We start from the raw sequence: 288,358 nt of genomic DNA, 5'->3' as shown, positions 1-288,358 counted from the left end.
TAGTTTGGTAGTAGTGAGGTAGATGAGACTTCCTACAAGCTGTCTATACCTTGTTGCATCCTCAAATTCCTTTCCTTCAATAGATGTGAGCTTTAAGTTTTGTTCCATTGGAGCAGAAAGAGGATTGCACTCTGTCATGCCAAATCTGTTTAACAAATCTCCAATGCATTTCTTTTGAGAAAGAAATATGGATTTTGGATGTTGGGTTACTTCAATGCCAAGATAGTAATGAACATAGCCCAAATCGGTCATTTCAAAACTTTTCCCTAATTCCTTCTTTATGGATGCAATGTAGCTTTCATTGTTCCCTGTCATTAAAAGATCACCTACATATACCACAAGATACACAACTGTTTTGCCAACTTTCTTGACAAATAAAGCTGCATCATCAAGATCAAAATGATTGAAGTTGAGTTTCAGAAGATGCTCAGTTAGTTTTTCATACCAGGCTCGCGGTGCTTGTTTGAGGCCATACAAGGACTTCACAAGTTTGCATACTTTATGTTCATGTCCTTTCACAGCAAATCATTCAGGCTGGGACATAAAAACATTCTCTTTCAGTTCTCCATTCAAGAATGCAGTTTTTACATCCATTTGATGGACTTTCCAACCGTTCTGAGCAGCTAGTGCAAAGAGTGTCCGGATGGTGGCCCATTTTGCTGTGGGGGCAAAAGTTTCCTCATAATCGACCCCTTCCTTCTGTGCAAAGCCTTTTACCACAAGCCTAGCTTTGTGCTTGTCAAGTGAGCCATCAACTTTGTACTTGTTCTTGTAGACCCACTTGTAGCCAATTGCTTTGGTTCCAAATGGAGGATCAACTAGCTTCCAAGTGCCATTCTTTATGAGAGCATCATACTCCTTTTGCATTGCTTCTTTCCATTCATCATGAGAAGCAGCTTCTTTGAAGGAATTTGGTTCAAAATCTTTAGAAAAGTTCAATTCACAATCATAAGTAACATCCATATCAATAAGTGAATTAGAGTCATCTACATCACCTCCATTTTGTCGGTTTGAATTTCTGGTTCCTGTTTTTCCAATTTCATCAGGATGAACAATTTCAAGTGTCTTTGTTAGCCACTTTGGAGGACCTTTCTGAGATGGTCCAGGCTACTCTGTTGATTGAGTTGGGACTGAATCAAGATTGAGTCTCCCAATTCTATCAATTACATCACTTAAAGCATCATCCATTGTTGGAGTTTCATGCATGGGAGATTATTCTTTAGAAGAAGATTCCACATGTTGATCTAGTATAGGAATCCCCCCTTCAAGATGTGGAATCTGATTATCAAATTCTTGAAATGATTTCATTTTTGCAAATCTATCCAAGCGATCAAGTTGTCGCTCAACAACATTTTCAGATTTGGATGATTCAAGAAAAATGACATCTCTAGATACAACAAACTTTTTATTTACTTCATCATAGAGGTGGTATGCTTTAGAGGTGTTTGAATACCCTAGGAAGATACACTTACGACTTCTAGCACCAAGTTTGTTTCTATGTACCTTTGGTATCAAATCATAACAGGTGGAACCAAAGATCCTGAGATGTTTTACCGAAGGAACATGTCCATACCACAATTCATAAGGAGTCTTGTTTCTTATAGCATTAGATGGACATCTATTCTTTATATATGCATCACATAGAACAACATCAGCCCAAAACATTATCTTTACATTTTTGAAGAAAAGCATGGATCGTACCATATTCAAAATTGTTCTATTCATTTTTTCTGCTACACCATTCTGTTGGGGATTATAAGGTACAGTTGTTTGATGTTTGATCCCATGTTGGTGAAGATAGTTTTCAAATTCATTTGATGTATATTCTTTTCCATTATCAGTGCGAATAGACCCAATATGAGATTGTGCATCATTTTCAATCCATTTATGAAAATTCTTGAATGTTTGAAAAGCATCAGATTTGTTCTTCAATAAATAAACCCAACACATTCTGGTGTAATCATCAATAAATGTCATGATATATTTATTTCCATTTGCAGAAGGAACAGGCATTGGACCACATAAATCTGAATGAATGAGTTCAAGCTTCCTATGTGCTCTTGAATGTGAATCATGAAAAGACTGTTTGCTATGCTTTCCTAGAATGCAAGCATCACATTGCTTATGTTTCCTAGGAATTGTAGGCAAACCAGCAACACCATTTTTCTTCAATAAGCGGAGACTGTCATAGTTTAAATGTCCAAATCTAGCATGCCATAATAAACTTGATGGAAGTGTACCTTCTTCATGATGAGAAATATATGAGAAATGTTGTGCATGAGCAGAGGTTCCTTGCAGTTTGAGAAGTCTTTCTTCTTCTATTCCCCTCATGACAAGTGAGTGGTCAGATGCTTTTCTTACCTCAATCTTTCCATCAAACATATGAATGGAGTGACCTTGTTGGCGGATGTGGACCAAGGACAACAAGTTTCTCTTGAGCTATGGGAGATATAGAACATGATCCAGAAGAAAGTCTGGAAGACCAGGCAGTTTAAGCCTGATTGTGCCAAGCCCTGATGGCTTGATTTTTGACTGATCTGCAAAGTATACTGCTCCATCAGCATTGTCAGTGAAATCTTCAAAAAAAAATTTCCTATAAGTCATATGACAGGTTGCTCCTGAATCAAGCAACCAATCATTTTTCGAAGAAGCAAGTGAAGCATTAAACAAATCTTCATTTACTCCAATGTTACATTGTGCCTCAATATAGTGAGCGGATTCAGGTGCTTTACCTTTGTCTGTATCATCAGTTTTACCTTTCTGCTAGTTTCTTTTCTGCTCAATTTTGTCCCATGGTAGCTTGCATGTAGAAGCATCATGTGATCCATTTCGTTTGCAGCGAATGCAATGCAGATCTGCTTTTTCTCCTTGATAATGTCTGCCCCCCTACCTCTGAAGTATCTTCCTCTTCCTCTTCGTCCACCTCTTCCTCTTGTAGAATCTTGAGCATGATGCTTTTCTTTATGAGCAAGGAAAACAGTCTCTTCAGAAGATTCAGGGACTGTCTTCTTTCCAAAGGCTTTCTCTCTTTCAGCAAACTTTTTCACAAGAGAGTCAAAGGTTATATCTTTAGGATTTCCATTTGCTTGTAAAGACTCAAGATAATTGGAGTAAGTAGGATAGAGTGCCTTGAGAAAAGAAATAAGAGGGATATCCAGCTCAACCTTAGTGGATTTGATATCATGCATTATGGATTTTACTTCAGATGCAAGAGCAAGAGGATCATTATTTTTCAGTTAAAGAGTGAAGAGTTTAATCATGAGCTGAACAACTTCAAGTGCAGAATGTGATTCATAGAGTTCTTTGAGCTTTTGTAGAGCTTCAAAGGCAGTTGAATATGATGAAATATGGCGACTTACTTCTTCATTTACAGATGTTGCGATTAATGCATATGCTTTGTTGTTCTTGTTATCCCAAATGCCGAGCTCTTTGTCTGATGTGGGCTATATTGGGTCATTGTCTCCTTCTTCGACACACACTCCCTTCCACAACTCATTGAAGATGAGGGTGTGTTTTATCATCCAGGACCATTCAGGATAGTTCGCCTTGCCAGTGAGAACTATTCATACCATAGAGATGATTGAATGCATTCTGTAAAAAAATACTTGTGCTGAAAAGAAAACTTCCTTATGTTACAGCCTCATGCACTATATTTTCTTCATGGTAAAAAAATTGTGCAATACTACTATGTTTTGAATGATATATAAAACCTTTGAATGATATAAACTGCGCAATACTTTGAATTCAACAAACACTTTGAATGATATATAAACTTCTTATATAAATTGCTTATATAAACTGCGCAACACTATGAACTCAACCGCGCAACACTATGAACTCAACTGCGCAACACTATACCACAAATGCTTTGATATATAAAACGTTTTGAAAACTGCGCAATACTTTGAATGCTATATAAACGCTTTGAATGATATATATAAACTGCGCAATACTATTTGAACTTAACACGTATCCACGGACATTGTGGACTACCAAACGCAGTTTTGTTACCATACGCAGTTTTGTTATCTGTCCTCAGCAATGTTCACTCTCAAGGGCTTCCCACAGACGGCGCCAGATGTTATTTGCAAACAAAAACATGATACATGGCGTTCCCTACTTCACAACAACATTACTAATATGGAACTTGTCTTTGAAAAATTACTAATAAGGATCTTATCATCAACAACTTGTCATGAAAGGCTCCAAATTTCAGGAATTTGGACTAGATAGTTGAAGATACAGTGAGACCATGCGTTATCACGAGGTGGTCGTGGGTTTGTGCTCCACGGTGGGCAAGTTCGGACCCTTTATTTTACAAAGCGAAGATCTGGGTAGGTTCGGATCTTGCTTTCGACGTCGATGGTCTACAAAGCGAAGATCTGCTCTTTGCAATTTCTACGAAGTTTGGCACGGAGACTTTCCTCGGTCTATATCACAATGAACGACCGAAGCACCTTGCACCAGATGGTCTACAAAGCGAAACAAGTGCAAGAGCTTACACACAAGGAATTGAGCCTGGCCAGTTGTGGTAAACTCTAACTGGTCTATTGGACCATAGCCAACGGACTGGTAAACATACTTGGCAGATGTACCTTGTACATAACTATTGCATTTGCAAATAACAGCAACATGCCAGAGGACATAATAGGGAAAATTCTATGCGTTTTCATACCAACTGCGGTCAATCTCCTGGAACATAAGGTTTTGGTATACCCACGTGGCCGACATAGGTGAAAGCATCTAAACAGCGGTCTATTCGGATGAGAAAACTACAGATGCATTAATACATATGCGTTAATGGACAGAGCCCAGTGGCGCAGGGATACATAACGATTTAGGATTCTGAGTGTCAGGAACAGCGCAGAGACAGAACGACAGAGGCAGAGCAGAACAGTGGACAGAACGACAGAGGCGTTTGAGGAGTTACAACTATTTTTAGGACTGGCTCTGATACCATGTCAGGCCAGGCAGTAACTCTCCAAGGGCAGAAAAACTGATTGGTGTGTTTATTCCATAGGTATGTTATTGTTTTATACATTAGGAGTGATTGTTCAGTTCATCTTCCGATGACTGTTCACATTCCTGATTTATTTATTGTACAAATTCCCCAATCATGAAGATTAGGTGTCAACAACTAGTCCCTTGGGTTTAATATTACTCCCTTGGGCTTATAATACCTTGGGATTTTAGAATTATTCCCTTAGGTACATAATATAAATCCATTGGATTTATTATTCTAAGGGCTCATATTCCTTGGCTATAATATTATTCATAGGGTTTGTAACATTAATTAGAGGCTTTAATATAAATCCCTTTGGTCTATATTCATGGTGAGGAATGGACAATCATGGTGCAATGTCACATTGTGACAAATATTGTCTCAACAATGGTCAACAACCATCGTAAATGATAGTTCAATGTGGCAGTGTGATGAAGATTGTCTCAATATGAAAATAAACCATGGTGAGACATGGTCAATCATGGTCAACCATGGTTAACCATATTCTAACCCTTGGATTTGTTAATCTAAGGGTTCATATTTCTATTGTATAATATTATTCATAGGGTTATAATATTAATCTTTGGGTTTAATATAAATACACTAGGTTTATATTCATGGTCAACCATGGTCCAATATCACATTGTGAAAAATATTTTCTCAATATGAAAAATCAACCAATGCTACATTATGAGAATGATTGTCTCAATATGAAAATAAACCATGGTCAGCGATGCGTTAATGTTACATTAGGACAAGGGTTATCTCAACCATGGTAAATCATGGTCAACCATGGTCAATAATGATTGTCGTATTGTGACAAAGATTGTCATTTGGTCCCACATCACATTGCTATAACCATGGTCAACCATTGTCCAATGTCTCATTGTGACAAATATTGTCTCAACCATTGTCAACCATGTTCCAAAGTCTAATTGTGACAAAGATTGTATCAATATGAAAATCAACCATGGTTAACCATGGTCAATCATGGTCAACCATGTTCAATAATCATGGTGACATTGTCACAACTATTATCTCTTTCTCCAATGTGACAATGTGACAACCATGGTCATAAATGGTGAAACATGGTCTAATGTTGCATTGTGACAAAGACTGTCTTAAAATGAAAATATATCATGGTCAAAAATTATGCAATGCCACATTATGATAAAGGTTGTCTCAATATGAAAATCAACTGTGATAAACCATGGTCAAGAATGTTTATTTTAGGTTTTATAATATTTATTCCTTGTGTTTAATACTATTTCCTTGTGTCAATATGAAAATAAATTGTGATCAACCATGGTTAAGCATGTTTATTTTAGGTTATATAATATTTATTCCATGGGTTTATAATCCCTTGAGTTTTTAGTATTAATCCCTTGGGTTTATAATATTTATCTTAGGGTTTATATAGCATGGGTTTATAATAACTTAGGGTTTTAGAATTAATTCCGTGACTTTATAATATCAATCCCTTGGTTTTATCAATCTAAGAGATCATGTTCCAAGGTTATAATATTATTCATCAGGTTTATAATAATAATCCTAAGGTTTAATATTAATCCCTTGGGTTTATAATCATGGTCAACGATGCTAATCAAGGTCCAATGTCACATTATGACAAAGATTGTCTCAATATGAAAATCAACCATGGTCAAGCATGGTCAAATGTCATATTATGACAAAGACTATCTCAATATGAAAATCAATCATTGTAAAACATGGTTAACCATGTTTACTTTAGGGTTCATAGTGTTTATCTTAGGGTTTATATATCTAGGATTTATAATATTAATCCCTTGTGTTTATCCCTTGTGTTTAATATTGCTCCATTGAGTTTATATTCCCTTGGATTTTTAATATTAACTATTCAATTTATTATTTCCTTCGGTTTATAATATTAATCCATTGGGTTTATTTATCTAAGGGTTCATTTTCCTAGGTCGTAACATTATTCACAGGGTATATAATATAAATCCTTGGGTACAATATTAATCCATTCGGTTTATAATCATGGTCTATCGTGGTCCAACATCACATTGTGACAAATATTTTCACAAAATGAAAATCAACCATGGTCCAACATTGTGAGGTGACAAGGACTGTCTCAATATGAAAATCAATCATGCTCAACCATGATCAATCGTGGTCCAACGTCACTTTCAAAAAAATATTTCCTCCATATGAAAATGAACCATGGTCAAACACGATCAACCATGTTTATTTTAGGGTTTATATTCTGACCTTAAATGTGTTTAATTATAACATATACATTTAATATATTATGGTTTATATATTAATATATTGACTATGTATAATATTTATATATTAATACATGTTAATTATGGTTGACTATTGTTGAGCTGGTCAACTATAGTCTACGTGTCCATCATAGCCAATATTGATATATTGACTTTTTATAGTATTTATATATTAACACATGTTAACTACGTTCGACTATTGTTGAGATAGTCAATTATAATCAACATGAGCATCATGGTGAATCATTTTCAACCATTTTTCCATGTCAGATTTACACAGAAACTATCTCCATATGAAAATCAAGCATGGTCAACCATGGCCCAACATCACATTGTGACAAAAAATGTCTCAATACGAAAATCAACAATAGTTAACCATGTTTTCTGTATGGTTTAGAGCATTTATCTTAAGTTTTTTTTACCTTGGGTTTATAATATCAATGCCTTGGGTTTAATATTATTCCCTTGGGTTTTTGGTATTAATACCTTGGGTTTATAATATCAATTCCTTGAGTTTATTAATCTAAGGGTTCATATTCCTATGGTATCATATTGTTCACGGGGTTTATAATCTTAATCCTTGGGTTTAATATAAATCCCTTGGGTTTATATTCATGGTCAACCATGGTCGAACATCACATTATGAGAAATACTTTTTCAATATGAAAATCAACCATGGTCAACCATGGTCCATTGTCCCATTGTCACGAAGATTATCTCAATATGAAAATTAACCAATGTCAACCATCGTCCAAGGTTACATCATAATAAATATTGTCTAGATATGAAAAGAAGTCGTGCTAAACCATAGTCCAATGTTCCATTGTTACAAATATTATCTCAATATAAAAATCAACCATGTCAACAACATTTATTTTAGGGTTTATAATATTTATCTTGGGGTTAGTACCTTTGGTTTATAATACCAATCCATTGGGTTTAATAGTATTTCATTCGGTTTATAGTACCTTGGGTTTTAGAATTAATCAACTGGGATTGCAATATGAATCACTTGGGTTTATTAATCTAAGGGTTCATATTCCTTAGGTGTAATATTATTAATAGGAATTATAATATTAATTCTAGGGTTTAATATAAATCACTCAGATTTAAAATCATGGTCACTTATGGTCTAATGACACACTGTGACAAAGATTGTCTCAATATGAAAATCAATCATGGCCAACCATGGTCAGTCATGGTCCAATTTTAGATTGTGACAAATATTATCTCAATATGAAAATAAACCATGGTTATATCTTGGGTTTATAATATTGATCCCTTAGATTTAATATTATTCACTTGGGTTTATAATCGCTTGGGTTTTTACTATAATCCCTTAGGTTTATAATATCAATCACTTGGGTTTATAATCATGCTCAACCATGGTCAAACATGTTCTAACATCACATTATGACAGATATTTTCTCAGTATGAAAACGAACAATGGTACAGTGCCGCATAGTGACAAATTATTTCCATATGAAAAATCAATCGTTCTCAACCATGGTTCAATGTCACATTGTGACAAAGATTGTCTCAGTAGGAAAATCAATCATGGTCAACCATGGTCCAATCTCACATTGAGATAAATATTGTGTCAAAATGAAAATCAACCATGGTTAACCATGCTCCAATGTCACATTGTGACAAACATTCTCTCAATATAAAAATCAACAATGGTCAACAATGTTTATTTTAGGGTTTATAAAATTTATCTTAGGATTTATATATCTTGGAAATTTAATATTAATCCCTTGGGTTTAATTTTATTCCCTTGGGTTTATAATCCTCTAGGTTTTTAGTGTTAATCTATTAGGTTTATTATTCTCTTGGGTTTATTAATATAAGGTTTCATATTCATAAGGTGTAATAGTATTCATATGGTTTATAATATTAATACTTGGGTTTAATACAAATCCTTTGGTTTTATAATCATAGTCAACCATGGTCGAACATCACATTGTGACAAATATTGTCTCGATATGAAAACAAATCATGGTCAACCATGGTCCAATGTCACATTGTGACAAAGATTGTCTCAATATGAAAATCAACCATGGTCAACCATGGTCCAACATCACATTGTGACAAATATTATCTCGATATAAAAATCAATTATGGTCATTCATGGTCCAAAGTTGCGGTGTGACAAAGATTGTTTCAATATGAAAATCAACCATGGTCAACCATTTTTATTTTAGGGTTTATGATATTTATCTTAGTGTTTATATACCTTGGGTTTATAATATTATTCCATTCGGTTTATAATACCTTTAGTTTTTAGAATTAATCTCTTGGTTCCTAAGGTATAACATTATTCATAGGGTTTTTAATATTAATTATAAGGTTTAATATAAATCCCTTTGGTTTATAATCATGGTCAACCATGGCCAATAATGGTACAATGTCACATTTTAACAAATATTGTCTCAACCATCGTCAACAACCATGGCCAACCATAGTCCAATGTCGCATTATGAAGAAGAATCTCTCACTATGAAAATAAACCATGGCGCAACATGGTGAATCATGGTCTCACTATGGTAAAACATGGTCTCACTATGGAAATGAATCCAACCCTTCGATTTATTAATCTAAGGGTTCATATTCCTATGGTATAATATTATTCATAGGATTTATAATATTGATATCTGGGTTTAATATAAATCCACTTGGTTGATAATCATGGTCAAGCATGGTCCAACATCACGTTGTGACAAATATTTTCTCAATATGAAAAATCGTCGCATTATGACAATGATTGCCTCAATATGAAAATCAACCATGGTCAACCATGGTATTTCATGTTCAACCATGGTCAATATCGATGGCCACATTGTGACAAAAATTTTCTCTTCGTCCAATGTCACATTTTTATAACCATGGTCATCCATGGTCAATAATGGTCAAATGTCTTATTGTGAAAAATATTGTCTCAACCATAGTCAACCATGTTCCAACGTCGCATTGTGATAATGAGTGTCTCAATATGTAGATAAAAAATGGTTAACCATGGTCAATGATGGTCAACCATGGTCAATAACCATGGTCACATTGTGACAACTATGGTCTCTTGCTCCAATGTCACATTGTAATAACCATGGTCTAATGTTGCATTGTGACACATATTGTCTCAATATCAAAATCTACTGTGGTTAGAAATTGTCCAATGTCACTTTATGACAAAGGTTGTCTCAATATGAAAATCAATCATAGTCAAGCATAGTCTAACATCACATTGTAACAAAGATTGTGTCAATATCTAAATAAACTGTGATCAACCATGGCCAATCATGTTTATTTTACTTTTTATAATATTTCCTCCTTTGGTTTAATATTATTCCCTTGGGTTTATAAACCCTTGAGTTTTTAGTATTAAGCACTTAGGTTTATAATATTTATCTTAGCATTTATATACATTGAGTTTATAATATTAATTCATTGGTTTTAATATTATTTCCTTGTGTTTATACTACCTTAGGCTTTAAAAATTAATCCACTCAATTTATAATATCAATCCCTTGGGTTTACCAATCTAAGGGTTCATATTCAAAGGGTATAGTATTATTCATCATATTTATAATATTAATCTTAGGGTTTATAATCATGGTCAACTGATGAGCCTCATAAATGGGTAATTATATGGGCTCATTTTACCTCCTGACCTAGTCAAGTAAACCATTCTCTTAGCTTATTATATGATTTTTTTTATTATATTTATGCTTATAGAGTGAGGTCAGTTAGTTATTGTGCCATGTGGTCTAACATGTATTTAATGAAGATTATTGATGGATTACGATGTCAAAGTCAAGGATCCAATAGAAAAATGGTAGCAATAACTCAAAGTGGAGAGAGGAGAGAACTTATAGGATGGAGTCCCCCTCATTTATTACTCCACAATTTGAATCCCCCTTCATTCGGCTTGGAGTACAAGTAGCAGAATCACGTACTAGAAGGCATCCAAGCAACTGGAGGATGACTAATGATTATCTCGAGTTTTGGGAGCCAAGCCTCCCTGATTTTAAGGAAGCTGTTGGTAGCTTCATTTTCATAAGTAGAGAGGCCTAGGGCCTCACTAGGGTCAGATTTTTTCTTATGTAAACTCTGCTCAAATTTCGAGCTTATTATTTTGTGACAATTTCATCTAATCTTGCTATTGTTTCGAAAATAAAGATGGAGTTCTTTTTGAGCTAGCACTGAGTTACCTCAGAGGGAGAAAGATCTAAGGTTAGGGCCCAATCCAAGCAACCAAGCTTCTCTTTACTTGTATTTCTATGCTTTGTTTCAGTTTGTTGATTAATTTGTTGTTAGATGTATTTCTTTTATGGTTAAGAATAGCTTGCTTTTGATGATTTAGTAGTTTGCTTCCATTTGTGCTTTCTGTAGCAGGTTAAGTAGCGATTAGAAAAGATTCAAAAGGCTAGCAATAGTGCCTTGGCCTCTGTTCCTCCTTTTGGGACCATGATTTGAGGCAAAGACTCTCTTGCTGCCCCAGAAACACAGATTTTCCTCCTACATAGGACTTCTAGTGTTTGCAACATTTTAGTAGGTTAATATTCTAGCTTTTCTTTGCTTTAGATCTTCTTCCTCATGCTCACTTCATGATTTGCAATAGTCTTATTTCATGCTTTTCTTTCCTACAACATTTCTCAGCATTTCCTTTCATAGATCATAGTTTAGACCATTTTTATGCAAAACTATGTTTTTCCTAAATGCATTCATTTCACTTGTTGCTTGACTTCCTTGGTTGAATGTCAGTTTCTATGCAGCATACCTCTTCCATAAGTAGGCTAGATTATTAGAAATCACACCCTCCATCTGACCCATGACCTATAGGTCTCCCAAATCTCACATCAATTCTACCCTAGTTTCCTGCATTTTTCCATAGAACTTCTTCCTCTCTCCTTGAACAGACCCAATCATCTTTCTCTCTCCTGGTGATTCATGGTAGATCTTAGGTGCCCCAACACATCACTCCAACCTTCATCCACCTCTTTCACCCACTCAAACACCCTCAAAATAGTGAAAACTTCTCTCGGCCTCCTCCTGTAGGCCTCCTATAGTTTCCCTATTTTCCTCCTCTAGATTTCTTGTGTTCTCCTGTAGATTTTCCTGTAGGCTTTCTTTTGAAGGCCGAGTGTGGGGAAAGCCTCCACGATGCCACCTAAGACCTCGCAGGACCCATCCACACCATCTTGCATCCTCTCAAGCCCCAAAATCGCCCTTCAACGACACCTATTCGCTGCCACACTCACACACAATAAATTACATGCATGTCAAATTCACATAAAAATACATAAAAATCCAATAATATGTTTTTTTCTTATTTACTTCCCGAAATAGCATATTTAGATGTTGTTTACTTCCTTGAGTAGGTAATGGAATTCCTTTCATGATTCTCATAATGCTTTCTGCAAAAGTAGAATTAGTTGGTTAATTAGGGTTTACTAGATTTGTTTTACATTTCAGTATTTCTCCTTTCTGCAGTTAGCATAGCATCTGTAGAGTAATATTTCTCTCCTTTCATCACATATAGAGCTTCTTCTAGAATCCATAGAAGTTCGCTTGAGCTCCTAGTGATTTTGTGCCGGCTGACAAAGTGACAACCTGGAGTGAGAACGAGTACTTGTGCATACAACACAGACGCTTCCAAGTTTGTTACGAACTACCGGGTTGATAAGAGTAAAGTAGGTAGCCCAGGAATTGTAGCATTATTGCTGAAATACTGGTGCTCACCATCAACCATTCCTAACCATGGTCCAATGTCACATTATGACAAATATTGTCTCAATATGAAAATCAACCGTGGTCAAATGTCATGTTGTGACAAAGATTTTCTGAATATAAAAATCTATCATGGTAAAACATGGTTAACCATGTTTATTTTAGGGTTTATAGTATTTATCTTAGGGTTTATATACCTAGGGTTAATAATATTAATCCATTGGTTTTATCCCTTGAGCTTAATATTACTCCATTGACTTTACTTTCCCTTGGGTTTTTAATATTAATATGTTCAATTTATTATTTCCTTGGGTTTATAATACTAATCTCTTGGGTTTATTAATTTAAGGGTTCATTTTCCTAAGGCGTAATATTATTCATGCGGTATATAGTATAAATCATTGGGTACAATGTAAATTTTTGGTGTTTATAATCATGGTCTATTCTGGTCCAACATAACATTTTGACAAATATTTTCACAATATGAAAATAAACCATGGTCCAATGTCGTAATGTGACAAGGATTGTCTCAATCTAAAAACCAATCATGCTCAACCAAGCTCAAACATGATCAAATGTTGCTTTCTTACAAAGATTGTCTCAATATGAAAATGAACCATGGTCAATCACAATCAAACATGTTTATTTTAGGGTTTATAATATTTATCTTAGGGTTTTTATACCTTGCATTTATAATATTAATCCCTTAGGTTTAATATTATTCCCTTGGTTTTATAATACCTTTTTGTCAACCATGATCCAACATCGCATTGTGACAAAGATAGTTTCAATGTAAAAATTGACTATGGTGACTCATGGTCATCCATTGTCCATCGTTGCATTATGAGAGAGGTTGTCTCAATATGAAAGTCAATCATGGCTAACCATAGTCCAATGTTGCATTCTCACAAAGATTTTATCAATATGAAAATCAACTATGGTCAACCATGGTTAAGCATGTTTCTCTTACAGTCAAGTAAGGTCTCAGATCGAACCCAATTCAAAAATGAAGAGCTCGAAGAGGGTTTCTCCCATTGCAATAGTGAGAGGGTTTCTCCTACTTTTATCTTTATTTCCTTTTCCTGAGTGTAAAGAGTGTGGAATTTTACCCTTTTCTGCAAGATCTGTTTAAGATCGAACTTGGAGCCCTCACGTCTTCTGGATTGGGTGCCTGCTAGTGTTTTGAATACATGTTTTATCTAAATATCGATGTGAGAGTAGGGCGTGCAACTCGAATACTCATGCTTTGGGTTGACCGTGTATGACTTTTCAGATCTATGGGGTTTCTATTTTATTTTCTAAATCTGCCATCGGAGTGACCCTTTGTTTGCAGGAGGTAGATCCTACTCTTTCGTTTGTTTTGCATGAAAGAAATCGAAGTTTTGGCGCTTAGGTGTGAGAAATTTTTGCAAATCAAATCTCTTTTTCTTTAAAATGCATTCTTCCGTAGGGGCATACATAAGCTTGGGAATCATCGATCTGCCTTGATCTAGATGGCTCCCACCTTCGTGAAGATAGTTGTTGGCTCAGTTTCGTCTGCCAGTAGGGGGCAAGATCCTACCCATATCTTCATTGAAGCCCTAGCTCCCACTGTCCAGGTGGTCCAGGCCTCACTCGATGAGGCTTTGAAGTTTTCTAAAAGTGCCCTAATCTGTCGACTCAATGGTTTTTGGCCGCGACTGACAGCTCTCCACTGTTGGATCTTAGACGTATGGAAGCCTATCATTTCTGATGAAATTAATATCTACCCCTATGCTAAGGGTTTATTTATAGTATATTTTGAAAACCCTAAAAGAAGACAATGCTTTCTAGATTCTAGCCCTTGGTTTTGGGAAAACTCAGGCCTATTCATGAAGCCATGAAACCCATCATTTGATCCCTCAACATCAGTCATAACCTCAACACCAGTTTGGGTGACATTGCCAAACCTACCCTATCATCCCTGAAATTTATCCTCGCTAAAAGCCATTGGAAATGAAATTGGGAAATTTTACTACAAATCCCCAAAAAGAGAGGAATATGCCAAAACCACCTATGCACGCATCTATGTGGAAATGGACTTCAACATCGGATTTCCAGCTGAAATAAACCTAACAAGTAAAGAGTATGTGTGGAACCAGAAACTCGATTATGAAAGTGTCCTCTTCAGATGTTGATCCTGCTTTGAGACAGACCATCTAGCCAAAAATTGCCCAAAGGCCTCCCAGAAAGATTCTGTTAGAAGGAATCACCATAGATCTACATGGTGGTAAGGAGCACAAAAATAACATTACACTGTCATGAAGGAAGAATACTCTCCTGAAAAATTTGAATCGCAAGAAATCGGGCAAGAAAGAAACAACTCTCAAGACAAGTAGGGGGCAAGCCCAGCCTAATAGCAAAAGAGTGAACTCTACAACCCCTCAAGCATCAATAGTTATGAAGATTCATATACCGCACAAAATAAATCTTCATTTAATATCAAATCGGATCTCCCAAACCAAACTTCTTCTTCAACTATCTTCAAAAGGATGAACACAACAGATCGTGAAGCTAAGACACCAATGTCCCAAGAACTAGAAGAGATGAAGGAGATGCAAGGTAAAGGAAGTTGGAAGACCATAGAGAAAAAAAATAAACCTACAGCACCAAACTCCCCAAGAAAGACGAGAAGCCAAACAATTAAGAACTAAGAAAATTATAGGTCCGATAGACGAATTGGTCTCAGTAAACGTTAACCACCACCACCATCATCATCAATATTTATGTTCGGGTTTATAATATTACTCCCTTGGGTTTATAATACCTTGGGGTTTGAGTATTAATCCCCTGGGTTTAATATTATTTCGTTGGGCTTATATTATCAATATCTTGGGTTTATTAATGTAAGGGTTCATACTCCTAGGATTTATAATATAAATTTTTTGAGTTTATTGATTCCTTGGAGTTATGATATTAATAATTGCTTACATTATAATACTAATGCCAAGTGTTTTTAAATTTATTAATTAAATATTTATTATAAAAAAATGTTATTATTTACTATTTATTAATAATATTAAATTAATTATTTAATATTCATTATTTATTATAAATATATAACTAAATTATTAATTACTAATATTTTCTTTAATAATATTATTGCGAATATTATTATTTAATATTATATAATTATTCAATACTCCCCGCTCAAGCGCGGGCTTATTAGCCAACAAATGCACTGCTAAGGCATTTGTTCCATTGTGCAAGTCACATGTTCAAATCTAGACTTACCCGTGCATTGTGCTTGGGGGCGGCATAGTTGCACCTAGAGGTTATAATGTCAGTCGAATCGACTCCATGTCACATGAGTACAAGAGATGGTCCATTACCAATTTCACTAGTTAAAAAAAAATAAGCAATATTATTTAATTATTTAAAAATTTTAATATTATTTAATGTAAAATTATTTATTGTTATTTAATTATTTACTTAAAATATTTATTAATAAGAATATATTAATATTAATAATTATTTAGTAATAACAATAATTAATTTAAAATTATTATAACAATATTTTACAAAAATTAATTGTTTTTATTAATTATAATAATAATAAATAATAGTTTTGTTGTGTCTTGAGGGGTAGCTCAATTGGTGATTGAAATAATTTGAAATTTGTGTAAGCTAAGAGATCCAAGGTTAAAATCCCCTTGTTTATGACACATTTTACAGAGATAAGGATAGGTCGTAGATGCCTAGAGGTTTACTAGTATTTATGTGTTAGGTGGGCTACTCGATTCCTCTAGGTCCAGAAAAAAATTAATAATATTTTGATTGAAATATTTTTTTTGGTAATAATTTTTTCATTATCATATATTTATCAATGGCTTATGAGGTTGTCTTAGTTTAAAAATGAAGAATTTTCTCAAATAATTGTTACCCAATTGTTGTTAATTAAGAATATATTATATTTTAATAATGTATAATATATCAAGTAATTAATAAAAACCTTATATCATAAACATGAGACAGAAAATTGGGAGGAAAAACTTTGTTGCCTTAATTCATTAATTTACAAATAATGATACATTATTCACATGCATGACACTTCCTATTATAGGATTGAAGCTCTAATAACAAATTACAAATTTGGTTAATTGGTTGAACCTTCTCCATAGCTTCCTTCACAATATCTCCACAAATATTTTAGTTGATTTTGTGTGATCTCTGTCCCTAACTTTTCCAGTATTCTCATCTTTAATCATACTTAGACTTGCACAACAAATCTACTTTCATTATAAATAATTTCATATTTTTCGATAGATTATTTTTTAACACTCTCTTTAAAAAATACTTAATCAGCATTTACTTTAAACTTAATAATTATTAATACATATGTATGAGGCTAACCATATAAAATTTCAAAACGTGTAAAAATTGGTTTGACATCTCTGCAAGACAATAGAATTAAGACGACAAATTTAACTTAAGTTCAAATAACTTGGACTTCACATTCGGAAGGTGACTTATCCAAAGTAATCTAGAGTTTCCCTATGAAGATATGAAGTTACTGTTAACGTTATTTAACATATTTTTTATTATGATAATATAAAAAATTTCAATGATTTAAATAACCAAATATGTAACATTTCAAGTGAGTTATATTTGATAATTTGTTAAATTTGTTAAATATATATATTATTATAATTATTAATTATACAATAATAGATCCATCTTAAATATATTAGTTTATTCTATTTATCATCAAATTATTTATTAATTAAAACATAATATAAAATATAAATATAATTTAATTATTAATATTTTTTTTAATTTATGTGATCTCTATTATTTTTAAAATTAAACACATCAGATTAATATATTTTTCTATTTTATTTAAAATTTAGTAAATAATTAAAATTAAATGAAACACATCAGATTAATATATTTTTCTATTTTATTTAAAATTTAGTAAATAATTAAAATTAAATGTTATAACGCTAAATTATATAATATATATTTTCAAATAATTGTATTTATTTATATTTTAGATAAAGGCTCACAATTTTATTAAAATAAAATTTAAAAAAATAAATAAAAACAGAAAAGACAGAAAAAAATAGAAAAAGAAAAGAGAAAAAGTGACGACAAGACAGAAAAATGATACACGGTACGCAACCCAGATGACCAACACTACCTCTCGATCATTTCGAGGTGATTTGAAGACTTAATTTTATCTGTTACAAATAACAAATTTTTCTTATAATCGCGGAATAAAATGGAAATCTTGAGCACGGTCCTTCGTGGCGATGTTGAGGCTTAATTTTAAACCATACGATTACGAAAACTTTCTTATGAATTCGGAAGAGAAACCAATCATTGAACCTGGTCAGTAGGTTGTCTACATCTAATTAGACTTTCCACGTTATTCATGAGGTACATTTTCAGATAATTTAAAATATTAAATGGTAAGTTGATGATGGATATGATGTTTTATTTGTTTAATTGGATTAGAATAATATAATATGTAAAACAATAAATTAATAATTGATTTAGAAATTTCCTATATGGTTCATTGAATGAGAATAATTACCTTCATAGTTGTGTATTTTTTTTTATATAATTTTTAGAATTTAAATTTAATTATTAATAATTATTAAATAGATTACTGACATTTAATTTTAACAAAATATTTTAGAATAGTTTTAATGATGATGATGATTAAAGTCTACTAAGATTAATATGGTGTTGTTGAATTGAGGCTTTTGTGATCCATAATATTTATAAGTAGAACTTCAGCGTAAATCACATAAAGAGAGACATTTGTCAACGCGTTTCGAACCAACCAGTGTGGCTCATCGTCAGGACAAGTCGAAGAAACAGATCTAGCCTATGCATGTTAAATAGTCTGAGCAGAGCCTCCAACGGCTATCTTGATCAACGGCTAACTTTGACATAGGGATAGTAGTTAAAAAGTGAAAATGATAATTTAAATGGAGTTAGTTAGATTATAGATGTTGATTACATTAATTAATAAAATCATGACTTGTATGGGAAATAGTTAGATTAAAGACCTGACTTATATATATATATATATATATATATATATATATATATATATATATGTATTAAATATACAAATATAAAAGTTAGTTAGATTAGCGACCTGACTTATATATATAAAAAAATTAGTTGATGGTTTGATTTAAAAATAAAGCAAGGGGAATTAGTTATGATAAAGACCAATATAACTCCTTTGGCTTTGTTTTTAAATCAAACCATTAACTAATTTTTTTATATATTTAATATATATATAAATAAAAGTCAGGTCCTTAATCTAACTAACTTTTATATTTATATATTTAATACCCATACAAGTCACAATTTTATTAATTAACGTAATCAACATCTATAATCTAACTAACTCCATTTAAATTATCATTTTGACTTTTTAACTACTATCCCTAAGTCAAAGTTAGCCGTTGATCAAGATAGCCGTTGGAGGCTCTGCTTAGACTATTTAACATGCATAGGCTAGATCTATTTCTTCAACTTGTCCTGATGATGGGCCACACTGGTTAGTTCGAAACGCATCGACAAATGTCTCTCTTTATGTGATTTACGCCGAAGTTCTACTTATAAAAAATTAATATGGTGTATTAGATCTTAGGAAATAAGTGGTTAATTGAGATTATTTAAGATTTTTACTTTCTGATAAAAAAGGAAGGAGAGGAGCATTGTTGTGAGGTCACTATAGTGTTCATGACTATAGTGTTCATGACTAATTCCCATACAAGTCACAATTTTATTAATTAACGTAATCAACATCTATAATCTAACTAACTCCATTTAAATTATCATTTTGACTTTTTAACTACTATCCCTAAGTCAAAGTTAGCCGTTGATCAAGATAGCCGTTGGAGGCTCTGCTCAAACTATTTAACATGCATAGGCTAGATCTATTTCTTCAACTTGTCCTGATGATGAGCCACACTGGTTAGTTCGAAACCCGTCGACAAATGTCTCTCTTTATGTGATTTACGCCGAAGTTCTACTTATAAAAAATTAATATGGTGTATTAGATCTTAGGAAATAAGTGGTTAATTGAGATTATTTAAGATTTTTACTTTCTGATAAAGAAGGAAGGAAAGGAGCATTGTTGTGAGGTCACTATAGTGTTCATGACTAAACAAGTTGAGGATGTTGGTAGTGGGGAAAATGTTATGGAAAAGAGAGAAAATGTGAGTAAGGTTCGAACAATCCAAGAGAAAGTGTTTTTCATCTTCAACTCTCTTAGTATCGCAAATGGGGCATATTCTTTCGTCCCAAGGAATCTTGGGAATAGATGAAGGTTGTTAGGGTCCCACCCTAACCCCCTTATTTATGTAATGGGATCGAGTCATAGTCAAGTGTCAATAAAGCCCATATTAATAATTGTAAGTGGTTAACCCGCAATTAATGACGGGACCACAGTTAGTTGCAAATGGGCCATAGTATTAGATAGATGGTATTAATAAAACCCATGGTATTGATCCTTGGTAGTGCATGTATGAATCATATATAAAGGATAGAGACTCCCTACGAGGAGCATCGTGTCTTATTTTTGTATCGAGCTCTGCTCTATTGGAGGTTGCCCCCTCGAAGAGACCAGTGAACATTGCTTTCTGAATAATAAAATATTTGTTGTTGTCTCTCACTATTCTATGTTCTGGGTATCTTTCTTTGCATATTCTCTATTTGGGTATCTTTTTGCAGGTTAAGAGCATAACAAGTGGTATCAGAGCACTTTCCAGGGCCAGTGGGATCTCCATTTCCTAGCAAAAAATTTTTGGCTAGAGATGTGTTCCGGCGTCTTTAAACCACAGGATCTATCATTGAACGCATAAACCTGCGGATTTGGGGAGGCATGCACGCAGGAAATACAAGAGGTGGTCACGCTTGTTAGACTCCCTTGTAACCCCTGTGGGTACCCCTTCGAGTAGTAGCGCATTAGACAGAACTGCGTACGGACTGTCTTCCAAGTACCTTCGGGGTATATCGAAAGACCCTTAGCTCCTCTGCAACCTCGCCATAGATAAACCGTCGGTTGTCTTGCTGCTACAGTACACCGAGAACAGCACTCGGAGAGATTACTCGCCCGTACGATAGGGTGGTTGGGTTCTACGGCTAAGGGTACGGTTGATCCTCCTTAGTTAGAGCCCTGAAACATTGGGCCGAGTACTACTGTCAGACCCTTATGTATATTGCGATCTATAGCACCTGACACTCCTTGAGACCATAATTCCCTTTTCTATCTGGGGATCACGCATCATCTCTGCCAGATCAGTGCGCAAAGAGGTGCGACAGCAGCAGTCATCAGTCCCATAGTTCCGAGTTAGCAAACCAGCCATTCCGATCTATTAGATCCATCAGATCCAGAGCAGCAGTCTGTTCCGCTGCCCAGAGCTATCCGATCCACCATTCAAATCTCTCAGATCCACCAGATCTGAGTAGTTGTGTGGGGTTCCTGTACCGGGGTATAATTTTCGCAGGACTTTTGGCAGCATTGACATTTTGAGGATTTGGCAACTGTAGTATTCATAAGGAAGGAGTAAAACTCCGTTAGGAGTAAAACTCCGTTAGGAGTAAAACTCCGTTAGGAGTTTTCAGAATCAGGACGACGAGCTCAGCACTGTGGTACCATTCAATTCTTAGTGGAAAAAAATTTTTAGGCGGTCCCAATTTTCAAGAACATCAGGTCAGTGCATGGTAGAAACTAGAGCTCAAGCTATGGCCAATGAAAGGATGGACAAACTTGAAGAATCCTTGCAATCCCTCCACATTCAGCTTGACCGACTAAATAGCATGATCCTGAGCATAATCCCGATGGGCAAGGAGGAAGCCCATGAGGAGGTGTATATTGGCAATGGACACACTGAGGGTGAGTCTAGCCACTCTCTTCACCTAGGGGGGCCCCACCAACAATCCCGTCCTCTACCTCCCAAGTTGGATATGCATAAATTTGATGGTTCTCACTCGGCAACATGGATAGCACAAATGGAGCAGTATTTCAATCTGAGTAACACCTTAGATAATGATATTGAGCTTATGGTGGGGAGCATGTACTTGGACAATGAAAGGTGGCAATGGTGGGAATGGCCTCAACGTTGCAATGGACCTTTCAGGACTTGGAACTCCTTCAAAAAAGCTCTTACATAACACTTTGACCAGGAATATTCTTTTTTGGGTCATCTTACTAAGCTCCGACAGACTGGCACAGTGGATGAATATATTACAGCCATTGAAGCCTTAGCCTTCTGCACTAGGGGTCTCTTAGATGTGCTCTACACGGAATGTTTTATCAGTGGTCTTAAAGAATCCTTAAAAGCCCACGTCTTACTGCACCACCCTCCCACATGGACGGAGGCTTGTAAGGTAGCTCGTAACGTGGAACGTACGTTAGCAGCCTAGTACAGTCGCCCAAATTTCACCGCTAAGGGTCGCCCCCCACAGGCTCACAACACGACTCAAACACTTAAGGTTCAAAAGGTGTCACCTGCAGAAATGGCCAAAAGAAGAAAGCAAGGATTATGTTACTACTGTGATGAAAAATACTCCTCACGTCATAAATGCAAGGAGCCCAAATTTTTTCAAATTGATGCCACTGATTACAGCTCATCGGAGGAAGATCCACCACTGGAGGAACATGAGGCGGTAGAAGAGGATAACCAAAAGGACAATGTCCCTGACAGACCAGTTATTTTGTTGCATACTTTGGCAGGGATTTGTTCACCTCAAACTCTCAAAATCAGAGGTTTTATTAAACATCGCCCAGTAGTAGTCTTGATTGATAGTGGAAGTACACATAATTTCATCCATCAAAAAGTCACGGAAGCAGTGCATTGTTTTGTACGAGCAGTTTCTAACTTCCAAGTCCAAATTACGGATGGGGACACAATGAAATGTGAAGGCCGCTGTGAAAATGTCAAACTTCAAATGGGGGATTATCAGTTGAAGACCCACATGTTTGCCATACACATGGGAGGGTACGACATTGTCCTCGGTGCTGAATGGCTTCGCAGTCTTGCGCCAATCACAATGGATTTCCAGGAGTTATATATGAGTTTTAAGCAAAACAACTCCACACATACCCTTCATGGACTCCAGGCAGGAGCTCCCTCTATCATCAGCTTGCATAGGATGGAAAAATTGATAAAAAAGGGCCATCATGGAGTTATATCTCAATTTAATGCCATCCAGGTAGTCGAAACCAAGTCTCCGCCGATTCATCCTGAGATGAAACAGATTTTAAATAACCATTTGCCGGTCTTTGACAAGCCTCATGAGCTTCGACCCTCTAGAGGGGAACATGATCATAGCATCACCTTGGTTCCAGGGCCCAACCCCCAAACATGTGCCCATACAGATATCTGTTCACACAAAAGAATGAAATAGAAAAAATAATCAAGGAACTTTTGCAAGCAGGTGTCATTGGTCCCAGCATTAGTCCTTATTCATCACCGGTGGTCATGGTGCTCAAGAAACATGGGGAGTGGTGGATGTGTCTAGACTTCAGGGCCCTCAATAAGTTGACAGTCAAAGATAAATTTCCCATCCCAGTGGTTGATGATTTGCTGGATGAACTCAATGGGGCTCAATTCTTCACTAAGCTGGATCTTCGCTCGGGCTACCACCAAATTCGCATGAAGGAAGTGGACATTCCAAAGACTGCTTTCAGAACTCATGAAGGCCATTATGAGTTCCTGGTCATGCCATTCGGTCTTTGTAATGCCCCCTCTACTTTTCAGAGCCTTACGAACCACCTTCTCAAACCATATCTCAGGAAATTTGTCCTTGTCTTCTTCGATGACATCCTCATCTATAGTTGCACTTGGGTTGCACATCTTCAACATTTATATCTACTCTTGCAACTGCTCCGCAGGCATAAATTATTTTTGAAGATGTCCAAGTGTTCGTTTGGCATGGAAGAAGTTGAGTATTTGGGCCACATTGTGGGGCATGAAGGTGTCAAGGTGGACCCCAAAAAGGTCTAGGCAATGCAGGATTAGCCTCAACCTAAGACCTTGAAGAGCTTGAGAGGATTTTTGGATCTCACAAGCTATTATCGTAAATTTTTCCGTAACTATGGTCGCATAGCGAAGCCCCTCACTCAACTCCTGAAGAAAAATTCATTCTTCTGGAATGAGGACGCACAACATGCATTTACATCTCTCAAAAATGTCATGTGTTCCACTCCAGTCTTAGCACTACCTGACTTCACCAAATCTTTTGTCATTGAATGTGATGCTTCGGGTATGGGTATTGGGGCGGTCTTAATGCAGGAAGGGCGACCTTTGGCCTTCACAAGCCAACAACTAAGTGGGAAGAATCTGGGCCAATCTACCTACGAGAAGTAAATGATGGCCATCTTACATGCAGTAGAGACCTAGCAACCTTACTTATTGGGGCGACGTTTCCAAATCCGCACAGACCATCACAGTCTTAAATATTTTTTGGAGCAATGCCTATCCTCCCCACAACAAAATAAATGGCTCGCCAAAATGCTGGGATATGATTATGAGATCATTTACAAGAAAGGGAAAGACAATAGTGTCGCAGATGCATTATCTTTCCAATTTGATGAGGAAAGTACTCTCCTAGCAATTTCCCTCCCCATTCCTGAATGGATTGAAGAGGCTCGTGGGGAATGGCTTTCACATCCCAGGCTCTCCCAACTCATTTCTCAATTGCAGGTGGATCCAAATTCCACTAAGGGCTACTCGTGGTAGGATGAGATTCTTTTCTATAGGGACAGAGTCATAATATCACCAACATCCACCCTCAAAAGTCGTATTTTGGCAGAATTTCACTCATCCCCCATTGCAGGACATTCAGGCTTTCAAAAGACGTATGCTCGCACCAGAAGATCATTTTTTGGACAGGAATGAAAAAAGACATCCTTACTTTCGTAGCAGAATGAGATGTTTGTCAACACCACAAAGGGGAGACCGTCAACACACCAGGCACATTACAACCATTTCCCATCGTGGCATCAATATGGACGGAAGTTTCTATGGATTTCATTACAGGTCTTCCAAAGTCAGGAAACAAGTCAGTCATCATGGTGGTTGTGGACATAATTTCGAAGTATGCTCATTTCTGCGCCCTACCCCACCCGTTTACACCGAATTTGGTCACTTAATATTTCATGGATCAGATCTTCAAATTTCATGGCATGCCCACTTCTATTGTGTCCGACCGCGACTCGATCTTCACCAGTAATTTTTGGCAGGAACTCTTCAGCTACAAGGCACTCAACTAAAAATCAGTACTTCCTATCACCCGCAAATGGACGGTCAAACTTAAGCCGTCAACAAATGTGGGGAAACCTACCTTAGGTGTTTCACTTCAGAAAAGCAACATCTTTGGGTACAGTGGTTACCTCTGGCTGAATGGTGGTATAACACCAACTATCATGCAACCAGCAAAATGACTCCATATGAAGCAGTATATGGTCAACTCCCTCCTTCCCCTACTTCTTATATCAAGGGGTGCTCAAAGGTACAAGCAATGGATCAACTCCTACAACACCGCGTAACCATGCTCACCCATGTTAGAGAAAATCTTCATCAAGCTCAAAACCCCATGAAGCAACAGGTAGACCAGCATCGCTCAGAGCGCCAATTTCAAGAAGGGGATCAGGTCTTTTTGAGGCTGCAACCATATAAGAAAACATCACTCAAAGACAAGGGTTGTCAGAAACTATCTCCAAAATTCTACGAAACATATCAAGTACTTCAGCGCATTGGAGAAGTGGCTTACAAGTTGGCTTTGCCACCTACTGCAAAAATCCATCCAGTTTTCCATGTCTCATGCCTCAAGAAAGTGATTGGGAACAATTACAGAATTCAAACCAGTCTACCTGAATTGGACAAATAAGGGTCAATCTGGCTCCAACCTGAACAGGTCCTAGACACACAAGACAGGCACCTACAGGGCCGCATGATCAGGGAAGTCCCCGTCAAGTGGAAAGACACCTCTCCGAAAGATGCAACTTGGGAACCAGCCACTATTCTTTAGCAATTTCCGCAGCTTCAGCCTTGAGGACAAGGCTAGTCTTAAGGGGGAGGGCATGTTAGGGTCCCACCCTAACCCCCTTATTTATGTAATTGGATCGAGTCATAGTCAAGAGTCAATAAAGCCCATATTAATAATTGTAAGTGGTTAACCCACAATTAATGATGGGACCACAGTTAGTTGCAAATGGGCCGCAGTATTAGATAGATGGTATTAATAAAACCCATGGTATTGATCCTTGTTATTTCATGTATGAGTCATATATAAAGGATAGAGACTCCCTGCGAGGAGCATCGTGTCTTATTTTTGTACCAAGCTCTGGTCTATTGGAGGTTGCCCCCTCGAAGAGGCCAATGAACATTGCTTTCTAAATAATAAAATATTTGTTGTTGTCACTCACTATTCTATGTTTTGGGTATCTTTCTTCGCATATTCTGTATTTGGGTATCTTTCTGGAGGTTAAGATAATAACAAAGGCCCAACTTCACTCTGAAGCTCATGAGAATTAGTTCTAAGCCATGCAATATTTATTCACTTATTAGCACTAGTTAATACAAAAAGTAATTTTGGTTAGCAAGTGTGTGTTGATTACCTCCTTATACTATCTTAATTTTCTTTTCCCCTATAACTCATTATAACTCAACAATTTATCCTTAAATTTGGAAGTAAACATGTTTTTAATATTATCCTTATTCCATAAGAGGATCTCATCCCATGTCTCCAAATGGTCGAGTGGGTTTGGCATCCTTATGCCACCCTGGCTTGAGCCAAAGTTTGTTTTGACTAGAGTTAGAAGCAATTTTTGGGAGCCTGTTGGCTTCCATGTTGTACAATTGCTTCTTATACATCAGATACCTAAACATAGCCATGCATTCAATGGGTGAAAGACTAGCTTCAATCAAGAGAATAGGGTAAGGAGTATTACCTTTAATCTTGAGGTTGTAGGTTATGAATTGCTTTTGGATCATTTCAATCTTTCTCCAAGAATATCTAGATAGACTACAACCCCACACCTCACATCCATATAAAATAACAGAGGTGACGAGAGTCTCAAAGAGGAACCTTTTTTTACTCCAAACCCAAAGATAAATTGTCTTACAATTGTTTTCAAGCTTGTAGTAAGCTTTCCAACCTCCTAAAATCGTTTTCTCAATGTTATAGTTCCAGTGGAGCTGATGGTGAATGTCAATACCTAAATATTTGTAATAAGAAACATTCTCTAATTAATTTTATCATAAATGAACATGTCATAAGTGATACTTTTGGATTTAATAATCATAACCTTACTCTTGTCACCATTAGTAGTCATACCCATCATGATACAATAATGATGGGTGGTTTTAATCTCCTTGTCAAGATCGTTGGACTCCACGCAAGAATAACAATATAATCAGCATAAAGGAGAAGAGTAATGACTATACCGACAAGCTTGGGTCCTTCACAACAAACAACTTCTAAGCATTCCTCAAGCCTATGAATGTAAATGCCAAAAATTGTAGTCGTTAGGGGACACCCTTGCTTAACACCGATGTTGCATTTAATTTCAGTAGATGAGCCCTCGATGGTCTTAAGCTTTGCAATAACATTCTTGTATAATCTAATAAAAATGACACTTAACTCAGGAGGAACCATTATTTTATCAATCCTTTGCCATAACTTCGCTCAAGGAACCGTGTGGAAATATCTTCTAAAGTCAACAAAATAACAAAAGAGATCAGTCTTACTATTATGAAAATCCTCGACAATGGTCCTAATAGTGACAAGGTGGTCAATCGTGGAGTGTTGCCTTCTAAAACGAGCTTGCCCAATAGCTCTTTTACCATGGGTTTCAAGTCGAGCACTAATAATGTTTTTCAAAACGAACCCATACAACTTGGCTAAGATGTGGTTAATCATGATAGCCTTATAGTTAGAGGGAATGTTTTTATCCCCACTTTCAAAGATGAACACTATAAATCTTGTATCCACAACTTAGAGAAGTTGTATTTAACCACAAATTAAGGAAATTATGTAAGTGTGGTGTGAAAATAAACCTTACAGTTAAATTATATCTCTTTTTCCTTTTTAATTAAATTAATTTATTAGTTGTGAAGGGAAGAAGCTGAGGGAAAATGGCACACTAGGGCTTCTGACAAACCCTTACATGGCACAGAGATAGAGTAAGAAGCCTCTCAGGCCCAACCGGAACTCCTGCCAGTTCAGGCTCTACGCTTCTGGATGCTAAGAATAATGAATATTTCGATGGGGGAGGCATCAGGGCCTCCCCCTAAAGACTACAACAATGAAGACTGACTTGAAGGCGGGAGTGAGAATGCAGATATGCGAAAGGCACGACCTGCATAGCAGTAGGAGAAGAAAGCACACGAGAATCTGGAAAATGAGAAAGGAGATAAACCGGAAGCATCTGAGAAACCAAAGAAAGTATCATCATCCACTTGCAAGCCCATTGCTACAGAACATCCCAAGATTGAGCTACCCAGTCATAGGATCAATGCGCATGTACAATACATGAGATACCATGCCCTGATCAGTAAATTTATAGGCTTTTGGCCAACAAAAAAAGCTCTGCAAGGCTGGATAACCTCGATGTGGAAGCCCAAAGGACATGTTACCCTATAGCTAGGCCCTAAAGGCTTCTTCATAGCTATCTTTAACTACCTTGAAGATAGAAACCGTGTCCTGGATGGAGGACCCTATTTCTTCAGTGCAATAGATCTTTATCTACGCGACTGGGTCGAAAGATTTAACCCAGATAAGGAAGACATCAGTTGGGCACCAGTCTGGATCCGCATGTACTTTCTTCCACTGGAATATTGGGATGAAGAATCACTTAAAGCCATTGGTAATGGATTAGGCGAGTTCATAAAGGCAGCAGAGGAAACAAGGCTTCGCAGATACACATCCTACGCTCATATTTATGTATACATGAAGCCGGGCCAGTTGCTCACGGACTCGGTAAGTCTCCTTCATCACGAATTTGAGTGGATACAACATATAGATTATGAACATGTACCCTTCAGATGTAGGAGGTGTCATGCCCATGGACACCTATTTCATGATTGTCCCTTAAAAGTGCCTCCTAAACCCATAGAAAATGGAGGTAAGTCTGATCCAGAAGGGTTCACCAAAGTGGCTAGCAGAAAAAGGCATACCAAAAACCCACCCACAACACCAAAAAATGTTACTCCATCATCAAATGTGCCATCCTCAAGCAACAGCTTTGACATTCTGGAAAACCTATATATGCCTGAATCAGATCCCCTTGTCATAGCAAAGCCAACCTCTATTCTATCCACCAATCTGTCCTCCATACCTATTCATAATAAAACCAGTCAACCATCGAAATTTAATACCTCTGATATGCATGCATCAGACATGCAACCCATCCCCAACCATGTTAATAAAAAAGCCCTCTAGTTCGACAAAGTAATGGACATTGATGATATACTAACAGAACCTCTTCAGCCATTAACCCATATGGATGGTAGCAGTCAACAAAATTTAATGGAAGAAGAACTTGAAATCTTTGATCTTGGAGATATAGGCATTTTCAGTCTAGAACAAGCTTGCAAAAGGAAAGAGTTCGACACAATACCAGATAAGCAACTTGAAAATTTGGAAGTAGTGCTATCAGGAGTGCATCAGCATAATAATTTGGGCATACAACAAGGAGGTAAATGGGATGGGAAACATATCATCAAAGATGGGAAGAAAAGAGGGAGAAAGACAGATCTACAGTGCACCATTTTAATTGCGGAAATGCTAGTGGAGTCCGGAAGGTGCTCCAAGTTGACTACATACTATCGATCCCTACCTATAGGTCAACCATGTTGCTCATCTCATGAAATGTAAGAGGACTTAATGGTCTTGGGAAGTACAAAATTTTAAAGAACATGATTCAGTAAGAACAACCACACATTGTATTCATGACGGAAACAAAATGTAGCACTAGTACCTTAGCTTCCATATTATCCAAGGCTTGGGCAGGATGTCAAACTATGATAATAGACGCAACAGGAACCTTGGGAGGGCTCGCCATAGCATGGAACACTCAGCATATATTCCTAACAAATTTCCATGCTTCACATCATTTCATTCAAGAAAATTTCCACCTAATCGGAACCAACATACACGGCCATTTGACCAATGTATACTTCCCTCAGGATGGCACGCAAAAAACCACATTTCTAGAAACATTGGAGACTCTTAATGCTACAAGAACTTATCCACTCTGGATCACAGGAGGTGACTTCAATATGATCACACGGCTAGAGGAAAAAATTGGAGGCAAAGAAAGTTTGACAATGAAAGCAATAGCTTCAAAGAATACATTCAACACAATGGTCTAATAGACTTACCATTTGATAACGACACTTACACATGGAACAACAAAAGGGTAGGCTCACAACAAATATCATCTTGGTTGGATAGATATCTAATCTTAGACAACTTTGTCCATCTAGGTGGTGATATATGTGCCTCCATTCTCCCCATGGCTAGCTCGGACCATTGGCCCATTTCCTTGCAATGGAAAAATTCAGGAAACTCAAATAGAAAACCATTTAAATTTGAAGCTTTCTGGCTCACCCACCCTGAGTTCAAAATAGTGGTCAAATCAGCGTGGGAAAGCTTCCTTCCCAATGGTGTCTTAATCATGTATCAATTCCAACAGAGAATGAAGCACATCAAAAGGCATATTAAAACCTGGAATTAAACCACATTTGGCAACCTATTTCAAGAGAAAAAGGTTATCGAGCAAAGTATGAAAGAGCTACAGCAGAAGATCATCATAGGAGGCAGAATAGAGGGACTAGCCAGACATGAACAAGTTCTACTAACCCAATTAGATGAAAGAAGGAGACAAGAGGAACTGATCTGGAAACAAAAGTCAAGAATTAGATGGCTAAAAGAAGGGGAAATAAATACCAAATTTTTTCATCACACAACTATACAAAGAAGAATGAATAATACCATCTCACATATTCAAAACTCATAATGAGACAAAATGGAGAAACAAGAAGATATAGAGAAGGAGCTCACCAATCACTTCAAAATAGTACATTAAGAGCCGCCCATAGAGAGACAGCTTGAAATCAACGAGATACTTCAACATATTCCTAGGCTCATAACAAAGTAGCATAATCATCTATTGCTAAGACTGGTCGCCCTTACGGAGGTCGAAGAGGCAGCAAATCAATTGAAAGCTAGGAAAGCGCTAGGACCTAATGGTTTTACTTCTAACTTTTACCATCATTTCTTGAATGTGGTCAATGAATCATAATTCATGCATTGGCTACTTCCCTTGCTCAATGCGACCTTCATCACACTTATTCCCAAAGAAGTGCAACCAAGCACTTTAGAGAAGTTCAGCCCCAATTCACTTTGCAATGTCATATACAAAATTATCTCGAAAGTAATTTCCAACTGCCTCAAACCGCTCCTCCCTCTTCTCATTTCACTAGAGAAATTTGGATATGTAGAAGGATGTCAAATCTTGGATGGCATTATTTTGACTCATGAAACCATCCACTCCTTAAAGAGAAACAAATAGGCAGGTACGCTTTTGAAAATCGACCTATCTAAAGCCTTTGACAAGTTCAGCTGGACCTATATAAAACAGATGTTGATTTCCTTTGGATTTAGCCTAACCTAGGTTAGATAGCTTATGACCCTAATTTCCTCTCCACTCTGCTCTATCCTAGTTAATGTGATCCCCTCCAAACCCTAATCCCCTTCCATAGCAATCCATCAAGGTGACCCTCTATCCCCATTTCTGTTTATTATTATGGTTGAAGGTCTGGGTCATCTTATAAATCAGGTTGTTCAATCTCATGACCTTAGAGAAATCTCAGTACATGGAAACCCCATGATCACTCATTAACAATTTGTTTATTACAATATGCTCTTTGGTAATCCCTCTGTTAGTGAAGCCCGAACTTATAAAGCTCTTCTATATAAATTCTCAAAAGCCTCTGGAACCACTATAAATACTGCCAAATCCCAAATATTCTTCTTCCATGCTCTTGTAGTCACTCAAAGAATCATTTCTCGAATCATTGGATTCTCTCAGGCCAAACTTACTTCTCATTACTTAGGTGACCCTCTGATAGGTTCAACCTTAAATCATGCTTCCTAGCAACAGCTCATTGAGAAAATGGAAAGTAGGTTATTGTCTTGGACATACATAACTTTCAACATGGCAAGCAGGCTAGTCCTAATAAAGGCAGTCCTACAATCTATGCCCCTCTATCTTTTCTTAGTTCTTGTTGTGCCGAAATGGGTGCTGAAGAGAATCAAAAATCTGCAACGCAATTTCTCATCGGGTTCCACGGGACAAAAGAGAAAATGGGCATTAGTAAAATGGGACAAGGTTTGCACGCCTAAAAAGCAGGGAGGTATAGGCTTATGTGACCCACAACATAGCAATATTTTAATGGGACCACGAATTTGGTGGAAATCAATCTCTTGCCCCCAGAATCCATGGGCACAACTCTAGACTACTAAATATGAAAACAATCAACCGCAGCAAGAGCTAATAAGAATAACTACCACGATCACAGGATCCCTAATCTGGAATGTGGTAAAACAACACAGAGAGATCATCCAACATCATAGCTTTTGGGAGATATGGGACAGGAGAACAACACGCTTTTGGAGGGATTCATGGCAATAGAGACCAAAAATTGTAGAACTCTTACCTTGCGCAAATCACAATGGAAACAATATTAACCAAGAGGACAATGTAGCACAATTCTGGACTCTCAGTACCACTCAAGGCTTTAGGCAATGGAAACCTTCTATTCAAATAACACAACAGAAACAAAAACTTATAATTTAGAGCTACACAAAGAGCTCACCAATAGAAGAATCAGATTCAACACTAGAAAAGATGTTCTTAGATGGGAATATACACCGAAAGGGGTATACACCACCAAAGAAGCATACCAGCTGATGCTCCAAACACAGGAACCAGTTGATCCTACTTGGAATCGAATTTGGATTGCAGGGATTTGGCCAAAAATTTCCACTTTCACCTGGCTGCTGTATCACCAAATAATTCTCACTTGGGACAACTTAATCAAAAGAGGGTTTCAGGGACCATCCTACTGTCCTAACTATCAAAACCATGAAGAAACTATTCAACACCTCATGGACTCCTGCCACATGGCTAACCAACTCTGGGAAAAGCTCACTTTCATATGTCAATGACCACGCAGACTTCTACAGGATATAAAGGGTACCATTGGCAACTGGACTCCAAAGGCCTGTAATAGCAAAATTCTCAATAAGCTATGGACAATTCTATCGGGCTTCCTTTTCTGGACAATTTGGAAGGAAAGAAACAAGAGAATTTTCAAAAATCAAAGAACTTCTTTAGAAATCATATGGACTAACTTATGTCAGAATATCAAGGAAACTCTAGCTCTACACCAATGGAGTGCTGAGGACTTTCCCACCCAGCCTCAGGAACTAAGCATATGGGAAAATTGGAACCTCCAGCTCCAGCAGGCACAATTGAATCCCAACAAATCAAGCACTATTACCAAGCAACTATCAGATTGGATTCCCCCCCCACAGAAGGTGATTTAGTTAAATTTCGATGGTGCCTCCAAGTTTCACCCAGGCAAAGCAGGACATGGTGGCATATTCAGAAACAATGAAGGGCAACCCCTGCTATTTCACTTTGCCTCCATTGGATGGGACATGAATAACTCTATAGGACTGGAAGGCTTATGCCAAGGTATGAACTTAGCTCACCAACATAATTTTCATCCCATCATAATAGAGGGGGACTCCCAAATTCTAATCAATATGGTTACTCAAATACAACTAGGAAGCACTACTTCGAGAGTTGCCAAAGTTGGAGATTAGTGGCCAGGATTGAACTAATAGAGAAATGGATGAAAAATCAGAGAGCAACCAATTTTATTCATGTCAAAAGGGATAGCAATAAAGTAGGAGATATCCTGGAAAACATTGGGGTCGAACAGGATCAGGTCCTACATTTCAGAACAATCCACATTCTAAATAACCATACTCAATTGCAAGCTTTCACTGACCTGGTGCACAAGGACGCCCATCTCCCAGATGCGGGTGACAACAGAGGACAATGAGGTGGCTGCCAACTAGGTTGGCGTGTGGTGAGAGCACATGGCCTCCCGTAGGGCAGCACAGAGGTCCAAAAATGGCATTAACCATCACCATAAATACACCTCTAATTAACACTGCCACCACTCTATTAACCACCATCAACCTCGGCTCAAAGTAATGATGGGATCTTGGGAAAATACCACTCCTTCTCTTGTCATTCCTCCCTTGCAACCTCGGCCCCTGCAATGCCTCTTCCCTCATGCAGTGGCGACACCGAACTCTCGCACAACCACTAGGAGACATTGTAATATTTATTGTTGCATTGATTTTGGGTCGGGAATCCATTTCACCCATAGCTTGAATTTTCAAATTCTCATCCCCTCGGCCCTGGTCGCTCATCCATCTTCTAAATTTCCTATTAGCTCCACTGCAATGCTGCAACCCATTGTGCACAATTTGGACCAAAACTCGCCTCCAATTGCAGAAATCGTGGTGCGCCATAGGATGCACAGCTGCAGAGGTGGGAACCGAGGGAGCTTGAGTCGTTCCAGGCACTCTTTTGCTTCAGAGACCACCTTCTCTGTTGGGTTTATTATTCCCTTGGGTTGATTAATCTAAGGGTTCATATTCCTAGTGTGTAATATTATTCGTATGGTTTATAATACTAATACTTGGGTTTATAATCATAGTCAACCATGCTCGAATGTCACAATCTGACAAATATTTTCTCAATATAAAAATGAATCATGGTCGAATGTCACATTGCCACAAATATTTTCTCAGTATGAAATCCAACAATAGTCCAATGTTGCATTATGACAAAAATTGTCTTTGTATGAAAATGAAACATGGTCTACCATGGCCAACCATGGTTAATTGCCACATTTTGACAAATATGAAAAAAAATCATGGTCAAAAATAGTCTAATGTCACATTGTGATAAGGATTGCCTCAATATGAAAATCAACCATGGTTAACAATTGTCCAATGTCCCATTGTGACAAATATTGTCATGATATGAAAATCAGTTATGGTCAAACATGGTCCAAAGTCAGATTGTGACCAATATTGTCTCAATATCGAAATCAACCATGGTCATCCATATTTATTTTAGGGTTTATCATATTTATCTTAGCATTTATACACCTTTGTTTTATAATATTAGTCCCTTTGGTTTAATATTACTCTCTTGGGTTTATAATGCATTGGGATTTTAGAATTAATCCCTTAGGTATATAATATCAGTCCATTTGGATTTATTATTCTAAGGGCTCATATTCCTAGGCTATAATATTATTCATAGGGTTTGTAACATTAATTAACGGTTTTAATATAAATCCCTTTGGTATATATTCATGGTGAACAATGGACAATCATGGTGCAATGTCAGATTGTGACAAATATTGTCTCAACCATGGTCAACAACCTTGGTAAACCGTAGTTCAATGTGACAGTGTGATGAAGATTGTCTCAATATGAAAATAAACAATGGTGAAACATGGTCAATCATGGTCAACCATGGTTAACCATATTCTAACCCTTGGATTTTTTGACCTAAGGGTTCGTATTCCTATGGTATAATATTATTCATAGGGTTTATATTATTAATCTTTGGGTTTAATATAAATCGACTCGGTTTATATCCATGGTCAACCATGGTCCAATATCACATTGTGAAAAAAAAATTCTCAATATGAAAAATCAACCAATGCTGCATTATGAGAATGATTCTCTCAATATGAAAATAAACCATGGTCAATGATGTGTTAATGTTGCATTGGGACAAGGGTTGTCTCAACCATGGTAAATCATGGTCAACCATGGTCAATAACGATGGTCACATTGTGACAAAAGATTTTCATTTGGTCCAACGTCACATTGCTATAGCCATGGTCATCCATGATCAACCATGGTCCATGTCTCATTGTGACAAATAATGTCTCAACCATTGTCAACCATGTTCCAAAGTTGAATTGTGACAAAGATTGTCTCAATAGGAAAATCAACCATGGTTAACCATGGTCAATCAAGGAAAACCATGGTCAATAATCATGGTCACATTATCACAGCTATTATCTCTTTCTCCAATGTGACAATGTGATAACCATGGTCATAAATGGTCAACCATGGTCTAATGTTGCATTCTGACAAAAACTGTCTTAATATGAAAATATGTCATGGTCAGAAATTGTCCAACGCCACATTATGATAAAGGTTGTCTCAATGTGAAAATCAACTTTGATAAACCATTGTCAAGAATGTTTATTTTAGGTTTTATAATATTTATTCCTTGCGTTTAATACTATTTCCTTGTGTCAATATGAAAATGAATTGTGATCAAACATGGTTAAGTGTGTTTATTTTAGGTTATATAATATTTATTCCATGGGTTTATAATCCCTTGAGTTTTTAGCATAAATCACTTGGGTTTATAATATTTATCATAGGGATTATGTACCATGGGTTTATAATATTAATCCCTTGGGTTTAATATTATTTCCTTGGGTTTATAATAGCTTAGGGTTTTAGAATTAATTCTGTGACTTTATAATATCAATACCTTTGTTTTATCAATCTAAGAGTTCATGTTCCAAGGTTATAATATTATTCATCAGGTTTATAATAATAATCCTAAGGTTTAATATAAATCCCTTGGGTTTATAATCATGGTCAACCATGGCTAATCATGGTCCAATGTCACATTATGACAAAGATTGTCTCAATATGAAAATCAACCATGGTCAAGCATGGTCAAATGTCATATTATGAGAAAGACTATCTCAATATGAAAAGCAATCATTGCAAAACATGGTTAACCATGTTTATTTTAGGGTTCATAGTATTTATCTTAGGGTTTATATACCTAGGGTTTATAATATTAATCCCTTGTGTTTATCCCTTGAGTTTAATATTTCTCCGTTGAGTTTATATTCCCTTGGGTTTTTATTATTAACTATTCAATTTATCATTTCCTTGGGTTTATAATATTAATCCGTTGGGTTTATAATCATGGTCTATAATGGTCCAACATCACATTGTGACAAATATTTCCACAATATGAAAATCAACCAAGGTCCAACATTGTGAGGTGACAAGGATTGTCTCAATATGAAAATCAATCATGCTCAACCATGATCAACCATGGTCCAACATCACTTTCAAAAAAATCTTTCCTCCATATGAAAATGAACCATGGTCAACCACGATCAACCATGTCTATTTTAGGGTTTATATTCTGACCTTAAATGTGTTTAATTATAACATATAACATTTAATATATTATGGTTTTATATATTAATATATTGACTATGTACAATATTTATATATTAATACATGTTAATTATGGTTGACTATTGTTGAGATGGTCAACTATAGTTTACATGGTCATTATAGCCAATATTGATATATTGACTTTTTATAGTATTTATATATTAACACTTGTTAACTACGTTTGACTATTGTTGAGATAGTCAATTATAATCAACATGAGCATCATGGTGAATCATTTTCAACCATTGTTCAATGTCACATTTCGACAAAAATTGTCTCCATATGAAAATAAAGCATGGTCAACCGTGACCCAACATCACATTGTGACAAAAAATGTCTCAATACGAAAATCAACAATGGTTAACTGTGTTTTCTATACAGTTTATAGCATTTATCTTAACTTTTTTATACCTTGGGTTTATAATATTAATCCCTTGGGCTTAATATTATTCCCTTGGGATTTTGGTATTAATACTGTGGGTTTATAATATCATATCCTTGAGTTTATTAATCTAAGGGTTCATAATCCTATGATATCATATTATTCACAGGGTTTATAATATTAATCCTTGGGTTCAATATAGATCCCTTGGGTTTATATTCATGGTCAACCATGGTCCAACATCACATTATGAGAAAGATTTTTTCAATATGAAAATCAACCATGGTCAAGCATGGTCCATTGTCCCATTGTCATGAAGATTGTCTCAATATGAAAATTAACCAATGTCGACCATCGTCCAAGGTTACATCATAATAACTATTGTCTATATATGAAAAGAAGTCATGCTAAACCATAGTCCAATGTTGCATTGTTACAAATATTATCTCAATATAAAAGTCAACCATGGTGAACAACATTTATTTTAGGGTTTATAATATTTATCTTGGGGTTAGTACCTTTGGTTTATAATACCAATCCATCGAGTTTTATAGTATTTCCTTCGGTTTATAATACCTTGGGTTTTAGAATTAATCAACTAGGATTGAAATATGAATACCTTGGGTTTATTAATCTAAGGGTTCATATTCCTTAGGTGTAATATTATTAACAAGATTTATAGTATTAATGCTAGGGTTTAATATAAATCACTTGGATTTAAAACCATGCTCACTTATGGTCTAATGACACACTGTGACAAAGATTATCTCAATATGAAAATCGATGATGGCCAACCATGGTCAGTCATGGTCTAACATTATATTTTGACAAATATTATCTCAATATGAAAATAAACCATGGTTATATCTTGGGTTTATAATATTGATCCCTTAGATTTAATATTATTCCCTTCGGTTTATAATCGGTTTGGTTTTTACTATAATCCCTTGGGTTTATAATATCAATCACCTGGGTTTATAATCATGCTCAACCATGGTCAACCATGTTCTAACATCACATTATGACAAATATTTTCTCAGTATGAAAATGAACAATGGTACAATGCCGCATTGTCACAAAGATTATCTCCATATGAAAATCAATTGTTGTCAACCATGGTTCAATGTTACATTGTGGCAAAGATTGTCTCGATAGGAAAATCAATCATGGTCAACCATGGCCCAATGTCACATTGAGATAAATATTGTGTCAAAATGAAAATCAACCATGGTTAACCATGCTCCAATGTCACATTGTGACAAATATTGCCTCAATATAAAAATCAACAATGATCAACAATGTTTATTTTAGGGTTTATAAAATTTATCTTAGGATTTATATATCTTGGAAACATAATATTAATCCCTTGGGTTTAATATTATTCCCTTGGGTTTATAATCCTCTAGGTTTTTAGTGTTAATCTGTTGGGTTTATTATTCTCTTGGGTTTATTAATCAAGGGTTCATATTCCTACGGTGTAATATTATTCATATGGTTTATAATATTAAGACTTGGGTTTAACATAAATCCTTGGTTTTATAATCATAGTCAACCATGGTTGAATGTTACATTGTGACAAATATTATCTCGATATGAAAATCAATTATGGTCATTCATGGTCCAGAGTTGCAGTGTGTCAAAGATTGTTTCAACATGAAAATCAACCATGGTCAACCATGTTTATTTTAGGGTTTATCATATTTATCTTAGTGTTTATATACCTTGGGTTTATAATATTATTCCATTCGGTTTATAATACCTTCCATTTTTAGGATTAATCCCTTGGTTCCTAAGCTATAATATTATTTGTAGGGTTTTTAATCATTAATTATAGGGTTTAATATAAATCCCTTTGGACTATAATCATGGTCAACCATGGCCAATCATGGTACAATGTCACATTTTGACAAATATTGTCTCAACCATCGTCAACCATAGTCCAATGTCACATTATGAAAAAGAATCTCTCACTATGAAAAGAAACCATGGTGAATCATGGTCTCACTATGGTCAAACATGGTCTCACTATGAAAATAAATCCAACCCTTCGATTTATTAATCTAAGGGTTCATATTCCTATGGTATAATATTATTCATAGGGTTTATAATATTGATATTTGGATTTAATATAAATCCATTGGGTTGACAGTCATGGTCAACCATGGTCCAACATCACATTGTGACAAATATTTTCTCAATATGAAAAATCATCGCATTATGACAATGATTGTCTCAATATGAAAATCAACCATGGTCAACCATGGTCAATAACGATGGTCACATTGTGACAAATATTTTCTCTTTGTCCAACGTCGCATTTTTATAACCATGGTCATCCATGGTCAACAATGGTCCAATGTCTCATTGTGACAAATATTGTCTCAACCATAGTCAACCATGTTCCAACATCACATAGTGATAATGAGTGTCTCAATATGTTAATATACAATGGTTAACCATGGTCAATCATGGTCAACCATGTTCAATAACCATGGTCACATTATGACAACTATTGTCTCTTGATTCAATGTCACATTGTAACAACCATGGTCTAATGTTGCATTGTGAAAAATATTGTCTCAATATGAAAATCAATCATTGTCAAGCATAGTCTAACATCACATTGTAACAAAGATTGTGTCAATATGAAAATCAACTGTGATCAACCATGGCCAATCATGTTTATTTTACTTTTCATAATATTTATTCCTTTGGTTTAATATTATTCCCTTGGGTTTATAATCCCTTGAGTTTTTAGTATTAAGCCCTTGGGTTTATAATATTTATCTTAGGGGTTATATACCTTGAGTTTATAATATTCATTCATTGGGTTTAATAATATTTCCTTGGGTTTATAGCCCCTTAGGCTTTTAGAATTAATCCACTCAATTTATAATACCAATCGCTTGGGTTTATCAATATAAGGGTCCATATTCAAAGGGTATAGTATTATTCATCATATTTATAATATTAATCTTAGGGTTTATAATCATGGTCAAATGATGAGGCACATAAATGGGTAGTTATATGGGCTCACTTTACCTCCTAACCTAGTTAAATCAACCATTCTCTTAGCTTATTATATGATTTTCTGATTATATTTATGCTTATAGAGTGAGTTGAGTTAGTTATTGTGCCATGTGGTCTAACATGTATTTAATGCAGATTATTGATGGATTTCGAGGTCAAAGTCAAGGATCCAATAGAAAAATGGCAGCAATAACTCAAAGTGGATAGAGGAGAGGATTTACAGGAGGGAATCCCCCTCATTTATTACTCCACACTTCAAATTCCCCTTCATTCAGCTCGGAGTACAAGCAGTGGAATCATGCACTATAAGGCAATTGAGCAAGTGGAGGATGATTGATGATTATCTTGAGTTTTGGGAGCCAAGCCTCCCTGATTTTAAGGAAGCTATTGGTAGCTTCATTTTTATAAGTAGAGAGGCCTAGGGCCTCACTAGGGTTGGATTTTTGTTTATGTAAACTCTGCTCAAATTTTGAGCTTATTATTTTGTGACAGTTTCATGTAATCTTGATATTGTTTTGAAAATAAAGATGGAATTCTTTTTGAGCTAGCACTGAGTTACCTCAGAGGGCTAAAGCTCTTGGGCTAGGGCCCAATCCAAGCAGCCAAGCTCCTTGTTACTTGTATTTGTATGCTTTGTTTCAGTTTGTAGATTAGTTTGCTGCTAGATGTATTTCTTTTATGGTTAAGAATAGGTTTCTTTTGATGATTTAGTAGCTAGCTTCCATTTGTGCTTTCTGTAGCAGGTTAAGCAACGATTAGAAAAGATTCAAAAGGCTAGAAATAGAGCCTTGGCATCTCTTCCTCCGTCTGGGACCATGATTTGAGGCAAAGACTCTCTTTCTGCCCCAAAAACAGAGATTTTCCTCCTTCATAGGAATTCTAGTGTTTACAGCTTTTTAGTAGGTTAATATTCGAGCTTTGCTTTGCTTTAGATCTTCTTCATCATGCTCACTTCCTAATTTTCAATATTCTTCTTTCATGCTTTCCTTTCCTACGACATTTCTCAGCATTTCCTTTCATAGATCATAGTTTAGACCATTTTTATGCAAAACTATGTTTCTCCTAATGCATCCATTTCACTTGTTTCTTGACTTCCTTGGTTGATTGTTACTTTCTATGTAGTAGATATCTTCTAGCAGTAGGCTAGCTTCTCAGAAATCACACCCTCCATCTGATCCATGCCCTATAGGTCTCCCAAATAACACCTCAATTTTACCCTAGTTTCCTACATTTTTCCATAGAACTTCTTCATCTCTCCTTGAATAGACCCAATCATCTTTCTCTCTCTTGGTGATTCATGGTAGACCTTAGGAACCCTAACACCTCATTCCAGCCTTCATCCACCTTTTTCAGCCACTCTTACACCCTCAAAATAGTAAAAACTTCTCTCAGCATCCTCCTTCAGGCCTCCTGTAGTTTCCCTATTTTCCTCCTGTAGATTTCCTGTGTCCTCCTGTAGGTTTTCCTGTAGGCTTTCTTTTGAAGGCCGAGTGTGAGAAATTCCTCTAGAAGGCCACCTCAGACCTCCTAGGACCCATCCACACCATCCTACATCCTCTCAAGTCCCAAAACCACCCTTCAATGCCACCTATTCGCTACCACACTCACACACAATAAATTACATGCATGTCAAATTCACATAAAAATACATAAAAATCCAATAATATGTTTCTTGCTTATTTACTTCCAGAAATAGCATAGTTAGATGTTGTTTACTTCCTTGAGTAGGTAATGGAATTCCTTTCATGATTCTTATAGTGCTTTCTGCAAAAGTAGAATTAGTTGGTTAATTAGGGTTTACTAGGATTGCTTTACATTTCAGTCTTTCTCCTTTTTGCAGTTAGAATAGCATCTGTAGAGAAATATTTCTTTCCTTTCATCACATATAGAGCTTCTTCTAGAATTCATAGGAGTTGGCTTGAGCTCCTAGTGACCTTGTGCTGACTAACCAAGTGACAACCTGGAGTGAGAACTAGTACTTGTGCATACAACACCGACACTTCTGAGTTTGTTACGAACTACCAGGTTGATAAGAGTAAAGTAGGCAGCCCAGGAGTTGCAGCATTATTGCTGCAATACTGGTGCTCACCATCAACCATGCCTAATCATGGTCCGATGTCACATTATGACAAATATTGTCTCAATATGAAAATCACCATTGTCAAATGTCATGTTGTGACAAAGATTTTCTAAATATTAAAATCAATCATGGTAAAACATGGTTAACCATGTTTATCTTAGGGTTTATAGTATTTATCTTAGGGTTTTGTATACCTAGGGTTAATAATATTAATCCATTGGATTTATCCCTTGAGCTTAATATTACTCCATTGAGCTTATATTCCCTTGGGTTTATAATATTAATTTGTTGTGTTTATTAATATAAGGGTTCATTTTCTTAGGGTGTAATATTGTTCATGGGGTATATAATATAAATCATTGGGTATAATGTAAATTTGCTGGGTTTATAATCATGGTCTGTTGTTGTCCAACATAACATTTTGACAAATATTTTCACAATACGAAAATAAACCATGGTCCAATGTTGTAATGTGACAAGGATTGTCTCCATCTAAAAACCAATCATGCTCAACCATGCTTAAACATAGTCAAATGTTGCTTTCTGAAAAAGATTGTCTCAATATGAAAATGAACCATGTTCAACCACGATCAAACATGTTTATTTTAGGGTTTATAATATTTATCTTAGGGTTTTATACCTTGCGTTTATAATATTAATCCATTGGGTTTAATATTATTCCCTTGGTTTTATAATACCTTTCCATCAACCATGATCCAACATGGCATTGTGACAAAGATAATCTCAATATAAAAATCAACAATGGTGACTCATGGTCATCCATTGTCCAACATCGCATTGTGAGAAAGGTTGTCTCAATATGAAAATCAATCACGGTTAACCATAGTCCAATGTTGCATTCTCACAAAAATTTTATCAATATGAAAATCAACTATGGTCAACAATGGTCAAGCATGTTTCTTTTACGGTCAAGCGAGGTCTCAGATTGAACCTAAATCAGAAAGGAAGAGCCCGAAGAGGGTTTCTCCTGTTGCCACAGTGAGAGGGTTTCTCCTTCTTTTATATTTATTTCCTTTTCATGAGTGCAAAGAGTGTGGAATGTTAACCTTTTTTGTAGGATTTGTTTAAGATCGAACCTGGAGCCCTCACATCTTCTAGATTGGGTTCCTGCTAGAGTTCTAAATATATGTTTTATTTAAATATTGATTCGAGAATAGGGCATGCAACTCGAACCCTCGTGCTTTGGGTTGACGGTGGACGAGTTTTCAGATCTGTAGGGTTTCTATTTTAATTTCTAAAACTACCATTGCAGTGACCCTTTCTTTGCAAGAGGTGGATCCTGCTCTGTTGTTTGCTTTTCGTGAAAGAAATCGAACTTTCAGCGCTTGGGTGCAAGAAATTTTTTCAAATCAAAACTCTTTTTCTTTAAAAGACATTCTTCCATAGGGTTTTTTCATTCTTTCGCAGGGGAATGCATAAGCTTTGGATTCATCGATCGGCCTTGATCTGGATGGCTCCCAACTTCGTGAAGATAGCTAATGGCTCAGTTTCATCCACCTATGGGGGGCAAGATCCTGCCCATATCATCATTGAGGCCCCAGCTCCTACTGTCTAGGTGGTCTAGGCCTCACTCGATGAGGCTTTGAAGTTTTCTGAAAGTGCCCTAATCTGTTGATTCAATGGTTTTTGGTTGTGGCTGACAGCTCTCCATAGTTGGATCTTAGAGGTATGGAAGCCTGTCATTTCTGATGAAATTAATATCTGCCCCTATGCTAATGGTTTCATTATAGTATATTTTGAAAACCATGAAAGAAGACAATGCATTCTAGATTCCAGCCCTTGGTTTTGGGAAAACTCAGGCCTATTCATGAAGCCATGGAAGCTATCATTCGATCCCTCAACATCAGTCATAACCTCAGCACCAGTTTGGGTGACATTGCCAAACATACCATATCATCTCTAGAATTTCTCCTCGTTAAAAGCCATTGGAAATGAAATTGGGAAATTTTACTTCAGGTCCCAAAAAATAGAGGAATATGCCAGAACTACCTATGCACGCATCTGTGTGGAAATGAACTCGAGCACCAGATTCCCAACTGAAATAAACCTAACAAGTAAAGACTATATGTGGAACCAGAAACTTGACTATGAAAGTGTCCGCTTGAGATGTCAATCTTGCTTTGAGAGAGGCTATCTAGCCAAAAATTACCCAAAAGTCTCCCAGGAATATTCTGTTAGAAAGGATCACCACAGATCTACATGGTGGGAAGGAGCACAAAAAGAACATTACACTGTAATGAAGGAATAATACTCTCAAGAAAACTCTTAATCGCAATAAATCGGGCAAGAAAGAAAGAACTCTCAAGACAAGAAGGGGGAAAGCCCAGCCTAACAACAAAAAAGTGAGCTATACAATTCCTCAAGCATCAACAGTGATTAGGATTTTAATACCACACAAAATAAATCTTCATTTAATAGCAAATAAGATCTCCCAGACCAAACTTCTTCTCCAACTATCTTCAAAAGGACGAACACAACATTTCCTGATGATAAGACACCAATGTCCCAAGGACTAGAAGAGATGAAGGAGATGCAAGGTAAAGGAAGTTGGAAGACCGTAGAGAAAAAAAAGAAAGGTACAGACCAATCTCCCCAAGAAAGACGAGAAGCCAGACAATTAAGAACTAAGAAAATTATAGGTCCGATAGACCAATTTGGTCTCAGTGGACGTTAACCACCACAACCATCATCATCAATATTTATGTTAGGGTTTATAATATTATTCCCTTAGGTTTATAATACCTTGGGGTTTGAGTATTAGTCCCTTGGGTTTAATATTATTTCCTCAGGCTTATATTATCAATCTCTTGGGTTTATTAATGTAAGGGTTCATACTCCTAGGATTTACAATATAAATTCCTTGAGTTTATTGATGCCTTGGATTTATGACATTACTAATTGCTTACATTATAATATTAATGTCAAGTGTTTTTAAATTTATTAATTAAATATTTATTATAAAAAATTGTTATTATTTACTATTTATTATTAATATTAAATTAATTATTTAATATTCATTATTTATTATAAATATATAATTAAATTATTAATTATTAATATTTGTTTTAATAATATTATTGTGAATATTATTATTTAATATTATATAATTATTCAATACTCCCCCGTCAGGGGTGGGCTTATTGGCCAACAAACGCACTGCTAAGGCATTTATGCCATTGTGCAAGTCACATGTTCAAATCTAGACTTACCTGTGCATTATGCTTGGAGGCGTTGTAGTTACACCTAGAGGTTATAATGGCGCCTGAATCGACTCCGTGTCACGCGAGTACAAAAGATGGTCCATTACCAATTTCGCTAGTTAAAAAGAAAAAACCAATATTATTTAATTATTTAAAATTTTTAAATGATTTAAGTTAAAATTATTTATTATTATTTAATTATTTACTTCAAATATTTATTAATAAGAATAATATTAATATTAATAATTATTACGAATATTATTATTTAGTATTATATAATTATTCAATACTCCCCCCTCAAGCGCGAGCTTATTAGCCAACAAATGCACTGTTAAGGCATTTGTGCCATTGTGCAAGTCACATGTTCAAATCTAGACTTACCCGCGCATTGTGCTTGGGGGCGGTGTAGTTGCACCTAGAGGTTATAATGTCAGCCGAATCGACTCCATGTCACGTGAGTACAAGAGATGGTTCATTATCAATTTCGCTAGTTAAAATATATATATATATATATATATATATATATATATTTAATTTAAAATTATTTATTATTATTTAATTATTTACTTAAAATATTTATTAATAAGAATATATTAATATTAATAACTATTTAGTAATAACAATAATTAATTTAAAATTATTATAACAATATTTTACAAAAATTATTTATTTTTATTAATTATAATAATAATAAATAATAGTTTTGTTGTGTCTCAAGGGGTAGCTTAATTGGTGATTGAAGTAATGTGAAATTTGTGTAAGCTAAGATATCCAAGGTTCAAATCCCCTTGTTTATGGCCCATTTTATAGAGACGAGGACAGATTGTAGATGCCTAGAGGTTTACTAATATTTATGTGTTAGGCAGGCTACTCAGTTCCTGTAGGTCCAAAAAAAAATTAATAATATTTTGATTGTAATATTTTTTTTGGTGATAATTTTTTCATTATCATGTATTTATCAATGGCTTATGAGGTTGTCTTAGTTTAAAGATGAAGCATTTTCCCAAATAATTGTTACCCAATTGTTGTTAATTAAGAATATATTATATTTTAATAATGTATAATAGATCAAGTAATTAATAAAAACTATATATCATAAACATGAGACAGAAAGTTGAGAGAAAAAACTTTGTTGACCTAATTCATTAATTTAGAAATAATGATACATTATTCACATGCATAACACCTCCTATTATAGAATTGAAGCTCTAATAACAAATTACCAATATGGTTAATTGGTTGATCCTTCTCCATAACTTCCTTCACAATATCTCTAAAAATATTTTAGTTGATTTTGTGTGATCTCTGTTCCTAACTTTTCCCATTATTCTCATCTTTAGTCATACTTAGACTTCCACAACAAATCTACTTTCATTATAAATAATTTCATATTTTTTGATAGATTATGTTTTAATGATTATTAATATTAATGTATATGTATGAGGCTAACCATATAAAATTTCAAAACGTGTAAAAATTGGTTTTACATCTCCGCAAGACAATAGAATTAAGACGACAAATTTAACATAAGTTCAAATAACTTGGACTTCACATTTGGAAGGTGACTTACCAAAAGGAATCTAGAGTTTCGCTATGAAGTTATGAAGTTACTGCTCACGTTATTTAACACATTTTTTATTATAGTGATATAAAAAATTTCAATGATTCAAATTATTCAATATTTAACTTTTCAATTGAGTTATATTTGATAATTTGTTAAATTTGTTAAATATATATTATTATTATTATTATTATTATTAATTATATAATAATAGATCTATCTATTATTAGTTTATTTTATTTATCATCAAATTATTTATTAATTAAAATTTAATTTAAAATATATATATAATTTAATTATTAATAATTTTAATATTTTTTAATTTATGTGATCTCTAGTATTTTTAAAATTAAACCCATCAGATTAATATATTTTTCTATTTTATTTAAAATTTAGTAAATAATTAAAATTAAATGTTATAATGCTAAATTATATAATATATATTTTCAAATAATTGTATTTATTTATATTTTAGATAAAGGCTCACAATTTTATTAAAATAAAATTTAGAAAAATAAATAAAAACAGAAAAGACAGAAAAAATTAGAAAAAGAAAAAAGAAAAAGTAAAGACAAGACAGAAAAATGATACACGGTACGCAACCCAGATGACCAACACTACCTCTCGATCATTTCGAGGTGATTTCAAGACTTAATTTTATAGGTTACAAATAACAAATTTTTCTTATTATCGCGGAATAAAATGGAAATCTTGAGCACGGTCCTTCGTGGCGACGTTGAGGCTTAATTTTAAACCATACAATTACAAAAACTTTCTTATGAATTCGGAAGAGAAACCAATCATTGAACATGGTCACTAGGTTGTCTACATCTAATTAGACTTTCCACGTTATTCATGAGGTACATTTTCAGATAATTAAAATATTAAATGGTAAGTTGATGATTGATATGATGTTTTATTTGTTTAATTGGATTAGAATAATATAATATGTAAAACAATAAATTAATAATTGATGTAGAAATTTTCTATATGGTTCATTGAATGAGAATAATTACCTTCATAGTTGTGTATTTTTTAATATAATTTTTAGAATTTAAATTTAATTATTAGTAATTATTAAATAGATTATTGATGTTTAATTTCACAAAATATTTTAGAATAGTTTTAATGATGATGATGATTAACGTCTACTAAGATTAATATGGTGTATTAGATCTTAGGAAATAAATGGTTAATTGAGATTATTTAAGATTTTTATTCTGTCATAAAAAGGAAGGAAAGGAGCATTGTTGTGAGGCCACTGTAGTGTTCATCATTGAACAAGTCAAGGAGGTTGGTAGTGGGGAAAATGTTATGGAAAAGAGAGCAAATGTGAGTAAGGGTTGGGCAATCCAAGAGAAAATGTTTTTCATCTTCGACTCTCTTAGTATCGCAAATGGGGCATATTCTTTCGTCCCAAGGAATCTTGGGAATAGATGAAGGCCCAACTTCACTCTGAAGCTCATGAGAATTAGTTCTAAGCCATACAATATTTATTCACTTATTAGCACTAGTTAATATAGAAAGGTAATTTTGGTTAGCAAGCGTGTGTTGACTACCTCCTTATACTATCTTAATTTTCTTTTCCCCTCTAACTCGTTATCACTCAACAATTTATCCTTAAATTTGGAAGTAAACATGTTTTTAATATTATCCTTATTCCATAAGAGGATCTCATCCCTTGTCTCCAAATGGTCGAGTGAGGGCTTGGCATCCTTATGCCACCTTGGCTCGAGCCGAAGTTTGTTTTGACTAGAGTTAGAAGCAATTTTTGGGAGCCTCTTGCCTTCCATGTTGTACAACTTCTACTTATACGTCAGATACCTAAATATAGCCATGCATTCAATGGGGGAAAGACTAGCTTCAATCAAGATAATAGATTAAGGAGTATTACCTTTAATCTTGAGGTTGTAGGTTATGAATTGCTTTTGGATCATTTCAATATTTCTCCAAAAATATCTAGATAGGCTACAACCCTACACTTCACATCCATATAAAATAACAGAGGTGACGAGAGTGTCAAAGAGGAACACTTTTTTACTGCAAACCCAAAGATCAATTTTCTTACAATTGTTTTCAAGCTCGTAGGAAGCTTTCCAACCTCCTAAAGTAGTTTTCTCAATGCTATAGTTCGAGTGGAGCTGATGGTGAATGTCAATACCTAAATATTTGTAATAAAAAACATTCTCTAAGTAATTGTTATCATAAATGAACATGTCATAAGTGATCTTTTTGGATTTATTAATCATAACTTTACTCTTGTCACCATTAACAGTCATACCCATCATGATACAATAATGATGGGGGGTTTTAATCTCCTTGTCAAGATTGTTGGACTCCTCGCAAGAACAACAATATAATCAGCATAAAGGAGAAGAGTAATGACTATACCAACAAGCTTCAGTCCTTCACAACAAACAAGTTCTAAGCATTCCTCAAGCCTATGAATGTAAATGCCGAAAACGGTAGTGGTTAGGGGACAACCTTGCTTAACACCGATGTTGCATTTAATTGGAGTAGATGACCCCTCGATGGTCTTAAGCATTGCAATAACATTCTTGTATAATCTAATAACAACGACACTTAACTTAGGAGGAACTATTATTTTATCAATCCTTTGCCATAACTTCTCTCGAGGAACTGTGTGGAAATATCTTCTAAAGTCAACAAAATAACAAAAGAGATCAATCTTACTATTATGACAATCCTCGAAAATGATCCTAATAGTGACAAGGTGGTCAATCGTAGAGTGGTGCCTTCTAAAACGAGCTTGCCCAATAGCTCTTTTACCATGGGTTTCATGTCAAGCGCTAATAATCTTTTTCAAAATGAACCCATACAACTTGGCTAAGATGTGGCTAATCATGATAGTCCTATAGTTAGAGGGAATGTTTTTATCCCCACTTTTAAAGATGAACATTATAAAACTTGCCTCCACAACTTAGAGAAATTGTATTTAACCACCCAATTAAAGAGATTATGTAAGTGTAGTGTGAAAATAAACATTACCATTAAATTATATCTCTTTTCCCTTTTTAATTAAATTAATCTATTAAATAACAAATTTAAAAAAACCTTACAAACTAAAACCTATTATAGCTTTGGGGCTTGATATCGATAGAACATAGTGTAACAAAACCTATTTAACCTATTTAACAATAACGCTATAGCTTTGGGGCTTGATATCGATAGAACATAGTGTAACAAAACCTATTTAGCCTATTTAACAATAACGCTCTATGATAATATAAAAGTAGATCTCCGTAATTAAATTATAACGCTCTATATCATAAAAGTAGATCTCCATAATTAAATTAATAACTAACACTTTATCATAAAATAAATAAAAATGTCCAGAATTAAATTAATATTTGCCAACATGGGATGCAAGTTGGTTTCCTCCCCTTTCCATTCGAAAGCAGACTTGTCCACAAATGCGTTCCTTCTTCAAATTTTCTCATCCATTTCCCTAATCTTCATAATTCCACACGTTATCTACGCGTTTCTTTCTCCAACCGTATAATGTCAGAGACCCCAGCTCGACCAAATTGCTATTCTGAGAGTTCGCGTATGCAGAGGGATGCAGAGTTCTTTATATGGTGTGCACTTGTTCTCATGTTTTGTATATGGTCCGTGTTGTTAGATTCCGTCATTTAGCTCGCATGTTAACAGTTATTTTCGAAAATTAGACGCACCAGAAAATTATGACGCAGAAGGTCACTGAAGGGATAAGCTCACCAGAGAGATCCAGCAGTTCTAAAAGATCCACAGCTAAAGCCGTGAGGGTAGTCCATATCTCAGACCCTACCATGGTCAAAACAAGCGCTTCGGATTTTCTTTCTGTTGTCCAATCCCTCACTGGACGAAAGAGATCCTCCCGTTCTCCAAATAAAGATGAGGAAATGAGTTTCGATCGTGATGATCAGTACAGCCTCGGAATCAAGATACCAAAGCTTCATGAAGATGGATTGCAGTGTTTTAATAACGTGAAGTGCTTGGGGTTAGCGCCTATTGTTGATAACCCGAGCGTGAGCCACCGCTACATCGAGAGAGGTCATGGCGATATAACAATATTCGAGGAATTGGAGCTTCAGCCCATCGGAAACCCTTATTATGTATTTTCGCATCGCGGGTCTGAGACAGTGGAAAGCATGCAAGACGCGAGGAACTCGGTAGTTGACTTATCCTCTCCCGCGATTCTTTTCTCTGAGTTTGAGTACAGGGATGAAATCTGGGGGAAGGGTTTGACAGTCCCTTTGGAAAATTGGTAGTCGGTACCATTTTCCGCATAGTAGCTTTCTATGACTTGTGAAACCGTTGCTTCTGCATACAAATAAAATCTACAGATATTCTGATCAAAGACGTGGAAGGTTTGCTGTCTGGAAATTAGTTCTTGACATTCCGGATGTAGAGCTGAGTGTAGGTCCTGTGGTGGGTAGGGTCTGTTGTTTTCTATAATATAGGTTGAGCTGACGCTAGGTCTTGTGGTGGAGATGGTTTGTTTTTGGAGACTGTTTGTTGGTTTCCATAGTGTGGGCTGTGTAATGTTTGTTATTTTGCATAGTATAGATTGTTTGATGGGATGGTCTGTTGTCTTCTTTTCATTAGAATTTTGTGGTTATTACAATATGTTTGGCTTCCTCTTTCCCACCATCCCAACAGAATTTTGTTGTTATTACAATATGTTTGTCTTCCTCTCACCAGTATTCTTGGGCAATTACAAAATGTTGTCTGTAATACAATTATTTACCTTGTTTAGTATTCTTGTCTTCTTCTCGCCAGTTATCTTTGGCTATTACATAATGTTGTCTGTAATACAATTATCCAATTATCTACCTTGTCTAGTATTCGTGGGCTATTACCTAATGTTTCCTGTAATACAATTATGTACCTTGAAAAACAGAAATTGCCATTTGGGAACTTCTGTGATGTCTACCTTCCCTTCACCTACCTTTTTATGCCGCTAAGAGACAGACTGTAGTGCTATTGTTATTTGAGTTCAGAAATGCTGAGAAAAAGCCCGAGGCCAGTAGGTGCTCTAAGAATTGCTGTTTGTCCCATTTGATGATGAGCGACGACGACGGCCCAGGGTCAAGTGTGAGATTCTGGTCTGCTCTAATTGCTCATGTGCATGAAAAACTCGGTTCTTATGATACCATGTTAAAACAGGTTGAGACTGGTCCTCTTATTAAATTTAATGTCTCCTCCACTCTCTAATTAAATTTATGTTCATTATTTTCAATGTATGCCTTTACAACATGTACAAAAATGTATGAAGGCCCATAGGTGGTAGAGATAATTATTTATGTTCATTATTTTCAATATATGGCTTTACAACATGTACAAAAATGTGTGAAGGCCCATGGGTGGTAGAGATAATTATCGAATGGTAAAAGGACAACAAACATGTTACTTATGATGAGAGCACAGAGCAGTGAGGAATTTGAGGAATTCGTTGTCGGTAGTGTTATTTATTGAATGGTATAAGAACCACCAACATTTTATTTATGATTATGATCAGAGCGGTTAGAGGAGAATAGTTTGCTATTCTATTTTTCATTAATCCCATATGATATAGTAAATTTACATCCAAATTGATTTACATGTACAAAAATGTGTGAAGGCCCATGGGTGGTAGAGATAATTATTGAATGGTAAAAGGACAACAAACATGTTACTTATGATGAGAGCAGTGAGGAATTTGAGGAATTCGTTGTCGGTAGTGTTATTTATTGAATTGTATAAGAACCACCAACATTTTATTTATGATTATGATCAGAGCGGTTAGAGGAGAATAGTTTGCTATTCTATTTTTCATTAATCTCATATGATATAGTAAATTTACATCCAAATTGATTAAATGTTAAATCATGTTGATGGATTTAGAGATATAATTAATTTATAATTAAGAAGTAAATTTATTGACGAGATTAAGAGTATATTAAGATACTTAAAAAAATAATTAAAATAATTATTTTATTTAAAAATAATAATAATTAAAATTTTATATTAAATAAAAATAAAAAATATCAATAATCGTAATAAAATAAATTAATATAGAATAAATTTAGTGTGAGATTATGTACTGCTTAAAAGTAGAAGACAACCCTATGCTAACTTTAAAGATGATATTATTAGATAATTCTAAATATATTATTGAAATTACAACCAATTTTTTTGGTAAGTGTCATTTTAAATTGCAAGTTTTCAAGTTAAATTGTTAGTAAGGTTTTGATATGTTAAAGTATTGGAATTATTTAAATAGAGATTAGGAAAATACCGTTTTAATATTGTAATATTTTCTCTTGGGAATTTAAAACTTTAAAATAAATTTATTTTGGATTATATTTTGGAAATATATTTAAATAAAAATAAACATTTTTTAAATATTTAAATAATGAAATTTATATTATTATTGATGATGATGGTGGTGGTTAACGTCCACTGAGACCAAATTGGTCTATCGGACCTATAATTTAATTTTTAATTGTCTGGCTCCTCATCTTTCTTGGCGCGATTGATGTTGTAGCTTTCTTTTTTTTCTCTACAATCTTCCAACCTCCTTTATCTTGCATCTCCTTCATCCCTTCTGGTTCTTGGGACGTTGGTGTCTTAGCTTCGTGATCTATTGTGTTCGTCCTTTTGAAGATAGTCAGAGAAGAAGTTTGGTCTAGGAGATCTACTTTGTTGTTAAATGAAGATTTATTTTGTGCGGTAATCGAATCCCATAACTGTTGATGCTTGAGGGGTTGTTGAGTTCACTTTTTTGTTGTTGGGCAGGGCTTTCTCCCTGCTTGTCTTGAGAGTTGTTTCTTTCTTGCCCGATTTCTTCTGATTCGGAGCTTTCTCTAGAGTATTCTTCTTTGATGACAATGTAGTGTTATTTTTGTGCTCCTTCCCACCATATAGATCTGTGGTGGTTTTTTCTAGCAAAATTTTTCTCGGAGGCTTTTGAGCAATTTTTGGCTAGATGGCATGTCTCAAAGCAGGATCGACATCTGAAGAGGACATTTTCATAATCGAGTTTCTGGTTCCACACATAGTCTTTACTTGTTAAGTTTATTTCAACTGGGAATCTGGCGGTGAAGTACATTTCCACACAAATGCATGCATAGGTGGTTCTAGCATATTCCTCTGTTTCTGGACACCTGCGGTAAAATTTCCCAATTGCATTTCCAATGGCTTTTAGTGAGGAAAGATTCCAGAGATGCAACGGTACGCTTGGAAATCTCACTCAAACTGGTGCTAAGGTTATGACTGTTGTTGAGGGATCGAATGATGGGTTCCATGGCTTCATGAATAGGCCTGAGTTTTCACAAAACCAAGGGCCGGAATCTAGAATACATTGTCTGCTTTTAGGATTTTCAAAATCTACTATAAAGAAACCCCTAGCACAGGGGTAGATATTAATCTCATCAGAAATGATAGGATTCCATACCTCCAAGATCCAATTGTGGAGACTTGTCAGTCAGCGCCAAAACCCATTGAACCAGCAGATTAGGGAACTTTTGAAAAACTTCAAAGCCTCATCGAGTGAGGCCTGGACCACCTGGACAGTGGGAGCTAGGGCTTCATTGAAGATATGGGTAGGATCTTGCCCTCCAGAAGTGGATGGAATTTAGCCAACAACTATTTTCGTGAAGCTAGGAACCATATTTGCCCGTAGAACCTAGCCGTAGTGAAATAAGGCACAAGATTAGATCTAGATCTAGCCGCAGAAGATTGAACAAGTGGTTCATCTATGAAATTGGTTGTTGCCTTTGATAACCCCACAGCGTGAGACAACGGAGAGTGTCGAAAGATAGGTTGGAGCTGAGACCCAGCCACAGAGAAATAAGGCAGAAGATTAGATCTAGATCTAGCCATAGAAGATTAGATCTAAAACCAAGCCACAGAGAAATAAGGCAGAAGATTAGATCTAGCTACAAAATATTAGATGTAGAACCCAACCGTAGAGTCTTAGTAAGCCTTTTAATCTACAAGAAACCATAGTAGGAAAAATCCTGCTCCAGATAAAAATAAATCACCGATTTTTGCTTCAAACAAAAAGAAAATATCACTCAATCCCAGTTGCTTGAGCAAGATCTCTGCATTCAAAGACCTCTGAAGATTTTCCCATCCGTCCTGCATAAACCACGTCACCTCTTGCCCTAGCTCATTGACCCTCTTAGAACCACCACTCTCCTACCTCTTATCGCTGACTGAACTATTAATTTTCATGCCTCCCATAGCATTCCCATTTGTAATCATCTTCTTGACTAATGCTCTACTTCTGGCGCTGCCATTACCAGAAACCCTAGCCGTTCCATTTGTAGACAAAAGAACAGATAAAATTCAACACTTCTGACCATAAATATCTCTCTTTCATTATTGTTACCACTTAAACTAATGGAAAGTAATTCATGTAATAATTAAAAAATATAATTATTATTAATGAAAAAACACAACACAACAAACTTACCTCATTGCTTCTTTATAATGAACCAAAAGTGTTGGGAAAAACTTTAAAGAAATGGGTTTTATATGTTTGTGTTGCTTCACTTAACTAATACTCACCCAACGTGGGAAACATTTCCTCCTATATCCATGTAGGTCTACTCAAGTGAGTGAAGCCAACTTGTTTGAAATAGTTAGGAAGCCAAGCCTAGCACATGTACATCATGGTTAACATATATATCAAATTTGAGATTTAGGAGGAGTACCATGTCATCCCAATAATGTCTCTATCAAACATTGGGATTTCCATTTCAAGTAAGATGCTTTCATACTTAAGCTGGTTCTTCACAGAGCTTAAAACATGTCATAGAATTTCAAGAAAAATAAATTTAGATCTAATGTTGTGAAAGTGATATTGATGATAAATTGCTTTTTATTTATACAACCCATAGCCCCCATGCTTGTGTAATCTCTTCCATCAGAGAGAAAAGACATATTCTCATTTGCACCATTTTGAGAGAGGGGTATACCAAAAGAAAAGGCACCCATCGGAAAACACATAATTGGACCTTGTTTGTATCTAATAATTAGAGTGTTCATATTCATATTTAGACGCATTCATTGGTAAACATATGAGTATTGCTGATTTTTCCAATTTGTTTTTTAAATTTCCTCTTTGTAACTCAATTCTTTCCTTTATTATATGCATTTGTACTTCATATTTATTGTAATTGTACTTTATTGATTAAGCTTCACACTAAATATCACTAATTATATAACTTAATGTTCTAGCCATATTAAGCATATTTTGTTTGTACTTTACTGATTAAGCTTCACATTAAATATCATTAATTATATAACTTAATGTTCTAGCCATATTAAGCATATTTTTTTCATTCTTCTAAGAAAAGTAAACAAATAAATAGGTAACACTGCTTCAGTTTACATCCTTGGTTCTCTGTTTTTAGATTGTTTTTAGTCATTCCCTAGTTTCCAATGTGTTGTAATATCATGATTGACTTTTTAGAGCACTTGATTATCACCGTCTATGATATTTCTTCTTGAATTTCTTTTTCTTCCATGAGATTGAAAACTTGCAAGCCTATCTTAGTAAATTTCAAGCAAGTGTTGTGTCATTTGGTCATTTTTGTAGAAAAAAAACATGTCCTATCACAGTCCATTTTTATGTAATCTATGTAAATATCACTAAACAAACTCACATAGATTTACTAAAATTACCATTTTTAGCATTAAATATGCTCAGAATTAGAGTTAAGAAAAAGTATTTAATTCATCATAAAGTTGTAGCATTATATCGTTATTGTTTTCTACACTTACATTAATAGTTAGCTAACCTAATTAGTAAGAGTAGAAACCAAGTTGTATTTCACTTTGCAACATTAAAGGCGAGTAAAAACAAAATTTTGTTTCTCTTTGCAACATGAATGGCTTATTAATAGTTGCACCACACACAAAGTGACAGAAAAGTCTCTTATCTCAAGTATGCTCTTTGCCCTATCACGTTCCTAACGAGTGACATAATTATTGAAACATTAGCCTACAAAAGTTGTTGTTGCCAGGCCTTATTCCTTTGAATCTGAGTTGATTCAAGTTGGTTATATTGATAGTGTTGCTCTTAAGACACATTGAACATACACACAGAAAAAATATATGGAGAAAAAGTGGATGGTAAACTAAATCAACCACATAGCAAGAACTCATAAAAGTTACGTGGTAAAACCTTAATAGTGTGTCAAGGAAACCTCCATGGCGCAATGGATTGGAAATTTTATTAATCAAAGATGTTTCTCCATTGTTACGAGCCTCTCAAGAAAACCTAATTACTATGGGATACTTCGTTACATAACTGCTTCTCGTTATACAACTAACTGGCCGGTAAAAAAATAAATTTACCCATAATAACACTATTTACCTAAATTGTTGTCATTCTTTCAACAATTTGCACCTTGAAAAAAAATTTCGTAACCCCTTGCCCATGCCCATTCATCATCTCTTCTGCAAACCAAGAGAATCCAAACACCATCACAACTTCTCTACTATAACTAGATTCATGAATATCTTTGCATGATTCTCCTATGTATGGACCTTCTTGAGAGCTACTTTACCGCCAACGATCATATTTCTCACAAAATGATACTACATCAATGTGCTTGGTCTTGTTGTGATAAGTTTGATTTGTAGCCAAATGAATAGCACTCTAGCTATCAACGAACACATTCACTTTCTCCTATGTCCTTCCAATCTCATCAAGTAGACCTTTCAACTAGATTGCCTCTTTACTGGCATCTGAAGCAACTATATACTCTGCTTTGGTAGTGGACAAAGCAGTTGTTTCTTGAAGCACTGACATCTAGCTAATTTCTCCACCTGCAAGAGTAAAGACATGACATGTAGTAGATCTCGTTTTTTCTCGATCACCTGCATAATCAACATCCACATATCCGCAAAATGACCAATCACTACCAATAAAGATGATGCAATGGTCACTTGTGCCTCCCAAATACTTAACCACCCATTTCACTACTCGCTAATGTTCTTCTCCTAGATTTGCCATGAACTTGATGACAACTCCATGTTCATGTGAAATGTCATGCCTTGTAGATACCATCACATACATTAGGTTCCCTACTGTATTTGCATATGGTACACAAGATCTATGCTTCTTTTCTTCATCAGCTCTTGGACTCAAAACTGAAGAAAGTTTAAAATTGGAAGTTAATGGAACATTAACATGTTTGACATTTTTCGTACCGAATTTTTCATGTACTCTTTCCACATACTTCTGTTGCGATAACCAAATCTTTCCATTTTTCCTGTCTATGTATCTCTATGTCCAATATATGTTTTGTCGCTCCAATATTCTTCATATCAAACGTCCTAGAGAGCTAAGCCTTTAATGTGCTAATCTCTTCCATATTTTTTCTCGCAATAAGCATATAATCAACATACAAAACCAAGATAATGGACATGCCACTAAAACTCTTGAAGTATAGACAATGATCATACTCCTAATAAAGTTCTAGCTCACCATGAAGGAGTGAAACTTATTGCACCATTGTTTGTGAGGCTGCCTCAAGACATACAATGATTTCCTAAGATTGCAAATTAATCTTCTGTTGTAACCTTGTACAAAACATTTCCGGGTTTCCATATAAATTTCTTCATTCAAATCTCGATGAAGAAAGGTTTTTTTAACATCTAAATGTTCTAACTCAAGATCAAGTAATGATGTTAGTGCCAACACAATACAAATAGAAACAAGTGTTATGATTCATGAAAAATTCCCATGAAAGTGAATACCTTCAATGTGAGAATACCCTTTTTTTACTCACCTCGCCTTATACCTCTTGATACTGCCATCAAAATTTTTCTTCAATTTGAAGATCCATTTGCATCCACCAATGATTCTCCATTTAGGAAGTTCTACAAGATCCCATGTTTTGTTCTTAGCTAAGGAATACATTTCTTTGTCCATAACCCTTTTCCACTTTTCACTATCTGTGTCATCCTCTAGTTTTTGATAACAAGAAGGTTCCCCATCTTCAATAATCAACGCAATAGATGAAGCAAAATCTCCATACCTTTTGGGTTTTTTTCTTTCCCTTGTAAACCTTCTTAGAGTGACTAGTTGTTGAATTGGTTCTGGAACTTCAACACTTTCATTCGCATATTCTTCACATTTTTCTTCAGAAGTTTATCCTCCCTTTCAACTTTCTGAAAACGGTTTAGCCTCCAACTGATTTTGTTGATTCGGAGATACTTGTTCATTTTCAAAATTTTCAACATCTAAGTTTAGAAGAGAAGATTCATCAAATGTTACATCTCCACTAATGACTATGTTCCGTAAAGAAGGATCTCACAACCTATATCCTTTCACTGCATAGTCATACCCAACAAAGACATGAAATTTTTCTTTTGAGTCTAACGTTGAATTTTGATTCTTTGAAATAAGAGAATTAGCATCACAACAAAAAATCCTTAAATGTGAATAATCACAAGACTGGCTCAACCAAACTTCTTCAGGAATTTTACAATTAATGGAAACTAAAGGTGATTTGTTAACAAAACAATGAGTACTACATATTGCTTCTGCCCACAACTCCTTTTGCAAGTTAGCATTGTTGATCATGCTTCTGGCTCTCCATAAGTGTCTAATTCATATGTTCAACAATGCCATTTTTTTATGGAGTATAAAAAACAGTTTTATGTCTAACAATCCCTTCATTCTTACAGTATTGTTAAAATTCTAGGGAAGTAAATTCACCACCATTGTCAGTTTTTAAACATTTAATTAGTTTGCATGTTTTTTTCCACCATAGCTTTAAATTGTTTAAAAACGTTAAATACATCATTTTTCTTTTTCAACCTATAGACCCAGACTTTCCTAGTGAAATCATCAATAAATGCTAGTAAGTATAATGCACCTCCATAAGATATATTAGGAGATGGTCCCAAAATATTGTAATGGATATAGTCCAAAATTTCTCTACTATTATGACTTCTAGTTTTAAATTTATGTTTACATTGTTTACCATATACACAACATTTACAAAAATATAACTTCAAGGATTTCAAATCAAGAAGCAACTTGTGATTCATCGGTACCTAAAGACCCTTCTCACTCATGTGACCCAGTCGTTGATGCCATAGGTGATTACCTTATTCTTCCTTCTCTAATACATTTGTTGCCTCACTGGCCCGAATACTTCCTTGGAGTCTGTAAATATTTCTAATCTTGTATTCCTTCATAACAACTAGAGCACCTTTTGAAACTTTTAGGATTCCACTATGACCTTAAACTTGTAACCTTCAAGTCCAACGCTCCCAGAGAAATCATTTTTTCCTTAATTTAGGTAAATGTCTAACATTAGTTAATGTGTTAACTGTATCATCATACATTTTAATTATGATATTTCCCATCCCAAAAATCTAACAAGATAGATTATTTCCCATAAACACAGAAATACCATTCACAGCTTCATATGAGGTAAACCAATTTTTGTGTAGACTGATGTGATGAGAAGCACAAGAATCTAACAACCAATTTTCATAATTCTCAGAGACATTAGAGGCAGGTAAAACTTCATATACCATACCCAATTAAGCAGATAAAACCTCATTAATTATACTTGAATCGACTTGATTTTCTTCCTTCTTTGTGTTTTCAAAATGCTTTCATTTCCAATATGTTGGGAAAAATACTAAGAGGGGGGTGAATCAGTATTTTAAAGATTCACAATAATAATTTTCTTTTTCAAACTTTATATGTGATTTTATAGAAACCAAACAGCATATGTTTGTGACTATAATGAATGAAACCAACGTATAGATAATAAAATTGTAAAACAACTAATTCATTGTCTGTTGAAATTAAATCAAAGTGTGTTCTATTTACTAAGCAGTAAATAGATGCATTAAGAACATAATAAATGAATACACATAAGCAACACACATGAACACGAGGCGTTTTCAGGTGGAAACCCAATGTGGGAAAAAATCCACTGCTGTTGCCATCTTAGTCGTCAATCTTCTTATTATTAAAAGTGTTTACAAGTTTTGTACTGGTGCAGACTCTTTCCAGTATGTGAGCATATACCTGCTAAAGGGTAGAACCTTCACTCATTTTCCAGCTTCTGTTGGAAGGGATCAACCCACTAGCTCTTGTACTTGTTGATATGATTACTAGTATGTAGGCCCCAACCTATAGAAGGCTACCACCTTCACTCATTCTCCATGGACCGCTTTTTAGAAATTTTCAGACTCGATACTCTTGGTACACATCAACACAATATGTATGCCACGTTTCATCAAATTTTCATACTATTCCCATCAATCACCACTGCAATACAACCATTAAATACAACTGCATGTACAATTCACTGAAACCATCAACTCTGAAGAAAAACACAATCAATCAATCTGAATAGTAAGACCACTATCAACAGAACATAGAGCTAAACATAGAACACTGCATCAACAACCAGAACCAACTGCAACCTCAAAAATCATATGTCAGAATGTATATGCTACTTCAATGAGGACAACCTACGTGTATATGCTACTTGATGTAACCCAACCTGTGTATACGTCTAAATATACTAAATCACAAAACTTCTAAACCAAAAAATGTACTAACCAAAAAAATTCTAAATATCTACTATGATATTATAGAGTTTTAAATAGATAGCAGCAAATAGCACCCTTCTTACTCAATGAATCACTCAGTCAGACTCAATCTCCTCATATAATTAGTTTAATTTCAGATCTAATGAAGACATCATTGACAAACGACAGTAACACAGAAGCATTGATTGGATAGTAATTTCTGAACAACAAGCTCTTCCTCTTCATATGCTACTTGGAAGTGTTGAATACATGTGTATACGCTCCTCCACTGAGGCGAGAATGCATATAGATCAGCAAATAATGAATTATAACTTTGCAGCTTTTCAAGACTTCAACTATACCCAAATCGTAGAATTTAAAGTATAAAAGATGTGTTAGCACTTAGATCTAGCCTATCCATTATTAGATCATACAATGACAAGTCATTTTAGGTCTCGTGATCCTGATCCAACAATGTATCCAATGGTGCACAAGATGTTTCAGATCTATATCATACCCATAGCCCTTGCAACACAAAATATACTTCAAATAGAAGTATTCATGAAAAACCCTTTCACTTGCACACCTAGCCTTTTCATTTTCTCCTCCTTGTATACTTAGAGCCTTGGACAATACCATGGACCAAAACAACACTTATAACCTATGGTATTCTTAGACAAGATCAAGTAATCGCTATTTTGCTCAATATTGTGGGCTAATACCATGGTATGGACCTGTTGTGGTCACCAACAACCCCCCTCTTTGTTTGATATTAGCAATACCATCAAGCAAAGGGGGACCCTTAACAAAAAATCCCAAAAATATTTTTATCAAAATTTTTGTATTTAACTCCCTAAAAGCTATATCGCATCGCAAAGAGAGAGTGAAGCGTTTTCCTATGCGCGTAAATAAGCTGCAAAGAAGCGATGTGAAATTCATCGCATCGCATATTTTGAAAGCGCCCTTAAAAGAAAACAAAAAGGAATCGCCGACGACCGATATGCGACGTCACATATCGCAACGTCGCAAAAGAAACACACAATGAGCAAATGAAAATTGCGATATTGCGATTTGCGATCTGTGATCCTACAAACTACGATTTTGCGATTTACGATCTGTGACGAATGAGACTATTAATTGCTGCGATGCGAATCGCAAAAACCACTCATCGCAAAGTTTCTTCGGCATGATCTGTAAACCCAAAATTAAGCGCGCGCCTTAAGGAAAATTAATGATTGGACGCCTGAGTATCCAAAGATGATCGTGTTGCGTTTTTCGAAGAGTCAATTCATTATGAGTGTCATGATTATGCATTCATTAGAACTTAAAGCTCTCATGTCAATATTTTCGTCAATTCTCTTTTCCTTTACGTGAACTGCAAGGCAGCAACTAATATAAATCTATATGCAAGAAACATCCAAGGAAAAGGGGAAAGCGCCAATACTAGAAGAACAGAGAGGAGATGCCTTCGCAAATGAATGCCGCATGCAGCAGGGACGCGGATTCCAGAGTATCACTCAACAGGCACTGATGAAAATAGACTATCCAAGACTCAGAGTCAAAGGCGCACAAAAACAGCATGTTTGCAAAAGATCCTGAAGCTCAGATTGGATAAAGCAAAAAGAAAAACGCTAAAAAGGGATGATGCTTCAGAAAAGCCTGGAACAAAGAACGGAAGCAATTTTCAATACGTAAGATTGTTCAGGCAACGAAATCCCTAACTCATTGACTCATTCGCATGGCCGGAAACCGAAATAGCAATAGCGAAATCAGTTTGAAAGAAATCTGGGTTATACTAAGTATACACACAGCAAAAACATCCAGCCAGAGGAAGATTTTCAAAAATATCTTCTAGTTTGTCAGAAAGAGGTGCCAACTTTTGTTATTTCTACTTTTACCACTCGAGCAAAAGGAAAAGACAACCAGCCGACTCTTTCCAGGCGAACCTTGCATTGCTTACATCACTAAGGAGCAGATACAAAAACGGTTAGAAATTAGATTCAATTTTTAGAAATAAATTTGTTTTAGTAAAAGGGCGGTCATTTGAAGCTGTTTCCTAAATTTGTGTAATTAAGATTAGTTAGTTAGTAGTATTTAACCCTTCTCATGGCATTTGGAGAAGGGTCCGGAAATTTGTCAAAAAATTTGTCCTCAGAACATGCACTTTTGCACCCTCAGAGGGGTTTTTTGATGAATGGATGGATGGAGATTTATTTATGTTTACATTTTAATGTCTGCTACTGATGTTGCACTTCTGTACTCTTAGTAGATGTTAGAAGTAAGTAGAGATAAATCATTATTGCTTGAAGTTTGTGAGTGAAATCAGTCATAAATGATACTTTTATCTCTTTATTAATTTCTACTCATATTCTTAGAGTGATATACAGCTGAGTTGTTTATATGTTAATGTATGAATGTGTGGGTTACCATTTGGCACTTTTGTACGATGGAGTCATTTGTTTGTGCTTGACATATGAATAACTGATTATGCGATATGATGTTCACAACTGTTCTACCTAACTTCTTATGCAGAATGGTTTATCTTAATTGATTTATATTCTTATGATAGCTGAATGATCTTTATTACCAGTTGTTGTATGAAATATTTTTAGATCGCATAATGAAAGAATTTTACCCGGGGTTAGTATAGATTAGATGTGTTGTTTTTGTTAGATTACAGTAGCATAGAGTCAGTTTAGAGTCTAGAATTAAATTAGCTTAAAATTACCTTTAGATTAGCATCGTCAAAATCTACACACACACACACACATGTTTCAGATTGGGAAGCTGGTCCCATTATCCCCAGTCGGACCTGCTACACCAAACGGGCAAGGAGCCAACAACCAAGTTCCCGACCGGTTGGGTATCCCCCTTGTTGTTGACCCGATTTCGAGGCCCTCAACATATTTGGCGCTAGAAGGAGTGCCCGAACTATGAATGGCAACTAAGTCAAAATCTAAATGCCATTCTGAGAGTAAATCACCCTCATCAACTCCTCTGACTTCTCCAGTACGGTTAAACCCGGATTTAGAAGTCGCTCGAGTATCCACCGCTGCTACCTACTCTAATATATCAGACCAACTCATTATTGAACCCCCTGAGATTCAAACTTTGATTCGTAAACTCCAGGGATTCTCTTTTTTTTTCTCATAGGTCTGATAAATCTAACAGCAGCGTGACTTCGCAGTACAATCCTGCTCATCCTCTGACCAGATTGAAGAGTGAAAAATTTGGTACTCAACCAAGTGAACTCCCTCTCCCTACTAGGAAAAGAGTAAGGAAAGCACCACCAGAGTCTGACTGAGAGACTCTTTCATCTACTTCGTCCATTTCAACACCCTCACTGCGAAGTCAACCACCCACATCCTCATCCCAAATCACTCATCCATCTTCCATAACACTTCCTCTTCAATCATCAAAGATCATAATACCTTCATCTTCTCAGCATCAGGGACCGTCTTCTGCACTCTCATTAACTAGCGGCTCAACGATGGCCCAGTCTCCATGGAACAATCCTGGGGCAGTTTTAATGCCTCCACCCCTGAGGCCAATATCGGCCCATCCTGAGAAGTGGCTACCTAAATTCAATCCAGAAACAGGCATGCTAGCTGAGGAGCATATCAATAATTTCATGCTTTTTGTTAATCTCAACGGAGTTACTAACGAAGATGCTGTCGTCCGACCTTTTCCTTACACAATGCAAGGAACATCCGGGTCATGGTACTTTTCGTTACCTTCCGGGTCCATCACAAGTTGGGACATTTTTCAAAATCAATTCCTCACCAAGTTTTTCGATGACAGATCAACAACGACATTGATCAATGACCTATCTAATCTTAAAGCTGAGGCTAGAGAACCCATTAAAGATTTCAATTTACGGTTCAATAAGATCCTCAACAAAATTCTCGCTGCTTCTCAACTCAGTGAGGAAGTAAGATGTGAATGGTACATCACGGCCTTACCATCAAACTTGGCTATCTTTGTAGATAGGGCAAACCAGACGACCTTAGTTGAAAACTTAACTGAGGCGTTAGCAGTAGAAAAACGCGTAGTTGCCCTAGAAAAGAGATCTGCAATAGAAGAACACAAATCTAAGAAGATCTCTTTCAAAGAAGACACCAAGAAGAAGCAAACGAAGGATCCTTTCGATATGGAAGGATTACAAAAGGTGTTAAAGGCCATGTCCAACGGGATGATTGATATAAGAAAACAAGTAGCAGAAACTTCTTCAAAAAAGCCCTACAGATCTTTTAAAAGAAACCTTCCCATGGAGGTGAAACCACCCAATGTTGTCTCAAACGTCGAATCTGAAGAAGAAGAAGAAGAAGAGAATACCATTGAAGGGCAGACCGATGATGAAGAAGTTGTGGAACTACAAGGAATGTCGGATTTCATCCTCCCACAAGAAGAGGATCAAGAAGCATTTCCGGTTAGCACACGAAGCAAAAATTAACTTGATCCTCCCCAAACTACCCCTAAACAGAAGCGCGCAGGCCCTGTAACAAAAGATAAGGTCGCAACAAAGAAAACAACTGCTAGAGCGACCCAATTTAGCCTAGTCCAATCAGATCAAGCACCTCCATCAAGAACACTGATAGTGTCGGATGAAATGGAGTATAATATTATCGATGACATGAAAAAGACTAGGGCTAATATCACTCTTTACGAATTGAGCAAATTGAAACATCAACAAAAAATAATGATGAAAGAATTACATGCCGTGCCTACTACATCTTTACCTACAGTTGTAGCTTCCCACAACATGGGAAGACCTCCAACCAACATGATCAATAAGATTGATCCGAATGACATTGCTTTGATTGGAGGAAGGTCAAGATCCCATACTCCTCCTTTTCTTCTCACTTATGAAATTTTCAATAAAAACGTGCACAATTGCTTGATTGATTCTGGTGCTTCAACGAATATTCTACCCAGATCAATATGTGCCGAATTGAATGTTCAGCCTTAGAAATCTGCAGTGCGCATAGTTCAACTTGATCGATCTCAAGTCGAAGTGATTGGTGAACTTAACCAGGTGACCATAAGATTGTCGTCTAACCCGAAAGTATGTCAGGTTATCGACATTCTAGTAGCTGATATCCCTGAATTCTATGGTTTAATTCTTAGCAGGGATTGGTCCGAGAAACTCCACGGATATTTCTCAACCGACTGGTCGCACATGTGGTTAGCCTACAACAGTAAACGCAATCAAATAAAGGTTGAACGAGAATTGCACCAAAAGTACATAGTGACAGAATTGGAAGGAGAGAATGAAGCAATAGCATACAACAACAGTATCATAGGCAATTACTCGGTAGATTCTTTCCTCGGCAATTTCAATGCTCACACTTCACCTTACTTAGAAAATTCAGTTGTGTCCCAAGTTGAAAACTTTTCCCAAACTGGTGATTCAAAGTGTTTTATTTTTTTAGATAACTCTGTAAATACATCTTTATTTTGGAAATTATATTTTGATGGCTCTAAATCTAACGAGGGAGCAGGAGCAGGATGCATTCTGATTAACCCAGATGGGAACAAGATCATGCTTACATGCAGACTTGAGTTCGATTGCACAAACAATACAGCGGAGTACGAAGCCTTGGTGGAAGGCCTATACAAAGCAATCAGGTTGAATGTTAAGTATCTTCAAGTCTTTGGAGATTCCGAAATTGTTGTCAAATAGTTACATAACACCATACATTGCCTGTCAAGTCATTTAAAGCACTATCAATCTTTAGTACAAGATCTGACTTCACATTTCATAGCATTCAATATTTCGTCAATCCCAAGACTCCAAAATGCGAGCGCAGACCTGTTAGCTAACGTAGCCTCTAGACTGATTCCCTCCGAAGATTTTAGTCCCGATAGGTTTTCAATAGAATTAATCTTTAGACCATCCATCCCTGACAACATCACCAACTGGAGAGTATTCAACGACGATCCAGACATTGTAAATTTCCTCACTTCTGAAGGATCCTACTCAAATCAAATAATTGACGAAGACCATCATGATCACCAAATTCAACAAAATAGCACTGATAATGCTATACCTAAATCGGTGGCTAAGTTAGAAGATTTATATGATTTGAAAAGTCGGTTTAAAAGGTCTGCCAATTCTAAACTCTATAGTTCAACTCTGAATTATGAATTAGTGAACCTAGGAACCGATCAGAAGCCGCAAAACATTAATCTAGGCCACGGCCTAGCCCCTGAAGAAAAATCAGCATATATCCGTCTTCTGAGACAATACAAAAACGTTTTTGCGTGGAATTACGATGAGCTGAAAACATACAACACTTCTATCATTCAACACACTATCCCTATGATTGACAATGAAAAACCTGTCCAGCAGAAGCTCAGAAAAATCCACCCCAACTTAGAAAATCAAATAAAGACTGAGCTAAATAAATTGTTGAGAGCCAGAATAATTTTCCCTGTCAGACACTCCAAATGGGTATCCAATATGGTGCCTGTTAGGAAGAAAAACGGAGATATTAAAATCTGTATTGATTTCCGGAATCTCAACAAAGCCTGTCAGAAAGATAATTTTCCCCTCCCACCTATGGAGCAAATACTACAGGCAGTAGCGGGCTCAGAATTAATGTCTTTCCTGGATGGATTTTCAGGATACAATCAAGTGCTGGTACATCCCGATGATCAGTTGAAAAACACATTTCGAACCAAATGGGGCACATATGCATATCGGAAGATGCCATTTGGTCTGATCAATGCCGGTGCTACCTTTCAGAGAGCCTTGGACATCGCGTTTAAAGGTTTAGTCAATAAATCGGTAGTGATTTACCTGGATGATATAACATCGTACTCCAAGAAGCGAAGCGACCATCTCAAAGATTTGAAACAAATCTTTCAATGATGCTTAAGGTATGGGATTTCACTTAACCCAAAGAAATCTTTTTTCGCATTAAGTGAAGGGAAATTGCTTGGATTCATAGTGTCGAAATCTAGTATTCACATTGAACCTGACAGAATCAAAGAAATTTCTGAAATATCCATACCCCATAACAAAAAGGCCATGCAATCTTTCCTTGGACAGATCAATTTTGTAAAAAGGTTTGTCCCGGATTTTTCACGTATTATTTCTCCCCTTACAAAATATGATAAAAAAGAATTCAAATTTTAAATGGGGTCAAGATGAGCACGAAGCATTGAACTTGTTCAAACAAGCTATCATCAATGCTCCATCTTTAGCTACCCCAAATTTTTGAGAATCTTTCATCTTATACACTTTTGCCTCAGAGAAATCTTATGCCGCGATTTTGACTCAAGTAAATCAAGAGAAGGCGGAAGCTCCAATCACATTCTTTAGCTCGAACTTACAAGGTGCTGAACTCAATTATTCAGATGTGGAGAAATAGGCATATGCCGTTTTCAAAGCGATCAAATATTTCAGACCTTTCTTACTTAAAGCCCATACCAAAGTCGTAGTATCGTTTCCAGCGGTAAGAAACCTTTTGGTACAGAAGGATGTGGGCGAAAAGAGAGCAAATTGGATTACCGCTCTACAAGAATACGATCTTAAGATCAAACCAGCAAACATCGTAAGGGGTCAAGGCTTCTGCAAGATGTTAGCTGGAGCGTCGCAAATTCCTGAGAACTCATCTGAAGAGGTACACACGTATGAGGTAAGCCTAAACGACTCAGAATCATTATATGCGGACACCATTTATTATCTTAAGAACGGGTATGCTCCATCACACCTGGATCACACCAAGAAAAGAGCTCTGAGGTTGAAAGCTAAACAATACCAGCTCATAAATGATGTTCTGTTTAAAAGGAATTATGATTCTGTACTTCTTAGGTGTCTTGAGAAAACTGAAGCCGAAAAGGTTTTGTAGGAACTCCACGATGGACCAGCATGTGGACACTATGCTGGAGAAGCTACTGCGCATAAGATCTTACGTGCAGGATATTATTGGCCCACGTTGTTCAAAGACTCATACAATTACGTAAGGAAATGCCAAATCTGCCAGACTGCTACAGGGAAACAAAGGAAATCGTCCATGCCACTACAGCTGGTTAACATCGAGCAACCATTCAACCAATGGGGCTTGGACATAATAGGTGAGATCTGTTGGAGAGGTAAATCCCCTCTACGGATAGAGGCGATCCCTACTAGCCCAATAGGGGTCTAGCAACAATCACACAATACTGCCACGCATGTTCCTAGTTACAATTAAACAAGAAGTAAGAGCACCTACTTGGATTCCTGCGCTGTCGTTGGACGAAGAGATGTCTCCTTCGCTCCTTCGCTTCGGCTGGTCACAGTCCTCCGCGATCCCCGCGAACGGACACCTGCACACACGAAGAGAAGGCAAACGCAAGCGTGAAATCTAGTAAAAGTAACTATATGCCAGTCAGAAAAGACATAATTCACATTTATCCATTGCATAAACAAACGAGAATGGAACAATAATAGCAGTCATCTATTATTAATCAGAATAGAGAAGAGTACAACCAAATGTTCTGACGTCGATAAACTTCTCAGGAGGGATCAGTCAGCATGTATCTCAAGCATTCACCTTTGAGGATGGTTCTCCCAAGACAAACAACTCTCTCTCTCTCACACAAATGTCACAAACAAACTTCCCAAAGCAATCAATCACTTCCACTCCTAACACACCAAACCTATAGCAGCAATCTGAGCACTACAAGCTCTGTACAATCCAAGCTAAGTCTAGCTAGTTCCCACTAGTTTCTAACTAGCTGCTCATGGTAATGGTGGAAGTTTATATAGGAGAAGGAGTCTCCTAAAAAGGTGGAAGGATGAGCTTATCTTCAAGGGGAGTAGTTGCAAAGGGTCGAACAGACATGCCATAGAAGGGAGTCGATATTCACAAAGCTAACAACCAAGCCTGGAGAGATCTGGAAGGCTGGTTGTTTGAACAAATTCGCCCAAACTGGATCAGCGCGGATTATATGGAGACTGCCGCGCTGTCAGCACATAACAATAACTGAACAAGTCATGTCAGCGCGGAAGAACACGGGAAAGCCGCGCTGTGCGTCATCGCGGAAAAGTGATGTTCTTCCGCGATGGCAGCGCACGAAATACACTGCGAGGCGCTGGTCATCGCGGTTATTTTAGGAACAGACGCGCTGATGCACAAAACTTTGGAAAGATGGGTTTTAAGCTAGTTCAGGGATCAAACACTTAGTGATTGTGACTTCTGGACACAGCAGGGTGACTGACAGGAAGGCAGTGATAAATTACTGTGTAACAGATGCCCCCTAAAGCATGAAGACCGAGAGAGTGGGACGGGTGAAATGCTTTACAACACACGCCGAACTGGAACACCACCAGGAAGTACCGAAAAATCTCTGACAATCATATACATGCAGTCTAGGCATGGGCGCAGCCATCCAAAAGACATGCGAGACTGGTCTATGGTATGGACGCAGCCACCCAGCTAAAGAGACCATAATAATGACAAGGTATGGTCGCAGCCATCCATGAAGACGCAGGTATGGGCGCAGCCATCCATCAATGAGTCATGTAATGATTATCCACAAAATCGCAACCTGGACCACAGTGAGCAAGGATCCAGGGTCTTGCGCTCCATCTCGACCCGAACAGAGTACAAGTCCACACATGTGAATACAGGGGTTGGAGTCGAACATGCATGAACATCGTCTGATTACCGGCCAATGATGAGAACCGTTAACAGACGCGAGAGGTACCACCAATAATGACAATGGCCCTCAAGGTACTATAGGTACAATCCGTGGCGTGTGAATCAATGAGCTGGTGTCGAACACCCACGGAATCATTCGATCGTAGGTCAATGATGTAAACCTTGCGTCGAACACGAGGAACCTGCCATTGAGGCATGCAGGCTCCAAGGCACCTGGAAAGAGTCTCTAAGTCACTTTCTCGGATAATGAGTTGAAGTCGACGAGAAGTGGCCTTGATCGAAGGTGGGCCATGATGATTCCCACATCATCGACATGAGACAGAGGTATAATAATTTGTGATGAGATAGCGAACTAGGTTGCATTGTGGCAGAGGACAACTTCTCTTGAACATATAACGGCACTGTAACGGATTTGGCAGTACTTGACATCAAATGAGCAGCGGATAGGATGATGATGGAAATGAACAGATGAGAGGTCAAATAGGATATCCCAGACCCATGGAGGCTAGTGAAAACGAGATGAGATGACCCCACCCAGACACGAAACAGCGGAGTTCCATGTTCAAGAGTGACGTACTGCCGAGACGACTGTAATCAAAGTTCCATTTTCCCCACCTTTGCAGGCAGGTACCCCGATTATTTTTGGATGACAAGCTTGACGGGGATAACATATGCTTGGCGTGTGTCATGTTGACAATATCCGATGTCATTGAGTGTTTAACGAGCCTGACAAAGGAAAAACTCGGCTTCTTTTCTTGTTTCGAGAGTCTGAAAAGAATGCGGAAAAGGAGACTCCAGGGGGGTCCTTTTTTGTACAGTTGTGTCTCTCGAGCCCGAAAAAGTATAAAACTGTGCTCGAAAGAACCGCCCGGTCATTACAACCGAGGAGTACTTTTCATGAATAGTGTCTCCGACCGGAAAAAGTAAAAAAGTGGTCGAAGACACGTCGTTTTAGAGCCAATATCGAGTGCGAAACACCCGGCGATCTTTTTGGTTTAACGGTCGGAAAAAGAGCTTAAAAGGCGACTGCCTCTCATTTCTTTAACAAGTCGAGAGGGGGACTCGGCAATCTTTTCATCTTTAAACGGTCAGAAAAGAGCTTAAAGCAGACCTCCATTTTTATTCTCTTTAACGAGTCAAAAAGGGAAAAATACTCGGCAATCTTTTCACATTTTACGAGTCAGAAAAGAGCTTAAAGGTGACTCGTCCTAGAGGAACGAGTGGGATAAAGGGTAGCAACTGGTTCCGGTAATGGTGGAACTGCTCAAAACATGTAATGGTCAAGAGGCTGGCTAATAAAACCACTCATCGCTGCGGTTCCTCAGGAAAGGATAAACAACCAAGTGAAAGCATATGATCGGCCAAAGAGATGGTGGCGATGGAATGAAAACAACCAAGGCTCATCTAGCAAAATCCAATGGATAAAAATGGCAATCACGAGATGTAAATCGGGTATGGGTTCATTTTTACACAAGCTTGAACCATGGAGAACTCTGCTTGGATTATGTTTCATGTTTACACAAGCTTGAAACGAAAAACTATGCTTGTTATAAGTTTGCATGCCCCCCAGCATAATAATTAAAATCGAGGTACATGACCCCCAAGCTTCATTGCATTCAACAAAGTGGATGGAATGAAGGTTCACTCTCGAGATCTATGAAAGACTCGACTTGTATTTTACGAGATCTTAATCAAAAGACTCGATCTGGAAAGGGAGGTGTTTCATTTTTTAATGAGGTTGACACAGTAAAAGAACTATCCTCATAACCCGTGTTTCATTTTTTAACGAGCTTGACACAAGATCAGGAACTATGCTCCGACACCTAGTTTCATTTTTTTAAGGAGCTTGACACAGGAAAGCGAACTATGCTCCGACCAGACCCAGTTTCATTTTTTAAGGAGCTTGACACCGGAAAGGAACTATGCTCCGACCAGACCTGGTTTCATTTTTTAAGGAGCTTGACACCGGAAAAGAACTATGCTCCAACCAGACCTAATTTCATTTTTTAGGGAGCTTGACATAGGAAAGTGAACTATGCTCCGCCCGAACTTCATCATAATGAACAGGAAGTTGGGGCTTCCAAGAGTGGCGCTCCCAGTGGGAGGTCAATATCTCGGAAGTCATAACCCAATGCCCCCAAGACACTATGCACGATGGTGTCATCACTGGGTACGGGCACGGGGTAGGTGGCCACGTAGTTGATTTGCGGCGAGGCAGATGCAACTTGTGGATGAAAACCGGGAGGGAAGGACGAGTGCGCCGGAGGGGCTTGTGGACGAACGAACGATAATTGATCGAACGTCACGATTCTTCCATCGTGTGGAAAACAAACCACACGGAAAAGTGAAGAAACAAGGGCTCCCATGGCATACACATAATCATGACCAAGGAGAAGATTGAAGTCTAAAGAACCTTGGGTAACTGAGATGTCTATATAGACAGTCTTGCCCCCCAAAGTAATAGGAAACTTTGGAAGGATCCCTAATGGCTGACTCGTTCCTCCGTCAAACGCAGTGAGATGCGGTGCGACAGGTACAAGCGATGGGGAACCCAAAGCTCGCCAAGTAGTAACGGGCATAAGACTAACCGATGCTCCTTCGTCTAACACAGTGCCAGGCAGCGCCTTATTGCAAGCATAGGCGGTGACCCAGAAAGGCACGTGGGATGGAAGGGGAGGGGTAGTCAAACGACTCCAATCAAAAGAAATGACTGAACTACTTGGCGGGGGAACCATATGGTTGCCCCCCTGCTCGGAAAGAACCGAATCTAAATTCTCCGGAGAGGTTTCGATAGGAGAACCTTTATCAAGCTCAGGAGAATCTGAGGAGACGAGAAGAACATGAGAATTTTGCTCTTCCGAAACAGAGTGCTTGAGAGGAGGTGAACTCGAATCAACACTCTTTCCGACCAACGGCGGGTCTGGAACAGACTGGGAACAGCCAGGTTCAGGAAGAGGGGCTTGGACAAAAGAGGAATCTGAAACAATCTCTTTGTCAACAAGGGCGCGATCTACAGTTGTAGAAAGACGTTGATAACCGGCGGGAAATGGATTCGGAGGAGCAGCAAGACTTTCCAACACAGCAGAGGCTTTATCCATGAGGGGACAAAGGTGAAGGGGATGTTTGCCTTCACAAAGTTGACAGGGGATTCGAAACTTCCTTTTCTCCTTACCATTCCCAACTGATGAGGTAGCATCGCCATGATCATCAGTGGACGATGAAGGGTGGGCCGGATCGCGAGACCATACTTCTAGTACCCTGGGAATGCCAGGACAATCACGAAGCAGATGGCCCTCCTTGCATAATCGACAAGGAAACTTAACCTTCCACGGAGGAGCAGAAGGTGACCCGACTTCAGGTGCACTGGAGTGGATAGCTGGACTTGAGAGGGGGACTGTGTGTGTAGGCTCTCCCTTAGGGGACTTCTTCTTCTTGGTCTTCCTCTTCTTCTTCTTAGCCACCTGGTTACTCCCATCGAGAATTTCACCAGGCGAAGTACAAGAGGATGACGTAGAAGTAGGCGTCGAAGGGGGGAGATCCACCTTAGGATCAACATGATGTTGTTCAGGTGGAGGGACTGATGGACTAACAGCCGATACGGTAGGGACCAAAGATGTTGAAAACAACCACACAGGCAACCCGACAGTTAACCCTGGTAGGGACAACGTCGCCATATACGGAGCACCAACATTCCCAAGAGGAGGGAATTGTCCTGGGTTCCCATCAGAGGGGGAACCTGGGTTAGTGAATCCCGGAAAAGTTGCCATAGCAGACGAACACGAAACCTACTCAGGCTAGCGCACATAAGATCTAACCAGGAAATGTTATCGAGGCCGAATAAATTGTTAAGACACTGGAATTAAACTTGACCTTTTCATGTTTCAGGAGTCGAGAAAAGGACGAAAAGATGACTCCAGTCTCCTTTGAATGTTTAATGAGCACGAAGTGACAAGACGCTCACAGACACCTTTTCGTTTAGGGAGTCCGAAAAGGATCAAAAGTGACTGCTCTGGAGACTCTAGGTAAAAGGTGTGCCAGACTTTTCGCAAAAACACAGAATACTTTTTAGGGTACGGGTGGTCAATCTTCGTGAATGCTGTGTTCACTGCATTGCGAATCATAAGGCGGCAGACTCGGCTTCCTATGGATCAAGGATAAAAGCCTAGTGGGGTCTCCCTATATACGTGACGGTACGTGGGAGCGCAGTCTGTGTTAGACCACTATCGAGTCACAGAAGGAGGAATCACCCAACCTAATGTGAAACAACAGTGACTATGTTTAAAGACGCCGGAACACGTCTCTAACCTAGACCTCTAGATATTTGTGTTTAGTTCCAATGCGTTTTTAGATTCATTCGGTTCATTTTATAGTTGATCTTGAGATTAAGTTTCGATTTCAAATTGATCCAGCGGAGTCGCCAAATTGTTGGAGAGGTAAATCCCCTCTACGGATAGAGGCGATCCCTACTAGCCCAATAGGGGTCTAGCAACAATCACACAATGCTGCCACGCATGTTCCTAGTTACAATTAAACAAGAAGTAAGAGCACCTACTTGGATTCCTGCGCTGTCGTTGGACGAAGAGATGTCTCCTTCGCTCCTTCGCTTCGGCTGGTCACAGTCCTCCGCGATCCCCGCGAACGGACACCTGCACACACGAAGAGAAGGCAAACGCAAGCGTGAAATCTAGTAAAAGTAACTATATGCCAGTCAGAAAAGACATAATTCACATTTATCCATTGCATAAACAAACGAGAATGGAACAATAATAGCAGTCATCTATTATTAATCAGAATAGAGAAGAGTACAACCAAATGTTCTGACGTCGATAAACTTCTCAGGAGGGATCAGTCAGCATGTATCTCAAGCATTCACCTTTGAGGATGGTTCTCCCAAGACAAACAACTCTCTCTCTCTCACACAAATGTCACAAACAAACTTCCCAAAGCAATCAATCACTTCCACTCCTAACACACCAAACCTATAGCAGCAATCTGAGCACTACAAGCTCTGTACAATCCAAGCTAAGTCTAGCTAGTTCCCACTAGTTTCTAACTAGCTGCTCATGGTAATGGTGGAAGTTTATATAGGAGAAGGAGTCTCCTAAAAAGGTGGAAGGATGAGCTTATCTTCAAGGGGAGTAGTTGCAAAGGGTCGAACAGACATGCCATAGAAGGGAGTCGATATTCACAAAGCTAACAACCAAGCCTGGAGAGATCTGGAAGGCTGGTTGTTTGAACAAATTCGCCCAAACTGGATCAGCGCGGATTATATGGAGACTGCCGCGCTGTCAGCACATAACAATAACTGAACAAGTCATGTCAGCGCGGAAGAACACGGGAAAGCCGCGCTGTGCGTCATCGCGGAAAAGTGATGTTCTTCCGCGATGGCAGCGCACGAAATACACTGCGAGGCGCTGGTCATCGCGGTTATTTTAGGAACAGACGCGCTGATGCACAAAACTTTGGAAAGATGGGTTTTAAGCTAGTTCAGGGATCAAACACTTAGTGATTGTGACTTCTGGACACAACAGGGTGACTGACAGGAAGGCAGTGATAAATTACTGTGTAACAAGATCGTTCCTCACTCTTCTAAGCAGCATAGGTATATCCTCACGGCAACAGATTATTTTACTAAATGGGTAGAAGCAGTTCCTCTCAAGACAGTTAATTCTGAAAACGTTATTGAATTCATAGATCAATTTATCATCACTAGGTTTGGATTGCCAATGGCCTTAATCTTTGATAATGCATCATACTTTTCTGGAAATGCAATGACTGAGTTTGCACTAAAAAGAGGGTTCAAACTGAATCAACAAACAAAAACCTAATCAGGATTATCAAAAGAACAGTCAACCAAAACCAAAAGAATTGGCACAAAGCGCTGGTAAATGCTTTATGGGCAGATAGAATCATGAAGAAAGCTTCAATCGGCACTTCTCCCTTTAGTTTGGTTTATGGGAAAGAAGTGGTTCTTCCAACTCACTTAGTCATTCCCTCTTTGTCTTTAGTACAACACATCGATGAAGTATCTACTTCCTCTTTGCAATTGAGACAAATGGAGATAATCAAACTAGAAGAATGCCGAGAACAAGCTAAGAAAACCCATGCTCACCACCAAGCGCTAATAAAATCCTCTTTTGACTCAGCCATCATAACCAGAAAGAACTTTGAGATGGGAGATTTAGTTTTGAAATGGGATAAGGCTCATGAAGAAAAGGGCAAACATACGAAATTTCAGAAGCTGTGGCTTGGTCCTTTTCAGATTGTAGAATTCATAGGCCCATCGACATTTGTGTTGCAGGATTTGGCAGGTAGAAGAGATTCTTTGCCTGTGAATGGACAAATTGTTAAAATATATTTTCCATAGAAGATCACTCTTCTATTTTTGTAGGATAGTTTTAGTTTCTTTTATTTTGTTTTTCTCTTTCTTATAAATAAAACCGGTTGTAAATGATCATTGAAAAAGATTCATGAAAGAGCACACTAACTCTCTATCAGATTTTGATTTCACTTGTACAAATAGCAAAACTTTTCAAAAAATTTTGATTTTTATTATTGACAAATAGAGTTAACTTTAACCTGAATATGACATTAGTTTCAACCTCTCAAAAAAAAAAAAAAAACTTTGATGAAAGCAACCTTTGGTAAAATATTGTTTTATGCCAGCACAATGAAAGGTAGCATCAATAATAAAATAAATATTCTTTGTAAAGCTGTTGTTTTCAAACGCTATTATTGTCGTCCAGAGCTTTCTTAAGGAAAAACAATGACTTCCTCCCTGCTAAAGGAAATCGCAGCATTCAGAGAAACAATCCGAGAAAACACTATATCTCAAAGAATAAGAGGTCTCATCACGAGCCGGCTTATCATGATCTCAGATATTATAACTTGCTGACTTTGCCAAAACTGTCTATCAAAATAGGGCAACGACTCAATATTGTTGCAATCAAAAGACAAGGGGTCTCATCACGAGCCAGCTTGTTCAGCAAAAGTGTAAATCAAGTGAATGACTGTGTCATAATTTGGCCACCAAACTAAGACATTGTTCTTTAGAGAGTAAAAAAGGAAAAAGTGTCAAAAAGGATTTTTCTTTGAAATGTTGTAAATAACTTCAAGCAGGAAAAAGGATCATTGTTGGATGACATGATAACCCTGTCGAGGCTATGGACACTTGCAGGCAGCAGAGGCTCTACCTACGACAAATGAGCATATTTTAAAGCCAGTACGCAGAGAAGACCTTATTTTATCTTTAAAAAAAAAAAGGACCAAGTAATGTCTGGTATGAATGCAAGAACTAAGCCTAAGGAAGCAGACAATTGGAATAAAAGAAGGGTTGAGACAAAGTATCATTGACAGGATAAGGGGTAATCTACTCTATCTGTCCATAACAAAATTTAGACATATGAAAATCTTTTTGTTTCGGAAGTGGAAATGTCAATAGAAAAGCAGAGATAACTGGTTCTTCACAGTGAATCACCATTGTTGTGGTCACCAACAACCCCCCTCTTTGTTTGATATTAGCAATAACATCAAGCAAAGGGGGACCCTTAACAAAAAATCCAAAAAATATTTTTATCAAAATTTTTGTGTTTAACTCCCTAAAAGCTATATCGCATCGCAAAGAGAGAGTGAAGCGTTTTCCTATGCGCGTAAATAAGCTGCAAAGAAGCGATGTGAAATTCATCGCATCGCATATTTTGAAAGTGCCCTTAAAAGAAAACAAAAAGGAATCGCCGACGGCCGATATGCGACGTCGCATATCGCAACGTCGCAAAAGCAACACACAATGAGCAAATGAAAATTGCGATATTGCGATTTGCGATCTGCGATCCTACAAACTATGATTTTGCGATTTGCGATCTGCGACGAATGAGACTATTAATTGCTGTGATGCAAATCGCAGAAACCACTCATCACAAAGTTTCTTCGGCATGATCTGTAAACCCAAAATTAAGCGCGCACCTTAAGGAAAATTAATGATTGCACGCCTGAGTATCCAAAGATAATCGTGTTGCGTTTTTCGAAGAGTCAAGTCATTATGAGTGTCATGATTATGCATTCATTAGAACTTAAAGATTTCATGTCAATCTTTTCATCAATTCTCTTTTCCTTCGCGTGAACTGCAAGGTAGCAACTAATATAAATCTATATGCAGGAAACATCCAAGGAAAAGGGGAAAGCGCCAATACTAGAAGAACAGAGAGGAGATGCCTTCGCAGATGAATGCCGCATGCAACAGGGCCGCGGATTCCAGAGTATCACTCAACAAGCACTGATGAAAATAGACTATCCAAGACTCAGAGTCAAAGGCGCACAAAAGCAGCATGTTTGCAAAAGATCCTGAAGCTCAGATTGGATAAAGCAAAAAGAAAAACGCTAAAAAGGGATGATGCTTCAGAAAAGCCTGGAACAAATAACGGAAGCAATTTTCAATACGTAAGATTGTTCAGGCAACGAAATCCCTAACTCATTGAGTCATTCGCACGGCCAGAAACCGAAATAGCAACAGCACAATCAGTTTGAAAGAAATCTGGGTTATACTAAGTATACACACAACAAAAACATCCAGCCAGAGGAAGATTTTCAAAAATATCTTCTAGTTTGTCAGAAAGAGGTGCCAGCTTTTGTTATTTCTACTTTTATCTCTCGAGTAAAAGGAAAAGACAACCAGCCGACTCTTTCCAAGTGAAACTTGCATTGCTTACATCACTAAGGAGCAGATACAGAAACGGTTAGAAATTAGATTCAATTTTTAGAAATAAATTTGTTTTAGTAAAAGGGCGGTCATTTGAAGCCGTTTCCTAAATTTGTGTAATTAATATTAGTTAGTTAGTAGTATTTAACCCTTCTCATGGCATTTGGAGAAGGGTCCGGAAATTTGTCAAAAAACTTGTCCTCAGAACATGCACTTTTGCACCCTCGGAGGGGGTTTTTGATGAATGGATGGATCGAGATTTATTTATGTTTACATTTTAATGTCTGCTGCTGATGTTGCACTTCTGTACTCTTAGTAGATGTTAGAAGTAAGTAGAGATAAATCATTATTGCTTGAAGTTTGTGAGTGAAATCAGTCATAAATGATACTTTTATCTCTTGATCAATTTTTGCTCATATTCTTAGAGTGATATACAGCTAAATTGTTTATATGTTAATGTATGAATGTGTGGGTTACCATTTGGCACTTTTGTACGGTGGAGTCATTTGTTTGTGCTTGACATATGAATAACTGATTATGCGATATGTTGTTCACAACTGTTCTGCCTAACTTCTTATGCAGAATGGTTTATCTTAATTGATTTATATTCTTATGGTAGCTGAATGATCTTTATTACCAGTTGTTGTATGAAATCTTTTTAGATCGCATAACGAAAGAATTTTACCCCGGGTTAGTATAGATTAGATGTGCTGTTTTTGTTAGATTACAGTAGCATAGAGTCAGTTTAGAGTCTAGAATTAAATTAGCTTAAAATTACCTTTAGATTAGCATTGTCAAAATCTACACACACACACACACATCTTTTAGATTTGGAAGCTGGTCCCATTATCCCCAGTCGGACCCGCTACACCAAACGGGCAAGGAGCCGCCAACCAAGTTCCCGACCGGGTGGGTATCCCCCTTGTTGTTGACCCGATTTCGGGGCCCTCAACAGGACCCTTGGAATTCTTTAACCTCAATTTTCCATCCCATACATGCTTTTCCTTCTATGAAATTGTGGGCACATGTATACACACCTTTTATTCTATGCACTTGAATGAATACATGAATTGGACTAGGTTAAACAACGTATATAACTTAAAACATTATCTTTCCTCAATTTCTTGATTCTCATCTGTAATCCTTTGTCCCCTCATCATGTTCTTTTGTGCCATTACTATGTTACCTCTGAATTGACTTGTTATAATGTGAGTTTCCATCATACATCATTTTAACATGTATGGTCGGACATGTGGATACATCCAGTTATCATATATGTGAGTTGTCATCAAGGACAACACATATACCATAATGCCAACAATGTCCCCCTTTGGACTTGATTGCAACCATATTGGTGTTTATCACTTCAAGTTGTAAAACCTATTGGATATATTAAACAACACCAACACCAAGATACTCTACCCCTTTGACATCAAGGGCAAGGGGCGAACCAAGATATTCTCCCCCTTGGTACATGATGAGATGCACTATACTGTCCACGCTCCCCCTAAGCACATGCAGAGTATACAGAAATATTTTTCAAAAAGAATAACATGACTCTATAACTCACCTATGTGAGTATGACCATCCTATCACCAATTACGCATACATACATCAGTCACCCAACCAAGTGGGGATATATCAAATGTTCATATATGACTTAAAATTGCAATTATTACATCATCCTTCCCATGAATGGTGGGGGTACAAATTACATCATGTGCCCAAAGTGACTCATCCATAATCGACAATGACAAAAAGATACATATTATTACACAATAGGTCTTTACATGACGCGTTCATGAAATGACATTAATAACTGAGACCATAGCTGAATTCAACAACCATGATGCCAGCAATGCATAATATTTTGAAGGCTAATGCTCCCAGTGAACCTGTCCTACCTGTTCATTGTCCAAAATTAATTCGTCAAGGCATATTCATCAATCAAATAAACATGAAGGAGAAAAGCATATCAACAAACTATATCCATCAACATCAGACTGAACAGGCATATCAGAAACTGATTTTGAGTCTAACGCACTGTTTTTCTATCGGAAAAATACATATGTTATTTTTAGAATAGAAAATCGTGTATATACGTGACTCTGCTTCATGAGATCAGCATGTAGAAAACAATCCTTTGATTTTGTACATGTAGACTAAACAAACTGGTTTTAACAACAAGATGAGGCAGAGACAACTCCCATATTTTGTCTAAGATATTCAAATGCTTCTATGGGAAGAGGTTTGGTAAATAAATCAGTAACCTGATCTTTGGAGGGAACATACTCTAATTTAACCTTTTTCTCAAGAACATGTTCTCATAGAAAGTGGTACTTAATGGGTATGTTCTTCATCTTGGAGTGCATAACAGGATTTTCAGAAATACTAATCACACCTATATTGTCACAATGGATGGAGACGGGTGGAGAACATTTAATTTAAATATATTGTAATGTTTGCATCATCCAGAGAAGTTTTGTGCAACAAGATGCAACAGCCACATATTCTGCTTCCGCTGTAGATAAGGCAATTGAAATTTGGTTCTTGCTAAACCAAGATACTAACCGTGATCCCATATAAAATGCACCTCCCCTAGTGCTTTTTTGGTCATCAACATTTCTAGCCCATTCCACATTTGTATATTCATGAAGGGTGAGATATGTATCTTTAGGATACTATAGAACAAAGTCTTGAGTTCCTTGGAGATATTTCAATATTATCTTTACCTCCTGAAGATGTGATTCCTTTGGATTGGCTTGGAATCTTCCAACAATTCCTACAACATGCATGATATGTGGTTTGGTACCTATTGGATAAAGCAGACTTCCAATCATAGACCTGTACTCTGGTTGATTCACTGTAGGAGAATCATCTTTAGAATTGAGACTACATCATGTTACCATTGAGTAGATACTGGTTTGGAATCTTCCATTATGTACTTCTTAATAATCTACTTGAGATATTTAGTTTGTGAGAAAAATATGCAATATTTTGTTTGTTGCACCTGTAGACCAAGAAAATAGGTTAGTTCTCACGGAAAATACATTTCAAATTCTTGTTGCATAACTGTTACAGGGAAAAGTGTCTATTTAGAACTGCTCTATCCCACTAAGGTGTGACAGCTGCCTTACAAACAAACAGAGAAAACTACTTTTGTATTTCCTTTATGAACTATAGATAGAGAGGAATAGAAAGAACCAACCTGTGTCTTGCGCTAATCTTTTGATCTAATCCCTCTCCTCTTTGACAGTCTCCAGCTTCCTGCTCCCTTACTTTCCCAGCTTCACCAAGTACCTATAAGATCACAGAAGAAGAACACTACACAAAGACATGGATCTATATTCATAAACAACTTAGGATCAGATTTAAGTTAACCATACAAATGTAACAAGCATCAATGATACAAAAGCATGGAGGAAAAACTCAGATAGTTTTTATTGATAAACAAGAAAAGATCCAGGAGGAGTTACAACCGGTGGTTCCTGACCCAGCATCATCCTCCCAGCAAAGAAGCCCCTCTTCACCTCAAACAAAGCATAGATCACCCAATACTCTGATGTTTGTCTCAAAAAACCAATAGAAATTCCTTACAATATGCAAAATTCCAGCCTCTGGATCTCTGGAATGAGGGATCCATATATAGATATGTGTAAGGAGGATGAGTCAGCTTGTGATTTGATTAGTGTCTTCTCTCTGTCAGTTCTTGCTTCCACTTGGAGACTGAAGGCCTCTTACTCATCCTTGGTCGAATTCAGTGAGGCAAGTGTCACAGGGGAAGATTCTGGAAACTTCCATTGTCTCTCCACCTCGCAGAATGACACTGCCATTTGTCATTTCTCGCCCAACGCACCCTCATTGTGCATTTAGGTGTGTTGCAACGCACCTAGCCAGTGTATTTAGGTGCAATGCAATGCACCTAGCCAGTGGAGCAGCTGAAATGATCCTGTTTTGACTTATTCTGAGCAGTTTCAGGTGGAGAACTTCTGGGAGAAGCTGTAATCTATTGACCTTGTTCCTTTAGGGGTTAGAACAACACTTTTAGGGGCTTAGGAGCCCTTGGTTTATGGACATTTCATGCTTGGAGTTGTAAGGCACAAAAAATGTCTATAACAGTTGCCCCCTAAAGTATGAGGCCATTAACCTTTTGGTGTCGGGTGCAATGCTTTATTATGAGGATCCGAAGTTGTTTCAATGCTGGGAGGAGACCTGTAATAAGATACAATACAATACATTATCTTCATACTGTTTTTCATGATCTAGCAGAGGCGGGCATTCCCATGCTCAGCTTTATAAATTCATTTTCATGTACATAGGACAGACAATCGTCTGAGTGTAGACTGATGATTCTGATAGAGCCATCATCCTTTTGGTAGGATGATTATCTGTGCTGCAGTGCTTGTACATTTAATGTCTTTATTTCCCTGAATATATATCGCAGCCTGGATGGATGAAACTAGATCCAGGGTCTTCAATCTCATCCGATCTTCACTCGAAGTACAAGTTGATCCATGTGAGAAATGTTTTGAAGTCGAACATGGAAAGACATCGCTTGATTACCAGTCAATGATGTAAACTGTTAACAAGCGCGAGAGGAATCACCAATAATGATAATGACCCCCAAGGTACTACAGCACAATTCACGTGGTGTGAATAAAGGACTTGGCGTCGAACACCACGCAAAATCTTTTGGTCGAAGGCCATTGATGTAAACCTGTCGCCAGAAGTGAGAAACTTGCCATTGAGGCATGCAAGCTTCAAAGTACTGAATGGGGTGTTCCTAGACCAACTTCTTGGATAATGAGCTGATGTCGACAAGAAGTGATCCGTCAAAGGAGGGCCTTAATGAATCCCACATCAATGACATGGAACGGAGCAAATGATTTTGATGGAGGTGAAAACGATCTGATGATATACGATTCAGGGTGGCGGTCATGAAAGAATGGAGTATAATGTATGGTAGTGGGTGAGACATAGGTGGCTTCTCTAGATGACTTCTCTTGAACATGGCGGCGACACTGATGTGATGGATTGGTAGCATTAACCCCAAATGTGGATGGTATGGTGTGACCATGGCGATGTGACCGGTGAATGAAACAACCCAACCCGACTCGGACACGGAGTGGAAGTGTCATGTTCAAGAGCAACTTGCTACCAATAAAGATTCTTTGAGTTTTCTTCCCAATTTTTCCCCAGTCATTGCTAACCAGTACCTCTTTATTTTTGTCAAGCTTGAGGAGGATAACATATGCTTGTTCTATAATTTTCCCTTCGGGAAAACCCATCGCTATGTTTTAATGAGCCTAGCGATAGTGAAACTCGTTCTCGTCTAAAGACAAGTTTGTCGCTATTAATCTTTTTAACGAGTTTAACGACAAAGATAACTCGGTCCTTTTCAATTTTAGAGAGTCTGAAAAGGTACGTAAAGGTAACTCCAAAATTCCTTTTTCGTCATCTAATCCCTTAAGTCCGAAAAAGTATAAAACAATACAGAAGCGATGAATTTTCGATAGTTTTAACGAGCCGAACAAAACAAGCGCTCGATATTTTTGGGCAATAATCCCTCAGGTCCAAAAAGATTAAAATCTAGAGGAGGGATAGCACTTCCTGTCCCTTTAACAAGATGGAAGGCCAAGGACTCGCAATCTTTTCATATTTTACGATTCAGTTGAAAAGAGCTTAAAGAAGACTCGTCTTTTGAGGAACGAGTGATAAAACAGGTAGCAGTTGATTCCAAGTAAGGTTTGGAATTTTGCAATCACGGCAGTGTCACAAGGATGGCTAGTGAAATCACTCTTCGCAGCTGTTCCTCCAAATGGGTAAACAATCAAGTGGAGGTGAATGATTGGCCAATGAAAAAGTGGAGGTGACGGTGCAAACACGACCAAGGCTTTAATGGCTGAAGTACTTCATTCACGGTGGTTATTTACCGGGGAATAGTTCATTTTTTAACGAGCTTAAACGCGGGTGGAAACATTTGCCCATGTCTTATGTTTATTTTTTAACGAGCTTGAACTATGTGCTAAAACTGCTCGATTAAATGGTCTTGTTTTGATTTCACCATAAATAGCTTTGTCCTTTAAAAGATCGTACTGTATTTTCAACTGCTTCATCAAACTAGTCAGAAATGAACAATATTTGCTTGAAAACGAGTTAAAACGCTAATATTTTACATTGAACTACGTAAAAGTAATGAAAAAGTGTTTTTACCTCTCATTTTACCATTTCATTTGAACTTGGTTTGTTGGAGCTTTTGAGGTGCTTTTCCCCCTCGATTTTCATCAATTGATTTCGGGAGATTCTGTGGACGATTCTCGGCGCCGTCTGGACCAGGTAGGAGCTAACCCTGAGCTCTTTCATTTCATGGTCTCCATTTTGCATTTTGAGCTTGATTCCTAGCTTTTCTGAGCCCCTGGGGTTTAAGGAACGCGTTTTGCCATCAACGCACCCTCAGTGTATGGAAACCTGCATTGAATGTTGGCCTGTCTAAAGGCTTTCTGACATTCAACGCACCTAGAACACTGCTGCAGGTGCGTTGGGCGCAAAAAGGGAATTTGATGCACAATTTTTGATGAAATTTTTGCCTGTTTCTCACCAAAATCAGGACCTAACTCTTCTCTTATTTGTTTTTCAGAGATCTTTGGAGTAAGATGACCATTACATGGCGAGAACGTGAGCATGAAGAAGAGGACATGCTTGCCCTACATGATCCAGTTACAATGAACGCGCTGCGGAATTGTGGCTTGCTATCACGAGCATCATTATACTAGGGTGCCCCCTAGCATTTTGAGTTTTTGGGTCGTTTGACCGATTTTGTCTTGGTTACAGAACATTATGTGTAAACCATAAACAGTTATATATATTTTTGATTTTCGGAGTTTTATTTTGGTTAAGTTACATGATACAAATACAAGCATTGATGGAATGTTTCTTTTTATAAATGTTGCAAATGTCTATCTAACACATAATTTGCTAATGAGTCAGTTAATGTGTTTAAGTTTCTGGAAATATGTTGATATTGAATAGAATCAAATTGTCTTTCCAAAATCTTAACCCTTAGGAACATGCGATAAATAGCTAGATTTCGGACAGAATAGATACCAATGACTTGTAGTATTACAAGTTGTGAGTCTAGCCTGACAATTAGTCGACGTATACCATGTGTGATGGCATCAGAGAGAAGTTCTATCAACGCACTATATTCAGCGATGTTATTTGTTGATCGACCAATATATACCCCTCTGAAACTTACTAACTCGTCGCTTGGATCAAAAATAGCCCAGGCTGCAGAAGATAGGTTTCGCGAACTACGACTCGCTCCGTCGGCATATCCAACACATGACTCCAATAGGTTTGACATCTGCAACAAATGTAAAAAGTGGATTATTTGACCACAATAAATACTTTAGCGAAAACAAAAACATAACAAAAGCATACAGGTTACCATTACGCATAGTAACGCTTGAGGTACAACCCATTACGAGGTTGCGCCAGTGGAATTCCATCATAATCCATTAACTCGTAGGCTCCTTTTGCTAACACTCGTTTAACAATATAGGGGCCCATCCATAAAGACTTAAATTTACCTGCTCCCAATTTATCAGATTCTTGGTCGTATAGCAAGACCAAGTCACCTTCTGAGAAGACACGAGGTTTGACATTTTTGTCGAACTGCGCCTTGACTCGTTTCTTATGGGCTTCATTAGCCAAAGCGGCATCACGACGGGTTTCATCCAATTGGATTAATTCCAAGAAATGAGCCTCTTCTTCTGAAGTTCCGGGGAGGAGATCAATTGCGAGTTTGAGAGACGAGATTTCACACTGGATTGGTAAGACTACTTCTAGGCCATATAGCAATCGGAAGGGTGTGAACCCAGTTGCATTCCTTACCGATGTTCGGTAAGCCCACAAAGCTGAGTATAGGATTAGGTGCCATCTTCTTTTGTGAACTCTGATCATCCTTTGCAGCATGCGCTTCAGGACCTTGTTGATCGCTTCAACTTGTCCGTTGGCTTGCGGATAATATGGAGTAAAGCTGTCATGAGACAATCCTAGTTTGGCAGCTAATTCGACCATCATGTGATTGCGAAAATGCGATCCATGATCTGTGACTATAGCCTGTGGTACGCCAAATCTGGTGACTACATGATTGAAAAAGAAGAGGGCAGCTGTTTCACCAGTATTATCTAATGTAGGCGTCGCCTCGGCCCATTTGGTAAAATAGTCAACTACGATTATGATATACCCATGCCCCCCGGTCGTGGTGGGGTTACATGTCATGAAATCGATGCCCCATTTGGCGAGTGGCCCAACAGCAACTATTGGCTATAGAGGTGCAGGTGGTCTTCTGGTTTTGCTATCAAAAATTTTACAAGCATGGCAACTTCTGACTGCGGTTATGAAATCTTTGAACATTGTTGGCCAGAAGTATCCTTCTCGTAAAAAAATTTGTGCTGTAGCATATCCAGATTGATGCTCCCCACACGCGCTTGAATGACACTCATTTAGGACTTCTTCGGCCTCCTCATGGGTGAGGCACCTTCTCAGAACTGTATCGATACCACGACGGTAAAGTGTATCACCAACGATCATGTAGTCTTTTGCTTGGTATCGAATACGTTTTTGTTCAGAGTGGGAGGTGTTTGGCCTAAATTTTTGGGTTTGGAGATAAATGATTATATCCCCATACCACTCATTGCTTGTAGATATCAGAAACAAACTCTCATCCACGATTGATTCTTCGGATGTTTCATCGTTGGACGACGATGGGAGATCACACAATAATTCTGTGAAAACTAGAGCTTTCTTTGACTTGGATTTTACAAATTCCAGATCAAACTCTTGTAGGATTGCTATCCATTTTGAGTATTTTCCCCCCAGTAACTGTCGCGACAATATATAAGTCATGGGGTTGCAATCTGACAGAATGGTAGTTTTCCGAAAGAGGACATAGTGTCGAAATCTTTGTATCGCTTGAACAACTGCAAGCGCTAGCTTTCCAACGTAAGAATATTTGCTTTCTGTATCATTTAAGTTTTTACTTAAATAATATATAGGACGCTCAATTCCATCGAATTCTTGAACTAAAACCATTGCAATGGTTGTATCCGCTGCAGCCAGATACAGGTTAAAATCTCTTTGATAATCAGGGGCGTACATTAATGATGCTTTCATTAGGGAATCTTTTAAAGCATCAAAGGAAGCTTGCGCAACCTGATCGCAGACAAAGGATACCTCCTTTTTCAAAAGACGTGTATAACCTTTAGCAAGTTCGGCGTAATTTGGAATGAACCTCCTCAGAAAGTTCGATTTTCCTTGGAGTTTCTGAATCTGAAGCAAATTCGAAGGTGGAGGCAAATTTATGATTGCCTGGACCTTACATGGGTCGAGACGAATCCCATCCTTGGAGACTATAAAGCCAAGTAAACGACCGGAACCGATGCAAAATACACATTTGTGCGGATTGAGTCGTATCTTGTAGTGTCAGAAACGTAGAAATATTGCTCTTAAATGCTGCGGATGATCAGTTCGCTTTCGCGAATGAGCCGGAAGGTCGTCGAGGTACGATTGAACGATGTTTTTGATGTCATGGAAGGCATAATTCATTGCCCTCTGAAACATCGCCCCTACGTTCTTTAAACCAAAAGGTAATTTTCGATATGCGAATGTGCCCCACGGAAAAATAAATGCAGTCTTTGACTGGTCCTGTAGGCGGATATTTATTTGATTATACCCGGAGAATCCATCCATGAATGAAAAGATTTCGCATCTGGCGCATTCATCAATTATCTGGTCGATGAAGGGTGTAGGGTAGTTGTCTTTTGGACAAGATTGATTTACATCCCTATAATCGACGCACACTCTAATTGTCCCTTGTTTTTTCATAACAAGGACAATATTCGATACCCAATCGGTTAGAGGAACTGGGGAGATGAAACCAGCATGGAGAAGTTTTTCGACTTCTGCCTTAATGGCAACGGCTTTCTTGGGGTGCACCTGTCTTAGTCGTTGCCTTACTGGTTTGTCATCTGGATACATCTTAATTTCGTGTTCAACGATACTCGAGTCAATGTATGGCATTTCACTGTATGACCAAGCAAAGACATCTCTGAATTCGCGAAAAAGAGCGTTATGTATTTCCAATTCTGAAGGAGAACAACATTGGCCAACATAAATATTCTCTACAACATCTGTTTTGGTCGAGATATTTATGGCTATAGTCTCTTCAATGTTGGACAAGTTTCGCTCGGAATCCACCGTATTTACAGTTTTTGATAAAAAATCAAAGACCGAAGGATGATAAAGGTCATTTTGAGTATCTTCTCCACAATCCGGAAGAAGAGAATGATGGTGGGAATCATTCCATGGTGCTCCTTCAATTACCATAGATTGGACAATTCCTTCGTCGGTGACATGCACTCGCGACCAAGAATCTGAAGGAGTACCATATTCTCTAGACCTATCTATCCAAACGCTTGATGAGCGTTGATTTGGGTTTGCCTCCCATGCTAGGAACATTGATTGCTATAATATTTCCGTTGGGCTCGGGGGCAAAACCACTGCATGATCCATGTCGATATCGTTTTCTGAGATCTTTTTAGAAGATATCATGTTGCAGGTTCCTATCTTCGCTACTTCCGCCAGATTGATTGAAGGTGGAAGAGCGAAAGTTCCCATTAGTATAGGATCTTTTAGTAGGCCTACTCCGATATTCTGAAGCGAATGGGGGCTTCCATGGATCATGGGAATGCTTCCAGTAACTTGAGAACCATTGGGGAGGAAGTTTTTTTGATCGACGATTGTAATCCCTCCTTGAAAGGGAAATGCAATCTTTCTAAAATAGGTCGACACAACAGCTGCCATGGCATATATCCATGGTCTTCCTAGTAGGATGTTGTAATCAAGGTTCCCATCGATGACTTCAACATCTATTTCTACTGTTTTCCCTCCTAGTTCAACTTTCAAGTTATTTAGGATACCATATGGGGTATATGTCCTTCCGTCGAATGCTTTTAATGTCGTCGAAGATCACGACAAGGTTGGAGATCCTAAAGTTTTCCAACAACTCATCGACATAATGCATGTAGATGCCCCCTCATCAATAATTGTTGGATGAATAGTTTTGTTGAGGGCTTTCACTTGAACAAGGAAAGCTAGTTGAGCTGGTAACTGAGGATCGTATCCTTTATGATCGAAGGATACAAGATTGGAATCCTTTGGGTCAATCCCACCAATGGCTGATAATAAAGCCTGCCTTTGGGATGGGCAATTTTGTAGTACTTCAAGAGTCGACATAGCGGATGGTGATTCGGCCAAATCTTCCACTATATTATAATGTTGTGCCGCTCTAGCATGTGGATTAAATGTCGACTTGTGTACTACTCCCTTTGGCGGTTTTATCGTTAGTTTAGGGATGGTGGGTGGCACAACTTCTGTCGAAGTTTTTGTCGAACTACTTGGTTGATCTTCATCCTTGTTGTTCGACAGCTGTGGATTCCCATAATCTTTGTTCCTTGTCGATATCAAAGCATCATTTTGCTGTTTTGAAACCAACAACATTAGCACTTGAGACGGGGAAGCATTTCCACTCTCAACCAGATTTGTTCCTGGATTTGGAAATGGATCAATTAGCACTGCGGAGGTTTTTGAATTCTTCAAGAATTTCTTAAGCTCAGTTTTGTGTGGACAATTTGCGGTCCAATGATCCTCATCGCATATAAAGCATGGAGTTTTTGGTTTCCTATTTCCAGGAGTGTTTGAAGAAGATTTTTCAGGTGATGATTCCTCCTGTTTCTTCTTCTTCCCTTTTCTTTTCTTCTTGCTTCCTGGTTGTTTGGTTTATTTACCTTTGTCTGTCGATACGGCATTTACTTCTCAAGCAAGAAGCTCATCTTTTGCATTTTGACCTGAAATCTTACGGGCCTTTTTGATTGTAGCCTTTGTCGATTTCGTGTCTGTCGTGCCAATCACGTCATCGCCGGCATGAGAGTCATTGTTTGATTTAGGAAGAGGAGGAATTGAGAATTCTGGTCTAGGGGCATCAGGTATTTTGTCGTAGAGCATGCTGGACTGAGTGTAAATCAAGTCCAGATATTGTGCACGAGCGATAACTTGCTCTTCTGTTACGACTGCCCCCTTTGCCACATCTTCCGTGATGGAAGGTAGTAATGACTTGATAAACCATTCAGCTAAGAGCTGATCGGGGACGTACATTTTTACCATCCTACGACGACGTCGCCACTCATGTATATGATCAGATATGTGAGTGGCCGTTGTCTGTTTGAAGTTGGTAAGAAGTTTTGTTCCTGTTTCGTACCTTATTGGTAATTGAAAATGGGTTAAAAAGGTTGTGGCTAAGGTACTGAAGTTGTCGAACGAAGCTCTAGGCAATTCGTTGTACCATTTTGCCGCTGGACCCGTTAACGTCCTCTGAAAAAGGCGAAGTCTTATCGAATCATCATTTAAGGTGTTTGATGAACACCATAGATGAAAGGTCATCACGTGATTCGATGGATATTCACCCAGATTTCCATTAAATTTAGGAATATCTGATGGAAGCTTATGCGGAATCGCTGGCCACCAAGGGGCGTAAGCGATTGGATCGTTTGTTAACCGATTTAAATCAGGTAACTCTAAAGTTGCCACAAATGGTAACTGCTGATTCAAGTTAGGTGAAGCATACCCTGGATAAGATGGGATTGCCTGAGCAATTGGTCTTTGCATACCGGCATAATGCTTCTGATGCTGTTATGTTTGGTAAGGTTGGTGGACATGACCATTGTAAAATGGTTGATTTTGACCGTTTTGAATGTACGGCTGCCCACTATTAGCAAAGATTTGTTGCTCAGAACCTTGGTATACTTGTTGGAATTGCGGTTGTTGGTATTGTACTAGCCATGGTTGTGAAGCCATGTGCTGTTGACCGATACTAATGGTTTGACCAAGATGAGGGGTAATTGTACCCGTTTGAACCTGTGTCATTCCACCAGTCGGCGACTGTGGTTGAGTCGCAGGGTCAAGGGGCGATTGCATTACAACCTGAGAAACCTGAGGTTGGCATACAATAGGCAGCGCTTGAACTTGCGACACCGTCACAATAGCTGGCGTAGTCGGTATGTTTGACATAGGTAAGCATTGTTGCATCGAGTATACAACTCTTGGTTGTTGAGGTAGTATTGGTACCCAACCACTTGAGGTAATTCCAGTATAACCTGAATGTTGTTGTGAACTCCCGTATGGATATCCTCCCGGAGGGGATAATGAAAGGGTATACTGTCCCCCATACGGTGGTAATCCAGAACTCAAGGGAATTGTTTGCCCTTGGGGACCGGACTGCCAAAATTGACCTCCAAGTGGATCAATTTGTTGAGTCTCAACAGAAGAGTTTCCGGATATTATTCCGGATGAACAAACAGGAACAGACCATACTGTCGAAATAGCCCCTGAGTGGGCTCCTTCTAGCGGCCGAGAGTTAGTCGGGATAGATGGTATACCAGCGAACATTGTCGGAGTGATAGCAGGGAGTTCTGTCATCACTGTGTTAGACGACACAGTCCTAGATGTTGACGGTTGTTCAAACATTTGTATTCTCTCCAAAAGATTACCTAGCGATTCTATAGGAGCTTCTGTTGGTGGTAGATTATCTTCTGATGAAGAAGGATATAGAGTGATCCCGACTCCAAAGTGCGTTGGAGTAGTTGTTGGAGGGTCTTCTACAATTTCTTCTATGGCAATCAGACCAGGTGGAAGGGGAAGACCGTCAGGTCCGTAGAATATTTCTGGTGCCGAAGAAGGTATGGAATCGGAAGTGACAGATGTTTGAAGAGAAAGACTCTCCGAACCGGTTGTAGATGGAACTGGTTCGGTAACACAAGTGTTTACTCTTAGACTACGATCAATATCACTGTCCCTATGTAGCTGTTTAACTTCTTCTGTAGAGGCAGGGATTCCAGAAATGTTTGGAGTAACCGGAGTCTTTGATGTCGTTGAACACTTGTTCTAACTTTAATAGGAGATTTGGAACCAGTTAAACGAGTTTGCTTTGTCCGTACTGGCTTCGATTCCGGAGACAAAGACGGTTGACTCGTAAGTCTCCGCGAATGATGGGGTTTCAATTGAATTTCTTCCACGATTTCGGATTACTCGATCAACTAAAATAAAGGGGAAGTATGTTTCTGAATTAAATGAATTTTAGACGCTTTGACACAACTTGTTTTTTCAGTTTTTAAGAGTCGAGAAAAAACAAAAGATGAATCTAGTCTCCTTCGATTTTTAATGAGCCTGAAGTGACAAGTGCTTAGATGGACCTTTTCCGTTAAGGAGTCTGAAAAGGAACAAAAGGGAATGCTACTGAGGTCTAGGTAGAGGGAGTACCAAACCAATCGCAAAACTGCAGAATACTTTTTACGGTACAGCAGTCAATCTTCCCAAATGCTATGTTCAGTGCATTGCGATCGATAGGGTGGCGGACACGGCTTCCTATGGATAAAGGATTTAAGCCTATAGGGGTCTCCCAAAATATACTCGACGGTACGTGGGAGCACAAGTCCGTACTGGCACTTATTGTCTCAAAGTGGAGGAATCACCCAACCATCAGTGAGGACAACAGTTACCAGGCTTTATGACGCCAGAATAGTCTCTAGCCTAGACCTCTAAATGTTGTGCGTTAAGTTCAAAGCGTTCTTAGATTCATTGAATTTATTTTAAGTTGATATTGTTTATGAAGTTTTCCTTTTGGGTTCACCACGAGATGTAGATGTAATTCCTAAAATTCAATCTAAAGATGATAAACAAACTTTTATCTCTTTTGTGCAATGAAAATCCTAGCTACTAGAGGAAAAGAAAGACACAATCTTTTCACAAAGAGCAAAGAGCACACTGTAAATGCACTTTCTTAAATGAAGCCAAACAAACTGTCTATATGCAAATGCACATGCATGTATTTTTTTTCGACTTTCTTAGTATTGATGCTAAAAAGAAAGTTGATGTACAAATCTGAATTTGCTTTCAAGCGACAAACACAAACAAGCTTCTTTTCGAAATCAAAAGATAGAGACGATTACGACACCTTGCGATTTTGAAATGAACACTTGTACTTGACACTAGAAAATCACAAATTCAGACCAAAGGCAATAGTAAAAGTATAATCGACCATCAACAACAATCAAACTTTCTCCTATGATCGAAATCGACACTTGCGATAGATCGAAATCAAAGGACGACAGTACGACTATTCTACTTTTGCAATGGAAAATGGTAAACGACTCAACAAACACACAAAAACATCTACAGTTATTTTGTACAAAGGAGGCGGAATAACAACAAGGAAAAGGGGTTTTAAACAGACACATATACTGATCACAGGCAGCAAAATTCAGAGATAGAACTGGAGAAAATGAAGCACAAGAACCACAGCTGCACAGGGCTAGTCTGATCAGCGCACCTGTAACACAGAGAAACTGAAATGCACCGCAGGTTTCCCTTTCGGGAAGTGTGCTGAAATTCAGGATCTCTTAATAGTACCTGCGCTGGGGCAGAAACGCGAATCTGTCCGGGTTCTGGGTCACAGTTTGCAGTTCAGTCTCTAGTTTTTGGCCAAGTAAAAGCAATCAGTAATGGACAATCAGGGTAGATCTAAGGAGGATCTAAGAGCTATCACAGGGAAATCAAATAGTTTGTGAATCAGTTGTTTAAATCATAAACAGATCCAGTGAATGGATTGAAGCAGCAGATGTCTACTTTGCATTTGTTATGGCAAATGAAGTTCGAATGCCACTTATAAGTTTATGAAACAAATAAACAAAGAATGATAAACAAACAAACTAATTAGCTCCCCAGTGGAGTCGCCATTTTGTTACAGGGAAAAGTGTCTATTTAGAACTGCTCTATCCCACTAAGGTGTGACAACTGCCTTAGAAACAAACAGAGAAAACTACTTTTGTATTTCCTTTATGAACTATAGATAGACAGGAATAGAAAGAACCAACCTGTGTCTTGCGCTAATCCTTTGATCCAATCCCTCTCCTCTTTGACAGTCTCCAGCTACCTGCTCCCTTACTTGCCCAACTTCACCAAGTACCTGTAAGATCACAGAAGAAGAACACTACACAAAGACATGGATCTATATTCATAAACAACTTAGGATCAGATTTAAGTTAACCATACAAATGTAACAAGCATCAATGATACAAAAGCATGGAGGAAAAACTCAGATAGTTTTTATTGATAAACAAGAAAAGATCCAGGAGGAGTTACAACTGGTGGTTCCTGACCCAACATCAACCTCCCAGCAAAGAATCCCCTCTTCACCTCAAACAAAGCATAGATCACCCAATACTCTGATGTTTGTCTCAAAAAACCAACAACAATTCCTTACAATATGCAAAATTCCAACCTCTGGATCTCTGGGATGAGGGATCCATATATAGATATGTGTAAGGAGGATGTGTCAGCTTGTGATTTGATTCGTGTCTTCTCTCTGTCAGTTCTTGCTTCCACTTGGAGACTGAAGGCCTCTTACTCATCCTTGGTCGAATTCAGTGAGGCAAGTGTCACAAGGGAAGATTCTAGAAGCTTCCATTGCCTCTCCACCTCGCAGAATGACATTGCCATTTGTCATTTCTCACCCAACACACCCTCATAGTGCATTTAGGTGCGTTGCAACGCACCTAGCCGGTGTATTTAGGTGCAATGCAACGCACCTAGCCAGTGGAGCAGTTGAAATGATCATGTTTTGACTTATTCTGAGCAGTTTCAGGTGGAGAACTTCTGGGAGAAGCTGTAATCTGTTGACCTTGTTCCTTTAGGGGTTAGAACAACACTTTTAGGGACTTAGGAGCCCTTGGTTTATGGACATTTCATGCTTAGAGTTGTAAGGCACAAAAATGTCTATAACAATAACCTAAGAAAAGTTTTGACTCATGGATTCTTCATTACTGCCAAAGATGATATCATCAACATACATAACAATAATTAGCAATTTATGATTCTCAATTTTTGTATATAAGATGTTGTTTGCGGATCCTTTTGTGAAGCCCTTTTGTTGAAGATATTTGTCAGGACGATAATACGATGCCCTTGGAGATTGTTTCAGTCCATATAAATCCTTTTTGAGTTTTCATACAAGCTTTGCATCGTTTCCCAAAATGAATGCTTCTGGTTTTTCAATGTATACTTCTTCTTCTAGATCTCCATTAAGAAACACAAATTTTACATCCATTTAATAAACTTTGAATTTTTGAAAATTTGAAAGATCAAGAAACATTCTTATGGCTTCAAGTCTTGCTATAGGTGAAAAAGTTTCTTCAAAGTATATACCTTCTTGTTGTGCATACCCTTTTCAAACAAGCCTTGCTTTATTCCTAATTACCACTCCATTTTCATTCAACTTATTCTTGAATATCCATTTTGTCCCTATAACATTTTTATCATGAGGTCTAGGAACTAATTCCCAAGTATCATTATTTTCAATTTGGTCAAGTTCTTCATCCATGGCCTTAACCCAACATTATTGTTTGCTATATTTATTTACATTTTTTGGTTCTATGGATGATAATAAGGCTAGATAACTAGAAGATCCTACAAGAATTCTTCTTGTTTGTACTCCAAACATTTTTTCTCCTAGAATTTTATATTCTAGATGATTCTTTTGAACATATTTGGATGGAGTCTTTTCCCTATCGTATGTATCTTCTTTTGATGCTTCATTGGTTTCTTCCTCTATATAATTTCGATTTGATATGGGAAAGCATTCACCGTCTTCGTTATTATCATCTTCTTTTGTTGATCTCACCTATTCTAGATTTCTGCATGCTTCATCGATTGCAACATAAATGCATTCAACAATTTTACAAAGTTTCTTATTATAACATTTATATCCTTTACTTCTGGACGAATAACCAGGAAATATTCCTTCATCTGCTTTGGGTTCAAAATTACCAAGCTTTTCATCAGTCTTTTTGATGAAACATTTGCTTCTAAAAAATCTAAAGTGTTTTATAGTGGGAAACTTAACATACCAAAGTTCACATGGAGTTTTATCACTATTTACACATAAATGAGCTTTTTTAAGAATATTTACTACAGTATGTCTAGCTCCACCCTAAAAGGTGTCAGAAGTTCCAGAATCATCAAGCATAGCTCGAGCCATTTGTTGAATTGTGATATTCATGCTTTACTCCATGCAATTTTTTTGAGGAGTTCTCGAAATAAAGAATTGTTGCTTTATTCCATGTTGTTCACAAAATTCAAAGAATTCATCTAACATGAATTATCCTCCCCAATCAGAACCGAGACATTTTATTCTTAGATCTAATTCATTTTAAAATAAAGAATTGAATACCTTAAACTTTTCAAACTCTTCATCTTTATGTTTTAGTAACCCAATCCGACACATTCCAGAAAAATCATTAATGAATAAAATGTAGTATTCTTCTCCAGAAGGTGACATTTTCCTTGTTGGTCCACACAAATCAATATGAATGAGTCCAAGAGGCTTACTTGTTGATCCTTCTTTGGCATTGAATTGAAATATAGTTTGCTTACCGAATTGACATGGTTTTTAAATGGTACTTTGTGGGATGATGATATATGGAAGATCATGAACAGCCTTGAGCCTGCATGATTTTCTTATTTGAGAAAATCTTAGATGCCCCAATCTTCTATGCCATAACTAGTTCACTTCTATTTATCTTAGATAACATTGTTCTTGACCTCCTTCTAGTATACATAGATTACTTGGAGTTCTTGTACCTTTGATTATGGTCTTTCCTGTGTGAAGCTCATGAACCACCCATTCCTTTGATCGAAACACAATTTCATTTCCTTGATCACACATTTGACTAACAATCAAAAAATTATGCTTTAATCCATCAACATACATAACATTTCAAGCTTTAACCTTTTCATTTAGATAAACAAAACCTTTACTCTTAATGACAGTTGGTGTGTCATTTCCAAAAGAGACATTCTTTTCCTTTCCTAAAGCATTGTATGAAATGAGTTTATCTTTATCACCTATCATGTGCTTTGAGCATTCATTATCATTGTACCATTGATTTTCTTCTCCTTCTGCAAACAGAGCTATGCCACATCTTTATGACTGTAGTTCCTTCTTTTTCCATACCTTGGATTTTGATGATGTTTGCTCCTTTTGATATTTTGGTTGAAATTTGCTCCTTCCTTCAGATTCTTCATGACCAAAGTTATTTCAAAATGAGCATTCAATTTCATCTTCAAGAGGTGAAAAGTTATTATAAGATCTCTTCTTCATTCTTGTCATGATAGTTTTGTAAGAAACACATTGAGCATCCTTATGACCAAAGTTACGGCATGAAAGGCATTGTCCATTAAAGAAGAAGTTTTTGTTATCATAAAATATTTTGTTATTGTTTACCTTTTCGTTATTTATTCTATTGGTGGTCACCCTTGGAGTAAAATGAACATGATTTACATGGGGAGTACCTTTGAGCTTATGTTAAGGATTAAGACATTGTTGACATGTTTTCACTATATTAAGATAGCTTCTGGTGATCGCTAAGTTGAGTGACTTATTCAAGAAAATATTCTTCTTCTAAGGCATCCATAAACTTATCATTTTCATAAGCCATCAGTAGTTTAATATCTTGATCATATTCACCTTCATTATTATTAGAAAGGCCATCACTATCTTCACAAGTATAATAACTTCTTCTATTAAAAATTTGTTTCCTATTACCTTTTACAGAATCGTTTTGTTTGACATGGTTATCTTTATGAGGAAATTTAGTAGCATAATGACCAACTCTACAACAAGAAAAAAATTTGAAGGGGATATTACCATCTGAATCTTCTGGAACCCAGTTGAAATTTCTTCACAAAGTTTACCTCATCTTCTTCTGATATATATCGTCATTCCTTTAGCTCTTTCTTTTCTTTTCCTTTTTACAGTGGCTTTGAAAGTGGCTTCTATGATTTCTGATGGACCTCCTTTCCCCATTTCGAAGGATGTTAAAATTCCATGAAGTTGAACAACAGTAATAGATTGTAGATCATGCTTCTCTTCAATGGAAAATACTTTTGACTCAAATTTAGAGGATAGAGATCTTAAAATTTTCTCTACTATAGTAGCCCTCTTTATTTCTTCACCCAGATTCTTCATACGATTTAGAATCTCATCCACTCCTAAGAAGTAAATTTCATGACTATGCATCTTGAGAGCTTCATATTGAATTTCGAGAATCTGGAGTTTACCACGTTTTACCTAGGAGTCTCTTTTGTAGCTCTGAATGATTTTATTGCATATTTCTTTGGTTTTGTTGAGCTGCATGAATTTTATGAATTCTGATTCTGGTAGACTTCACAATAATGCTTTGACGACTTTGGCATTGGTTTAATATGATTTATTTTATGCTGAATCTATGGGGACTACTACTCAATCTTGGTATCCTCCTTCCACAGTTGCCCAAACATCAGCTCCAAGAGATCGAAATTAGGATTTCTCTTTTATCTTCAATTATGCTAAGTTATTTCCATTGAATATTGGTGGTATAACAGATGACATTCCATCTTGATTGCTCATCTTGAGATATATTCCTTCAAGAGATTAAGCTCCTTCTGAAGGACCCGCTCTGATACCAATTGTTCGGAAAAATACTGAGAGGGGGGTGAATCAGTATTTTAGACTTTCACAATAATAATTCTTTTTAAAATTGTATACACCATTTTACAGAAACCAATTAGTGTATGTCCATGACTATAATGAATGAAACCATTGTATAGATAATAAACTTGTAAAACAGCTAATTCATTTTTTGTTGAACCTAAATTAGAGTGTGATGCATTTACTAAGAAGTAAATAGATGCAATAAGAAGAGAATAAATCAAAACACATAAGCATCACACATGAACACCAAGATTTTTCAGGTGGAAACTCAATGTGCGAAAAAAACCACCACTGGTGTCATCTCAGTCTTCGATCTTCTTATTATTAAAAGTTTTTATAAGTTTTTTAATGGTATAGAATCTTTCCAATACGCAAAAATCTACCTGATAAAGGATACAACTTTCTCTCATTTTACAGCTTCTGCTGGAAGGGAGCTCCAACCCCGTAGATGTTATACTGGCTTATATGATTACCAGTACATAGGCACTAGCCTATAGAAGGCTACCACCTTCACTCATTCTCTAGGAACCATGTTTCATAATTTTTTAGACTCGATACTCCTGGTACACATCAACACAATATGTAGGCCATTTTTCATCAAATTTTTAGACTGAACCCATCAATGACCACTACAATACAACTGCATCTAAATTCACTGAGACCCATCAACTCTAAAGAAAAACACAATCAGTCAATTTTAACAGTAAGGCCACTATCAACAAAACACTGAGCTAAATGCAGAACATTGCATCAACAACCAAAACCAACTGCATCCTCAAACATCATATGTCATAATGTATATGCTACTTCAATAAGGACAACCTGTTTGTATATGCTACTTTCTGTAATCCAAACTGTGTATACCTATAAAGATATTGAATCATAAAACTTATGAACCAAAAAATGTACTAACCATAGACATTCTGAAGATCTATTGTCATATTATACAGTTCTAAATAGATAGCAACAAAGATCTCCATTCTTACTCAATCAATCAGTTAGTGAGACTCAATCTCCTTATACAATTAGGTTAATCTCGGATCTAATGAAGACATCATTGACAAAAGATATTAAAACAGAAGCATTGATTAGATAGATTAGTCATTTTTGAATAAAAATCCATTCCTTTGCATACGCTACTTGGAAGTGTTGAATATGCATGTCTATGCCCCTTCACCGATGCAAACATGTGTATATATCTGCAAATAATGAATTATAAATTCGCAACTTTTCAAGACTTCAGATATACCCATATCATAGCATTTAAAGGATAAAACATGCATTGTCACTCAGATATAGCCTATCCATTATCAGATCATACAATGATAACTCATTTTAGGTCTCATGATCTTGATCCAACATTATATCCAAGGGTGCACAAGATGTTATAAATATATATCATAACCATATCCCTTACAACACAAAATATACTTCAGATAGAAGTATTCATGAAAAACCCTTTCACTTGCACACCTAGCCCTTTGATTTTCTCCTCATTATATACTTAGAGCCTTTTTCAGTACCATGGACCAAAACAACACTTGGAACCTATGGTATTCTTATACTAGATCAAGTAATCATTATTCTGCTTAATATTGTGGGCTAATACCATTGTACGGACCCTTGGTGTTCTTTAACCTTAATTCTTGATCCATTACATGCTTTTCCTTCTATAAAACTGCATGCATACATATACGTGACTTTTACTTTGTGTACCCACGTGTATACACGCCTTGGACTAGGTTAAATAGTGTATACAACTTAGCACATTCTATTTCCTTAATTTCTTGATTATGATCTTTAGTCCTTTGTCCCATCATCTCGTTCTTCTGTAAAATTACTCTGTTACCTTTGAATTGACCTATTAAAGTGTGTGTTTTCATTATACATCACTTTATCATTTCTAAACGGACCTGTGGATACATCTAGTTATCATATCTATGAGTTTCCATCAAGGAAAAAACCTGTACCATAATGCCAACATAATATTTGTTCTTGAGGTGTCCAATTTTGTTACAGCACCAACATTTGGCTTTACACTTTTTTCCCTTTTATTTTGATCTGGAAGAACTCCTTGTTTTCTCCACTCTTTCCTTTAACCGACCTCTGGCTCCTATGGCTGCTAGTGTGGAGTTTCCATTGTTGGAATTCATCTATACTTCTTCATATAACAAATGTCAAACAACTGTATGAAATTCCAAAGATTTAGTTGTCCTCAATCTAATAGAAGTTACGAAGTGGCCCCATGACTCAGGGAGATAACACAACAGGGTGATAGCTTTATCTTCTTCCTTAAATTTAACATCCATATCTGCCAATTTCCAAATAAGTGTATTAAAAACATTTAAATTTTATGCAATTTTTGTACCCTCCTTCATCTGAGGACTCTACAATTGTCGTTTCAGATAAATTCTATTGGTTAAAGATTTGGTACTACACAATGTTTCCATTTTTCCCCATAGACCTGATGTGGAGGTTTCCTAGACGATGTTCAAGTGAAATCCATTTTCCAGGGACAACCTAATGATACTGAGAGCTCGGGCATCCAAGTCCTTCCAATCCATATCTTTCATCCCAATAGGTTTCTTCTTCACCACATCTAAACCTTTATGCGATGCTTTTTTCACGAGAAAATCCCTAACTTTCAATTTCCGTAAAGAAAAATTGTTCTTCCTAATGAACTTCTCCACCTCGAATTTAAAATTTGTCATTTTTGTCATTCTATTCCTATAGGGTTAGTAAAATTCTTCTTTTAGATTTTCCTTCTAGGGTTTATCTTTTACTTTCAACTAGGGTTTCTTTCTGAATTTGATTTCCTACAAAAAATTATGATCCAGTTGCCCCTTTTTAACTATTAATAAATTTCTAGAATTTACTTTAATCTTATTCATGCTTCTGAATGCATTTATTTAAACCCTACTCCACATATTTTTTAAAGACAATTCTTGAGATTGCCCCAAAAATAAAAAAAAATAATAGAAAATTCAAACCCTATTCCTTCTATCTTTCCACAAATTCACGAGTGCTCAACAGAATTCAAATTTATGTTGTCAGATCTCTTCTTCAATCATCTCAACACTCAATCGTCTGCCACTAAGTTCACAATGGAACAAGAAGTCGATGGTTGCCTCCCTTTCCTTGATATTCTTATTTCTAAGAATATTGACGGTTCCCTCTCCGACCAAGTGTTTCGGAAGAAAACACATACGGAGCAATATCTTCATGTCAGTTCCCATCATTTATAGGCTCACAAGTTTGGTGTTCTCAAAACCCTTGCTACTCGTGCCCTAAGGATCTCGGATGAAAAGAGCTTTGATAAAGATAAATCACATCTCTTTAATGTCTTTGTTGAGAACAGTTATAGCAGACACCTTGGTCAGAAAGCTTTCCTTAAAGCTTCTAGAAATTCGGTGGTGAAAAAGGAACGTAAAGAATGAATTTGATGGGTCCACCTTTCTTTTTCTCAAGGGACCACTATTAAGATTGTGAAGATTCTTAGGAAGCATAATATTCCCTCGACCTTTAGATCCCTGAACGCCATTCGTAAATTCCTCCGCTCAGTGAATGATCATATCGACCCTATGGACATGAAGGGTGTCTATATTATTCCTTGTTCCTGTGGGACCCCCTACATTGGTGAGACTAGACACTCTATTAATCAAAGGATTAATGAGCACGCAACTGACCTAAAACATAGGAGAACCAAATCTTCCGCATTAGCAGAGCATGTGGAGAAGACCAAACATCATGTTTGTATTGAGGAGGCCAATGTTATTGCTAGAGTTGCGCAGTTCCATCACTGGAAATTTAGGGAAGCCATTGAGATTGAAAGAAGGCCTAGCAATCTCAATAGAGACGACGGATGGAAGATCAGTAGTTGTTGGATTCCTGCCCTCTCTTCCTAATTGTTTCTTCCCTTCCCCTCCCCCCTCCCTCTATTAATAGTTTGTTCTAGAAAATTTTTCCCTTGTTACCCTTAGCCTGCTTTCTTGAGCCTTCCTTTTATCCTCTTAAAAATATCTTCCTTGAAATTTTTTTTTTTTTAGTCCTTTTCATAACTATCTAAATAGATTAAATTATCTAACATTTAATATTTATACAACTTTACCAATAGATTCATATTAATGAGTTACCCTTCCTTTAATAATAATACTATTATAATAATAATACATTAAATCCTTACTATCACTAATTTTCCTAGAACTATTAGTTACCCTAACCATTAATAATTAGAATAATAATATAACTAGAATATAATAATAACTAATATTATTATTGGTTAATATTACTAATAATATATATTAAATATTAATATAAATATTACCTTTTCTTAACTAATCCAAATGATAGTATATATAATATAACGAGAATTAATATTTAGGAATTTAGACTTCTGTGATCCATAACATTGGAAGAATAATAGTAATTTAATACTATTTGTTTGTTTTTAAATAATATGGGAATAATAATAAATATAGATTATTTAATAAATATGAACTATTATACGAGATATAATTTATTAATGACCATTATATTTAAATAATAAATATGGATTATATAGATATTATATTATTCATTTTTAGATATACTCAAATCAACAAATGAATTCTCTTAGTATATAAGCTAATAATAATGAATTATATGTTTTTATTAATAATAAAATTAGTGGTTTGACTAGGATCATTAGGTCAAAATTAGCCGTTGGCATTATAGCCGTTGGAGTCTCTGCACACTCTATTTAATCAAGCCAAGCCGGATTGGTTCTTCAACTTGTCCTGACGATGAACCACACTGGTTGGTTCGAAACGCGTCGACAAAAGATTGGTTATGTGATTTTGCCGAAGAACCAGTAATACTTATTCCCATTAGATAACCCTCAATATTAAATTTATTCTAATTAGTTACACATGCCATAATTAATAAGATTAATAATATAACATTATTATAAGAATAATACAAAATTAATTATTATTAGTTTAGTTAATATCTAATATTTTCGAATAATAACTATGGCTAACTAATTAATGAAACATCTTAAAATAATTCATACATTTACTAATATCCCTAGATCTATTAATATTGGAATAATAATTTAACTAATAATATATTAATAATTATTATATTAATAATCAATAGTATTCTAGTTAATATTAAATCGTTACACACTAATCATTTTACTAATTAATTTATATTAAATAGTTATCCGAGCCATTAATAATAAGAATAATTCTATTATGTTAATATAATATTAAGATTATTCTAATAATACAAGTTAACAATTTTATCACATTCCCTAGATTTTTTATTCATAATTGGTTAATTTTTTACTTAAAACAAAAAATAAAATAATACTCTTTTTAACATAATAATATTATTTTACTTAAAAAGTCAAATATAGTTGTTTCTGGGTCAATTATAGCTGTTTGCCATGTCCAGTCTAATATAGGCATTTTTTAGTCAAACCTAGCTGTTGAAAGGTCTGCTCTCCCTATTTAAGATGTAGCCATGATCTGATTCTTCAACTTGTCCGGATGATGAACGACACTCGTTGGTTCGAAATGTGTCAACAAATGTTCTTTCATGTGATTTAAGCTGAAATATTTTTTCTCATAAATAATTAATTACATAGACTTCACAAAGCTTTCTCCTGATTGAACTAGCTTCCTCCTAAGAAAATCGAGTGTTCAACTCTACGTCCTCCTTTCTCTTCCACAATGGTATTGTCCTTTACTCTATACAGAAGGCTCCTTCGCCCTCTACTTGTGGAGGCAAAATTTCTTTAAACTCACCTCAGCCAACAGAAAATCCAAATTTTCGTAGACTCAGAGTGGATTCCCTTTCTCATCCTTCCGATATCAACTCATGAATGACTCTATATGGATTGGGGTTGCCTCTTTGGTCAGATTTTCATTTTCTTGAACTGACTCACCATTGTGTTTTTCCTTTTCAAACTCCAACATTCTCTTCAAAATTCAATGTTCTGGTTGTTAGGGACTATCAACAGATTCCCTTTATGGGGATATATGCTATTTATAAGAGCTGCAGATTTCTCCCTCTTCATGGCTTATGTTCTTCCTTTCTCACTGGCATTTGACTGGTAGGCGACAACTCCACAATAGCCCACTTAGGCCTTCTCCTTCACGTGGAGACTTCATGCAGTGGTCTGCTCAGCATTAAAAAAATAATTCACCATGAAAACAATGCTCTAGACTTCAACCTTTCTCACAATATGGAACTCATTTTTTGAGCGATGGTAGTCATGGTGAGGGTGGGGTTTAGTCTCACAATGTCCTATTCCCAATTTCGAAAATTTTCCATATGAATCGGGTAAGGTTTCTCCAACTTCCCACTTCACCAGACTTTTCTCTAACCTCTTTGTTAAATAAAATTTTGCAATGATCCGACAAGTCTCAACTTGTGATGTGATATCACTTGTTGGTCTTCAGAGACATTAAACATACATAGGAAAAACATAAGGAGAAAAACTAAATAGGAAACTAAATTAAACACACAACAAGAACACACAAAAGTTATGTGGCAAAACCTTGATATTGTGTCAAGGAAACCTCCACAAGGCAAGGAATTTGAAATCTTATTAATCAAAGATGATTCTCCATTGTGACAAGAATTTTGGGAAAACCCAATTAATATGGGGTACTTCGTTACATAACTCCTTCTCATTAAGCAACTGAATGATTCGTAGAAAACCAAATTTACCCATAATAAAATTATTTACATATATTTTCATCAATCTTTCAACATATTTCACTTGTGGTGAATACTTTATCTCGCATATTGTGCCAAAAGAATTCCAATTATCTTGATCCAAGGACACCCAAATCTCACTGTGAAGAAAAAGTATTTCATTGAACCGAATATTTGAAACCTTGAAAATGAACCCTCCATCTTCGATTTATTTACAAAGAAAATAGGAAAAGGCTGACACTATTCTTCAAAATCAAGTCATGAAGGGAAAGCATGACTTCCTTATTTAAGCATTTCCCGAATGTAGGTTCAGATGAGTGATTCCCAAAGGAAGTTTTATGTTCATGATAATGTTTTCCCATTGAGAATCTGGATGTCCTACATTCTGCCTCAATAAATTTGGAGTGAAATACAACATCATTAATGGAATCTTAGAAATTTCCTCAAAATTTCCATCAGCTTATGTGTTGTGTCATGTGTTCATTAGTGTCAATTTCCTTTCACCATGCTGCAACAAAATGTGATGGAATTTCATCAACAAGTTCATCATTGAATCAACTTCTCCTTTTGTAAACAAAGGCATTGGCTAAGTGTGCTTGTTCCTAATAGAAATATCTCTTTAGTGTCTGCTCGGAGCTTGTTCCATTATATGCAGGATTTATCTTTTGCAACTTCACTATCATGTGTCTTACATAAAATAGATATCATTTTATTAATTCGTCCTATGCCAAAAGTCCAACTACACTCTATCCATAGCGACGAGGAGCAGGTAATGGGAAAATATGTCGTTGATGCTGAGTTCTGTCTTTTTGAAGACAGAGATCTCTCCACTCCTTAAAACCATTGAGTATCTTGATCTTTCATGATGAAAATTAGTAGAAATTCAAGAGGTGCCAATAGTGAAACAACCATTGAGAAGCTGCCACTCCCATTTAATTCTTGGCACTTAGTTCCAATTACAACTGTAGAAGGGAGAAAAATTGTCGAAAATGCTTGGGGAAAGGCTTTGAGAAGGGCTACGAAGTACTTTATGGGGAGGCACATAATGTATCTGCACAAGGGGACTTTCTAACGTTCATCAGTGCATATTTAATGTTGCTCCGTCATCGTAATATTGGTAGCATATCAAGTGCAACATATTAACGATGCAATTTAACACTCATGGTGAGGCAATGAGCATGTATCCATCAAGTCAGAAGAACACAAATGAGTACCTATTAGGATACATGATATAATAAGTGCTTGCAGCTTATACTAATGTGTTCTCATATTCTATCTACGTCAACTTGCTGATACTTGATGGTGTAGTGTTCGAGTCAAATTATGTCTGATAGATAGCTCTGATTGCAAAACTATGGCTTTAACACATTATATATTTGAAAATATTTTGTTCTAGTTCTTATTTTGCAATTGCCAATGGAAACAAGTCAATTTTACCAAGAATCTCAATTTTATTTCATGGTAGTAAATAGAAATCAAAGGTTGAGATTTATCTCTAAGGTAGTTATGTCGATTTTTAATTTTTAATGAAATTGATTAATTTGATAATAAAAAATTGTCATTTCAACAAGTGCCTTAAAAAACTAATTATGGTTTTTTATCATGTCCTACTGATAAGCCATGGTATTAACTTACAGATCTAGAAATAAATATCTCCATGGTAAGGTGGATACACACACACACACACACACACACACACACACACACACATATATATATATATATATATATATATATATATATATATATATATATATATATATATATATATATATATATATATATATATATATATTGTTAGGTCCCTATAATACTAGTGTATTCCCTTATTATTATTTTCATTGTAGCCCCTTATTTTCTTTGTTGTGCCCATACATTATTATTGTTATGTCGGCTTTGACTATCTTGTGACCGCTTAGACTCTTATATATAGGAATGAGGTCTTTTCATTTGTATCATCCAAGAATTGTGCATTTGTGTAACGTAAAGGAGGTTCCCCCTCAAAGAGGCTGATTTTGAAGTCATTGCTCTAACTTTTCTTCTATTTTGTGAGATGGTTGCATAATTATTAGTATCAGAGCTTTGGATTGTAGGGTTTCACGGCTTCATATAGGTCATTGTGGAATTTTCGCTATAACATTTTTTATTCAACGTTTCGAAAGATAAAATTAAAATCAATTTGAGTTGAAATCTTCATGATCCTAGGGTCCAAATTCAGATCTCGTATCTCTATGTTTTCGGAGATACGATCCAAGGAAATTAGGGTTTTTCTAGGATCCAAAATTATATCTCCAATAGGTGACATAGGGAAAATTGTCATAACTTTCGCTCTGAGCATCAGATTTAAATTTCGTGAAAATGTTCAAAAAGAGGAAGGAATTTGGTTTTTTGTGTATTGGAGATAGTAACAAGTTCTCTCTACTCAACCAATCTATAATCCATTCATCGTGGGAGATTTTGAATAACTCTCTCTTGGAGAATCCAATCATGATCAGACTTGTGTGGTTGGTACGAGGACTTAGAGGGCCAACATAGGACGAAATTTCAAACCTTGGAGATCTAAACTTATAGAGATACAACATATTCAATATCGAGCTCCTACAAATACAAAAAATGTGTGTAGCCTTTTTAAAATTTTGCATAATTTTGGTTTGAAAAATTAGTAAGCCACCTAAAATTTCTAGCATGACTCATGAAGAAGAGGAAGAAATGCAACATGATATATCAAAATTACAAGACTAAGTGCAACAAATATAACTCTCACAAAAGGTAACAGAAGCTAAGATGGATGGTTCAGAAGTAAACATTCAAGATTTGAAGAAAGACATGGAAGGTTTAAAAGGAGGTTCGAAAGGTTGCTACAAGAAATGTTTCCTAATGGTGAAAAGGTAGTAGAGGAAACTCATGATGAGAACAAAAGAAATATTAGTCATGATTTCATAGACTCTAGTGTTGGATTGAATACCCACCATGTTCCGAAGATCAAGATGAGGAAGTTTGATTGCAAGGATCTTGTAACATGGATACTACAAATGAAGCAATATTTCGATCTCCATAATGTGAAAAACACACAAAAGGTATGCATTTTTACGAAAAAAATGATAGCACTTTATGAGGATACAAAAAGAAAAACCTTCTTTAGCAAATTGATAAATCTCAAACAAAAATCTTCAATGGTCGAGCACATTGAGGACCTCGAAAAATTGAATGTAAGGGTAAAACATATTTCATAGGAGCATAGGATTGTTGTTTTTGTATGGACATTAAAGGATAACATCCAGCATGAGGTTCGCTTTTTGGAACTTGATTCATTGAAGAAGGCATTTAGGTCATCAAGAAAATTTGAAAGAAAAATTATGGCAACAAGAAGCCTATCAATCACAACTATAAAGATGGAATTGTTGTTTCTCCTAGCCTTCCACAACCTAGAAGGTTGACACCACAACAATTGGAAGAATAAAGAGAAAAAGGGCTTTGTTACAGTTGTGATAGAAAACTCACTAAAGGTCATAAGTGTGTTGGGAAGAAATTATTTTACATAAATTGTGAACATTGAAGAGGAAGAATAAAAGGAACAAGAAACATCAAAAGAAGAGGAAACGCACAAGGGACAAAGCCTAGAGAAAGAAGAAATTAATCAGACCATATATTTTAATGCATTGGTCGGAATAACCACTCCTCGAACTATCAAGATAGAAGGACATATCAAGAAGAAAAAGGTAATAGTGTTGATTGGTTCGGGCAGTAACCATAATTTCATTCATTGTAAGATAGCGAAGAAATTCAGTTGCTTCCTATATCCAACACCAGAGTGTCAAGTGATGGTTGCAAATGAAAGAACCATAATTTTTTTTGGGAAGTGCCATAATAACAATCTATCCATGGGATAATTTGTTGAACAGTCCAATTATTTCCATTCCAATGGGTGGTGATGATGTTGTACTAGGAGTCCAATGGCTGCAATCTTTGGGTACGATGGTTTTTAATTTTAAAGAACTTTTTTTGAAATTTTTTGTAGAAGGATAGGAAGTTGAATTAAGGGGTATCATAGGGATACCAAGAAACATAATCAGCTCCAATGGCATGACAAAGATTCTAAATAAAGAACAACGTGGTTTAATTTAACATTTATGTTTGCTAGACATTCCCATATCAAAATCATCTATTTCTCCAAATCTCCAAAAAATCTTGGACAATAATTCCAAGGTATTTGAGACACCCAAAGGCCTCTTGCCTATTCTTGATCATGATCATGCTATTACTTTGATTCCAGGTAGTGTTCCTCCAAACGTCAGACCTTACAAATATCCCTATGAACAAAAGAGTAAAATTGAACGTATGGCTCTAGAAATGCTAGAGGCTGGTATAATTCAACCTAGTCAAAGTTATTTCTCTACTCTAGTAGTATTGGTGCACAAGAAGGGTGTATCATGGCACTGTTATCCGAATTATAGGGAGCTCAATAAGCTCACTATTAGGGATAAATTTTCCATTCATGTCATTGATGAATTATTGGATGAATTACATGGAGCAATTTACTTCACCAAGTTGGACCCCCATTCAGGATATCATCAGATTAGAATGAAGACTGAAGACATTATGAAAAAAGCGTTTAGAACTCATGAGGGTCATTATGAATTTTTTGTCATTCCTTTGGCCTTACCAATTCACCCTCTACATTTCAAGGTTTTATGAATTCCATTTTCAACCCTTCCTTACAAAATTTGTGTTAGTGTTTTTTGATGATGTACTAATCTACAACAAGTCTTGGAATGATCATGTTCAACATGTTGATAGAGTGCTCAAACTATTGGAGGAGAAACAATTATATGCAGAAATCTCCAAATGTTTCTTTGGAGTACAAGAGGTGGAATATTTGGGTAATACTGAATCTCGTGAAGGTGTTAAGGTAGACCCTAGCAAAATTAAAGCCATTAAGGAATGGAAAATCCCCACATCCATAAAGCATCTGCAAGGATTTCTCTGGTTGACAGGGTATTATTGTAAGTTTGTTAAGAATTATGGGAGAATAGCAACACCTCTAACAACATCACTAAAGAAAGATTCATTTTCTTGAACTCCAAAAGCAATGAAAGCCTTTGAACATATTATAGAGGCAATGTGCCTAGCACCCGTCTTTGCTATGCCATACTTCACAAAAACCTTTATTGCGGAATGTGATGCCTCAGGAAATGGAATTGGTGTTTTCTTAATGCAATAAAGGCACATTGCTTTTGAAAGTCATACAATCAAAGGAAAGTATTTTCACAAATCTATTTATGAGAAGGAAATGTTGCCAATACTACATGCACTTAAGAAATGACGACCTTACCTAATAGGAAGACACTTCAAGGTAAATACAGATCATGATAGTCTTAAATACATTTTAGAAAAAATATTATCTTCAAAAGAGCATTGAAAATGGGTCACAAAGATGTTGGGTTAAGACTTTGAAATCATCTACAAAAAAATCAAGTGAAGTTTTGTTGTAGATGCTCTCTCAAGAAAGGATGAGGATGTGGAAACATTACTTAGCACCATTTCTATTATCCAACCATATTGGATAAACAAAGCAAGGGATGAATGGAAGAATGATGAAGAAGTGTGGGCACTGATTCAAAATTTACAACAAGACCCCAGTACATATGATACATTTAGCTAGAAAAATTATTCATTATTCGTTATGGTACAAAGATGGCTTATACCTCTGTAATAATTCCAAACTCAAACAAAATATTCTTATGGAATTGCACACCTCTCCCTTAGGAGGGCACTCACGATTCTTAAAAACTTACACAAAGGTTAAGAGAGATTTTTTTTGGGATGGCCTTAAATATGATATTCAAAAGGTTTTGGTGGAATGGTTGGTTTTCGAACAAAATAAAGTTGAAACAATTAATACCCTATGTCTATTACAACCTTTATCCATTCAAATTCAACATTGGGAGGATGTTCCAATGGCGTTTATCATAGGTTTAAGCAAGTCCGAAGGAAAGGGTGTCATCATGGTGGGAGTTTAAGGACTTACCAAGTATGCACACTTTTGTGCATTATCTCATCCCTTTAAAGCAAGTACAATTGCTACGGGATTTATGGAAATAATTAAAAGGCTACATGGAAATCCAAGGATTATTGTAAGCAACAAAGATCCCATTTGCATTGGAAAGTTTTGGAAAAATGTATTTTCTTGTTTGGGTACTCTATTATCTCGTAGCTCATCTTATCATCCTCAATCTGATTGGCAAACTGAGATAGTGAACAAATGTTTGGAAGGAGATCTCCATTGCTTTGTATATGATAAATAGACACATTGGGTGAAATGGTTGCCTATAACTAAATGGTGGTATAACACTTCCTTCCATACTATAGAAAAAATGACACCATTTATAGCACTTCAAGGATATAAACCACTATCCCTCACATCATATTTAAGAGAAAATTATAAGGTTCAAGAAGTGGAAGATCACATCAAGTATCAACAACAAGTTCTCAACCTCTTAAAGGATAACCTCACTTTGGCACAGAATAGGAGGAAACAACAGGAAGTTCAACATTGCAGTGAAATAAGTTTTGATCTAGGTGATTGGGTATTTCTATGACTACAACCATAAAATTAAATGTCCCTCAAGCAAGCTAAGAAGGATAATAAATTATCATGAAAATATTATCATCTGTACAAGATGTTGCAAAATATTGGTACTATTGCATACAAATTGGAGCTTCCTACAGCTTCCTGAGTGCACCCAATTTTCCATGGTTCATGAGTAAAGAAGGTTATAGGTGACAAGCTCCCAGTTCAAACAATATTGCTAGAACATGATGGGGAAGGAAAAATCATATTGGAACATGAAGCAGTCAGAGAAACAAGAACCCAATAGCTTATGAAATTGATCAATTTCAGAGTATCTCATCAAGTGGAAGAACTTACCCACTGAAGATTCCACATGGGAGGATGAGAATTTTGTATAGAATCATCCAGAACTACTCAAGCGTTGAGGACAACACTTTTTAGATCGAGAGGGGCATGTTAGGTCCCTATAATACTAGTGTATTTTGTTATTATTATTTTCATTGTAGCCCCTTGTTTTTATTGTTGTGCCCATGTTGTCCCCATATTGTTATGATTGCGCCCCATAAAATACCACTATTATTATTGTTGTGCCCTTACATTACTATTACTGTAATGTCGGATTTGACTATATTGTTACCCCTTAAACTCCTATATATAGAAAGGAGGTATTTTCATTTGTATCATGCAAAAATTGTTCATTTGTGTAATTTCAAGGAGGTTTCCCCCTCAAAAAGGTTGATTTTGAAGTTGTTTCTCTATATTTTCTATATATATATCTATATATATATATATATATATATATATATATATATATATATATATATATATATATATATATATATATATATATATATATATATATATATATTATCCATTGAACCACATGTTGCAAAGGAAATTTCATAAGGAAGTAGCATAGGAAACAATAGCATAGAAGAAAGAGAAGTTTGCATTTTATCAGGCCCCGCATGAATGTGCAAGTTACAAGTGTAGACCATTTCTTCCAAGAAAAATAATTATAAAATTACCACTCAACCATAGAACTTGTGTATGAGAAACTCCTCATAAATTTAGATTAAAAAAAGATTCATTTAAAAAGAAAACAAAAAGAAAAAATGGTCTGATTTTCAGATTCAATAAATAAAGCTTAAAGATTAAACTTTTTGAATCAATTTTTGAACAAACAAAATATTTTGCCTTACAAAATAATGACTTCTCATAAGTCATAAAAAAAAGAGTGGTTTGAACATTTAGAACTCACTCTTTGTAACATGTTGGTGGTCGAGGAGAAGAATTCTAGGTTTTTTTCAAAGGATGTAACTTATGCAAGTGAATTTGATAAATGTCAAATATGGTTGTGTTTTTGAGTTGAGTATACACTAGGAACCCTCGGTATGGTTGGAGAAGCAGTGATTGTGATTGGAAGGATTTCTACATAAGAAAGGAAGAAAAGTATACATGTTTGGTCCAAGCTTGATTTTGATTTTAAGCTAGTTTAACACTTTGCACTAGGCCACCCTCTATCTCTTCTCACTTGGAAGGGTTCCACCAGTTTCTTATAATTTTCTAGTTATCAAGGTTCCAATTTCTTTCATATTTGTCCATGTGAGCTCAGTTACTCTCGAAATCACCCTTACAAAAGGATCCATCACTCAAAGGATAGTGGTGAAGGGTAAATGTTTAGTACTCCATAGTCCACTTCTATATTCTCTAAAGAGAGAGAATACCCTATCCCTATATGCAATATCTACTCATTGGTCAGGGTGGAAGTGGAAATATGGATAGTGTTTTATACTTTTGGTATTGTCTGGAGGTGAAAAGGAAGCCAAAAAGAGGGAAAAAAGTGAATTCTATAAACAAAAGAGAACCAAATAATTGAGGTTCACAGAAAGAATTGAAATAAATGGAACCCATTTTGTGCATTTGTTTGTTGGTGTTATTATTATTATATCATTCAAAATTTGATGCTTCTTTTTCTCCATAGGATAACTACCTTATAGATTGTGGATCAAAGAGTAACATCATAGTGGGTATAAGGATCTTCAGTGTACATATCCCCTCCTAAAAAAAACTGATTTCCACCAATGAAGAAATATTTTATAACACCACATGTTCAAATCTACATGTTCCTTTTCATGTCTATTTGACAGCTTGAGTGTTTAATCAGCAGGCATCCTATACCTTCAATATTGGGTACTAGGGAAGAAATTGGGTACGTTTACATTTATTTCAATTTTCTTATCAAAATTCAATCTTACAAATGTCATATTTTCAGTAGCCACCAAATATTTTAGTCTACTGTATAATCTACAAATTTAGAATAGTTCGTGTGTGATGAAGGAATATCTCATCAATACAATTGAACTAACATTGGTTTTGACCTTTATTCCCTCCAACAATTACTTAGTGTTTGTCAATGCCATTGAAGTTGTTTCTGTGTTGGACACTCTTGTTTTAGACACAACTCAAAATGTGCTCCTATATAATACTTATAATTATCTATTTGATAATTTTTTTGAAGCAATTTGTAGATTGAATATGGGATCACCCTTGATTGCCCCTAACAATGACACCATTGGGAGATTTTTCTATCCTATTACAAGCTTCCTAGTTCCAAAATCATTTTCCCAAAACTTTTGCACTTCTGCCAAGAGTGATGTGTACCAAGGATTAGCTACCAATGAGATTTCTCCCAAACTAATATATGTTACTGCTGAGGAGATGGCTACAACCAATGTAACAAACCAAAATTTCAATATTTCATGGTGCTTTACTATGGATATAGACTATCGATACTTCATTCATATGCATTTATGTGATATTGTGAATACCTCACTGAATGAGTTATAATTCAATGTATATATCAACAATGATAACATTATCAATGATTTTTATCTATAAATAGTAACACAAAATACATTGGTAGCTACTTATTACACTGCTTTTGTAGTATTTAATACACCTAATGTGTCGAATAATATTTTTGTTAAAGTATGACCTACATTAGATATCATGAATGTTGTTCCCATTTCCATACTAAATGGGTTGGAGGTCATGAATATATGTAACTCTAAAACAATTCTTTATGGATATTTCACACCAAATATTTCGATAAGATCAAAAAGAAATCATAAGGTTGGTCCAATAGTTGGATCAATTGTAGGAGTTTTTGTTGTTATTGGGTTCTTAACAATGATATACTATTGTTTTTGTTATTGTAGATCTCATACAAAACTCTAGATGGAGTACATTATGAAACTATAGGAATCAAGGGAAGCAGGGTGTTTGTTAGGAGTTGTGAGTCCTCTCGACCTTCAAATCTAGGCCGACACTTCACACTTGCAGAGATAGCAGAAGCTACCACAAGTTTTGTTGAGAGTTCGATTTTGGGTGTAGGTGGATTTGGTAAAGTACTCAAGGGGATGATTGAATATGGTACCAAAGTTGATGTAAAATGTTGAAATCAAATTTTTGAACAAGGCATGTTAGAATTTCCCTATTGAAATTGAAATGTTGTCTAAGCTTCACCAATGTCATCTAATTTCTCTTATTGGATATTAAGAGGAGAATTGTGAGTTGATTTTTGTTTCTGAATACATGGCCAATGGACCTCTTAGCTTCCATTTGTATGGATCAAATCTTCCTCCTATGTCACTGATGAGCCTAGGTATTATAGCAAGAATTCTGCAACTCCTAGGGCTACCAACTTATCAACCCAAGGTTTGTACAAACTTAGAGGTGATAGTGCTATATGCACAAGTAGAAGTGAAGGTACTGCCTACTGTCACTTGTCATCTGGAAAGAGACCCCAGAGGTTCCAGGACAGGCTTCTATAGGGTTAGAAGAAGCTTGATTTTGATTCAAGAAGAGCAAATATATTCTAAGGGAGAGCTACTCTACTGCGGTAATCAAGAAAACAATCATGTAATGCTAAACTCACACCAGACCCTAGCTAACCATTTAAACAACTATGGTAAGCAAAATTACTAGATCAATCACTAATCTAATGCTAATTCTCTAAGTTACATATGTAAAAGAATCAAAACTAGACTAAAGGGTGAGGAAAGGAAACTAAGCTAAGTCTATGTTTAAGCGGAAGAGTAGTTAAAGATCATAATTGGTCAAAAGAGGAAGTAAGGGAGTGATAATGCATAAAAACCATTGGATCAATTGAGTGAAAGGAAAATGAACTGTTGAGAATGGATCGCAGGAGGGTACGTAGGTAGATGGGAAAACAAGGTTAACTAACAAGATGGATGGCAATGACTAGATTGTGGGCAAAAGAAACATGTGGAAATGGTAACAGGTTTGCGGAGGTGGTAAGCTGTATTTCGCGTGCCCCCAAAAACATAAGCTATAATTTGAAATTTCACGCAATTAGCCTTACCGATCGACACATAGCATGAGTGTAGGTTTTAACCCCGTACATAAATTACTTGCATACGAAATCTAAAACACAGAAAATAAACAATGTGAGAGCATAACACATAAAACACATATATACAGAGATTTTCCCCTGGATCCCAAAATCGAGACTACCAGCTTGATTTTTCATTATGTTCCTTTCAATGTTACAATACATATTTATACATGTCGAAGCATCCAATACCGACCAAAACCATGGACTAAAAACCATCACGCCCAAAACCATGTGTGAATATCATGCACAAAACCATAGGTAGGTCTGCCCAACCTAATATAGCGTCCAAAAACAAACCGTCAAACCCCTTGTGACCCTGCCCGCTACACAATTAGCACAACGAAGGGAGGGCTCCGCCCCCCTTCTAACCCATCGGTTAACTACGTGGGCTAGTCGTGGAAAGAATATAACACAAAACAACATTCTCCCAGTTGTTTTTTTCTTTCCACAGGGGGCCATAAGAGAGCTTATTAATTTTTCCAGCCCTGCAACGCCCATTGTTTCTCTACACCAAGAGAACTTCTTAGAGCTCACTGATTTTGTCAATGCATTTGTAGTGTTCTTCAAAGTGTCCACCTTTACTAGCAACACCTTTTTGTCTTCTATCATATCCCTCACAAAGTGACACTGAACATCAACGTGCTTTCTCTTTTAATGATATGAAGTGTTCTTTGCCAAGGAAATTTCACTTTGGCTATCGTAGTCTATCCTTATAACTCCCTGTACTAACCCCATACTTGAACACAATATCTACAACCAAATTTCTTTCTTGCTTGCATGAGTGGTTGCCATGTATTCTGCCTCTGTAGTTGACAGTGCCACTATAGAATGTTTCCTACTCATCCAACTGACTACACCTCCAAATAGTTTAAACACATACCCACTTGTAGATCTTCTTTGATCTAGATCTCTAGCCCAACCTACATCAACAAAGCCATGAATATCCAACACTCTTCCCAATCCTGGTCTTTCTTGGTAGCACAAAACATAATCACTAGTGCCACACAAATATCTGAAAACCCGCTTCACTGCTTTCCAGTGCTCCTTCCCTGGTTTTGACATAAACCTGCTCAATACTCCCACTGCATGTGCAATGTCTAGTCTAGTACAAACCATCACATACATTAGGCTACCGACTGCACTCACATATGGAACACGAGACATATCCTCTTCGTCTTCTTGTGTTTTGGGACATTGTTCAATAGATAAATTTACAGCTACAGGAATAGGAACCTTCACCAGTTTACAATGCTTCATATTAAACCTATGTAATATTGTCTCGACATCCTCTGGTTTAACCAGAGCTTCCTCCTCATCCAATCTCTTTTAATTTCCATCCCAAAATATATTTTGCAGCACCAATATCTTTCATGTCGAATTTGGAGGACAAATGGGTCTTCAAATCCTGGATAATTTCTTTGTCATTTCCAACCAGCAACATGTCATCCACATACAAGACCAGATAAATAACACGGTCACCAATTAATATAAAATACACACAGTGATCTTCTTTGCTTCTGGTGAAGCCAAGTCCCCGTATAAATGTATCAAATTTCTCATACCACATCCTTGGTGACTATTTTAACCCATATAAAGGCTTCTTTAACTTGCATACAATTTCTTTCTTACCCTTCACCATAAAACCTTTAGGTTGCTTCATGTAGATCTCCTCTTCCAGATCCCTGTGAAGAAATGTTTTCTTCACATCCATCTATTCTACCTCAAAATCAAAAGAAGCATCAATAGATAAAAGTAATCTAATAGAAGTTACCTTGGCAACAGGAGAAACAAATACCAAAATCAATTCTCGGCACCTGGGAATAACCTTTTTGCTTCCAACTGATCTTTGTATTTCTCCACCTTTCCTTCTACATTTGTCTTCTTATTGAACACCCATTTGCTGCAAATGGGTTTCCTTTCAGCCGATAACTCCACCAGATCCCAAGCCTCTTTTTTGTTCAAAGATGCCATTTCATCAACCATGTCCTCTTTCCATAGTTTTCCATCCTCTGAATCTGCTGCTTCCTTCACAGTTTTGGGATCATCATCAGTAATAGATAAGAAAAAATTTGAATAGAAAACAAATGGAATATACCTTTTTGGTTGCATTCCTTCTCGAACTGATCTTCTCACACCCAAACTTTGTGGCTCTTCATCTTCTGATTCCTCCTCTCCTGTAGAGTCTAATTCTTCCTCCTTTAGCTCAAACTCTATCTTCTCAGGTTCCTTTGGTTGGACTTCATGTTTAATAACATATTTCACCTCTTGAAAACCACATCTTGGCTGTACAGAACCTTCGTTGTTACTGGGTTCCAAAGATTATAACCCTTTAAACCATCCTTATACCCAATAAAGGTTCACCTTTCAGATTTACTATCCAACTTGGTTATTTTCTCCTCTGGAACATGTACATATGCATCACATCCAAATACCCTTACATGTGAAAGAGAGGGCTTCTTACCAATTCATACATCTTGTGGCATCTTATCCTCCAACGCTGATCAAGGTGATCTATTGACCAGGTAATGTGCTGTCTTCACTGCCTCTACCCAGAATTCCTGTCCTAACCCGGCACCACTGAGCATGCTTCTTGTCCTTTCCGTCAACGTCTTGTTCATTCTTTCTGCAACTACATTTTGTTGAAGTGTATATGGAGTAGTCTTCTACCGTGCTATACCACACTTCTTACAGAATTCTTCAAACTCCTTACTGCAAAACTCTCAACCATTGTCTGTCCTCAACACCTTTATCTTCTTCTCTAGCTAGTTTTCCACCAGAGCCTTAAATTCTTTAAACCTATCAAAGACTTCAGATTTCTTCTTAAGGAAATATATCCATGTATTCCTTGAGAAGTTATCTATAAATGATAAATAGTACACAGACTTACCCAGTAATGGAACCTTCACAGGTCCAAACACATCACTGTTCACAAGCTCTAATATATGTTTCACCCTCTTACCACCAGAGGGGAAACTCACTTGATTCTGCTTCCCATATGCAAAATTTTCATAAAAATCAAAATCTTGAGAGCTATTACTCATACCTTCTACCATACCTTTACCATGAAGTATTTGAAGGCCCTTCTCTCCCAAATGTCCTAGCCTTTGATGCCATAGCATGGTCTTCTCTCCCGAGACCACTAGAGTTTTTGCTCCGATTTCAGGAACCACAGAACTATTGCACCCATCAACAATAGTGCTACCTTGCAGCGTGTAGAAAGTTCCAATCCAAACTCCCTGCATCAATACCAGTTCTCGCTGAACCACCTTGTAGGTATCCTTCTCGAACACTATTTTTACACCTGCATCATCTAGCTTGCTTACAGAAATTAGATTTCTAGCCAATGTAGGAATATGCAGAACACCTGGAAGTGTTCTAACCCTTCCACCTTGCAACTTCAACTTTACTTTTCCACAACCAACGATTCTATCCTTCCTATCATCCCCTAAAAAGACATCTCCACCATCATATTTCTCATACTCGCAGAACCACTCTCTATGGGGAGTGAAGTGAAAGGATGCACTAGAGTCAATCAACCATGCCTCATGATCTACATGTGTACTTGAAGAAGCCAAGTACACATCCCCACCTTCATTTGAGGTGGTTTTCACCTCTGTAGAAGGAGAATCATCAGATCCTTTTCTTTTGTTAGGAGATTTAGATTTACAATCACTTTTGTGGTGCCCTTCCTTTCCACATTTCCAGCACACCACCTTTACAGGTTTTCCTGGAGATTTATATCTCCCTCTAGATTTAGATCTCCCACTCGATGACTTATTTTTGTTTTTTGTTGGGACTGTCCTCGTACAAACAAGTCATCACCATTTTGGCTCTCTATTTTTCTATCTCATCTCCTCTGTCAGCAAGGATGAGACTATTTCATCAAACTGGAAGGCAATTGTATTGTTGCTTATTGCAATAACCAGACTATCCCATGAATTTGGTAGAGAACACAACAAACTGATGCACTTATCTTCATCTAAAATTTTAATATCAACAGATAATAACTAACTTACCACAATATTTAATAAGTTCAGATGCTCTGTCACCAAGTCTCCATCTTTCATCCTCAAGTTATACATCTTTTTCCACAGGAACAGTTTATTCACTAGAGACTTAGATTGGTACAAAGTCCCTAACTTGTCCCACAAAGCCTTCGCCGTAGCTTCCCTGGATACATTCAATAATACTGAATCTGAGACACACAATCGTATTATGATCTTAGCCTTCCGATACAACTTCTTTCATTCTTCATTGAACACTCCCGTTGGTTTAATACCTAGATCTACAATGGCCCACTGATCTTTATCCACCAACAGATCCTCCATCTTGAGTTTCCATAACTCAAAACTTTGACCATTAAATTTCTCGATCTCTATATTTCCACTGCTCGCCATCTTCTTTCACCACCAGAATTTCTCCCGCAGATCTCCCACTAAATATGATCTACCACAGGCTTGAGCGAAACCCCTTAGCAAAAAAGGCATCCCCTTGAAGCCAAAACTGCTTTGATACCAAACGTAGGTTTTAACCTCATACAAAAATTACCTGCATATGAATTCTAAAACATAGAAAATAAAAAATGCGAGAGCATAACACATAAAACACATATATACATAGATTTTCCCCTGGATCCCAAAACTGGGACTAACAACTTGATTTTTCATTATTTTCCTTTTAATGTTACATTACATATTTATAATGCCAAAGCATCCAATACCATGGATCGAAAACCATCACATCAAAAACCTTGGACTGAAAACCATCGCGTCCAAAACGATGTGCAAAAATAATGCACAAAACCATAGGTAGGTTTGCCAAACCTAATATAGGGAGAAAAAATAAAATTTTCTGGGGTGCTTCCCTAGACCCCATAGAGTGGGGTTACCTACACCACTCAAACCCCCTATGACACACCTTGCTACGCAATTGGAACAATGAAGGGGGAGCTCTGCCCCACTTCTAATCCCTTGGTTAACTACGTGAGCTAGTTGTGGAAAGAATATAACACAACCCAACAATGTGAAAACCATTTTTCTCACATGCTCTCGGGCAGATAGCGATCAGACATAAATCCACATGATATGGTGCGACAACCATTGGATCAGGTAGGGCTAATCAACGGTGGAGATCGGCCAAGCTAGTTGGTGATCGGGTGAAGCAACAACTGTCAGATCAACAGACAGATCGAAGATGGATTTTAAAGCAGGAGAAGAAAACTTGCGAAAATGACGGTGAGAGTTTATATGGTGGTAAGTTGTTTATCGCGCGCCCTCAAAGCTGTAAGTAGTTTTCTAAAATTTTACATGATTAGCCTCCCCAGGCGACACGTAGCACGAGGAAACCACTCTTATCACATTTCCTCAGGTAGATAACAATCAGACAGAAATCCACACGATATCATGCGATAGCCATCAGATCTGCCAAGGCAGATTAGTGATGGAGATTATACTAAGCTAGTTGGTGAGTAGGTGCATGATAGCCATCAGATCAGAAAACCTAGATCGATAGTGGGGATTTAAGGTGCATAATGTCAGCATTGAAAATGAATTGGGCGGTGATTGGTCAGGTTTTGCTATGTAGGGTAATCTACGGGTAAAACCCATTTAAACGCGAATTACTATTTCCACCTAAGTATTTCATGCTAAGGGAGAATGAAAGGGATATGGGGGAGATCAAATGATAGGAATAGAGTGAAGGATTAGATGATCATGAAAGGAACAAAGGAAAAATGTAATGAACGTAGTGAATGTGTTAAACTATGAAATCCCTGTGAAAACCAAAACCCTATGTTTTTGGGGTTGTTGCATGGTTTCTTCCTCACGTCATTGTCCCAGAGGTGAGACCAAGAAACCTGTCAGAAACCTTGTGGATATTTTCATTGCTAAGCTACTAATTGAATGAAAGCATAAATGAAGCAAACTGAAACACAACTAATCTACTCCACACTAATGTAATGAGACTACAACTACTTAAACAAATAAACAGTTAAAAAATAAATGTCTGTAATGGAAATGTAGCTACATGACCAGTTAAACCATGAATTGTCTACTCTATTTTTTGGTGATGAAAATGCAACTACTTAAGAAAATAAACAACTAAACCATGAAGCTATGTTAGTGTTGTAATGAAAATGCATATAATTGAGAAAATGAATGAAAATAGGAATCTATGCTACCATAACAATACAATAAAGAGGAGCTTTGGCTGCTAGGGTTGGACCCTATCCCAAGATCTTCAGTCCTCTGAGTTAACTCAGTGCTGGCTCAAAACAAAACTCATCTTCATTATGAATCAAAAACTGTTACAAGACTTGCAGCTTGAAAACAAGTGGAGTTCTACAGTGAGAAGTCTGAATTCTTGATAACTCTTCCTAATTTTTGGTAACTAAAAAAACTGAGGTCCTAAGCCTCTCTACTTATACATCTGAATTCTCCAATGACTTACTTCAAAATTAGGGAGGCACGTCTCCCAATTCAATGATAAAGTCATGCTTTTCCTTTCACTAGCTTGGTTGCCTTCTAGTAGGGAGGATTGGCTTCCAACTCAAGATAAACTCATACTTTCACTTGCTTGGATACCCTCTAGTACACTTGATTTGGATGTTTACACCTTCACTTTCTTGGCTACCTTCTAGTACTCTTGATTTGGCTATTTGTACTTTCAACTGATGGAGGGATATTTGAATGGAGGGCCAATAAATGAGGAGGATTCACCTCCTGTAATTCCTCTCCCTTGTCCCATTCAAGTTTTTACCAAGGTCTTTACCATAGTTCCTTGCTTTTATCTTTTATCCCTGCATTTTCCTTGCTTTTATCCTTTACTCTTGTAGTACATGCACATTAGACCAGAAAGAAAAATAACCAACTCTACTCATCTCATAAACAAAATATAATAAAAAGTATGCAATAGGTGGTGAGAATAGCTGGTTTGACTAAGCTAGGAGGTGAATTAAGGTCAATTAAGGTACATATAATTACTTAACGATGAGGCTTATCAGTCGTGGAAGCAGAGGATTGATATATGCATAGGGGTTGATAGGTTTCTACACTACCTTCACACAAGAGAAAAGTAGGGAATCATTCATTGTGATGTAAAGATAATGAACATTTGTTTGAATAAAAAAATTGTGGCCAAGGTGGAAGACTTCGGGCTTTCAAAGATTAGACTTACTCTCGATGAAACCCATGTGAATAATACATTCAAAGTTAGCTTTGGATATATTGACCCTATGTACTTCATAAGGAAATAATTGATATAAAAATATGATCCCTACTCCTTTGGAGTCGCGCTAATGAAGGTGCTATGTGGAAGGCTAGCCATAAATCCTTCTCTTCCCAGAGAAAAAGTCAATATAGAAAAGTGGGAAATCCATTGGAAAAGGAGAGGCATGCTTGGACAAATTATTTATCATCATATTCTAAATACGATTAACCCTAACTCCTTGAGAAAGTTTGGGGAGATGGTTGAAAACTATTACAATGACTAGGGTAATGAAATGCCCACTATGGGTGATGTGTTGTGGAACTTAAATATGCTCTTCAACATTAGGAAACTTCCATGCTGGATTATCTAAATGAAAATAGTACTAAACTCCTTTCAAAGATTCCCTTAGACTTTTCTCATGAACATAATTTTGGTAATAGTATTATTGAGTTGGGTAGTGTTGTTGTAAGTCAAGACAGTTTAGAATGTGCAATTGCAAGTAAAATAATTTCACAATTAGTTAATCCTTATGGGATGTGATCACAAATTTTTTGTGTGTGGTGATTCATCCACCAACTTATGTGAGTTGGCCATTTTCATACAAATTAGTGATCACCTTCACAAAATATGATTCATTGTTCTTCACTCATCAAACTAAATATTTAGTTTATTTTGAAAGAAATTGCTTCCTACCTCACTTCCATCCAATGGAAGTCCCACATTGATTAATTTTATGAGATTTTCATCCTCATTTTTAAGGTCTGGAATTCTACCTTACAAATATGTACTATTTAGTGGTATTTCTTCTGTATTGGAACACTTTTTCTTTTTCAATTATTAGAAACTACCCTTGGCTTAAGATAAATATTTTTCTATAATAGTATACCTCATAGTTGGGGTGCTTCTTTCTTCACAAAGTGTTTGGTTTCTATTTTAAGGATCATCTATCTTGATTGGAATTAAGAAAAAAATAAAAAAATAAATTAAATGTGGGTTCTTGCAACTCCATATTTCTTAATGCCTTCAAGATATGAAACAATTATCATGATAGGGTGAGATGAAATTAACAATGATTTAAACATGTATATATGAGAACAAAAGATTCTCCTAGCCAAAGAAAATATAATGAGAAAGAAAATCATCTTTCACTTCATTTCCTTCACTCGAGCTTAAGCACAGGACTTCGACAAGGACCAGAAAAGAAGTTGTTTGACTAATTTAAACCTCTGACTCTCCTCTCCCTTTTAGTATCTATTAATCACTTTCATTATGATAACCTCTTTCTTGGCTTGAATTGGAATTTGATTCTATCTATTCCACTGTGTTTAGAGTTAGCTCGAGGACTTTGATTGATATAAAGCAAGAAACTCTATTTTTTCTCTTTGATCGTGGAGTGAACAAAGTTCGGCCTTCAAGTTAAATAATTTTGAAGACTTGGAATATGAAGATCTCCACTGAGATACAAGAATATATATTCTAAAAAGTATGAATGAGAATATGATCAAATGAAAGTGAGGGGCTTGATTAAATACTAGGCATGTGCTTCTTCATGGAAATTCATGTCCCATTTAGACATGCTTATTCAACACTAATTACTAATTAACTACTAATTATTACAATTATCATCATTATTTATATTTAATATAATTTATTCATAACATTGCATTCCCCTTCAAAAATATTTGTCCTCAAAGCTTGTTGATGAAAAGGCTTGATCTAGTTTTATGTTTCATATATCTTCTCATCTCAAAGTAATCTTATCCATTGATACAAGTTGATATGATCCTTGGAGTGATATATATAATTGTCGCATGGAGAAAGGATCTCATCATCCTAAATTAATATTTTGTGGAATATTTTGATTACTAGAAACTTATCATGAATCGTTATCACTACACTGAATTGTGCAAACTTCAGTATCCTTCTGAACATAAGTTCGTTGTTATTGATTTGAGAGATACTGATATGTAGACTAATTGGAATGTCTTCTCTTGTGATTCAGATGTAGAAAAGGAGTTTGTCTTCCCCTTATCTTGTGCGTGGCAAGATTTAGACTTACTTCAAGTTTTGTTGTCATCGAGTTGGTGACAAAATCTTCAATTGGGTTTTACATAGTTTTAACTACAACTTCTAAGTACGTACTTACTTCAGTGGGGTTTGGATTTGTATGAATTGTGAGAAAATGGGATTTGTGTCTGTTTTCTTTTCTTCAACTTTGATTTTTACGGATAAATACTTTTATATTCTTTCATGAGTAATTACTCTAACTAGTTTTTTAATGATTGCTTATCATTGTCAAGTTTCTTAGTTTGAGTGAGTAGACTTTAATTATGGTTTCTCAGACATAAGAGTCCTTTAGTTTCTGATTCATCAATGTTATTTTAATGTCTTAAATTTTAAGCTTCTCTTCTTTCAGATCTTTGATTTGTTATAATAAACTTTGGTTAGGTCTTTTAAGTGTAAATTTTCTTGTTCCTTTCCTCATAGAATTTCGTTGAATTTCTTCTCGACACATCCCTTTTCTTCCTCATATTTTTTCTTTCGTTCCTTGGAATTCTTGACCTTCACAAGTAATTTTTGGCTATCATCAATGCAAAAATTCCTCGTCTTTCTCTATCAATTTTCGTTGCTTTTTTGCGAGTTTTTCCTCTCGTTATGTCATTTTCACTAGTACATCATCTTGACGTTCTTCCAAATTAAATAATTCTCCACATGTTGGACAACATAACTCACAATTCTTATGAATCCATGGATATTCAATGTATGTTATTAAAAACGGATGTTTAGTCCAAAATAATGATTGTTTTCTGGAACTCATCTTTTCTTCCTTCGTCATTTTTTATTTTTTTTTGTATTTGGTGATTGTATTCACAAATTACGAAAGATCTAAATGCTCTTTCCTTTAATATTAATACTCCTTCATTTATATGGCATATTAAACTATGGGTAACTTGAATAATCCCCCGCCTGCCCACCCCCTCCCCCTCCCGCGTTTTTTTTGTATTTCACTTATATCACTATTATCCACATATACTTTAAAAAAAAAATCTCTCTTTTTCATTTTTCCACTCTTAAACTAAGGTATTTATTTTCTCTTCAACTTGAAAATAATACTTCTCCCTTTTTCTCTCTTTAACTTTATAAATATGTGTAAGTATTTATTTTTTATTTTTTCTATTTTTTACTTCCTTATATTATATTTTTATATGTAAACTAACTTTTATCTTGATATAATTTCCTTGAATAAAAATCCCTCTTCACTTGTATTATTATTACACCATAATATTGATTGAAAATACAATATTTTTATTTGTTAATTAAAAATGGCATATTAATATAGAGGGGTGAACAAACGTGAAGGATAGGACAACACCCTTACACATGATGGTTGGGTGAGGATGTAGGTTTAGATGCAGTAGATTTGTGTTATGTCAGTTGACAATGTGTGAACTGGTTTCATATAATAGAATGAAGTGTGTAATTTAAGTTTTGTTGGGAGAAGTGATTTGATGGAGGGAAGGTCAGCCGCAAGGGAGTCAAAGCTAGTAGTGGAGCATATGGTGGACGTGTCAAAGGACTGAGAAAGTGTGTGAAATTTTGTAGTAGTGGCCTAGTTCGTGTCTCCTCAACAATGATGTGGATGGGTTGTGGGCTATACAATGGCAACTGTGTTGGATAAACTGTCAATAAGGGTGCCTCAGTAGTATGTTGCGGTGGCAGGCAATGGACAATAGCTGGTGTGAAAGAAAAACATTAGTGGAGGCATTTCAGACAATGAAAATAATTGACCATTGTTGAAGGGATATTTCTGGACGACAATTTCTTGAATGGAGGGGAAATGTTGTCATCCTGGGAACAGAAAGAGTTGAAGATTGGACTATTGACATTCAATTGTATGGCACGATGATAGTGGTTCAATAGTTGTTACAGGCCAGGTAAGTTAATTTTTGTTTTTATAATTTTTTTTGTTTTTGAAATAAATTTTTTTATAGTTTTTTGTTACTTTTATAATTATAATTATAATTTTATTATTATTATTATTATTATTATTCTTATGTTTTTACCTCCTTTTTCTACCTTATATATGTGTTTAATTTTTTCTTTTTCTCTTCGAGATTTTTTTTTTTGTATATGATGTTTTTTAGCTTCTTTTTTAATAGCCAATGGTTTGATGTTAACTCTGAAGAGCCTCCAAAAGCTTCTTGTGGCTACAATCCGGAATTATAATAATAATGGATGAAGGGTTGATGGCCAAAGGCCCGGTGATCCTCCAACGTGGCTCTAATACCAAATGGAATGAACAAAGTTCAATCTTCAAGTTAAATACTCTAGAAGACTTGGAATATAAATATCTCCATTAAGATACAATAATTTATATATTAAAAAGTATGTAAGAGAATATAATCATATTAGAGTGAGGGGTCTGCATAAATAGTAGGTCGGTTCTTCTTCATGGAAATTCATATCCTATTTAGGCATGCATCTTCAACACTAATTGCTAATTAACTAGCCATTATTACAATTATCATAATTATTTATATTTGATATATTTTATTCATAACATAGATTTCCTTTTCGGCTAAGAATTGCATAGGATAAATCCAACCCACATAGATTTGGAAGTTCCCTTATCCCACAGAGTGCAATAAATGTGCAATTCCCAAGATATTTGAAAGCATGAAGGCTTAAAACCTGATGAATATTCAAGGGAGAAAAAGGATGTTAAGTTTTGTGATAGAAAGGTAATCAATGCTAGGTTGGGAAACTGCCAAGAATGTATACAAAAGGTAACCTTTAATTAGGGACAAGGATCAATGGTTAGTTGTAAATTTGTCAAGAATGTGTAAGAAAAATTGAAAAGTTCCAAATTGGACAGTATCATATATCCAACAAACACTATGGCCTGATTGAGGTGCACGACATGAATACCAACAAGACAATGGAAGGACATGCAACAATTGCAGCAACTAAGGAAACATCATTAAGCAAGCTACAATAACAACAAAATTTATAAATATGGGAATCATAATAAATAAAACACTAATATATGTAGTTAAAGGAGAATTACCATAAATATTTTTTAAGAAAACCTACAGAAAGAGGCATCCAATGAGTGTAGTTGTGCACAATCAATATCTTCTTGAGACATAACACCACATCCTTTCAGCTCCAATGATGTTATTTGAGGATTTATAATCTCAAGTTCAACCAAATGGGGACATATTCCTAGATTAAGTGCTAAAATCCCATCTTAAAATGATAATACTCTAGTCTTTAGCATACCAAATAAAACAAGAGGAAATCACAAATCAAGAACTCAATGGAAGGACATGTGATAGTTGCAGTGTTGAGAAATATAGGTGATCATGAATTAGGTGATTTATCTTGATTAGTAACTACTTGTGAGTGTTTTTTATAACTTTAGATTAGGACATTATTCTACTTATATTATTAGAGTTCTTATTCATCAAACAACTCCCAATGCATGAACATAAATAAACAAGAGACAAAGAATATAGGCTATTAGCCAGGGCCAAAACTTCTCACTTATTTGACAGGAAAGCCTACATAAATTATTCTTTGTAGACATTCCAATTGGCAAATACCAAGATCAACACCCTTTACCTATTTTCCACTCCAAGAACAAGACACAAGTTCTCTTGATAGTCAACATTCCTCTTGAATCCTCTTCCACTTTGACCTTCTTAACATTGACACAGGGTCACTAGTGAGATCTTATCATTGTCTTGATATAGAGATCTCTTTTTACTATGATACCTCCATGCTATCATATTACAGAGACCTTACTTCTATGATGGATTAGATATAGCACCTAGACCCTTGCTGAGATTCCACCGAGATTTTTGCATTATGGTCATACTTATATATTATAAACTTATGAGTGCAATGCCAATATGCTTGTTACTACAATACGAGTTCCCTTTATTGAAGTGCTTGCCACTGTCAAGGACATATGAACTTGTTTCATTGCTTGTCACTAGAAGTGTGTTCTGAATTACATAGGTGAACATAACTCCTTGACTTCTCACCTAATGCTAGCCTCCTCACTCAACATTGTTTCTCCATTTAGGGTAACGAAACTTCTTTTCTAAAAAAATCATCTGAATATCAGAGATGATCCAAAATTCTCACAACCATTGTCCCCCTAAAATCCCAGAAAGACATTTGAACTTTTGTGTTATCTTTTCATTGTCACTATGATCCAAATTTTAGAGGGATCTGAATTCCCTTGACTGTATAAATGAAAATACCCTTCATGCATATATATAGTGGTTTTCTCATGTATATAAGCTGACATGACCTCAACGAATGGATGTGTCTGTAATTAACTGAGCCAACATGTGTCATCTTGAGGTCAACATTAAGAGGAGAACTTGTGCTTGTCTTTGGAGGGATTCTAGACAATTCTATAGACTCATATACATTTGTAATATCTCAAAGAAGGGGTCTCCATATATGAAATTGACTTTTTGACTTTAACAACAAATCCTAAAGTCTCAATGGTATCAATCTAAAAATAAAATCTCTTTCGCGTGAAACCCATGAAATCATTACAATAATAAATGTTTTTTCTTCTTTTCCTCATTTACAAGAATCACAATTACATGTCATTATGAAGATCGAACCTCGTTAGCCTTTTCAAAACTCCTTCTTAACTAGGGAGGTATTCATAATGGTACTTGGTCATTCTCAATCAGAAGAATTTATCATAAGAAGAATCGAATTGGTAACCCATCTATATAGCATCATATCAACCAACATTGCTACATAGCAAGGCCTTAACTAACATCTCCTTCTCTCCACAAGATCTTAGCTAAATTATAGTGAGACCGATGATTTATAGACACTTTCATGATTGTCTCTATTGGAACATACCCCACCTGGTTTCTCAGGGTTTGTTCCATCAAGACTATTCTTATCTTGGACTCCCCATCTCTTAAAACATATCGGTCCTCTACGAATATTCTTATCTTCGATGCCCTTTCTCATCCTCAAAAACTATCAGATGCCAAATGATTTCCCAATCCTCTATTATGTCTTCCCAGGTGAAGACGAGAATAATATATCTATCTCTCCCTCTTAATTAGAGAGGACATATATATTCCAATAAAGGAATGTAAACATTCCTGCAGAATGAATGTACCTAAGCTCCCTCTTAGCTTAGGAATTTCCCAGTTTCTTCCATTTAAGAAACTTGTTTCTAGTCTCCCTCTTAATTAGGGACCTATAACCACTCTTCAATTTCAGATGATGGGACAACCAACTTATTGAATAACTCCTTCCTCTTATTTCAAGAATTTATTTGTCACAGAGTCTTCATCTTTTGCGACTTCTTCATAAGGCACTAACCATCCATCACTTTCATCCATGAGTCAGTCATGTCATCATTCCTTTCATCATAAAGTTATCCATCAGCCTACATCTAGCATTACTTCATGTTATGTTTCCTTCATCATGATTTCTTCTTCGGAAGGATCTGACATCGTTCTACATGGTTCACATGGAAGACATCCATAGTTCGTCCCTTTGGCAGCCTTTCATAAGCCCTTCTAGATACTAGTTCCTAAATAAGAAATGAACACTTAAATCATAATTACCTTTGTGATGGTATTTCATCATGACATATTCCTGTAGGCATCAACACCAAGGATACGTGTTGACACATCTCCTAAAGATATTTACTGTCAAGGGTCTCGATATTTTCTAGACTTCCACCAAAGTATTCATATATTTCTGGGAGATATGAAATTCAAATATCTTTTTCCTTTTGGATGTTGACTTCATCTTTCATTATTTCATTTTCCATGATATATTCCATTCTTTCTTCACACATTTCATTCCCAGGATAGATTTCAACCAGAGTTCCTAAATTGTAGTCAACCACCTCATACTTCATATGAGGACATATTATGTTGATTTCATCTACTGTGACGCATGCTTTACGACATCGTTTCATAGGAGGAGATTCCTTTCCTTTGATCGTTCTTCTTAAGGTAAAATGGTGATCCATGTTACCTGTAACCAAACAACATCACTTTATAATATTGAATACAAGCATACATACCTCATTTACATTTAGGTCATCTATGCTTCCTTCAGAAGCTTCCTTGATTGAAAATCGCTTCAACACCTTGATTTGCTTCAACTTTTATGTCATAATATCATCATCCCATGCATTCCACAAGTTTGAGTTCCTGATGAAACACTTGCTTCCTCTCTAGATTGTTGAATCCTCTTATGAATATTCCATCAGAGAATCTCAATGATCTTGCATATCCCTATCCAACAGATGTTTCCTTTTGACTGATGTATGACGATACTTGTTTTGGATGACAACTTACTTTTTCCTATAAGTGTTGCTTTAGCTTTCAATGAGGTTCTCAAGAGCTATATCCTTCATAGTTGACTTCCATGTATTTTTTTTCCAGCTATCCTTCATGTTTCCCTATGGTGATGTCACAAGCTCTTACTTCTAATGTTTTCCCTCGTTAAGCTTCCTCAACTTCTTCAGCTAAATGGAATTTTTCTCTATCCTCCTTGTTATTTTCCTTTTTCAGCTTAGGACAATCTTTCGTGTAATGATCATAGCATTGAATCCTACCTATGCTCTTCTTTCTTTCTGATATGCATTTGAGCACATTCTCCTTCAGCTTATCTTATTCTATCTTGTATAGAAACCAGAACTTGTTGAATTGGATATATTTCTTATCCACATAGGCATTTGTTACCTTGTTCATTAGTTAGTGCATTTTGGGACAATGAAGAATAACTCTCCCAGATCTTGTAATTGAGATATTACAAAGATAACCCTTTAATTCCTTTGATACGTCCAATTTGTGTAGATAATATCTAAGTGATATGACCTTGTTAATCACATCTTGAGAGAATTCTTCTACAACCTTATCATATATCTCTTTTATGTCTCCAATCCTTCTATATAGCGAATGAGGGTAGATTTAATTGATTTCATAAGAATCCCTTGAGCCCTTTGATCCCTTTCCATGAATTCAAATAATGCATGACATTCAGATGGTTTGGAGACTTTTTGAATGACTTAATTTTCTTTGAGGATTATCTCTACCCTCCTTTTCCATGCAAGGAAGTTCAATGACCCAACTATCTTACAGATCTCCTTGCAAAAAGAAGTCATTTTACTACATTATATTATAGGATAAAGATACTTAATTCAAAGGTGAATATGAAATCTTCAATTTGATCCCTTTGATGGTGGTTGACAAAGATGTATTAGTTCTTCTTTCTGATGATCTTATTCCAAATTAAAATCCCTTATTCGATAATAGGAGATTGCCCCATTTATGATGACAACACCTTTTGATCTAGCTCCCTTTGTTGATGGTGATTTATGAGGATGTCTTGATGCTTCCTTGGATGATCTTCTTTAAAGATAAGGGAGAGGTCCTTACCTCAATGAGAGGGAACTTTCCTTATAGCCTTTTGAAGATGATAATAATGACTTTAGCCTTCTTTGGAAAACTAGCCTTCAAGATGCTTCGACTTCCTCAGTGGTGAATGAGTGTAAATCAGAAAATCTTCTAGGATTCCAACTTGATCCAAGATTATGTGATCCTATTCCTTCAATTTATTCTCTTGTATTTCTATAATTTGGGCTACCTTGCACTTTATATCTCTTCAACCTGATGATCATGTTTGTGGTCTTTTAATGATGACTTCGAAGATACAAATGTTTTGTTGGTGTAGACTTCTTCTTTGATCTAGGGTTTGATACTTAGATGTAGATATTGAATTCACATTCATATCCTTCAACTCACTTTTATGCGTTTATTGAAACTCGATCCTCGAGGGTCCCTTTGAATAAATTCCCGTCTATGAATTTGTTACCTTAGCTGTAATACCATGTTGATAAATCCAGGGCATCATGAATTAGGTCATTTCTCTTTATTAGTAAGTGCTTGTAAGTGCTTTTTACAACTTTAGATTAGGATCTTCTTCTACATAGATTATTAGTTTTCTTTTTCATAAAACAACTAAATATGCATGAACATAAATAAATAGGAGACACAAAATGTAGGCTATCTTCCAGGGCCAAAACATGTCATGTATTTGACAGGAAAAACTGCACAAATTATTCCTTGTAGAGATTCCAATTGATGAATACCAAGACCGAGACTGTTGACCTACTTGCCCCCCAAGACCAAGACACAAGTTCTCTTGATAGTAAACCTTCTTCTTGACTACCCTTCCTCTCAATCTTCTTATCATGGAGACATAGCCACTATTGAGATCTTATCACTGCCTTGATATTGAGATATCTTTTTACTGTGAATCCTGCATGCTATCATATTATCGATACCTTACTTATATGATGGCATAGATATAGCAACTAGACCATTGTTGAGATTCCACAGAGATTGTGGCATTGTGGTAAGACTTCATCATTGTGTATATACTACAAAATTGTCACTACAATGTTGACATGCTTGTTCCTGCAATCCGAGTTATCTTTACTAAAGTGCTTCTCAGTGTTAATGACATTCTAACTTTTTTCATTGCTTGTCATTACAACTATGTTTTGAATTACATAGGTGAACATAACTCGTTGACTTCTCACCTAATAGTGTCATCCTCACCAAATAATGTTTCTCTATTGAGGGTACCAAAACTTCTTCTCTAAAATAGTCATCTGAATCTCAGAGATGATCTAAACTCCTCACTGCCACTCTCCACCTGAAATCTTAGATAAACATCTAACTCTTATATTTTTGTTGTCACAGTGATCATAATTTCTGAGGGATCTGAGTTCCTTTGAGTGTATAGTTTCAAATACCCTTCATGCATATATAGAGTGGCATGCCCATGTATATAAGCCGAAATGACCTCAACAAAGGGATGTTTCTCTAATTAAGTGAGTTGACATGTGTCATCTTGAGGCTGACATGAAGAGAAGAACTTGTGATTTTCTTTGGAGGGCTTCTAGACAATTATATAGACTCATGTACATTTGTAATATCCCCCATAAGGGTTATTCATACATGAAATTGAATCTTTTACTTTAATGAAAAATCCTAAAGCCTCTCAAAGGGAGCCATCGAATAATAGAATCTCTTTCTCATGAAACCCATGAAGAAATCATTACAATAATAATTTTTATTTTCTTCTTTTCATCATTTACAAAAATCACAATTACGTTTCATTATGAAGACCGAACCTAATTACACTTTTGAACATGCAATAGCCAAGCAATCATCATTAAGTAAGCTACAATGTCAACCAAATTTACAAATATGGGCTCCATAATAAACAAAAGAATAATAAATGTAGTTAAATGAGCATTACCATAAGTAATTTTTAAGAAAATTTGTAGAAAGAGGCATCAAGTGAGTACAACTGTTGACAACCTGCTTGAGATAGAAAAACTTTCAAGGGAATCTTTTATAAGGTGGAAATGTTAATGACCAGAGACAGAAGAATTTCATGAATGCAGAGTCTACTAAATAAAAAAGAATTAAACACAAAACTACACAATAACAAAAAAAGAAAAAAATGTAAGAATCTTAAATACAAACACACTGAAATGCATAAATGTATTAAAACAAATTCTCTCCCAAGGTGAAAAATAAATACCACTCATATAATCATCATTCAATAGAAGATACTGGGATTTCTTCATATAGATGGAACCTGTAACCCAATCTATCATAGGGGAGCTAAAGCTACCACCATAGGGGATCCCCTAAAAGTAGGCACAATATACCCAAAGAAAACTTCTCTAGTCCCAATTTGATCTGTAAACTATTGGGGATATTCCCCTGGAAAATTCATCACAACAAATATGATAAAAGTATATTTAAAAATACGAAATTTGCACTATTAGGTTTTTATTTTTCTTTAGACTATGGATTTGTAGACTATAGTTAATTGTGTTTGCATGAAAATTAAATTTTTGAAAAAAAGAGACAAAAAAAAAATAAAAAATTAAAAACCACAATTGTCACAAGATATGACGTGGGAAACCACTTCGGGATAAAATCTAGCCTGAAGGTGAGGCCGGTCTGCTCTCTTTGTCTAAACAGAATGGTTGTAAGTACAAGGAAGTAAGGCTTGTCGTCAATGAGATACTAAAATTAACAAATTATTTATCTGTGCCCTATGTATGATCGCTCTCGGATAGTTTTCCTTATGTATGGAAGATATGTACTCAAAAGGAATGTAACCTTTTTTTTCCTAGCGACCCGGTCATAACACAACACTATAGTCTACTAGTGGTTAGGTTTGACTACCTCAAATATTAACAAAATTTACGACATGGACTCTACCAAAACATATGTCATCATAATGAAGTGGTTATCGACTTTTCCATGAATAATGGGAGTTGATGTGGCATCCTCTTGAATTGTTGTGGTGAAAACAGGAAGGTTAACTTCTGAGTGGCATACATTTTGCATATGGACTCTAATTGATGCAATTCTTTCATCATTGGAAAGGAATATATGTTTAGAATATACAAAGGAGGTGTGGGATAGGGAAGAAAAATTTTACCCCAAAAAAATGTCCTTTAATTCCTAAATATGCTCCATGTAGGCTTTACACTCCAATTTTGCAAACCATGTCCCATTGGTAAAAATGGTCATGTCATCTGATTCCTCCACTTTATCCAATATAAAAGCATCAATATGAATGAAAAACATTGCAATGATCTAATATAGATCATTGTAAGTTTAACTCCCTCTGCATTATCACCATCAATATATCTTACTACTTCCAAGTTTGTATCTCCTCCTCTATCTGCATTCCCTTCTTTTTTTAATGTCACGAGGAACTTGGATCTCTTATAATTGGCTCGGCTAGTCGTAGTGCACTCTAGATTTAAGATGTGGTGTAGGAAGGTTGCAAAATTTGAGGAGGTGAGGATTTTAAATTATTTTGTCTTGTTCACAAACTTGATAGTTTATATTTTTAAGTGCGGGGGAAATATTAATTCTATTTTCAATTGCTTCTACTATTTTAATAGTAGCGAGAGGGATTTTTCTCCAATAAGTTGTAATCTTATTAAATCGTACAAGATAATTTTCTATTCACATTCTATTGTAGTGAATTTGAATTTATTGGCCTTGGTTAGGGGGTTAATTTTACTCTACACTAGTTAATTCTTGTGGATATATAACATGTAACCTAGAAAAAAAGGCCTCCCTTCTCCATGGTCAGAAAAACTAGTTTTCCATTTGTAATTATCATTTATCCCTTGGTTATGATGGTGGTTTATTTTTTTGGATAATGAAAATACTTTTAAGGTGTCCTTTTTGTGGTTAAAACCTGTTACATTACCATGATTTCAAGCTATGACAAGGTCCAGGTATTTTGGGAATTCTTTTGATAGTGTAGATAAAGTTTATGTAGTCGAGGGAGGTTTCAATTTTTCATTGCATGGTTTAATGCTACTTTAGGTGGGAGGTCTAACATGAGTTATGAAACTAATATAAATTTGTGCTATAGGACATAATATTCACTTTCGAACTCTCGTGACCTGCAAAGAATTATCATGTATATGTTACACTTATGACTATTGAAACCTACTCACTAGTATTGTGGGATACTTCTGGCTTTAAGGCCTCTCTTGCTAGGAAGGCTCATTCAAAGAATTGTTATTCTGGAATTGTAAGATAGTTAGAAGTGCATAAATCTATTTTTTATGGATCTTAATCCTTATCCTATTTAGAAATAAGTTTCTATATTTGAGAGTGGAGCTCATTCCAATCGATCCTCCCTCTCGTAAACCAATGTGTTGGTGGAATGGGCTAACTATATCCCTAATACAAGTCACACGAAAGGGTGTTTCAACTAGTATATGAAAAAAGTTGAATTATAGTGGTAGATGAAGTTTATTATGGGGTGAACTTTAGTTGACAGACAGAAGAATAGGGACTATGTACATCCATCTTTGGAGAACCTCCATAGCCACTCAAACACCATCGATTGTAGATTGGATGAAATAGAACATAACCTTCTTTTACGTCTTATGGGAAGAACTTCTTGGTAGAAGGTGAGAGCACCTGTTCGGATTTTTTTTTCTTATTCAGAGCCTTCAGAATAACTTCTATTGTTTTTTATAGTAACCATCTTTATTCAGTACATATTAGGAAAAAAAGCCATTTGTAATGAGTTTATTGTATCTTCATTTTGCTCTCTAGCCTCTCAATCCTCTCTGAGGAGGATTTTATTTTGGTTAAGGCCAGGACTCCATAATGAGAGACTAATATTAACTATTTATTTCATGATGTAATATCCCGTTTTTCTATTAATATAATACTCACCTTACAAAAATACTTATAGAATTCTAGTAAAAACTAGAAAACAACATAGTCAAAATTAAATAGAATTAGATGTGCTTGGTATGTTAGTGATGAAGGCCTCTTCGCTATACTAATTTCTTAATTCTGTAGATAATATTTAGTGATAATGGGGTTGGAATACATTCCTATGAAAATAAGACTCCATTTGCTTCTATTGAATTATCTTAATCATTCAATACCACTAATAGAGCTCAATTTTAACCAAAAAGAAAACAACTACTTTAAATTTGGATTCTAACAAATTTATCATACTTGGGGTTTCTGATTGTTGGGCGCATTTATATTCTACTATATTAGGTATGATTCCTTTGTTTCAATGCTATAATTCTCTTTCACTAAAATTTTTATGTATTTAGTCATAGAACAACCCAAGTCAGTGACTCATCCTTAAAGTTCTTCTTGAAACTATTCTTTTCAATATTGTCTTCATTCTTGATGAACCATCATATGTCAGTCTTCCATCTCTTTATTTTTTATTTGAGGTGTTTTCTCATGGAAAATATATTTAGGATAGTGAGAAAGATTTTCTACTTTGTTAGGAATGAGAAGAAACTTGTATGTTTGGGTGGATGAGTGGGAATTCTCCACCTCTTTCTTAGTATAACTTCACTCATTTATGAACTATTATTGAAAAGAGACTATGTTATGGCTAGTAGAAGGAAGTCGACTTGAATAATTGTTGAATGCTTTAGATGAGAAAAACAACAAGCACGATAGATGTTGAGCACCATCGTAACTAGTGACATGGCGAAACCATGAGGTCAAAGTAAGATTGTTGACCCTTGGACAAAGACCTATTGGGAAACAAATAAACCTAAGTCTTTCAACCACATTCTAGAGCATGCGTGCACAAGCGAGACCACACTGAATTCTCATAGAATCCCTACCCAAACAAGTTTCCCATGCTAGAAAAGGATACAACAATGAAACCAGAAACTATATATAAATCAAATCATGTAAAAAAATACCCATTAAAGATAGAAAAACCGCACATAGACTTGTAAGACAAGAGCTAAATTTAATTTCTACAAGAAAATAGGGGAAAAATAACACTTAAAACATAAGAGAATAAAAAAGAAGGATGTTCTAAACATTTGAAACCAAAATAATGTGTAACACTTAATTTAACTCTACATTGAAAAAACATATAGTAAACCCTCTCATGAAAACCTCACTAGCCCCTATTGCTATGACATTGCCCCACCCCAAATAAATGAATAACAATTACAACTTGAAATTACCTTAAAAAAACCCTTCTTCCTGCCCATGAATATTACCAAAAATGCCTCATACCTACTTCACCACATCTTGTGAACACGATAAGATGTAATAGTGCTCGAGGCCATGATATCCCTTAGTACTCCATCACATTGTGGCGACCATACATCGCCCCATATCATCTCCTCATATGGAGAGTAAATATTAAGAACCACATATTAAGTCCATGATTGTGTTACTTCCTTCACATCTTGTCCATTACATGAGAATAAAGTTTTATCCAAGGGACAAGATGTAACGACAATAAACAATCATTGGCATATTTCATGGTGCTCAAAATATTCCTAATGTAAAGCTATTTCACATTACTAGTCGAAAATGTTTTGTAATAAATGTTAAAAATATGTGGGGAGGGTAAAACGTCTTCCTCCAAGCCACCCATGCTAAACTCAATTGAAAATTTAAATTTAAGTTAAAATAAAAGTATGATTTAACTATTAGGAGTTTTGGTATTTTATTGACATATGTTTCTTATTTATTTTGTTTAAAATTTTGTAACAATTTGATGGTAAAGAAAATTAAATATATAATCCATACTTTTTAAATAATTGAATGTATTTATATATGAGAACACAATTTAAAAATCTAGGGTGTGATTGTTATAAGTTTTGGAGCATTTTTTAAGAATTTACCCAAAATCTAGTATAGATTTGTTGGAATCACAAGTTTAAGTGGTGAACTCTTGATAGTTCTACCACACCAAGGGATTTTTAAGTTGTTGAATTCATATATGTATATAAAAACACATTTTTGACAACATAAAATCACAATTTGACTAAAAGTTCCTTTACCTTATTCTAAACAAAAACTATAAAACATATAATAATTAAAATCATAGTCTAAATTATATATGAAATAACATTATCATAGGAATTCAAGGATACAATCTCAAGCAATATTATGATTATTTTTTGTTTAAAATATTTTTTTTTAATTCATAAATGGATTTGGCTGTTAATATTCCACTCTTCTATGTTGTTACAATCACTTTAGCCCAATAATTTTCTTTAATTAACAATTTTACAAAAAAAAACAAAGATCAATAGCAATTTTAGAGAGAAAAATAAATTTGATAGATAGTAAATGACAATCAAGAACAATAAGAGACACAAGGATTTGTTCAAATACCCAAGAAAATCCCATAATAGGGAAAACCCTTTCAAATTTTTCTTCTTATTATATTGTCATAATATGTTAAACAAAGAGAGTGTACAATGTTTCAATTCACTAATGAAAATACTATCCACGAAACCCAACCGAAGAATATCAAGAAATGGTCCTAATAAACAAATCTAATCTAAATCAGAGTGTCCAAGCCTCTACAATGGTCAAATTATGTAGTCAACAATCAAAATATCTTATGTCACAATTGCATCGAGCTAGTAACCATCAATACAGCTACAAATTTCTAGCCGCATGGAGTTAGTAAGCATCAATATGGCTAGAAATTTCTAGCTGCATGGACCATTTTCTCAAGAAAGCGGCTATAGCTGAAAATTCCCCGTTCCAACCCTACATCAGCAAATCAACTTCTTCTTCTGACACGTGCAAGCTTAGACCCTACAATTTTGAACCTGTACGAACTAATTTCGTCAACCAAATTCATACCTTTATGAAGCAATCAAAATAAGTGAGAGAAGAAGATGCTTAATGATGATGTCAAAAATAAGGTTAACTTTACTTTTATTTATATGCTTCCAAGGGTGCCCAATTTCTCTTTAAATATGACCAATACATCTTTGGACATGTGGGTTTCCTCTTCAAAAATTCATTTTTCCTTAACCAAATTAAATTATTTGAAGGGCTACGAGGGGTATTTCTTGATGACGAAGGCTATCAAAAGGAGGGAATTTGTTTGAGATCTACCAATTTAACACTCCCTCTTAGCATCAAAAAAATTACCAACTAAACATATGCCCATTCTCAAATATCTTGTCATCATAAAATCAAATGTCCTCATTGTTCATCTATGCTCGTATGTGTCGACCACTCTCAAATATAAAACAAGAAGTATTTGACATCATAGGGGAGCTCAGGTTACCACACTTTATCCCTCGGGGAGCCTTTTTTACCACCCAATATCACCATCATCAAGGAGACTTTGCTACCACGTTCTATCCAAGGAAAATAATAGGATATGACTTAGCAAGGAAGGTAAGGATCAAAATTATCCAATTATCTGTTGATCTTCCCATCAAGACCTTAAAGAGTTTAATGGTATAACACTTGCATCCACTACCTTAGGAAGAGACACATACTTACCATGAATAATAACAATAAAATAAAACCCAAGGAATGAATGATAATTATGCTTCACAATGACCTTCGAATCACTTCAAACTACTTTCATTAACAAAACTTATGCAAATTTAAAAAAAATACACACTTTTATTTTTGTTCTTTTTCCCTCTTTGTATGAGCTTTATCTTGAAATTCCTGTAACTCTGTAATTTTAGATGTCCAAGTTTTGAAATTGTGATCTGTGATAACCCTCTGAGTTGTCTTTTCAACCTCACAATTCGAATCACGACTGTATTCTCCAAGAAAGCGTTATGCCCAATATCCCGTGATGACCTAATTATAGAATGGTTAAGTAGAGTGAACTTGTAGGACATGTCATTGTTTTGAACTTTAGCTCTCAAAACGATACCCAAAAAACACCTGGACATCCTCTTTTTATCACAGTTTACAAAATGTGAATCTGATTCTCAACGAGAACATTATGACGATTTTCCCAAGGTGGCATGTTTGAGATCGAATTCAGGAGCGTGAAAAAACCATAAATTCCTCAGTTCATATCTCCAAAAACATAGCACGACATGGTTTCACATTAGGTCATGAGTTTCATCACGATTCTTTCTCAAATGGGTTTTAATTTCAGCTCCTACAAATTCTTATAAAAGAATTTATAGCGAAAATTCCACAATTACTTCTCTGAAGCAAACAACCATAAAATCCAAAGCTCTGATACCAATTGTTATGCAACCAGCTCACAAAATAGAAGAAATATATAGATCAATGACATCAAAAATAGCATCTTCGAAGGGGAAACATATTTTACATTACACAAATGAAAAATTCTTGAATGATACAAATGAAAAGACCTCCTTTCTATATATAGGAATCTAAGGGGTCACAATATAATCAGAGCCAACATAACAATAATAATGTAAGGGCACAAGAATAATAATAGTGGGCTTCTATGGGGCACAATAATAATAGTATGCGGACAACATGGGCACAAGAATAATAATAAGGGGTTGCAATGACAATAATAATAAGGGAATACGCTAGTATTATAGGGACCGAACATGCCCCCCTCCATCAAAAAGTGTTTTCCTGAATGCTTGAGTAGTTTTGGATGCTTCTGTGCAAAATTCTCATGCTCCCATGTGGAATCCTTAGCGGTTCAATTCTTCCAGTTGATGAGATACTCTGATATTGATTTATTTTTTAGTATTCAAGTTCTTGTTTCTAAGACTGCTTCAGTTTCCAATATGATTTATCCTTCCTCATCAAGTTCTCACAGTATTGTTTGAACAGGGAGCTTGTCACCTAGAACCTTCTATTGTAGCGGCTACAACCACCCTCTAAAATTTTGACATAGCTTTGTTTTGGAGCCTCCCTACCAACCATCCTCAACAACATGTCATGCATTGTCAAGTACACAAGCTTAAGTGGTTTTCTAGTAGCATGATAGCATGTGCATGATAGATTGTTGCATTCCCCTCACATGCTACTTCCCCGGACTTAGTCTAGATGCAAGTTGAGTAACTCCATCAAGAAATTACGCAATTTTTTACAGGAACCAGCCTTCCCTCTAGAAATTGCGCAATCTTGACTGGCAGCTTGTTGGCCTCAGGAATTGTGCCATTCTGCTTGTCAACCTTCCCTCGAAAAACTGCGCAATCTCAGCCAGCAAGAATTCTCCACCAAGAAATTGCACAATTATGGGCAGCAATTAGTTTCTCAACCCAGAAATTAGGTAGTCCTTCTGGGCTACCAACCCTGCTTCCTCCCATAAACTGCGCAAAATTTACCCTCAGTTAGGTAGGTTGTTACATGTGCCATCAGGTTGACCAGTTCCACCCGAGACTGAGAAATCTTGACTTTCATGCATGGGCTGTTGTTTCCTAAAATAGAAAAAGCGACATGGAAAAAGAATCCCTAGATTTTAGGGATATTTGTTAGCAGCTAGAGGTTACATGCAAATATCATTTTAGAATCTTTCCTCCAAGTGTTGCTCCTTCCTAGATTTGTGGCATGCATGTAATGAACTTCAAACATATTTATTTGACCCTTCAGAGCTCACTTCTTCACATCAATCTTGGATCTTTGACATCCCACAACACATCTAGGAGTCTTTGACACATCTAGCTCAACTATTTCTGAGTAAGTCCTCTTAACTTGCCTTTTGTAGCATTTCTGTTGATTTTTGTGTTTTGGCTTGTCTGAGTGTTGTTTGCTTGATTTAAGTGAATGCTTATTGTCATTTGCATGCATATTAGCTTGTACTAGTATCGTTTTAGTTTTTGTTAGCATCTTGTTGTTGTCGCATGCATGACATTGTTTTGCATGAATTGTTTCTCATTGGGTGACTTGTTTCACACACATGCATGTTGTTCCATTCTCTGAATATTTCATTTGCTATTTGCATGCATGATCATTCACTCCTGCTTACACTAAATATCGTCATGAATTCACATTCACATTCTCTTTCAGTTTCCCGTCGGTGGGTCTGGGCATCCTTGGCTTGGACTTTGCCTCACCAAGACAACATTGCACAATCCTCAAAGGGAAGGCTCTATCTTCCTCCCAAAAAATTCCCATTTCTACCGACTGACTATCCTCGAGTCTTGCATTAAGCAATTCTGAGAGGCAGTGAATGTTGGCCTAGAAAATTTCACAATGCACTCACTAGGCTTGAAACCCTTGCTAGTTGGAATTGCACATTGTATAGTCCTAGAAACCAACAGGCTGGTCTAGATTGTGCATTGTACAATTCCAGTAGCCCATACTGCCTTTTGAGCAGTTCCAAAAGCCAGTCTCCCGGCCTTCCAGAACAAATTATGCAATCCTTGCCAGTCAGTCCCCAAGTATGTTGCATGTCATTCCTAATGTTTGCTTTGGTTTTAGTTGACAGATTTTGTGCCATGCATATCACTATGTCTCCAGATATAGAAGGTGTTCATTCATCACTCAGTAGTTCAAGATCAATGGCGTCCAGGAGAGTAGGATCATAGGACACCAATGGAAGTGCAACTAGAGCAATAGTTGGGCGAGTATCTAAAGTTTGTCGATCTACGAAGACACCAAGCTGATTGTAGAAAAGGACATCAAGATGAAATGGCAAGAGGTCAATGATGCATTTGCAGGCACATTTGAGGAGGACCCCTAACACTGCCAAGTCTATGTGAACATTCACAAGTCTGGCTTGTACGAGATTGCATGCAGGTATCTCATGTTCCCATGCACGAACATGATACATTAGATCATCTCACACACTAATCCTAAGATGATGACATTGAGCAGTGTCAGCGAGACAATGATTTTTTCCTTGAGGGCATAGGATTATGAATAGATGTACCATATGTCGAAGCCAGTGGTCACCATGGAGACACCCTTTAGCATACCCAATAACAATGCCAACTACAGAGATATCTTGAAGAACTGGGTGAAGGAGACGGCAAATTCAGGATGGCACACAACCAGGTTTACAAGAAAAACATACTACGAAAGGCGTATCAATACTTGGTCATATTTGCATGTCGCTTGTATGGCCAAGAGATCATGAAACCTTCCCACAAAGTTGGTTGATCTGGTTGGACTAACTGGGCAGTGAAGACAAACCATGAAAATGGTCTGACATGTTGGCTCATAGGCTGAAGGAATAGGTAATAAGAGAGTGACAACCACCCAAAGGTGAGCAAGCATAAATCTGCATGCATGCTTACATCTTGGATGCAATCTGTGCTCGTAAGGAATTCCAAGGCTTGAACTGGTTATGGACATCGACAAAGACCTATGTGAACACTTATTGTAAGATGTTGTCTGAATGCAGCTTCAAAGGAGTTATCACACAACTGTCCAATCATTTTGTCACCCCGGTTTACAAGATGATATTTGAATAGGATCCAACCTACATTTCAAAGGCGGGAATGGAGGCATTGATAGATATAGCATATTCGTATGCCTAACCATCTGACTCCTTCATATGGATGTACAACGTGAATAAGCCTCGGCAAATTTTACTCAAGTTTTCCTTGGACAAGCTCGCTATGTAGGAAGTATCATACCACATCTTGGTAGGACTATCATCTAAGATGCACTGGAAGAAGAAGGCACCTTAACCTGCTCTTCCATTGCGGAGCAGGTTATACAAGATGTGAAATTTCAAATATGTGGATGTCAAAGCAGAGGAGATCAAGAAACATCCATTTGATGCTCGAAGCTACAATCTATATGACCCACATTGTTTTGTAAAATACCACTGCATGAGAGTATAGTTTCAGTGGATCCATGGGGCATGTCATTAAATAGAGGAAGACCCATGGAGATATGGTTACAACTTCTCCAAGCCCAATGAACTAATTGGGATCACTACGAAATGGTTAGCGAAGTATTGTGAAGTAGCATCCAGGAGAGGACCAACACCAGTAGCAACAAAGGTAAACATACCAATGCGTGAGAAAGGAAAGAGGAAGGTTGTCGACAACATGGAAGAGGAACAAAGCTTCAAGTTCTGAATAGACCCACTTCTGCAAAAGCCAGGTTTTCCAATAGAGGCAAAGAGGCAATAATGCGACAAGAGGAATGCACAAAGAGAGACAAAAAAATGGAGAATGGAGGATACAACGAAGGATTTGCATGAATTGAAGGAGAAACTTTGGAAGGAACAAGAGCTGCACAAACATGGGAAGGAAACATAGCAAGAACAGGTACAATTGGGGGCACAACATGTATAGACAGATGAAACTACACCTGTATAGGTAGTCGTCTCATCTAAACAACTATAACCAAGCAGACAGGGTGAGCAATTGTAGGAGCAGGACTTTGCTCAAGAGATTGAACAATAAATTGAGCAGATGGATATGGAAATGGAGCAACATGAGTTAGAGAAAGACATTGACCTCATGCCTCATCACTAAGAGGTCGACCCACCAAATTCACTAGATCTAGAATCCGAGCAAGTCCAAAGCAACCAAGGATACACTAAAATCCTTGGAGACAATCCGTAGGGAGAGATGCATAACATATCATTCGATGAGTCCCAACATAGAGTTCTGCAATCTCACAGAGTGTTGACTTTGGATAATCATACATCTCCTATGCAATTTGAGGAACGAGTGATACTGTCTGACTTGTGCAAGCATCCAACAGCATTTGGCGATGTTACCAAAGCATAGGTCGAAGCCACTGGCTCAAGTGTTCACTTATTGATAGCGGAGAACGAGCAAATGGCTAAAGAGTTGCAGACGGCCAAGCTAGGAGGAGAATTGGTTACAACATCCACCCAAGAAGAGTTGAAGAAGGCAATACTGGATGAAGTATTGTCCCTTGACACTGTCATGTGGGTGTTGTATTCCAAGTTTGGTATTGTGCATAAGGCAGTTTTCCATCTCAACGGTTGGTACTAGAGGTGTGCTAGGATAACACGTATATTGTCGAAGGTGCATGCCACTGTTACAAAAAAACATGGTTACATGCAAACATGGAAAATGAGATACAAGTGAGCCTCGTTACACTTACCGAAGATGATGAAGCATAGAGTGATGGAGCTGAAGGCATGCATTTGGAGTCAGATCCAGAGCTATGAAGATCTCCCGCAGCCCATCAATACTCTACAGGTTTCCCATGCATGGGTATTCAAGACCATGGATGCTTTTTTATGCACACATGTGATCCCATATATTGGGACACTCACTCAGGAAAAGATAAATGCATAGGTCTGACTCGATCTTGACTCATACTTTGATGAGTTGATGTGCATAGTCACTAGCCCGGAATTTATGATCATTGTAGACACCATAAATCAGTATGCTATTGGTCTGGCCACACTTAAGAAAATATTCGTATGTTATCAAACGAGTTGGATAGAGGAGCTCGATTACTGTACCCAGATGCTATGGAGGCAAGAGTTCATTTCCAGGAAGATGTCACCCTAGAGTACACGAACACCATCGTGGAATACCAAGCTTGGCATCAGTTCACTACTGTTGACCACCATGAAGATGTTGAAGAGTTGATCTTCTCATAGTTGTTTGAGTCATAGTGATGTCTTCCATGGCTTGCTCAAGTCTACTTTGTCTCACATGGGTACATATGCAAATTGTATGTAACGTCCTATCAAGTGTATGTTCAAGTGTCAATAGTTGGATGTAATAGTCATAGAGTAGATGAAGAGTCATGAGGGTAGACGAATTGTCACAAAGCGGAATGTTGAGGGCCACCCCACCCTTTGCTATAAATAGTCTGTCATAACTCATTATAAAGGCTTTTGGTCATCCAAGATTCCAATAGGAGTATTCTAGACAGAGCTTGGACAATATTGTAATGAGCCTTGGCTTCTCAACTTTGAAAAGCTAGTATATCTCTTTGGAGGAGCAGGCTACAGTTACTGTAACATCCCACTATCAGAACTAGTGGTTGGACATGGATATATTGTATGACTAGAACTTACACTTCTTAATATAACAGAGTCAACACATTTCATGGATATATGGTATTGTATTTCAGCTATCTTGTTTACTTTAAATGATATATCTATCTATTTTCTTACGGATGTATATGTAGATATTTTCTATATATGTATGTATGAATCTTATTGAAATGTGTTGTTGGTTTAACCATCACTTTTGTTTGCTAGCTTACTTTCCTTCCATGTTTTGATGCATCTTTTCTTGTGTGTTCCCTTCTTAACCCCATGTAATCATAGGTTTTCAAGGGACACACTCACCTCACCCTCTTTGTGTTAGAACATCTCATGCACCTTCCTTTACTTACTGCATATGTCACATCCTTGCTACTAATAGGGACATCTTACTTTCCTCAGTGTGAAACCATGGTAAGGTGATACCCTACGACCCAGTATTCGGACTCAAACACCAAATGGTTTGAGGTCTAATTGGGACTTCTTATTAGGGAGATCCCCTGACATGTTGGTGGGTCCAACGACGTTAACATTTCTAGCACTAGAAGGAGGGTCAAATGAGAAGTTGTGTCCTCTCATCTTGTTTTGAACCTTTGCACATCCATCGTAGATTTTATTACACTCACCCCTCCAAGATGTTTTTTGCATGCCGAATCTCTAAACATCACAAGGGAGTTTTTTGATCTCTTGTCTGAATTCACGTATGATTGCGAAGACAAAGTGGCCTAGCCTATGTTCTTAAATTATTTCCTTGCCATGCTTGACAAATAAGATGGATATTCTAAAAGAAAGGCTAGTTTTCTACTTGCACACACACTTTGCGAATCCCCACGACGGTGGTGCCGCAGCCTATCGGCTGACAACGTGCACTCACTCGATCATTTATATGATCTCATTGAAGATACTTTCCATCATTTTGATCCAGAACATCTTAACCAAAAACTGTTTCAACAATGGAATGCCCCACATGAATCACCTTATGATTTTTGGCAACGCTTCCGTGTTTTGCAGTTTCAAGCTCTGAGAAGCCAGAAAAAATTTCAGTATCTGATGGACATTTTTTAATATTGCATTATCAAATATGTCAATTGCGACAAGAAGTTTGAGCCTAAGCCTTGCTCAACATACTTCAGTGATGGAGCTACACAATCAAAGACACACACGGTCACAGTCACTAGTGAATGTCCATCATCAACTCATCAAATAGCTCCACCACTATAGAGTGATGCGAGAGAACATGCACACACATCCATTCAACTGTGATAGCATTCCAACATCCCTTTGCTTAATTTTAATTCAAATTTGGTTGTGAGTCCATCAAGTTATCACATGCATTTTGTACCACAATCTTCATATGCGTACTCGGATAATCCTCTAGATGATATTATCTTGCATTCTTCCATTCTGGACACTACACTTGTTGTGAACAAGGATCAAGCCATTAGTGGAGTTGGTGTTGCACAACCAACATGCATTGTCATTCATGAAGAGGATGAATCCCTTATGTCCGAGCCTCCTCAGTTCTTTCCCGGCATATTTGGTGAACCTTCTATCCATGATTTCACATGTGTATCTTCATCTATAGATGCACCCATGGTTGATCATTTACAGGACACATCAGATGTCAGTCCATCGTCCGAAAATGGAGAAGTTAGATTATTCACTAAAAATCCATCTGCTCTGCTAGGAAACATAGTGGGTGAATTTGTTTGCTTCTCAACTACCCCTCTATTTGATTCATTAGATCATGAGGATGCTGATGAAATCATTGATTTTACTGATTGTAGCTGTCATGATCTATCTACTATTGTATTCAATCATGATGATGATTCTATCAGAGTTGATTTTTTATAGTCATCTATTTGTTATGATCTATCTATCGACAAAGAAGAAACCCCCTAGACTGTCGAGGAACTTCAGCCTGAGCTGATGGTTATGTCAGGCCCTCGCTATCTTGAGGTTGGTTTCGCCTCTGATCAAGAAATTGTTGACACACTCGAGGCTCCTCATCACTCATCTGTATGCATTGATGAACAATCTCACCCATATATCATACTTCCTCCACTCGAACAACATGATCCCATTGCTCATGCATTGGATGAATCTTACATTGCAAGCACACATGCATGATACAAGTTGCCTTTGTTTCTTTCATTTTCTTGCATGTCATAGTCAAGGGTATGCATATGCCTAACAAATGCATGTAGCGTTGAACAACACCTTGACGAGTCCACATACTTTATGTTGTGCACCTGCACTCACTTATGTTATGTGGACACATTGGAAGATGGAGTGTGTTTGTCTTCGTTGTTATATGTTTCTTGTTTTCTGCTTTTCACAACCGTGTTGAACATAGACAATGCCTTCACCTACATGGTTCAACCGATGTGCTAATGGCTACACTGGAAGTATCACTTCACGTGATCAGGCCCATGCACCGTTAGCTTAGGAGAAGGAGTAGTGTTTGCTTACATGTTGGTTTTCCTACTTACCTCGCATATTTGCTTGTCTATTTTCTTGTTTTATTTCCTCTTTGCTTTCGTACTTACTCCTCCTTTTGCCTTGCTTTATGTTTGTTTCCTTGTTTTGCGTTCATAGGTTAGTTTCACATGAAACCATGTGTAACTCCTGAAACAAGTTGGGTAAAGTACAAGAGGCCTTGTGCAGCTATCACTACTGGGTTATCTATTGTCCTGCCTTTATATGAATAAATTTCTATCTTAGTCCATGATACATTGATGGAAAATATGTACTGTTCGAAGTGATCCTTGGTGAAAACCTAACACTTGCATGCTAACTAGTGTCACTTACTCAGCTAGTTAGTTGTTTTTGGGTTAACCCTTGTCAACTCAGTCAAGTAGAGTAAGGTGAGGGGGAAAACCTAAACAACCACATTAGAGGTATGTAGTAAAATACTTCTCTAAAGGAACAACCTCTTCTTCTCTCAATAATTTAGGATCCCTCTTCTGCTTCTGAAATGAATAAGTGTTATGCACATGAAAAATGAGAAATGAAAAGTGAAACATTTCGAAAAAATGAAAAATGAATAAGGTGAAAGAAGAGAAAGGATTCCTATGTAGAGAGGTGATGCAAGTAACTTCGCTAGGGTACTAACCAGGCTTGCTAGAAGCGGAGCAATTCTTGTGTTCCTCCGTGACTCCACTGGGGTATTGTCCAGGCCTGCTAGCAGTGGAGTAACACCAGAGATGAAACTAAGACACTAACGAATATATTTCTTATGCACCAATATACCCCTCATGCCTAATTGAAACAAATATCTCATCTTTCCTTGGAATGTGTGTCAACCGACCAAGAGCTTGGCAGATGCTACATCTCATAATCAAGCAAGTGTGGAAACCAAGACAAACAAAGAACTTGACAATACTTCCCGAGGTGTTAGATTTTCTTTTCATGAACAAGGTCCATTCTGAGAGATGGATTTCTACCAGTGTGTCACCAAGTGTTGTAGCGACTACAACCATCCTCCCAAATTTTTCCTTCAATTCATTTTGGAGCCTCCCTACCAACCATCCTCGGTAGCATCTCTTGCAATTTCAAGTACCCAAGATTCAGTGGTTTTCTAGTAGCATGATAGCCTCTGCATGATATCTTGTTACATTCCCCTCATAGGCTACTTCCCTGGACTTGGACTAGCTAGAGGCTGAGCAGCTCCCTCAAGAAATTGTGCAATTCGAGAGGGGAACCTACCTTCCCTCTAGAAATTGTACAATCCTGACTTGTAGCCCACTACCCTAAGGAATTGAAAAATTCTTCCTATGAACCTTCCCTAGAAAAAATGCACAATCTAACCCAGCAGGACTCCTCAGCCCATAAATTGCGCAATTCTAGGCAGTAGTTAGTTGCTTAGCCCAAAAATTGTGCAATCCTTCTGGGCAGCCAGCCAAACTTCCTCCCAGAAACTATGAAAATCTTACCCTCAATCAGGTAGGTTGTTTCATGTGCCATTAGGTTGACTGGTTCCACCCAGGACCAAGAAAACCTTACATGCATGCATGGGTTGTTGTTTCCTAAAATCACAAAAAGCAACATGCAAAAAGAATCACAAAATTTTAGGGAGATATTTTTAGCAACTGGATGTTACATGGAAAGATTGTTTTAGAATCTTTCCTCCAAGTGTCGCTCTTTCCTAGATTTCTGGCATGCGCATCATGAGATTCAAACTTATTTATTCGACGCTTCAGAGCGCACTTATTCACATCGATCTTGGATCTTTGACATCCCACGACACATCCAGGAGTCTTTGATGATCCCAGCTCAGCTATTTCCGGGTAAGTCCTCTTAACTTGTCTTTTGTAGCATTTTTGTCACTTTTCATGTTTTGGCTTGTGTGAGTGTTGTCTATTTTATTTCTATGCTCACTATCATTTGCATGCATGTTAGCTTGTACTAGCACCATTTTAGTTTTCGTTAACATCTCAATGTTGTCGCATGCATGACATTGTTTTGCACAAACGGTCGCTGATTTGGTGACTTGTTTCATAGACATGCATGGTGTTCCATTTTCTGAATCTTACATTCACTATTTTCATGTGTGATCATTCAATCCTTCTTACACTCAATATCGCCATGCATTCACATTCACATTCACTTTCAGTTGCCCATCGACAGGTCTCGGCAGTCTCCGCCCAGACTCTGCCTCGCCAAGTTAGCATTGCACAATACTGAGAGGGAACGGTCTGCCTTCCTCCTAGAAAATGTGCATTTCTTCCAGGTGATTTCCCTCCATTATTACATTACGTGATTCTAAGAGGCAGTTAGTGTTGGCCCAGAAAATTGGGCAATGCAATCACTGGGCTTGAAACGCTTGCCTATTGGAATTGCATATTGCACAATCCTAACAACTAGTAGGCTAGTTTGGATTGTTCATTGTGCAATGTCAACAACCAACCAGCCTCCCATCAGCCCAAACTGCCTTTTTCACAGTTCCGACAGCTAGTCTCCTAACCTCCCAGAAAAAATTGCGTAATCCTTTCCATTCATCCTAAGGTATGTTGCATGTCATTCCTCAATTCTTCTTTGGTTTTAGCTGACATATTTCTTACCATGAATGTCACTATGTCTCTAGATATAGGAGGCATTCGTCTGTCACTCAATAGTTTAGGATCAATGGCCTCCAAGAGAGAAGGATCAAAGGACACCCACAAAATCGCAACTGGAGCAACCGTTGAGCGAATGTCTACAAGTTTTCTGATCTACGAAGACGCCAAGTTGATTTGCAGAAAATGACATCAATCTGAAATGGCAAGAGGTCAATGATTCATTTGCAGGCACATTTTGGGAGGACCTTAAAGACCACCAAGTCTATGTAAATATTCACCAGTCCAAATTGTACCGGATTTCATGCAGGTATCTCGTGTTCCCATGCGGCAACATGATACATTGGATCATCTCGAACATTAAACCTGAGATGATGACACTGAGCAGTGTTAGCGGGATGGATATTTCTACCTTGAGTTCATAGGATTATGAACATATGTACCATATGTCGAAGCCAGTGGTCACCATGGGGACACCCTTTAGCATACTGAGCAACAATGCCAACTCCAGAGATATCTTGAGGAACTGGGTGAAGGAGTCAGCCAAATTTAGGATGACACCCATCCAGGTTTACAAGACAAAGATGCTATAGAATGTGTATCAATACTTTCTCATCTTTGCATGTTTCTTGTATGGCCAAGAGAGCATAAAAACCTTCCAACAGAGTTGGGTGATCGTGTTGGACCAACTGGCCAGTGAAGCAAAGCATGCAACTAGTTTGCCATGTTGGATAATAGGCTAAATGAATAGGTAACAAGAGCTCGACACCCGCCGAAAGGTCAGCAAGTAGAAAACTACATGTTCGCTTACATCTTGGATGCAATCTGTGCCTGTCAAGGATTCCCAGGCTTGAAGTGGGCATGGGCATCGACGGAGACATCTGTGAACACTTATTATAAGATGTTGTTTGAATGTAGCCTCAGAGGAGTTATCCCCAAACTTTCCGATCATTTTGTGACCCCGGTGTACAAGATGATATTTGAACATGACACACCCTGCATCTCGAATTAAGCAATGAAGTAACTAATTGATATAGTAGATTGGTATGCCTCACTGTTCGGAACCCTCATATGGATGTACAACATAGAGAAGTCTCTGCATGTTTTACCGAAGTTTACTGTGGACAAGCTCATCATGCAAGAAGTATCATACCACATCTCGACAGAACTTTCATGGAGGTTGCACCAAAAGAATAAGACACCTTGGCCGGCTCTTCCATTGCAGATGTCGAACTAGATGAGATCAAGAAATATCCATTCGATGCCTGAAGTTTAAATCCATGACCTGAATTGTTTTGTAAAATAACACTACACGAGAGTACAGTTTCAATGGATCCACGAGGCATGTCATCGGGCAAAGGAAGACCCATGGAGATATTTTAAAACTTCTCCCTACCCAATGAACTGGTCGACATCATTGTAGAATCGTTAGCGAAGCAGCGTGAAGAAACATCCAGGAGAGCACCAGTAGTAGAGGTAAACATACCAGCGCGCAACAAAGGAAAGAGGAAGATTGTTGACAACATGGAGGAGGAACAAAGTTGCAAGTTCCGATCAGACCCACTTCTGTATAAAGAAGCTTTGGAAGTAGAGGCAAAGAGGCAACAATGTGACAAGAGGCATGTGTAAAGGCAAAGAGAAAAATAGAGAATGGAGGAAAAAAGGAGTTGCATGAGCTCAAGGAGCAACTTGAGAAGGAACAAGAGCTATGGAGACAGTAGAAGGAAGCACAACAAGAACATTTACAACAGGTGGTGCAACATGTAATAATAGATGAAACTACACCCGTACCGGTAGTCGACTCATCTGAATAGCTGGCACGAAGCAAACAGGGTGAATAATTGCAAGAGTACGACTTTTCTCAATATATTGAACAATCACTTGAGTAGATGGATACAAACATGGAGCAACAGGAGTTAGAGAAAGACATCGACATCATGCATCATCACCAAGAGGTCAACCCACCAGCTTCACCAAATCTAGAAGCAAAGCAAGTCCCAAGCGACCAAGGAGACACTGAAATCCTAGGAGACAATCCGGATGGAGAGATGCGCAACATCTCATTCGATGAGTCTCAACATAGAGTTATGCAATATCATAGAGTCTTGACTTTGTATGGTCACACATATCCTGTGTAGCTTAAGGAACGAGTGATCATGTCCGACATGCACAAGTATGTAGCAGCATCGAACGATACTGCAAGAGCATATGCCAAAGCCACTAGCTCAAGTTTTCACTTATTGATAGTAGAGAATGAGAGAATGGATAAGGAGTTGTAGATGGCCAAGTAGCGAGGAGAATTGGTTACAACATCCGCCCGAGAAGAGTTGAGGAAGGCAATACTAGATGAAGTATTCTCCCTTGAGACAGTCATGCGAGCATTGTATTCCAAGTTTGTTACTGTGCATAAGGTAGCTTTCCATATCAACAGTTGGAAGCAATGATGTGCTAGGAGAGCACGTATCTTTTCTAATGTAACACCCCTCCCTTGTGTGCTAAATAATTGTAAACCTAGGCATAGTTAAATCTAGGTGTGATATCCTCCCTTGTGTGTTAAATGATTGTAAACCTAAGTTGAGGAAAGCTAGGTGTGATACCCTCCTTTTAGGGTTAAACTATTCTAAACCTAAGATGAGAATAGTTAGGTGATATGTAATATGAAAAGTAAATGTGTTATTAAATAAATTAACAAAATAAATAACTTGGAGGGTGGAGCACCAAGAGAGAGAGGAGATTCTTGCCAAATCCCATTGAGGATGCGATAGAGATGAATCTTTCATGATAAAGCTTCTAGATGTGATTCTAGATAAGCTTGGATGGACTGGAGATCCATTGAATTGATGGAAATAAAGATCCATCAAACATAAAAGCTTTGTGGCAAATAAAGAAAAGCTTTTAGGAGGAAAAGCCTCATGGGAGATAAAGACGAGCTTTTCTGAAAAATACCTAAGAAAATGGAAAAATCCATAAAAGCAGGACACCGCCAATGGGAACTAAATCATGAAAGAGGGTATTAAATACCCAATGCATTGATCAATTAAGGACAGTTGATACTTGATAAGAACCTCAACTCGGGGGGAATCAAAGGTGATTCATGGTTGGGTGGTGGTGCTCTGCTCTCCAAGTGATGCTTTAGTTCACATCACATGTGTGGAATGTTTTGTATGATGATTCTTACTCTCTCTCTTATAGTTAGAGTTAGTTTGTGAGAAAAGTTCTTAAGTTTCTTTGCCATGAGAATGTTTGAGTGAATTACATATGCTGAGTACTAATAGATTTAATGGTGTTCCCTGTAATCTGATGAGATTCATATGCATGTTATTTGTTTTATGTTAATCCTTACTTGTTATGAGGTTAAATCATTTAGCTCAGATATAATGATGGTTCAAACTATCTCTATTATGGGAATGACAAATTTTTTTATGCATGTTGCATTCTAGTGTGAAGTTAACTATAGAAACATATTTAGTGGGTAACAGTTCTAAAACCCATTCATGGTAGAATTTGCATGTGAAAATTACTCATAAATAGATTACCTATGTTAATGTTTTTTCTTATGAGAATGATTGTATTTTTATATATGTGACTCCCTTTACATTCAAGAGTAGAGTTAATGGCGAAAGCATAATATGTAGTTGTAAATACTAACTTGTTTATGAGGGGATAATATATAAATATACCTAATCATCTTGCATTTAATAAAGGAATATAGTATTCTTATCATTTCCTGAATTGGTGATTACTTATGCAATCAAAATAGTTTCGGAAATAATGTTTTTCATTGTATGAACAATGGTTCAATTATATGTGTTTTCCTATCAATAAGACAGCCTGCACTTAGGCTACTTCTAACTAGTTATGCATGTGAATGAAAGGTTGGCTAATAATATATTGACTATGTGTACAGGACTATGATCATGATGTACGACCATGATAGCTACAATAAACTTAAATTAATATCCATTAATACTTGCAAGAGTTATTTCATAGTTTTGATGGTTGCATGTCATGACTCGTTCCCTTTCTCCAAGTTGAGTTTAAGATTAAGGGTTGATATAAGAGTGTGAGATATGGTTCATTATCTTGGGGGTATTTAGTAGCTAAGATTTTCATTATAGTTGCCTTGATGATTATTGTGCATGTAATGATTTGGTTAAATCCACTTGTGAGTTCGTTGAAATTTAACTATAAATAAAAGAAAATTTTAATTAATGGAGCCTAGTAGCCTCTTTTTCTGGTTAGGCCCAAAGGGCTACATTGCAAATTGTATCATAGCCAAGTTCAAACCTTGCGGCCTATGGGCCAATACACCTCCATAGGGTATGGAAAAGTTTAAGCCTTAATTTGGCCTCACTACCACAACCTCTACTAAAGGGTCCTAGACTAAGTGTTAAATATGGACTCTTTAAGATGGAATCTAAATATTAAAAATATTTAGATAAAAGATTGGGAATTACATATGCACAGTTTTCTTTGTATGCATCCTGAAGCACAAATAATTATGTTTGTCATAATACGATTTCGTTAGGAAGGGACAACACATATATATGGTTTTTAAAATATGTACATATATATACAATGGTATAGATCATTTAAATTTAGATATGATAAGTGCCTTGGTCCTTGTATAAAAGAAATCAAGATATATATATTGAGGCATAGTCGTAATAGTCCATACACCATTCATCGAAACAATTAACCATCCCAAAACGTTTCCACTCTGCAGAATATCAGCAAGGAAGACTAGTGTTAGTGTGATTTCGAAAGCACGTTTAGGCATCAAACACTGTGATTTCCTTCTTGGTCAAGTTCCACTTTCTATGAACTTCCTCATCACTCAAATATGTCACTTGCAAAGACTGCTTATTCATCCCAGTTATAAACCTGGGTGTCTTTTCCATCTCCTTTGAACAATCCTATTCACTCGGCTATGTACAAAGCTCATGAAGAAGATCCTCAGAATTTTCGGTCGACGAAAATTTTGTGTTCCTGCGAGAGTAGAGGAGGGTCTTGTAAGATTCTAGCAATCATTAAACAAGAGGCTATGACCATGAATCGAAAGAAATCATCAACGTCGATAAGGAAGTTGTAAATTACAACGCAAAAACTCAATTGCTGTGGTTTCCACTCCATTGAAGGTCATTACTTGCGAATAGGAGTTACCACCAGCATGGAAAGGATCAAAAATAGCAAAGGAGCATATAATCTCATTCGGGGTGTTATCATAATAAAATATTTCCATACGATGTGTCAAAAAGGAGGTATGTTGTAAAGCACCACACAAGATCGGATGATTGCAAGTTTCCTTGTGTTTGATGTCTTGCTAAGATGGGAAAAAGGAAACTGTGATTGTAAGATAGGAAAAGCCTGAAAGACATGCCAACAATAGTATCAACGAAAAGTCAAAATATAGATGTATTATCCACAATCGTTCGTGGGTTTAGGAGGATGTGTATTTTTTTTAAATTACAACTGAAGAAATTGATAAAAGTACAATAAGCTTTGTCAAGTTTCAAGAAATTTTTGGGTCACTTTCTATGTCGTAGACCACAGATTATGTCTAGACAACAACACAAAATCCCTGCTACTGATGTTTCCCACTCCTGGTAAATTCTTCTTTCGAGTGCAAGTTGGAAGCATACGGGGATTCGAAAGCCTTTATCCCAAAAATCCGCCAATATGAATTTGAACATAGAAACATGATCCCCGACCAAGCTGATAAAAGCAGTCTGAAAAGAAATTTAAAATATTATTATCTAAGCCATACCGACAAGAAGGCGGTGAATTTTACTTTGAGATTAGGAGAAAGATGTGATAAGCTTTAAGATTTCGAGCCAAAAAAAAGGGACTGTTGTTTCCTTCTTAATTAATACTTGATGGGGTGTTTTACCACCAATTCAGGGATAAAGGGAAATTTTTATCATGGTTGTTTCCTTCATCAAATACAAATGCTAAATTGGCCAATTAGAGGGAGGGTTGCCTATAAAAGTTAGTAGTATGAGACAATGGATATTATTGAATAGGATTGAATCGACGACGCTGACAAAAATTCACTACGATATGGTGAGATCTTGAGATCCAAATGAGTCTGGATGGTTACAAGATTTGAGTGATGAAGGTAGGATCTCTGTTAATAAATGGCAACTCCATGTAAGGTAAGAGACTTTTGCTTATATTCAAAATTGCTTTGAATAAACTCATTGAGAAATTGCGTATAGAGCTTTTGAACCATTGTTATTCCTTACCTCTACATCTACACCCCTTTTCTCTAGTCGTTACTTGTTTTATGAAACATATCTACAGTATTTAACCACAATTTTTTGATAGTTGGAACTAATCGGATACGTGCAGCGAAGTGCTCCAATCACCATGTTGTGAGTTATTTTGGGGAATTTGCATCAGCATATTAGATATAAATCCCAACAAAATGGTTCATGTACAGGTTGTATATTTTCTAAATAGCCGGCGCAAGCCCATGACAAGGCCCATTCAGATTATGAATGCTTATGTCCAAAAGATCGAGGATGTTAAATCTCTAATGAAATTTGAGAGGGGAAAGAGGTAACTGAACAAAGGACTATGTGCATGTTTTATGACCATCTATGGCACTACTTTAAATTATTATGTATTATATACCATTTGAATTATCATATGTAGTATATAATTATGTCCACGATGGTGTAGACGTATTGGCTAATAGAACAATACAATACAATAGTACTGTGAAAATATATAGGAGTAAAAGTTGTGTAAACCGGTTAAAATTATGACCACTTACTAAGACACAATTCTGTTGATTATTTAAAACCTTGCATTCTCTTTGATTATATACGAAGCTATGATAATGATGGGTTAATTATCGTAGTAATCTTGGAATTAATGACCTTGAAATGGTGTTGAGATCCCTATAGTTTGGAATCACATGGATGGTTTGATTCGATGTGACATAACACGTTGTTGTTATGGGTGACTTGTGACTGATATGCCATACTCGCATTTGGTTTACCTCCTCTTCCTGCAAAAATTCCATCGTTATGGCATTTCAATGTGTTCTCGTTGCTTATACAGTGGTACTTTTTAATATTGGTGGAGGGCACCCTTTTTTTTCTATCACCATGTACACATTAAACTTATAAATATCTACTAGGGATAAAAAAAAATGCTTTATAAGAAAGGATGAAACTTAACACTATATCATATAGATTTTAATAAGTTCAGTTATTTGTAATCAAAAAGGAATTCCTCGTTCTCTCTGTTGTTTTATAAATAAAAATGAGAAAATTTTAAGAATAAATCTGACTTCTTTTATAAATATCCCATCCATGGGTAAAACATTGAAATTCGAAATAATATCATCTTTGGATGGTGGAGGCTCAGAATTTCAAATATAGGTATCGCCTGAACATTAAGTAAATATTTAATCCAGAAAAAGGTTAAGTGAGTAACCATATAGGTCTAACCAAGGCCAAACTAATTAAGTTTTGAATAACTAAGTTGCAAGGGGAAAAGAGAAACCCCTAGAAATTTATATTGGAATAAATTAATTAGTCCAATAGGTAGATAGAAATGGATAAAGTTAATGATATAGTCATCACGTTATCACTATTATAACACAAGAAAATTGACACCTGTACAAGTGCTATGAAGGTAATTGACTAAATAAAAGGATGATTGTATAAAAGAGGAAATGTTAAACCCTAGTGAGGTGTTATGCAATGAAAAAGGCTCCCATGAACAGTGTTAATAATATAAAGAGTGTGTATCTCTATTGCATCAAAGGGTAGAGTTAGTAGTAAGTAGCATAATAGGTAGTTTTTATTTCTTGGGACATAGAGCTATCTTACTCATGATAGCATCTGCATGGACTATGATGCGTAAGCAGAAATACATACACACACACACACACATATATATATATATATCTATTTCTATTTCTATGAGCTAAACGTATATGGATACACACACACACACACACACACACACACACAGATATATATATATATATATATATATATATATATATATATATATATATATATATCTATTTCTATTTCTATGAGCTAAACGTATATGGATGGGTGAGGCCTCTTTTAAATCGAAACTTGATCATCACTATGTTTAGTATGGAATATAGTATGCTTCTAATGGATAACTAGTTAAATATTTATGCATGAGAAAATAACATCTTATTTGGAATTGCATAGAAGAGTTAATACTTATCTATAATGATTTCCATATATGAGGAAAGGAAATTATGTACCTGCAATTCTAATTTATTTTAGTGGGTTTATTTTCATGTAAATATCCAAATTAGTTATGCTTGCGCATGTGGAGATTATGGCTTTGGAAGTGAAGGTAAAATACATATATATGCATGATAGAAACTAGATGCACATAAGAAAAACTTGGGTAAACTTCGTATTATGAATGAAAAAGAGAAATCAGAAAGTTTTTGTTTAAAATCTCTAACACAATTTCTACCATTGGATCAACATCCCAAACCATGACTTGTACCAGTTGATGAACTATGTGGAAAATTATATTGGAATTGATTGTTCCAATAGGTAAGAGATTTAAATAGGGATTGGTGAATAAAAGCAAATCTCACCTAATACCTGAAAGGAGGATTATATAATGGAGGAATTCCATGGTTGTATGTGGGCTTAATTGTTGTGTAATGATACATATACTTGTGCATTGTCATGGATATTTTTGTATGTTGTTATCATAGTCTGGTTAAGTAGTCATTAAGATAAACATGTTGAAGAGGATCACGCTTAATATCCATGCATATTAATAAGTTATATGGATTTACCATGCAAGCACATGTGTGTGAAGTATTATAGAATTGTAAGAATAATCTATTTATAAAATGGTTAATGATAGGATGGTTTGGGTATCATGCATTCATATAAGAAAGAGTCTTGAGTCTAAATTGAGCTATATATGCATGCGTTGTTATGTGCCAAAAATAAATAGGCAAAGTATGCATGAATAAATTATAATTACGTTTAAGAGTCAAGCTGGACAAGGAAACCTTATGATTATGCTAAGAGTCAGGCTAGAAGAAGTGAAGGTTATAGTACAAGTCTATATAACTATACAAATTTTCATTCAAATTAATCCTTAGATTAATGCATGTACATTCAATGTGATTTTTTATTCGGATGGAAGGAAGTATGATTGAGGGGAAACTTAACTTAAACAGATTTCCAGGACATATGCATCTCTCCATGGATATGCATAACAGAACCTATAAGTATCCTTGAGTACAAACAATAGTAATTGACGAAGTAGCACAAATGGTATGGACCATTGGGTCAATTAAATGGTATCTAACAATCTATTTAAATATATTGATATCATACAAATTAAAATGCATAAATTGTGCAAAGCAATTTTGGGAGATTCTATTATTGGACTACATGGATAATGTGTCTGGACAACATAAGAAATGTTAACTAATTAACACATGAATTCATAAAATGGATGACTCATATTTTATTTTAATTTCAACGATATAAATTTTATTATATAAAATATCAAGTATTACAATATGAGTTTCCAACTTAATATCAGTTGGACTACAATTTACACATGAAATATTGTTTCATCATTTCAAAACATTATCACTATGTTGTCAAAGCATTGAAAGTGAATTCACCAACTCTGAAGGCTTGACCATCAGTCTCTATGAGTGTTTCTTATTCAATATATTGGCTCTAAGGGTGTCACTAGACAAATTCTCTTCTTTCTCTCATTTGGCATTTGTCATTCCAATGTTATTGTTCTCCTCTTTCTTCAATTGTTTCTTCTTACCATCAATAATGAGTTCCTCTCTTGAAAATGAAAGAAGATACAATGCAAAGTATAAGACATGAAAGACGATGAATACTTGAATATAAAATAAAGTATACTATAAAATATATATTCGACATATACCTCAACATTCGATACTGGCCACTATGTGGCTAGATGGCCTATATAAACAAAACAATCAAAACGTCACCATAGAAAATAACACCTTAGGAACTTAGTATTAAACCTTCAACAAAACCTTAGGCACAATCATACCACCTATGTTACATGTTAAAAGTATCAGGTAATAGATAGCTTGTGAAAAAGAATGGAAAAAAAAGAGTGTTAAAAATATCCTTATTACTTGTTCTAAAAGATTCATTTTCCTTAAATTTGGATATTATTTTTCCCACAGTAAAAGTTGCTCGCTATTATGACCTATGTTTTTAGGATCATGAGATTGATCTAACATCATATTGGATTCTAGAGACAAAATGATTCAAATTTCGAAGATAAGTACCTCACTTGGGTTAATGAAGGTACTAGCTGTGAGTAGTCTCAAAACCTTAGGGAAGCAGAACACTAAGGCCTAAGAAAGTATATCACCACTTGTTCACTGAAAGAAAAAGTTCCAATCCCACAATGACCTCTGGGAGTACATTCCGTTGGATGGATATTGTTAGCGCTTGAAATTTCACCTCACGCTGAAAAAGGTAAACTCCAAGGCAACATCAAACCACTTAGCCTCGTAGCTAGCCCTACGGGGCAGGAGAGGGCTCTCTCCGGTCTATCTTGGCAAAGATCTTCAATGGGCGAGATAACCAATAAGGAAACACTGATTTTAGGATAGTAAACTGATAAAAAAGTTTGAATTGCGATTTTTAGGGTTTTGGTGGAAAGTTGGGGAAAGGCAATTTTGGCTGCGGGGATTGGACACAGTTTTTGCAGGGGGTTCTTTGGGGCAAAGTAGGAGACTGTATTGATGCCTTTGAATTAAGTGAATGGATAGAAATGACCGGTGAGGAGCTAAAGAGAGCAAGAAACCTTCAAGAGTTCTCTTTAGACAGATGAAAACATAAATATTAAGCAAACTTAAAAGCAGAGCATGGCAATCATGAATTCTACTTTAAAACTTCATTTGCCTAATTTGCAGAAGGAAAAGTAAGGAGATGTTCCACATAACAAACTTACAAGTACAAAGAGAAACACACCATCAATACATGTAACCACAGGAATCCCAAAAAGGACTGCAAAGCCCTGGTCTTTCTTCCTTTGCCAAAATTGCAGAGATACAATGAGTAAGACAATAGAAGATTTTTCCCTCAAGAGTCCAACCTCTCCAACCATGAAAATGATTGATAAAATACATAATATAGACCATGCCAACCCATTCCCTAGCCTCTAAGGGTCGAGCTCATCCTTCTAGGAGCTGTTTCAACCAATTCTAAACTGAGCACTAAAATCTAGGCAGTCAAAACAACTTGCCTCTATAAGCTAGGAAACCAATTCATTCATTAAATTTTTGCCTATCTCATGAATGGATCTTCTAGAAGAGATAAATGAGTGTGAAAATATCATAAAATTACATCATTTACAACAAGGAGGATCAAAATCCACTCCAAAAGTCAAATCCAGTCAAAACTGCGTTTTGCTAAGCTGTAGGTGAATTTCTGTGAAAACTGCCCAACAGGTCGCGCCAGTGTATTTTCCCAACTGGTAAGACCCCCCTGACAGGTCGCGCTTGCCCAACAGGTCGCGCGCAGGTCTTGACAGGTCGCGCGCGGGCTCTATCCACAATTTCACTCAATTTCTCTCCAAATCGCTCTTCACAGTGGCTTTGAGGCAAATGATGATCAAATGAGGGGAGAGAGGGGCTTTATAGGCTTCATTTAAATTAATTTCCCCTCAAACCCTCTTTCTAATGTTTTTAACTTGAAACTTTTTCAAAATTTAAATGCTGCTGACTTTATGGTTTCTTTTTGTCCTGAAATTGGTTGAACTGATGTTTTTTCTTGACAATTTTTTGCAGGGATAGCTTCTGAGGAATCTTGGCAAAGGGGACCAGGGTTGCATGCTGACTTTCGAAGAATTTTTAATTTTTACAGTTTTTTACAAAAATGAGAAAAAATGACCTTGGGCTTTAAAAACAGGGTTTTTAAATCCAAGGTAAAAATTAACTATACAAGATGAAATCTTTTGCAGAAATACTTTGATAGTCATCCCTCTGGCCTGCTGGGCATTTATTGACTTTTAAAGACATGACCTTAAAGACAAATTGGACCTAAACCCTAGACCTAGGTCTTTTGACCTCAAGACAACACAAGTAACCTTGAAAGAGTTTATTGACTGAAACAACTTGATCCAGCAGTGCCAAGAGGGGAATAAAGACACCAACTCCTCTATCAAGGTTATGTCATGCCTAATGGAATGCAATGAGATGACACTGATGAGACACCTACTTATGCAAATGCAAAGAGCTTTGATCGCTGATGGAGGGCTACTAGACCGACTCTAACAGATATCACACTCTGAGATATGATTGTCTAATACATTAAGAAGTGTACATATATTGTCACAATGGCCCTCACAGTTAGACCTTATAGTTGTGTCTTGTAATATTAATCATATTGTAATAATTAATTACAAATTATGACTATCAAATAATTATTAGCTTGACTAATTAGTTTGAAATTACGTTTTTAATATTTTGTATACATAAAATATTCATTAAAAAAAGGTAATTTTTGTGACTAGTTAATTTTGAGTGAATCTAAATACACAATAAATTATGGTGCCTCGATGTTTCTCTAGTGGTTATCCGCTCATTGTACCAATTTCTCCCATGTCATATACTGCCTTTGGTGAATTCCTCTTTGATGATGTCCAATGTCAATGCAATGGACATTTATCCTTGATGTTTTCTGAGCCAAAGGGAATCTCCACAAGTAATGACCAAAAAGTAGCCTCAAATATATTGTTGCGGGCCAAAATGCAGTAATTATATCACAAGCCAAGAAACACAACACTTAATCATCTTCCCTTTAATATTGATTAATAATTTCCTTGCATGGTCATGTAATAGTAAAGTGTCATGTAGGGACATTTAAAGTTAGTTATCTATCAATATCACCTTTGAGAGTGCTTAGTAGTTAATACTTCCTATTACACACATAGTAGATCACCAACTTCAAGGATAGCAATATAAACACAGCAAAAATGAAATTAAAAGAAAATATAGGAAGTCAAATGTGACTAATCTTGAGTCAAGAAAAAACCAAGCCGTTCACATTAGCGAGGAATTCTTAGGCACTAAAATATGAAATCCTTCAATTGCATCATTTTCACCTTTTCTGTAATTTCTTTAATTAAGAACATAACTTTCAAACAAAAAAAATATCATTGAAAAAGGTCTCAAAATCCTAACAAATGCTTGAGTGATTGTCACATCAGTTAAATATAAAGGCAATCATTCGATATGCTTTTAACTTGCAGAATATATTGAAGAATATGAAGCTTTCTCATCCGTTTCTCCTAATCATATTGTAATCCGTGGGTTCCAATCAAGTAATCAATTTCCCTCCAAGATAGTTAAGAGATCACTTTGGAGAAGGACTTCTAAAAGCATTGGGATAGTAGAAACGGAATCAACTAGGAGGAAAATAAAGCACTTTAGTGGGTTCTCCAAAATATTTGAATGCAACTAAAAATGCTTTTATACTCCCTCCACACATTTTAAAATAGAAACCATTCAGCTTCATCTCATTTGTCTTCCACCTTTGTTTAATATGTAATTCTTTGAGCAAGAGTAGAGAATTCATAAATATTGTCATGAAAGAGGACTCTTCATAATCCTAATAATTTGGGCTCTAACAAATAAATAATTTCATGTAGTGAATAAATATTACATGGTATATTTCAGTGATTAAAATTACAACTTTATTCTTAATCTCTTTACAACAAAAATAAATTCAACCCTAACTAATTGGGATCTAACAAATCAAGAATTTCATGTAGTAAAGTTAACTTACATGGTAGCTCCCAATTATTGGCAATGACAACTTTATTCTTTATCTTATTACAACATAGATAAATTCAAGAGTTCATCCATATTTCCTCGTCTAAGACAAACTTTGAACACATTTTGAGATTTCATAGAAATATAATGATACGATTTATTTGTAGGACATTATAAAGGTATCTACTTCTAGCACCCGTCATTGGAAAATAGTGTTATGGAGACACCATCTCATGTCTTTAGAATCATGTAGATAGAGAGTGTTATAGAGATATATTACAACACCTATTCAACACTACCTTCAAGCTTCAAATTCATCAATTGATTTACTTTAGTAGAAAATTCTAGTGGGATTTCACTTAATACAACTCAACAAATGCCATTTATGATAGTTTTCATTGCCTTCTTTGGATCTATTCCCCTGTGGAAATAGAATAACTGATATTCCATAATTTTTTAGGTACTTGGTTCATGTTCAACATGGGCTATTCTGTTCTTCACATAGAAAATGTTGCAAATATTAGATGTGTAATGGAAACAAGCATGCAATTCAAGGCTGCTCCTAAAATCTCTTGGGTGAATTATTAAACACCATCTACTTAAAACATGATATATGGTAGTAACAAAAACCTACCCAAGATCCCACTTAAAAATTCAAAATGTTTCAAATAGGAGATGTCTTAAACAATATCAACTATTTAATTCCATAATCACACTAAAATAGACAAATCTTTAAAATGTTTAAAAGTGTGAAAAAAATGGAGTTGGAATATTATAGTTATTTCAAGGTAGATATAGCTATATAAAATGTAACTTCTATCTAAAACATGTAAATGTAACTTCTATAGCTACATGAAATGTAACTTCTATATAAAATAGTGGAGTTGGAATATTATAGTTATGTCGGGGTAGATCTAGCTACATTAAATGTAACTTCTAAAAATCATTCTAAATACCATTTTCTATCATTGAAGAGACTAACATTTTTTTTATCTTTGGTTAATAACTTAATACTCCACCAAAAATAGCATTGAATTGGTTCTTCACCAACCAAGTGGAAATTTTAAACCAGTGTGAAAATGCTTACTCATTCCTCTTCCATATTTCTATGCACAATAAGATACAATATACATGAGTTATAAGAAATATGACGTTTACATGTTATATCAAAACAAATTGTTTCTCATCTCATTAACTCTTATCTTATCGTTGGTGATGGATATAGGCTTTAAAATTGTGAGCCATCCTTGTCATATCTTATATGTAATGATGGATATAGCTTTTAAAAGCATAAAACTTGTTTTTTGTTTTATGTACGGTCAATTTAAATGGAAGTTCTCATAATTTTATTCAATATTACCTTGTACAAACGGAAATAAAATGATGTGGGGTGGTGTTCCTAGTGATTTTCAAACTTGTTTTAATTACCTAAATTCATCCTGTTTAAATTAAACAATGGTGGTGTTTCTAGTTATTTTCAAACTTGTTTTAATTACCTAAATTTAGCCTATTTAAAGTAAATAGTTGCACTGACCATCTTATCTTCAAGTCAGTAACTTTTCTTGAGGGCATCTTCATGACATCCACCGTCTCTAAAAATTAAGATATATTAGTAGTATCTTGCACTAAATAGACAATGTTGGCATGGAATCTTTTATTGTGTTTTTTACTCTATGTCACAAATTTATTGATATTTTATGATTCTTGGTTTCAATTTCCATGCTAAGACTAGATTCATAATGCATGCTAGGATTTTTAGTTGAGCACACATCATATTGCTCACTTCTAATTGCATGAAAAATAGAGAGTATGCACAATGACATGTAATAACATGTGGGTCTTTATTTTACTCAATGATATGCTTGATTTTTTAACCCATTCCAATCCTACCACAATGAAATCAATAGAGACAAGAACATTGGAAGGAATATCAATAAATGAAATTCGAGACTTTAGAATGCAACTCAAATTGTGCCTGAATGTAGCGAAAAGTATTTGCAGCTGCCTGGTCATTGATGAGCATGAATCAAACTGTGAAAAATTCCTTGTATTAAGAGAATTTGGTTGCATCAACACTAATCCTCTATAGTAGTTCCTTGACTTGCCTACAGATATAATTTTAGAAACAATCCTACTCCTGCAAGTCTTCCCTATATGGATCATATTTCACCCTCCCTATTGATAGTTATTTTTCAAAGCAACAAAATAGAACTCTCCAATTGCATCATTTCCTTTCAAGACAATGCTTGAGTATTTCCAAATGATTGTCGAACCAATCTCTACTTAGGTCCACGAAATCCTTGATTTCTCTCCATTGCACAAACCTCTTCTCATAATAAAATTATAAATCCCATGACTACATTCCTCTCCCCAACATATGAATTATTTAGAGTGGAATACTTTATCATTTCTCCCTCGGTGTAATAGCGATCCACTAATGTGGCATGGTGATGATTGGTGTCATAAAACGGTGCATTGCATCCTTCAATATATGTCACATAACTCCTCTCACCTCACAGAAATCCTCTCATCTACAACAATACGATTCCTCTCAAACAGCCTGGTCTCCATCTCATTCATCCTTAAATAAGTGGATATTTCCATGGGTGAGAAAGTGTACTTGGGAATTTAATAGAAGGATCTATCACTGAAAAAAAAATACAATGCAGCATAATAGTTATTAGCAAGGGGAAAAACCCTTCCAAGCTACTTCCTAACTAGATCAAGATACTCTCAAATTACATCTTATAACAAACAAAACATAACCTCAACTACCTATAGAGTCTACCTATGCATGGTAGCAATGAAAACACTATCAAAAACATCTAAAATAACATTGGTTAATCTCTTTGTTGGGTTGCTTTATATTCTTTCCATGACTAACCTATGTAGTTAACCGAGGGGTTATAGGGGGGACGAAGCCACCCATTCATTGCACGGATTGCACAACAAGGGGGGTGATAGGCGCCCATGTCCGAGAGGTTTGAGGGGGGCAGGTAGCGCCCCTCTACAGGGTCCAGGGTAGCCCCAAGGAAAAAAAAATTGGACCCTATATTAGGTTGGGCTAACCTAGCTATGGTTTTCAGTCCATGATTTTGGACATGATGGTTCTCGGTCCATGCTACTGGATGCTTCATCATGTATAAATATGTATTGTAACATTGAAAGGAAATAATGAAAAATCAAGCTGGTAGTCCCGATTTTGCGATCTAGGGGAAATCTCTGTATATATGTGTTTTATGTGTTATGCTCTCGCATTATTTATTTTCTGTGTTTTAGAATTCGTATGCAAGTAATTTCTGTATGAGGTTAAACCCTACATTTAGTATCAGAGCTATTTTGGCTTCAAGGGTATGCCTTTGTTGCTAAGGGGTTTCGCTCGAGCCTGTCGTAGACCCTGTGCAGTGGGAGATCTGTAGGATCAATTCTGGTGGTGAAAGTAGATGGTGAGGAGTGGAAAGATAGAGATCGATAAATCTAATGGTCAGAGTTTGAATTATGGAAACTGAAGATGGAGGATCTATTGGTGTATAAGGATCAATGGATTGCGGTAGATCCAGGTACTAAACCAACGAGAGTGTACAATGAAGAATGGAAGAAGTTGGATCAGAAGGCTAAGAGCACAATACGATTGTGTGTCTCAGATTTAGTATTGCTAAATGTATCAGGGAAGCTACAGTGAAGGATTTGTGGGACAAGTTAGGTATTTTGTACCAATATAAGTCTCTGGTGAATCAACTATTCCTACGGAAAAAGTTGTATAACCTGAGGATGAAAGATGGAGAATAGGTAACAGAGCATCTGAAAACATTTAATACTATGGTAAGTTAGTTATTATTTGTTGATATTAAAATTTCAGATGAAGATAAGTGTATCAGTTTTTTGTGTTCACTACCAGATTCGTGGGATAGTTTGGTTATTGCAATAGGTAGCAATGCAACTGCCTTCTAGTTTGATGAAATAGTCTCATCCTTGTTGACGGTGGAGATGAGATGGAAAAATATGGAGAGCTAGAATGGTGATGCCTTGTCTATAGGAGGATGTTCCCGAAACAGAAACAAAAATAAGTCGTCGAGTGGGAGATCTAAATCTAGAGGGAGATCTAAATCTCCAAGAAAACCTGTAAATATGGTGTGCTAGAAATGCGGAAAGAAGGGCACTACAAAAGGGACTGTAAATCTAAAGCTCCTGACAAAGGAAAGGGATCTGATGATGCTTCTCCTGCAAAGGAAAAAACCACCTTAGATGAACGTGAGGATGTGTACTTGGCTTCTTCAAGTACACATGTAGATCATCATGCATGGTTGATTGACTCAAGTGCATTCTTTCACTTCACTCCCCATAGAGAGTGTTTTTGTGAGTATGATAAATACAATGGTGGTGATCTCTTATTAGGGGATGATAGGAAGGCTAGAATTGTTGGTCGCGGAAAAGTAGAGTTGAAGTTGCAAGGTGGAAGGGTTAGAAGACTTCCTGGTGTTCTACATATTCCTGCATTAATCAGAAATATGATTTCTGTAAGTAGGCTAGATGATGCAAGTGTAAAAATAGTGTTCGAGAAGGATACCTACAAGATGGTTCGAGGAACACTTGTATTGATGCAGGGAGTTCGGACAGGAACTCTATACAAGGTGCAAGGGGGCACTATTGTTGATGGGTTCAACAGTTTTGTGCTTCCTGAAAATGGAGCAGAAAATCTAGTGGTCTCTGGAGAGAAGACCATGCTGTGGCATCAAAGGCTTGGACATATTGGAGAAGAGGGCCTTCAAATATGTCATGGTAAAGGTATGGTAGAAGGTATGAGTAATAGCTCGTTGGATTTTGATTTCTGTGAAAATTGTGTATATGGGAAGTAGAATCGGGTAAGTTTCCCCTCTAGTGATAAGAGGGCGAAACAGATATTAGAGATTCTACACAGTGATGTGTTTGGACCTGTGAAGGTTGCATCATTGGGTAAGTATGTGTACTATGTATCATTTGTAGATGACTTCTCAAGGAATACATTTATATATTTCCTTAAGAAGAAATCTGATGTCTTTGACAGGTTTAAAGAATTTAAGACTCTTATGGAAAACCAAACATAGAAGAAGATAAAAGTGTTGAGGATAGATAACGGTGGAGAGTTTTGCAATAAGGAATTGGAAGAATGCTGTAAGAAGTGTGGTATAGCATGGCAAAATACTACTCCATATACATCTCATCAAAATGCAGTTATAGATAGAATGAACAAGATGTTGATGGAAAGGGCAAGAAGCATGCTCAGTGGCGTCGGGTTAGGACAAGAATTATGGGCAGAGGTGGTGGAGATAGCGTGTTACCTGGTCAACAAATCACCTTCATCAGCGTTTGAGGATAACACTCCACAAGAGGTGTGGAATGATAAGGAACCATCTCTTTCACATCTGAGGGTATTTGGATGTGATGCATATGTACATGTTCCAAAGGAGAAACGAACCAAGTTGGATAGTAAATCTGAAAAGTGCATCTTTATTGGCCATAAAGATGGTTTAAAGGGTTATAAGCTTTGGAACCCAACAACAAGGAAGGTTTTGTACAGCCAAGATGCGGTGTTCAGAGAGGTGAAAGATGTTATTAAACATGAATTCCAATCAAAGTACCTCGAGAAGATAGAGTTTGAGCTAAAGGAGGAAGAATCAAACTCTATAGCACAGGAGGAATTAGAATGTGAGGAGCCACAAAATCTGGGTGTAAGAAGATCATTTCGAGAAAGAAGGCATCCAGAAAGGTATAGTCCACCTTCTTTCTATTCAAAATTTGCTTTCTCTATTACTGATGATGGTCCCAAAACTCTGAAGTAAGCAATAGATTCAGAGGATAGAAAACTTTGCAAAGAGGCCATGGTTGATGAAATGGAATCTTTACAGAAAAATGAGGCTTGGGATCTAGTGGAGTTGCAGACTGGAAGGAAACCCATTGGCAGCAAATGGGTGTTTAAGAACAAGACAAATGCAGAAGGAAAGGTGGAGAAATACCAAGCTTAGTTGGTAGAAAAATGTTATTCCTAGTTGTCGGGAATTGATTTTGGTGATATTTTTTCTCCTCTTTCCAAGGTAACTTCCATTAAATTACATTTATCTATTGCTGCTACTTTTGATTTTGAGGTAGAATAGATGGATGTTAGGACATCATTTCTTCATGGGGATCTGGAAAAGGAGATCTACATGAAGTAACCTGAAGGCTTTGTGGTGAAGAGTAAGAAATAATTGGTATGAAAGTTAAATAGTTCTCTGTATGGGTTAAAATAGTGAGCAAGGATGTGGTATCAGAAATTTGATACATTTATACGGGGACTTGGCTTGACCAGAAGCAAAGCAGATCGTTGTTTGTATTTTAAATTAATTGGTGACCTTGTTATTTATCTGGTCTTGTATGTGGATGATATGTTGTTGGTTGGAAATGACAAAGACATTATCCAGGATTTGAAGACCCAATTGTCCTCCAAATTTGACATGAAAGATCTTGGTGCTACAAACTATATTTTGGGCATGGAAATTAAAAGTGATCAAGCAAAGAGGAAGCTCTGGTTAAACCGGAGGAAGTATGTCGAGACAATACTACAGAGGTTTATTATGCAGGATAGTAAACCAGTGAAAGTTCCTATTCCTGTAGGTGTAAAGTTATCTCCTGAACAGTGTCCCAAGACATAAGAAGAGGAAGAGGATATGTCCCATGTTCCATATGCAAGTGCATTCGGTAGCCTGATGTATGCAATGGTCTGTACTAGACCAGAAATTGTACAAACAGTGGGAGTATTGAGCAGGATTATGTCAAAACCAGGGAAGGAGCATTGGAAAGTAGTGAAGCAGGTTTTTAGGTATTTACGTGGCAGTAGTGATTATGGTTTGTGCTACCAAGGAAAACCAGGATTGGATAGAGTTTTGGATATCTGTGGAAGACCGGGATTAGACAAAGTTTTAGATATCCGTGGCTTTCTTGATGCAGACTGGGCTGGAGATTTGGATTAGAGAAGATCTACAAGTGGGTATGTATTTAACCTATTTGGTGGTGCAGTCAGTTGAATGAGCAAGAAACAATCTGTAGTGGCACTATCAACTACAGAGGCAGAATACATGGCAGCCACTCATGCAAGCAAGGAAGAAGTTTGGTTGCATAGATTGTGTTCAAGTATTGGGTTAGTACAAGGAGCTATAAGGATAGACTGTGACAACCAAAGTGCAATTTTCTTGGTAAAGAAGCCTGCTTACCATTCAAAGACAGATCACATTGATGTTCAGTATCACTTTGTGAGGGATATGATAGAAAACAAAAAGGTGTTGCTGGTAAAGGTGGACACCTTGAAGAATACTGCAAATTTACTGACAAAATCTATGAGCTCTAAGAAGTTCCCCTGGTCTAGAGAAACAATGGGTGTTTCAGGGCTAGAAAAATTACTAAGCTCTCCTATGGCCCCCTATGGAAAGAAAACAACAGGTGGGAGAATGTTGGGTTTTGTTATATTCTTTCCATGATTAACCTATGTAGTTAACTATAGGGTTAGAGGGGGGCGTGGAGCCCCCCCCTTCATTGTGCCGATTATGTAGCAGGGGAGTTTGAGGGGGGCGAGTAGCCCCCCTCTATGGGTTCTGGGGCAACGCCCCAAGACAAAAAATTTAGGACCCTATATTAGGTTGGGCAAACCTACCTATGGTTTTCGATCCATGGTTTTGGACGCGATGGTTTTCGGTCCATGGTATTAGATGCTTCGGCATGTATAAATATGTATTTCAACATTGAAAGGAAATAATGAAAAATCAAGTTGGTAGTCCCAGTTTTGGGATCTAGGGGAAAATCTTTTTGTATATGTGTTTTATGTGTTATGCTCTCGCATTGTTTATTTTCTGTGTTTGAGAATTTGTATGCAGGTAATTTCTGTAAGGGGTTAAAACCTACACTATTCCTGTAGTCAAGGGCATGCGCATCTTTTGAAAAGTATCAAGCAGGTTAGGGTCCACCTCATCTAGGGTCCTCTTCTTCTACTCTCTCTGTTTAGGTTCAGAATAATAGCAAAGGTCTAGGAAATTAATGGATGAGTGAAATTTATCAGACCATTTGGGTTCTTCCATTTTTAATCATTGTCAGTAAGCATTGAGTGTAAATTTAAAAAGTCATTAAGGTCCTTCTTTTTAGCTCAAATTAACTTAATCTTTGGAGAGTTGTAAGGTTATTGGATATAAGTATATTGTACTTAAAATATAGTAACATATTTTAAAACTATAGGCATTGATATCATAATTTAAGGATGAAACAGAAAATATTTTATGTTCATGATTACAAGAAATTTTAATTTTGATGTCACAAAGTTTGAGGAAGGTCTAGAATTCACATCCTACCAGAAAATTTGCTTGCATCACTCAAGCCCTTTGAATTTGGGCATGGTAGAGTCCATTACACAAATAATCAACTGCTAAAAAAAAGGTGAAAAGAAAAAATAAAATTTCATGCATTCTAACCCTAGAAAAGATAAGGAGGAGTGAAATGATCTCTACAATAAGGAAATGCAAATTTCTTACTATTCCATTGTCTTTTGATGAATTATTCCCTGCAATCAAGATATCCATTATCATAATCATTAAACCCTTTGTACAATAAGGACATGAAAAATGCTTACTTGTGCATTGTAAGTTAGGGAGGAGCGAACTAATCTCTACAATAAGGACATGCAAAATTCTCACTTGTCCATTGTCTTTTGATGAATTGTTGGCCACAATCAAGATCTACATTATCATAATCATTAAATCCTTTGTACAATAAGGACATGAAAAATGCTTGCTTGTGCATTGTCTTTCGATGAATTATTTTCCGCAATCAAGATTTGCATTATCATAATCATTACACCCTCAACTCTAGAAAAAATTTATGCTTTGATCATATAAACCCTCGAAATTGTTTACCCATAGCAACAAAAATCATCTTTAGTAAAAAGGAATAACTCTCCATATTCAAATTCATACCCATGTACAAATGGTCAAAATCTCCATGCCCAATGACCTTGCCCTTCCTCCATCTAATCGTTGATGCTCTCCTAAGCTAGGTTTGAATCCCGTGATATCCATAGATCATGTTGACGGTCTTCCTTCTTCTAGAATTTCCACGCAGATATCAACAAGGAAGAGAAAAATGGAGTGCTACAATGAGGTGTTGTAATGTGTGAATATTTTATTTGAACCCAATGCTAAACTGGAAATGAAAAATTAAAGAAATATTTATAATGGAAAAAGTAAAATAAATATTTATAATATAAAATAAAATATATAAATTTCAATTGGCTTAAAAGATTTATTTTTAATTAAGAATTTGTTATTTTTGCATAAGACGCTTAATTAAAAAGAATCAGAAGAAATTAAAATGATATTGGGATGAGTGTAAACATTTAAATATGTCCTCAATTAATAATAAAAAGTTAAATTAATAAAAATAATAAAATTCAATTTGTTGTATTTTGATTTTGTTATTAACTTGTGAATAAGATTTGTTACAATACCATGGGGCAATACCATGGATTATCAATACCAAATGCCAAAAAAAAAAAATTCACAATCCAAATATTTTATAACAATATGACAAGATTGTTAATCGTGGATATTCACCCTCACTTTACCATAGATATTAACTTGTAAATGGGCTTTGTTACAATACGATGGGCCAATACCATGACTTATCAATACCACATGCCAAAAAACCATAACTTATTTCATAGTTAAAATATTTTATTTTTATTTAATTTTACAACATTTTTTTAATTGAATCTAAAAGGGAAAATGTTACAATTTGAGAGATATCTAAACCCTCTATCCTCTCGCCTACTTGATCCAGGATACTTTCGCTTATAGATGTATGCAAATAATCACATGTAAAAATTGTAGCTTAACACAAAATTATAATGTGCACATAAGGAAAGAAGAAGAAACACATAAAAAGCATGAAGGAAGACACAAAGACTTTATAATGGAGTTGGTCCAGCTCGGACTACGTCTCTGGGCCTTGCTCTATCAATGGGGAGGCCTTCATATTAAATGGCATAAAAGGAAGAGAGTGCAATCATCTGATGCATCAGAACATGATTACACCTCCACTCTGAAAGATGGCTGAGAACAAAAGAATTCAAAAGGAGAAGTGGGTAGCACTAATGAATCTGTGGCATTGAGAGCACTAAGAAGACATCTAAAACTTGTCCAAAACAGATAAAATACACTATCGGCCACCTGAAAGCTCTCCTGCCTCAAATAGCGTGTTGAAATTCCTCTCCCCGTTCTTTCTCCAACTATTGGGATTTTATAATGAGTCATTTGGACAAATCCTGCTTAAATCGGGGTTGTTTGGCATAAAATAGAGGTCATTTGAATGGAAGGGTTGGCAGGTGTAATAGAGACTTCAAAATAGTCCTTTTATCATTGAAGTGATAATACATTAAAAACCCCGTAAAACACTAGAATCTGGCCAAAAACTATTTACCCGGATTTCAAAAAATATCAAATCAGGCCTATATACTTATCGAGTCCGAGCTCGATATCATAATCATAAGTCACGGAGGTCCAAGGCCCTATATATCAGTGAACTTAGCTAACTACCGAGCACCGATATCGGCATCAGCCGATTGCACCACTGATCTTCGATGCCGATTACCTGGATATCGTCGATACAACTTCCTCTGACCTGATTGCCCCTCTAATCACCGATCCCATCTAATCAGAGATCGTTGATCGGGGGGTCCTACTTTGTTCCTTAAGTCTGCCCTTTTGGATGTGCCGATTGCGATTTTTCCTTTTAAGCTTAAAATTCCATTTTTAAAGGAAAATGCCTCATTTTCTTAAGGAACATGGCAACCTTCTTTTCACGATAAATTCATCATCCTGACTTGGATTGAAGTGCCGTTCATGTTGTTGGAATCAGGACGACAAGATATACGCTCTGGTCCTAGGTCAACTTCATTATGAGCACTTTGATTATGAGCTTTTGCATGCCATTGTATCTAAAGATCCACCTAGATCAATCCTCCCAATTAAGGAGCTTTTGGACTGCCAAAAGCTTTCACTAGTCAATTGGCAAGTGAGGGATGTTCCCTCACCTTTTCAATCTATAGCCATTTGGCCTTGTTGGGGTGCATTCCCTTAAATCCCATTCGAAGGTATTCCACATCTCCTTGCTGTGAAGTCCTAGTCATTCTGTCAAGGATGATGTCCTCCAGCAACTCATCGAGATATTCTGGTGCAAAATCATCAACTGTAGGAACTGTGCCCACCTCATCTATGTCCATGATCAATGCTGGTTCATACAGCTTTAGGTTTTGTAAATTCACTACTGGGTACATCTACATATATACTGACAAATCAAGATGAAAGGCATTCTTTCCAATCTTCTCCAATATGGTGAATGGACCATACTAGATGGGTCACAACTTCTTTCCTTCTCCCTTCATGCTGTCTTTGCTGATGTGGAACCACACTTTGTTAGCCACTTTGAATTGGTGGTCAACTCAGTGTTTGTCATGTCGAGCCTTGTAACGGGCTTGACCTTTCTCCAACAGCTCTTGTACTGCTTGGTGAATCAATTGGATTCACTGAATGAACTATTGAGCTTTATCCCTATCATTACGTCTAATGGAGCCATCTTCCCTTCAAAATACCATATCAAAAGGGTCCTTTGGTAGGTAACCAAATCATGTCTCAAATGGTGAATGCTGCATAGATGAATGCACTACTTGGTTGTAGGAATGTTCTACATAGGGGAGATGTTCATCCCACAACTTGTGATGTTTCCCACAATAGCCTCGTAACAAGTGTACTGTTAACACCCAGGTTGTTCCCTTTGACTCCCAAGGGAATACGACCGGGGTAACCACTAACCAGGCTTTGGATTACAGATCCTAGCCAATCTGTAATCAGAGAGGGCTCTCTCTTTAAGATTTATCTCTGTTTTGTGAGGATTTTAGGCTAGTTATGAGTTCGGTTTTTGTTTGAGGTTTTGGTTGTCAACTGTTGATTGAGAAGGGCATGAAATGTTTGAGGGATTTCTAGTCCATTGGGCATATGGAGTCAGAAATTGGGTAGGTCCTGATGTCTGCGATGGAGAAGGATTTACTGTAGAGCTAGACAACTATTCATGATACAAATTTTGGTTTATAAATGAAACAGAGAGAAATGAAAACTTATATATAGTGTAACTGTAAGGTGAGAAAGGGGAGAAATCTGTTCAGTAGCATCTAAGAATTACTGCACAGAAACTGTCAAAGATTTATAGTAATTTGGAGCATTTAAGAATTCCAATTTAACAAATAAACCTGAAGAAAACATTTATAACAATGAAAGATTGAATTCAGGGTGTCTCCATGGAAAAATCCTGAGTTATTCTTCTTCTTTCTTGTTGAGATTAGAACACATATGTGAGAAATGAAATACACAAAAAATACAACATAGACAGAGATAGAGAAACTTATTGTATCAAGCTATAACACTAGAATTCTGCAGCATTCAATGGTTCCAGCACAACATACATCAGAAAGACAATCTCTGAACTCCTGAAACTTCTTTGTATTATCTCTCCAAAATACAGCCGAGTTCTCTTTTTGAACAAGTAACAACAACCCCTGCAAGCATATGCGAGGGGGAATATATACAATCGGTTCTACAAATATCTGAACCGCTGAGTCATTTTGATAATTAAATACGCTCACCAACTTTACAAAATAGCAGATAAGGAAGTTATTGCTGCTCTTAATACAAAATGAATGCTTTTTAATGCTATCAGAAGTCCTTTTGACCTTTGGAGGCCACTGAGTCGGTTTAGCATTCTGAATAAATGTTGAATGATGTGTCTTTATGCTCTGTAATGTTGTAGCTTTCTCGGCCCTGTCATCTGCAGCTGTCAGTATTGCTTTGGTGGCCGAATCTTTCTGCTGAGTAGGCTCAGTCCATGCTTCTCCATACATACTGAATGTATCAAATTTTCCTGTATATGACAACTTATGTGTTTTGATGAAAAAACTTGATGAGAGGCTCTTGTTCACAATATCATCTGTATCATTTTGGTCCACCATTCCTGTGTGGGCAGTTGATGTCTCAAAATTGCATCCAGGGTCTCGTCTTCCTCTGTATATTTGTAGAAGTTTGGAGGCACTTCAAACAAATGCTTGATCTCATTCATAATAAAAAATAAATTCTCTACTCTATCATAGAGATTTTGCCCAGATGCTGGCCCTGTTTCTTCTGAAGTACTTGGTCTTTCAGTGATCTGATTTGTAGCAAATGTGTTGACCCTCTTTGTGTAGTTCTCATGTGAAAGTAGTCTACCTGCGTTGTTCAGTAAGCCAGGAAGACCTCTGCCTTGCAGTGCTGCAAATTTGTCCATGAACCTGTTTACTTCTGTCTGCATGTCATGGCTTCTTCTTTCCAGTGTTTGTACCAGGCTTCTTAATGTAAGGACCCTCTTTATCAGCAAAATGGTTTCAGTTCTGCTGGTAATTCCCATTGCTACCAGCTGAGGACCTGTACGGTTATTGAGCACATTAATCATTCTATTGGCTACCTCAGGCATGTTGCCTAGAGATGCCCTTGCTCTCTGGACTTCTCTGTGTGCTTTTCCTATGAGCTCCATTTGCTCATGAATAGTCTCAATGTACTGCCACTGATCTGTGATTGATTGGCCAATGTTGGCCCATAAAACTGTCTTAAGCTCAGCCACCACTTTTTCAAGGGTGAGTTCCTTCTCCAGCTCCTTTATCTTCTCCTTAAGGGCCTTTATTTCCCTCCCTTTTTCTGCCACATTTTGCTTTGACTTGTCATATTTTTCATTGAGCCTAGCCAAATTCTCCCTGGCTTCATTTAACTCTGCCATTTGGGCTTCTAGAGCCTGAATTTCATTCTTCAGTTTCTGCATATCAAGGCTTGGAGCCTGTTCTGTTGTTGGTGCTGGTGCTGATGTAGATGGTGTTGCCTGAGCTGTTTGTTCTGTAGGAGGAGCACTAGTTTGAGGGGGTTCCTCAAGGTTGATTATTTCTGGAGGGGGCTGTGATGTTTGGCCTATTTCCCTCTGTTGTAGGGCTGCTTGCAGCGCAGCCTCTGACTCTCCCAATTTCTCCTGTGTCTGGATCAGCTGTTTGTATAACGATACCAGCATAGCTGCTGCATCTTGGTCATGTCTCAGCTGAGCAACCTCTTCTGTTTGTGCGTGAATAGTTGCTGGGATCTTAACCATTTTTCTTAGTGCTGCCATATCTGCATCTCTTAGCTTCAGCAGCGCTTGTACAGCCTTGATGTCCTTGGGATCATGCCCAAGTTCTATGATTATATCCTCTAAAGCTTTGATTTGGTTCTCCTTTGCTTGAGAGGATGCTTTCTCCAACTCAAGTTGGGCAGCTGTATTGTTTAGGCTATTTTCCAACCTAAGATTTACCAATGTTTTATCTGCAAGAGTGGCATACACCATCTCACCCGTTTGCTTATGCAATTCTATCTGATCCATAGGGTGGATGTCTTTTGCTAGGACCTCAAGGTTGGTCCTTATGTAGTCTGCAGCTGACTGTGGCTGCAACATGGTTGGCATGAAATGACTCATTACCATTTTTCCCTCATGTACATCATAGGCAGACATTAACCTTTGTTGGTTTGTAGGAGCCATCTTTAATAAGTGGTTGTAGTGCTGTATCTTGAGTGGCTCATTCCTCTTTTTGATATCTATAAATTGTTGTTTGATGCCTGCTTCAGCTCCCCTTTGGTGGCTTGAGGAGCTGACTTCTCCTCCAACTGTCCTTTCATGTTCCTGCTGAAAGGAACTCGCAGATGCCTCCATGCTTGGTGGGCCCATGCCCAAAGATTGCCCAGTAGGCATTTCTTCCTCAGAGAGGGGATTCATTCTATGCCTTTTCCCCCCTTGACTTATAGATGTGGTGAGGGGAGTCTCCTGCTCTCTATCCCTCTTCTTTCCCTTTTCTTCTTATTGTGGAGTCTGTAGTACTGAGGCCTCCACTGTCTTTTCTTGCCTAGGGGGCACATTCTCTTGAGCATGTTGCTCAGTGGATATTGGGGCTTCAGGTGTTTGTTCTTGTTGTGGTACTTGCTGCCCCTCTTTTTGCCCTCCTTCTTGTTGTTCTACCTGTTTTTCTACTTGCTTTTATGCCATAGGAGGTGGCTGTTCTTGCTGATGTGCTGTTGAAGATGATGCAGCTGCTCCAAGCTGCCTTTGGTATGAAGAGGAAACCTGTCCACAAGTTTCCAAGTCAGCCTCTTTCTCAATATTTTTTGCTTCTCTTTGTAGTATTTGCTCTCTAGTCATTGGCTCTTCTAGGGTGCCCTCTTTCCAACTTAGTCGATTGGCATATTTCTCAATATGAGGCAATTTAATGTGAGCATAGCCACCCAATTTATGTTTTATCCTCCTGAGAGAAATGAAATGATTAGGGTCATAAGGTACCCATTTGAAACTAGTTTCTAATCGGAGGCCCTCTAGGATCATATCTGCTTCCTTCCATCCCTCCTCCCTTATGTTGTAAAGGAAAGGGCCTAGCTGGTTCCTGACTTTTAGCTGCACTTTCTTGTTTTTACTATGGAAATGGATTTGGTCTGCATTTCCAAACTATCTGAAATATTCCAAGGCAAACAGTCTCATAGGGACATATCTTGGTAGTCTATAAGGGTTTAGCTCACAGCCATATACTCTGATCACTGTATGGTGTTGGTAAAAATACCAATCACCAATGTTGTAGGACTTAGAGAGATGGAGAATTCTTTGCATTTCCTCGGTTAATCTTGGAGGAGGAACACCATATAACAAAGTCATTGCTGGATGAATGAAAAGGTCTATGAATTCACAGTATGTGTATGGTGAACAGGAGGTGATATGAAAAACTGAGGTCCAAAATACTACAGACCTTGGATTCCTCTGGGCATCAAGTTTCTTGAGGGGAATGGGGAAACTGTCTGGTTGATAAAATAGGAACAGATGATAGATGTATGAGGTGTATCTGAACAACTTTTCCCTTTCTAGATTCATCAGTTGCTCATGAATCTTGTTTGCAATATATTCAGCATAATCATAGTGCACAGCAAGAGGCTTCCCAGGAGAAAATATGGACAGTATGGCCATTATGGTATCATCAACATCTTCAACTCCCTTGTAGCCCAGGACATAGCTAATCAAATCCACCATCATCCTCCCCAATTCATTGAGATATGTATGTCCAATAGGAGGTGTTCTCAGAGTTTCAGAGCTTGGTTGAATAAATAACTGATTAATTTTGATGATTTGGGCACTTGACAAGTTCCCCCCCTTCTTTAGTAAATCTAACATGGAGAGAGGAGTCAATGGTCTTGCAAAATGAAAGTTTAGCATTTGATTTATGGCCTCAGGGGTGATGTGGAACAAGACTGCACCTGAGGGTTGAGAACAGCTCTCTGACATGGATCATAGCTTTCACAGCATCTATGGATCAAGTCTGGAAGGGCATTGACTTGCGGGAGGTTGTAAATGGGCAAGTTGGAGTCCCAAATCCCTAAAATATCAGCTCCACTGAGGTGTTGAGCTTTCAATTCATTTAGCATATGAATATTATACTTAGAATTTATTGGGAACCAGTCTAACATCTGATAATCAATATCTCCTAGGGCCTTCCATTCTAACTCTCTTTGTGGGGCATTCAGAGGTTGAATATTCAGGGCTACTGGCGTTTCCATGGTTAAGTAGTAGAATGACTTGTATTTGAACCAGTCTTACTAACAGAGCAACACAGAGGAGTATCTCTGGAATAGATAGGTGAATTGCAGAGGAACAGAGGGAAAATGGCAGTGACAACAATTGAAATACTGCACAGAGGACTGATAGAGTAAATGTCAAGCCTGAAAAACTTTCTTCACGGTGAGTTAGAGCAGCTGGGTCTTGAGTTCATGAATGCGCGAACTAACTGTGTTTTTAGGTAAATTTAGCTAAATGCAGGTTCTGCAAAGGAGTTTTCGACCCAACAATTGAAAATAGGTACTGATTGACTGGTAAATACAGTGTTTTCTCAGTCTTTTTAACTAGCTTTGGAGAATTATGGAGAAAACCAGGCGCAGAGGGAATAATATGGATAAATACCTTATGAATTGCCGGCAATAGTTACAAATGCAGGTGTAATGGACGCGCCAATGGTCTCTGTAGTGATTTCTGCAGGTTGGCGCTTGTTTGGTCGTAAAATGCATGCAGGGGGAGCAATAGTTGTTTATGAAAAAAGTGAGAAAAACACAATTTTCGGCAAAAATATGGACTTTTGGGTCATTGGTGCCTTTTTTGGATGATGTCAGCATGACGTCATAAGGTGGGGTCAGGGTCGGGTGACATCAGCATGACGTCATCGGGTGAGGTGGCAAGCTATGAGTGGTCCATGGGGATGCGTAGCTAGCGGACATATCGGAGTGCTGGCGGGCGGGGGCACTGATGCGGCGGTGAGTTGGCCTGACGTGGGCATGACGCAGCAATGACGTGGGCGCAGCGGGACCAGCGGTAAACCAGAAACGGTAAATGGTATTTCTCGGACCGCTATTGATACGGTCGTGGATTTGTCAGAGGGCGACCTGAGAGAATATTGGGGTGATGCGTGGCGGAGGCCTGACGTCACCCTCTGACAGTTTCTCGGGCGATAAAGGCAGTACATCGGGACCGACCCGATATCGATGTGGGCCGTCGGATGGGAAAGCCCAGATCCGACGGTCGACGGTTTGATGAGATGTAAGGACAATACGAAATGCGGGGCCAATAAAATATTAATATTCTCTGAACTGTGTGCTCGACGGAACTTTATAAAAAGTGGGTTTTATGGTTTTTTGCAGTGTTACATGTTAAATGGGTTTATACACAGATTTATTTACAAAGCGCGATTAAGTTTATTAATCCAGGCGAATCCCGGATTAATACCACAATTAATTTTCCAGCGCTCTTTGGGTCGCGCTGAATGGTTTTTAGCGCTTAAAAAACATTTGAAACCAAACTTAGAGCTATAATGCTCGGGGAATGGGATACATAGGTATTTTGGGGTTTTTGCATAATTTACATAGTAATAGGGGGAAAAGGGAGTATAGGGAGTTAAATAGTAGGAGTTAGGGGTTAATATGAGTGGAAAAGGTGGATGAGGAGGGGAAACACTAAGTTTTGTATGGAATCAACTTAGTTTTTAGGGAGTAGATCAAAATGAAAACAGTCTTACACAAGAAATGTGGCTTTTAAAGAAACAAGAACCACCATAAGACCTTGGTTACTTTCATGAACATGGCTAGAAATGGGATGTTAGTAATGAATGTGAGGGGGGAGATTAGGAAGTTAGACATGCTCCATTATGTTGCTGCAAATGATAGGGAAGAGGAGCTTCTCTTATCCATTGATACTTCCTCTAGGTTAGACCAGCAAAATTCATTTGACAGGAATGACATTTTTGCAACCCCATCTACCTACCCATCTACTTGCCTAGCATTTTTTTGTTTCTTCATGGAGGGTGCACTTAGACTTGCAGACCCTCATGTGCCTTTTCTTTTCCTTTGGCTTTTTCTTTTGACTTTCTATCTAGAACAACCCTTATTGCTTCCAAGGCCCCAGATTAAGCAGTTGGGAACCTTAATTCCCTACCTAACTAGTGGTCTGCCAAGATTAGACAGTTTGGACAGACTTCTTTCTCTATTCTATAACAGAAAATTGAAGCATGGCATGATCCAGATTAGGTTGTTGGACCATCCATCAAAATTGAGTCAACATCAAACTTATGTACACACATTGTCTTCTCTTGGAAATATGGGATCTTTGTATCACCAAAGCAGAGCATATTTGGAATTTTTATTTGCCCATCATGAAATATGAAACCTATTGGTATAGTTATCTAACAGTGGCTCCACATGGGGATGGTTTTTCATCTTGAAAGACCAAGAACAGCAGGTCAGGACGCCTTGGCCCTTTAACTTCTCTTTATCAAAACTTGGATTTTTTCTTCCTTGAAATCTCAAAATTGGAATCTATCATACTTGTGGACCTTGCTGAACTAAAGCCTTTTCCTGTTTCTGCAAGACCTTTCAAACTGAGCTATTCACATGCTGAAAGAGAACATTATATACAATATATTATGTACAGGGGAACAACCATGCTATGTTCATGGAAAGTAGTCAAAATAGTGCTTCAACATCCTGCCATTCACAGGACCTTCATCCAAGTCAGTTTCATCCAGATTTTTTAGGAAATAAGTGTTGTTTCCTTGCACTGCTTGGATAACAAATGGTCCTCTCCAAAGGGAATCAAACTTTCCATGTTTTCCTTTATCTTCCCTTCTTGAATCCCACTTGAGGACTTTGTCCCCAATGTTAAAGTCTTCAGCCTTAGTCCTTCTGTCAAAAGCTTTCTTTAACTTTTCTTGTAAAACTTGAACTCTGTTATAGACTTGGTCTCTAGTTTGCTGCAAGCATATCATTTGATTGATCCTTCTTTGTATGTCATTGGGCTCAGCTTGACTTTCTTGAAGTAGTTTCATAACAGGGATCCCTAGTGATGAAGGAAATTTGGCTTCTAATCCATAGACTAACTCATATGGGCTGACCCCAATAGATCTCTTGGTTGTTAGTCTATCTGCCCATAAGGCATTGACAAGCTTCTTATGCCAGTTCTTCTTATTTTCTTCCAACATCTTCTTTATGATGTTTATAAGGCTTTTATTTGATGATTCAGCTAGGCCATTTCCTTGAGGGTAGTATGCAGTAGAATGGCCCAAAGTAATGTGGAATTTGTGACAAAAATTGACCATCTTCTTGGATCTAAAGGCAGCAGCATTGTCTGTTATGATCTTATCAGGACAACCAAATCTAGACAATATGTTATTCTCCAAAAACTGAATGATTGTTGAATCATTTGCCTGTCTACATGGGATGACCTCAATCCATTTGGTGAAGTAGTCTGTGACTGTGAGGATCCATCTATGTTGGCCTAAAGATGAGGGATGAATTTCTCCAATGAAATCCAAGCCCCATTGTTGAAAAGGTCTCTCTGTTGCAATAGGCCTCAAAGGAAGTGGCAATAACTTTCTCTTTCCCTCAAACACTTGGCATTTATGACATGAAGTGGTAAATTTTTTGACATCAGAGAAAACAGTGGGCCAATAATAACCTACCCTCAATATCTTATCCACAGTGGACTTCTAGTACAAATGTCCACCACAATCACCTGCATGAAATTCTTTCATGACATTGTTAGTCTCGTTCTCAATTAAGCAGTTTAACAATATACCCTCATGGTTTTTCCAAAGCAAATTACCATCCATGACACAAAATCTTGAAGCTTTCATTTTTAAGAACCTACATTTAGTTCTGGACAATCCTGGGGGAGCACACAGGTTTTGTAACACATAACATATATCAGAATACCAAGAGGATTGTTCAAAGGCTGCATTGATCTTTGGAGTCGCCAGCTCCGGTTCATTGTCCAGTTGGTTAATGTCTAAGGCTTGAAAGTTTGCTTCTGTCATTAGTTTGGCCAAACCTTGCCCTTTTATCAGTTTTGTAGGTTTTATTTCAATATCAGATTCCAATATGTTGGCAATCCATTTCCCTCTTCTTCCCTCTAGGTTTTCTTGGGTGAGTATGTCTTTCACAATGGGACTTGGCACATAAGCTATAACATGGGAGTATAGGATGTAAATCCTAAAGTCTTTAATGGCCTTGACCAAAGCATAAGCTTGCTTCTCCATGATCTGATATTTCAGGGGTGCATCTCTAAGAGCTCTACTAAAGAAAGCAATGGGTTTTTCATTTCCTTGGTCATCTTTCTGTAATAAGACAGCAACAATGGTATGCTGGGAGGCAAAGGAGAAAATGATAAATTCTCTGTCAAATTGAGGATTTGTTAAGACTGGTGTTTGGGTAAGGGCCAACTTTATGCCTTCAAAAGCTTGATTTGCTTCTACTGTCCATTTCACTTTTGAATCCTTCTTAAGCATGTTATTTAGTAATCTGATCAATTCTGCTAGGTTTGGGATAAACCTCCTTAAGAAGTTAATTTTTCCCAAGAAAGCTTGTAATTCTTTGATGTTTCTTGGGTGGGGCATTTGTAAGATAGCTTGTATCCTGTCTGGGTCAATTCTAATGCCATCCTTTGAAATGATGTGACCTAACAGCTTACCTTCTTCTAAACCAAACAGAGATTTCTTAGGATTTAAGGAAATTCCGTATTTCCTACATGTTAAGAATATCTGTCTCAAATGCTTCAAGTGTTCTTGGTCAGATTTTGAGAAAGGTGTGAGGTCATCTAAATAAATAACAAGGAAGTCATGAATCTCTTTGGCAAAAGCAATATCCATTGCTCTTTGAAATGTAGCCCCTGCATTCTTCAATCCAAAAGGCATTTTTACATATTTGAAGGTTCCCCATGGGGTTGTGAATGCGGTTTTGTCTTGATCATCAGGGTGTACTAGGATCTGATTAAAACCTGAGAATCCATCAAGTAGTGAAATCCTTGAAGCCCCTACCACTCTTTGGAGAATATGATCCATCTTGGGTAAGGGATAATTGTCCTTGAGGGATACTTGGTTTAAGTTCCTTAGATCAACACAAAGGCTTATCTCACCAGTTTTCTTTCTTGTAGGCACCAAATTTGAAATCCAGTCTGAAAACCTGATAGGTGCTATGATACCCGCTTTAAACATTTTTTGTACCTCTTTCTCAATTGAAGGGAGAAGCATAGGATTTATCCTTCTCAATTTTTGCTTGAATGGCTTTTGATTAGGCTTGAGAGGGATGGTGTGTTGGATGACAGAGGTGTCATAGGATTTTAAATCCTCATAACTCCATGCAAAGACATCTTGAAACTCTTTGAAGAGGTCAATCTATTTAGGCTTCTGATCAAGAGGTAAGGATGCAGACAATTTTATTATCTTGGGCTTTTCAACAGTTCCAATGTTGCATTCTTCAATGGCAGCATTAAGGGGCTGCATTTTTGGTTTTCTAGGGACATCATTTGAGTCAAAAATATCCTCCAATGGAGTTAAGCCTGTTGGAAGAAAATTTTCTTTCAATTGTATCACTTCAGCTTCAGCATCAGCCACTTCTTCACAACTGTTTTGTTGAATTTCTTGTATGTTGTCTTTGTTAAAAATTGTTGGATGTAGCATTTGGTTAGCTGTTTTGGGTGATACCGCTATTTGGTCTTGTTCACATATAGTTTGTGACTCACTTACAGCCTCTGCATCAATGTTTAGTCCTGCAAATTCTTGCTGTAAAGTCAAGAAATTGTTTATCTGTGTGTCATCCTCAAATACTTGCCAATCCTTGATATTGTTTGGGACAGAGGGTCTTTGTTTAATCTCAGCTGTAAAGAAGTGCTTGGGTTCAAAAGGTAGTTTGCATGTGCTCGCAAATGTGGCCAAACTGTGAGCATGGAGATTATGGGTTCTAGAAATTTTGGTAATTTGAAATTCAGTGAAGGAACTTAGTAATTCAACAGCAGCAGACCTATAAGATCTCAATCTTTTGTCATTAGTAACAAAATTTCCTTTCACTTGTTGGATAGTTAGGTCTGAATCCCCCATGACTGAAAGTTCTGTGGCTTGTAAGGATTTTACTAGTTTGAGGCCTAGCAAAAGAGCTTCATATTCTGCCATATTGTTGGTGCATCTAAAATTTAGTCTATAGGCTCGACCTTCTGCATGATTGTTTTGTTTGTTATGTATCCAAACTCCTGCTCCTGCCCCTAACTTGTTGACTGACCCATCAAATTCAATGAACCATAGGATTTCTTGGTCAAGGGGGGAATTGTCAACCACCATGGGGCTAGGCATCAACAACTTGAGATCTTGGCTTACACTTGGTTTTTCTTCTTGAATACTTTCATTTGTTGACCTTTCAACCATTATCTCCTGAGTAGCAGCTTGTTCATTTATATCCTGATCTTGTTTGAATGTCTTAGTTTCATCATAATTTGTAGAACCTGTATTATCATTGAAGAGAATATAGGAGTCAATGTCAGAATGGACAGCATATATGGGGAAGTTTTGAGGTTTTTCTTCACTGCTTACCATGTATTTCATAAGTGTTTCTCTGTATAGTCTTTTTGGTTGCCCAAAGACAGATATGGTGGCATAGGACATGTCTAATTGAAGAGAACCTTGAAGTTTAGCCCCCCATGATCTTGATAACAACATTCCATATTTAGGTGGAATATCAGCAACTACAACATCCATCAAAATTGTCTTATTGGGGTATTGAACAAGTGAGACACAAAGATCCTTTATCAGGCCTAAACACTTGACTTGGCTTGAGTCAAATGAAAATAGGTCCTTATATGGTCTTGTAATATCTAGATTTAATCTTTCCATGACTGATTTGGGCATCAGGTTGTGGGAAGCACCTGAGTCAAACATTGCATTGTGTAATATCTTATCATGAACATGCAGGCTGACATAAAAAGGTAATATTCATGTAACTGTTGTCTTTCCATCAACCTCTGGGCCGAAAAGTAGTTCTGGAGTGTCATCCAGCACATTAACATCCTCTTTGTTATGAGTAAGCTGAAGGGATCTCTTAATTTGTTGTTTATAGATGTCATGTTTGGCCAACTCTGAGAGAGGAATGGCTATTTTCAGTTTTCCAATTTCAGCTTCCAAGTCAAAAGGTTTTTCAGATTGGGTTTTGGTGTTCTGGTTGACAACCTTTTCCCTTTCTATGGATTCCTTAGAGCTTTCTCCTTGATTCTCATTTTGATCTTGGGGTTTGTCCTTTTTACTCATCTTTTGAGAAATATTGTTGGGTTTATGCTGCAAGGATGATGTCACCACTGGCTGTTGATTTGAGGGAGATGCTTCAGTTATTTCTTCCACTGTTACTTCTTTTGTGATTGGATCAGTTTTATCAATTGGCTGTGTGACAACAGCCTTTTCAAGTTGTGGGGTTCCCTTTGTTTTGTCAGGCTGTGTCACATTTATTGTTCTACTTCTCAATTTATATTGCTTATGAACCTCATAAACAGCTGTATCATAGCCTTGTTTGAAATCAAATGACTCACCTGATTTGGTTTGGAACTGCTTGATATCATCATCCTTATGATCTTCTTGTGTTAAAAAGACTTGATTTCCACTGTCCAATCCCATTAGGTTGATGTGAGGGTCCTCATTAGGCTCACTAGATGTGGAAGCCTCAGCATAATTCTCTTGAAAAGGGGGTCTGACATGTTGGTCAGGATCAGTTCTTCCCACATTGGGATTTTGATTCTTTCTAAAGTTTTGGTTTCTTACATTGCTTGTTTGCCCTTCCCATGATGCCTTTATTTCTATGGTTTCCACTCTGTCCCCAAGTCTATCCATGCCTTTGATGATTGCATCCAACTTTTGCTCAAATGCGGAAGGTTCTTCCTTAAAAGTAGTCCTTCTTTCAGTTCTGGCTCTGTTTCTCTTGGCAATCAGATTTGCCTCTACACTTACTGCTATGTCTTGCATGTCTGCCAACGTTGCAGGGGCTCTTTCTCTCAATTGATATGCCATATCAGCATCAAACCCATCAGGGAATTTTATTAGTGCTAAATCAGGTGGAGGTCTAAGGTTTTGAGGAATAGCACTATAGATAGAATTGAATCTAGTGCAATAGTCCGAGACAGTTTCTTGTGGACCTCTCTTTATGGTGTCATATTCAGATAAAATATGTAGAGGGTCCTTTTTCTTTTCCCATCTGTTTAGAAAGGACTGGTAAAGGGCAGCCGAATTAGCTATAGAGTTTGCAGCCAGTGCCCTGAACCAAGTTCTTACTTCACCTGTCAGACTTTGTACAAAGATTTTCATTCTCACATCATCATCATCTATCTCATAGTTTTCGAAGTAATCTTGCATTTTCTTGGTATGTTGTAAGGCAGTGTATGTGCTGGTTCCATCAAAATAAGTGATTTTGCCTTGGTAATCCTGAGGCATAGCCCCAGGATTTTTTGGCAGCTGGAGGGGTGCATAGCGATTAGCCATATTTGGTGGGATAAATGGGACAACTGGAACAACATTAGCAGTTTGTGTGTTAGGTGTTGACAATATGTTTTGTGAAGTGGATGATGAAGAGGGGGAGGAATGAGTTGTATGGGGGTGAAAGGTTAGCTTAGAAGGGGTGGGAATAAATGTATGCTAAACTGCCTCAGGGCTAGATTCAGGAGATTGCTCTGGTTCTTTTTGGCCCTTTTGAGTTTTATGGATCAAATTCGGATTATCGAAAACAGGAGGAGGATTTGGGTCAGGATTTAACCTGGTGTGCCTAGTCTTCCTTTTGGGAGCCAGCTTCTGAACTTCTTTTTGGTATTTTAGGATATTTTTTAGAACTATTTCAAGGGACTGTTCAAGCTGTTTCTAGAACCACTGTCTAAAGACAGACAGCAGTTTGAAAAAATATGCTCAGTCCCCAGTGGAGTCGCCAATTATGTTAACACCCAAGTTGTTCCCTTTGACTCCCAAGGGAATACGGCCGGGGTAACCACTAACCAAGCTTTGGATTACAGATCCTAGCCAATCTGTAATCAGAGAGGGCTCTCTCTTTAAGATTTATCTCTGTTTTGTGAGGATTTTAGGCTAGTTATGAGTTCGGTTTTTGTTTGAGGTTTTGGTTGTGAACTGTTGATTGAGAAGGGCATGAAATGTTTGAGGGATTTCTAGTCCATTGGGCATATGGAGTCAGAAATTGGGTAGGTCCTGATGTCTGCGATGGAGAAGGATTTACTGTAGAGCTAGACAGCTATTCATGATACAAATTTTGGTTTATAAATGAAACAGAGTGAAATGAAAACTTACATATAGTGTAACTGTAAGGTGAGAAAGGGGAGAAATCTGTTCAGTAGCATCTAAGAATTACTGCACAGAAACTGTCAAAGATTTATAGTAATTTGGAGCATTTAAGAATTCCAATTTAACAAATAAACCTGAAGAAAACATTTATAACAATGAAAGATTGAATTCAGGGTATCTCCATGGACAAATCCTGAGTTATTCTTCTTCTTTCTTGTTGAGATTAGAACACATATGTGAGAAATGAAATACACAAAAAATACAACATAGACAGAGATAGAGAAACTTATTGTATCAAGCTATAACACTAGAATTCTGCAGCATTCAATGGTTCCAACACAGCATACATCAGAAAGAAAATCTCCGAACTCCTGAAACTTCTTTGTATTATCTCTCCAAAATACAGCCGAGTTCTCTTTTTGAACAAGTAACAACAACCCCTACAAGATTATGCGAGGGGGAACATATACAATCGGTTCTACAAATATCTGAACCGCTGAGTCATTTTGATAATTAAATACGCTCACCAACTTTACAAAATAGCAGATAAGGAAGTTATTGCTGCTCTTAATACAAAATGAATGATTTTTAATGTTGTCAGAAGTCCTTTTGACCTTTGGAGGCCACTGAGTCGGTTTAGCATTCTGAATAAATGCTGAATGATGTGTCTTTATGCTCTGTAATGTTGTAGCTTTCTCGGCCCTGTCATCTGCAGCTGTCAGTATTGCTTTGGTGGCTGAATCTTTCTGCTGAGTAGGCTCAGTCCATGCTTCTCCATACATACTGAATGTATCAAATTTTCCTGTATATGACAACTTATGTGTTTTGATGAAAAAACTTGATGAGAGGCTCTTGTTCACAATATCATCTGTATCATTTTGGTCCACCATTCCTGTGTGGGCAGTTGATGTCTCAAAATTGCATCCAGGGTCTCATCTGCCTCTGTATATTTGTAGAAGTTTGGAGGCACTTCAAACAAATGCTTGATCTCATTCATAATAAAAAATAAATTCTCTACTCTATCATAGAGATTTTGCCCAGATGCTGGCCCTGTTTCTTCTGAAGTACTTGGTCTTTCATTGATCTGGTTTGTAGCAAATGTGTTGACCCTCTTTGCATAGTTCTCATGTGAAAGTAGTCTACCTGCGCTGTTCAGTAAGCCAGGAAGACCTCTGCCTTGCAGTGCTGCAAATTTGTCCATGAACCTGTTTACTTCTGTCTGCATGTCCTGGCTTCTTCTTTCCAGTGTTTGTACCAGGCTTCTTAATGTAAGGACCCTCTTTATCAGCAAAATGGTTTCAGTTCTGCTGGTAATTCCCATTGCTGCCAGCTGAGGACCTGTACGGTTATTGAGCACATTAATCATTCTATTGGCTACCTCAGGCATGTTGCCTAGAGATGCCCTTGCTCTCTGGACTTCTCTGTGTGCTTTTCCTATGAGCTCCATTTGCTCATGAATAGTCTCAATGTACTGCCACTGATCTATGATTGATTGGCCAATGTTGGCCCATAAAACTGTCTTAAGCTCAGCCACCACTTTTTCAAGGGTGAGTTCCTTCTCCAGCTCCTTTATCTTCTCCTTAAGGGCCTTTATTTCCCTCCCTTTTTCTACCACATTTTGCTTTGACTTGTCATATTTTTCATTGAGCCTAGCCAAATTCTCCCTGGCTTCATTTAACTCTGCCATTTGGGCTTCTTGAGCCTGAATTTCATTCTTCAGTTTCTGCATATCAAGGCTTGGAGCCTGTTCTGTTGTTGGTGCTGGTGCTGATGTAGATGGTGCTGCCTGAGCTGTTTGTTCTGTAGGAGGAGCACTAGTTTGAGGGGGTTCCTCAAGGTTGATTATTTCTGGAGGGGGCTGTGATGTTTGGCCTATTTCCCTCTCTTGTAGGGCTGCTTGCAGCGCAGCCTCTGACTCTCGCAATTTCTCTTGTGTCTGGGTCAGCTGTTTGTATAACGATACCAGCATGGCTGCTGCATCTTGGTCATGTCTCAGCTGAGCAACCTCTTCTGTTTGTGCGTGAATAGTTGCTGGGATCTTAACCATTTTTCTTAGTGCTGCCATATCTGCATCTCTTAGCTTTAGCAGCGCTTGTACAGGCTTGATGTCCTTGGGATCATGCCCAAGTTCTATGATTATATCCTCTAAAGCTTTGATTCGGTTGTCCTTTGCTTGAGAGGATGCTTTCTCCAACTCAAGTTGGGCAGCTGTATTGTTTAGGCTATTTTCCAGCCTACGATTTACCAATGTTTTGTCTGCAAGAGTGGCATACACCATCTCACCCGTTTGCTTATGCAATTCTATCTGATCCATAGGGTGGATGTCTTTTGCTAGGACCTCAAGGTTGGTCCTTATGTAGTCTGCAGTTGACTGTGGCTGCAACATGGTTGGCATGAAATGACTCATTACCATTTTGCCCTCATGTACATCATAGGCAGACATTAACCTTTGTTGGTTTGTAGGAGCCATCTTTAATAAGTTGTTGTAGAGCTGTATCTTGAGTGGCTCATTCCTCTTTTTGATATTATAAACTGTTGTTTGATGCCTGCTTCAGCTCCCCTTTGGTGGCTTGAGGAGCTGACTTCTCCTCCAACTGTCCTTTCATGTTCCTGCTGAAAGGAACTCGCAGATGCCTCCATGCCTGGTGGGCCCATGCCCAAAGATTTCCCAGTAGGCATTTCTTCCTCAGAGAGGGGATTCATTATGTGCCTTTCCCCCCCTTGACTTATAGATGTGGTGAGGGGAGTCTCCTGCTCTCTATCCCTGTTCTTTCCTTTTCTTCCTGTTGTGGAGTCTGTAGTACTGAGGCCTCCACTGTCTTTTCTTGCCTAGGGGGCACATTCTCTTGAGCCTGTTGCTCAGTGGATATTGGGGCTTCAGGTGTTTGTTCTTGCTGTGGTACTTGCTGCCCCTCTTTTTTCCCTCCTTCTTGCTGTTCTACCTGTTTTTCTGCCATAGGAGGTGGCTGTTCTTGCTGATGTGTTGTTGAAGATGATGCAGCTGCTCCAAGCTGCCTTTGGTATGAAGAGGAAACTTGCCCACAAGTTTCCAAGTCAGCCTCTTTCTCAATATTTTTTGCTTCTCTTTGTAGTATTTTCTCTCTAGTCATTGGCTCTTCTACGGCGCCCTCTTTCCAACTTAGTTGATTGGCATATTTCTCAATATGAGGCAATTTAATGTGAGCATAGCCACCCAATTTATGTTTTATCCTCCTGAGAGAAATGAAATGATTAGGGTCATAAGGTACCCATTTGAAACTAGTTTCTAATCGGAGGCCCTCTAGGATCATATCTGCTTCCTTCCATCCCTCCTCCCTTATGTTGTAAAGGAAAGGGCCTAGCTGGTTCCTGACTTTTAGCTGCACTTTCTTGTTTTTACTATGGAAATGGATTTGGTCTGCATTTCCAAACTGTCTGAAATATTCCAAGGCAAACAGTCTCATAGGGACATATCTTTGCAGTCTATAAGGGTTCAACTCACAGCCATATACTCTGATCACTGTATGGTGTTGGTAAAAATACCAATCACCAATGCTGTAGGACTTAGAGAGATGGAGAATTCTTTGCATTTCCTCGGTTAATCTCGGAGGAGGAACACCATATAACAAAGTCATTGCTGGATGAATGAAAAGGTCTATGAATTCACAGTATGTGTATGGTGAACAGGAGGTGCAATGAAAAACTGAGGTCCAAAATACTACAGACCTTGGATTCCCCTGGGCATCAAGTTTCTTGAGGGGAATGGGGAAACTGTCTGGTTGATAAAATAGGAACAGATGATAGATGTATGAGGTGTATCTGAACACCTTTTCCCTTTCTAGATTCATCAGTTGCTCATGAATCTTGTTTGCAATATATTCAGCATAATCATAGTGCACAGCAGGAGGCTTCCCAGGAGAAAATATGGACAGTATGGCCATTATGGTATCATCAACATCTTCAACTCCCTTGTAGCCCAGGACATAGCTAATCAAATCCACCAGCATCCTCCCCAATTCATTGAGATATGGATGTCCAATAGGAGGTGTTCTCAGAGTTTCAGAGCTTGGCTAAATAAATAACTGATTAATTTTGATGATTTGGGCACTGGACAAGTTCCCCCCCTTCTTTAGTAAATCTAACATGGAGAGAGGAGTCAATGGTCTTGCAGAATGAAAGTTGAGCATTTGATTTATGGCCTCAGGGGTGATGTGGAACAAGACTGCACCTGAGGGATTGAGAACAGCTCTCTGACATGGATCATAGCATTCACAACATCTATGGATCAAGTCTGGAAGGGCATTGACTTGAGGGAGGTTGTAATTGGGCAAGTTGGAGTCCCAAATCCCTAAAATATCAGCTCCACTGAGGTGTTGAGCTTTCAATTCATTTAGCATATGAATATTATACTTAGAATTTATTGGGAACCAGTCTAACATCTGATAATCAATATCTCCTAGGGCCTTCCATTCTAACTCTCTTTGTGGGGCATTCAGAGGTTGAATATTCAGGGCTATTAGCGTTTCCATGGTTAAGTAGTAGAATGACTTGTATTTGAATCGGTCTTACTAACAGAGCAACACAGAGGAGTATCTCTGGAATAGATAGGTGAATTACAGAGGAACAGAGGGAAAATTGCAGTGACAGCAATTGAAATACTGCACAGAGGACTGATAGAGTAAATGTCAAGCCTGAAAAACTTTCTTCATGGTGAATTAGAGCAGCTGGGTCTTGAGTTCACGAATGCGCGAACTAACTACGTTTTTAGGTAAATTTAGCTAAATGCAGGTTCTGCAGGGGAGTTTTCGACCCAACAATCGAAAATAGGTACTGATTGCTGGAGTTTGCTGGTAAATACAGTGTTTTCTCAGTCTTTTTAACTAGCTTTGGAGAATTATGGAGAAAACCAGGCGCAGAGGGAATAATATGGATAAATACCTTATGAATTGCCGGCAATAGTTACAAACGCAGGTGTAATGGACGCGCCCATGGTCTCTGTAGCGATTTCTGCAGGTTGGCGCTTGTTTGGTCGTAAAATGCATGCAGGGGGAGCAATAGTTGTTTATGAAAAAAGTGAGAAAAACGCAATTTTCGGCAAAAATATAGACTTTTGGGTCATTGGCGCCTTTTTTGGATGACGTCAGCATGACGTCATAAGGTGGGGTCAGGGTCGGGTGACGTCAGCATGACGTCATCAGGTGAGGTGGCAAGCTATGAGTGGTCCACGGGGATGCGTAGCTAGCGGACATATCAGAGTGCTTGCGGGCGGGGGAGCTGATGCGGCGGTGAGTTGGCCTGACGTGGGCATGACGCAGCAATGACGTGGGCGCAGCGGGACCAGCGGTAAACCAGAAACGGTAAATGGTATTTCTCGGACCGCTATTGATACGGTCGCGGATTTGTCAGAGGGAGACCCGAGAGAATTTTGGGGTGACGCGTGACGGAGGCCTGACGTCACCCTCTGACAGTTTCTCGGGCGATAAAGGTAGTACATCGGGACCGACCCGATAGATCCGACGGTCGATGAGTTGATGAGATGTAAGGACAATACGAAATGCGGGGCCAATAAAATATTAATATTCTCTGAACTGTGTGCCCGGCGGAACTTTTTAAAAAGTGGGTTTTATGGTTTTTTGCAGTGTTACGTGTTAAATGGGTTTATACACAGATTTATTTACAAAGCACGATTAAGGTTATTAATCCAGGCGAATCCCGGATTAATCCCACAATTAATTTTCCAGCGCTCTTTGGGTCGCGCTCAATGGTTTTTAGCGCTTAAAAAACATTTGAAACCAAACTTAGAGCTATAATGCTCGGGGAAGGGGATACATAGGTATTTTGGGTTTTTTGCATAATTTACATAGTAATAGGGGGAAAAGGGAGTATAGGGAGTTAAATAGTAGGAGTTAGGGGTTAATATGAGTGGAAAAGGTGGATGAGGAGGGGAAACACTAAGTTTTGTATGGAATCAACTTAGTTTTTAGGGAGTAGATCAAAATGGAAAGTGTCTTACACAAGAAATGTGGCTTTTAAAGAAACAAGAACCACCATAAGACCTTGGTTACTTTCATGAACATGGCTAGAAATGGGATGTTAGCAATGAATGTGAGGGGGGAGATTAGGAAGTTAGACATGCTCCATTGTGTTGCTGCAAATGATAGGGAAGAGGAGCTTCTCTTATCCATTGATACTTCCTCTAGGTTAGACCAGCAAAATTCATTTGACAGGAATGACATTTCTGCAACCCCATCTACCTACCCATCTACTTGCCTAGCATTTTTTTGTTTCTTCATGGAGGGTGCACTTAGACTTGCAGACCCTCATGTGCCTTTTCTTTTCCTTTGGCTTTTTCTTTTAACTTTCTATCTAGAACAACCCTAATTGCTTCCAAGGCCCCAGATTAAGCAGTTGGGAACCTTAATTCCCTACCTAACTAGTGGTCTGCCAAGATTAGATAGTTTGGACAGACTTATTTCTCTATTCTATAACAGAAAATTGAAGCATGGCATGATCCAGATTAGGCTGTTGGACCATCCATCAAAATTGAGTCAACATCAAACTTATGTACACACATTGTCTTCTCTTGGAAATATGGGATCTTTGTATCACCAAAGCAGAGCATATTTGGAATTTTTATTTGCCCATCATGAAATATGAAACCTATTGGTATAGGTATCTAACATGTACAACAATACAGTTTACAACCTTTGTTAGTCCATCAATCTGTGGTTGAAATGTCGTGCTTATTTTCAATTTGGTGTCTTTCCTCTTCCACAAACTGGTCCAAAACTCTTCGAGAAAACGAGAGTCCCGATCTAACGCAATAGATGTGGGTAATCCAAAATGGACTCAAACATGCTAAAAGAAAAGAGAAATAGTCTGCTCTACAGTAATTTTATTTTTACAAGGCATAAGTGTACACATCTTTCTAAAACGGTCAACGACAACATACAAATAGTTGTGACTCCTTTTAGACAAAGGTAAACATCCTACAAAGTCCGTTGACACACTTTCCCATGGACGACTCAGAATAGGGAGTGGTGTGTAGAGCCCGAGTTTTATATTAGAGGGCTTTGAACAGAACACATCACACACCCCTTTACATAGCGAGTCACAATGTTTTTCATATGAGGGCAAAAACAAAATCTTTGTACATCACATAAACTCTTTTCGACACCAAAGTATCCAGACACAAGAGAGGTGTGGGCCTCTCAAATTACATGTACTCTTTCCCTTGTGGGAATATACAATTTACCAAGGTGATACAACAGTTTCCCTTACAAGTGATAGTTGTCCACCTGTGAACCATGGGTTATTTTTTGCATAAACCTCCTTAAATTCATTATCGTTAGCATATTGTTTAGCATAACTTTCAAAAGATAATGAAGCATTATGAAAAATAAAAGAAGCAGAAGTAGGAGGGTGAGATAGCATATCCACCATCCTATTTCTGCTGCCCCTTTTATACTTTATTACCAGATGAAACTGTTGAAGAAAACCCATCCACCTAAAGTGACGAGATTGTTGCAACTTATCTTGTGACAGAAGGTGCTGCAATGGCTGATGGTCTCCTTGCCGATTAGGTAGTGTTTCCACCTTTTCACACTCTGGATCAAGGCATAAAGCTCTTTGTCATAAGTGGGATAGTTTATCACAGCTTGAGAAAACTTCTCAGAATGGTAACAAATCGGCTTCTTTTGCTGCATCAGTACCTCTCCCATGGCATAACCGCTGGCATCAGTTTCGATCTCGAATGGCTGTTGGAGATTGGGTAAGGCTAAGATTGGCATGTTTTTGATCTTTTCCTTCAATGTTTTGAAGGACTTCTATTGTCTTCCTCCCCATTGGAAGACTTGCTTCACACTTGTCAATGTGTGCAAAGGTGCTGCAATAATAGAGAAATTAGCAATAAATCTCCTCCAATACGAGACTGCACCTAAAAAGCTACATACCTCGGTTACATCTGTAGGCTTAGGCCAATTTACAATTGCTTCAACTTTAGAGGGATCAATTTTTAATTGACCATGACCTAGGTAACCCAAAGAGGTTTTCCCGAACTCACACTTTGACAATTTTACAAAGAGTTTTTCTTTTTTCAGTACATCAAGCACTTTCTTCACATGAGACACATGCTCAGTCCAGCTCTTACTAAAGACAAGTATATCATCTAAATATACAAGAAAAAATTCATCAATGTAAGGCGAAAATAGATCATTTATGACCCTCATAAAGGTGGTTGGAGCATTGCAAAGTCCAAATGCCATCACCATCCATTTGAACAACCCTTGTTTGGTCTTAAAGGTGGTTTTCCATACGTCCTGCTCTACGATTTAGACCTAGTGATAACCACTACGGAAATCCAACTTGGTGAAATAAACAACATTCTTTAATTGATCTAATAAATCATCTACGTGTGGAAGGGGATATTGATTTTTCACCGTAATTTTGTTGAGCGCGCGGTAATCCATGCACATCCTCCATGTGTCATCTTTATTTAGCACTAAGACAATTAGTGAGCCACAAGAAGAGGTGCTCAACGTGATGACCCCTTGGTCTAGCAATTCCTGCACTTGTCTCTTGATTTCCTCCATCTCAATAGTCGACATCCTATACATGCCAATGTTTGGCAGAGGAGTGTCTTGATACAAATGGATCTCGTGTTGGATTTCCCTCTTCGGAGGTAATCCCTTCATTTCCTAAACAACTTAGCATAGTTAGAAATTAATTCAGATAATTCCTATTTATGTTCTTGATTGTAGCCCTGGAAAGCATCAACGAATTCAACCTCGTTTTCCCTTAGGATCATAAGCATGCAACCCTTATTGGAATTCACCAGTCTTTTCATATTTCCATCACCTATAAGGCTAGCATTGATTTTATTGTGATAAGCCTTACAATATATTCTACACCATATTTTGTGATTTGGTATTTGTTTTCATGACGAAAGAAGACAGACTTTCTATCATACAGGTATGGTCTCCCCAACACCATGCCATAGATATCTAGTGATATTACATCCAGTTCCACTTCGTCTACTAGCTTAGAAGCAATCACAAATTTGACCTTACACTATTTGGTTACATTCAGTTTTGCTTTATCATGTATCCATCCAACCGGGTAAGGTTTCGGGTGTGGTTTTGTTTCTAAGCCAAGTTTCTTTACCATGGATTTTTCAATTAAGTTTTCTTGGGACCTAGTATCAAACAGAGTTTCAACTTTAGTACGATTTACAACAACTCTGATATGAAACAGTTCAATTCTCTTTCAGTCACTAGGAAGGGACTCATTTACAAAACTAGTGCCTTCATGCAATTCATAATTGGCACGAGGTGTAAGAGTACCTTTTGTTCCTGCTGCTTTGATCAACACTTCATCTCTTGAATCCGATCCAAGGTCTTGCTACGCTATTTCCACTGTCTTTTGCTTCCCTTTTCCTCCATACTTCTTTGGACGCTTTTCTGGATGCTGCTTCCAACAGTGATCATCATCGTGGCCTTCCTTTTTGCAATGATTGCAATACGACCATTCTCCCTCTTTGGTTGTTGCTATTTTCTTCTCCTTTCCCTTCCATTTCACTTTAGATTTGTCATTGGGAGGTTTGAATGGTGGTTTTCCGGAATGATCATCTCTTTCATTTTTTCCCCTGTTCTCAATATGAATTGCCTTTACAGTGGTTGGTTCAAACAACAACAATGAATGCCTAATATAGCTGTGTAATGAGCCAATATACTTAATTACAAATTCAGGTGTATCAAGTGCAATACCAAAATACAGTGCTTGCTTTCTAAATTCCTCTGTAAAAATCTGAACATCCTAACCTTTGCTTTGCCTTAAATACTACCATTTCATTAATTCTTTTTTCTTGTATCCTAAGGGATAAAACTATTCCTCTAACACAGAAATAAAATCAGGCCATGAGGAAAAGAGGGTACCCACATTCTTACTGTGTTGTAATTTTCTCTCCCACCAAACGAGATCGGTGCTGCTCAGCCGTAGAGAGTCCAGCTGAATCTTTGCCTCATCCTCCACGATCTGCTGAATCCTAAAGTAGACCTCAATCTGCCTAATCTAATTATTAAGCTCTTTTGCATTTCTTTCACCATTAAACATGGGCAGATAAAATTTAACATCTAATTTAAAGAAAGGCTTCTTAGATGCATCCATTGAATTTCTACGATTATGGTGCTGAGAGGAACGCGAACCTTCACTCCCAGAAGGAGGAGGGGGTTCTTCTCCACCATTCCCATGTGCTGAATCTTGTCCTTCTAGGTTTCTTTCCTTTGCTTTCTCCAGCCTAGAAACCAGTTGACTGATATTCTCTAACATTGAATAGAAGGTCTTGTGGAAATTGCGCTCCTCTTCAAGCTGAGTTTCATCTTCTGCTATGTTTCTTCTTCGATGTGCATGTCCCGCTTCGGGATCGAAAGGCTCTAATTCCCCTTTGCCTCTTCGGATTCTGTCTCTTGATAGCATACAAACGTGCAATTCACATCTAAAATGACTTACTCTGATACCACTTGATCCAGGATACTTTCGCTTATATATGTATGGAAAGAATCACATGTAAAAATTGCAGCTTAACACAGAAATGTAATGTGCACACAAGGAAAGAAGAAGAAATGCATAAAAAGCATGAACGAAGACACAAAGACTTGATAACAGAGTTCATCCAACTTAGACTACGTCTCCGGGCCCTGCTCCGTCAATGGGGAGGCCTTTATATTAAATTGCATAAAAATAAGAGAATGCAATCATCTGATACATCAAAAGAGAGTTACACCTCCATTCTGAAAAATGGCTGAGAACAGAAGAATTCAGATGGAGAAGTGGGAAACACCAATGCATATGTGGCATTAAGAGGGCTGAAAAAACATCTAAAACTTGTCCAAAACACACAAAATACACTATCGGCCACTTGAAATCTCTCTTTCCTCGAACAACGTGCCAAAATTCCTCTCCCCGTGCTTTTTCCAACTATCAGGCTTTTATAATGGGTCGTTTGGACCAATCCCACCTAAATCAGGGTCGTTTGGCATAAAATAGAGGTTGTTTGAATGGAAGGGTTGGTGGGTGTAACAAAGCCTTCAAAATAGTACTTTTATCGTTGAAGCGATAATACACTAAAAACCCCGTAAAACACTAGAATCCAACCAAGAACTATTTACCCAAATTTCAAAAAATATCAAATCGGGCATATATACTTTTCAGGTCTCAGCCCGATATAGCAATCGAAAGTCACGAAGGTCCAAGTGATCTAGGTGGATGTTGTTGGCCACCCACCTATCCCATTCGGACCCCCACAACTGTCCCTTTTAATTTTTCAGTTTCCTTAATTATAGCGCAGTTTACTATTTTTAGCAGTTTTTCGCGTCATAAACTTCCGGAGCCATTTTGAGGCCCTAAACGACGTTTTTTGGGAAATCTACCACCAATGATTTTTCTACCAAAAAATCATTTTTTCCGTCGTAGTCCTCAGAGAGATATTTCCAACAGGCTATCATGCACGTCAAACGGAGATAATACGACCAATTCGCGATCCCAGGAAGTTGATGTACCAACTTACCCAAAAACGGGGCCCACAATTTGGCATTTCATCTTCTAGGGTTAGGTTTTGGAATGTGAAGGGTTTTCCATTGTTTCTCAACAATAAATAGGCCTTCGAGCCTCATTGTAACATAGTTCAGAACAGTTCAGAGGCATGTAGCCACCACATCTCTTCTCAGAGATAAGCTACCATCGCCCTAGCTGGGTTTATCCAATTCTGTTTGTAAGCATATTTCAGTATTTTACAGTAATGAAATGAAGTATTATTTCCACTACATATCTGTCTTTATGGTTATCTCTGTATTTTGTTGCGTTCCTGTTTAAGTTCGGATCAGTGGTATCAGAGCGGTCTGCTTTTTCTCTGTTTTTCTTTGCATGTCCCCAACGAGGTCGGGATATAAGGAGTTAGGGATTGAACTCGTTGAACCTTTGCAAGACCAACCTCAAAAATCCCACCGGCCTCCCATGGCGGATGAGAAGAAAGATGAGAGGGCAGGAGATCCTATCAAAATCTTTCTCGAAGAAGCCCTCGAGTGACAACGAAACGTGATGATGGACAGCTTTGCCCAGATCCTTCAGCGGCTACCCAAAGGTGATGCATCGGCTTCCAACAGCTACTCTAGAAACGCCACGCCCTTTATGGTACAAGTTAATTTTGAAATCCCCATCTTCGAGGGTCAAATAGACACATATGCCGTAGATAAATGGTTAAATTTGCTAGAGGGTTATTTTTCTGTTCATGAATTTTCAAGTCGGGAAAAGAGTGTTTTCGCTCTTCTGAAAGCAGCCCCCCATGTCAAGGACAGGTGGGAAACATACTGTGAGCAGAAGGATGAAGTACAGGCTCGCTATTTTCAGCCACACCCACTTGGAATGACTTCTGAGATGCCATCAAGGAGCAGTACTACCCTGTCAAAAGCTATGAGGACAAATACATCAAATGGACCACACTGCAGTAGGGATGAGACCAAGATGTGCCGGAGTTCACAAACATTTTTCATACCCTTCGCACACAGTTGGGTATCAAAGATTCTGAGCTGCATCTGGTACTCAAATATTTTGGCCTCCTACACAAATACATCCAGGAAGAGATGGAGTTCCTGAACATCTCCTCGCTCAGCACGGCGTACCGATACGCTGTCAAAATCGAGCAAAAGTTCAAACAAAAGAAGCCAGACTTTGGATCTGCAAATCCGAAGCCTAAAGGACAAAGCCAAGGTGGGGTGACCCAAGACAACCCATCGAAGCCGCAAGAAAATAACACCACCATGAAGCCGAAGAAGGACACAGGGAAGTGGTGTGAGTTCTACAAGAGTCCCACTCATAACACAAGTGAGTGTCAGACCAAGCAGTCGCTGGTGGCCAAGTTGAAGGCTTCCGAATCAGATGTAGGTTCCGACCCTGAGCCAAAACCTGATAAGGGGAATGGCAAAGGGAAGAAGATCATTGATGCGGATCCGAGCGCCACTGTTGCCAATGCCAAGATCCAGAAAAATGAGCCCGAAGATCCAGAGGAGGGGGAACGTCTTTTCCGCTCACAGATTTGGGTGAAGGGTTCGCCACTGCAATTCATTGTCGACAGTGGCAGCCAAAAGAACCTCATTTCAGCAGAGGTCGTGAAGCGCTTAGGCCTACCAACTACACCACACCCACAGCCGTAGAGTATCGGGTGGCTTCACGAAGAACGAGATCTCAAAGTTCGCCGGTAATGCCACCTTCCCTATAGCAATAAGCCCTTCAAAACGAGGTATTGTGTGATGTTACACCTCTAGATGTTTGTGACGTATTATTAGGCCAGCCATACTTGCGAAGGCGACATGCTGTGTATGAATCAAGGCCTCACACTATCATTATTTCTTTGGGTGATTCATTATACATGATACTGGAGATAGCCCCACCTACCACCACCTCTTTGATCACTACTAAGAAAGGCAGCAAGCTCATCTCACAGACTAGGAAATTTATTTTCTGTCTGGTTCGCTCCCAAAGTAAGGGGAAGATCATTGCTACATCCATGACCCCCGCGAAGGGTTCCTCCACACAGCAGCAGCAACAGAGGGATACAGTCATGACAAAACACAGGAACAAATTCTCCTTACCCAGAGTGGTACCACACAAGTTTCAGGTGGGCGACAAAGTTTGGTTACATCTGCAAAGAGAACGCCTTACCAAAACCCATCAGAAACTCAGACCACTTCGACATGGTCCGTACACCAATAACAAGGCTACAGGCAACAATGCTTTGAAGCACAGCATTCCTCCATTCCTTTGCTTGCATCGAGTTTTCAATGTGGACCATCGTCGACCATGCTTCCCACCATATCTGTACACATCAGAGAGTGCAGAACAGCTCACCAAAGACCCAGCTCAGCAGAAGCTTCCTCATCTTAGGGAGGAACTCAACGCAATGGGGACCATTGCTTCCTAAGGGGGGGGGGGAATGATCCAGGAGGATGTTGTTGGCCACCCACCTATCCCATATAGGCCCCCACAACTGTCCCTTTCAGTTTTTCAGTTTCCATAATTATAGCGCAGTTTACTATTTTTGGTAGTTTTTCGGGTCCTAAACTTCCGGAGCCGTTTTGAGGCCCTAAACGACGTTTTTTGGGAAATCTACTACCAACGATTTTTCTACCAAAAAATTGTCTTTTTCGTCATAGTCCTTGGAGAGATCTTTCCAACGGGCTATCATGCACGTCAAACGGAGATAATACGACCAGTTCGCGACCTCGGGAAGTTGATGTACCAACTTACCCAAAAACGGGGCCCACAATTTGGCGTTTCATCTTCTAGGGTTAGGTTTTGGAATATGAAGGGTTTTCCATTATTTCTCAACAATAAATAGGCCTTCGAGCGTCATTGTAACATAGTTCAGAACATCTCAGAGGCACGCAGCCGCCACATCTCTTCTCAGAGATAACCTACCATCGCCCTAGCTGGGTTTATCCAATTCTGTTTGTAAGCATATTTTAGTATTTTACAGTAATGAAATGAAGTATTATTTTCGCTGCATATTTGTCTTTATGGTTATCTCTATATTTTGTTGCGTTCCTGTTTAAGTTCAGATCACCAAGGCCCTGTATATCGGGGAACTTTGCTGACCGCCGATCGCCGATATCAGCGTCAGCCAATTGCACCTCTTATTGTCAATCCCAATTACCCTGATATTACCGACACTGCTTCCACTAACCTAATCTCCCTTCATTCGCCGATCCGATCTAATCACAGATTTTTGATCGGTGGGTTCTACTACATTCCTTAAGTCTATCCTTTTGGATGTGTCGATTTTGATTTTTCCTTTTAAGCTTAAAAGTCCATTTTTAAAGGAAAATGCCTCATTTTTCTTAAGCAACATAGCAACCTTCTTTTCATGATAACTTCATCATTCGAAATCGTTTTGAAGTGTTGTTCATGCCATTAGAATCAAGATGACGAGATCTATGCTCTAGTCCTAGGCTGACTTCAATTTAAGAACTTTGATTCTAAGCTTTTCCATGCCATTTTATCTGAAGATCCACCTGGATCACTAGTAAAAATATTCGCATAGAAATTATATTAAGGTTTTAATAAAATTAAGCTAAGATGGATATATGCTTATCTATATATATATATATATATATATATATATATATATCTAGCCCCAAGAGTTAGCTCAATCGGTCAAATCAAGTGCCTCGCCAATGGGAGGTCACAGGGTCGAATCCTGAAAGCTCTTGGGGTTAGGTCAGTAAATAGGCCGAGGGGTGTTGATGCCTTCGGGTGCGTCCACTCAGTGTTGAACAACCCTGGATGTAGCGGCTACCCATTGACCCGGGTATCCGTGAACCAGAAGTGAAAAAAAAAAAAAAAATATATATATATATATATATATATATATATATCCATCTTAGCTAAGGATCCAAGGGATGAGAGCAAGCAAACTGACTAATTATAATATTAAATATAGTAGATGATTTTTTTAAAGTTTTTCATTATTTATTTTGTTTGACATGATTGATAAAAAATATAGGTTTAATATTTTACAACCAATTAAGATTTTTTTAATTTAGATAATTTCTTAAACACAATACAATGTGATCAAATTTAATAGAGAGTTGGGGAGGGGGTAGAGAGAGGGAGGGAGATAGTGAAAGAAGTTGGAGGCTAGAGAGAGAGAGAAAGATAGAGTGATGGGTGGGGGAGAGAGTGAGGTGTGAGGGAGGGAGCGAGAGGAAGGAAGAGAGAGGAGAGAGAGATAGAAGTGGATTTGGAGTGGGAGAGACAGGGAGGGAACAAAAAAGACATAGAGAGATAGAGGTGGAGAGAGAGAGGAGTGAGAAGGGATAGATGGAGAGAGAGTGTGGAAGAGAGGAGATGAGGGAAGAGAAATAAGAGGAGAGGATAGAGATAGGGAGAGAAGGGGAAGGGAGAGAGATGGAGAAGGATAGGGAGGGGGGAGATATTGATAGAGTTGCACTGAAGAGATAGAGAGGGAGAGTGATTTTGGGGGGAGAGATTAGAGGGAGGTGGGAGATAAGGGATAGAGAGGAAGGGAGATAGAGATTAAGAGAGAGAGATGGAATTGGAGAGGGTAGGACAGGGAGGGAACAAGAAAAACATATAGGGATAAAGGTGGAGAGAAAGAGAGGGTGGCAAGGGAGTCATGGAGAGAGAGTGAGGGAGAGAGGAGAGGGGGAGGGAATAGAGAGAAGGATATAGATAGAGAGGGAGAGAAGGGCAAGAGCAGCAGAGAGAGTGTATGTATGTTTGGGGGGTGACATAGAGAGAGGGAATAACAAAGAGACATAAATACAAATAAAGGTATTACATAGTATTATATAACCAACCTAGATCTATATTAACTCTATAACTATGAAGTGCCTAGAGGGATCCAATCTCTCAAGGTGAAACCATTTCGTCAAGTTTTGCACTAGAAAAAAACTTTGCGCCTCGAGAGATTGGATCCCTCTCGGCGCTTGATATATTCGGGGTTAAGATGGATATAGGTCAGTAAATATGAAATTAAAGTAGTTTTTATTTGATATTATAGTCTTAAAAAATAAAATTTCTCTTCAAATTGAATTCAAATTGGAACTAGATCCAATTATATTCGTTGAATAGATTTTTAAAAAATGCATAAAATATTTTTTATTAAAAAATATATTTTTAAAATCACAAATTATTACAGATAAATAATTCAAAGTTGGCTCAAATATACACCATGTGAGGATGAAGAATTTTTTAATGAAGGATAACATTTCAACTAATCTGTAACAACCTTTCAATCCCCTATCACTTGTAAGTTTAGATTGCTTGATACAATTAAGATGACTAACATAAAAAATAATTCATATTAATGTAGTACTTATTATGTAGTTGTATTTTTTTTTAGATTAAATTAGTCATTCATGTTAGTCATTTTTAGTTGCATTACTTATTAGCTAGTCACATAGTTTAACCTGCGACTAAATTAGTGATTTATGTTAGTCGTTTTTAGTTCGATCACTTAAGATTGGTCTTTTTGGAAGTACACTTGGAAAGGTTGTGGTGAGTAACATTTTTAGTCACCTAGTCACTAATTTCTCATTTTCTACTAGTGAAATATTTGCCAGAGATATAGGCAAGCTTTTACGAGTAAAATCCTCGTGGGAGATAATCACGAGATTTTCTGAAAAATGCCCAGGCAAATGGAAAAATCCATAAAACCGAGACACCGCTAATGGAAACTAAATCTTGAAAGAGGGTATTAAATACCCTTGCATTGATCAATTGAGGAGAGTTTATCCTTGGAAAGAAGCACAGCTCAGGGGGAATCAGAGGTGATTCATGGTTGGGAGGTGGTGCTCTACTCTCCAAGTGATGCTTTATTTCACGTCATGTGCGTGAAATGTTTTGTACAATGATTGTTACTCTCTCTCTCTCTTATGGTTCCGGTTTGTTTGTGAGAAGATTTCTTAAGTTTCTTTTACACAAGAATGTTTGAGTGAATTACATAAGCTTATGTACTAATAGATTTAATGGTGTTCCCTGTAATTTGATGAGAGTTATTTTCATCGTATGTGTTTTATGTTAATCCTTACTTGTTACGAGGTTCAATCATTTAGATCATATATAATTATGGTTAAATTTATCTCTATTATGGGAATGACGGATTTTCTTATGCATGTTTCCTTCCAGTGTGAAGTTAACTGTAGAAGCATATTTAGTGGGTAACAATTCTAGAACCCATTCATGGTAGAATTTGCATGTGACAATTATTCATAAATAGATTACCTGTATTAATGTTTTTTCTTATGAGAATGATTATAGTTTTATATATGTGACCCCTTTTACATTCAAGAGCAGAGTTAATAGCAGAAGAATAATATGTAGTTGTAAATACTAAATTTTTATGAAGAGATCATATATAAATATACCTTATCATCATGAATTTAATAAAGGAATATAGTATTGTTATAATTTCCTATATTGGTGATTTCTTATGCAAGTAGAACAATTGCTAAAATAATGCTTCTCATTGTATGACCAATGGTTCAATTATCTGTGTTTGCCTATCAAAATGTTATGAAACCAGCTCACAAAAAGATAGAAAAGATAGATCAACGCCTTAGAATTCAGCCTCTTCGAGGGGCCAACCTCCTTTGCATTACACAAATGAGAAATTCTTGGATGATACAAATGACAAGACCTCCTTTCTATATATACGAGTCTAAGGGGTCATAATATAATCAGAGCCGACATAACAATAATAATGTAAGGGCACAATAATAACAATAGTGGGCTTCTATGGGGCACAAGAGTAACAATATGGGGACTACATGGATACAACAAAATAATAAGGGGGTTGTACTAATAACAATAAGGGTTTAAGTGGGCTTCTATGGGGCACAATAGTAACAATATGGGGACAACATGGGTACAACAATACAATACGGGGGTTGTACTAATAACAATAAGGGGTTCCACTAGTAGTATAGTGGCCTAACATGCCCCTCTCCTTCAACAAGTGTTTTCCTCGACACTTAAGTAGTTCTTGATGCTTCTGTATAAAATTCTTCTCCTCCCATGTGGAATCTTCAGCAGGTAAGTTCCTCCACTTGATGAGATACTCCGAAATTGATCAATTTCGTAGCTGCGAAGTTCTTGTTTCTGTGACTGCTCCAAGTTCCAATATGACTTTCCCTTCTTCTTTAAGTTCTGGCAATATTGTTTGAATTGAGATATTTTGCAAATTTTGAATGAGTGGCCACACTTCTTTGTCCTTCTTCCATTCATCCCTTACTTCATTTATCCAATCTAGTTGGATAATAGAAATAGCACAAAACATTGCTTCCACTTCCACATCCTCATCCTTTCTTGAGAGTGCATCTGAAACAAAATTTTGCTTCCCTTTCCTATAGATGATGTTAAAGTCATAACCCAACATATTTGTGACCCAATTTTTCTGTTCTTCTAAAGATAATAGTTTTTCTAAAAATTATTTAAGACTATCATGATCCCTATTTAACTTGAAGTGTCTTCCCATTCGATAAGGTCACCATTTATGAGGTGCAAGTAGTATTGCCAACATTTCCTTCTCATAAACATCTTGCTTGAGATGTAGCAGTAAAAATACCCAATCACCTACATCAAAACATTTTTCACTACGATGTTGATCTACCTATTATTTCATTCGATTTTGCACCAAAGTGGCATTATCCTTTAAAAGTTGGAGAACTTGTTGTTGATGCTCGATGTGATCTTTCATTGCTTGAACATTTTTCTTCTTGATATGTCCTTCTATATTGAGAGTTTGAGGAGTGGTAATTTCTTCAATGCTTTACAAGATATGGTCGGATTCATTTCTTGATGCTGAATGTGATCTTTCACTTCTTGAACATTTTTCTTCTTGATATGTCCTTTTATATTGGTAGTTTGAGGAGTGGTAATTCGCGCTAATGCTTTACAAGATATGGTTGGATTCATTTCTTCCTTCTCTGGGGTTGGGTCTTGGGGTATATCCTCTTCTTTTGATGTTTCTTGATCATTTTCTTCTTTCTCTTCATACTCTATGTAAAATAATTTCTTCTTAGCACACTTCTGACCTTTAGTCCATTTGCTATCACAATTGTAACAAAGCCCTTTTTCTATTTTTTCTTCCAATTGTTGTGGTGTAACCGTTGTAGGTTGTGGAAGGCTAGGAGAAGCAACACTTCCATCTTTATAGATGTGAGGGGTAGAATTCCTTGTTGCCATAATTTTTCTTTCCACTTTGTAACAAAGCCTTTTTCTCTTTTTTCTTCCAATCGTTGTGGTGTTTCTCTAAAGAAGGTGTTGCTCTTTGTATTCTCATAATGTGCTATAATTTCCTTCGTGAAAATTGACCACTTAACAAGTTGTTTACGAGAACAAAGCCCTTTATACCATAAAAATTGATCTTGTTCTAAATATGAAAACGCAATACATACCTTTTGTAATAGTGGTACACCATGTAGATCAAAATATTTCTCCATCTATAGTATCTAATTTACCGGATCCTTGCCATCAAACTTCCTCATCTCACTTTTTCTTGATTTTATGAGCTCGATCTTGAAATGACTGTAACTATGTACTTTCAAATCATTCAGTTTTGAAATTGCGACCTATAGTATCCCTCTTCGTTCTCTTTCCAATGGCACCAATCTAATCTAATTTAGATTCTCCAAGAAAGAGTTATGCACAATCTCCCAAGATGACTTGATTATATACCTTTTTAGAAGAGCAAATTTGTATGAAGTGCTACTTATCACCATTTCGAACTTTGGATCACAAAAATGTAGACAAGAAACTATAGTCCATCCTCATTCTGTAACTTCTGATGAAATTTCAATATGATGCTCAAAACAAATGTTATGACTATTTTACCCAGGTCACATGTTTGAAATTTAATTTGGGAGTCTACAAAAAGGTCAGCTTCCTCAGAGCATATCTCTGTAAATATAGTGCGAAAAGCTCTGAAATTTGGACCCGAGGTTTCGAACGAGTTCAACCCAAATAGGTTTTGTTTTTAGCGTCTGAAATGTCACAGAAAAAAATCTATAGTGCAAATGCTACAATCACCTATTTGGAGTAGCACAACCCTAGAATCCAAACCTCTGATACCAAATGTTATGAAACCAGCTCACAAAAAGATAGAAAAGATAGATCAACACCTTATAATTCAACCTCTTCGAGGGGCAACCTCCTTTACATTACAAAAATGAAGAATTCGTCGATGATACAAATGACAAGACCTCCTTTCTATATATAGGAGCCTAAGGGGTCATATTATAATCAGCGCTGACATAACAATAATAATGTGTGGGCAGAATAATAACAATAGTGGGCTTCTCTGGGGCACAATAGTAACAGTAAGGGGACTACATGGGTAAAAAAATATAATAAGGGGGTTGTAATAATAAAAATAAGGGCTTACACTAGTAGTATTGGGGCCTAACACAATAACACTGCACCCACTTAGGCTAATTCTAGCTAGTTATGCATGTGAATGAAAGGTTGGCCAATAACATATTGATTATGTGTAGAGGACTATGGTCATGATGTATGACCATGATAGCTACAACAAACTTAAATTAATATCTAGTAATGATTGAAAGTGTTATTCTAGGGTTTTTATGGTTCCATGTCATGACTCGTTCCCTTTCTCCAAGTTCAGGTTAAGCTTAAGGGGTAATCTACGAGTGTGAGATATGGTTCATTATCTTGCGGGTATTTAGTAGCTAAGATTTTGAGTATAGTTCCCTGGATGATTACTATGCATGTAATGATTTGGTTAAATCCACCTATGAGTCCATTGAAATTTAACTATAAGTAAAAGAGAATTTTAATTAATGGAGCCTAGTAGCTATTTTTCTGAGGTAGGCCCAAAGGGGTACGTTACATCAAACATGCATGCTACTATTGATCACATGCAAACATGGACAATGAGATACAACAGAGCCCCATTACACTTTCCCAAGATGATGAAGCCCAGAGTGGTTGAGCTAAAGGCACGCATACGGAGTTAGATCCAGAACTATGAAGATCTTATGTAGCTCATCACTAGTCTATAGGCTTCCCATCCACAAGTATTAAGGAGCATGGACGTTGTTGTGTGTGCACATGCGATCCCATATATTGGGTCACCCACCCAGGCAAAGACAAAGGCATAGGTCCAACTAGAGCTTGACTCATACTTTGACGAGTTGATGTGCATATCCACCAGCCCAGAGTTGATGATCAGTGCAAACACCATGCATCAGTATGCTGATGGTCTGGCCATACTCAAGACACTGATGCACATGTTATCAGATGAGTTGGACAGAGAAGCCCAAGTAGTGTACCCAGATGCTATGAAGGCAATATTGCATTTCCAGAAAGATGTCACATTAAAGTACACAAACAACATCACGAACTACCAACATTGGCATCAGTTCACTACTATCGACCCCCATCAAGATCTCAAAGAGCTAGTCTTCCCACAGTTGTTAGAGTTATAGTGATGTGTTGAATGGCTTTCTTAAGCCTATTTTGTCTTACATGGGTACATGTGTAGATTGTATGTAATGTATTTTCAAGTGTAAGCTCAAGTGTCAATAGTTGGATGTAAGAGTCAGAGTGTAGATGAAGAGTCATGAGGGCATATGAACTGTCACAAAGGGGAATGTAAGTGGCCACCCCACCCTTTGCTATAAATAGTCCCCCGTAACTCATTGTAGAGGATTTTGGTCAGCCAAGCTTCTGATAGGAGTATCTTAGAGAGAGATTGGACAATATTGTAATGAACCTTTGCTTCTCCATTACGCAGAGATAGTATATCTCTTTGGAGGAGAAGGCGACATTGACTATAACGTTTTGATGTTGGAACTAGTGGTTGGGCATGGATGTATTATATGACTGGATCTTACACTTATTATTATAACAGAGCGAACACGTTTCATGCATATGTCGTATTGCATTTCAACTATCTTGTTTACTCTAAATGATATATGTATCACTTTTCTTATGCATGCATGTGTATCTATTTTATGTATATGTATGTATGAATCTTACTGAAATGCATTGTTGGTCTAACCATCAGTTTGGATTGCTAGCTTACTTTCCTTCCATGTTTTGATGCATCTTTGCTCGTGTGTTCCCTTCTTAACTCCGTCCTATCACAGGTTTCCACATGGCGAACTCACCGCACCCTCTGTGTGTTACAACCACTCATTTACCTTCCTTGAATTACTACATATGTCACACCCTTGCTACCAATTGGGACATCTTACATGCCTCTGTGCGAAACCATGGTCAAGGTCATACTGTACGACCCACTGCTGGGACTCTTACACCAACGGTCTGAGGTCTAATTGGGACTTCTTACCAGGGATATCCCCTGACATGTTAGTGGGTCCAGCATCGTCAACGCATTCTTTAAGCATCAAAGATGGAAAATTCGGTGGACTTGGGAAGATGCAAGAAGTTCTAGTTTGTATGGCATAGTACTAATCTTTTACAACACCTTGTATGGGCCATAATACTTTTGTGATAATTTATTATCCTTCTTAGCTTGCTTGAGGGACATTTGTTTGTATTATTGTAGTCATAGAAATATTGAGTCACCTCCATTAACAAGAAAATCTCTATGATGTTGATATACATGTTGTTTCATTCTATTTTGCACCAGAGTAAGGTTATCCTTCAAGAGCCAGAGAAATTTTTGTTGATGCTCGATGTGATCTTCCACTACTTGAACCTTATAATTTTCTCTTAAATATGATGTGATGGATGGTGGATGATATCCATAAAGTGCCATAAATGGGTTCATTTTTGCTGCAGTATGGAAGGAAGTATGATACCACCATTAAGTCAGAGGTAACCCTTTGACCCATTGTGTCTATTTATCAAATAAAAAGCAACGAAGATATCCTTCAAAACATTTGTTCACAATCTTAGTTTTCCCATCGAATTTAGGATGATATGATGAGTTATGAGCTAACTGAGTACCTAGACAAGAAAATAATTATGTCCAAAGATTTCTAGTGAAAATAGGATCTTTGTCGCTTACAATAATCTTTGGGTTTCCATGTAGCTTTTGAATTGTTTCCATAAATGCAGTAGCAACTATACTATCTTTAAATGGATGATATAATGCATAAATGTGTGAATACATGGTAAGTCTGTCAACTATCACCGTGATGAAACTCTTTCCTTTGGACTTGGGTAAACCTATCATAAAATCCATTGAAACCTCCTCCAAAAATTGACTTGGAATGGAAAAAATATTGTAATAGACCTAGCATTTAATTTTACAACTTTATTGTATTGGAAAACCATATATTCCACCAAAAAATTTTGAAAACCAGATTTAAGGCCATCCCAAAAATTCCTTCTTAGTCCTATGGTAAGTTTTCAAAAATCCTAAATGCCTTCCTAAGGGAGAGGTGTGCAATTCCAAAAGAATCTTTTATTTGAGTTGGGAGTTCTTACAGAGGTATAAGCAATCTTTGTACCATAACGAATCATTTTTCTAGTTAAATGTATCAGATGTAATCTTAAATTACTAGTATTATAGGGACCTAACAACCTCAAACCAAGATTGATCGTCCCATGAATATATCTCAATACATGTTTGAAAACAACTCAGTTTGCATGAAAGGGATCAGTCGTGAATTGAATCAAAGTGTGCACTGCAAAGCATATATCCAGACAAGTGCTTACAAGGAACATCAATGGCCCAATCAAATGATGGTACTCAGAAGGATTCGCCAAATTAGGTCCAACATCACCTCCACATAATTTCTTGAAATTAATATCCATCAGTGTATTTAGGGATTTGTATTCAGTAATACAAAATATTTCCAATAGCTTTACAACATATTTCCATTTGGAAAGGAAAGTATATTTGGGTTTCTTCCACACCTATAGTCCCACAAAGTAATGCATCATACCAAGATCCTTCATTTCAAATTCAGATGCCAAATCCCTCTTACACTTTAGTGTCAGAGGCTCACCACTCGTCTACAATAGATAATCAACCTGTAAATCGAAAATCCAAGGCATACCTTCAACCACTTTGAAGTATAGGTTTCGATTTGCATAACTCCTTGTGAATCTAAGAGTTACCAAGAAATTATCAATATGTGTTGGAATTGATGATACAGTGGTTGGTGTAGGTGTTTTGTTGTAGTGATTGATGGTTGGCATTAATGTCAGTGTGTGCATATGTTGTATATGATTGTGTTGTAGGTGGTTTGAGCTTTAATATACAGTTTTTGGCTTGTTACATGTGGATTTGTTGGTTTGTGCCACTAGTTGTAGATTTTTTTATTGTTGTAGGTGATTTGTCTTGGCTAATGTGAAATGTTTTGGAGCTGATTTGTTTTCAGTTATGCTTGAGCAATTTCTCTAGTTTCCTTGCACATCCTACATATTTCATGAGTAGAGTATTACCATGGTACAAGTATTCTTTCTATTAGGATTAGCATGGTATTGGTATGTGTGTGGAGTAGGTTGGCATGTGATATAACCTCGATGCAAATAGTCTTGGTATTAACATAACCATGGTATTTTATCATGTTATTATTTTGGGGATTACCATGGTATAATGTCGTATTGACATAACCATGGTATTTATCTATGGTATTGACTTGGAGATTACCATGCTACAAGGATCTGTGGTATTGGCATAACCATCACATTTACCCCTAGTAGTGACTTGGAGATTACCATGGTACAGGTGTCTGTGGTATTGGCATAACGATGATATTTACTTGTGGTATTGATTTGAATATTACCATGGTACATGTGTCCTAGGTATTGACATAACCATGGTATTTTCCTGTGGTATTGGTTTGGAGATAATTGAGGATAATTTTCCATATACTAAAAAAAGGGAAAAAGTATTGAGTTGTTTTTATTTTTTGGTGATGGTTGAGTGAGTAAGGAAGAGTGTGTGTGAGAGAAGAACATTGTGTGAAGGTTATGCAGGGAATTTGTAGAAAATATACAACAATTTACTAGAGTAGTAAATGGAAGCAAAAGAGTGATTCATCTAGAATTTCATGCAACAGTATGGTGATGGATTAAGGAATGATTGTAGATAATTTCCTATATGATTTCTCATTAAATTTTCATCCCATTATATTTTGTGTATGAAACATGTATTATTGATGGGGTTTTTGTAGTGATCGAGTGAGGTGTTGCAGAAATGTTCAAGGTGTTTGTTATATTTGTTTTGATCCTATATTCATAGAGGTTGGTGTGTTGTTCTAGTTTAAAAAATCAGATTGAATCTAGTTTTAAAATGAAAGAAACCAAGGTCAGATACAAGAGTGGAGTGGGGGCTCCGTCAAATTCAATACAAAGAGAATATTTCGTCATGATTCCAAATAGAGTTGGCAAGGCTCACTAGTCGTGGTGGCTTCTAGAAGATGAGGCGCATAGGGTCATGAGATGAGGATCATATTTCCTCATGAGTCCAATCAGAGTTGGGGGAGGCTCATTTGTGATGGTGGATTCCAGCAGATGGATGTTTACAGAGTTGTGCGATGAGTATCAAAGTTCTTACTAATAGTACCTATATGCATCTTCTATGTATTGAATTGCTTGATGAATAATAAAATTATTGAACAGTGCAACAACAAAAGTGGGTGCTTTTTCTCCCTCGAGATGGTTTTCCACCAGAAATATCTTGTTTCCTCTGGTGCACGTTTATTTAGTTGATTTTATGGTTCACATGTGATGATCTTCATGTAGCTGAAAATTTGGATTTATTATTTTCTTAATTATTTAATGTTTTATGTGATCCAGATCTGCTAATGGGTTAATGTATGTTTGTGTCAATCAATAATTGGAAAAGAATTAAAAATCCTTATAATTCCTATCACTACTTATTCACCTCCCCCCTTAATAGTGCATTTCCAGCAATATGGGAATAGTAGGCTCAGGGAGATTACTTCAAACCATATAATGATTTCTTCAACCTGTAAACATGATTATTCCCGTCCTTCACATCAAAATCCTGAGGTTTCTCAACATATAATTCTCCATATAGTATGTCATAGGGAGATGTCTTCTCTATGTCCATATGGTGAAGATTCCATCCTCAACTAGAAGCAAGGGAAACAATTGGTGTAATCATAGTGTAGAGGGAAATTAGAGAAAATATATCATCATAGTATTCTCCCTATTTTTGGGAGACACCTCAAATCACGAACCTTGCTTCATACCTGTCAATGCTACCATTAACCCCATGTTTGATCTTATATAGCCGTTTTTAAGTTACGATAGACTTTCACTTAGTTATCGATAAATAATCCTATGGATGAGTCTTCATAATCAATTCATACTCTTTACGCATGACATCCTACTAAACTTTTTCTTTCATATCTTCTTCAAAATTAGAAGGCTTGGGTTGGATCATAGTGGTCATAGCTACAATGTGTCCCTGATATCGACATGAATTTTTACATTTTGTATAGGTTATTTTAGTAGGGACATATTTCTTAGCATCCTGTAAAGCATCATGAAGACATAATGGTCTCTTCCTGGTAGGGGATCACTTGGAGGAGTATCTAAGGGGTCCATAGGTTCCATGGGATCATCAACTATGTCCTTGCCAAATTCATGCAAAGAAGGACCATCTAGTACATCTATGTCATCATATTTCTCCTTAGGCAAAGGAATGTCCCTTACTTTTCCAAGGGAATCATCTTCATCAAATGTTACATCCCTGATAAATTCAATCTTCCTTTGGCCATATATATAAATTCTAAATGCTCTAGATTTTTCACAATTACAAACAAGCATTCCTTTCTCTCAATTGTCTTCCAACTTGTTCATTTTTGCTTAAACACATCGAAATATATAGGGAAACTAAATATCCTAGGATGTCTAATGTTGGGATTCACACCCATGAATACTCTTCAGGATTATTATTGTCCAATCCTTGATAAGGAACATGCATTTGAACATATACTATTGCATTTGTATCTTTTCTCTAGAGGAAGTTTTGCAACTTCTGATCACGCAACATAGCTCAGGAAGTTTCTACGATATACTCATTCTTTCTTTCAACCAATCAATTTTTTTTAGGATTCTAAGGTACAATGGTTCTCTTATTGATACATTCCTTCTTGCAAAATTAAACAAACTCATTCAAAATGTATTATCCAATATTCTCGGATTGGATGACTTTAATTATCTTCCCTGTTTGATTTTATATCAACACTTTGAAGTCGTTGCACATATCAAAATAATCATCCTTATGCTTCAAATAGTACATCCATGTCTTCTTGGAGAATTCATAAATTAATATTATGTAGTAGAGATGTCCACCAATAGAGTGCATGGGTCCACATATGTCAGAATGAAGGAATTGAAGAATATCATCGACCATGTTATTTCTAGAGGGGAATAATCCCCTCGTCTTTGTTCCACTGTCACACCCCGAACATACTCCATCATGACTATCTTGAACATCAGGCATCCTGGAGACTAACTTCTTCAATTTTTTTAAGGCTTCATAATATAGATGTGCCAATCTTTAGTGCCATAGTTCACTTTGGTGATTAGCATCATGGACCATCTTTAGTAGTGGTCTTCCATTGATGTTATATATTCATTCAACTCTAAATCCCAAGGTGAAATGATCTCTCATGTCAGATTCCATAGGCCATGAGAGGAAATTTCCTTTGATGAAAACTGCTCTCATAACCTTCTCTTCCAAAGCAAAAATAGATATTAATTTCTTCCTGATACGATGTTAATTTCCCACTTTTTTATGTTGTTACAACCAATTTAGCTAGATACTTTTCTTTAATTAGTAATCTTTCAGAACAAATTAATTTTTCAATGATAAATAGAAATTGTAGATATAATGTATTTTGCAATAGATAGTAGAAGAAAATCAAGAGAAATAAGAGACACAATGATTTGGTCGAAGACAAGGGAAAAAGCCTCAACATGGAAAAACCTTCCAAATTCTTCTACTTATTATATTGTCATAATTTTTTCAACAAAGAGAGTACAATTTTCCATTTCACCAATCAGAAGAATATCCAGGAAATCCAACCAAAAAATATCATGATATGAGCCCAATAGATAGATATGATCCAGATCAGAGCTTCCAATCCTGTGGTTAATGGTCCAAGTCTTTGCTCAAGAGTCAAAATATCTTAGGTTACAACTGCTTGGAGCTACTAACCATCAGTGCGTCTATTTCTTTCCATATATAGGGAAAATTTTGTCAAGAAAGTGATTGTAGCAAAAAATACCCTGTTCCAATCCTATGGCCCCAAATCAATTTCTCTTTTCATATGCTTGAGCTCAAACCTTGCAATTTCAAACCTATACGAACTAATTTCACAAACCAAATTTAGATCTATACAAACTAATCCAAAGAAGAGAGAGAAGAGGATGCTTGATTATAATGTCCAAATAACTTTAACTTGACTTGTATTTATATGCTTCCAAGGGTGCGCAATTTATCTTGAAAGTCGACTTGTAGGGGTATTTCTTGATGAGGAAGGTTTCCCAAAGGAGAGAATTTTTCGTTGAGCTTCCATTAACAATCCTTATGATCTAGGTAGAAATTAATGACTATAACATATGTTCCATCTCAAATATCTTGTCCTCATCAAATCAAATTTCATCACTCCTCATCCATTTTCATCTCTCTTCATCTCCATTAAACACTCTGGAATATAAAAAAATAATAATTTGACATCGTAGGGGAGCTCAAGCTACCACCCTCTATTCATCAGGGAGCCTTTTCTACCACCCAAACTCACCATCATCAAGTAGCCTCTACCACCACCCACTATCCAAGGGAAATATGAATATTATGAATTACCACAGAAGGGAAGGATAAAAAATATCATATTATTTGATAATCTTCCCATGAGGACCCCAAAGTGTCAAGCGCTATAACAACTGAATCCACTACCTTGAGAGGAGATACACTGTTAGAATGAATGGTTAGGATTAGACAAAACCCAATGCACTTGGGGAAGATACACGCTTACCCTTCAAGGTAAGCCTAATCACCAAATGCAGAGGAACAATCCCAAAAAGCCTAGCTTGTAGACAGGATGCATACTAGGGTATACTCGGTAGTGGACGTTACACACTTATAGTGAGATAAGCATCAAACATAACCCTTTGATGATAATAGGGGAGATACACACTTGCCATGACGTAAGGATTAGACAAACCTATTGTCCATAAGTTCCCTCAACACCAATATCTCTTTGGATCAATTACTCACCTTGGGAGCTCAAACAAGGGGGAAGATCATTATTCAGTGTTCTTGATCATCCAAGACCCTTATCTGGGAGGGTCACATCCATTAGTTCAAGTTGCTCTATGAAAAGCCAAGAACATTCCTTTAAGAAAAGGTTTAGTAAGAATGTTCACTATCTGCTCATCAATCAAAATGTGATGGAGTCTCATGGTTCCTCTCTGCATCATGTATCGAAAGTAGTGATACTTAATCTCAATTTGCTTGGACTTATCATGGAATATGAGATTGTTTTCTAGTCAAACCTAACTCTTGTTTTCATAGTATCTGATTGTCATATCTAGAACCTACTCAAATAAATCTCCATAGAGCGTCATGAACCAAACTGACTGGAAACTATCCATGCTAGATGCAATGTACTCTACCTCGTCTGTGCTTAAAGCTATTGAATTCTATTTCAAGCTCATCCAAGATATCATGGTAGATCCAAAACTAAAAAATTATCATAAAGTGCTCTTCTTGTCGATAACATTTCCTACCCCAACACCATTGGTCTATCCATGAAGTCTGACATCTCCAGCAAGGTACCTCAAACCAACACTGATCTTCCCATGAATATAGGTTAACACATGTTTTGTAGCAACCAAGGGTGCATGAAGGGGTTAAGTAATGAATAATATCAAAATTTTCACTATAAGGCATATATCTAGATGGGTCTTCACAAGGAACATCAATTCCCCAATAAATTCATGATACTTAGAAGGATTTTCCAAATCAGGTGAAGCAACATCTCCGCATAACTTCTTGAAATTCATCTCCATCAGTGTGGTCAGGTATTTTCATTTAATCATTCCAAATATTTCCAATTGCTTCACAACATATTTCCCATGACAAAGGAAAATAACTCTGACTTACTACCACACCTCTAGTCCCAGAAATTAATGCATTATACCAAGATCCTTCATTTCGAATATGGATACCAACTCCCTCTTACACTCGATCATCAAGGGTCACTACCTATCAAGAATAAATTGTCAACATATAAAACAAAAATCAAAGGGTTACCATGGACCACTTTCAAGTAGAGGTTCAAATCAACACTACTTCTAGTGAATCCAAGATTCACCAGGTAACTATGAATATAGGCATGCTAGGCTGAGCGAGCTTCCTTCAAACCATATAGTTCTTTCTTCAACCTGCATACCTAAGTCTTCATGTCCTTCAAGGAAAAACCATGAGGTTATTCAACATATATACTTATTCTTGTAGTATGACGTGAAGAAATGTCATCTTTCCATCCATCTGGTTAAGTTTCCATCCTTAACTAGAGGTAAGGGTAATAATTGATCTAATAATAGTGTAGAAAAAAAGAAGAGTAAATATATTGTGATAGTCTTCTCCCTATTTTTGGGAGAAATCTCAGGGCACAAGCCTTCCTTTCTACTTCTCAATGATTCCATCATCTCCATGTTTGATCTTAAATAGCCATTTTGAAGTTACGATAGATATTCCTTTAGTTCTCGACACAACATCATATATATCATTCTTCATAGTCGATTCATATTCCTTAGCGGTTACATCCTTCCAAACTAGTTCTTTCACATCTTCTTAAAAATTATAAGGCTTAGATTAGAACATGGTGCTCAAAGCTACAATGTATCTCTAGTATTGGCATGGCTTCTTAATTTCTCTAAAACTACTTTCGGAAGGGACATATTTCTCAGCATCCTGTGAGGATCATGAAGCCATAATGGGTTATTCCTACTAGAGGAATCACTTGGAGAAGGATCCAAGGGATCCATAGGTTCCATGGGATCATCAACTATGTCCTTCTCGGATTCTGGCACAAAAGGACCATCTGAAACATCCATGTCATCATATTTCTTCATAGGCGGAGGAAGGTCTCTTTCATTTCCAAGGGAATCATATTCATCGAATGTTACATCCCTGCTAAACTTTATTTTCCTTTGGCTAGATATACATATTCTAAATGTTTTAGATTTTTCACAATAGCCAACAAACATGCCTTACTTTCCGGGTGCTTCTAGCTTGTTCCTTTTGTCCTTCGGCACATGGAAATATACGGGGAAACCAAATATCCAAAGATGTCGAATGTCGGGCTTCACACCTATGAGTACTTGTTTTGGAGTTTGGTTGTCTAACGCTATATGATGAACCCAATTTTGAACATATACTATTATATTCGTAGCTTCTTTCGAGAGGAATTTTTGCAACTTTTTATCATGTAGCATAGCTTAGTAAACTTCTACAATAGACTTTTTTTTCTTTCAGCCACTCCATTTTTCTCTGGATTGCAAGGCAAAATGTTTTCCTTTTTACAAGATTCAATAAACTCATTTGAAATATACTCTCCACCATTGTGAGATCGAATGACTTGGATTTTCTTCCCTGTTTGATTTTCTATCAAATCCTTGAAGTCCTTGAACATATCGAAAGTCTCATCCTTATGCTTCAAATAGTATATCCATGTCTTCCTGGAAAAGTTATCAATGTATATTATGTAGTAGAGATGTCCACCAATAAATTTCACATGCATTGATATGCATGGGCTAGAATTAATAAGTTAATAGATATCACTAGTCTTACTTGCTATAGGGGAATGGTCCCCTTTTCTTATTTCCACTCGCACACCCAAGATATACTCTGTCATGACAAGGTTGAACATCAAGCATATCAAAGACTAACTTCTTCAATTTCAGTAGGGCTTCATAATGTAGATGTGCCAATATTTAGTGCCATAGTTCACTTTGATGATTAGTATTATGCACCATCACTAGTAAAGGTATTTCATTGACTCTATAGAGTCCTTCAACTTGAAATCTTGAGGTGAGATCATCTCTCATGCGAGAATCCATAAGCCTTATGACAAAAAATCTTTCGGTAAAAATAACATAGGAGAAAATGTCGTCGATGCATTTTGAACCAACTAGTGTGGTTCATCTTTAGGACAAGGAACAAGATCTAGGCATCGAAATAAATAGATGTAGAGAGAAGATGACTAGTCGTTAGAATATAGCAACTAGTTTGACTTAATAGTCATTATTGCCATTACTAATAATGACTATTGAGTCAAACTAATTGTTATATTATAACAACTAGTCATCTTCTCTCTACATCTATTTATTTCTATGCCTAGATTTGGGTCCTCATCTTCCCATGAAGATGAACCACACTAGTTGGTTCGAAATGCGTCAACGAGATTTTATCCTATGTGATTTTTACCAAAAGATTCTATGTCATAAGTATTATGGATCATAGAACTTTTGATTCAAAAATCCATAAGCCATGCAAGGACTTTTCCTTTGTTCTAAGCTACCCTCATACCCCTGTCTTCCAAAGAAAAAATAGATACCAAGTCCTTCCTGACACCATGTTAATTTTCCATTGTTCTATGTTGTTACAATCACTTTATCCCAATACTTTTCTTCAATTAGGAGCCTTTCAATGATCGATAACGATTCTAGACAAAAAAATAAATGCAATATACAATAGAGGACAATCAAGATAAATAAGATACACAAGGATTTGGGAAAAGACCAAAGAAAAATGAGAATGGGGAAGAACATTTCAAATTTTTCTTCTTAGTAGGTTGTCATAAAATGTTCAACAAAGAGAGAGTACAATGTTCCAATTCAACAATCCAAAGACTATTGAGCAAATTCAACCAAATAATATCAAGAGATGAGCCTAATAAATATATTTGATCCAAATTAGAGTTTCCAAGCCTGTAGTCAATGGTCAAAATCTGTGATCAATATTCAAAATATATTAGGTCACAACCACATAGAGCTAGTAACCATCATTGTGGTTGTATCTCTCTAGTCGCGGGGATCATTCTATCAAGCAAGCAATTATAGCTGAAAATTCCATGTTCCAACCCTGTGGCCCCAAATTAATTTCTCCTTTTCACACCTGCGAGCTCAAACCCTGCAATTTTGGACTTATACAAGCTAATTTCATGAATCAAATTCAAACTTGTACAAACCAATCTAAAGAAGAGAGAGAATAATAAGTTTGATGATGACGTCCAAATGAGGTTAACTTGAATTGTATTTATATGCTTGTAATGGTGTCTAATTACTCTTTAAAGTCAACCTATACTTTTGTGCACATGTGATTTTCTTCTTCATAAATGCATTTCTTCTTAACTAGACTAAACCCTTACAGGGGCTAGAAGGGATCATTCTTGATGAGGAAGGTTGTCCAAAGGAGGGAATTTGTGCCTGAGTTGGAAAATTAACATTAGTATCCTTGGGGAATTCTAATTTTATAAATTAAATAACTTAAATTCATTTTTTTAAATCACTACCAAATTTTGATTAAAATTAACCAGAAATAAAATGCTTTAAAATAAATCACTTTATTTATAAATTAAACTACACTATAATTAAACAATCACTCATTAAAAAAATAATTTCCAAATTAAAATAATAATAATAAAAAATAAAATTATAAAAAATTACATAAACAAAAGAAACCAAAAAAACCAAAAGAAAAGTGATTACATGAGAAAATAAAGACGACTCCAAAAACAAAGACAAGCATAATAATGGTAGGAAACCTGCAATGGCTGATGCTGCCAGTCGATCATTTGGTGGTGATGTCAAGCCTTATTTTTATGTGTAACAAATAACAAGTAATTACGCAGAATAAAAATGGAAATATTGAACACGGTCTTTCATGGTGATTTTCGAGACTTAATTTCTTATGTTTCAATTACTAAAATATTCTTACGAATTCAGAATACAAGAATTGAATATGGTAAATAAGTCTTCCTTCTAGGCGTCTACATATAAGAATTCAACTTCACACACTACACCTATGATGAGACGTGACACGATAGTAATGAGGTGCACTGTTACCATAATCTATAAAGCTAGTTAAATATTAAATATAGGTTATATATTGATTTATTGATTTTTTATACGGTTCTCTAAATTAGATAATGTAATATTTAAAATTAAATGAAACAATAAATTTTATTTAGTACACAGCACAACAAATTAATGATGGACTATGATGGATTTACATATTTTTGAATCAAAGGAAATGAACTAATAATATTTTTAAGATAATATGTATGTGCTATGTTCAATGTAGATTGTACATTTTAAGAATATCTTAGAATTTGATTGTCAAAATAAGAAAATTGAAACTTCCAAAAATTATTATTGTCCACGAAGTTAGCTCGATCATCCATAACCCTGATTGTCCGCAGAGTTACTTCCATCAACCATACCACTAATAGTGAGTAGTTAATTGCCAGGAAATTCCTGTTTCAAACCTCATGGTTCAACTTCAAAAATTATCGACAAAGAAATTATTATTTATATGATAAACCAATCCGACATGAATCTTTTTCATACAAAACTGGCTCCTAAAAAAGACCGACAAAGAAGTTATTATTTATATGTTAACCCAAGAGATGCACCTTGTTATTGCAAAACTGCCTCCCGTGACCAGAGAAAATTGATACTTGAGAACTTGTGATGAAAGTTTATTGCGTCCCTATTCTTTTCAAAAACAGAGTTCTCCACATATATGTTTCTTCTTCGAACTTTCTCATATAGCTCCCTTATTCTCATAATTCCACAAGTTATCTACACGTTTCTTTCTACAACCGTATAATGTCACGGACCCCTAGCTCGACAAAGTTGATATTCTGGAGTTTGTGTATTCAAAGAGATGAAGTGTTCTTTATATAGGTGTCCATTTGTTCTCAAGTTTTGTATATTGTCCATGTTGTTGGATTCCATCTTTTAGCCAACATGTTGACAATTACATTTGAAATTTAGAGGCACGAGAAAATTGTCGCGGAGGTTACTAAAAGGATAAGTTCACCAGCACGATCCAACAATTCTAAAATATCCACAGCCAAAGTGGTGATGGTAGTCCATATCTCAAACCCTATCATTGTCAAAATATGCGCTTCAGAATTTCGTTTTGTTGTTCAAATCACTGACTAGACTAAAGAGATCCTCTGCTTCTCATAGTAATTTTGATGATTAGTGTAGTCCTCAAATTAAGATAGCCAAGCTTGATGACGATCGATTTCTGTGCTTGAATGACTTTAAATTCTTGGGGCAGCGATTATTGTGGATAACCCCACTGCAAGCCACTTCTGCATCGGGAGAGATCATGGCTACATAACAATATTCGAGGAATTAGAGCTCCAACCCATTGAAAACCCTGATTATGTAGTCTCGCATCTCGAGTTTGACATAGTGGAAAGCATACAAGACGGAAGGAATTTGGTGGTTGACATATACTATCCCTCGATTTTTTTCTCTGAGTTTGAGAACTTCTAGTTTGAATTCAATATGGTAATATATGGTAACAATAACAATAAGAATCTCTTCTCTGTCCATCAATGAGAAGCAAAGCCACAAGCAATTCTCAAGCTACACATTTTCACATTCATTTTTTTTTTGCATTCCATATTCAATGTTTTATGGTGGTGTTATAGGCTCTAAATGTCTTCCTCAACATTGGGGAAAACCACCGAGTTGGGACCTTAGAGAAGATTGTTTTCCATTTGAAATGGCGGTTAAACTACGTTGATTTACCTTCTCTCTATCTTTTTTGGCTTAAAGTATGTATTTTTCTTACCAATAGAGAAGAGTCATCAAATCAGCCCTCTTTCTAAGCTCAAGAAAGGAAGTGATCCTTAAGCTAATCTAGGGCTCATGCAAGCCACAACTAAATTATGCCTTTTGATAAGAGGACTTCTAGAAATGTAATGATTAATATAAACGAAAACTGATCTTAGAATGTAAGAAAAAGGAAAAAATCCTAAGGTGTTAGGCCCCTATACTACTAGTGTAAACCCTTATTTTTATTAGTACAACCCGCTTATTATATTGCTATACTCATGTAGTCACCATATTGTTATTATTGTACCCCATAGAAGACCACTATTGTTATTATTGTGCCTTTATATTATTATTGTTATGTTAGCTCTGATTATATTATGACCCTTTAGACTCCTATATATAGAAAAGAGGTCTTGTCATTTGTATCATCTAAGAATTATTCATTTGTGTAATGTAAAAGAGGTTGCCCCCTCAAAGAGGCTTATTTATAAGGCACTGATCTATCTTTTCTGTCTTTCTGAGAGTTGGTTTCATAACATTTGTTACCAGAGCTCTAGATTCTAGGCATTCGCTGCTCCAAATAGGTCATCGTGGAATTTTCGCTATAAATTAATTTTTGTGATGTTTTAGAACTAAAAAAAAAACCATTTGAGACAAACTTGCGCTGAATATCGAGTCTGAATTTTAGGGCTTGTCTCTGTATATTTTAGGAGATATAGTGTGAGAAATTTAGGGTTTATGCAGACCCCCGAATTACATTCCAAACAGGTCACCTTGGGAAAATCATCATAACTGTCTCTCTAAGCATCATATTGAAATTTCATCAGAGGTTACAGAAAAACGACGGACTGTAGTTTTTTGTATATATTTTACATATCCATAGGTTGAAACAGTGACACGGGGCACTTCATACAAGTTCGTTCTTCTGAAAAGGTATATAATCAGGTCATCTTGGGATATTGTGCATAACTCTTTCTTAGAGAATTTAATTTTGATCAGACTTGTGGCATTAGAAAGAGGACATAGAGGGCTATTGTAGGTCAAAATTTCAGAACTGGAAGAGCCGAAATTACAGAGTTATAGTCATTTCAAGATCGAGATCCTAAACTCAAGAAAAGGTGTTATGACGAAGCTTGATGGCAAGGATCCGGTAAAATGGATACTATAGGTGGAGCAATATTTTGATCTACATGAGGTGCAACTATTACAAAATGTATGTATTACATCTTCATATTTAGAACCAGATCAATTTTTATGATATAAAGGGCTTTGTTCTCGTAAACCACTTGTTACATGGTCAATTTTCACAAAGAAAATGATAGCATATTATGAGGATACAAAGAGAATCACCTTCTTTAGCCAATAGATAATCTCAAACAAAAGTGTTCAATGGCAGAGCACATTGAAGACTTTCAAAATTTGAATATAAGGGTAAATGATATTCCAAAGGAACAAAGGATTGATGTCTTCTTAGGTACTTTAAAGAATAACATTCAACATGAGGTTCGTCTTTGAGAACTTGATTCATTAGAGAAAGCATTCAAGTGGGCAGGAAAAATTGAAAGAAAAATTATGGAAACAAGGAATCCCACCAATCATGATTATAATTATGGAAGTGTTTCTTCTCCTAGCCTTCCACAACCTACAAGGTTTACACCACAACAATTGGAAGAAAAAACAGAAAAAGGGCTTTGTTACAATTGTGATAGCGAATGCACTAAAGGTAATAAGTGTGTTGAGAAGAAATTATTTTAGTATGAAGAGGAGGAAGAAAAGGATTAAGAAACATAAAAAAAAAGGATATAAGCCAGGACCCCACACCAAAGAAAGAAGAAATGAATCCGACCATATCTTGTAAAGCATTAGTAAGAATTACCACTCCTCAAACTATCAAGATAAAAGGACATATCAAGAAGAAAAAGGTTCAAGAAGTGAAATATCACGTCGAGAAAGAAGAAATGAATCCAACCATATCTTGTAATGCATTGGTCGGAATTACCTCTCCTCAAACTACCAATATAGAAGGACATATCAAGAAAAAAAATGTTCAAGAAGTGAAAGGTCACAGCGAGCATCAAGAAATGAGTCCGACCATATCTTGTAAAGCATTGGAAGAAATTATCACTCCTCAAACTATCAAGATAGAAGGACATATCAAGAAGAAAAAAGTTCAAGTAGTGAAAGATCACATCGAGCATCAACAACAAGTTCTCCAACTTTTAAAGGATAACGCCACTTTGGTGCAGAATCAAATGAAAGAATAGGTAGATCAACATCACAGTGAAAATTTTTTTGATATAGGTGATTGGGTATTTTTACGGCTACATCTCAAGCAAGTTATTTATGAGAAGAAAATGTTGGCAATAATACATGAACTTAAGAAATGACAACCTTACCCAACGGGAAGACACTTCAAGGTAAAAATGGATCATGATAGTCTTAAATACTTTTTTAGCACAAATATTATCTTTAAAAGAACAGGAAAAATGGGTCACAAATATGTTGGGTTATGACTTTGACATCATCTACAGAAAACGGAAGAAAATTTTTGTTGCAAATGCACTCTGAAGGAAGGATGAGGATGTGGAAGCATTTTTTTGTGCTATTTCTGTTATCCATCCAGATTGGATAAATGAAGCAAGGGATGAATGGAATAAGGACAAAGAAGTGTGACCACTCATTGAAAAGTTGCAAAATATCCCAATTTAAGCAATAGTGCCATAACTTGAAGAGGAAGGAAAAACCATATTGGAACCTAGAGCAGTCAAAGAAACAAGAACCCGATAGCTACGAAATCGATTAATTTCAGAGTATCTCATTAGGTGGAAGAACTTACCCGCTAAATGTTCCACATGTGAGGACAAGAATTTTATACAGAAGCATCAAGAACTACTCAAGCATTGAGGACAACACTTTCTGTAGGAGAGGGGCATGTTAAGCCCCTATACTACCAGTGTAACCCCTTATTGTTATTAGTACAACCCCCTTATTATATTTTTGTACCCATGTAGTCCCCATATTGTTATATTGTGCCCCATAGAAGCCCACTATTGTTATTATTGTGCCCTTACATTATTATTTTTATGTCGCCTCTGATTATATTATGACCCATTAGACTCCTATATATAGAAAGGAGGTCTTTTCATTTGTATCTAAGAATTATTCATTTATGTAATGTAAAGAAGGTTGCCCCCTCAAAGAGGCTTATTTCTAAGGCGTTGATCTATCTTTTCTATCTTTTTGTGAGCTAGTTTCATAACATAAGGCTATCTCGATTATGAAGATATATATCTAACCCATACGAGATTAAAGTAATTAAGTGATTGGGATTTTAACATGGCCTGCTTTAGGTGAATATATGGCTAATGAAATAGTTCTACTAGTTGATCTTATAATCACCAAAGGATGCTCTAATTAGAGACCAATTAACAGTGAATGATCGATCAAAAAAATTAGGAAATAGTTTTCTTAATGTTTCCAGTAATTAAATCTAGTTTAGATATCATATCTTAGAGTAAATAGCTACATAGAAATATAATTTAACTATAAAATAAAAAGAGAAAATTAACAAAAAGAATATGAAGCTAATGAACTAGATAGCTAATTCAAAAAGACCTTTATCTTCACATTAAACAATATTTCTCAATATGAAAGACAATTTTATGCAAATGTATCATTAAAAAAAATAAATTTTCATTAAACATTGTAGTATTTAAAATAAAAATTGAGTTAAAATATGGTCTCTTGCTCTTTTTATTGAATTGATCTCCAAGAATATTTCTCAAATCATAAACTCTACTGCTAAAAGAAATAATTCAAATAGTGCAAGTTTTGCACCCAACAATGTCTAGAATTGAAAAAGACTAATCCCAATTACTCAAATCTAAGATTTCTCCTCCTACTTCTATAGCTTGAAAAACCCATACAATAATTATTTAAGCAATACAAAATTTTAGAAGAGAAGAGTATTTTCTCCATTCTACAAACCACTATTTATAATTACAAAAATGAATTACAAATAGGAGAGTTGTTGAAGAACAAATATGCTCCAACAATTTTCATTAGTCAAAATTATTTTTCTTCCCTTGCTGGAGAAATTTTAATGATTCAAATCCTCTCTTCCTCATATCCTCAAATGTTGTCCTGCCAAAAACCAATCAAAATTAAATTAGAATAAAAAATACCATATATGGAAAACAAAATATATCCAATTAAAACTCAATTCAATAAATAAATAAAAGGAAATATGAGTTTTTGATTGGTCCTTGTAAAGACTTTATTGGTCAAAGAGAACATATTTGAACGAAAATGCACTCAACAGAGGCTATGAGAAAATGAAAATGCAAAAAATTAAGCTCAAAATTTTAATTTGGTTACAAATTCGGAGCTTGATTTTTTGCTAAATTTTAGACTAGCGAAGAATGAAACCGAAAATGTGGAGCAGATATTCCTCTTCTGAATATTCAAAATGGCTAAACATATTACATTGTAGAAATCAATAATAAATTACTGAACTAAAACTCGACACCTATGGAGTAGAACTGAAGTAAAACTGAGTTGTGTATGACACCTAGTAGACAAAATTATCAAATGTGATGACACCTAACTGACAACTAACTGATACTGATATTAATATCTCAACATTCCCTCCTAATCTCATTTATTACATGTAGTGACACTTTCAATGCCTAAATGTTTCTCTTTGAAATTCAAAAACATTCACAATGGCTTTGTGAAAATATCTGCTAGTTGATATTTAGAACGACAAAAAGAGAGTACTACTTTCCCCAGCATTGAAAAACACGTGGATGAAATGAAAATGGGTATCAATGTTCTTTCTCTTTTTATGGAAAACATGACTTTTGGTAAAGAAAATTGTTGAATTATTATCATAGTATATTGGAGTTGGCCCCCTCTCAATATTTGAAATATCTTTCAATAATCTTCTCAACCACACAACTTGACATGTTGTTGAATTTGTTGCTACATATTTTGCATCTATAGAAAATATTAAAATAATTTATTGTTTCTTGGATGCCCATGACATCATATTTGTTCCAAGATGAAAATCATACCATGACATGCTTTTGTGATCATCTAAACTCTCTACATAATCATTTCTTATATAACCTGAGAGTGAACAATTTTCAAAATTTTTATAGAACAAACATAGTCTATTGTCCCTACAATATACCTCAAGATCCTTTTTGCAACCTTCCAAAGAAAAATCTTAGATGACTACATAAACCTGGAGAAAAAAATGTTGCAAACATAATATTAGGTTTAGTTGAACTGAGATATAACAAGCTACCAGTTAGACTTTTATACAGTGTGGAATCAACTGGTGGTGCTACATCGTCTTTGCTCAGTTTTGTGCCTTGAGCAATTGGTGTATCTATAGGTTTGCAATTGATCATTCTGAATTTTTTTATGATATCAATGGCATCATTTTTTGGCTGACCAAAATGCCATTAGTAGATTGGTAAATTTCAATGCCTAAGATGTATTTCATGACTCCTAGATCTGTCATATCAAACTTTATTTTGATTATTGCATTGAAATGTTCTAACATCATATTTATTGCATAAATAAGACCATCTAGATAAATGCATGCAATAATAATTTTACCTTAATGAATTTTGGTATACAAAGTTGGCTCATGATTTATTCTGCAAAAACCACTTTTGATGAGATAGGTGTTAATGTGACTATACCAAGCTCCTGAAGCTTGTTTCAAACCATACAAGGCTTTCTTCAATCTTTATACCTTATGCTCATGTCCTAAAACTTCAAGACCAAGAGATTTCTCTACATAAACATCTTCCTGTAATATACCATTTAGGAAGGAATATTTTACATCAAGTTGATAGAATTTACATTTGTGTTGAGTTGTTGTAGACAAAATGGTTGTGACAGTGTCTAACCATGTTACTAGAGAAAAAATTTCACCATAGTTGGCACCAAATTGTTGTGAGAATCTTTTGGCAACTAACCTTGCCTTATGTTTCTCAATATCTCCTTTTTCATTCAACTTGGTTTATATACCCATTTTACACCAATTTTGGTTTTGTCTCTTAGGAGATCAGCTAATTCCCATGTTTGATTCTTCTCTGTGGCAACAATTTCTTGGTTCACTGCATCTACCCAATGATTTTCTCTAGTTTCTTCTTCGAAATGAGTTGGTTAAAATAAAATAAATGCAACCATATTATGCTGGTCAAACACATGCTCATGCTCATATATTTCCCTGACGCTTCTTGCTTTCTTATTGTCCTCTGAAGATGTGGAATCAATAGTAGATTTGCTCCATGAAGATGTACCATTTTCATAATGGTATGTCTCTTCTTCAACTTGCAATATTGGTGGTTGTGGTGTATTAAAACACTAACTTGAATCTTAACCAAAATGATCATACCAAGATTTATTTTGAAAAAAATTTACATATCTGTTTCAAATAAATTTCTTGGTAACCAGATTATAAATTCTGTGGGACTTTGATTGCTCACTATAGCCTATGCAAATACATATTTCACTCCTATCATCAAGCTTCATTCTTAGCTTTTTAGGGACATTTGGAAATGCTAATGATCCAAAGATTATAAAGTGTGATACCTTACTTTTTTACCATCCCATGCTTCTTTAGGTACAATATCTTCGAGAGTGGTTGTTGGAGATATTTTGAGAACATACACTCTTGTCAAAACTGCTTCAGCCCAATAATATTTTGACAACTTCTTCTCACTGATATTTCCTAACTACTACTTCACTTTGTTGTGGAGTATACCTTACTGTGCTCTACATTATGATTCCTTGTTGTCGACAAAAGGGTTTGAAGTCATTGGAGTTGTATTGTCCTCCTCTATCGGATCTAAGTACTTTCAAAGGCTTTCCACTTTTCTTTTCTGCTTCTACTTTGAATTATTTGAACCTTGAGAATGTTTCTGGTTTGTTTTGAGAAAATACACCCATGTCTTCTTGCTATAATCATCAATCAATGTCAGAAAATAAACATTACCACCTATAGACTGTGTCTACATTGGACCACATATATATGTATGGACAAGCTCTAAAGGCTCGTTTTCTATAGAAGAAGATGTGGGAAAACTATATCTTTTATGCTTGGACAGAACACAAATTTCATAATTACAGTCTTTTTCATTCATAGTAGGGAGACCAATGGCGATTGACTATTTCTGAAGCTGAATTGGACTATTGAATGGTATGTGTCGATATCTAGGATTCCATCGCTGAGACTCATCTATTCTTGACACATTTTGGACAAAAGACTCGGAGAGATTTCGACTTTTAAGAGTCAAAGGAAACATCTTATTCTTGGTTTTTTCAACCTTTTATATCAATCTTCTATTGAGAGGTTTCTCATAGATATAACATATGTTCCCTTGAAATATTACATCATAACCATGTTCCATCAGTTGTCCTACACTAATGAGGCTATGCTTCATATTTGTAACATAATAAACTTTAAGAATGTGTTTTCGTTGATTATGTATATTAAGAATAGGAACAATACCCTTTCCTCCATATTTAATGCAAGAACAATCTCCAAGAGTAATTTCTGATGTTATGGAAGCATCAAGATAAGAAAGCATATTTTTGTTACCTATCATTTGATTGTTGCATCAAATGTCCAACAACCAAATATCCTTGTTGTCAGTGTCTTAAGAAAGATGGCATGAAAGAAACATTGTTTCAGACGATTCTCCTTCATTGTTAGAGAGATGGACATTACCTCCATCGATCTCACTATTCCTTTTTTCATTTTGTTCACAATGCCCAAATTTATGCTAGTAATAACATTGGACATTACATTTGGTCCATGGTCTGCTTCTCTGAGTTGGTTTTGTGGAGGTGTCCATTGCTTTGTTGCACGATGATGTTTAGATTTGCCTCTACTTCAGCCTCTACCTCGCTTGTTCTCACATCTATATCCTTTGTCTCTGCCTCTTCCAAAATAAAGTTGCGTTTTCAAAGCTTGGTCCATGTAATCTTCTGTCAAGTTGAGTCTTCTTTCGTGTGCCAAAAGTGATCCAGTCAACTGTTCTACTAAAAAAGTTGTAAAATATTTGGATTCCTAAATGGCTGTTACAATCTTGTCATATTTCTTGGTAGGCTTTGAAGGACATTTTGAACAATTTTCTGATTTGAAATGGTTTCACCAATGAGCTTGATCTGATTCATTATTCCCATGACTCTAGTCGTGAACTGATCCGCATTTTATGTGTCATGCATTTTTAAGGTTTCAAATTTTGATCTCAATGTCTATAATTTAGCTTTCACTGTATCATTACCTTGATACGAAGCTTTCAAGATTTCCCAAGCTTCATGTGTTGTGGATGTGCTAGCTATCTTATCAAAAATAGAGTCATCGACTGAGTTTTGAATCCAACATTTGGCTCTGTGTTCTTTCTTTCTAAGTTTAGTATCTGCGTTCCTTCGATTATTCAACATGGAGGCCCATGCTTTTTGAGTCAGGTTTACATAGGTAGTCTTAAGTGTATTCCATTACCCTTGGGCTTGCAGGAATGTCTTCATTCTCAAAAACCAAAACTCGTATTTTTTTCTAAGAAGAGTCGGGGTTTGTGGCAAATCGCTAGAGGAAGCAATTTCTTCAAACAAAGATATGTGTGCCTTTTTTTCTTTTTAAAAAAATTCTCCTTCAAAAAATACAACGCCCTCTTTTTTTTATAACAAAATTGAATCAAGCATCTCCTTAAAAAAAAATGTCTTTTTCAATCCAAGTTTTTATTTTTTAAAGAACTTCGCTTTTTTTATCCCTAGTTCCCAGACCTACTATATTGGTTGCACCAATCAAATTGGCTAAAAGAGTGGAAAAAGGATCTATATTCATTTCTTTAACTAGATTCCATAAATAGCACTAATAGCAGATCTAAATTCAATTAATCATGAGCATGACATATATAATGAATCACGGGATTACATCTATCATTCAGGGAGAAATCGTAACGACATATCTCATTCATTCCTTCATAATGACATATATAATTCATGAATATCTCTCCTTCCCTCACTCACATCATCCTCCATTTTTACTACTGCTTTTAAAAAGATAACAAACATCGTACCTTTAAGATAATTTTAATACATACATTTCTATTAAAAGATATTCCATGAATCTTTCTAATTTGAAGGAGAGCTTACGATGATTTTATACGAATGCCATAAGGAGGTATTTACCACTTTTGGGAAAAATGACTTTTGACAACTCATGTTGTTCTCTAATGCAACGGTCTTCACGGATACGTGACATTACTTCGAGAACAGTGTAATTGATTAACAATAATGCGTCCTCTTGCACAAAAGATGTTGGGGTGCATTAATAACGCTAATTCAAAGATGTTGGGTTGCATTACTTTGACTATCTTTCACTGGAAAAAAAACCTTGGTCTACTTTGCAGACTTTTGATATTTTTGCTTCACCAAGTTTCAAACACTGCTCTCACCTTGCTAAAGTTTTTTCTCTCTCACATAAAAAAACTCACCTATCTTCTTTTCTGTTGGTCTGAAGGAGTCCCACTTGGTCTACTTTGCAGACTTTTGATATTTTTGCTTCACCAAGATTCAAACACTGCTCTCACCTTGCTAAAGTTTTTTCTCTCTCACAAAAAAAGCTCACCTATTTTCTTTTTGTTGGTCTGAAGGAGTCCCATGTAGGTTAAGTTTAGATACCATGACAAAGAGCGAAACCAAAAAATTTGAGCAGAGATTCCTCTTCTCCATATTCAAAATGGCTAAATAGATTTCATTGTAAACATCAATAATAAATGGCTGAAGTAAAATTTGACACCTATGGAGTATAACTCAAGTAAAACTAAATTGTCTATGACTCCTAGCAGAAAACAAAATCAAATGTGATGACACCTAACTGAAAACTAACTGACAGTAAGATTAATATCTCAGCAAGACTCATTTAATGACTAAATTTGGTCATGCAGTTACTTCATAAATATTCTTCATAATATTATTGATCTAACGAGTCGTCTTCAGCCTGATTTGGCCAAGTAAAATTGAATTTATGAGTTTCCAAAGTTGCAATTTTGATTTTGCCATAATTATGGAAAAATTGTTATCTCGACCAAAAATAGGAAATTTTAATTAAAAATTCTAATTTTAATTAATTGTACAAATTAAAGCTAATTAATTATTAATTTATTTATTAAATTAAATATATACAAATTATTTAAAATCATTAAATTAAATTATTATTATACTAATTAATTAAATTAATTACATGTTAATTAATTTACAGAATAATTCAAAACTAATTAAATAAATTTAAAAAATATTAAATTAACATATTTAAATTAATTAATAAAAAATAATAAACAAGTGGTGAGGTGTAAAGTGGCTATTGGCCTAAATGGATGGGCCTAAGTGGTTTTTGGGTTCACGTATGAGCCATTGAGACCTTGGTTCCTAATGGACCAAGAGAGGAGGGGCTTTTAAAAAAAATGAGAGGTGGAATATATAAAACATGGGGAAGAGGTTTTAAAAAATGCTGAGGATTTATCGTGATTTTTAGATTTTTATATTGAAAGTCTTTTATCGGCACTTTTTATCAAGATTTTTGTATCGGACGTTTTTTATCAGGGATTTTGTAAATATGTAAGGGAGGAGGTGAGGTGAAGTGGGACTCACTTGGAGTTGGATTCATCCATTATAAACTACAGCCACTTGGTAATTAAAAATATCACAAAACGAACTATACCTGCATTGCAATTTTGAGATTTCAGTGTCGTAATTTCTTTTAAAAATGAGAATTGGAATAAATTACTGAGATCCCGAAAACACACAATTTTAATTGTTTTACAATTTGGCTACAGAGATTTTGTAGGATCATTAGTGGACAATGAAATAATTAGTAAAAATTAACTAGGAATTGATATTTATAATCAATTACTAGTTTATTTGCAAAAATTAAAATAACATATATTCTTTAATTGAGGTGGTAAAAACTATTGAGCTTTCGATGAACACTATTTGCAAATTGTGTAACCAAATAAGACAAAAGGAGTACGAATGAAAAATTAGAGAAAATTCAAACTAAATGAAGCAATTAAAATAGAAATTTGATGAAAACAGGAGAATAGAAAAATTGTAGGACACTTAACCAAAAGAAAATATTAAAAAGGTGATTTAGAAAAAAATATGGAAATGGTCTCCATTATTTGAAATAAATAAGTCAAAAATGAGGGGGTTAAGTTTTCACTACAACACTGGTGACACACAGGAAAGAACCAAATATCTATGGCTAAAGATAATGAACTCTAAGTTACCTAAAGTTTAAACATAATGGAGTCGATTGAATCATCCAACATTAAAACATTTCTATCGTTCCCACATTAATATATTGTGTAATATGGGTTCAAAAATATAAGTATTCAAATACTTGAGTAAAAATCATAAATAAAAAAATTGGAAAAATAAATATTTTAAAATTACCTCGTATGAGAAATAGAAGAAGGTACACATAGCAGTGTGTTAATAAAGCAAATATCCATTGTTAAGAGTTGTCTTTGACATAGCTTCGCTGCCAGTGAACCTGAACAGTACCCCGACAAAGTTGTCTTTTATGCCATACAAGCACGGCCCCGCTACCAGCAAGTGTCCATAGCCCTGATGGGTTTACTTGTATTCCCCATGCTTCCCATTTTAATCACCCTTTTGATTAGCGCATTTGTGAGTTTTTAGTTTATGGTGTACCTAAGTGAAATAGGTGTGATGGCAATAGAGGCTTATGTTAATTGATATAATACTTTCATAATGTGGACTCCAAAATTGTTTCCCACAATTATCAATCAGATACTTTTATAAAGTGGAGGGATGTGAGGCATTGATTCAATTAAACTCAAATGAGTACCTTCCTTGAAAAGGTCCACTACATTACTTATACAAGAAGTGTGTTCCGCCATGAAAAACATTTTGAAGCAAGAGGGCTTCATAATTCCAAAGAGATATATCTTTAATGATAAATGAAATTCACTTGAATAGACAAAGTAAATATTTCTCATTTAGGTCACACACTATTGGTGGAGGAAAAGGCCTTCCACATAAATCAAGGCGAAGCCACCAAAATAAGGCAAAACCAACTGTGAAACGGAAAAATAAAACCAAAATAAAGTGAAAAATATATCAATCAAACTCCAAAAATGTAAGAATGAAGAAAGAAAAAGTTAAAAGAAAAATCCCAAATTTAAAGAACCATCCCATCATGATTAACTATAAAAATGTCTCAACAAATAAATAAAATAAAATAAAACAATATGTGTGTTCGTGTTATGTTGAGAATCTATTAAATTTTTTCTTGTGGAGTTATAAGCTATTAAGCTTCTAAAATTAAAGGGTGAATAATAGTGATGAGAGATAATAAGATAATTGGGAACTCTGTGCCTGCTACAAATTTTCTTATTCCAAGGGAAATCCTACATAAAAGCATCTTAACTATTTTAAGATAAAAAAAATGTTTAAGAAACAGAGTAAAAGTTCTCAAACTCCCCAGTTTAGCTAGTTTGATGAGGATAACTACTCCTTTTCAAAAAAACAAAATAAAACAAGGAGAATGAGCTCCAAATCTGATCTGGTAGAGGTGTGAAAAAATTTATGAAGAGCCGCAAAATAGAGTTTTATATCAGAAAAAACTAAAAGCTAAACTGAAACCAAAAGTAAGGAAATAGAAATGAATGAAAATGAGTATATGAAACTTACTCTTTAAAATTTTGTTTGATCTTACCTAATTGGATGTAAACGTATGAAGAAGTTAAATTTTTTGAAATTTCATTGACCCAAAACCATCATTTATTAAATCTAGACTAAAGCAGGTAATAAATTAGAAAATGATATCTCACGTTCAAAGGAGGAGAAGTAAACCAAATACACATAAATGAGAATGAAAAAAAATATTCTTTATGAATTATACTGAGTTTTGTTCTCTTAATATTTCAAATTTTATATTCACTCCATGATATTCATAAATTGTCAAGAATCAAGACCAAGTCCAAAACAATGTAATGCATGTGTATATGGAGAGGTCTTGAATTTTTTCATGCTAAATATAAAGTGGTATATCAAAAGTCAAATATAATATAAATCAAACATGATTTAACCATGATCCATTATATTTCCCTGTTCTAAATTCCTTACCAATTATTGTATTAACATAGTGGTTGCCCAAGAGTTCCTTGAAAATCAAATGAAGATGCACACTAAATGATGATTGAGATAATGAAATGGGCACCAAATACTGATACAAAGGAAAAAAGGTAAACAAACAAAAAGTGGTGAAATTTCTCATTAGCTAGGAAGATTATCGAGAAGAGTAAAAACAAGCCCATGTGCACACACTATGAAGAATGTATATCTCCAAAGACAAAAATTCATCCTAAGGAATGAATGCTTGGATTTGATGAAATTATAATATAAATACATCCAAGCTCTTGACCACCATGATAACATAAAAGTCATTATATATACACAAAGATAATAAAAAAAGACTCCATGTGAGCGTAGTGAAAGGTCATAATGAATTGATCAGAGACCTATGAGGATACTTAATTCGATATTCTGAATTTTCGAGGTTCCGAGAAAATGAAAGCAAAAGGTAAGAGCTCAAGGTTTCTTAAAATTTCTTGATCAGCGAAAAATTGACCAACAAAAGCCTTGCTTCATAATGTTTTTGACGACATTCGATTTCAAAAGTTTAATTAAGTTTCACCTCCAATATAAAAAGTCCTCATATTTAGAATATTAAATGGAAGCAAGATCTAGAAACAAAAAAAAATATTAACTTCCTATAAATCAATCTTATGATATCAAATATGCCCGGTAGTGAATGGATTTTAATGTATAACATGGGAATATTTTATTTTGGGCATTCAACTACCGAAGGTAATCAATGTCATAATATTTTTATAACATGGATTCGATAGCTTTTGTTCTGATAAGGAAATAACAAGAGCACCTACATTTGTTTATAAAAACAATCTTTCGAGGAAAGGAATTAGATATTTAATAAATATGAGAATAGATTGGGTGCGAAATATCCTAAAAACATTTTTTTAAACTCAAATCAACTTACAAGATTTTGAGACCACATGATTCTAGGGAAGATAGTGAAATAGGGGCAATTTCCTTTGCTAAGTGTAATGGACATGATAGTGGAGGAAAAGGCAATGTATATCTCGAAGAGGTAAATCTTAGAATTAGTTTTTTTTTAAAATGTTTCTGATATAATACAAACCCAAGGGTCCAATATGCCAAAAAGTCTGAAATTTTGAGAAAATGTCTCAGAAAAATGGGAAAACATTGGATCGGGATTCCAAGATTCACCAATTAAAGGCTCTGAGTCACTTCGAAATAAACCAATATGATTAAAGGGAAAATAATATGAACAGGTGCAATGCAATGGTTAAACTCAACTTCGACAATTGTAAGATTCAGAATGGGTAGAGATAACATCATGGATAAGATTATTTTATGATTTGCTGGAATATTTTGGACCAAATTTCATTTTCTTATGGGCGTTCTTTTAATTGAAAATGCGAGAAGTTGTAGAACCATGACAAAACTGAACAAGGAATGGATAAGCATTCAATTTTGGCGATTATTAGCTCATCTTGTTCATTTGTGAATCAAGGAAATATGAAGGGAAGAAACAATATAAAATAGTCAAATTTTGATGAGAAAGAAAATACTTCCTAGACATGTTGCAAATCAGTCACTTGCTTTATTTCTAAAGTTAATCAAATCTCTAAATCCAGTCAATGGAGACCTGAAAAATAAGTCAAAAGATAAACAGAAGTAAACCATAAAAAGATAAAAATAACAATAGATGAAGATGAACATATGGATGCATACCTGGAAGAATTACCTCATGAATCTTCAAGTTCTTCAATCCATTTCTCAAAATTTGCATATGTTCAAACATCATCCATTTATTTAATCTAAAATGCTAAGTAACGAGCTATTAATTTGTGCCTACGTCATATCGATGAATAAGATTCATGAAATTGACCATGTAGCAATGCTTATGAATTGAAAATTGAATTTTCAAGGACACTTGATTGTAAAGATTCTTTGGAAATTCACCGTTCCTGATTTCTTTGCAAATTTCAATAATGTGATGAAGATTCTTCCAAGAAGAATATGCAGGCATAGTATAAGCATAATATGAGCAATAATACTTTTTGAACACTCTTTATTGGAAAATGGAGCAAATACAAGGGAGTGTCATGGGCTTATTATATGTTTACTAAAAAAATTCTGCAATATTGAAATAAATACAAATAGAAAAAGAATATAATCTAAATTAATCTATTCCTATTTCTGACTGAATGAAAACAAAACATGACTAGGTATTGTCATACCTCCAACGTAACCATTCAAATACTTTATTTTCTGCATTTATTTAGAAGACAAACATCGATAAAAAAAATACAAATATAATTAAACTAACAAAACTAAATATGGATGTAGAATGTACATTTATTTCTAACATATTTCCAAGAATCAACTTATTTACAATCACCTTCTCTTAAAATGTCACTTCAAGTTGAAATTAAATTGGATCATTGAAACATGGATTGATTTCCATTAATGATTAGAAAAGGTTCAAAAGAGAAGATAACAGACTAGATAGTGGAAATGAACTTTTAGACATAATGGCCTACATAAAATTCTATGTCTTATGTACGCATGTTAAATTATTAATAATATTTTATGTAGGAAAAATTCCAAATGTCTTTTAAATGGGTCTAGGAAATATGGATGGAAGTCAGATACATTCAATAGAAGATCATTAATAGAATTAGACTGTTGGTCATATTGTAAAGATACACTCTCTTGTTGGTACTTCTTTTGAGAGAAAATGAACACGTGATAAGAAATTAACATCAATTGGAATTAGAAGAGTAATAGCTCTTGATTTTCATGATTATGATTTCAAACTTCATTTTCCCATTTAGGAAATTCATCAATCGATTGTTCAATACTAAACTGCTCAATATGCCAGGATAAGATATCTAAAAATTGAAAAATGAAAAAAGAAAATAGTTCTGAGCTGAAACAAAATAAGTGAAGGAAAAATAGCAAAATCAAATCACTATTTATAGTAGCGTTACAATTATTGTTACAACATAATTAGCACTGACTTGATGTAATTTCCTCTTCACAACAATTGACCAGAATAATTCAATTAGAATGATCACCAACACCAACTAGTGAATTAGATAGAGGATCATGGCTATGAATAGGAACGAGAGCTTGATCATCATAAGAATGATAGACTGCGATGAGTTCTTGAATGTTGAAATCATGAGTATGATTAAATGTTTAAAAATGAGTGTCAGTTGGAACAATTTGTGTATTGAGTTTCTCTTCATTTTAAAGTATAGTTTGATTTGGAACATGACGATTTAATAGGGAAGGAGAAAAATCAACATCCTTAATGTTAAAGCAGTCATCATAAATGACTTTAGAACGTTCACTAGTATTCTCTTTATTCTCATCCAAGGTATCAAAACAACAAGGAATACAGAGAACATGTTCATTAATGTCAGAAGAATGATCAATAATTGTTTTGATATCTCCATAAAAACTAATACGGAATTCATTTATATCAACCTCTTTGTTTCTAGAATAACATTAAAGCAAGGGGGAAAATTTCTTTTCAGCAAAAATATCAAGATAGAGGTAAAAATGAGAATCAGAAGCAATGAATTTAAAAATATCTCTATTTGTAAATTTCATATTCCACATCATTTACTTGGCTAATTTTTATTTCTTGAAGAGCATTCTTTGGTTTCCTTGAATTTAGTATTTGATCAGCAAAAAGAATATAGAAATTTCTTCAGTAGATTGCATATTATTGAAAACTTCAATTTCTGCCCATACTTGTTGATTTGTAATCTCATTTTCTGAATTCAATTCATAGTGATTTTTAGATTTCGTGGCACATGGTCTTTCAAGTTTGTTACTAATTTCTTCTTGTAGATTTTTATCAAATTCTTCCAATATTTGTGATAATGATTCATTAGCATGATTATAATTACTAGTGTAAGAGGTGTGTACTATATTTAAGAATTTATCATACATGCTTGAGGCCACCTCATCATGTTTAATATGCACCCCTATATCAAATTTTTTTATAATGTTACTAGAAGTTAAAGGAGAGTCCTCAAATCTTGCAATTGCTACATACAAATTTTAAATAGAAGGAAGAGAACAAACACATTGAAACCAATCCACCAATTCAATATCTGAAAGTTTATCTTCCACTTTGAATCTCAAGGAATTTAATCGATATATAACATTAAAATTCGTGAAAGATTCATTTTCAAACCTACATAAATCTTTGAATTCATCACATCCTTTTTCGTAATAATAATTGTCAAATTTATAAAGGAATTTTATGATGAAATGATCCTAATTGTGAATAGAGGAAACTAAAAGAGATTGACACTGGTTTTTGGCTTTTCTTGAGGATGTAAGAGTAAAAATCCTACATAAAATTCCTTCATCAATATAATGAAAAGTAGAATTTTAAAATTTTTGAATAAATTGTAAAGCATGATCAAATGCAGAAGAATTCCTCTTACCATAAAGTTTTACCTTTGACAAGTGTCTTACTATTTACGGTGGAGTATTGGTAGATGCACGTCCAAAGATACAACTCCAAATTGGAAGTTTGGGAGGAGAAATTATGATTAAAATAAAACTTTAAAATAAAAATAATCCAAAATAAAACAAGTCATTCAAGCCCTTCTTCTAATTCCAAAAAAGTTGTATGCTCGAAATGTTTGCCTCAATATTGGCGGAAATCCAGTCAGGACCTTAGAGCAAATCTTTTTTCGTTTGAAATGGTGGTTCCAACTAGTTAAACTAGGTTCAGTTACTTTCTCTCTATCATTGTTCGTTTAAAGTATGTCTTTTTATTACCAATAGAGAAGATCCATCATATCATCCATCTTCTTGAGGTTAGGGAAGAAAGTGATCTGATCCAGGGATTAGCCAAGCCACAACTTAAGATTTCCTCTTTTGAAAGAGAACTTATAGAGATGTATTGATTGATATAAATGACAACTAATCCTAAAATGCAAACAAAAGGAAAAAATCCTAAGCCTACCTCGATTAGGAAGATATATATTTAGCCCAACTAGGAGTAAAGTAATTAAATGAATGGAATTTTAACATGGCTTGTTTTGGGTGAATATATGGCTAATGAAATAATTGTACTAGTTGGTGTTATAATTACCAAAACATGCTCTTATTAGAGACCAATTAACAGTGAATGATCAACCAAAAACATTAGGAAATACTTATATTAATGTTGATGGTAATTAAATATAATTTAGATAGAAGATTTTTAAGTAAATAGTTACTCAAAAATATGATTTAAGTATAAGATAAAATGAGGAAATTAACAACAAATACATGAAGTTAATGAATTAGATAGATAATTCAAAAATACCTTCATCTTCACATTAAAAAATAGTTCTCAACATGAAACACAATTTTACACAAACTTGTCATTAAAAAGATGAAATTTAAATTAAAAATTAATAGTATTTAAAACACAAACTGATTAAAACCTAGTCTCTTTCTCTATTTCTTGTATTTATCTCCAACAATATTTATCAAATCATAAACTCTACTACTAAAAGAAAGAGTTGCAATACTGTAAGCTCTGCTCCCACTACAAAGTCTAGAATTGAGAAATATGAAGCCCAATTACTCAGATATGAATTTTGACCTCCTAATTCTACAACTTGAAAATCCCTTACAATAGTGCTTTAAGAATTACAAAATTGAAGAAGAGAGGATCTCTTTCTCCATTCTACAAACCACGGTTTATAATTACAAAAAAGAATTCCAAATAGGAGAGTTGTTGAAGAAAAAATATACTCAAACAATTTTCATTGGTCAAAATTACCTTTTTTCCTTTGCTAGAGAAATTCCATTGATTCAAATCCTCTCTTCATCATCTCCTCAACTGTTCTCCTCCAAAAATCCAATAAAATTTAAATTAAAATGCAAATTAAAATAAAAAATACCAAATCTAGAGAAGTAAATTTCTCCAATGAAAACTCAATTAAATATCTCCAATCTAAGTTTTCCATTGATCCTTGTAAAGATTTTACTGGTCAAGGAGAAGATATTCGAATTGATCTGCACTCAAAAAAGGCTATGAACAAATGAAAATGTGAAAAATTAAACTCAAAAATTTTATTTTGGTCACAAATTCAGAGGTTGATTTTATACTAAATATTATATTTATTTACTTACCGTATCTGGTCATGCAACTACTATATAAATATTATGCATAATTTTATCTATCTAACGAGCCATCGTGGGCTGATTTGGCAAAGTAAAACTCAAATTATGAGCTTCCAAAGTTGAAGTGTTCAGTTTAGCAAAATTCTGAAAAAAATGTTACATAGGCTAAAAATATAAATTCTAATTAAAAAATCTAACTCTAAATAATGTCAAAATTAAAATTAATTATTTATTAATTTAAATATATACAAATTAATTAAAATAATTAAATTAAATTATTATTACATTAATTAATTAAATGTTAATTAATTACACATTAATTCTAAACTACTTAAATAAATTTAAAATGTACTAAACTAACATATTTAAATTAATTAATTAGAAACAATAAACAAGTCGTGAGGCGTGAAGTGCTATTGGACCAAATGGATGAGCCTAAACAGCTTTTGGGTTAACGTACGAGCCTTGCTTCATTAAAGAAAGCACTGAGCAGTTTAGGAAAAAAAAAATTATATAAAACATTAAGAAGAGGCTTAAAAAATGGTGAGGAGGCTTTATTTGTGGGAGGCATGAGTAGGAGGTATCGGGTATGGACGTTTTTAAAATGATCATTTTGACATCGAACCAAAAATGTTTTTTTAGAGTAGTATTTTTTTTTAAATATCGATTTTTTTAAATATCGGAATTTTTTTTAAAAATATCAGAAATGTTTTAAAATTTCAGAATTTTATTTTTTTGGAATTTTTATATCCGAAGTTTTTTATCGAGACTTTTGTATCGGGGTTTTTAATTATGGTTTTTGCAAAAGAGTAAGGTAGGATGCGAGGTGAAGTGGGGCTCAATTGGAGTGGCACTCATTTATTATAAACTGCAATTTTTTGGTAATTAAAATTCCTACAAGATGAACTACAACCACTTTGAAATTTTGAGATTTCAGCTCTAGTAATTTCGTTTAAAATTGAGAATTGGAATAAATTACTCAAGTACCGAAAAGACATAATTTTAATTGTTAGACAATTTGGTTGTGACGATTTTGTAACAGTGTTAGTGAAAAATCAAATAATTAGTAAAAATTAACTAGGAATTATTATTTACGATCAATTAATATTTTATTTACAAAAAATAAAATAATATACATTTTGTACATTTTTTAACTTAGGTGGTAAAAATTATGGAACTTCACATGAGCACAATTTGAAAACCGTGTAACCATATGAGATGAAACACGTACCGATAGAAAGCTAGTGAAAATTCAAGCTCAATGAAGCAATCAAAATAGAAATTCAATGAACAAAAAAGCAAAGAAAAATGTTGGGACCCTTAATCAAAATAAAATATTAAAAAAGTGATTTAACCAAAATTTTATGGAAATAATCGCGTTATTTAAAATAAATAAGTCAAAAAAAGAGATTAAGTTTTCACTACAATGGACGAATATGTTTTCATGATCGTCGAACAAAACTCCAACAAAACTTCATTAGATACAGAAGGGTAAAGACAAAATAAAAACACCCTTTCTTTTGAAAAAATGAGTTATCTAAAAAAAATCGTTTAATATGTAAGCATAAAAGTAAAACCCATTTTCCTTTTTTCAAATTCCATTGTATTTTGAATGCGCTATACATTTCCTAGTTCACGAGACAATCATAGTTTTAGATTTTAGCAGAATGCTGCTATTTTCGATGGAAGCATTTGAATTAAAAGCAATTGAATATGACATCTGTCAGAAGGAAGCATATGCAGATGCTTTTAATTATAAAACATATGTCTTCCTAAACATAAGTTTGTCTTTGTATAAGACAAACTTAGATTACCTCAGTTAGATTAAATAGACCGCTAGATTAAATGGACCAAACATATGTTATTGTTATTTACAAAAGTGGTAATCTACCTCCATTTTTACGTTGTCATAAAAACCCATTTAACCTAATATTATTATTTACAAAAATGGTAGTTTTTCTGCATTTTTATGTTGTCTTCACATGTGATATTACTATTTTTGAAAATGGTAGTATTCACGTTTATAATTTCCCTCAATGCCTAGACATTGTTTAAGTAGGCTTTAGAAATATGAATTTTTAATTTAAATCTTTGTTGGTTAATGAAGCCTTTGGTTTTATTTCCCCTTTAATTTAGTAACCGATTTATAAATTAAGTAGTTTGAAAAATGATAAAGTTTCAATTTAGTATTTAGAATATTTACAAATATTATTATCTACTAAAAAGTAAAGTAGTAATAATAAAAAAATGTAGTTTTTTTTTAAATTATTTTTCTTTATTTTCTTGACTTTCTATTGATTATTTTTTGGCAATATACTTTTTATTTAATTTTTGAAGTCATATATATATAAAACTAACAGAGAAGGGAAAAAAAATGAGTTCTTATATTTATAATATATATTCTGATTTCATATTTTTGTAACACTTTTTTTTTCTCTTATTATATTAACTTGTTTTTTTAAATTTTCAAGAAATATTTCCAAAATTAGTAAAAATTTCTATCTCGTATTTGATAGTATCGATTTCCTTTTTCCTTTCATCATTTTATTTAATTGATTTCTAAAACTTTCTGGCCAAGTTGAGTATAATTAGGTTAATTTAACAAATAAAAAAATGTATAGCTTAAAAGAACTGAAATACATTTAAAATATGGAGATTAAATTATAATTGGTTGTTAATGAATTGAATATTTTTTATCTACTTGTTTAACTACAAATTTTTTTATCAATTATTGGCTTCCAAAATTTGAGATTACATAGATGTAAGGCATCATTCATAGTATTTCACCTTTGCAATGTGAATCCCTAACTCAGCGTGTGATGCTAGGGTTTGTCAAAGAGTCGTTAGGGATCTGTAGGGTTTAACACAAGTCATCCACGGCTAGCTAGTGAGGCAACAATGGTAGCCATTAGTGAGAAGCAGTGATCCATGATTTGTTTTGCAAAGTGGTCGCTCCATGAGCGGCCCCTTGCGGGAGGGGGGCACTCCTCTTTTCGTGATGTGGTCAGTAGTGGAAGCACCCTAAAAATAGGAAATACTAGTCCTGGATCGAATCCGTTAACATCATAGGAGACTCCAGTAATATGTGTGCAATGGAAGGCTCAAGGTTGAAGTTGATGCCTTCCAAAGGCTATGAAAAATATGAAATTTGTAATCCGATAAAATTGGTTGGATCAATCTCTCTAGTACATGAAATATCACACCCTAATTTATAACTTCCTAGGCATATGGCCAAGGGAACAAGAGATTATCTAATGGATCCAGTCTAAATGGAACCCCAAAGGAGCAATAGAGTTGAGAATCCGTTCAAAGGGTTTCTTCACGATCATTTTTACAGATTTAGAAGATAGAAAATGAATATTTGAAAATGGGTCATATGTCATGAACAATGATGGGGTATTTATCATATATTGGGAGGAATTTTATAACCTATAGAAAGAACCATTTCAGGTAGCCCTAGTCTAGGTTTGCTTGTTCTCCCTCTCGAAGGATTTGTGGGAACCAAATACTCTTTAAGGGATTAAGGATGAAACATGAGATTTTGTAAAGATCTTTGAAATCACAAAGAGGAGAACGCATGCAAAATACACCTGAATTTGCACCGACATGATTATTTCTCATCATCTCCTGGAACCAATATATCTGGAGTGCCATGAATCTTTTTGGACCTAGTTGTTTGATTACGACCACGTACCTTTCAAGTGTCGAAGATGTCATGAGTATAGACACCTATTTCGGGAATGCATACTAATCATAACTAAAGAATCACAATATGAGGCAGAGAAGAATGAGGAAGGCTTCCAACAGGTGGTTGGAAGACATAATCACACAACTCGTAATCAACCTCCTCAAACTAGTGCTCATCCAAACCCCCCATCATTAGATTCTTCTCCTATACCCCAATCATAGGCAAAACCCCCAAAGGTTGGAGACTACAATCCTTCCTGGTCTTTGAGGTCATCGAATAAATAGAGGAACCTGCAGAAAAATCAACTTACTTGTCTGTACAAGGAATGGAGGTGTATAAAAAATGCTCTAAAATTGTAGAAAAATTGATGCCAAAAAGGAAAACACCAGAATACCTGGAAGAAGACCAAAGATTGAAAGAGATCGTTATCCACACAAGAAAGGTCATACAAGTAGAGGAAAAAAATAATAGGTTGGGATCTAGTGAGTGAATAATGCTTGAATTCTTTAAGGTCTGAATCAAAGTTCATGTCAAAGACATCACTCCTAATCAACTACTTCACTTTAGGAATTTGATCCTTTGATGGTGTGCACGATTGACGAAACAAAATTGATATCATAGATCAATGGGCTTGAGTAAGGAAGGTGGAGTAACTACCATTCCACATCCATAACATATTTATTTGGATAAAGTGAAAAGAGGGAGAAATTCAACAAAGGAGGAAATTAGAGAAGTAGGGTAATTTATAATAAATTCAGGGGAAATGGATCATTTGATGTATTAATTACCTCCTTGAACCTTACCCAATGAAAATGGTCTCATGGAATATATAGGGCTTGAACAGTAAACGCAAGCTTTGTTCACTAAAAAATAAAATCATTAAGGCAAAACTACACATTGTAATATTGCAGGAGACAAATATGGTTGTGATGAAACTCCAAGAGGTGAGCCAACTTTTTTATAAAGGTAGTGAATTCATGATGTTGGATGTGATTGACATGTCGGGAGGAATTTTTGTATTATGTAACCCAAACCAAGTTCTATTCCAAGAATGGATCGGTTCCTATCACAATAAATTGGGCAGGTTCCCATGCATTAGGTCAGACACATGGATCTACCTAATCATGGTTTATGGCCCCTCAACACCACAGGTGAAATATTTGTTCCCTACAAATATGACTGGACTCAAATCATTCATTTTAAACCTTACATGGATTCTCGAGGGGGATTTCAACATGATCAAAAATTTGGAAGAAAAGATAGCGAGAAAGGAGGTTGGATCAATTCTATGAGGAATTTAATGATATGATCGATGCACTGTATCTCATACATATGGCCACCAAGAATGGGATCCATAAATGGATAACGGAAGGGGAGGACAACAATAGTCTTCTTTTTCCATTTGGACAAATTCTGCATCTCGAAGGATCTCATTCTAAGAGACATGTTCATTGAAGCATCTATCATGCCCTCCATGGGCTTAGATCATTGGTTCATTTACCTAGATATCGTTATTCCCTCCCCTCCTAAACCTAGGCCATTTAGATTTGAAGGAATTTTCCTTCGGCAACTAGGATTTGTGGAGAAACTAAAGGAATGGTGGAACTACCTAGAGATTCTAGAGGGAACAAAGATGCAATCGTTCTAAAGGAAGTTCAAGGCCCCTAAAATATTGATCAAAATTTGGAATAGAGAAGAGTTTGGATACATATTTGACAAGAAGAAAAAACTAGAGGAAAAGATGGAAAATGTTCAAACCCAGATAATTTTGGAAGGGAGACCTAAATCCCTAAAAGAAGAAGAAGGAAGATTAATAACCCATCTCAAAGAAACATCCCAAAAGGAAGAAGCATTGTGGCACCAAAAGTCCATAATCCAATGGATGCAAGAGGGTGAAAGAAACTCAAACATTTTACACTAGTCTATGATTAGCCATTGACAAAACAATAGAATTACGTCTCTCACCTACATGGAGGGGACCCAACTGGAAAACCACCAAGGTATGGAGTAGGAGTTGATATCTATATTTTATAACATGTTGTCAGAAGATGAGAAAGATCGAGCTGACTACATAGAGCAGGTCACTCAATGAATTCCTAGCATAGTAATGAAGGGACACAATGTGACTTTCATGTGTCAAATAATCATTAAAGATGTGGAAGTCATAGTAAAGAATTTTCTGGGGAATAAAGCTCCAAACCCAGATGGCTTCACCTCAGAATTATTCAAGGCATGTTGGAATTTCCTGGGGCCCTAAATAGTAGATATGGTGGAAGAATCTAAGCGACATTCAAAAGTGTGGTCCAAACTCAATTCTACTCTCCTCAGCCTTGTTCTGAACTCCAATGCTACCAGCAATCCTAGTGGACTCTAACCCATAGGCCTCTGCAATGTGATTTTACAAGATATTATCCACTATACTCATCCACTACTTGAATCCAATCATGCATCAAATCATTAGCCTAGAAAAATCTGGTTTTGTTGAGGGGAATCAAATACTCGATGGTATTGAGTCTACCCATGAAGTCATCCATTCTCTAAGGAGAATTAAGTGTCCTGCCATGCTAGTGAAGTTAGACCTTTGAAAATCCTATGATCGACTAAGATAGAGTTTTTTACTCTCATTTTTGAAGGTGTTTGGCTCCACAGAGGACTGGATTTTCTCACTCTAATCTCTGATCTCTACTCTATTCTTTCAATTCTTGTTAATGGTGCCCCCAAGACCACCTTCAAATCTTCGTGGGTTTGAGACAAGGGGACCCAATTTCCTGGTTCTTCTTTATCATTATTGCTAAACAGTGGGGTCATTTATTAATCTTTGTGGTACAATGGAATGAGTTGAAGGGGCTTCATCTTCTGGGTACAGACCTAACTATGACACATTAATAGTTAGTGGACAATAATTTGTTTTATGGAGAGCCTACTTTCTATGAAGCAGTTGCATTGGATGGGATCCTAGTTGAATTCCAAGAATCCTTAGGTATGCTCATAAATAAATACAAGTCTCATGTTTATTTTTTCCATAGTCCTAATCCTGTGTAGAATAATCTATCCTACATCCTTGGATTTTCTATTGGTAATCTTCCCTCGAAGTACATAGGAGTTACCTTAGTAGCTTGTAACCCTCTTCATATAGGATGTTGGAGAGACATTTGTAACAAGCTCTTGAAAAAAAATCCAATTGGACTCTTGGTCTGCTCAATGTGGCCAACCGAGCTATTCTTCCCAAATTAGTCATCCAAGTTGTTATGATGTATCATCTATTGATTCTCTCAGCTCCCAAATGCATATATATATATATATATATATATATATATATAGATATAGATATACCTAGTCTCAATCTTCTACAAGTTCATGTGGCAAGGAGCCAACGTGGAAAAGAAATCGTCTCTAGTAGCCTAGGACAAGCTTTTCCTCTCGAAGGACTTTGGCGGTCTAGTACTATGAGAACCACATGAATTAAATATGGTCATGGGGGCTAATTTTTAGTGGTGTTGGATACAAGAGGGGCACATAATTTTGGAAACATATTTGGGATCAACAATACAGAAAAGGAAGATTTTTGGCCACTCTACTAGTTGACCCTTCTATGCTTGTAGGATCATCCATCTGGAAGATGGGATGTCATACTAGCAACATCGTCCGTGACCATTTATTTTGCGAAATTTGAAATGTATCCTCAACCCTCTTCTAGCAGGAGTAATGGTAATAATTTTTGTGCCTAGATCATAACAATATTATGTAAGGAATTAAAAAGACATTAGACCAACAAAAGGTTAGAATGGTGGCAGACTTCTAGAAATATGATCTTGGCAAAACAAAATGGCGATTGTTGAAAATATATTGAGACATGAAGATTGATGGGTCCATAGAAAGCTGGTCGGTGTTAAATCAACTAGGGCAAGAAAAATGCATCCTTATATCCCAAGCCTGAGACAAGATAAAATGGGGCTACAATACTTTAGGATCATTTTCAATTAAGGAGGCCTAACTCATTATGGTTAACATTAGTGCCTTTTTGTGTCAAATATTTTGGGACAAAGTTTGGAAATGGAAGCTATGACCAAACATCTCTCACTTTCTTTAGCTAATTTGACACAAACTTGTCTTAACTTGGGACCGATTGATTAAAAAATGGATATATTGGATTGATATCACAATGTGCATTGCACAAAGGTAGTGAATAAACAATGCATCACTTATTGATTGAATATCCGATTGCAAAAGAGGTGTTGGTAGTGGCCAAAAATATATTTGGACCAATTGATCAAGAGAACGACCACCTTCTTACAATGATATATAATTGGAGGTGATCTCGGTGCAAGAACCATATTGCCAATAAAGCATGGATTCTTGTCTTGGGTGTCCACCTATGGAATATATGGAAGGAATGAAACATAGTTTTTTTCCACAATTAAGAACCTGCAGGCCTCTCTATATGGAAGATTGTAAAATAAAACCTTCATGAAACTGTCCTAGTGAAAAAATGGGGGGATGAGGATTGGAAAGTTGATATGTATGAAACAAATATTCTCTCCTTTCTCAATTTGTCATCTAAGATGGTAACTCATCATTCCTCAGTTGCAATATAAATCATAGCTAAATCACGATCATTCTTCACGAAAGGCCCTCTAGGTTTTTTGTCAAAACAAATTTTGATGGGGCCTCTAAAGGTAACCCAGACCCGACTTGTTTTTGTGGGATTATTCATGATTCCTCCTAGTCCCTAGTTGGAAGCTATGCAGTTTATTGCAAAGTCACAACCAACAATGTTGCAGAGCTAACTAGCCTTGAAAAAGGCCTCCTCCTCACTCAAAGAATAGGATCTTCAAAGATTCAAATTTCAGGAGATCCAAAAATTGTAATCCATATGGCATAAAAAATAGTCAACAAGTCTTCCTCATCTAACCTCATGTACACTTGGCGATTGGAGTCATAAGAAGGGTGGATAAAGGCTCTAATATATAGTTTATCGTATGTTATAATAACTCATTTCCTGAGAACTGGGAAAAAGGTGACTAACGGGTTGGCGAACTGGGTTACAATGGAAAGACATCAGGACATAACCATGAGTTCGTACTTGGATTTGAGCTCAGCTAACCTAGACCACAGTGAAATGGCCACTCTATTCCATATAATGAATCAAGAAAAATCTTCCTCTGATGGGGGTAAATGCACGTCGGGCCAAATGACCTCAGGGTTTTCCCCTCAAGGCACATGATGGGCATCCTCCTTGTCATAAAGGAATTAATGGGATGTGGCAGCAAGTCTCCGAACTTTCCATAATAGATTATTGAAGTTATAATGTCTCCTAAGCATTGTGGGAAGTTTGAAGACAGCCAAGTGATGAGAAGTAGGTGTAGGGCATTGAGATTCAACGCGGATGGCCATGCTTGCTCACCCTGGATGTTGAATAGTTGGAAATGCATAGCGAAAAATCGTTATTCAACATTTTGTTTTGAGGATGGCTATCAAGCATTCATATGACATGCCAAAGCACATTTTATTTTCTTCTCATACCTCCTTTACGGGTTTTTATTTGTGAGTGGAAGCATCAAATCCTACAAGTGGTGTATAACCCCCTCCAGAATAGAATTGTGTGGCCTACAGGTAACTCTTTCTATCTTGTTGTGGTCTTCCTATGTAGTTTCTTTTTTGTGGTGTTGAGGTTATGGTTGCAGGTGAGTGATTTTGTAGGGTCAAGAAATTGGGTTCATTGGTCGTCTGTGGCTAGGGGGACCGTTTCCTTTCTGTTGTTCATGAGTCTTTAGAGTCTTCAGTCTTGCCCTCCCTTAGACCCGGCCATAAGTGTACTTTGTCTCAGAGCTACAACCACTTTACATCAGTCCGAGTTTGGTTTTTATCTCTTATATTTAAAGGTTTTATGGGTGGGGTAGTCAAGTAACTATATGTTTGTAATCTTCTCTACTAGTGGTAAAATCCAACTCAGGTTGGGAAAGCTTAAAGTCACCCTTGAGTTTTATGGGATTTGTTGTGCCACCGAGTTTGTATCCCCTCCTCTTTGTTTGGTCTATCGGTCTCTTGCTTGGTTTCTTATGGGAAGTGCCACTATGGAAGTTGTTGCCCTTTCTGAGTATCAAGTTTGGGAAATTTGTGTGAATAGAGTTATGCCTCGACAGAGAGGTCAACCTTGTAGAGTCGGAGGTTAGTAGGGGTAGGTAGTGCATTGTGCCAACAACCATAATTTTTTAACTGCAATCATTGGGAGTGTCGAGCGCAAGGGGTATGTATCCCATTACTAGGGTTGCTCCCCTAGACACATCGCTATGCTCGCTATCGTGAAAGCAATACCCAAGACACTAAGGAATCCATGCAACCTAGATATCCTTAGAGATTATAGATATGAGCATATGAAATAGCTGGTGGCCTATATGAATGACATTCAATTTAGCCAGAATGAAATTCTAAAGAATTTAGATAACATTTGTTGGAAGCCAACATCATATCAATGATCTCCTGCGTGATTTGAAGGCCAGAGTTGAGCTCATTTATTTCAACATGCATGAGAGACCGACCTACTTGCAACACCTCCTTCGCATCCTCCTCAACCACCTTTGTGATATGATGCTCACAATTCATCTATCATTTTTGTCTCATTTTGGCATGTATGGCTAATAAACCTATTGGAAATAAAGGTATAATGAAAACATCTTATCCATACTCTGACTCTCCTAGCTAACAAATCCGGTTGAAGTTAAGTTGGCAGAGTTGTTGAGACACATTTTGTAATATGTATATTCATGATAATATAATAGAAGTACTTTCACTAATAGATAATAATAATAATAATAATAATTAATTCATGTAATTAATAATAATAATTAATTAATTAATAATAATAATTTTTTGTAAGTAAACATAGTTACCTTATACTAAAGAAAAAATGTTACGTGGTTTTCATGCAAGAGTGAATTCTTTGCCTTTGTGTGAGGAAACAAGAGATGAAAATTGAAAGAATCTACCCCAATAAGGAGAAATTAGAGCTCAAAGGTCGTACAATTAAAAAAAAAAAACTGGCAATTAAGAAGAAATGTAATCCTTAGACCTAACATTAAATTGTTTTTCATGAGAAACCCAAATTGGTGTGAAGCCAAAAACATTAGTAAATGTTGAGGCTCTCTCTCCAATCCACGCAAAAATAAACATGGAAGGGAGCCTGCCATGATGCCATAATGGAATAAGAGAATCAACATGAAAATTGCCAAAGGTTGGTGTGCTACATTTTTCTTCATTGGAACTGCATGGTTGCCACACTGGTGCCACATTGTGCCTGGATCTTCCCTTGAGCTTGCATCTTTTGAGTGTCTGTCAGAAGCTCCTCTAGGATCTAGTAGCCATAGGGACTGGAGGAAGAGGGTAGGAAGGAGGAGCATCAACCACTGAGGAGACAAGACCATGGGGTGATGGCAATGGGCCATGGGAGCACAGGCGATGGGCATTGATGAGGAGTCGACGGAAGGGGAATGTGAAGGAGAGCGAGCAAGAGAACAAGAGGAAGGAATGTCGACGGAAGGGGAATGTGAAGGAGAGCGAGCAAGAGAACAGGAGGAAGGAATGTTTGGTGGAAATTTGATGGAGAGGACTTTGGCCAGACATCTAAGTGAGGAGAAAGAGTGTCTCTAGTGCGATGATAGCTCATTTATCCAACAAATCTATCCTTAATTTGGAAAATGATGAGTTTCTAGAGAGCCTAGAGCATTAGACAACCTCAACGAGTATCTACCTCCTCCATAGCAAGAACATCTCCTCTAGTGGACTTTGATATGTTGTAATAGAAAATTGCAGGAGTGGTTTCATTGTCAAAGGTGGTGGGGAGATGCCCATGACCTCTACCTCTGCCCCTGTCTTGATTTATTGTTTGATGGCAACAAAGCAGGGTCGTGGTGTCAAAGCCATAGGGAGCATTGGAGGGAATGACAAAGGGAGAATGAAGCATGGAGAAGAGAATTTCCATCATGTTTGTTAATTTATTGCAGTGTAATGGGAGCAGAGTAGCCTAGTATGTGGACAACAAGATCTAGAAAGGTGGAGTAAAGGCCATGATTACCACTTGGTGAGGGAAGCGAGCCAACTGGAGGCTGCAGATGGGAGGACTTAGAAATTGTGTCAGTGGTCTCACAAGCACCTGAATCTGGGTAATAATAATATTAATTAATTAGTAGTAATAATAATCATAATAATAATTAATTAATTAATTAATATAATTAATAATGTTAATAATAATTAATAACTAATTAACTAATTATAATAATTATGATTATTTAATTCTAATTAATTGATTAAATATTAATCAATTATTTCATTGATTATTAATTAAATGATCATAGTTCATTATTTATGATTACTATATAAATAGTTATAAATAATTAATTTATTAATTACAGTTATTTGACTAATTAATTAGAAAAACTAATTCATTAATTCATTAATTAATAAATGGTCAACCATGTTTTATGAAGCCAATCATGGTCAACCAAGGTTCAACATCGCATTATTACAAGGATTGTTTGAATAGGAAAATCGACCATAGTCAACCATGGACAACCATGTTTATTTTAGCGTTTATAATATTTATCTTAGAGTTTATATAACATAGGTTTATAATATTAATCCCTCATGTTTAATATTATTCCCTTGGGCTCATAATCCCTTAGGGTTTTATTTTTAATCCCTTGTGTTTAATATTCCCTTGGATTTATAATATCAATCCCTTGGGTTTATTAATATAAGAGTTCATATCGCTATGGTTTTATATTATTCCCTTTCGTTTTCACTACTAATCCCTTTGGTTTATAATATCATTTATGGTCGACCATTGGTCAATCTATAGAAATTCCTGTAAATCTAACTCTGATACCATATAAAAATTCCTCGTACATTCAAACTGATAATTGTAATAAGCTAAAACGAAAGAATGAATCTACTCTACTCATTAGTGGAAACAATTAATCGATTGCGAAATCATGAAGCATATAAGAGAAAGAATTCAATCAGCACATTACATAATGATTTCCTAGGGAAAGCCAAAGCTAAAAACCCCTACTATCTGTATATTGCACTAGTTAGAAAAATATGAGAAGATTACAATGTTTTTCTCAATCCCGAGAAACATTTGCACTATATTTATCTATCTCAATGCTTCCTAAGCTAACTGTGGCCAACACTTAGCCAATTTCCTATCCTTACAAGCCCCTACTTAATTGCATTGTTAAATGAGGAATTAGGTCATTATTTAATAAGAATTTTCCTCCATTGGATTGAGTAGTTAATTTAGGCTCTTCCTCTAACTCCATGCAATATCTATACAATTTAGATAATTATACAACTCATAGTACATTGTCGCTGAACTCTAATATCAGCTAGGTGTTTCCCAAATCTCACATGCATGAGTTAATTATGAGTGAATCTTCAGTTTACTAGTTGATCACTGCAAGCAACACCACACTCGACTTCAAGTAGAACCACACTACTTCAAGGAGCACCACACTGTAATTTAGACAGAACCACACTACACTTCCGGAAACGCCACACTACACTTCAAGCAATGTCACACTTGACTGCAGGAAGCACCACACTACTATACCTCCCACTATTTCGTCCATCGGTTAGAACTAGGTTAACTCACTTTAACTTAGTTAAACTGAATTTATTAGTTACAACTCAAAATAAACTCAACCAGGGATCCTATAATGTAGGAGACACTTTTCATGTCTCTAGTTAGACTCTCAAATTGAATGAATTGAGTTAACCAAATCAAATTAACTTAGTTTACTAAAACAAGCTATCTTGAGATGTGGATTTACAATTTTATTCCTAATTTAATTCACAGATAAATTAAATCAGGATCTTTCTTGATGCTATTTTTTACATTAATTTTTGTTATTTTAAACACTCCCTCTCAACGAGAAAGGTAATTCACATCTATCCCAATCCAGTACCCTTGGAATGTTCTCAATGCAAATCTTGTCACTATTCTTGTTGTTACTACAACATCTGCAACCAAAAAAAATCCAAAAATAAACTGAATCAACTATCTCTACAACTGTCTATTGGAAAAATTGTGATGTTGTTGGCTCTGCTCTTGAGCCTTTTGCTCTAGTGTCAACATTGTCCCCTCTCCTCAATATCTAACTGACATTCATCCTCCTTGTACTTAATACTTTGTGCCCCCCAAGCAAGGTAATGATCAATGAGAAAAAAAAAAAAAAAACCTCAATGGACCCTACCTAAATTTCTACACTCTTGGGACTATTTCTTCACATCACCCCACCTCTCACTTGGAGGTATGGCTGCATGTGCTCCCTCTTCCCACTTGTCTCTAAATATCCCCCTACTGGAGGTCTCTACTTGAGTGGTTGGTTCTAGCCTGTATCCTCTCTACTTTTCCAATTCTTGTTGCTCCACAATTTGTTGAGGTTGTTTCAGAGGCTACATCTTGAGAGGTAATTGATACTCCCCCTCAACCACCAGGTCTCTAACCTTTTCCTTGCACCTCAAAGATTTTCTGTGATTATTTTTGACATGGCTTCAGGGTTTGGATTGAGCATCTGAGGAATACAAGCTATGATACGATCTAGTATGATATTATGTTCTCTGCAGTAATGTATCAAATCTGACTCATGGAACTCTACTCTGTCAAGCAAAGTCTTCCCCTCATCATCATAAATTGGAAATCCACTCCCATCCAAGGAATTAAGATATAAGTTTATCTTGGCAATATTGACAGCTCTGGGATTTATATCAAGACCATATACCTTGAGGGGAGACCACTTTTCAGCTAAAGCAATGGATATCCATCCATTACCACACCCTAGCTCAGCCACTGTCCTGTCGCTAAACATAGAGTCAGAATAACTATTTATGCCTTTGAAAAAAGTGAAAGACGAATCCTCTGGAAGAAAAATACTTGGGATTTCCATCATTGTCAGCTTCTTCCTACTTTGTTGAAAACCTTCATTGCTGGAGAGAGACAAATCATGGATGTCAAAGTGAAACTGTGAGAGGCAGTTCTCCTGGGGATCGGTAAAATGAATGTAGTTCTGCAATCTGGTCAGGAAAACCCTTGTTTCCACGCGAGTTTGAGAACATTCCAATTTCTCCATAATCCTCTTCAAGGAATTGTAGGCCCAATCCCCTGACTGCTTGCACTCCTCCAAGAATGCTTCAACCTCAATTTCTCCATTGGAAGAACCCATTGATTCCGATCTTACCGAATCTAGCCTTCCTCTCTGCTCTTCCTTCGTCTCACGCCGCACGCAGGCAAGCAGATGTTAGCTGCTGATGCAAACTCTCAACTCCTAGGGGAACGAACAGTATATAACGAGGCAAATAGTGTGGCCTGGAATGAGAGAAATAACCAGGTGGGTTCATGTGAAGAGGACAGGATTGATTAACTCAGTCAATCTAGCATTACTTAGAGGACCCTTCCAATCCTGCCCACTGAGTAGGTGGCAAGGCAGGTCCCCACCCTAATAAGTCTCCTACCACTTTACCACCTCTCTTGTAGGTATAAGAGGCAACAACTTCCCCAGCAACCTCTGCGTAGTTAGCCCCAGCAACTGCGCAGACAACCTCAGAGACAGCAGCAGCTTCAACAGCTGCCCCAGCAGCCTACTGCGCAGGATCCTCAGCCAAAAAACGGGGTTGGCAGAGGGCGGTTCCGCCGAGGGAATCGCTCCACTCAATCTGTTGCTGGGTAGTCGGCCTCCGTTCCAAACCAGCCTTTCCCGAACACTGGTTTGAATCCGGAAGCTGCCCCATATGCGCCACTACAGCTAAATTTGCCCCAGAACCTTGCCCGAAACAAAGGCAAGGCTCCTTTAGTGTAAGCAAGCTTCGTCATCTTTTCTGGTTGCCCTCCATCAGCCCCGCTTCCTACTTGGCTTATCTGATTGGAAAAATGACTCCTTCCCAGATAGATCGTAGGATTAGCAATCTTGCTATCCACAATCTTTCTTCCATTCCTCTTTCCTTCAGCCAAACCAAATTGCTGGGCCTAGGGCACAAATATATTCCTCGGCCTCCCCCCATGGCCATAGATGACATCTTCAAAGAGTATGCTTACTTTTCTCGTCTTTGTCGTCTCAGAAGGTTTTTCAGACTTTCTGTAAATGAAACCTATAATCCCTTTCGTTTACCTAATCCCACTTGGGAACCTCCTATTAATGATCCGGACCTTAATCGCTCTCTCCATATTGGCCTATCCATCCTTCAGGACCGCATTGCTTCTGTAAACTTTTCCTCCAAACCCAGATTCTCCAGATCCCAGCTGCTTGCACTAAGGAGTCTTCGTCGGCTCCCTATTGTAATCAAACCAGCAGATAAAAATCTGGGCATTGTTGTTCTGGATAGAGATAGCTATGTTGCCGAAGCTCACCGGCAACTCTCTGATCTCAATGTCTACAGGCAGTATGCAGCAGTTCCATGGATGGCCATCAGAAGATCTCTCAGTCAGCTTCAAGCCAGATATAGAAATCTTCTTTCAGTGCAACAATGGGAATACATAATGCAAGTCAAAACTCATAATGCTAGAGCTTGCAGACTCTACTTCATTTGGAAAGTTCATAAAAACCCGCCTGTCGGTAGGCCTATCTGTGCCTACAACGGTTTTATGTTAGAACCTCTCTCCAAATTCTTGCATTATAAACTTCTCAGCACCTTGCTTGCTCAACCAAACCATCTTCCAGATTCTCTCACCTTATTACAGGATATTGAATCCAAGCGTTTTGCTGCAGATTCATTTCTTGTAACCTTTGATGTTGAGTCTCTGTATCCCAGCATTCCCACTCAGGAAGGCTTGCATGCCTTACGAGAAATGCTTGAGCAAAGCACTGCCGAGCTTTTTACTCCAGAAGATGTCAACTTCCTGGTCAGCGCAGCAGAATTGGTGCTCAAATGGCACTTTCTTCAGTTTGGCGGCACTTACTATCGGCAGATTCGAGGCACAACTATGGGCAGCAACTTTGTTGTGGTTTATGCCTGCCTCTTTCTTTGCCACCTTGAGCAAGAAGTCTTCAGAAGATTCCCTGCCCCCGAGATTCAGCTCTTCAGACGCTTCATCGACGATGGCTGCATGGTTTGGAATGGCTCCAGAGACAGATTGGTTCAGTTCTTGGATTGCTACCAGTCCATCTATCCTGAGCACATTCGGATCACTTCTTGCATCTCATCTTCTAGTGTCAACATTCTGGACATTGTGCTTTTCAAAGGTCCAAACTTCCATACCTCTGGAAAGCTTTCTACTCGATGTTTTCAGAAACCATTGAATGCCTATCAGTATATTCCTTTCTCTAAATGCCCCGATGACCTGTTTGGAGCAACGAAACCCTAGAATCCAAAGCTCTGATACCAAATGTTATGAAACCAGGTAAAGAAAAGATAGAAAAGATAGATCAATGCCTTAGAATTCAGCCTCTTCGAGGGGGCAACCTCTTTTACATTACATAAATGAAAAATTCTTGGATGATACAAATGACAAAACCTCCTTTCAATATATAGGAGTCTAAGGAGTAACAATATAATCCAGCCGACCTAACAATAATAATATAAAGCCACAAAAATAGCAATAGAGGGATTCTATGGGGCACAGTAATAACAATATGGGGGCAATAGGGGCACAACAATATTAATAAGGGGTATAACTACAATAGTAATGGGGTAATCACTAGTATTATAGGGACCCAACAATTATTCCCTTGGGTTTATAATATCAACCCCTTGGGTTTCTTAATTTAAATGTTCATATTCCTAGGGTTTAATATTATTCTTTTGGGTTTATAAAATCAATTCCTTTTCATTATTAATATAAGGGTTCATATTTCTAGGTTTAATAGTATTCCCTTGGGTTTAATATTTTTCCTTTGAGTTAATAAACCCTTAGTTTTTTGGTGTTAATCACTTTGATTTATTATTCCCTTAGGTTTATAATATCAATGATAGTCAACCATGGTCAATCATGGTCAGCCATGTTGTATAAAATCAATCATGGTCAACCATGCTCCAATGCCACATTGTGACAAAGATTGTCTCAATATGAAAATCAATCATGGTCAACCTTGTTCCAATGTTGCATTATGACAAAGATTATATCAACATGAAAATTAATCATGGTAAAGCATGTTAAACTATTATCCAACGTCACATTATGATAAGTATTGACTTAATATGAAAATAAAACATGGTCAATGATGATCAACCTTGTTTATCTTAGGGTTTATAATACTTATCTGAGGATTTATTTACCTTGGGTTTATAATATTAATCCCATGGGTTCAATATTAGTCCCTTGGGTTTATAATATCAATCCCTTGGGTTTATTAATACAAAGGTTCATATTCCTTGGGTTTAACATTATTCCCTTGTCCTTTTTATTCCATTGGTGTTACAATAACAATCCCTTCGATTTATTATTCCCTTGGTTTTATAATATCAATCGTGGTCAACCATGGTCGACCATGTTTTATAAAATCAATCATGGTTAACCATGGTCCAATGTTACGTTGTGACAAAGATTATCTCAATATGAAAGTTGACCATGGTCCAAGTTCACATTGTGACAATGATTTTCTTGATATGAAAATCATTCATGGTAAAGCATGCCCAACCATGGTCCAACGTTGCATTGTGACAAGGATTGTCTCAATATAAAAATAAACCATGGTCAACTGTGTTTATTTTACACTTTATAATAGTTTTCTTCGGGTTTATATACCTTGGGATTATAATATTAATGCCTTGGGTTTAATATTATTCCCTTGTGTTCATAATCCCTTGGGGTTTTAGTACTAATCATGTGGGTTTATAATATAGATCCCTTGGGTTTAATAATCTAAGGGTTCAATCATGGTTGATCATGGTCCAACGTGGCATTGTGATAAATATTGTCTCAATATGAACATAAACAATGGTCAACCACGTTTATTTAAGGGTTTATAATATTTATCTTAGTGCTTATATACCTTAGTTTTATATTATTCCCTTGGGTTTAATATTATTCCCTTGGGTTTTTAGTATTAATCCTTTGGGTTTATTATTCCTTTGTGTTTATAATATGAATCATTGATAATAATGGTAAATAATGTGTTGGGCACCAAATCGGCCTATCTTTTCCCTGCATTTCCACTCCTCTTTTCATCCCTTTTGTCTTCATTTGCATACATTTACTATGTAAAACTATGAGGTAATTCCCCTTTATCGTCTCTTGGGATATTTAATTAATGAAGTAGAGTCATGTGGGTTTACCTATGAGAACCACTAAAACATGTTATGACCACAGATGATGGACCATAGGTGTTGACCTCATGGCATATCGCAGTAGCTCCGTGATTCACAACAACTGATCGACCACGATGAAAAAACATATCTGATTTGCAGCTGTTCTCAACCCGTTTTGAATCATTCCTGTTCTTTCTCTCTCGATGCTAGTGTTGTGTTGAACTGATGTATATGTTTGGGCATATAGTTGCCAGGTTTTGGGGAGAGATGTTACTCCCCTTTGTACTGTATAAAAGACGAGTAATTCATGTACAAGGGGTTAGCCAGACCCTACATTGTATTGGAACAACATCGTTCAGATTAATAAAATACAACCCTTTTTGTTGGTCTTTCTTTCGCTATGAGTAATGTAACCATGATCAGAGCGCTGGGCCCGCTCTTCTGATCAGATGTTGCGTGTTTCCTTATTATGTGTGTATTGTTCATTGCTGTGTTTATTTCTTGATTACTGTTGCAGATTCTTTAGATCACTATGAATACCTTTTTAAGTTCTGCAGTTGAGTTTCTATTTCTGTTTCAACAATGCTTTGATTTGGTAATCACTAACCCTTGGTTGATGACAGATTGTAACCTTTCCCCTGCATATAACTTACGTGTTGCCTTGGAAAGAATACACACCCGGATTGATACATTACTGTAGAAAAAGGGGTGAATAAATCGTTCATACCTGGACACCAACACGATGGTCAGTATTGGTTAACCGTGGTTATGTTAGGATATTCCGACACATAGGAAATAGTTAAGTACAACTTGGCCTAGTATAGAGTTAGGTAAAGTGTGTTTCTTTACCGTTGTAGATTTTGTAACTTACAATCCGACGGTCACGATATGTAGTGATCCGACGGTTCATTCTCTCCTCGGTATTACCGACACTTGATCCGTGGCTTGACACCTGATTGGTCCATGATTTCTATTGAAAGTGCATGGAGGGTCATTTGTAAGGTAATCTGTGCATGAGAGAAGCATATGTAAATTTTCATTCTTTTATTAATAAATTTCCTGAAGTGGCCGCGTTGGCTCAGGCCGTGGACTGTTTCCCTCTTTGAGGGTTTTAACCACGTCAAAAATACTGGTGTATTGATCTGCGATTTGGTTGTGAGCGGTGTCCTTTGGTGTTCTGTCTGAGGAACTTACCCTGTAAATTCCTACATGGTATCAGAGCTATTTGAGGGCCGCGTCTGTTGGTGATCCAAATCTGAAGCCGGTAGAACTACATCCGACTGCCGTTTCCTAGATCTACTGTTTCTGACTGCTTTCAGGCTAAGAGGACTGCTCGGTTGTGTTGGGAGCATCTGTTCCAGTGAGGAACCCCTTTCGTTTCAGGCGAAAAGGTTTCCGGTAGCCCTAGCTGCGTCATTTTTAGATCTGGAGGTATACAGTGTTTATTTGCAGTTTACAGTTATTTTCTCTCTGTTTATTTCGGTTCCGATTTATTTAGCCTTTTTTTATTACCGGATCTATACCTTTCATTTCTGCGTATGCTCTTTGCCCTGCGACTCTGTGCGATCTAGGCAAATCAGAAACAGAAAGGAAGGATTTTTCTCATGCGTATGCTCTTTTCCCTGCGCCTTAGTGTGATCTCGAAAAATCAGAAACATTGAGAAAAATATTTAGTTTCCGGTCCAAAGCTAACTTTGAGCCGCAAGGTTCATTTTTGAAAATATTTAGTTTTTCGGCTAAAGCTAACTTTGAGCCGTAAGGTTCATTTTCTTTGCATGTCTGTGTTGGGTTTTGTGTTTTTGTTTTGTAGGGAAAAAGAGCTTTCTCAAAGAAAGCACGCAACCCAAAGCACCCCCCCTCTCTCTCTCTCTCTCTCGCTCTCTCTCAAATTTTTTGTATAGCTCAATTGGTTCAAAGCTATTTTAAGAGAGTAGAGGTCTTGGGTTCAAGTCTCCATTTTGTGGGGGCGGACTTTTTCATTTCTGCACATTCCCGCACTTTGTCGGCAATTTCATCAACGTTTTTTTCAAAAAGCCATAACTTCTTCATCCAGACGCCATTTTCAAAGCCGTTTTTTTTAAACCAGCCTAATTTTTCCAGATATATCCATTGGAACACTTATTTTTAGCATATTTAGCTTCAGTTTCCATTGAAATGGAAAGTCAATACCAAGTTACCCTTGACAGCACCAACTACTTCCAATGGTTGTCCTACATTGAGGATTTACTTAGAAGTAAAGGTCTCTACAGAATAGCGTCAAGCCAAGAAAAGAAACCGAAGGATGAAGATAAAGCTGCTAAATGGGAAAATAGGCAAGATCAAGCACGTGGATTGATAGGGATATCTATTTCTCCAGATCTTAGATTCCATATTGCAGAACTTGATACTCCTGATGAAGCAATGAAACAAATCAATAAATTTTTTGGGATTAAAAATGAACATAGAGCCTATCAACTTGAAAATGAGTTGCTTACATTGGACCCTAATAATTTTTCTTGCATTGAAGATTTCTTGTCCAAATTCAAGACCCTTAGATATCTCTTGGAAGGTGTTAAAGTTAAGAAAGAAGATAGTAACCTTATCTATTCCATTCTTACAAAGTTGGGACCAGCCTACTCTGTGTTTGTTTCCACCTTCCATTCTACAAGAGGAGCCTTCATTTCTCAAGGAACAGACTACAAGTCCCCTTCCTTTGACTCTTTTTGTGATTCTTTAATAAGAGAACAAGAAAAACTATTACACCTTGGTCTTCTTAATCTTGGAAACTCTTCCAAGAAAGTGTTAGCCGCCCAGCAACAACCAAATTCAAAGAATCCTAAGAAGTCATATCCTAAAAAGAATGGTCCTAAACCAAACAAGGGTCCTAAGCAATCTCAGCCTCAAAATGAAAAATCATTTCAACAAAATGATAAGACAAATAAAAACAAATGGAAGAAGACTGATAGACATTGCAAATTGTGTAAATGAGATGGCCACTTAGAATCCAAATGCTTTAAGAAGATGGAAGCCTTGGAAGCAGCGATGAAGAAACATAACATGCATGTGGAGCATTCTTCAACTTCAACTTCATCTTCAGGAATGGCACTTTCTGCATGTGGTTGTCAATCATCTCGGTCTGGTTATGCATTAAATGTATCTTCTTCTTCTCATTCTCATGAATGGCTCATTGATTCTGGAGCTTCTTATCACATGGCCAAAAACAAAGCCATGTTTTCTTCTCTAAATGTTTGTAACACCAAAAATATATATGTTGGTGATGATAGATCTCTTAGTGTTGTAGGGACTGGAACTTTTCATCTAGACAATGGTCAGTTTAATGATGTATTATTTGTTCCAACCTTATCCTGCAACCTTCTATCTGTATATCAAATAACTCATTCAGGTGAAGGTAAAATTGTTGAATTTTCACCTCATGATGTTGTAATCAAGGACCTAAGAGATCCTAAAAATATTTTAGCTACTGGCATTGTTGATGATTCTACAAGGTTGTATAATTTTCACAACTTTGGGTCATCAAATCTTCCCTCAGTATTTGTTGCTCATAACGATGAAGTGAGCAAATTTTGGCATGAGCGATTTGGTAACTTAAACTGTAGCTCCCTTCAACATCTATGTAAAGAAAACATGGTGACAGGTCTTCCTATGGTATCTTGCAGAGATGGTGTTTGTTTCGGATGTGTACTCGGAAAACATCATCGAGACAGTTTTGAAAAACATGCCTCTTGGCATGCCTCAATCCCTTTACAGCTTGTGCATAATGATTTATGTGGTCCACTTCTAGTTGTGTCATTCTCTAGCTGCAAGTATTTCTTAACTTTCATTGATGATTTCTCCAGACGCACATGAGTATACTTCTTAAAACTCAAGAGTGAAGTATTTAACACATTTTTGGCCTTCAAGGCCTTTGTTGAAAAACAATCTGGACATCAAATTCTTAAGCTAAGATCTGATAATGGCGGAGAATATGTTAAAAACACATTTATCAACTATTGCACTGAGAATGGAATTCAAATGCAACATACTGTTCCATATAGTCCACAACAAAATGGTGTAGCTGAAAGGAAGAATCGCACCTTAAAGGTAATGGCTAATTGTATGCTACAATCTAAAGGGCTTGGTCTTAGTTTTTGGGCAGAAGCAATTAACTGTGCAAATTACATAATAAATAATACTCCTACTAAGGCTTTAAAGAATATCACTCCAGAAGAAGCATGGAGCTCAATCAAACCAGATGTAAGTCACTTTCGTGTTTTTGGAAGTGAAGCGTGGGCCCATATTCCAGATGAAAAGCATAAAGCTTTAAAACCTAAGAGTGAAAAATGTACTTTTGTTGGATATTCTGAAGATGTCAAAGGCTATAGACGTATTCAATTTAAGTCCAAAAATGTTATCATTAGAAGAGATGTAAAATTTGATGAAAATATATCGGCCTGCGAGCCTAGTCCGGTGGATGTGCCACCTCTTCCTATCTCTTCTACCTTTGAAAACATTTCTTCTTCAGATGATGAAAGTGAGGATGACAATCCTCCCCCACCATCTCAGGATCCTCCTTCAGCTACTCAGCTTCCAAAATGGGTTCGTGCTACTCGAGATGCAGCAGGTGATCTTGCCAGTGATCCTACAGATCAGTGACGTACACGTTCTCAGTTCGAGAGAGCCTCTTCTTTACTGGCTCAAGCTCCAGTAAATTATGATCCTGACACCTTTGCAAAAGCTTCAGGCCATCTAGATTGGGAAGCAGCTATGAATGAAGAATATCATTCATTATTGGCAAATGATACATGGGATCTTGTTCCTCTACCAAAGGGACGAAAACTTGTTAGATGCAAATGGGTTTACAGAACCAAGTATGGACCAGATGGGAAAGTTGATAAACATAAAGCTCGTGTTGTTGCTAAAGGTTTTTCACAGGTAGAAGGCATTGACTACATTGAAACCTTCTCCCCTGTTGCCAAAATGAACTCTATCCGCCTTGTTCTTTCCCTTGCTGCCTCGTTCAAATGGGAAGTCCATCAGATGGATGTTAAATCTGCCTTCTTGCATGGGGAGTTGCATGAAGAAATCTACATGGAACAACCCATTGGCTTCATAAAAACAAACTCCAGCCTTGTATGTCGGCTTAAGAAATCCCTTTATGGTCTCAAGCAAGCTCCTCGAGCTTGGTATGCCAAAATGGACAACTTTCTTTTAGAATCTGGCTTTTCTAGGTGTCATTTTGACAATACTGTCTACACCAAGAAAGTGGGCAAGTCTCTTATCATTCTTGTTCTTTATGTTGATGATCTTATCCTTACCGGTAGTGATCCAAACCTTATCAACCATGTGAAGTCTAGCCTTAAAAGGAAGTTTGAAATGACAGACTTAGGACACTTACATTATTTTTTCCCTCTTCAAGTCTTGCAATCCAAGGAAGGTATTTCCCTTTCTCAGTCCAAGTATGCCTATGATATTCTACGCCACTTTCACATGGAAGACTGTAAGCCAGCCCCTTCTCCCTTTCAGTCTGGAGTCAAACTTTCAGTCACTTGTACTTCTCCTGAAGTTGATGCTACCTTATACAGTCAACTTGTAGGAAAACTTTTGTATCTAACCCATACTCGTCCTGACCTTTCCTTTGCTGTTGGCCTTATTGCTCGGTTCATGCAAAACCCCCGTGAAATTCATTGGAAAGTAGCTAAAAGAATACTTTGTTATGTTCGAGGTACAGTTCAGTTTGGGATTCATTACAGTGCCGAAGCATCTCCTCTATTGGTTGGTTTCACTGATTTCGATTGGGCTGGTGACCCTGATGATCGGAAGTCTACTGCCGGTTATGTGTTCACTCTTGGTTCAAGACCTATTACATGGGCTTGCAAGAAACAATGTGCGATTTCTCTTTCATCAGCAGAAGCAGAGTATCGTGGTGCCATAGAAGCTAGTAAGGAAGCCTTGTGGCTTCGTCAGATCCTGTTAGAGTTTGGCTTTGAGCAGCAACATCCGACTACACTTTGGTGTGATAATCAAAGTGCCATTCAGCTATGTAAAGATCCAGTCCAACATCAGCGCAGCAAACACGTTGAACTGCACATGCACTTCATCAAAAAGCTCATTCACGACCATGTTCTTGAAGTGCAATATTGTTCAACAGATGATCAAGTTGCAGACATCTTCACAAAGGCTCTCACAGAGGTGAAGTTCACTAAACTTCGATTTATGGTTGGAGTTCAGGAAGTTGTCACTAAGGAGGGATAGGCTCTAGTGCCTCCTTCCTTCTCCTATTGTGTCATATTTGTAAATCCTTCAATCCTATCCCAAGTTGTTCTTAAGGGGGGATGTTAGGATATTCCGACACATAGGAAATAGTTAAGTACAACTTGGTCTAGTATAGAGTTAGGTATAGAGTTAGGTAAAGTGTGTTTCTTTACCGTTGTACTTTTTGTAACTTACAATCCGACGGTCACGATATGTAGTGATCCAATGGCTCATTTTCTCCTCGGTATTACCGACACTTGATCCGTGGCTTGACACCCGATTGGTCCATGATTTCTATTTAAAGCGCATGGAGGGTCATTTGTAGGGTAATCTGTGCATGAGAGAAGCATATGTAAATTTTCATTCTTTTATTAATAAATTGCCTGAAGTGGCCGCGTTGGCTCAGGCCGTGGACTGTTTCCCTCTTTGAGGGTTTTAACCACGTCAAAAATACTGCAATCTGGTTGTGAGCGGTGTCCTTTGGTGTTCTGTCTGAGGAACTTACCCTATAAATTCCTACAGGTTAGCCATTTTTTATAAAATCATTCATGATCAACCATGGTCCAACATCACATTATGACAAAGATTGTCTCAATATGAAAATCAACCATAGTGAACTATGGTTCAATGTGACATTGTGAAAAAGATTGTTTGGCTATGAAAATCAAACATTATCAACCATGGTCCAACATTGCATTGTGATAAGGATTGTCTCAATATGAAAAACATGCATGATGAACCATGGTCAACCACATTTATTTTAGGGATAAAATATTTATCTAAGGATTTATATACATTGGGTTTATAATATTAACCCCTTGGGTTTAATATTATTCCTTTGTGGTTTAGTACTTATCATTTTTCTTTATTATTCCCTTGGGTTTATAATATCAATTCCTTAGGTTTATTAATCTAAGGGTACATATTCCTATGGTATAATATTATTCATAGGGTTTGTAATATTAATCCTAGGGTTTATAATCATGTTAAACCATGAGCAATCATTGTCAATCATTGTCAACGATGGTTAATGATGGTTAATCATGGTCCAATTTCACATTGTAACAGAGATTGTCCCAATATGAAAATCAACCATGGTCAAGCATTGTTAACCATGGTCCAACATCGCATTGTGGCAAAGATTTTCTCAATTTGAAAATGAATCATAGTCAACCATGGTCAACCATGATCCTACCTCACATTGTGCCGAATATTATCTCAATATGAATATCAGACATGGTCAACCATGTTAAACCATTATCATCCATGTTTTTTTTTTCGTTTATAATATTTATTGTCAGGTTTATATATCTTGGTTTATAATATTTATCTTAGGATTTTATCAATATGAAATTCAACTATTGTCAACCATGGTTAATCATGGTCAACATTGGTCAAATATGGCTGACATCGTTAAATATGGTGAATCATTGTTAACCATGGTCAATAATGGTCAAATGTCACGTTGTAACAAATATTGTCTCAATACGAAAATCAGCAGTGGTTAAACATGGTCAATCATGGGAAACCATGGGAAACAATGGTACAACATCACATTGTGATAATGATTATCTCAATATGAAAATGAACCATTGTTAACGATGGTCAATATTTGTCAATAATCATGGTCACATTGTAATAAAGATTGTCTCTTGGCCTAATGTGACATTGTGACAACTACGGTCAACCATGGTCCAACGTCACATTGTAAAAAATATTGACTCAATATGAAAATCAACCATGGTCATCCATGGTTAACCATGGTCAGGCATAGCCAACCATGGTTAGTAATTATGGTCACATTGTGACAAAGATTCTCTCTTGGTCCAACAACACTTTATGACAACTAGGGTCATCAATGGTCAACCATGGTCTAACATCTTATTATGGAAAATATTATCTCAATATGAAAATCAACCAACTTCAACCATGGCCCTACATCACATTGTGATAAACACCATCTTAACATGAAATTTAATGATGATCAACCATGGCCCAACGTCGCATTGTGACAAAAGTTGTGTTAATATGAAAATCAAGCATGTCCAACCATTGTCAACCTTAGCTCTTTTAGGGTTTATAATATTTATCTTGGGCTTTATGTACCTTGGGTTTATAATATTTATCTTAGTCTTTATATACCTTTGGTCTATAATATTAATCCCTTGGGTTTACAATATTAATCCCTTGGGTTTAATATTATTCCTTTGAGTTTTTAGTATTACTTCATTGGGTTTATAATATCGATCCCTTAGGTTTAATAATATAAGGGTTCATATTCCTACGGTATAGTGTTATTGATAGGGTTTATAATATTAATCATAGTGTTTAATAAAAATATTTTTAGTTTACAACCCATTGGGTTTATACTATAAATCCCTTCAGTTTATAATATTAATAATCACTGAATTTAGGATTTTGTGATCCATATCTTATTTGTTAAGAAGTATTTCAGAGATGATAACAATATAGATAATTCGTTGACACATTTCAAACCATCTAGTGTTTTGAAAATAGCAACAAGAAATGTTAAAAATAACATCAATAAAAATCATAACTTAATTTGTCCTTGAATTTAATTGGGAATTAAATTATAATTCTAATTCACATGGCAACTTTTATAGTTAAATAATTTAATTTTACATAGTTGACTCAGTTAATTTGATATGGGAGTTTATCTAGAGTCATAAAGAGTGGTTCCTAAATTTTAGGGGCCTAGGTTGAGTTCTTTTGAGTAGTAATTATTTAATTCAGTTTAACTCGGTTGAATTCAGTTACATTAGTTCCAACTGATAGAGGAATTAGTGAAAGATCTAGTATTGAGGTGTAACATGCAATAGTGGGGTGTAATATAACATTTGTCAACCAATAAACTAAATATTCACTCATAATTCACTAAAGAATGTAATACCAGAGAAAGGCCTAGTTGAGATTACAGTTCAGCGAAAGTGGACTATTAGTTGTAAAATCATGTACATTAATTAGATGGTATATGAAATCAAAAGAAGGCCTCAAATATATCATTCCTTAACTAGAAAACTCACAAATTTTAGCCATCCAAATTTCCTTTAAAAGGATGAATGAAAGGGCAAATTTAATCATTGTTTTGGTGAACGGGAGACAGAGATACCAAGCAATAGGAAGCACAAGTTTGTGTGTAGAGCTTATGAGAGAAAGTTGTGCCAAGAGAAGCTTGTGCATAGATTAGCAGAGAAATAGATAGGAGAGTGCAGAGGTTTCTCAAGCTTGAGCAAAGCATGTTGAAAATAATACTGAGAGGGGGGGGGGGGGTGAATCAATATTTACAAATCAATAAATTTTTCAATTCCATATTCAGATTTATATACATTACTTCAGTGAAGGAAATGTGTGTGTGCACACAACTATTCTTAAGCAATCCAATGCATATCTAATGAACTTATGGTTTATTTAATTCATGATATGTTGATCTTTAATCAGTGCATTAGTACTTTATTAAACATGAAGTAGTAACCATGTACAGTAATAACATAATAAACCATCACACATAAGAAACACACATGAACACCAAGATTTATGGTGGAAACCCAATGTAGGAGAAAAAACACCTGTTGTTGTTGTCCTTGTCTTTTTTTAATATAAATAATAATATATTTACAATCTTGCATTAGTGCATACTCATACCAATACACAGAGACCCACCTATAGAAGGCTACAAGCTTCTCTCATTCTTCAGCTTCTAGTGGAAGGGAGCTACAACACCCTAGCTCTTGTACTAGCCAATATGTTTACTAGTACATAGGCACTAGCCTACAGAAGGCTAAAACCTTCACTTGTTCTCTAGCTGCTACTGGAAGGGAGCTCCAACCCCCTCATTAAATCACCATCCACTACTGCAATGAATCTTTGACTTCCTCACTGAAGGCTCCAACCCTCAGTATCCTTTAGGGACCAACTTTCATAAATTTCATACTGGATAGTCCTAGTACACAACAACACAATATGAAGGCCATATTTCATCAAATTTTCACACTGGACCTATTAGTAACATTGAAGCTCAAAATCAACCACCACTGTAATACATCCAACAAATACATCTACATCAACCAATCACTAAAACTCAATCATAAATCTCTAATATAACTAAAACCCAATCATCAATATTTGAATCAAATGAATCAATCAATCACTGAAACCTCTGACATACTGAATCAGATAATCACTGAAACCTCTGACATACTGAATCAAACAATCTTTGATAGAACTGAATCAAACATTCATTCAAACTTAGTTAAATTGAAGCAATCAATCGGAACATACAGATCATTGTAACTAGCACATAGATCTCAACCCAGAACATTTCATCAGTAATTAGAACCAATTGTAAACACAAAAGTCATGTGTCAGAATGTATACGATCCTTCAATGAAGCCAACCAGCGTGTATATGTGACTTCCTTTAGCCCAACGTAGGTATACCTCTAAAGATACGGAATCATAAAATCTCTAAACCACAAACTGTACCAATCAATGACATTCTAAAGATCCACCATCATATTATAGAGTTCTAAACAGATAGAAACAAGGATCACCTTTCTTTCTTAATCAATCAATCAACCAGAATTAATCTCCATATACAATCAATTTTACTTCTAGATATAATGAAGACATTATTGACAAACAGCAAAGTAAAACAACAACACTGATTAGATAGATCAGTCATCCTTGAACAACAAGATTTTCTTCTACATACGCCACTTGGAAGTCTCGAACCATCATGTATACACACCTTCAATAAGGCAAACGAGTGTATAGATCTACAAATAAAAAATTATAACTTCGCAGCTATTCCAGATTTCAGATATACCCATATCATAGCATTTAAAGAATAAGCTATTTGTTAGCACTCAGATCTATCCTATCCATTATCAGATCACATAATGATAAGTCATTATGATCCTAATCCATCATTAGATGTCATCCATCATCAAACACTCAGGTCCACACTTAGTCTAGATCAAGGAAAGCATCAGAAGCCCATAACATGCATATTTGCTTTTGATCTAACACTTCATAATATATTCATTACTTCTACACTTAGCCCTTTTATCTTCTCCTCCTTATATAGTTTTATCATTTCTCAATACCTCGGACCAAAATAACACTTAGAACCTATGGTATTCGTGGATGGGATCAAGTAACCATTATTTTGCTCAATATTGTGGTTTAATACCATGGTATTGAAACTTGGTATTCTTTAATCTTGAATTTCCTTGATTTTCCAACCCATACACGCTTTTCCTGTTGTGAAAGTGCATGCATATATATACACTCTTTTTGTATAGTGAAATCGTGTGTATACACAATTTTTGTACAATGAACCCCCATGTATACGTTCTTTTTGTACAGTGAACCCGTGTATACAGCTTAACATACCTGAAAATGTCATTTTTCTTCAACTTCTTGATTCTGATCTATAGTCATTTATTCCTTCATACTATTCTTTTGTACCATTACATTGTTCCCTCTGAATAGACCTGTTATAATGTGATTTTCCATAGTACATTACTTCTAAATAGACTCCTTTGAATTGCACTGCATTTTATCACATCTACAAACAAAACTATCATGAATTCTATCAGATCTGATATCTCTCTTGTAGATTCATCTAGTTACCATATACAAGTGAGTTGTTATGCTACAAGTGGGTTGCCATCAAATACAAAGCTTGCATCATATTGCCAACAATCTCCTCCTTTGGACTTGATGGCAACCATATTGGTGTTGGTTACTTCAAGATGTATAACCTATTAGATGTATCAATCAAAACCAAGATACTCTCCCCCTTTGACATCAAGGGAAACTCATTTTGATATCAAGGACAAAGGGCTGACCAAAAGGAAGATTTCCACATCTGAACAGCTGAATATGAACATTGATCATGCTCCCGCTAGGCATGTGGTGAATTATTTGATTAAATTGCCCCTTTGTACATGCTCAAATGCACTAAACCGTCCATGATTCCCCTCAATAGACACAGAGCCTGCAAAAATATTTTCCAAAAGAATAACATGACTCTATAACTCAACTATGACCTTCCTATCACGAATGACTCATACATACATTAGTATCCCAACCAAGTGCGGATATACCAAATTTGATTCATCTACCCAACCAAGTGGGAATATACAAATTGTTTATATATGACTGAAATATAACAATTATTACACCATCCTTCCCATGCATAGTGGGGGTACAAATTACATCATATGACCAAAAAGGATGCATTAAAAAACTATGACAGATAGAGACATATTATTACATCATGGGCCTTTATATGACCTTTACATAAAATCAGATACATGACATTTATAACAAAGATCATAGATCTAAATAAGACCATGATAGTCATCAACAACTATCATACAACATATTTGATATACACCGTAAGCATTTGTCAGCAACATCCAGACCAACATCCTGTATATATCCATCATCATTTCCCAAGATATGACAATGTAAATATCATCAACCTGTGACAAAGTATGGCGCATATAGATACCTACTTATACTCTTTATCTCATCAAGATGAACTTTCTCTGTTTCCTTAGTAGAAATAGCCTTATCATAACTCTCCATGAATCAACTAAGAATATGTCATATCTTCGAGCAGTGACACAAAAATCATTCACAACATATCATATGCATGTGAAAACACCATAGTTATCATCTATGATCATAACATCATCATCAATAACTGCATGATCTTTCCACAAGAACCCTCAATATATCAACCATGTATCATCACTAGGAAACATCCAACATTTGATAAGCATCAATCATGATAATCAACATATGTGAGTATAAAACCTATCATCATAAAGTAAGAATTCATCATCATTATGTGAATAAGTAAGCCATGTCTTTGAATATCCATGTCTTCAAATAGCTATGTCTTCATGAGACCTGTAATAACACCATTCTCTCGGCCAACCAACAATATGTATCAATATGCAACCAGCATAATGTGTATCCATCAAAGAGATAGAAATGCGTATCTAGAAAACCATAAGCTTATAGTCATTCGTCAATCTTTCTTGATACCATCAACAACAACAATCCTCAACCATGTGAGAGTCAACAACTATAGGAATTGATCCAGATTTAAGCAGGAACGCAACAAATTACAGAGATAACCATATACACAAAGATGCAGCGGAAATAATACTTCATTTCATTAATGGAAAATACTGACATATGCTTACAAACAGAAATGGTAATAAACTAGCTAGGGCGATGGTAGCTTATCTCTGAGAAGAGATGTGATGGCTACATGCCTCTGAACTGTTCTGAACTGTATTACAATGAGGCTCGAAGGCCTATTTATTGTTGAGAAACAATGGAAAACCCTTCACATACCGAAACCTAACCCTAGAAGATGAAACGCCAAATTGTGGGCCCCGTTTGGGTAAATTGGTACATCAATTTCCTGGGGTCGTAACTTTGGCATACGATCTCCGTTTGACGCGTACGATAGCTCGTTAGAAAGATCTATCCGAGTACTACCACTTTGGGAGGCAACAATAAGGCTCGGTTGCCCCAGAATTCCAAAAAAACGTCGTTTAGGGCCTCAAAACGGCTCCGGAAGTTCAGGACCCGAAAAACTGCTAAAAATAGTAAACTATGCTACAATTAAGGAAACTGAAAATGCTGAGAAAGACAATGGTGGGGGTCCAGGTGGACCTGGCAGGTGGCCACCAATATCCACCTGGATCAGGAATCCTCATCCATAGCTACACCATATGAAGTTTATGCATCTTTGAAGGCATGATGACAACATCATAAAAGAAATGACACTTATCAAGTAACAAAGTTGTATACTCAAGATTTGTTCTTATCCTTGTCCTTATGAAGATCACCATGTAAGTAACATACGATATGTACTCTATGCATCATCAACAGGGTCATCTAGAATCATCCATAAATTTGATCTGCATAACAACTATGTGGCTCAAGCAATATAAGTATCATCTGTTATTTTATCATAGGCAACTCATGACTGCAACATAGCATGATGTATCATTTAAACAATTCAAAAACATAAGTACCAAAGACTTCTAAACATAATGCCAACAATGCATTATTAGAATAATAGCATATTCTCCCCCTAAACCTTTGCAACCTATTCACAGTTAGATCTGATCATAGCCTATATCAGTAAGAATCATCAAGAAATCATCATCAACTAGTTATACATCAAGTCATCGACAGTTTATGAGGGTCAAAATCACTTCCCAGTGATGTCCACAGGCTATAGTCATCAATCATCTAGACATATGAGATAATTGATAATTGTTTGAATCATTTTGGCCCTTTTTCTGACTCTGTCCCACTTCGTATTCATCAAACCAACATATACGTGACTGTGTAGCTTCTAACTCGTATATATACACAACTTGTCTTCATGATAACTACGTATGAGAATTGTAATACTGAAGTTTCACACTTTCAGCTCCCCCTAAGTCTATTATGTTTGTATACTAAGCTATGCCACATTTTTTTGGCTATACTTCCTTATTCTTCCATACCTTGGAGTGGGATGATGTTTTCTCCTTTTGCTATATGCCCAAACTTGTTACAAGCATAACATCTTATATCTTTCATATTCCTTCTAAATCAATAAATGGCTTTGTGACCAAACATATTGCAGGAAAAATAATATTCCTTAAAGCACCTCGAAGCTGATGATCTTTCCGTGTGATGGTTATTAGCTTGAACCATTCTACTTCTACATCTCAATGGAGCATGTCGAAAATTATGACATATAAAACATTTAACATTATTCGTCATAGTAAATAACCAATTATCACTTCCATAGTTAGGAGTAAAATATTTTCTTTGAATTCTTTCCTTCCTTGGTTGTTGATGGGGTTGACCTCTTATCTCGTTGTTTAGTATTTAATATTTTCTTTAGAGTTCTTTGCCTTATCTTGTAAGCTAGATTCACCTTCAATAGTTTCATGAAAACCAAGACCAGATTTGATGATATGAGACCTTTGACTCCTAAGAATATTATCCAAAACCTTAGTACTATCTTGAAATCATAATGATTTATCCTTTTCTTCTAATTTACCTTTTAAGATATTTACTTCAACGTGAGATTTCTCTTCCTTTTCCTGATATTGCTTCTTCATGATTTCTTCAACCTTTCTACCTTCTTCTCCCAGTTGCCTTAATTTGAGAATCTCATCTTCTTGTTCTTCATCTGCTTGCGGTAGTTCTTCATTCTTCTTATTTAAATTTTCAAGACCTTCCTTTAGAGAGACCATCCCAGCTTCAAGACATTTATAGTAACTCAATCTTTCTATAAGTTTCTTGATTGTTGTATCCTTTTCATTTACTTCATTTCTCAATGACGTCACTTCATCCCGTAGCCTTTGACATTGATATTCCTTTTCCTTGTATTGCTTCCTTACTTTGTTTCCTTCTTCCAACTGAGATTTTAACCTAGTAGCTTCTTCTTCGTAGGCACATTACCTTTTGTCAATTAGATATTTTTGATCTCTAATTGTGTCTATACGATTTTTAAATTCTTCCGCTATTTGATTTCTTTCTCTTTCACCCATAAGAGAAAATCCAGTTGTTTCACTGTCACATTCATTATCTTCAAATGAATAGAGAAATGTATCACCAGAGGACAAAAAATTCATTCCTGATAATCCTTTTGCTTCTTTTGCTTGTTCATCTTAATTCTAAGGTGATTCTGAATCTAAAGAGTTTCTTCCACATAATGGTCAATCATCTCTCCCACTATCACTTTTTCTTTGATATGTATTCTTTTTTTTATGTTTTTTCTTCTTTTCCTTCTTTCTGATTGGTACTACGGATCTCCTTCAAGCGATCAAGCTTCTACCAAAGGACCTGCTCCAATACCAATTGCTGGAAATAATGGTAAGAGGGGGAGTGTGAATCAATATTTACAAATCAATAACTTTTTCAATTCCATAGTCAGATTTATATACACTACTCCAGTGAAGGGAACTCGTGTGTGCACACAACTGTTCTTAATGCAACTATCATATATCTAATGAACTTATGGTTAAGTTAATTCATCATATGTTTATCTTCAATCAGTGCATCGGTACTTTATTAAACATTAAGAAGTAACCATGTGCAATAATAACAGAATAAATCATCAGACATAAGAAACACACATGAGCACCAAGATTTAAGGTGGAAACCCAATGCGGGAGAAAAATCACATGCTGTTGTTGTCTCTGTATTCTTTTAATATAAAGAATAATCTGTTGACAATATTCTACTAATGCAGACTCATACCATTACATAGTCACCCACCTCTAGAGGGATACAACCTTCTCTCATTCTCCAGCTTCTACTTGAAGGGAGCTACAACAAGCGACAACCTAAAGAAGGCTACAACCTTCTCTCATTCTCCAGCTGCTATTGGAAGTGAGCTCCAACCCCCTGATCAAATCACCGCCACTACTAGCAAGAACCTTCAACTTCCTTACTGAAGGTTCCAATCCTCAGTATCCTCCAGGGACCACGTTTCATAAATTTTCATACTGGATACTCCTTGTACACAACAACACAATATGAAGGCCATGCTTCATGAAATTTTCAGACTAGACCCATCACTGACATTGAAGCTCAAAATCAATCACTAGTACAATACATCTAGCAAATACATCTGCATCAACCAATCACTGAAAGTAAATCATCAATCTTTGATATAACTGAAACTCAATCATCAATCTCTGAATCAACCATAACTAAATCAGTTAATAAGTGAAACCTCTGACATATTGAATCAAACAATCACTGAAACCTCAGACATACTGAATCAAACAATCTATAACACAAATGAATCAACCATTCATTCAAACATAGTCAAATTCAACTAATCAATTGGAACATACAGATCAATCTAACCAGTAAACAAATCTAAACCCAGAACACTACATCAATAATAAGAACCAACTGTAAACATAAAACTCATGTGTCAACATGTATGTTCTCCTTCAATGAAGCCAACCAGTGTGTTTACATGACTTCTTTTATCCCAACCAACGTATACCTCTAAAGATACTGAATCTTAAAACCTCTAAACCACAAATAGTACCAATCAGTGACATTCTCAATATCTACTATCATATTAAAGAGTTCTAAACAGATAGTAACAAGGAGCACCCTTCCTTCTCAATAAATCAATCAACTAGACTTAATTTCCTTATGCAATCCATTTTACTTTCATATATAATGAAGACATCGTCGAAAAACAACAGTAAAACAACAAAATTGATTAGATAGATTAGTCATCGTTGAACAACAAGATTTTCTTTTGCATACGCTACTTGGAAGTGTCGAACTAGGGTGTATACGCGCCTTCGATAAGGTCAACCAGCGTATAGATATGAAAATAAAAACTTATAACTTCGCAGCTATTCAATACTTTAGATATACCCATATCATATCATTTAAAGAGCAAAACATTTGTTAGCACTCAGATCTATCCTATCCATTATCAGATCACAATATGATAAGTCATTATGATCTTGATCCATCATTAGATCTCATCCATTATCAAATGCTCAGGTGCATACTTAGCCTAAATCAAGAAAAGCATCAGAAACCCATAACATGCATATTTTCTTTTGATCTAACACTTCATAAGATATTCATTACTTGTACGCTTAGCCCTTTGATCTTCTCCTCCTTATATAATTTTAACCTTTCTCAATACCTCGGACCAAAACAACACTTAGAACCTGTGTTATTTATGGATGGGATCAGGTAATCATTATTTTGCTCAATATTGTTGGTTAATACCATTGTATTGATCCTTGGTATTCTTTAATCTTGAATTTCCCTGATTTTCCAACCCATATGCTATTTCCCTCTTATGAAAGTGTGTGCATACGTATACACTCCTTTTGTATAGTGAACCCACGTGTCTTTGCTCTTTTTGTACAGTGAACCCATGTATACAGCTTAACATACCTGAAAATGTCATTTTTCTTCAACTTCTTGATTTCAATCTGTAGTCCTCTGTTCCTTCATCCTATTATTATGTACAATTACTTGGTTCCCTATGAATAGATTTGTTATAATGTGATTTGTCATTGTACATTACGTCTAAACTGATTCCTTTAAACTGCTATGTATTTTGTCATATCTATAAACACAACTGCCATGCATTCTGTCACATCTGATATCTCTCCTGTAGATTCATCTAGTTACATAGATTCATCTAGTTACGTAGATTCATCTAATTACCATATACAAGTGAGCTGTTGTACTACAAGTGGGTTGTCATCAAGTACATCACATGCATCATAATGCCAATAAAGCATTGTAATCTTCTCATATTTTATGATTCATGCAATATATAGATAGCAAGGGTTTTTAGATGTGACTTTCACTAGGAAATCATTGTGTAATGTGTTGATTGAATTCTTTCTCTTATATGCTTCATGATTTCATCGATGGTTTAATTATTTCTGCTAAGGAGGATGCATAGAGTAGATTCAAGTCTATTGTTTTAGCATAT

This window comes from Pinus tabuliformis, chromosome 5_1 (genome assembly GCF_031772625.1).
Source record: "Pinus tabuliformis cultivar Carrire ecotype Pingquan chromosome 5_1, CPIR1, whole genome shotgun sequence".
In the NCBI taxonomy this organism is placed as follows: domain Eukaryota; kingdom Viridiplantae; phylum Streptophyta; class Pinopsida; order Pinales; family Pinaceae; genus Pinus; species Pinus tabuliformis.
The sequence above is the reverse complement of the archived record's forward strand: the minus strand, read 5'-3'. Positions refer to the sequence as shown.